The following is a 288,358-nucleotide window of genomic DNA, read 5'->3' as shown; positions in this document are numbered from 1 at the left end:
AGTGCCCTGAGTAGCAGACACCAGCAAAACATTTGAGGCACAACAGCAAAAAGTGGAAGGGAAACTCACGCCAAGGTGCCAGGTCTAACAGAAACTTTAAAGTATTTCTGAATGTTAGGATGAGTGTCCGATAACACATGTGGTGATGACATCCCCAACGTCCTTCTCAAGCTCCTACCATTCATTTCTACCAGTTCCAAGATCAGAACAGAAATTCTGTGTTCTCCATATCAAAGCTATGACTTGACCTTTTGACTGACCTTTCAGATCATTTTTTCTTTTTGAAATGTAGTTTATTGGTTTTTCATACAAAACATACATGGATCATTGCGTGATTATTTCTTTCCTGGGATGTGACGATAACTAACAATAGCCCCCCATTAGGTATATATGATATATCCCTTGCGCCCCACCACCTACTCAAACAGCCGCTTCTAAACTCTGTGATTATGCTCTCCCAGGAATAGCCATGCGTTAAGTTACATGATGTGCCCGGTGTGTTCTGGTTCAGCACCTCCCATCTGTGTCATGCTCCTCCCTTGTGTCATGTGGCTCATGGTCTCGTAGTGTCTGCACTAGTGTTTCCCATGCAGTCGCTGCCTCTAGTGCCTTATCGTCATTACACCTGCGCGCCATTTGAAATCTTAATGCGCTTTCACTGGTGGCCCATTTTAGGAACTCGCCCGTTCATCTTTTACTAGTGGGACCTACGGTTGCCTTCCAATGTTTCGTGATTTCCCGTTTTGCTAAAAGAAGTCCCATATCTATGAACCTGCTCGTAATCTTGTTCTTGGGCGTGTGTGGGAACCAATGCAGTATACAAACGGCCATGTCGAACTGCAGCCGCCTCTCTGTCACCTCATTCAGGGTATCACCCACGTCCTTCCAGTAGTGTCCCACCGCTGGGCAAGTCCACAGCATATGGTCGAGTTCCACCCCCTCTCCCGAACATCTGGGGCATGCCGCCTCCTCCACCCCAAAGTATTTTCGGATCTTCCCATGCGTCAAGTATGCTCTGTGGAGGATGTAGAAATGCACCAATTGGAATCGTGCGTTCCTAGTGCTCTTCCAGGCTCTACGCACTATCTGTGTCCAGGCTGTCGCGGGGATGTCTTTGCCTGGGTCAGTTTCCTACTTCCCTTTGAGTGCTTTTAAGGGCGGCACGTTTTCGCCGAGCATTCTAGCGTACAGGCATGTAACTGCCTTAAAGGTCCCAGCCGCCATTATGGTGTACTGGCAGGCCATAGTTGTCTTATGTTCTAGCAGCCCCTCCTTCCAGTGCGCCTGCATTGCTCTAGTGACCGCAGCATGCAGCAAGTAACCTCCCCTCGGCAAATCGAACCTCTCTTGGAGAGTTTGGTAGGGTAATAACGCCCCGTCTTCGTACAAATCTCCCAGTACTTGTAACCCTGCCTCCTCCCAGATTTGTAGCTGTGACCAATCACCGCCATGCGGTAACACCGTTATCATCTCAAGTGGTATCTCGGGCGCATACGGGTAAATCACTCCCGCCCTGCGTTGGGAGCGATTCCAACAGAGTCTAAACGTCTTTTCTTCGGTGAGAAGGTCTCTGAGGTCCAGTCTCTGCTGCAAAGCTATGTACGCGAGAACGTGGCGCGGCGTTCCTCCCCCTCTCTTGTGTTCCGGACCACGGAACACCCTCGCTATTTCCTGCGTAAAGATCTGCAGTTGGGCTGAAAAATAGTAGTACTCGAAGTCTGGGACCGCCAGTCCGCCCTCATCCTTGGGTCGCATAAGCGTCGTCTGCACTACCCTACATCTGCCCGAACCCTAGAGAAACGATACCACTAATGACTTCAGCAATTTAAAGGTGGAACTGGGTATCCATACAGGAAGCGTTCTGAAATAATATAGGAGACGTGGGAGCGCTACCATTTTCAAGAGGGATATGCGGCCTGTCACTGACAGCGGGAGGGTGGCCCAGAAGGCCATACTGCCTTTCAATGCCCTTATGCCGTGGCCTACATTACCCTCCAGCATGTCCGCCGTTGTGTGATAGACGTACACCCCTAGGTATTTCAAGCAGGTGGGCTCCCAGCTTATTTCCTGACTTGTGTTAGTCCTGGTCTCCCCCTGTCGCACTGGGAATATACATGTCTTGGACCGATTCACTTTCAGGCCCGAGATTCCTCCAAATTTCGAGAGTAATCTCTCCGCCCCTGTCAGTGCCCCTTCTGCATCTTCAAGGAATAACAATAAGTCGTCCGCATAGAGGGATATATACTGTCGTCCGTCCCTGCTGCCTAGGCCTCCGTAATGTTTCCCCGTCCGGATCTCGACTGCGAGGGGTTCTACCGCCAGGGCAAATAGCAACAGGGATAACGAGCACCCCTGCCTCGTCCCTCGCTCTACCGGATATTGGGGTGATATCAGCGATCCTATTCTCACTCTAGCCACCGCCGAGGTATACAATACTTTCGTCCATTGTATATATCCCTCGCCTAACCCGAACCGTCTCAGGACTTTATATAAGTACTCCCACTCTAAGCTATCGAAAGCTTTCTCAATGTCTATTGATAATACCAGCGGTGTTTGCGTGCCCTGGTGGTCGTCATCTAAAAGTCGGATCAACCTCCTGATGTTCGTGGTTGTGTTCTGTGTTGGTATGAAACCGGCCTGGTCTTCATGGACCAGCGCGGTCATGTGTTGCAGTAGACGGGCTGCCAAAATGCTACTCAGGATCTTATAGTCGGTGGTCAACATCGACAGCGGCCTGTAGGAGGTCGTGTTCCCACTCTCCCTCCCCGGCTTCAGCAATGGTATCACCAGTGCTTCGCGTATTGACTGGGGTAGGTGGCCCGTCTCTTTGGCCTCTTTATAAACTTCTTGGAGCCTCGGCGCCAACAGGTCTACATATTTTCCATAAAACTCTATGGGTAATCCATCTAGCCCCGGCGTTTTATTGCGGGCCATACATTTAATGGCGCCCCGAGTTTCCCCCAGTTCGATTTCTTTCCCCAGGTCTTCCGCCTGTTCACTGTCTAGTCCTGGGAGGTCTAGTTCGTCTAGGAAAGTGTCAATAGTAGGGTCTCCGATCTCTATTGTACTTTTATAGAGATCCTCATAATATCGCTTGAAACACTGCATAATGTCATTTTGGGTGTAGATCGTTCCATCCTCACTCTCTAAAGCCAAAATAGGGGAGCCTCTCTTTGTGGGGTTGGCCAGCCAGGCCAGCAGCTTACCTGCCTTGTCTCCCTCTGCATGCGCCCTCATCGTGTAGGCCCTGTGGTCAAAACAGCGCAAGCGCTCTACTTCCACTGCTACCGCTTCTTTGGCTGCATTAATCTCTTCTTGTAAGTCAGGGCGGCCAGGTCTCGCCACTTCAGCCTCTCGTAGTTTAGTTTCAGCTTTATTCAGATCTTCCTGGAGTACCTTCCGTACACCTGCAGGCTTCCCTATACAGAGCCCCCTAACGACCACCTTAAAGGCGTCCCATTCTGTCGCCCTCGACGTGGCTGTGCCAGCGTTGACTGTGAAATATTGTGTAATCCCCTCTTCAAGCGCCGCATGGAAAAGTGGGTCGTCTAACGTTTCAGGTCGTAGTTTCCAAGTAGGGACACACGAGACCCCAACCATCCATTCCATGGAGACTAGCAGGGTGTTATGATCTGAGATTGTTCTGGAGAGATATTCGGTTCGTACAATAGTGGGCAGCACTGCCGGGGAGCACAGCACCGCATCGAGTCTAACGTGCAGCTCATGCATGCCAGAGAAATAGGAGTAATCTCGATCTCTCTGGTGTTGCGCGCGCCAGGCGTCTATCAATCCCCAACGCACTTGCCAGTCCAGTCTGCCTTTGGTCAAACGGTGTATTGGGGAGTCTGCCAGAGGAGGGTGGGATCTATCCAGCGAGACATCCGCTACAGAGTTGAAGTCCCCCCCCAGCACAATTGGACCCGCGAGGTAATGCGCTAGAGCACCAGACAACTTCGTCATGAAGGTCAGCTGGTCAGTGTTGGGTGCATATACACTGCATAGGGCGATATCCCTGCCTCTGAGCCTCCCTTCAATCGCTACGTATCTACCCTCCGGGTCAATTGTCCGCCTAGTCAATTGAAAAGGAACACCAGCCCTAATCCAGATCAGTGCTCCTCTAGCGAATGTGGAGTAGGTGGTGTTGTATACTTGGCCCCTCCATCTGCGCTGCAGCGCTATCCCCTCGGCTTTTGTTAAGTGTGTTTCTTGTAGTAGTGCTATATGTACCCCCCTGCGAACCAGATAAGCATGAATCTTGTGTCGCCTCGTCATAGTGTGCAGTCCCCTCACATTCCAGGTTATACATCTCAAATTATTTGAATCAGCCATTTTCCCAAAGCATTTCATGGGATCGAAAACATTTCTCTGCTGCTACATAGGTGGTGGTCCCTCCCCAACATCCCCCCAACTGTCCCAAACCCCCCACCCCCCCAAGAACAGGTCCTAGTGTTTCCCACCTAGTCCCCATCCAAACCATGACTTCCGTCATTCAACTGCTAAGCCCAACAGCAGTTCCTGTGGGCGTGCCTTATGGGCAGTGAGGGGGTGCTGGTCACCAACGGGTAGCCGCCCCAATTCCTCCAACTCGCATTGGACAACCGGGCCCTGTAGAACCAAGCCCCCCTGTTCTCCCCTCTCCCCCCATTCAGCCTAAAGTCAATTAGTTCCAGTGTCGGGTATCCAGGGGCCCCCATCAACTACCGGTCTATAGGTCGGCTGTTTCGCCTGGCTCACCTGCCTCCATTTCTGCATGTTTCTGCCCACCCCCTTTTTCCATCCATCTCTCCTCCCTCCTCCCATCAAACCTTTTGTGGAGGGACCATCAATGTCAAGGTGGTGTTCTATACACAGTCTCACAGTCGCTTCAGCTGTCATCCAGCATGCCATCTGCTGTGGCTGGCGTAACCCGCGGGAGGTGCGCGCTGTCCGCCTCAGATTGCCCTTCATCCGAGCCTTCATCGCCGATGTCTGATTCTGCTTTCTCCGGAGAGTGGTGCCTGTGCGGGCTCGACAAATCCATTACCGCCTCTAGCGCATCCCTTCGTTCCGACTCGGCTTGCTGCGATAGTGGCCCTCTCGGACTTCCCTGGCGACGTCGTTGTCTTCTCGATCTTCTCTGTTGCTGGAACTCCGTGGGGCTCCGCCCCTTGCGATTGGTACCATTCTTTCCCGCTCTGTAGAGTTCTAACCATTCGCAGACTTCTTCCGGTGTGTCAAAGAAGTTTGTTGAGCCATTAACAATGATACGCAGTTTAGCCGGGAATAGCAGCGAGTATTGGAGCCCCTCCGCCCGCAATTCTATTTTAATAGCCAAAAAGGAGGATCGTTTCCGCTGTGTTTCATAGGTATAGTCCGGAAAAAGGTTCACCTTATTGTTTCCCACTTGATATGGCCCATACATGCGCGCTCTCTGGAGCAGAAGGTCTCTGTCCCGGTAGTGCAGCAGCCTCGCCACCACCGGCTTCGGGGGCCGCCCTTGTTGTGGAGGCCTAGCGGGCACCCTATGGGCCCTCTCTAGAGTGTAGAACGACGACAGGCCCTCGGGAGCCACCTCCGTCTTGAGCCATTCCTCCAGATACTTCACCATATCCGTACCTTCTGTTTTTTCGGGCAGCCCTACTATGCGGACATTGTTCCGGCGGTTGCGCCCTTCTGCCTCCTCCGCCCTTTTTTCTAGTGCTCCCACTCGGTCAAGGACATCAGACATAGTAGACTTAAGGGCAGTATGTACCGGGACCACAGTCTGAAGTGTATTTTCAACCTCCGTGACTCTGTCCACCAGTTTGCCGTGGTCCGCTCGCAGAAGGCCGAGCCCTGTCGCGACTTGCGCTATATCTTGCTGCAGCGTCGCCTTGGTGTCCACTATCGCTGCCAAGATTTTGTCCAGCTGCAGTTGCAGCTGTGGGTCGCGCGGTTGATCCTGTTTGTCTTGCTCACCATGCCCTGACAATTCCGTGTTGGACTGTTGTTGGGCCCCTTCTTTCCTACCTCTCGGTTTCCCCATATTGCGCTTCTGTGGGAGCAGGGCTTTCCACTCTGCGTGCAATTTTAGGATAATTAGCGTATCACCTCAGAGAGGGTGTGAGAAGTTGGCCTGATATATGATGTGTCCAATTCTGGAACCACCTTGTATCAGTCCAAATATCCCCTTATGGTGTCTGGTTGTAAGTCAACCTTATAGACAAGCTATCTTAATGGTAGCATAGACTAAGCAGCCTTAAAGGCTTAACTCAAGAGGTCGTGTTAAGCAAGCTGTTTTACCAATCACAATCCTGTAATATCAAATGAAAGGACACCACACAAGTATATATTATAAAAATATATGTATTTATTACTCACAATAATCCCCAGTACTCTTTATGAATAAAGGGGCACAAGCGTTAAATCAAAAGCACAGTATAACATACAAAGTTGCACAATTATGGATGAGGGCGAGGGGCCACTCAGACCATATACTAAACAAGTGGTATAAGAGATACCAATCGAACAGTGGGTAGGCCTAGGGCCTAGGGAATCGCTGGGAGCAGTCGGGACAAGCAATGCTGAAGTCGGGAAAAGCCCGCGGGATTCGGGTGCAGTGCTGAAAGCGCACGCATGCACCAATGTTAGTCAATGGTGCGTAAAAGTTACACAAATAGAAGTTAAGGACACTTCCGCTGAACCTAGAGGGACAAAACGTAAGACACAGACCCTAGAGGTGTGTACCAGTGTGGGAACACCGGCGTTGCAATGTTACCTCACCCACAGGAAGCGGGTGCACAGGGTCGAAGTAGTGTCGGGTTTCGTCACGCTGATTCTTTGTGCTTGAAGCTGAAGAGGCTGCAGGCGCTGTGAAGGAGAAGTGTCCGGTGGGATCTAAGAGTGGATCGAAGTCGAAAAGTACCTGAAAGCAGAGGGGACAGAGTCTGGTCACTCAGCAGTGACCAGGGTGGAACCAGGACTGAACCAGGCAATGTCGGGCGCAATCAGGTGGCTGTCGAGGAGCTTCTCTCCGCTGTCACGTGGGCTCTGAGGCATCTACGAAGTCCAGGAGCAGGTCACGATCTGTCCCACGCAGGCTCTCGCCGTCGGCTTCAAGATTGGAGCAAACAACACTTGGCAAAAGCAATCCACGAGGAGCCGGGAGATTGCTTCTCACTCAAACCAGGAGGGTCAGAGTGGGGGCTCCTTTTCAGGGGAGCTGGTGCAAATCTGGAGCAACCAGAATCGCAAGTCATTTTTCAAGTTTCGTCGGCACAGGGGCCACAAGCCGGCTGGCAAGTGACCGGGCCAACGCGTTGAGCCAAAAGAAGCAGAAGGGCCCCACGCAGCACTCGTCGAGTGTGGGGGGCTGAACTTCGGTGCAAGAGTGGCTCAGGGTTGGGGCTTCTCAAGCCCCGGTGTACAGCTTCGAGGGTCACTCGTGGGCTGCACGGTCAGCGTTTCGTGGTCTTTTCAAGATGGCGTGCCCCACGCATCCGGTCGCCTCCACGGATCTCAGCTCTGCAGGGACTGTGGATCGGGCTGTTAGAAGGCAGGCAAGCTTGATCTCGTCGATCTCTGTCGCTCGAGTTCCGGCGGGAACTGCGACAAAGCAGACGTCAAGGGCTGGATGGTGCCTGTTTGCACAGGGTGGTCACTCCTTGACCACAAGGGAGATTCTTCAGTCTTCTACGCTGAGTAGGATGTCGAAGGGTCCAGAGTTTCGTTTCTTATGTTTCATCGGGATAATCTGAAGTGCATTGGCACTGCTCCCAGTCTTATACTAATTTAGGGGGCTGGATTACCTGCTAGGTCCAATCCTATGGGTGGGACCCAGGAAGTGGGTGGATACACCCCCTTCCTTTGATCCAGGCCGCGCTGGCACGAGGGCTGGAGTGCCCCAGAACCGGTTTGGCCGGATTATGCAAGGGGCAGCCTTGTGCTCCCCATGCAGTGTCTGGTTTCTTTCAAACCTCCCTGCTACAATCCACTATCTCCTGTCTGGGGGGGTGTAACACCTCCCTGCGACAGGAAACCCTTTGTCCAGGCCCCTTTGGCTGAGTTTCGGTCAGCTTCAGGGGGTCAGACTTGTGTCTGTGGCAGAAGCATCCATTTTGTGGATCTGAGGCCCTTTTAGAAATTAACCGCATTTAAGTAAAGTAACATGTCTTACCCCTCTAGAGGGGTGGAATGCTATCCCCGTTGCCAGACCTGGCGAGGGGATAGTATTCCAAATCGTATGACACCTTACACGACATGTTTTGATAAAGCCAAACCAAAGTTGCTATATAACCGCGAGGATTATAATGCACTTAAGAGTATATGGTATGGCATTATCCTGAAACAGCTTAGGGATTTGTTCCCGACGGCTGCAGACAGGCTCAGCTCATGCTAGAGCTCCATCTCACATTAAACCACGCACTCTACCTCCAGGATTGATGAGGCCTTCCATAGGAGTGGCTCACAGGTTTATATGTGTCCAGATATAGGTTTAGATATAGGTATACTATATCTAAGCAAGGGGTGATTACACCACCTTACCCCAGCTGAGTGATCAGCCAGTTGTGTCAATTTAAGAACCAGCCAAGGGTGGCAAAAGACATGCTGCAGCCCCTGGTAGGCCTTGGTGGCACCTTTGCCCTGGGCACCTATAGTGCATGGTACAGGGGCTGACAAGGAGTCCAATTCCAATTGTGGTATGTACCTATAGCACATGTATTAATAATTTAGAGAGAGAACAGCAGGCTGGGGTTTGATTAGCAGGCCCACAGCCTCAGTAGTCGAAAACCAGTGAAGCAAAAAGCAAAAATTTGGGGTGACCATAGGATAGCAGACCCTACTCTCCTACACAACCACCCCCCCCAAACGCAGGGACATTAAACCAACCTTGACCAGATAAGTCTTCATGTTCTAATTGGAAGTACCTGGAGAGACCATCTGCATTACCATGGTCAGTCCCTGGGCGGTGCTCCACTGTAAAGTCCATCCCCTGTAGGGAAATGGACCACCTGAGCAGTTTGGGATTTTCACCCTTCATCTGATTTAGCCACAAGAGGGGCTTATGGTCTGTCTGAACTAGGAAGTGAGTACCAAACAAGTATGGCCTCAGCTTCTTCAGGGCCCAAACCACAGCAAAGGCCTCCCTCTCAATGGCTGACCAACGTTTCTCCCTGGGGGTCAGCCTTCTGCTAATGAAAGCAATGGGCTGGTCTTGACCATATTGATTAAGTTGTGAGAGCACAGCTCCCACCCCCAACTCAGAAGCATCTGTCTGTACAATGAACTGTTTGGAGTAGTCAGGACTCTTCAGGATAGGTGCAGAGCACATGGCCTTCTTCAGGCCATCAAATGCCTTTTGACAGCTAACTGTCCACTGAACCTTTTTTGGCATCTTCTTGGATGTCAAGTCATTTAATGGTGTCACAATGGACCCATAGTTTTTCACAAACTTTCTGTAATACCCAGTCAGGCCCAAGAAGGCTCTGACTTGTGTCTGGGTAGTTGGAGGAGTCCAGTCCTGTATGGTCTGGATCTTGCTCTCCAGTGGCTGAACCTGACCCCCACCTACTAGGTGGCCCAGGTACACAACCTTACTCTGCCCTATCTGGCACTTGGTAGCCTTGATAGTCAGGCCTGCCTTTTGCAGGGCCTCCAGAACCTTCTTCAGGTGGATCAGGTGATCCTCCCAGGTGGAGCTAAAGACAGCAATATCATCTAGATATGCTGCACAAAAGTCATCCAGCCCAGCAAGGACTTGATTCACCAACCTTTGGAAGGTGGCAGGTGCATTCTTCAAACCAAAGGGCATTACCACAAACTGATAATGTCCACTAGGGGTAGAGAATGCTGTCTTGGCTTTTGACTCTTCAGCTAGTCTGATCTGCCAATAGCCAGCTGTCAAATCAAACGTGCTCAGAAACTTGGCAGAAGCCAATTTATCAATGAGCTCATCTGCTCTTGGAATGGGATGTGCATCTGTCCTAGTGACAGCATTGAGACCTCTGTAGTCCACACAAAATCTCATTTCTCTCTTTCCATCTTGGGTATGAGGTTTTGGCACAAGGCCCACTGGGCTAGCCCATGGGCTCTCTGATGGCTCAATCACTCCAAGCTCCAACATCTTTTGCACCTCAGCCTTTATACAATCCCTGACATGGTCAGGTTGCCTGTAGATTTTATTCTTGACAGGCAGACTGTCACCAGTGTCCAACTCATGGGTGCACCAGTAGTTTGACTGGGTGTGAGTGAAAACAAATGTCTATGGGCTTGCAAAACTTGTCTGCAGTCCATCTGCTGCTGGTCAGTGAGGCTGACTGCCAAGGCTACTCCATCAACTGAACCATCATCAGGGTTCTGAGAAAGCAGGTCTGGGAGAGGGTCACTCTCTTCCTCCTGTTCCCCATCTGTGGCCATGAGCAAGCTCATGTCCTCCCTGTCCACAAATGCTTTCAAACGATTTACATGGAGCACCCTGTGGGGGCTCCTAGGGGTTCCAAAGTCAACCAAGTAGGTGACTTCTCCCTTTTTCTCAATGATAGGGTAGGGTCCAGTCCATTTGTCCTGGAGTGCTTCTGGGGCCACTGGCTCCAACACCCACACCTTCTGCCCTGGCTGGAACTCAACCAGAACAGCCTTTTGGTCATGCCAAGCTTTCTGTAATTCTTGGCTTGCCTCCAGGTTTTTGGATGCTCTTTCCATATACTCAGCCATCCGGGAGCGGAGACCAAGTACATAGTCCACTACATCTAGCTTAGGCTTTTTGAGAGGTAACTCCCATCCTTCCTTCACCAAACATAGTGGACCCCTCACAGGGTGGCCAAACAAAAGTTCAAAAGGGCTGTAGCCAACCCCCTTCTGTGGGACCTCTCTGTAAGCAAAGAGCAAGCAGGGTAAAAGGATGTCCCATCTCCGCCTAAGCTTCTCTGGTAACCCTTTTATCATTCCCTTGAGGGTCATGTTGAATCTCTCCACAAGCCCATTGCACTGTGGGTGATAGGGTGTGGTAAACTTGTAGTTTACTCCACACTCCTTCCACATTGCTTTTAAATAGCTAGACATGAAGTTAGTACCTCTGTCTGACAATACCTCCTTTGGAAAGCACACTCTTGAGAAAACTGCAATGAGGGCTTTTGCCACCACAGGTGCTGTGGTGGTCCTCAGGGGAATAGCTTCTGGATACCTGGTGGCATGATCCACTACCACCAGTATAAATCAGTTCCCAGATGCTGTTTGAGGATCCATGGGACCCACAATATCTATTCCAACTCTTTCAAAGGGTACCCCCACCACAGGTAGTGGTATAAGGGGGGCCTTTGTTGTGCCACCTGACTTACCACTGGCTTGGCAAGTGACACAGGAGCGACATAACTCCTTGACATTTTCTGACATATGAGGCCAGTGAAAGTGTGAAATAAGCCTGTCCCACGTCTTGTTCTGGCCTAAGTGTCCTGCAAGGGGAATATCATGGGCCAAGGTAAGAAGGAAACCCCTAAACTTCAAAGGTATGACCAACCTCCTGGTTGTACCAGGCTTGGGGTCTCTAGCCTCTGAGTAAAGGAGTCCATCCTCCCAATACACACTATGGGTACCTTGGGCATTTCCTGCAGCCTCATCAGCAGCTTGCTGTCTGAGGGGTTCAAGTGAAGGGCAATCTAATTGAGCCTGCCCCAGGTCTGCCCTTGAGGCCCCCCCTGTCCCCAGAAACTCAACCTGATCAGGCTCAAGTTCCTCAGAGACAGTCTCCTCTTGGACTGCAGAATCAGTTTCCTCGGAAATCTGATCCTCAACCTGGGGCAAGGGGGAAGACAAAGCATTTACCCTTTTGCTCCTTCTCTTGGGTTGTGGTTGGTCTATTGTTCCAAGATCCACCACTGGTTCAGGAAGGCACTTCTTAGCCTGAGACCTTGTCACTGCAAGGACATGAGCTGAAATCCCTAGCATTTCTGCATGAGTCCTGTACTCCACTTCTGACCAAACTGAGCTTTCAAGATCATTGCCTAACAGACAGTCTACTGGAAGGTCTGCACTCACAACAACTTTCTTTAGGCCATCTACCCCTCCCCAGGAGAAGTTCACAACTGCCACACTATGGGAAGTAGTGGAGTTGCTTGCATTGGTCACTAGGTAACTTTCACCTAGTACAATCTGTCCAGGGTCCACAAAGTCAAGTGTCACCATTGTGACACTGGCACATGTGTCCCTGTAGGCCTGAGCCAGTTTCTCATTTATCAAAGGCGCCTGCCTATATTTGCCCAGGTTACTGGGACTCACTGTAGTGGACAAAGCTAGGTCCACATCATATAGGAGAACTGCCTGGGTAGGGATTCTGACTAGGCCAGATCCTACCTCAGTACCCAGGGTTAACCCTACTACACCCTTTGGCTGTGTTCCACCACTGTTAACTGTACTAGGGGGTGCAGGTGCTTTAGGAGCTACAGTGGTGGGGACTGGAATTTTCTTGGTGCATTCACTGCCCCAGTGTGAAACTGATTTGCAGGTATTACACCAAGGTTTCTTTGGGCCATCATTCTTCTTTTTCTTGTTACCATTTTGGGAACCACCCTCCTTATTATTAGTTTGGGGGCCTGAAGACTTCTGGTCCTTTTCCTTATCTTTCTGATTCCCACCCTTCTGGTCTGTTTTCTTCTGGTCACCACCTTGGTTCTGGGGTTTCTGCTTAATCCTTGTTCTGACCCATTTGTCTGCCTTCTTTCCCAATTCTTGGGGAGAGGTCAGATCAGAGTCAATAAGGTATTGATGCAACAGCTGGTTTGTACAGTTATTAAGGATCTGTTCTCTCATGATAAGATTGTACAATCCTGTATAGTCTGAAACTTTACTTCCCTGCAACCAACCCTCCAGAGCCTTAGTGGCACAATCAACTAAATCAGTCCAGTCCTGAGTCTGTGCTTTTTGGGTGTCTCTGAACAACAACCTGTATTGCTCAGTGGTTAGGCCAAACCCTTCAATAAGAGCACTCTTCAGGACAGAGTAGTTTTTGGCATCCTCAGGTCTAACTGTGAGGAGCCTATCCCTCCCTTTCTCAGAAAAGGAGTACCATAAAATTGCAGCCCACTGATCCTGAGGAACCTGCAGTACCATGCAGGCTCTCTCAAGTGCAGTCATCCATTTGTGGATGTCATCCCCTTCCTTGTAGGGGGGCACAATTTTTGTCAGGTTTCTATTATCATAGCTCCTGTCTTTTTCTCTAGGAATATTGCTGCCACCAGTGGCATCTAAGCCACACAATTTCTGCTCTCTTGCCAAGGCAAGTCTAGCTTGAGCCAAGGCTACCTCCTCCCTCTCTATTTGGAGTTTGACAGCCCTCATTCTGGCCCTATGCTCTATCTTCTGAGAGGCAGTCATACCTCTCTGAGATTCTCTTGAGGCACTAGAAATATGAGAGTCCCCTGAGGGAGATCTCACTCTTCTGTTGCCTGGGAGAATGATATGGTGGGATCTGGGGAGGTGCTGGCCCTCTCCATTTCCCAGTAGGTCTAAGTTGGCCTGGTTAAGCCTGGCAACTAGGACCTGGCTACCCCTCTGATCCTGATTTTCTGGGTCCTCTACATCTGAGTCCTCCTCCTCCTCCTCTTCCTCCTCTTCTTCTTCCTCTGGAGGGGTATCAGTTACAGGGGGGTTCACTCCATCTCCTGACTCTAAGGGAACTGCATTCGCCTTTTCTAAGTCATCCTGTTCTAGAATGGCTATCAGGAAAGGACTGGTGGGACTTCTGCCCCTTTTTAACCCTCTTGAGATGCACAAGGCAACCAAGTCTTTGTGGGTTAGTTTTTCATAGCTGGAAGTTGCCTTGGTAAGGTCAACTGTCACAGGAGCAGAGCCTGAGGCCTTTCCTGTGTCAGACATGACTGCTAGTGAGGTGCAAGTGGTGCACTTACCTACACTAAGTGTTTTCCTACTGTACCTTGCTAGTGAGTTGTAGTCAGGGTGTGCTACTCCCTTTAACCTACAACTACTAAGTTCAGTAGAACTTAATATGCTAAGCTTTTGATTTATATGTACCTAAGGTATTTGATGTGATCTTTCAATTTGATAAAAAGATTGCAATGGTAAAACAAACAGCAAGCTCAAATCCGCACCGCTGCCACCAATGTGAGAAGTTGGCCTGATATATGATGTGTCCAATTCTGGAACCACCTTGTATCAGTCCAAATATCCCCTTATGGTGTCTGGTTGTAAGTCAACCTTATAGACAAGCTATCTTAATGGTAGCATAGACTAAGCAGCCTTAAAGGCTTAACTCAAGAGGTCGTGTTAAGCAAGCTGTTTTACCAATCACAATCCTGTAATATCAAATGAAAGGACACCACACAAGTATATATTATAAAAATATATGTATTTATTACTCACAATAATCCCCAGTACTCTTTATGAATAAAGGGGCACAAGCGTTAAATCAAAAGCACAGTATAACATACAAAGTTGCACAATTATGGATGAGGGCGAGGGGCCACTCAGACCATATACTAAACAAGTGGTATAAGAGATACCAATCGAACAGTGGTTAGGCCTAGGGCCTAGGGAATCGCTGGGAGCAGTCGGGACAAGCAATGCTGAAGTCGGGAAAAGCCCGCGGGATTCGGGTGCAGTGCTGAAAGCGCACGCATGCACCAATGTTAGTCAATGGTGCGTAAAAGTTACACAAATAGAAGTTAAGGACACTTCCGCTGAACCTAGAGGGACAAAACTTAAGACACAGACCCTAGAGGTGTGTACCAGTGTGGGAACACCAGCGTTGCAATGTTACCTCACCCACAGGAAGCGGGTGCACAGGGTCGAAGTAGTGTCGGGTTTCGTCACGCTGATTCTTGGTGCTTGAAGCTGAAGAGGCTGCAGGCGCTGTGAAGGAGAAGTGTCCGGTGGGATCCAAGAGTGGATCGAAGTCGAAAAGTACCTGAAAGCAGAGGGGACAGAGTCTGGGTCACTCAGCAGTGACCAGGGTGGAACCAGGACGGAACCAGGCAATGTCGGGCGCAATCAGGTGGTTGTCGAGGAGCTTCTCTCCGCTGTCACGTGGGCTCTGGGGCATCTACGAAGTCCAGGAGCAGGTCACGATCTGTCCCACGCAGGCTCTCGCCGTCGGCGCTGTCGGCTTCAAGATTGGAGCAAACAACACTTGGCAAAAGCAATCCACGCGGAACCGGGAGATTGCTTCTCACTCAAACCAGGAGGGTCAGAGTGGGGGCTCCTTTTCAGGGGAGCTGGTGCAAATCTGGAGCAACCAGAATCGCAAGTCGTTTTTCAAGTTTCGTCGGCACAGGGGCACAAGCAGGCTGGCAAGTGACCGGGCCAACGCGTTGAGCCAAAAAAAGCAGAAGGGCCCCACGCAGCACTCGTCGAGTGTGGGGGGCTGAACTTCGGTGCAAGAGTGGCTCAGGGTTGGGGCTTCTCAAACCCCGGTGTACAGCTTCGAGGGTCACTCGTGGGCTGCACGGTCAGCGTCTCGTGGTCTTTTCAAGATGGCGTGCCCCACGCTTCCGGTCGCCTCCACGGGTCTCAGCTCTGCAGGGACTGTGGATCGGGCTGTTAGAAGGTAGGCAAGCTTGATCTCGTCGATCTCTGTCGCTCGAGTTCCGGCGGGAACTGCAACAAAGCAGACGTCGAGGGCTGGATGGTGCCTGTGTGCACAGGGTGGTCACTCCTTGACCACAAGGGAGATTCTTCAGTCTTTTACGTTGAGTAGGATGTCGAAGGGTCCAGAGTTTCGTTTCTTATGTTTCATCGGGATAATCTGAAGTGCATTGGCACTGCTCCCAGTCTTATACTAATTTAGGGGGCTGGATTACCTGCTAGGTCCCCTCCTATGGGTGGGACCCAGGAAGTGGGTGGATACACCCCCTTCCTTTGATCCAGGCCGCGCTGGCACGAGGGCTGAAGTGCCCCAGAACCGGTTTGGCCGGATTATGCAAGGGGCAGCCTTGTGCTCCCCATGCAGTGTCTGGTTTCTTTCAAACCTTCCTGCTACAATCCACTATCTCCTGTCTGGGGGGTGTAACACCTCCCTGCGACAGGAAACCCTTTGTCCAGGCCCCTTTGGCTGAGTTTCGGTTAGCTTCAGGGGGTCAGACTTGTGTCTGTGGCAGAAGCATCCATTTTGTGGATCTGAGGCCCTTTTAGAAATTAACCGCATTTAAGTAAAGTAACATGTCTTACCCCTCTAGAGGGGTGGAATGCTATCCCCGTCGCCAGAACTGGCGAGGGGATAGTATTCCAAATCGTATGACACCTTACACGACATGTTTTGATAAAGCCAAACCAAAGTTGCTATATAACCGCGAGGATTATAATGCACTTAAGAGTATATGGTATGGCATTATCCTGAAACAGCTTAGGGATTTGTTCCCGACGGCTGCAGACAGGCTCAGCTCATGCTAGAGCTCCATCTCACATTAAACCACGCACTCTACCTCCAGGATTGATGAGGCCTTCCATAGGAGTGGCTCACAGGTTTACATGTGTCCAGATATAGGTTTAGATATAGGTATACTATATCTAAGCAAGGGGTGATTACACCACCTTACCCCAGCTGAGTGATCAGCCAGTTGTGTCAATTTAAGAACCAGCCAAGGGTGGCAAAAGACATGCTGCAGCCCCTGGTAGGCCTTGGTGGCACCTTTGCCCTGGGCACCTATAGTGCATGGTACAGGGGCTGACAAGGAGTCCAATTCCAATTGTGGTATGTACCTATAGCACATGTATTAATAATTTAGAGAGAGAACAGCAGGCTGGGGTCTGATTAGCAGGCCCACAGCCTCAGTAGTCGAAAACCAGTGAAGCAAAAAGCAAAAATTTGGGGTGACCATAGGATAGCAGACCCTACTCTCCTACAGAGGGGGCCTGTCCTGTGTTTTCTCCTTGGGCAGATTGGCGGACCACACTCCTCCAGAGAGCTCCCGCCCAGCCCTGTGTCACTGCGTCGCTCGGGCTCCCTCGGTCTCACCTCCGCTACGTTGCTGGCGCCGGTCAGTTCCCTCTACACCCACATAGTGGCCTTCGTACGTGAGTCTCTGTGGGTCGGTAAGTTGACTCTCCGGCTTCTCCTTCACCCCTCCAGTCTGCTGGCAATAACACCGTGAGGTCGGGGAGCGTGAAGGACTCTCACGCCCTACGGGGCAGAAGACAGGGGGAGGCGGCCAGCTGCCGAGCGTCTGTATGTTGTGGTGCGTCGCCCAAGTGCGAGGGCGCCGTGTAGTCGTCCCCCACTGTTCATTCAGTACGACACACTAGCTTTATGTGCATGTCCTAGCCGACTGCGCTATGGTGGGCACAGGTCTCTTGAGGCCAATTACTCAATCCTCCGACCCCCCCGAGCACTCAGGGCATTCAGAGCGTTCAGTGCCCTGCTCCCCCAGGGAAGTGTCAAGGTCGTCCGGCTCAGTAGCAGTCGCCCCGCTTGCGTGTAGGAGCCACCCTTGTAGCTAGGTAGAAGCGCCGCTCCCCGGTTCCCTGGCCAAGGGCAGAGTGTCCAGTGCAGCCCAGAACAGAGCGCCGAGGCCCGGGACGGAAGAGGTTGAAAACGGCCAGTCCACTTGTGTAGCGAACTGAGAAAAGTCCTGTGAGCAGACACCAGTGGCCGATCTCTAAATACGGGGAAATACTGCCTCCAGAGAATAGGGAATCATGTAAGGCTCAGTGGCTCATTGGAAAGCACCAAACCGTAAATCACGAGGGGCTCAAGTGGCGCCTCTGTCTCGCGCCCTGCCGCAGCTCACCTCATTGATGCCATTCGTGTTAGATCTTCAAAGCCTGTGGGCCCCAAGCAACACCAGGGTCTTTAGCGTCTCAGGGGGCCCACAGCGCGTGCAGATTCGTCTTCTCGTAGGGACTCAGTGCAGGAGTAAGCCCAGATGACAGGGCATCACAGTGTCCAGGGTGCCTCGATCACAGCGCAGGGGAGCGCTCAATAGCGGTCTCCCGCCCCGTGTCCTATCTGCAGTCACAGCCCCTCTCAGCTCGGGCCGTCCGCCATTGTCGGGCTCCGTTGTTCCGGCCAGCCGCCATTCAGGGGGAGGTCCGCTCCCCGCACGCTCACCACTGGCGATGCAGTGCCCCTGCTCCGACTTCCTCAGCTGGTCTGTCCGCCTTTCGCCGATTGCCTCCGTGGGTCGGGAGTATACAGGCGTTCCGAGGGTCTCCAGCTTTCGCCGTATTCAGCGCTCCGCCATTTTGGGCTACGCGGCCCGACCAGGCCCACCACTGCCGTAACTCGAGTCGGCAACCTCAATTCGCTCCAAAACCGCCGCCGAGTGGTCTCAGCCCCCTCATCACCCGTGTGGGTAGGTTTGGGGACCCAGGGCGTGTATTTAAACAGGATAATTACGGGCCCGGTGGTGGAGCTCACAAGTTAGGCGGCCATCGTCCGCGGCTCCAAGCTCCGCCCCCCTGAACTTTCAGATCATGGCAAACTGTTTAGCTGGAAAGGACTTAAAGGAGCAGTATTAACGCCTGTGGAAGAGGCGAGCAGCGCTGCTCGAGCTTTTTGCTTAGGTCTTCACACTATTGCGCTATGAGATTATACCAATGGCTAGAGTGCATTATACATACTCCAGTAAGGTAACATGACATCCCAGCAGTGACCACGCAAATGTGGGAGGACTGTGTGCTCGGCCAGCCTTTGTGACCCTTAAGACCCTAAGGCAGTAATACCTGGAGAGAAGTGTTTTTCTTACATTGGTCCATGGCTGTCCTTTGGCAATTTAGCATTCTGCAGTTTTCCTCCCATGCTTTTCTGTCATGAGCAACTAAGCAACATTAGTGAGTTGTACTTTACGTGGTGCTGACGCGCAGCTATAGAAACGTGCATTGATTAAGCTAGTAAATCTGGCGTTTGCTAGCTTGTGATGTTTACTTTATTTTTGGCAAATATATACTATAGTCCTTAAAAGTGTAAATGTAATAAAAAGTGCTAATACTGCTACGTAAAGGAGAGGAGTGCCAATAAAAGACCTTGGATTTGTTGTCTGTAATGCTTCATCTCGGTCTGTGGAGGGAGCTGTCATTGTAGTCCTTTTTTATGTCTATGACAGCTGTAAAATAGTCCTACTTTTATGTCGATGGTTACTGCAAACCGCAGTCCTACTTCTATGTCTATGACCTGTCCCCGTTTTTTGTTTTGAGAATCTGGTCACCCTACCACTACAACATACATATACAACCACCACAATACTGATGCCAGTGGTGTACACATGCATGTAGAAACACATTTTTCACTCTGCACGCAAACAAGTTCATACAAGATCAGCACATGTACAGACAATCCACCTAACCCCTACATGCAGCCACAACATATGGGCACACAAGAACAACACAGATGAAAGGAGGAAGGCTTGCTGGCAGCTATGACTTAAGCAGGCACACAATAGTAGTGTGCACTACTATGCAATCAGGACACATGTGCTCCCCCATAGGTAATTAAAACAAATACCGACAATCAGTGTACACGCGTGCAGCCACACACTATGCACATTTCCTTTATGCGCCATCATGAACTCAGTCAGGCAGTGTTCACTAGTATGTGGACACAACCTTTGTTCACGAAGTGTTCTGAGTCACACCCATGTAACACATAGGCTTTTTTTAACAGTCGCAATAATAAGCCACAGAAGCACAGCTAGCCCGTGCCTTGTATTCTATTAGTTAGTGGTTGATTTGTAAAAAAAATAAAAAAACATAAGTGCAGGGGCTCTCGTAAGGAGGCACATTGCACCAGCCCTCTGCTCCTGTTAGCGCCGTCTAAAACAGAACCAACTACTAACCATGAACAGGAGTGTGAGAAGTTGGCCTGGTATATGATGTACACAGTTCTGTGGGCACCTTGTATCAGTCCAAACAATCCCTTATGGTGGTGGTTGTAAGTCAACCTTAAAGACAAGCTATCCTAGAGGTAGCATGGACTAAGCAGCCTAAAGGCTTAACTCAAGAGGACATGTGAAGCCAGCTGTTTTACCATATGCAATCCTGTAATATCAAATGAAAGGACACCACACAAGTTATATATTATCAAAATATATGTATTTATTCTTAGAATAATCCCCACTACTCTTTATGAGCAATGAAGCACAAGCGTTTAAATAAAAGCACAGTATAACATAGACAAGTTGCACGTTTTGGATGAGGCCGGTGGCCACTCAAACCATATATCAATAAAGTGGTATAACAATCACTAATCGATCGGGGGTAAGGCCTAGGGCCTTGTGAATCGCTTGGACTACACTGGACTAACAGCAGTTAGGGCGGGAGTAGCCCGCGGGATTCGGGTGCAGTGCGGGAAGCACGGCTTGCACCAATGTAAAGTCAATGGTGCGTAAAAGTTACAAAGTTACTGCAAAAGGAGTCTTCCGACTGGACTAGGACTACCAAACTTTAGACTTAGGCACTAGAGGTGTGTACCAGTGTAAGAACACCGGCGCTAGTAAGTTACCTCACCCACAGGAAGCGGGTGCATAGGTGCATATGTGTGTCGGGTTTCGTCACGCAGTTCGATGGTGCCTGAGGATGAAGATGCTGCAGGCGTCCAGAAGAGAAGTGTCCGGTGCGATCCAAGGGTGGATCGAAGTTGATGGGTACCTGAAAGCAGAGGGGACAGAGTCTGGGTCACTAGCCAGTGACCAGGAAGGAACCAGGAAGGAACCAGGAAGGAACCAGGCGAAGTCGGGCGCAATCAGGTTGAGGTTGGGTGCCTTGTCTCCGCTGCCACGTGGCCTCTGGGGCACCGAGGATGTCCTGGAGTGAATCACGAGCTGTCCCACGAAGGCTCTCGCTGTCGGCGGTGTCGGCTTCCGGATCGGAGTCAACAAACCTTGGCAAAGGCAACCCACGCAGGATTCGAAGAAGGCTTAACACTCGGACCAGCAAGGTCAGAGCGGGTGCTCCTTTTCAGGGGAGCGAGGGCCAGTCTGGAGCAACCAGACCAGCTGTGAAAATTCTTAGGTTCGTCGGTTCTGGGGCCACTAGCCAACGGGCAAGCGACCGGACCAACGCGTTGAGCAGGAAAATGCAAAAGGGCCCCACGCAGCACTCGTCGAGTGTGGAGGGGTGAGCTTTGGTGCAAAAGCTGCTCGGGGCTGGAGCTTCTCAAACTCCAATGCACAGCTTTGAGGGAGCCTCGGGTGCTGCACGGTCAGCGCTTTGTTGTTCCTCCAAGATGGCCGCTCCCACGCTTCAGGTCGCCTCCACGGGTCTCAGCTTTGCAGGGACTGTGGATCGGGCTGTTAGAAGGCAGGCACGCTGGGTCTTGTCGATCTCTGTCCCTCGAGTTCCGGTGGGAACTGCAACAAAGCAAACATCGAGGTGCTGGATGGTGCCTGTTTGCACAGGGTGGTCACTCCTTGACCACAAGGGAGATTCTTCAGTCTTCTACGTCGAGTAGGATGTCGAAGGGTCCAGAGTTTCGTTTCATAAGTTTCAGTCAGGATAATCTGCTGTGCAGTGGCACTGCTCCCACCTATATTCCAAATCTGGGGGCTGAATTACCTGCTAGGTCCCTCCTATGGGTGGGACCTGGGAAGGGGATGGTTACACCCCTTTCCCTTTGTCCAGTTTCGCGCCAGGACTGGGGCAGGATGGCCCCAGAACCGGTTTGACTGGAATCTGCCCAGGGTCACCTTGTGCGCCCCAGGCAGTGTCTAGTTTCTTTCAACCCTCCCTGCTACAATCCACTATCTCCTGTCTGGGGTGGTGTGACACCTCCCTGTGACAGGAGATCCTTTGATCAAGCCTCCTCTGTCGAGTTTCGGTCAGCAGCAGGAGGCCAGACATGTGCCTGTGGCAGCAGCATCCATTTTGTGATGCTGGGGCTCTGGTTAGGATTAACCGCGTTTTCAGTAAAGTAACATGTCTTCTTCCTCTAGAAGGGTGGAATGCTACCCCCGTCGCCAGAACTGGCGAGGGGGTAGTATTCCAAAGTGTATGACACCAAACACGACATGTTTTGATAAAGCCAAACCAAAGTTAGCATTAACCACGAGGATTATAATGCACTTAAGAGTATATGGTATGGCAGTATCACTGGAACAGCAGTAAGGGAATGGTTCCGAACGCTGCAGACAGGCTCAGCTCATGCTAGAGCACCATCTCACATAAAACCAAGCACTCTGCCTCCAGGATTGTAAAGGCCTGCCATAGGAGTGACTGATAGGTATATATGTGTCCAGATATAGGTTTAGATATAGGTATACTATATCTAAGCAAGGGGTGATTACACCACCTTGCCCCAGCTGTGTGAACAGCCAGTTGTGTTGATTTAAGTACCAGCCAGGGGTGGCAAAAGATATGCTGCAGCCCCTGGTAGGCCTTGGATGCACCTATGCCCTGAGCACCTATAGTGCATGGAACAAGGGCTGACAAGGTGTCCAGTACCAAATTGGTGATGTACCTATAGTACATGTCTGTGAATTTAGAGAGAGAACAGCAGGCTGTGGGTCTGATTAGCAGGCCCACAGCCACATTAAGTCGAAAACCAGTGAAGCAAAAAGCAAAAATTGGGGTGACCATAGGATAGCAGACCCTACTCTCCTACAAGGAGGAGATGATGTGGCATAACGACCAGAGTCGCCGACTTCGGAGCTGGAGAACCATCATCGAGTCTACAGACTTGGCCTAATATCCTGTGATTATTCTGGGAAAATCACTTAATCTCCCCGTGCCCACCAAAAATGAATATGCCCTTAACACTGGTGCTCATGAAAAGCACCGGTGACGATGATTATTGTTGGTGCTGAGCATCGGAAACCACTGGCTCAAATTAAGCAATGCTATTAGTTTCCAAAGTGGTGTACTCAGCAAAGAAGTGCATTGTGCTGCCACCTGCAGCGCTGGATACAGCTTCCACCGTGGCGATGTTTACAGCCTTACTCCAGGAAGAAACACGTGCAGTGTGCCTAAAGAATAAAGTGTTGCATTCACACCCAAGTACCCAGCAGATGTTTGGCCTGTATCCTACTGCACCGTGTTTTCGGCTGTAGCAGACAAACACAACATGATGATTGATACACAATAACTAGCAAGGGGGAAGCATTAAACACCCTCTGCATTTGTCTCCTCCACCAGGTATTTACCACCTCACAGTGTCTCTAGTGGCATGTTTTTTTAAATCAAAGTTTACATGACGGCTCAAAGCCGTGAAATAAAACAAGCCATAGGAGGGAGGTGAGGGAGAGGAGAGAGCAACAAGAACAGATCGGGGTGGGGTAAGCGACTTGAGTGACTAGGAGGAGGGTGGGACACCACTGCAGATAACATAACACTATAGAAGCCAGCTTTGTGTGTCATTTACCGACAACGCTGAGCTACAGAAACGTGGACAGCACTTTAGGAAAACAACCAACGGGGATTGGGCGTTCAGTTCACAGTAGGCTGCAGCAGGGAAACCATGTCCTGGCTCCTGTGTCATCACTCAAACTCACCATTCGGAGTCAAACCCAGAACTTTCCCCTCCCCTACAATCGCACATCAAAGTAGGAGGGCATGCGCGCGCCCGACAAACTGTCACCACCAGTCTCGCGTCTAACTGGCAGATCCTGACTACCTCCCCTTAAGACACTCCCCTAGCAGAGCACAGATCAGCCTACTCCAACGCACACGAGATCCGTCAAACGTCACAGGACGACTGTGTATTCATCAGCATAACCACACACACACAACCACACACACACAACCATACACAACCACGCACACACAACCACACACACACAACCACACACACACAACCACACACACAACCACATACACACAACCACATGCACACAACCACACACGCACACAACACACACACACAACCATTTTATTTCACTGTCAGATGTGAAAAATAGACAAATATTGCCCATATTTAATTATGCTGGATCCTCAGTTCAATACTGGGGTGCTTTTTAGGTCGAGGACTCATCGCACTGCTGTAAGCAGTGTGGGCGGAGCCCGAAGATTTAATGTTTCTTAGAGGGGGCTTAGAACCCGCCCCTCTTCTCCGTTGGCTGGCCTAGTAAATGCTGGCCAGCCACTGGAGGAGAGGGGCGGCACTCGGTCCAAGCCCCGTCTTTTTCGGATTCGTGGGCGTTTTTTTATGGTTCTTTCTTGTTTTCTTTCTCTCCTCTTCCCATTGGCTGGAATTTTACCTTCCAGCCAATGGGAAGAGGAGAGAACGAAAACCACGCCCCCGAATCGCAAAAAGACACTGGTTTCTCCGAGGCATTTCTGCTTCGCCTCGGAGAAACATGGTGTTCCTTTCCCCCTTGCGCTGTGTCCTCTCTGCCTGGGCCACAATGTGTGCTGTTTGTCCCCTCTCCTACGAAAGCCGGAGAGACTTTCCCTTCAAGTATTGTTTGTTTTATGTGCCTCGTTGCTGCCGTTCGGACTCTTTCTACTTGTCCCGGCACTGGAGCCCCCACCCTCTCTGCTCCTCTGATGCTGCAGCCCAGCCGGTGGCCCCGCCGCGTGCAGTGGTCCCTAGCCCCCATTAATGCCCGACCACGGAAAGGTGTCCCCTGCACAGACCGAGCCCCGGTGCGCCAGCCACAGTGTTTTTTGGGACGCTGCACCGGATCAATCCCAGGGCCGGTAAATGGATATTATAACAGCGGGGGGCGGGGGAGAGTGCAAACTAGGAAAGAAAACTTGCAGTGGGCTGCCTTTGAGCCGAGCGAGCCTGCCTGCTGTGACAGGGCAATTGCTAATGGGGAACATTTTCAGCATATGGTAATTGCAGCTAAATATACTTATTTCACGAGTTCTGCAAACACTCCTGTGTAATGTTAATCATTGTCTTGCATTGTCTGAGTTTGGCAACCATTTTGGGCGGCACAGAAATCGAAGGAAAAGTCAAAAGAATGTCTCTAACAATCTATCCAACAACCACTCCAAATGGAAGAAGCTTCCAGGAAAGTGAATGCGTGCCGTTTCATTTTTTTTTTTTTAAACATACTTTATTGATTTTACAGAGTGCCGCATAAAGTGTGGGCGTGAAAATGATGGATGCATAGGCGGAGCTAGAACTATTCAGTTCAAATTAGATTAATTCAAGATTTAGGCATTTAGCTATGCAAGACATCAATATTATAACGTCCACATGCAATTGAGGATTTATCGGAGGTTAATTGTCATTCAATGACCGTACGTAAACATTAAAATTCGAAAGAACATTCCTAAGGAACCCACCCCCTGCCTTTTATCTGGCTCACCTCGTTATCCTTTAGCTTATTCCGAGCTCGGTGGGTGGCCGGACATGGCTGTTTGTCAGGGAAAGGGGGACTGGTGTTTTATTTGCATTGTGGAAAAGGGGGCTCGATTGTCTTAAGGGCTTCAAGCATTCAATACCATTCTATGGAGATCTGTGTTTTCCATAGGCCCCTATATTCTTCTCTCCTAATGGTTGCACTTTCTGCATTGCACCATCAGACTGCCTCCATGTGCCATGAGTGTAATGTTGGGGGAGGGCTGACTTCCACCTCATAGTGATGGAGCGCTTCGGTATAAGTAGGGCCAGATCAGCAAACCGGAGCTGTACTTTCTGTGACTTGGGGCGTCGGTAAAGGCCTGCGTTTTGTTTCATAACAAATAAATTGATGGCAGGAGTTCCCAATATTTTGATAATCTTGAAAATAACTTCATCATTTAGCACCCACTAATGTTCTTCCACATGGTGATAGCGGAACTACGTTTCCTTTGCGTTCTACAGATCTGTGAGATGGACTGCCCTGAGGCTGCTATGCGAAAATGTCATATGGCCTCATTGGACGGGCTTGAGATCAGTTTCTCTCTTGAAGAATGTTGAGGTAATGCATTGAAGTTTGCATTGTGTATGGTGTTCAGAAAAGTAGATTTGGAAGCAACTGTTAGCACATAAGACATTAGGGTCAGGCTGAGCATCCTAAGTTACATCACAATGGTATGACACCTCAGCTCAAGGTTTAGAGTTTTCCACTGTAGGCTCCCCATCCCCACTTTGACACATCTGTTACAATGGCCTAAGAGCGTTCTGAAAGGGGTCGTCTTGGAGCAACATGTTCGTCTTGGAGCAACATGTTCTTCTTGCATCATCACACTACAAAGTGAACATATAGTTTGTTCATCAAGATTTGTTTGTCCCAATTCCTCCACATCTGAGAACACTGGTCTTCCAGAAGCTTTCCAAAAGGTTACATATGAAGTTTGACATTCAGGAAGATGCACAAAACCATAGATCCTTGAACAGAAAAGATGTGTCCTACTGTTCACAGAGTTTCCCCAGGAACTGACACTTGCTCTGAATTTATGACAGTCTCTCCTCTAAAGGAAACACTTTTGAGATCTGTGTTTCTTGCATTACCATCTGAGCACTGAACGACAAACTGGTTTGGAGGACAGATTTGTTTTCACTGATCTACAAATCTGCATCTTGAAGCAGGCCGACGGCCATCCATAGACCTTGTAGTATGCTATGATCTGCGATGGTCTTGAGAAACCAGTCTACCATTAGCATGCACCCGGACAATGTTTAGGGGTTAATATGCAAGTCAAAGGGGGCGCTTTGTGCAGGTGAAGATTTCCGATGTGCAAGAATTCTTCTGAGCAAACTAGAAACGTTTGACAAATAAAAAATAATCTTTCCCAAGAAACATTAAGTACATTGAACGGAGGCCAGCCATTGGAGGAGAGGGGGGTCACTCCCTTTAAGCCCCGTCTTTTCCAGATTCGGGGGTGTGTTTTTTAGGTTCTTTCTATCTGTGACGTCATTCGTCACTCAAACCTAAAAAACACGCCCCCCAGTCTGAAAAGGACGGGGCTTATGTGCCTCTCTCGAAGGCGCCTATCTGCAGCTGGCCCTGTGAAAGCGCGTCCGTCCTCTGAACTCTGGAGTTCGCCCTGTGACAGATGTCCCGTAAGGCTCCACGGAGGTGTTTCCCTTTTGTGATACGCGATACCCGATACCGTTCAGCATGTCAATTCAATTCAATTATCTTTAGTTGATTCATTGTCACCTTTGGTATCGCTTTGTTCGCCCTAAGTTGGCAGGGTATGCCCAGACGTGGGTCCCTTGCTCACTTTGCCACCGGATTCGAGACAGCCTGGCTGATGAGGGTTATGAACCCGAAACCGGTCCCAGGATGCTTGTTTCTTGTCCAGGGAAGACATGGCTTGGCAGTTCGGGCTGGACTGTACCCATGAGGCACAGGGTCAGACTGATTTACATATGGCCATGTCTGAACTGGGGTGGTGGAGTGAGCTAAAGAATGATGATGGATTAAACCCAGATCAGTTGACTGGGAGTGAGTGTTTGATTTGCTTAAGCGCTCCGTCCATCAACCCCTTTGGTATAACTATATTGTGTTTCTCCCATCATGCCCACATGTCTCCAATCTGCCTTTTAACCTCTGAAATTTGCTGCGCCTTCCCCTGGTAGTGCTTATAAACTTTATGGAGCTCTGTCTGTTCTTTTTTGTCGGGTGCCCACAAGACTTACCTCTGCTTGTGAAGCAATTCCGCAGAGACGACAAGAGCCACCGCCCCTGTACCCACCTGACCCGTGTGGACTGTAGTACACAACAGGGATGAGATGGAAGCAGGGAAGGGAGCCAGAAAGGAACGTAGAGGCTTGGTGTGTGTGGAGCTTGGGTAGGATCTTGGTGCCAACTGGGGAGACAGAAAAAGACCTGGTTAGGGAAAGACCACACCTCCCGCTTCCAGAACAGACCCTTAAACACATACAGAAAGGATTTGCCTTCAGGAACTCACCAGGTGCTTCTGTAGACCTCTGTACCCAGAAACCATGGATGCTCCAAAGGGAAAACCAAAGTAAAGCGCTCCTGCGCGATATTGCACAATCAAGTGTTAGGTACAACAAAAATGTGGCATTCCTGGGTGGCGAATGTAAATCAAGAATAACGCTCCTGCTCTGAGGAACTGTACCCCAATGCTGCGCTCCTGCGCAGTGAGGTAAAACTCAACAGTAATGAAAACCAAATGCAGCGCTCCTGCGCGGTGTACCTTAACCCCAGTACAGCGCTCCTAGGCGGCGAGGGTTAAAGACCACAGAAACAGAACTACCCTAATAGCGCTCCAGCGCGGTGTAAACAAAAGAAAACAAACAAGCGCTCCTGCGCGGCGAGCGTTAAAAGACCATAGTATTGTAAAACCCAGAACAGCGCTCCAGCGCGGTGAAGACAAGAAAACCAAATAGCGCTCCTGCGCGGTTAAGATCTGCAGCTTCCCAAACACGTCTCCCGGGCTCCGCGAGACAAGTCGCGTATTCGGAATGCAGGAAGGAATCCGAAGCACAGAGCCGGCGGGAAACGCGATGTTTAAGCGTTTCCCCCGGAAGTGCTTCGGTAAGGAAAGGTCAGCAGCAAAAGACTGGACCGGGACTCGACTTCCGCGCGGAAATGAGTATCCCGAATTTCTGTATGTGTTTAGCGGGGAACGGCAATAGCCGCAAACGTGACAGTACCCCCCCGAGACAGAACCCCCCAACACCCCCGGAATCAGAGAGGGGAGGCAGGGCGAGGGCTAAGAGGGTGACTCAGATGAAAAGCACGGACCAGAACGGGAGCATGGCGCACATGGGACAAGGGCTCCCAGGACCGCTCATCGGGACCGTACCCCTTCCAGTCCACCAGGTAGAAGAGCTTACCCCTGGTACGACGAGAACCCAAGATGGCCCTGACCTCATACTCAACATGGTCCTCCACCACCACCGGGGAACAGCGCTGCCAGGATGGACCGCATGCAGATGGGACACATGGAAGATCGGGTGTATCTTCATGTGCGGAGGAAGCGAGAGCTTCATGGCCACGGGGTTGACCACCTTCTCGATGACAAAATGACCCACAAAACGGGGCAACAGTTTTCTGGGGCCATGCACATTGAGGTGCCGAATGGAAAGGCACACCCTGTCACCCATGCGGTATACGGGTTCCTTCTGTCTATGAGCGTCAGCATGCGCTTTGTAGGTGTCCTTTGCCTTGGCTAACTCGAACCGGGCTTGTTGCCAGAGTCTGCATAGGGAATTATGATAAGCCCGTACCGTTGGCGACTGGCTGTCCAGGGTTTCTTCCCAAGCAGTGGTGCGAGGGTGACGTCCGTGGAGGCAAAAGAAAGGGGACATGCCGATGGCCGAATGCTTGCTGTTGTTGTACGCGTATTCCGCCATCCATATCACATCAGACCATTCCTTCTCAACCATAAGCAGCAAACAGCGGAGGTACTGCTCCAAGGTGTGGTTCGTTCTTTCGGCCTGACCGTCTGTCTGGGGATGGTACGCGGAGGAAAGGCGTACGTCCATCTCGAGTATCCTGCATACCTCCTTCCAGAAGCGGGACACGAATTGCGACCCCCGGTCCGTATTTACCACTGATGGAATGCCATGGAGGCGTACCACGTTGTGCACGAAGACCAAAGCTAGTTCAGCTGCCGTGGGTAACTTCACCAAGGGCACGAAATGAGCCATCTTGGAAAGGTGGTCCACTACGGTGAGTACCGTGGTGTGACCAGTCTTGGTGAGCGGGAGTTCGGCTACGAAATCCATGGAGATGGTGTGCCACGGATACGGTGGCACAGGAATGGGACGCAGAAGACCAACAGAAGGCTCTGAACTGTTCTTGCCCTGCAGACAAACGGCACAGTTCGTCACATGGTTTCTCGTATCAGTCACCATCGTTGGCCACCAGAACTGTCTCTGTACGAGGTCGAGCGTCTTGTGATAGCCAGGGTGGCCGGAGAGAACATGATCGTGACACATGCGGATAGCTTGTTTCTGACAAGGCACCCCAGGTAGGTACAACTTGTCTCTCCTGAACAGCAACCCTTTCACACGTGTCACCCCCTCGTGTCCTTCCGCTAGGACAGCTGGATCGGTTTGTTTCGTGTCTTTTTGCACCTGAGACGTGAAGTCTGAGGATGTTACAACGCCCTGGAAGTGTTGCTCCGATATGTTGGGAACAGGCCCGGCGGTTTCGGTATCTTCGTCGGTTTCGTCTAGCCGTGAAAGGGCGTCCGCTTTGGCGTTTTCCTTCCCGGGTTAGAACGTGATCACGAAATTGTACTCGTTGAAGAACAAGGTCCATCGAAGCTGTCAGGCTGTGAGGGCACGGGCTGAGCGGAGGAACTGAAGGTTCCTGTGGTCTGTGTAGATGGTTGCGGTGTGTTTGGCGTCCTTCAGGAAGTGGCGCCATTCTTCGAACGCCGTCTTGATTGCCAGAAGCTCCCGGTCAGACACAGTGTAGTTGCGTTCAGCGGGTTGGAGTTTCTTGGAGTAAAAAGCCACTGGGTGTAGCTGTCCTGTGCTGGTGTTTCTTTGTAACAACACGCCCCCTAAGGCGTCCTTAGAGGCGTCTGCCTCCACTATGAAGGGCTGCTCGGTATCAGGGTGCACCAGAACAAGGGCTGTGGTGAAACACCTTTTTAGTTCTTGGAATCCGATGTCTGCTTTCTGATCCCAACAAAAGTGCACCCCCTTGCGCAACAAGCGTGTGATAGGAGACACCATCTCGGAGAAGCCTGTGATGAACCAACGGTAGTAGTTGGAAAACCCCAGGAACCTTTGGACCCCTTTTACGGACTCCGGAGTAGGCCACGATAGGATGGCTTCTACCTTTTTATCGTCCATTTGGATGCCAGCCGGAGTGATGATGTGCCCCAGGAACTCATCAGAGGGCATGAAAAATGCTCTTCTCCAACTTCACGTACAAACGATGCTTTCCCAGCTGTTGGAGGACGGAACGCACGTGCTGAACGTGTTCTGTGATGGTCTGTGAATATATCAAGATATCGTCTATGTAGACAATACAGAAGACATCAATGTAGTCCCTTAACACCTCATCGATGAAGTACTGGAACGCTGCGGGGGCGTTGCAGAGTCCAACATAGCGGTCACCAGCCAAGTACTGCCTGCCTGGTTCTGTAAGGTCACTTCCACACCTACGTGGTGACTGCCGTCGAATACTGCAGGGATCGCTGAGGTGCAGGAAGAAAAACCCAGAGGACGGACCCCTTTGTCTACTGGGTTGTCTAGTTTCCCGACTTGTCGCCCTTGGTGATGGGCAACGCAAAGGGCCTTCTGCCCCGTGATTTGATAGGTTTCACCGGACACTCCCTGACGAAGTGTCCGCTTTTGCCGCAATACAGGCACTGGTTCTGCTTCCTCCTCTTTTCTCTTTCTTGGCTAGTCAAGGGTCCTCTGACGCCACCTATCTGCATTGGTTCAGGGGCATCGCCCTGGGGAGAGGTTTCTTCCTTGACCTTTTCGGCGCCCTTGTCCCCAAAGGACAGGAAGCGGTTGTCGCTGCCTTTTCCCTTTTCGGTCCTTCTTTCCTGTAGTCGGAAGTTCATTTTGACCACCAAGTCGATGAAAGGGCCTATTTCGTCAAGCGGATTGGGTAGCTGTGATATGAGAACCTTCAGGTCATCACGCAATCCCTGATAGAACACTGATACCTTCTTACCTTCAGGCCAATGGGCCTCGAGAACGAGCCTGCTGAACATGGTGATGTAGTGAAGCAAGTCGTGATTGCCTTGCTTTAGGTTGAGCAACTCGTTGTCTGCGGCTTGCACAAAGGTGTGACGAGCGAACATTCGCCGCATGGCTTCCTTGAATGTCGGCAGGTTGTTGAGCATGGGATCGTCGTTTTCTACCAATGCAATGGACCACTGAGCGGCGTCCCCGCCCATGTATGACTGAATGAACACGACCTTAGATGCGTCATCGGGAAAAGCCGACGTTCTGGCCATGAAATGCAGGTGGCATTGATGGATGAATATGCCATACTTGGTACTGTCACCGTAGAAGCGTTCGGGTGGTGCCAGCTGTATAGGATGGGGGGTGACGACTTGTATAGCTGTGTCCTGATTGGTGGCAGCGGAGGACCCCCCAAAGGTGAACGTAGGCTGTCTCAACAGGCCTTCTTGTCTGACTCTGGGGCTAGGGGTGGTTCCCCAAGGACTGGTAATACTAGCTGCCATCTGGCCCTGTAGGGCAGTCATGTCATGGCGTAGACTGAGGTTCTCTGCCTGCATGGCAGCCAGCATGACTGCTATGTCTTGCAAGGTAACCTCCGGTTCACTCATGTCGTCTGGGCGGAATAGTTTACATGGGCTTCTGATTCTGTCGGGTGCCCCACAAGACTTACCTCTGCTTGTGAAGCAATTCCGCAGAGACGACAAGAGCCACCGCCCCTGTACCTACCTGACCCGTGTGGACTGTAGTACCCAACAGGGATGAGATGGAAGCAGGGAAGGGAGCCAGAAAGGAACGTAGAGGCTTGGTGTGTGTGGAGCGTGGGTAGGATCTTGGTGCCAACTGGGGAGACAGAAAAAGACCTGGTTAGGGAAAGACCACACCTCCCGCTTCCAGAACAGACCCTTAAACACATACAGAAAGGATTTGCCTTCAGGAACTCACCAGGTGCTTCTGTAGACCTCCGTACCCAGAAACCATTGATGCTCCAAAGGGAAAACCAAAGTAAAGCGCTCCAGCGCGATATTGCACAATCAAGTGTTAGGTACAACAAAAATGTGGCATTCCTGGGTGGCAAATGTAAATCAAGAATAACGCTCCTGCTCTGAGGAACTGTACCCCAATGCTGCGCTCCTGCGCGGTGAGGTCAAACACAACAGTAATGAAAACCAAATGCAGCGCTCCTGCGCGGTGTACCTTAACCCCAATACAGCGCTCCTGCGCGGCGAGGGTTAAAGACCACAGAAACAGAACTACCCTAATAGCGCTCCAGTGCGGTGTAAACAAAAGAAAACAAACAAGCACTCCTTCCCGGCGAGGGTTAAAAGACCATAGTATTGTAATACCCAGAACAGCGCTCCAGCGCGGTGAAGACAAGAAAACCAAATAGCGCTCCTGCGCGGTTAAGATCTGCAGCTTCCCAAACACGTCTCCCGGGCTCCGCGAAACAAGTCGCGTATACGGAATGCAGGAAGGAATCCGAAGCACAGACCCGGCGGGAAACGCGATGCTTAAGCGTTTCCCCCGGAAGGGCTTCGGTGAGGAAAGGTCAGCAGCAAAAGACTGGACCAGGACTCGACTTCCGCCCGGAAGTGAGTATCCCGATTTTCTATAGGTGTTTAGCGGGGAACGGCAATAGCCGCAAACGTGACACTTTTCAAGTGTAGTCAACTCCTTCTCTAGGCGTCTTTATACCCCACACACTGTGGATAATGCACTGTCCTTGCAAAACAACTTTGTATGCCTCCTACGTCGCTCCCCTTCTATTAGTAGAGTCTTCATTATTCTGAAATTAATTTGTTGTGTAGTCCTGAACGTGCATAACAAAGGGCAGAAGGTTGGAGTGGGGATGAGGGTGGGCAGTACCAAGTGACATATGCGTCACTCCAGCCTCACAATATTCGGATGGGTGCAGTCAGCACTTCAAACAGTTTATAAAGTTTCTGTTCCAACGGACAGTTGCTCCAGATTCGAGTCATCCCTAGTAGTAATTGAGCCGATACCACCAACTCCCCATTGATTGCTTTCTGGTACCTCAGAGACAACATTCAGACCAGCGGTTGCAGCATTCAGTTTTTAGGATCCCAAGTCTTCTCTTAGAGATGTAGGCTCTTTCGACAAAGAATCCCCAGAGTTGTCTAATATGTCATTGTCTCGTACCACTACACAGGTGGTGCAATAGGGGGTTTCCCCCACAGCTTCTGGGCCTACAGCGACATCATCTCCTCTCCTCCCTCCAACCAGGGTCTTGGGCTAAAGAACGAGGCGCATCAGAGCTCTGTGGCCTCGCCTTGTAAAACACCTCCAACCATAACCAAACCTTCTCTGGTGTATCAAAGAAGTGGCTCTTAACCTGGGCACTGGCTTTAAGGTGTGCTGGAAAAAGGAGCATTTTGAGAAGTTGGCCTGGCATATGATGTCCACTATTCTAGTGGGCACCTTGCACCAGTCCAAACGACCCTTATTGATGGTAGGTTTGAAGTCAACTTTTATAGAAAGCTATCCTAATGGTAGCTGTGGAGAGCAGCCTTCAGGCTAAGACTTAGAGGACAGTTAAGCTAGTTGTTTTACCAAATATAATCTCTTGAATGATAAAAATGAAAGCACACCACACAAGGTATATATCAAATATATATGTATTTATTCTAACCACAACCCCTCTGGACTATTTATGAGGTCAGAGGTAAAAGTACAATACAAGGAACTTAATTAGCATACGATAAGTTGCACAGTATACGTTATGCCCTAGGGGCCTCACAAACCATATACTAAAATAGTGGTATAAGAACCACGTGAGGGTTAGAAAAGCAGGCCTAGGGCCTGTAGAACCGCCGAGGCTACCAGGAACCACCCAAGGTAGGGACACAGGAAGCCCACGGGGGACGCGTGCAGTGTCTAAACACAGCCGCAGATCACCATTGACTTTCTATCGAGAACGAACAAGTTACAATTTTAAAGATTAAGGGCACTTAGAGGTGAACTACGATGGAACCCTTTTAGACTAGCACACTGCGAGAGTCAAGACCCACGGGAGCACTGGAGTACTTGTGTTACCTCACCCAGGAAGCCGGGTGCATAGGTGTCTTTTGGTGTTGGTTTTCATCGTCGATTCCTATGGAGAGCTGCGAACATAATGCTGCAGGCGATCAGAGGAAAAGTGTCCGGGTGGATCCAAGGGTGGATCGGAGATGTGCAGAACCTGAAAGCAGAGGGGACAGTGTCTGGGTCCCTAGCCAGTGACCAGGATGGCGATGGGAAGATGCCAACCAATGTCGGGTGTTTTCAGGTGAAAGAGGTGAAGCTTGACTCTTCAGCGACGAGGACCAGGAGGGGTCGACGATGACCAGGAGCTGGATTCAAGCTATCACACAAGGATGTCGAGTGCTGCAGTGCAGAATCCGGATGGGACCCAACAAGCCTGGGCAACAGCAACCCACGCAAGATGACAAGATTGGCTTCGGTTCAGACCAGAAAGGTCTGGGGGACTCCTCCTTTGGAGGGGAGTCAGAGCACATCTGGAGCAACCAGGAAAGCTCAAGAATTCAAGGATTGGCCTTCGTGGGGGCTCACTAATCAACGGACTAGAAACCGTGAAGGAGCCTTGAGCTGCGGTGAAGAAAGGGGACCCACAGATCACTCGTGGAGTGCTGTCCTCTGTACTTTGGTGCAAAAGGTGCCCGGGGCAGGGGCTTCAAATACCCCAATGCAAAACTTTGGGATACCTCGGGAAGTAGGCGTAGGTGCAAAAATGTAGGATGTCCAGGAGTTCCAGTCCCACGTCTCTCGTGTCAGCTACGGGTCTCACCTTTGCTGGGAGCTCAGGTCAGCCTCAGAGATGTCTGGAAGTCCATGTCCTGTGTCACAGATTCTTCGGGATCCAGCGGGGGCCTCGAAAATGCAGACCGGCAAAGATGCTTTTGTTGCCTGTTTGAACAGGGTGGTCACTCCTTGACCACAAGGGAGATTTATTCCGTCTTCCAGTCGATAAGGAATGTCGAAGGTCCAAGATGGAGTAGTTTCTTACCTGTAACTCCAGTTCTGTAGTAGGGGTATCTCTGTTATAGTCATACTCTAGTGAATAGTCCCGCCCATGTGCGTGGACCCCGGAGCAATCAAAAATAATCTCTTAAACTGTCTTCATTGCAGTCCTGCATAGACACTTAAGAGAAAATTAAAGACAATAATGCAGCCTGTACTTACAAGGCTACACTGTCCAGTACTTCAACTAGAAATGCCAAGGAAATTATACCAATGACACATTACACACCATCTGTGAAGTTTCACCCATAGAGAAACTTTCCTCCCCTCACCAAATCCTTGGAATGATAGAGAGGAAGGGATGGACAGACACGCCTCCATAGGCTGCCAATATGTGTCTGAAAAAGGGATACCGTGCCTTTAAGGAACTCTCTAGAGACCCTCGGTATCCCAGCATGCACAGCCCACTCCTTTTACTTTCAGTTCTTTTTGAAGGTGCATAAAGCAAGCCCTGTAGCATACATCACAGTACCATTTTCTCCACCGGGGAGGACGGCGGGTGCTTATGACTATAACAGAGATACCCCTACTACAGAACTGGAGTTACAGGTAAGAATCTACTCTTTCTGTAGTAGGGGATCTCTGTGTATAGTCATAATCTAGTGAATAGAATGGCAAGCCCATCCAAAAAACAACCTGGCGGTGGAGAAAAATAGACAACACCACTATTATGCGAACAGATTTTGCAGCGAAGCCTGCCCAACCTGAGCATTTGCTCTGGCATCAGAGTCCAGACAGTAATGCTTAGCAAAGGTGTGGACCGACTTCCAAGTGGCCGCCCTGCAGATCTCTGCAATGGGAACATTTCGAAGCAAAGCTGTTGTAGCTGCTTTGCCCCTGGTAGAATGAGCCTTAGGCTTACCCTCTAAGGGATTATTCGCTTTCTGATAACAGAGCTGGATACATGACACAATCCACCTAGAGATGGACTGTTACGATGTAGCCAGACCAGTCCTAACCGACCCATAGTTGACAAACAATTGATCGGATCTACGAATATCCTTGGTCTTATCCAGATAGAATTTCAACACCCTCCTGACATCCAGGGAATGAAGAGACCGTTCCGCTGGAGTGGAGGGATTCTGGAAAAATGTTGGTAAAGTTATAGTCTGATTAACATGAAAATCAGAAATTACCTTGGGAAGGAACTTAGGGTGAGTACGCATAACAACCTTAGCAGCATGAAACACAGTATAAGGTTCCTGGCAACACAATGCCTGAATTTCACTCACCCTGCGGGCCGATGTAATGGCCACGAGGAACGCCGCCTTCCAAGACAGGTGCAGCAGTGAAGCCTTGTGAGTAGGCTCGAAAGGTTCCTTCATCAGCCTGGACAGCACCACATTCAGTTCCCACGAAGGTGAAGGAAGCCGAACAGGAGGGACACCTTTTTCAACCCTTCCAAAAAATGCTTAATCACAGGAATCTGGAAGAAGGACGTCTGCGAAGGGCATTTTCTGTAAGCAGTCAATGCAGCCAGATGAACGTTAATGGAATGGAAATTAAGGCCGGACTGAGCTAGATGCAGAAGGTATGAAAGGATGACATCGTCCTTGCAGGTCTTCGGATCATAGTTCTTAGACATGCACCAGATGCAGAATCGCTTCCATTTGTAAGCATAAGAGGTCCTAGTAGACGGCCTCCTAGCCTCCTTCAATATGTCCATGCAATCCTCAGGAAGATTTAAGTGGCCATATCGGAGCCATGTCGCCAAACTCAACGATGAGAGGTTGGGGTGCACCATCTGCCCCCCGAACTTCGTGAGAAGGTCCGGCCGACACGGCAGCCGCCGATGAGGCAGGATCGACCGGTAAAGCAGGTCCGTGAACCACCACTGCCTGGGCCATTCCGGAGCAATGAGGATTATCCGCGCCCGGGACTGGGCCAGCTTGATGAGCACCGCCGGAATCAGGGGAATGGGTGGAAAAGCGTACAGAAAGCTGTTCGACCAGCTGACCCATAACGCGTTCCCCAGATTCCCCGGTTGGTAATACCTCGAGGCAAAGTCGCGGCATTTGCTGTTTTCGGCGGTGGCGAACAGATCCACGTCTGGAGTGCCCCGCATGGCGAAGATGTCGTCATAAAACCTCGTCGTTTATTACCCTCTCGTGGTTTTCCTGAAGCAACCTGCTGAGGGCGTCCGCCTGAACATTCTGCACACCGGGCAGATGAGTCGCCATTATCGTCAGTCCTCTGGCTAGCAGCCAGTGCCAGATTGCCTGCGCCTCCTGTGACAGTGTGCGCGATCTTGAGCCCCCCTGCTTGTTGAGGTAATACACCGTGGTCGTATTGTCCGTCTGTACAAGCAAGGAGTTGGTCTGGAAGGACGGATGAAAGGCCTTCAGTGCCAAGTGAACAGCTCTGAGTTCCAGGAAATTGATGTGATACGTGGACTCTGTCGGAGACCACGTTCCCTGGATCTATAGATGGTCTGAATGTGCTCCCCAGCCCAGGAGAGACGCATCCGTAACAATAGTCTGAGTCGGGATGTCCTTGTGGAAAGGAACCCCTCTTAGGAGATTCTCTGCTGAGCACCACCATCTCAGGGACTGTTGGGCGTGAAGAGATAACTGAATCCGGTCGTCCCAACACCCTATCCTCTGGTCCCACTGGTCCTCCAAACATTCCTGTAGCGGCTTCATGTGTAGGCGCGCGTGCGGAGTAAGGAAGACACAAGAGGCCATCGATCCCAGTAGAGAAGACACCGTCCTCACTGTTGTAGATGGAGCAGCTATGAGAGCCTGAGCCTTCCGAAGGATGGATAAGCGTCTCTCCTCCGAAGGAGACGCGCTCGCCGACAGCGTATTGATGGAGGCTCCCAAGTACTGCAGGTACTGCACAGGAATCGGGACAGACTTGGACAGATTTATGTGCAACCCTAGGTGGTTCAGTAGGACGGCCGTCCTGTTGAAGTGCAGTTGCGCTTCCTGGAAGGTGGAGGCTTTAATCAACCAGTCGTCCAGGTACAGGTAGACAAACACCTTGTTCTTTCTCAGGTGCGCTGCTACTACAGCCATGCATTTCGAAAAAGTCCTGGGTGCGGACTTCAGTCCAAACGGTAGCACGGTGTGGAGAAGTGTGGCTCAATGGTTAGAGCGGCAGACCCTGATGCAGAGGTCTGGCCCGGGACCAGGGTTCGATTCCCGCCTCGGCGGGTCTTGGGCTCAATTTCCCCGGACCTGATATTTCTCGCCTCGGTGCCTAGTCTAATCATGGGTCCCACTCTGTGACTCTGGGCAATAGCTTGCTTAATCTCCACAACGGCCCCAGCAGCGCTGTGGATGCCTGGCTTCACCTTGGGGGTGCCCAGGAGTGGACATTTCACAGGAAAGCCAGGATGGGTTCCGCAGCGGTATGAATACAGCGCTACGAGGCCTCCGGGTAGAAGTGCGCTATATAAAATACAAACATTTACATTTACATTTATAGTGATTGGTGCCGATGAGTAAGCGCAGGAACTTCCGATGTTTCCGTGCAATGGGCACATGGAAGTACGCATCTTGCAGATCTATCATGCACAGCCAGTCTCCTCTCTGCAGCTGAGGATAGATCTGGTGCAAAGACAGCATGCGAATCCACTTGTTTGCTTGTCGCAAATCCAGAATGGGTCTGAACTCATTTTTGTCCTTCTTCTGTACTAGGAAGAAGCGTGAGTAAAGACCCTTTCCCCTTTGAGACAGAGGGACGTCTTCTACCGCCCTTTTTCTTAACAGGGTATCGGCTTCCGCCTGGAGCTCGCGCAGTTGGAACTGCAAGCCAACCGGTGGGATTGCTGGAGGCGGACTGGTGAAACGAAGACTGTATCCATTGCAAACAATATTCAGCACCCACTTGTCCTGAGTAATGTTTCTCCACTCTGCCAGGTAATGTTGAATGCTTCCCCCCACCGGAGCGGGTAACGGATGAAGGGGAAGTAGCACCTCAGGGCCTAGATCCAGCCGGGCCTTTGGTCACGGAGGAAGACTGTTGACCACCTCGGCCCCTCTGGCGCTTTTGGAACGGTTTCCACTGGAACTGCTGCTGTTGCTGTCCAGCCTGTCGACCATGCCCTCTGCCTTGCGCCCCGTACCGCCTCTGGAACGGGCGGAAGGTCTTCTTCTGTTCCTTAGGCTTTTCCAACCCGACAGCCGTCAGGGTTTCCGCCTCCGCCTTCATGCGGGCCATCTCGTCGTCTCGCCCGAAAAGGGTATGTTGGCAACTCTCTGCTGCGCCTCGGGCTTCAAGGATGTAAGCCGTAACCAGGCGTGGCGCCTCAGGTTGAATGAATGAATGAAGGATAATTTATAATGCGCAAACTTAGCCCAAAGGGCATCAAGGCGCAGACTAAAACATAGAGTATATATATAAAATTACATAAACAGACAATGAGTGACCGTGAGTTTAAAAGTTTAATAATAGGCCTGAGAGAAGAGCCAAGTCTTCAAGAGCTTCCGGAACGTAGTCAGGGAAGGTTGGTTGGAAAGCTCGGGGGGGGAGGTTATTCCACAATTTGGGGGCCAGAGTGGAAAAGGCTCTTCCTCCCCATTTCGCCTTTTTGAATCTGGGGGCCGCAAGCAAATTTCTTGAGGATGATCGAAGGGTTCTCTTGGGAGAGTAGGGACTGACCAGAGCCTTTATACCATCGGAGCCAGAGCCGAACACGGCTCTGTGGGCCAGCCATATAAGCTTAAAGGAAATCGTGGCATGTATGGGTAGCCAATGGAGATCCTTTCTGGCCTGAGTTGCAGATGATTGCCTTGGAAGGTTTAAAACCATCTTAGCGGCAGAGTTTTGAACCATCTGAAGACGATGGAGGGCTTTCTTGTTGATGCCTCCATACAACGCATTGCAATAGTCAAGCCTGGAAGATACCAGGGCGACAGTAGACTGCTTGCGAGCATCAGATGACAAGTAGGGAGCAATCTTTTTTAGTATGCGGATGGTGTTGCAGCAGGTAGATACGGTTCTATTTACCTGAAGGTTAAAGGAGAGGGCCGAGTCAAAAAGAACTCCAAGGTTCCTGGCCGAATTGGTGGGTTGGGGACAGTCTCCCAAAGAAGGAGGCCACCAGTCCTTGGACCAGATTTCCTCCAAAGACTAGGACCTCCGTCTTCTCACCGTTGTGCTTCAAGTAATTGCGCATCATCCACTGAGAGACCGCCTCCATACAAGTTCGAAATTTGGAAGCGGCCTCAGTGATCGGTGAGGTAGTGGAGATGATAATTTGGGTATCGTCTGCATAAGACAAAATTTGGTACCCAAAAGATCTTATCACCTCGGCAAGTGGGGTTACATAGATGTTGAATAACAGGGGACTCAGGGCAGAGGTACCCCACATTGCACATTATGGGAGGAGGTTAGAAAGCCACCAAGTTGGACCCTTTGCTGTCTCTGCGAAAGAAAAGAAGACAGGAGACCCAGGGCACTTCCCCTCACCCCTATCCCCTTCAGCCGGTCGACAAGGATCGAAGGGGATAGGGTATCAAAAGCTGCCATAAGATCGAGGAGCACCAGCAGGGTTGTCCGCCCTCTGTCAACCTCAGTGCGGATGTTATTAGCCACGGCAGTGAGGGCGGACTCGGTGCTGTGAGCAGCACGGAACCCATGCTGGGAGATGTCAAGAAGACCTGATTTCTCTAGATATGTGGTCAGATGAGAGTTAAGGTGGGCCTCAAGCATCTTTGCTGGGGCTGGGAGCAGAGATATTGGCCGGAGGTTTTTTAAGACTTCTGGATCGAGTGAAGGTTTCTTTAGAAGGGGCTTTACAACTTCCGATTTCCAAGGGATAGGAAAAGATCCCTCATCAATGGCCATATTCATAACTTGTAGGAGGGGAGGAAGAACAGACTCTCTGCAGGCTTTCAAGATTTTTAAAGGGCAGGGATCGAGAGGAAAGCAAGATTTAGTGGCATCGAGAAGGTGATTTAGATCCTCATGCGACAAGTGAGGGAAGCAGGAGAAGTTTGGCAGTTTGGAATCAGAATCAGTGAATTCCGTGTATGAGGGGGGGGGAGGGAGAAGGCAGAGATGTACTATTGACATCTAGTGAGGTATTAAGGGATTTGAGAGAAATGTAAATATCCGAGATTTTAGAGTGGAAGAATCCTGCGATGTCGTCGCAGAGCTCTTGCGACTCATTCACTGATTCAATCGTTTTGGGAGTGGCCAAGGTGTCAATAATTTTAAAAAGTTCCCTAGAGGATTTCAATGAAGTGGTAATGTTGTTAAAGTAGTTCTTTTTGTCTTCATCGATAGCTTTTTTGTATTCTCTCAAGGCGAACTTATGTGAGTTTTTCCTCAGGGAGTCCGGGTGGGCATACCAAGCTCTTTCCTTCTGTCTACATTTCTGCCGCAATGATCTTAGATGATCCGAGTACCAGGGTGACGAGGGGCTCTTCCTGGCCGAGTAGTGTTTTTTAAGGGGTGCTAGTGAATCCAGGGCATTAGTAAGAGCGGCCGACAGAGCCATAGCAGCCTCGTTTGCATCAAGGCGAGAGAGGGGATAAAAGTCTTTCAGGAAGGGAGCGAGTGTAGTATTAGATATGTTATTATAGTTCCTCCTAGTCTCCCATCCTTTTTTATTGGTTGGGTCACAACAGGAAGGAGTAATAGTGAGATGGAAAGGAATAGCCGAATGGTCCGACCAGGACAGGGGAATCGGAATACCGATCCCCAATCTGGTATCGTTGGAGAAAATGCCATCTAGGGTGTGTCCAGCGGCATGAGTCGGACCATCGACTAGTTGGTTAAGTCCACAGGAAGTTAGACCCTCTGTTAAAACTTTAGTGTTGTTATCCTCTAGTAGTTCCAGATGGAAATTGAAATCACATAGGAGAGTGAACTTGGGCTTGCTAATAAAAGGTTCTAGTAAGGTAAGTAAATTATGACAGAAATTAGTTCTTGGGCCTGGGGGCCTATAGCAAAGGATACCAGCAAAGGAAACAGAGGGAGCTAGCTGAATGGTGAAATGTAATGCCTCATAATTCTCCTCGGAAGATGAGAGGGGGTCGATACGGAAGGTAAAGCGATCTTTGCACAATATTCCCAGTCCTCCACCCCTACGATCAATACGGTCCATTCTAGTCAGGGCATAGCCATCAGGAATAGCCTCTACTAGATCAGGGCCGGTCGAGGTAGATCCCCAGGTCTCTGTAATAAAGACCAAGGAAGGTTTCCTTTGTATTACAAAATCATTAAAAGCGATTTTGTTTATAATAAGGGATCTGGCATTGATAAGAAAGCCAGTTAAGTTTTCCAGATGTTCAGAGGATTTAGCCTTGGTCTGACATTTTCTAGGAGGTTTAGAACGGGCGAGTGGGGGGGAGTTACAGCTACATTTGGTGAGAGATAAATCCTCTGGAGGTAATGTGTGATGACGTGGCAGTGGCGGCGGTCTTAGTGAGAGCAGAGTGGTAAGAAAACCTGAGTCTTGATTGGTGAGAGAGCAGGGGAGACCGTCCAACCTGTCCTGCTGCGCGTCCTCAGCGCGGACGGGCGCAGACGGGCAGGACTCTGGCACGACTCCGGCGCGAGTCCGGCGTGGCCGCTGATCGCGTCCGCTGCGCGGAAGCATGGCCGTCCCCTTTTATGCGCAACTGGAGCGCGTCAGAGCGCGAAAACACACCCAATATGTCTGCCGTGATTTTGTTACCCGGGACCAACTCCTCAGCGTCGATACTCGGCTGAGGGTGGCCCAGGCAGCGAGGCAGTGAGGGGAGGTTTGAGCGATTTAAAGCTTATTAAATCAAGCAGTTTCACAGTTTAAGTTTTAAAATCACAAGAGTCACGAAAATAATAAAAACAAAACCTCTCGGCTTCCGCCTCAAGAGGACACGGACACACAGCTTAATCAAGTGCAGGGCTCTAAGATGCCCCTTTTATGCGCAACTAGAGCGCGTCAGAGCGCGAAAACACACCCAATATGTCTGCCGTGATTTTGTTACCCGGGACCAACTCCTCAGCGTCGATACTCGGCTGAGGGTGGCCCAGGCAGAGAGGAAGTGAGGGGAGGTTTGAGCGATTCAAAGCTTATTAAATCAAGCAGTTTCACAGTTTAAGTTTTAAAATCACAAGAGTCACGAAAATAATAAAAACAAAACCTCTCGGCTTCCGCCTCAAGAGGACACGGACACACAGCTTAAACAAGCGCAGGGCTCTAAGATGCCCCTTTTATGCGCAACTAGAGCGCGTCAGAGCGCAAAAACACACCCAATATGTCTGCCGGTTGACCCCATGGCAGTACCCGTGGGCTGCCAAGAGGGAGGAATCCGCAGCCGAGCTTATCACCTGGTTGGAGACCAGCAGTCCTTCAGCAAGGATCTCTTGGAAATCTTCCCTTTTTTCCCGGGGAAGGTGTTCCGAGAACTGTTGGAGGGACTCCCACAGAGCCCGATCGTAACGTCCCAACAGTGCTGAGGCACTCGCGGCCTTCATTGAGGTGGAGGCCGTCCCGCAAACCTTCCTGCCTGCCGAATCCATCCAGCAGCTCTCCTTGTCAGGAGACACTGTCGATGACGGGGTGGTGGCGTGCTGTTTTCTTGCTGCCGTCACAATTACCGAGTCAGGCGCGGGATCCAAACGAAGAAACGCTGGGTCAGAGTCAGGAGCCTTATATTTCTTCTGCTGCCTTGAAGGTGCCGATCTCGTAGCCGCAGGGGTGAGGAACAGCTCCATGGCAGGTTCCACCAGCCCAGGCACCAAGGGCAGCAAAGGGCGAGATAACTGCTTCTTGTGCAGAGTTTAGAAAATGACGGAAGTCAATGGCGCGGGCACAGTGAGCGTGATGCCCAGCTTAGTCACCCCTCGCAGGAACGCGTCCTGGAAGGAGACTATGTCATCTACTGAAGACACCCTTGTCTGAGGGGAGTCCGACAGGGTAGGTGAATAGTTCCTGGCACTGGATGAATCCGTGTGGCGGGACCTTGACTGGTCCCTCCTGTGGCGCCATCTGGATCTCGTAGAAGAGCAACGGCGACTCCTAGATCTATCCCTCTGTCAGGAGCGAGATATCCACCTCCGCGGCCTCGGACGGTCCACGGGCCGAAGCGGAGGGAGCTGTGGAGCTGTGGAGGCCGAAACAGGAGCCTAGGTTGTGGCGGCCCCGTAGGCGGCGTCGGGAGATGTGGTAACGAGACAGACCTCGGCGGAGGTGGTGGTGTTGGAGGCGGAGGACGATGAGGGGGAACAGGCGGTGGAGGAGGGATCGGGTTACGTGGAAGAGGGTCCTTGGGTAACGGAGGAGGTGTAGGTGACCTCGGCCTGGAGGGCGAATATACTTGTGAGTGCTCCGAGCCCGGAGACTCTTCCCCTCTCCTTCTTTTCTTTGCCTGATCTGAAGGGGGGGACCTCGAGGCCGTACCCCTGGTGGCCGAGCGACAGCGCCGCAGGGACCGACGACTCATGGCAACTGAGGACACAGTCCTGGCTTTGAAACGCCTCTTGGAGGACGATGCTTTCCTCCTCGAGGCTGAGCGCCTTTGCGAACGCCTGCGCCTCCTTGAACCCTCTCGACGTCGATGATGGCTCGTCGACGAAGCAGTCCTCGACGTCAACCTCGTCGGAGGTCTCGACGTCAATCCCCTCGACGTCGAACTTCGACGTCGCCTCGACCCAGAGCCCTGGGGAGACAGGGAGCAGACCGTGCTCATTCCTCTCGACGCCGATGTCGAGGCTATCGACGCCGACGGAGACCGGCGGCGTTTTCTGGCCCTCTCCTTACTGGGGAGCCCCCCAGAGGCCGAAGCACGGGCAGAGGAAGAGGTCTCATCCTGCCCAGACCCACCTGGACCCTACTGCTTTCTTCGCTCCAGTCCTTGGAGCCTGATCCTTCTGTCTGTCTTTCAGTGTCCTGCAGGAGAACTGCTGGCAGATCTCACAAGTCCCAGGGACATGAGAAGGAGGGAGACACAGGATACACACCCTGTGTGGAGAATTTATCAAATAAGGCAGGCATATTTGACAAAAAAAGGACGAAATGCACCAGAAAACTCCAGCAAAGTGAAGAAGCAAAAATACGTCGAGTGAACACACTCTAACACTTTAAAACTGCCAAAAATTACACAAAACACCCAAAAAGGGAGAGCTCAATGCTCCAGGGTCCTGCTAGCAGGAGCCGGAAAAAAGAACTGAAAGTAAAAGGAGTGGGCTGTGCATGCTGGGATACCAAGGGTCTATAGAGAGTTCCTTAAAGGCACTGTATCCCTTTTTCAGGCACATAATGGCAGCCTATGGAGGCTTGTCTGTCCATCCCTTCCTCTCTATCATTCCAAGGATTTGGTGAGGGGAGGAAAGTTTCTCTATGGGTGAAACTTCACAGATGGTGTTTAATGTGTCATTGGTATAATTTCCTTGGCATTTCTAGTTGAAGTACTGGACAGTGTAGCCTTGTAAGTACAGGCTGCATTATTGTTTTAATTTTCTCTTAAGTGTCTATGCAGGACTGCAGTGAAGACAGCTTAAGAGATTATTTTTGATTGCTCCGGGGTCCAGGCACATGGGCGGGACTATTCACTAGATTATGACTATACACAAATTTCCCCTACTACAGAAATATGTTGCAGAGTTTCGTCCAGGGTAATCTAAAGTCCTAGGGACTGGGACCCTATTCTTATAGCACGTTTAGGGGTTGGACTAACTCTAAGGTCCCTCCTATGGGTGGACCTGGGGAGGTGGTGGTTACCCCCTTCCCTTTTGTGCAGTTTCGCGCCAGAGCTGGGGCTGAGTGCCCCAGCAACAGGTTTGACCTGGGAAATGCATGGAGCACCTTGTGTGCCCCAGGCAGTGTCTGAAAAGCATTCACTGAATGCAACCGACCCTGCCCCAATACACTAAAGCCTGTCTGGGATGTGCAAGCACCTCCCTGGACAGGAAACATTTTGTCCAGGCCTCCCCTGCCGGAGTTTCGTCCAGCAGCAGGAGGGCAGACTCGTGTCTGTGGCAGCAGCATCCATTTTGTGATGCTGGGGCTCTGTTTAACTTTAATCGGGTATACCAGTGTGTACATGTCTTCTCCCTCTAGAAGGGTGGAATGCTCCCCCCCACCAGAACTGGTGGGGGGTAGTATTCCAAAGTGTTTGACACCTTACACAACATGTTTTGATAAAGCCAAACCAAAGTTAGCATTAACTGCGAGGATTATAATGCACTTAAGAGTATATGGTATGGGGGGGCGTGGCTGGCCGGGCAGCGGAATGGCCGCTTAGACAGCGAGCTCTGCTGCCCGCACCGTTAATCCTGCTTAAATCCTGCCTGCTCCCGCTCGCACAGGCTCGTGGACGACACGATATGACACCGGATGATCTGGGGCATGATTGACGGCAACTCCGGTGTCCTGGCATAATTGGGAACCCGTCTTGGACCCCTCACTGCCCGGGCCGTGGCGGAGTCGGGCTGCGTGCGGAGGTGCTGGAGGTCGGCGCCGGCTACCGCTGCTAATTGAGGACGTGGCTGTGCGGGCCTAGACGATTGCCAGACGGAACTGCGGGGGACGACACAGTACCCGCGCTGGTGGAGGTGGGGTAAGAGCGCTGTCCCGGCCACGGCTGCCATACTTCAGGAATCCCTCGTTGTGAGCCCGCACGATTTTATCCTGTTTTTGATCCGGCTGGTGTGGATCGGTGGAGAAAGGGGCCGCCATATTGGGCTGGGCACGGCACCACCGTTCATGTTGGAATTGGAACAGACCTGTGAACCCTGCTTCTCCAGTTGTCAGTGCAGCGGAGGTTGCTGATTTTACACGCGCTTGGAGGGTTCACCACTGAAACAGTCTCCTGTGTCACACAGCGCCACTTTTGCCAGCGCCTCGCACAAGGCATTAGAGACTGCGTGGTCTGCGCACGTTCATGGTGGCTATGGCGGCTTGCCCTTATTTCTTGAGGATAGTGAAGGCCCCTGCCTAGTGGATCTATTACGGCTCTTCTACCAGCTACAATTGACCGGGCTTTTGATGCCGTTCTGAGTGAGGAGCTGCATCCCGGGAGACAGAGATTGGCCCAGAAACACATGATGGAGCCCACGGTTCGGGACCTCTTTGTTGCTCTTGGCTCCCTCCATGCTGCCTGGGTGGGAGGAGTCAGGGGGCTTGGACTAAAGCTGGACGCCATTGTTGCCCCTCCGACGGGTGGGAGTCACGATGATCCTGTGATTATTAGCGCCGCTCGCGGCTTTGCGCCGACGCCAGGGTTTACTGTTGCACGCCTAGAGATGGTCAATTGTGGGGCTCCGTCAGGTGTGGAGTATAAGTCCCGCACGGCCGATCACATGAATAGCGCAGGGGGGCCCGGACCTACACTGCGGGCGGACCACTTCCACAGAACAGCGCCTTTGCCCATTCGAGTTGCACCGCCTTTGCGCCCGGCTGACATGGCCTTCTATTCTTCATTGCCCTGGCGACGTCGTGATCTGGAGGGCTGGCTTGGTACTTTGTTGCTGAACTCAGACGATCATTGGTTGTGTCTTGATGTTTCCCTGTTGCAGGAATCTCACATGGTGTTGGCTTTGCCTTGCTTTCCTGTTAACTCTGATCATTGGACATGGTACTGTGGGGCGAATGTTCGGTTGTCACGCACCAACGGGCGTGTTAAAGCGGGGCAGGGTTGAATTTTTCCGTATGATGTGGGACGGATTCCCCGGCCAGCTACTGATAGGGAGTTGCTTTAATGCTCTGTCTTTCTAATGCCACATTCGTTTGTCAGTTCGTGGACCTGTTTGTATCCGATTTTGTGTTGCTTAGTGCGAGCGGGGCAGGGGAAGTTGCATTCTCCTCCATCTTTTTCCCTTCCTTGGGGTGTAGTTTAGGGGGCGACAGACATGCTGCTAGTGGGGTTGGGTCGTAGCCATCGGCAGGGATGTAGGGTGGGGGGGGGGGGGGTATTTTTCTTTGTTATTTTCTATGACCTTCTATTCCCCTTTCCTCTCTTCACAAGAGCTGTGGCGTACTCTCCTGAGTCTTATTCATAGCATATTCGGGTGTCCATGTTTGCTCCGTGTATCCTGTACTTCTGGTGGGCGGGTGTAGGTGGGAGGTGTTTGCTGTTATTACTCACTACTTGCTTGCTTTTGGTTCAAGCTTCATTTGAATCACTGTGACTTATGCTGTGTATTGTTTCGTCACTTATTTGCCCGTCCACGGATCTATTTCAGTTCGTCTATTGCCACCTGATGTGTCTATGTATATTTCTTCTCTTGTGATATAATAATAAAAAGTGTTCAAAAAAAAAAAAAAAGAGTATATGGTATGGCTATATCATAGAACAGCTATAAGGAGATGGTTCTGAAAGCTGCAGAGGAGCTCAGCTCATGCTAGGGCACCCTCTCACACAAAACCAAGCACTCTGCCTTCAGGATTGTCAAGGCCTGCCATAGAAGTGACTTATGGGTTACTATGTGTCTATATATACAGGTAGATATAGGTATACTAGTTCGAAGTAAGGGGTGCTTACACCACCTTACCCAGGCTGCAAGTGCAGACCTGTAGTGTCAGTTTGGAAGGCTAACCAGGGGTGGCACAATACATGCTTCAGCCCCTGGTAGGCCTCTGAGGTCCCTATGCCCTGGGTACTTAAGGTACCATATACAGGGACTCATAAGGGTGACCCAGTAACCAATCTGGTATGTACCTAAAGTATGTGGTATCAATTTAGAGAGAGAACAGCTAGGCTGTGGGCCTGATTAGCAGGGCCACAGCCATACTAAAGTCGAAAACCAATGAAACAGCAAAAAGTGGGGGTAACCATAGGAAGCAGACCCTACCCTCCTACATAACCCCCCCCCCCAAACACAGGGACATTAAACTAACCTTGACCAGTTGAGTCTTCATGTTCTAAGTGGAAATATCTGGAGAGTCCATCTGCATTGGCATGGTTACTCCCAGGTCTATGTTCCACTGTATAGTCCATCCCCTGTAGGGAAATGGACCATCTGAGCAGTTTGGGATTTTCACCCTTCATCTGTTTTAGCCATAAGAGGGGCGTATGGTCTGTGTGAACTTTGAAGTGAGTACTAAACAAGTATGGCCTCAACTTCTTCAGAGCCCAAACTACAGCAAAGGCCTCCCTCTCAATAGTTGACCAACGTTTCTCTCTACGGGTCAGCCTTCTGCTAATAAAAGCTACTGGCTGGTCCTGGCCTTCTTCATTCAATTGTGATAGCACAGCCCCTACCCCCAACTCAGAAGCATCTGTTTGTACAATTAATTCTTTGGAGTAGTTAGGAATTTGCAGAAATGGTGCAGTGCACATGGCCCGCCTCAGGTCATCAAGTGCCTTTTGAAAGCTGACTGTCCACTGAACTTTCTTAGGCATTCTTTTAGAAGTTAAATCATTCAGGGGTGTCACTATGGAACCATACCCCTTGACAATTCTCCTATAGTACCCAGTCAGGCCCAAGAAAGTTCTGACCTGAGTCTGGGTGGTTGGAGCAACCCAGTCCATTATGGTCTGGATTTTGCTCTGCAATGGTTGAACCTGGCCTCCACCTACAAGCAGGGGCGGCTGGTCCATAGGGGCGTTGGGGCAGCGCCTCACTAGGCAGATTCAACAAGCAAAACTGCCCACGGACAGCAGGAAATGTAAACAGACGGCAGACGCAATTCGTCTGTTTACATTTCCTGCCTGTGCTTGCAGCTGCTTCACAGATTCAACTGCGCATGAGCATAGTCAGTCATTCAACAATAAACGTGCACCAGGCGAGAGCAGCAGGAGTCCAGAACTGGACTCCGACTGCGCATCTGCAAGGGGCGCTTTAAATTTCAGCACCCGACTCCATTGACATTACATTAGGCATGCTGCGCATGCCTAATGTAGTACAGGAGTCTGAAGATAGGATCCTGCTCGGGCGGTGGCGTATGGCCGCCCCATGCCCTGTCCAGAGGCAGGATACAGTTGAGTAGCTGTCCCCGAGTCGCATCCAGTCTCATGATTTGCCACTTACCATGAGAGGACTCAGAGACGTGATGCGCCGCGGGACCGGCAGAGGAGATTCCTCATCCTGGTGGTAAGTTTATTTGTTTGTATTTAATTTAATTTAATATAACCCCTCCCCCCCCCCCCCCCCCCCCCCCCCCCCGCGTACCACCCGGATTCATGCCGGCCGCGACTCTCTTCACATTTGTGGTGACTGAAAGGAACAGTCAGAAACATTTTGTTGTTGTGATCTACTCTGCCACCAGATCCATTATTTTAATCCTGCCATAATGTTTTCAAAAATAACTACTGCAGCAGTAATGTGTTTACACTTCGTGAAGGTCTTGTATTGGAATCGCCGGAGGGTCTTTCTTCGTGACAGAATCTCAGTGTGCTGGATTCAGCGCCATAGAGTGTGTTCAGTTGAGCAAACGTCTAGATGATTTTATAATGTTTACAGGAATGTTATTTACGTGCCTGAAAACTAAATTAAGTCCGCCTAAGTCAGTTGTTTTTTTCTCTCATTCTGCGAGAAACCTCAGGATGTCGAATGGGCTGGGAGTGGGTTTATCTTCAATTTTTTCAGAGCCTATAGATTTCTGTCTCATTGGCTAAAATAAAGTTAATCTACCTAGTAAGCATTCTTATGGCGAAACTCTACTTACACACGTATGCAATTTGCTTCTACTTCAAAGTTTGCAGTGGAATGGTATTACATTTTTGAGTTTTCAAAGGTTGGCACCCAGGGCAGCTACATTACTTGGCGATGGTGGTGGGAATAATCATGGGAAATACCATAGCAGCAACTAACAAAATGTACTTTAACCACTGTGGGTGTATATACAATTTTTCCTCATGTATAATATGAATATCTTGTGTATTCGTGAATGTGTAAATATTTTGTCCTAAATATCGTTTGCACATTAACGATATGTAGGACACAATATTTCTTTCAGGAGATATTTAGTTCCCTCTGAAAACAGACAATCTAAGCTGAGAGGCTAAAATGGCGGTGCTGGGCCTACTCGGCTTTTACCCACTACGGGGACTCCAGTGAAGACTACAGTTTGTAGGATAAAAACATGCCTGACTGATTCCGAATTACACATGCGAGTATTTAACAGAGGCTATTGGCTTGACACACCATTTATCTTCTGGGTGGTGTCCGTGGAGGTTGGCACCCAGGGGCTCGACTGTAGCACAGGAGTTCTTCCTGCACTTGTGCTCTTTGGTTCTTTCCGCATTGCTGGTGGAGGACAATTGCTGTTTTACGGATTCAGTTATATAATGTCGGGTCTCCATAGTGGCTGTGCTGAAGGTGTGGGGGGGGGAGGGTCCCACCAGCATCCACAATATGCTCAGGAAGCAAGGGTAGCTGAAGCTGTTAACAAGGGATCAGATTTTGCCAAATCCCATAATGCAATGAAACGCAACCTAGGTAGGTTACCACTTAATGCGTTTATGAGGGATTTGTATCTGCCTCATTGTGCACGTCCACTGGAATAGATTACAAATTAGCGCTATCAATGCACTTTACATTTCAGATGAACTGTGAACAATCTTGCGGATACAGCTGTAACCGGCCACAGCCCTCCCTGAGTGAGTTTTGGGCTGCTCACCTTTGCCCCCTGAGGGTTGAGTGCTTTTGGTGTTATTTGGGGCTTTGTTTTGGGCACAGAGACAAGGTAAGGCCCCAGGACAACAGTGATAAAAGGCTCGGTTACAATTTTGCACCTCACCAGCCCCTTTAGAAATCATCATTTGATAAAACATGACTTCGGAATGATGTTATAAAATCGGTGATGGGTGCAGCACCCTGTTTTACATGCTCACTCATTTCTTTGATCTCGTTCTCTGTTTCTCCTCCATTCTCGCCTCCTCTACCCCTCTCACTCTCTCTCTCGCTCCTCGTCTCCTCTTTTTCGCGCTCTCGCTCCCTCCCCATTTCTCGGCCTCTTGCGCTCTCTCACATTTTCTCTCAGTCTCCCCGTTCCACTCTCATCCCTTCACTTTCTACCTCCCTTTCACACCTTTATCTGGTTCTCTCTTTCTCATTATGTGCTCCTCTCCCCCTTTCTCCTTCTCCATCTTTGCCTTTGTCACTCTTTCTCGTCACTCTCCACCTCTTGCCCTCTCTTCTATCTCTCTCTGTCGCTCCTGTTTGTCTCTCTTTTTCTTCATAAGCTTCTCCCTTCTCCCTCTCTCTTCCACCTGGCCCACTATATATTTCTCCATCTTTATCTCCGCCTCCATCCCCTCTCCATTTTCCATCCATCTCTATCTCTTCCCTTTCCCATTTTTCCTCATTTCTCCCTTTCTCTGTTCTCGTTTTCTCCCTCCCTCGCTTCCTCTCTCTCTATCTCGCTCTCTCACTTTCGTTCTATCTCTCTCTCTCTTCCTCTCTCACTTCTGTTCGTTCTCTGTCTGTCTGTCTCTCTCTCCCCATTGCTTTTACTCTCTCCCCCTTTCTTTCTGTCTCTCCATCACTTTCGCTCTCTCTCTCCCTTTCCTTCTGTCTCTCTCCATCACTTTCACTCTCTCTACCTCGCTTTCTGGGTCTATCCCCCCCTTCTGTCTCCCTTTCTTTCTAAATTAATTGCTTTCCTTCTCGTTCTCTCTCCCTATTTTTATGTCTCTCTGTCCATTAGTTTTGCTCTCTCCCAGACTCTTTCTGTCTCTATTACTGCAATTAACGAATGGGGTAAAACATCCTGTAATGTATTGAAATAAAGCTTTCTTTTGCCCGTTAAATGTTGTTTATAATCATTAGCCGCCGTTCAAGCTTCATTGTTGTTTAGAGCAGGTTAGCCACAGAAGGGAAATGCGCCCATCAGTGTTGCACGTCTCACTCTGAGAGATGTCTTCCTTTGCCTGGCAAAGTCACTTTTACAGAAACCCTTCATTTAGGTTGTCACATTATTCTGATCTATTGTTTAAATTGTGGAAAGCTAGAAGTGGGTGTACCTGGGGGGGGATTTGGATGTACACTAGGGAGCAGCGGAGTGGTGCTGTTACATACATGATCTGTTGGTGTTCCAGTTCTGCATGTGCCAAGGCCCAACTGTGGAAATATTTCCCTCTTATGCATGCATGTCATGACCCCCTCCAATCCTGCCAGTGGTTTGCTTGTAGTTTTCTGCCCCAGTGCGCATGTTTGGTGTTGTTTGGGAGGGTATGTGCGTATTCCACCTGGCTTTTTGCTGGCACCCAACGCGATCCCACACTTTGCTCAGGACGACAGCACATGGTCTCACGGCGTGCGAAGTCTGGGGAGTCAAGAGTTCTCACATTCCTGACCCCAAACAGTTGTATGCTATAGTTTTCTGTACTGTATTGTGCTGTAACATTGTGCACTGTGCTTTCTATACTAGTATTATGTTTGCTCACAGTTCTGAGGCTTGCTGGACTATGCTGTGCTTTGCTGCACTATACTTTGTGGTGTTTTACTTGCTTTGCTGCTCTGCACCATACTGCGCACTATTGATGTATACAGTCTGTGCTTTGCTGTACAGTGTTACACCAATCAGCTTTAGCTCTGCCACGGTTGAGCTCACAGCACTCTGACTCACAGACTGGGGCGATGGGATATTAATTAGGGACGAAAATGTCTAAATGTATGGAAGCGTATTTCAGAACCTTTGGACCTTTTGAAGCTTGAATTTCGACTCTAAGCTTCACAAGGAGGTCATTAGCTGGGGTTGTATGTGGCACTTCAGAAGTATTCCAATCGGAAGATATAGTTAACCCGGTATGAACGTTTCTTAACAGGGTGGTGTCAGTGGGAAGTATGAGGTTGATTTTATTTAATTTGGTTGGGATTAGATTAAAGAGCTCATTTATGAAAGAGAGCTGTTTCTACAACGCTGTTATATAGCAACAGACCTCAGTCTCCTTGTAGTAGTAAGGGGGAGGTCAACATTTTTGTTTTCACAGTGCGCTTTGAGAATAAAAGGTTCAAACTATGAAAAATAAATACAAAAAGAAATAAAGCAAGTAAGAGTGTTTGCAAAGTGGTTAGATTGATTTTATTCACAGAAATAATAAACATGTCATGATAACGCTGATGGTTAATGTTTTTCCTAGAGAGAGATCAGAGTTTTGTCTAGTGGAAGTTTTGACTCATGGAAAGGTAGCGCAGAAGGTTAATGTGCCTGCTGCAAAGAACACGTACCTGTTGTAGATCACAAAATGCACATGATGTTTAGATATTTAGTTGTTTGTTAAATAAAAAACATCTGTGAGGTACTCAGAAATGCATTGTATCTCGAAGTCTGTTATGAAGATCTGTGGTTATACTGAATAAGCAGTTCCCTTTACTGAATAGGCTACCTATGTTATATGACATCTCTTTATTAATGTAATAACTGCACTTTCACAATTGCTTTATTAACCTTCCTGCTTTCTCAAATTAGCTTGAAAATGCACCATTTGTCCACTCTTTTTTCAAAAATTTCTCCCTAACCCTCCTTAAGTAGTTCAGGGCTCGCTCGCTCGCTGCGGTGAAATAAAACCGTAATTTTACGCCGCACCACTTTCAAATGTCACCAGCCGCCACTGTGGGGATGTTTGAGCTACACAGAGAGGCAGATAATGTACTCCTCTGTGCGGTCCGAGTTCCCTCCTACGCCCTATGTAATTATTCATTTGCCTTCACCTGAGTGTGCCCGGTGCATTTCTAACATTAGACCTTCAGCTGGTTTTGTTAGCTCTTCCGGTGAGAACCACAAGGACAGCGAAATGGCCCCTCCCCGACTGTGAGAGTTCTGAGAAGTCCGTAGCAACGTTTCAGAGTACAGCCCATCCTTCCACAAATATATTATCTATTGAGGTTGGAATAGTGCGTCTGGCTGTTTGGTCTTTGGCAGTTCGCCCATTGTCGCCCTTGCGGTTGTCTCCCTGAGGCGCCATGCACAGGGAGTGGTTACGGGTGTGGATAAAGGTATTCAGAGGCAGCCATGCCTGGAGCGACATGCCCTTCCTTTCTCTGACGTCACCACGCGCAGCGGACGAGGACCGGCGTCCTTGTCAGGTGACACTGGATCTGCAGCCCTGCAGTGGCGCGGGCTGCACCTGTTGCCTGGATGGACTGAGATGGAAAATAAAGCTAGTTACACATAGGATGGTCTGCTTCTAAAGGAACAACGTCAATCTATGGCAACGTATGGGGGGGGGGGGGGTAGATTTACAACGTTCAGGAACTCACCATAGTTTACCTTAAAATTCCACAAACTTTGCGAAATCTATCATTGCATGAGCAAATATACCAAAGTAAATTTGTTCATACACAAAATCCACCCGTGGTATTTTTGTTTTCCCCGTGTGTTTTTTTTATCGCTAGTGGTGGAACTATTAGTCTTTAAACTCCACCCATTTACTAAAGCGTCCTATTCCATTCCCACTTCTGTCTTTGTCAGGACTATATTGGAGACCTTTTACAGATTGGGAAGGGGTCGCACAGGAGTTTAGTAATTCCAACAAAAGGTTAGGTTCGTGGATGTGCAGAAACTGTAAAATACACGCCCAAACTGATTTATATGAGAGACTGATGCTTTAAGCTAGAAATTATCATATTTTAGCTCTCTGTCGCCTAAAACTTCCTCCACTCCAGTGTAAGTAAATGGGGAAATTTAATTCCACTAACTTTTTCTATTAAACTCTACTTTGTTGGTCTTGTGAACTGATTTACTCACATGAAAATGTCATGTGAGTAAATCCTTTTAGGCGAGCAAAACCAAACTTTCGTAAATTCAAAAGGTTACTTATACTGAAATAACTTTGTGAAGGGGGGTTGGCCTATCATTCGAGGTGGGTGTACGTACAGGGGAAACAGCAGATTTACCAACAGATCACACTTGGCAAGGCAGGTACACGGGGGTGTAAAGGTTAGTTTATGCCAGTATTGCTTACATTGTAAAAACAAAAAAGGAGTTTTTCTTAAGGGTTTGTCTTTAGTATTACTGAATGCTAGGGTGGCCGAATGCCAAGGCTACCTAGTCTTTATTCCAATTCATGCCTCTTTCTTCCTCCACCCTCTACGTCCGGTCGCTGTAGCTCACCCCTGCAGGTTCTTTTTCTTCCTTTTTTCTTTGTCACTGTTTTTTTTTCTTTCTCTTCCTCTATTTTCTGCCTTTCTTATATTGTAGGTCAAACTCTGAAGCTAAAAAATTAGATCCTTTCTCCCAAAATGAGAACAGGTGCCCACCAAATGTAACCACTGGCACAAATTAGGCACTGGGTCAGTCCAAAGGAGGATACGCACACTGAGGTGATGGCTCAGCTGGTGGTGATCCCGCAATTACCTTTGCGGTTAGTCCTGCTTGCCTCAGCCACCCATGTAGGAATGTGAACCTCACCACGAAATGATCTGTTCAAATGCTTGCGGTGTAAGTCTTATGGTCATACTTGTGGTTATCATGCCAACCCTCCAGCAGATTTCAAGTCAACAAAAATAAGTCGAAAGGAGACATCTTGTCTTGGGAAAACTGCATTAGACTATAGTTGAGGTGATCTGGAACTTAGATCATCTGCCTTTAATCAAATGTTCAAGCTTTGCAATTATATTCTCAGCAATAATACTTGATTTTTTTTTACAGATAATATTACCTCTTTTTTCTACATTTGCATTTGATGTCTCTGAAGCTAATTATTTCGTTCCAGTTTCTTATATAGAAAAATACTAGGGCAAAAGACAAGTCTCAGACTCTTAGCTTAAACTAATATCCCAGCTGCCGTGTAGCCCTATGTCATGTGTGACACCATTATCGTAACTTTTTACTGAAAAGTAGTTTGCTGGGAATATTTGGGCCCATACTTACAACGTTGAAAGCAAAACCACAAGTTCCAGAATGCAACATCCTGTTGGCTAAAAATAAGTACTAAGTGAAAGAGTCAAACATGATATGTTGCCACTTGTGTATGCTTCTATAGCATGCACACCACATTGGTTGCTGGCTTGGGGCTGGCCGAGGCTTTCATCCATCCTTCTGTGGTCAATGGCATGAGGGCCAATGATTTGGGTATTCGTAAAACCTGTAATATTTATCATTTTGAGTATCATAAGCTGTTGAGTGCTTGTTTTTTAAAGAACCAAACAATATTATTATGGAGTGGAGAAATGTCAGGAAAAGTGATGGACGTGTGAACCCAAATCAAATCTAGAAATGGTGTTTTTAGCCAAAGAGCTTGGGGCCATCACAGAGAAGAGGTCAATGTAGAACTGAGCAAGCATCTGTAAAGCTGGTGCCCACATCGAGCCTAGGTGACTGAAGCAGGCCTCCTGGGTTGATTTGATACCTCCATTGTATTTCTTTATCCAAACTGATGAGTCACAAGTTCAAAATCCAACGGGACATACCTAACTCTCATCCTTCCAAGGTCCTTTAATTGATGTGCAATGAGTATTAAAAGCATCCAGCATTGTCGAACAGGTCTATAGGGAAATATTGCACTTCCTCCTCTGTACCTTCTCGTCCCATCCCCTTTTATTTTTCAGGCACCCGCAACTTCTGTCACTTTGCCCCCATACTTTAATTTTCTTCCGCTGAGTACTACAAAAGTGTAGCCCTCCCTCCTCCGGCTTGTCCTGTTTTGTTTCCTCTCCTTCGGATACAGACAGGGAATGCTGGAGTCCATGGCGGGCATCGGCTTCCTTCATGTGGGGATTGTATGTCTCTCTGCTGGACTTGGAGATATCCTCCCTGCTTCCATGGGGTCCTAGCAGATATTTCCTTCCATGATGTGCGGGTGGTTGCTTTATCATGTGGGGCTTCAGTAGCAGCTAGCTGGGATCTATTCTTAAAAGACTGGAATACAGACTCTGCTCAGAAAGCTATGGCTTTAAGAATGCAATTCAAGTGTGTTAAACTTTTTTTCAGCAGAATTGGTAGAGAAATTGCATAAAATATTTAAGGAGCAAAAACATTCCTTTTCCTTTCGCAAGCAGCGCTTCCCCATGAAGTTCATTTGGACACAAAATGAAATCCTTCAGACAATACATAGAGAAGCTGCTAAGCAGTGAGATCCGGGTCGCCTGTACCCAGCTGTGGCCAGAGGTTCAGGCAGAGACCGGGGATGCAACTGGGTTTGCAGGGAATCTATCCTTGGGACAAGTCCTGAAGGCCTGTGGAGGGGCGAGATAGCCTAAGTGCATAGAGCAGCATCAGATGCCCCTGACTTGAATGTATTGATACCAAGTAATCTGCTGAAGGGCACCATCGGAGTGGTGAGTCTTGGGTCAAATGTGACATTCCATATTGGGGCCCGAACATGATCATTAGGAGCACACAGGACCTGGTCCCTGGCTGGGGTTTAATCCACTGAGGGAAGAATAGCTTGTGCCCCCCCTTGCCGGAAGGGGCTTTCTAGGACACGGCCTGTACCACCAATCAGCCACCATGACCAAGACAGCTGCGCGGACGGATGGACAGAGGAGAGCTTGGAAGATGCTTGGCTGAAGAGGGGACGCAGCATCCAAAGAAGGTTACCTAACCCCAAAGCCCTGAGTTGGTAAATGACCCATAGATGGTGCAAAACGGCGGAGCGCTTTCCATCTTTCATTCTTTGTCTACTTCCCCAGCTCCTATCCCCTCCCCCTTAATATATTGCCTTGCCTGCTATGCCCCATAGCCCCCTGTCCCCTGTGACCTTTAACTAAGCAAACCTTCTCCACTTGTTGGGGAAAGATCCAACTACTATACTCTGGAGTCTCAGTGATCCCTGTGAGCGAGTCCACAGCGCTAAGAGAGCCACTCACAGTTGAGGCATGGAATGGCGCCCCTTGCCAAAGCACTCCCTCTCCCCTTTTTGGGGAAGGATCCAATAGGTAGGCCTTGGAGTCTCAGGGACCCCTCTGAGAGAGTCCACTGCGTAAAGGGAGCCTCTCGCATCTGAGTTGAGGGAATGATACCACTTCCCCTGGGATCACAGCTTACTGGACTTTGGACGCAGCTTTTACTCGTCTACCGGTTTGTGCCCTTGTCACCCTCCCCCCTCTTCTTTCATGCTGTGTCTCTCACTCTCCCCATCCTCTTTCCCTCCTTCATTCGCTGTCTACTTCCCCTGCTCCTACCCCCTCTCCCCTGAATCGCTCTCCTTGCCTGCTTTTTCCCTTACGCATATGCCCTTATTGTTTGTCTCAACTGAACATGTAACTATGTAGCTATGCTCTAATAACTGTCTAACCTTTGTAACGATGTAACCTGCAACAATGGTCTGATACTCATGTAAAGAGCTCTGATACCTCCGGGTCTAACCAGCTCTATATAAAACCTTAAAAAAAAAAGTCTAGAAGACAGCAGAACATGGAACAGGGAGCAAGATTCCATGGCCCACTGCCCGGAAATGTCAGAGGAAAGAGAAACAGGATCTACAGAGCACCAATCAGCGCTTGTGACTAACTCAGATGAGAGTAAGCAGATGGTTCCAAGTAGGAAGTTGGTAGCAGAATTCATTACTTCCACCAAGCATGGCAATCAACAACATGAGACAGATGGATTCTGAGGATAATCCAGAGAGGTTATGAGATCGAGTTTGTCTTCCCACCAGTTCCTTCAGGGACCCTCATCCTTCCAGTTGCCCACGAAAAGCAGGTGGCTAAGTAGGAAGGCATCCTTTCACTGATTCACAAGATGGCCATTATTCTCGTTCCAAAGGCAGAGGGTGGAAAAGGAACATACTCAATTGTGTTTCTGGTTTCCAAAGTTCAAGGGTTTTTTCGGATTCTTACATGTGAAATCCCTGAACAAGTCTGTGGAAATAATACTATTCAAAGTGGAAAAACTGCAGAGTATCATTACACTAATAGAACCAAATGCCTTACTAGCCACTATCGACCTAATGGGCGCATTTTTTTGTGTTCCAATGTTCAAGCCACATCAGCTATTTCTCTAGTTTTGCGTTTGGGGCAAATATTGGCAGTTCAGAGTAAGTATGCCCTTTTGGGCTCCGCTCTTCTCCAAGAGTCTCACGGATATGGTGGCTCCGCCTCATCTCAAGGTGGTGCTAATAGTCCCATACCTCAATGACTAGCTGAGCCAAGCTCCATCAATCTCAATTCTAAAGCAAAATCTCTCCTTGACCATTACCACTCTAAATCTTCATGGATTTCTGTTGAATCTGACAAAATGCCATCCTCTTCTTTCCAGGGATTTTCAGTGCATCGGCGCATGAGTCGATTCTATGTTGCGTAAGGTGTTTCTCCCCATGAAAAGGATTGTCCATCTCCAGAATCTGCTGAAGAATTTCCTTATGAGCAAGGAGGCCTCCCTGCTCAAGTGGATGGAGTTGCAGGGCCATATGGCAGCAGCTGTCGTCACGGTTTCATTGGAAAGAATTCATATGAGACCTCTGCTGTACCATCTACTATACCATGGTGCCCCATCAGTCAAGAATTATAACTATGTGGTTCCTGTCTCAGTAAATGGCAAGCATGCTCAGCAGTGGTGGGTGAACAGGGAGTGGTGATATGTTCAGACCCTCCAATAACATTGACAACATAAGCATGTGCTGTGGACTTGGGTGCATCATTGGGGTCCTTTTTTTCAAAAACCTTTATTATTCGATCTGTGTGTTTACACCGCTGTTTAGCCAACAACCCGGAGGCAGGCAGCATTAGTAAGTACCATCGGGCCACAATTTGTGGTCAAGATTTTAAACACACTTATACATATCATTTAGCATGAGTCTTATTAGAACTTATAGAACCAAACCAAAGGCGCTGTTTCATTTGCATTGGCAAATTATTAATCGGTAAAGTGCATTGTCATCACCATAAGATCGTTGCTCAGTGTCCTGTATCTAGGGTGGGGGGGGGGGAAACCAATGCATCGAAGGGGGACCAACTCAACAGGCATCCTCGCGTCACTCATCCTATCCATTTGTTCACTCACCATCACGCCGTCCGCGTCCTCTGTTCTGCAGCTCCCATACCCTCCAGTCATCTCCGTACTCAGTATCACGAACTGCTCTTCAAGTTTGACATACCCAAACAGCCATCCAACTGCAGTCGTCCAGTCACATCACCCGATTTCTCACTCGTCTATCTCCTCCCCCGTCAGCCAGGTTGTCAGAGGCTGCCAGATATCAGCAGGTCTTGTTCTCAGAGGGAGGAGTTCCCAATATGTGGTCAGTTGGTCTCGGCAATATAGTGCAGAGTTTACCCAGCCCGCTATTGTTGGGGGGGCCTTCCGCTTCCAATGCAGTGAAATCTGTCTTTTCGCCAGTAGGAGCATCAGCGCGACCAGTTTTCTCGAGGCACTTGGTATGCCCACCACCAGACCCAGTAAGGCGACAAGTGGATCAGGAGTTATTTGTTCTCCAGTGATTCGTCCCAGTTTCGAAAACACCTCCACCCAATATTGTTGTATTGGCGCGCATTGCGCAGTGCCTTCCACAGTGCCTTCCACGAGGCCTGGTCACCCCCCCTGCTGCCACTCGCCTTCCTGTCTGCCTGCCTGCCTGCCAGAGCGACCCAGCCGCCGCTGAGCCGCCCGTGATCACCGATTCCCGCCGCTGCCTCCCTGCGGCCCCGCCCACCTCCATCCCATTGGCCGCCCCGCTCCCGCCTCCCAGCTGACCCGCCCTCCCGGCTACAGATTTATGTCACCCCCCGAGCGACCGCGCAGCGGACGCGCGCAGCGGGAGCACCGATTGAGCGCCGAAGGTGCGCCAAAGGTAAGCCCGTCTGCGCCTGGACCGCGCCCAGTGCCAGGACCCCTGTCTCCCGCAGAGACCAGCCCACCCGCCGGACCTACGACGCCGCCACCCTCAACACACTCAACACCGGGCGAATCCCGGGCTGCTACCGAGCCACCCCGAGACGAACCCCCGGACCCTTCAGCTGCCACGCCTGCAAGTTCACCTGCATCCGGACCAGCCCCGCACCAACACCCGCCAAGCCAAACACCAGCAGCAACCACCTGAAGTGCATCCTCCTCAACACCCGCTCCGTCCACAGACACGCCATCGAACTCTGGAACCTCCTCGACACCATAGCCCCTGACGTCGCCTTCCTCACGGAAACCTGGATGAACGACTCCTCAGCGCCCGACATCGCCATCGCCATCCCAGAGGGCTACAAAATCATCCGAAGGGACCGCATCAACAACACAGGAGGAGGCATCGCCATCATCTACAGGGACACCATCCGCATCAAGACCAACACCGACGACACCCTGACAACCGCCGAACACCTGCACTTCCAGATCCACACGGACCCCAAAACCACCCTCAGAGGCACCCTGATCTACCGACCCCCGGGACCACGCACACAATTCAGCGAGGACATCGCCGACTTCATCAGCCCGCATGCCCTCCCCTCCGCTGACTTCATCCTCCTGGGGGACATCAACTTCCACCTGGAGAACAACAACGACCGCAACACCATCACCCTGCTCGACAACCTCGCCAACCTCGGTCTCAAGCAGCTGGTGTCCACCCCCACCCACCTCGCCGGACACACACTCGACGCCGTCTTCTCATCCAGCAAAGACATCACCTTCAACCACGCCACCGGACTCCACTGGACGGACCACAGCTGCGTCCACTTCACCTTCAAAAGAACGACGATCCACCACCACCAGCAACAGGTTGCGCGAAGAAGCTGGAACAAGATCACAGCCGACCAGCTCGCCGCTTCCCTGAGCCAGCACCCTCCCGCCAGCTCAGCGAACCCCAGCCAGACCGCCGACAACCTCACGAAGTGGATCACCAACTGCGCGGACGAACTCGCCCCACTGAGGACCCCGCCCAGCAGACCCGGCAGCAAGAAGGCCCCATGGTTCACCGACGAACTCAAGAGCTCCAAGAAGAACTGCCGAGCCCTCGAAAAAGCCTGGAGAAGGGAACCAACACCGGACAACATGACCACCCTCAAGCTTGCCACCCGGAAGCACCACCAACTGATCCGCGCCACCAAGAAAACTGCATTCAAGGACCGGCTGGACATCAATGCACACAACTGCAAGGAACTCTTCAACATCGTGAAAGAGCTCTCCAACCCCAACGCCGGAAACAACGACATCACCCCGTCGCAAGACCTCTGCAACTCCCTCGCCTCCTACTTCCACAACAAGATCGCGGACATACACAACAGCTTCAGCACTCAACCGACGCACGCCACGACCGAACCACCGCCCCCCACCACCACCCCGCCTGGACTCCGATCAGCACCGAAGACACCGTCCGCATGATGAACTCCATCCACTCCGGATCCCCATCCGACCCCTGCCCTCACCACGTCTTCAACAAGGCCGACGCTGTCATCGCACCCCACCTGCGGGACATCATCAACACATCCTTCGACACCGCCACCTTCCCGGAGAGCTGGAAGCACGCCGAACTCAGCGCCCTACTCAAGAAACCTACAGCGGACCCCACCGAACTCAAGAATTACCGCCCCATCTCGCTCCTCCCGTTTCCAGCCAAAGTCATTGAGAAAACCGTCAACAAACAGCTGGCCGCCTTCCTCGAGACGAATGGATCCCTCGACCCCTCACAGTCTGGCTTCCGTGCCAACCACAGCACCGAGACCGCCCTCATCGCTGCCACCGATGACATCCGAGCCCTGATGGACAACGGAGAAACAGCGGCCCTCATCCTCCTAGACCTCTCCGCGGCATTCGACACTGTCTGCCACCGCACCCTAGTGCAGCGCCTCAGCAACGTCGGAATCCAGGAGAAGGCACTGGAATGGATCATCTCCTTCCTCGACGGAAGAACACAGAGAGTCCGTCTACCACCGTACAAGTCAGAGGCCACCGAAGTCATCTGCGGCGTCCCTCAAGGATCCTCGCTGAGCCCCACCCTCTTCAACGTCTACATGAGCCCCCTCGCGGCCATCGCACGCCAACACAACCTCAACATCATCTCCTACGCCGACGACACCCAGCTGATCCTCTCCCTGACCAACGACCCCGCCGCCGCCAGAGCCGACCTCCACGAAGGGATGAAAGAAGTAGCCGAGTGGATGACGACCAGCCGCCTGAAACTGAACTCAGACAAGACGGAAGTCCTCATCCTGGGCTCCTCGCCCTCCGCCTGGGACGACTCCTGGTGGCCCCCCGCCCTGGGCACCGCACCCAAACCGACAGACCATGCACGCAACCTGGGCTTCATCCTGGACTCCTCCCTCTCCATGACCAGACAAGTCAACGCCGTCTCCGCATCCTGCTTTAACATCCTGCGCATGCTACGTAAGATCTTCCGGTGGATCCCCACCGAGACCAGGAAGACGGTCACCCAGGCCCTCGTCACCAGCCAACTAGACTACCGGAACCACCGCCAAGCTCCAGAAGAGACTCCAGCGGATCCAGAACGCTTCAGCCAGACTGATCCTCGACATCCCCCGACGCAGCCACATCTCAGGACATCTGAGAGACCTGCACTGGCTCCCCGTCAACAAGAGAATCACCTTCCGTCTCCTCACCCACGCACACAAAGCCCTACACGACCAAGGCCCGAGCTACCTCAACAACCGCCTCAACTTCTACGCCCCCAAACGCCACCTCCGATCGACCAACCACGCCCTCGCCATCCGAAGAGCGACAACAGGAGGAAGGTCCTTCTCCTACCTGGCCGCCAAGACCTGGAACTCCCTCCCGACCGACCTGCGCCTGACCCAAGACCACCTCTCCTTCAGGAAGAAGCTCAAGACCTGGCTGTTCGAGCAGTAGCAGCACCCCCCCCCCCCCAAGCGCCTTGAGACCCTCCGGGTAAGTAGTGCGCTCTACAAATGTCTTTGATTGATTGATTGATTGCCATGTAAGGTGGAAGAAATTTGCGTCCTCCGACCCACATCTCCAGCATCTAGTCTCAGCCCGCAATCCCATTTTCGAGAGTTGCGCAGGCGTACGGTATGTTCGGTGTAAGAAGTTAAAGTGAATCAGTCTCAATCTGTAGTTAGGCGACAAGTTTTCGAGTTGGGTACAGCAGAACTTCCACTGTTTATCCGTGATATCTATGCCAATCTCTGCTTCCCATAGCGCCTTCGAGTTTGGTCTGACCCACGGTGCCGTGTCTTGTGTAATTTTATAGATGCGGGTGATCAATTTGCTCGATGATTTATTGGCCAAAATGTCCTCAAGTGCTGATAGCGTCGGGGGGCCGCCGGAAACATCGGGTATCTGGCCTTGCACGCCGCTCGCAGTTGGTAGTAGAGGAGTAATTCAGAGGCTGTAGGTCCCTCTGATTCGCAGATGTCCTCTAGCGTCACAAAGGTGTCATCTGGGTAGAGGTCACTTGCTACCGACAAGCCACACTTGCGCGCCCTCTCTGATATTGCTTTATCCTGTAAAGGCCCAATCAGCGGATTGCCGCCCAGTGGCATGGATGGGGCGTACAATTCTGCAATGCCAGCTCTTTTTGCTATACCTTGCCAGGCCCATCTCACTGTTTCAACCAGTTCTATGTCCTCCGACGTGCGGTGGAATTTATGGTATAGCGTCGCAGTCAATGGAGTGGGAGCCGATACGTCCATCTCAATCGCCACGTGTGGCTGATACGGGATCGGGTGCTGCCAGTAGTGCAGGTACTGGGCCTGGGCACAGTAAGCATACAGCTCAAAATCTGGTGCCGCTAGGCCTCCCTGCCGGAAGGGCAACGTTAGTACCTTCCACTGAACTCTAGGTTGTTTGCCCGCCCATGTCAGTTCTAGCAGTGCGGAACGGATGCGTTTAAAGAAGGAGAGTGTTAGTGGTAGTGGTATGTTTGCGAATAGGTATAAAAATGTCGGCAATATAATCATTTTAGTTAGCTATTCGCCCTGTGAGGGATAGTGGCAAGGTAATCCACTTTTTTACTTTGGTCTCGAGCCACTCTACCGCCACGCCATAATTGAGCAGCCACAGGTCCTGTATCGAGCGGCTAATCTGAATTCCCAAGTATTTCACCTCATCCTCCACCCAATTTATGGAGAACTCCGTGTGACATCTAGCCGTGCCGTCCGTCAGCGGCAACATTGTGGATTTAGTCCAGTTAATGTCGATTCCTGTCAGGCCACTATATCGCACTAGTTCCCTCATGAGGGGGTCGAAGTTTTCCTCCGGGTCCCGCATAAAGATCGTTATATCGTCCGCATATAGGGACACTAAAAGCCCCCTAGAGGTAAAGCCAATACTGCGTTGGGTGTTATGTTGCCGTAGTCTCGCCGCCATTGGTTCCGTAGCAATGGCAAACAACAACGGCGATAGGGGGCATCCCTGTCTGGTCCCCCTTGTTATCTGTATAGGCCGCGATATCTGCCCATTGACCTTGACTCTAGCCGTAGGGCAATTATATAAGATACAGATTTTCTGGATGAATAGTTTGCTGAAGCCCATTCTGGTGAATAACGTCTGTAGGAACTTCCATTCAAGTGAATCGAAAGCCTTAGTGGCGTCCAGCAGGGCAGCTGCGGCGTGGACCTTAGGGTCCAAGTAGTGGAGTAATCCAAACAGGGTTCGCAAGTTGTGCGAGGTGGATCTTCCTGTCACGAATCCCGACTGATCCGATAGTGCTATCATGGGCAACATTGGCTTTAGTCATTCAGCCAGTAGCTTAGCATAGATCTTGGCATCCAGATTTATCAGAGATAGCGGCCTGTACGAGTCCGGGCACTTAGGGTCCTTGTTTGGCTTCAGGAGTGTGATAATCATGCCTTCTCGTAGCGACGGGGGGAGACGGGGGGAGACTCCCAACCTCTATCGCTTCCATATACAACTTTTGTAGTCTGGGGACAACAATGTCTGCGTATTCCTTATAGAATGACGCCGTTAGTCCATCAGGGCCAGGCGCCTTGCCAGAGGGCATGCCAGCTATGGTTTTGCGTATGTCCTCCTGCGTTATTGGAAGATCCATGTATTCACGCGCTCCGTTGTTGAACCATGCCAGCGCTATTGTGTCTAGGTATTCAGTGATGACCTGGTCTTCCGGCTGTACCCTGGAGGTGTACAGTGTCTCATAATATTCTTCCATGGTGTGCAATATGTCCTGCGGTTTCCGGATAGTGTCACCCGATTCGTCAGACAGTTCTAAGATATATTCCGTCCCTCTGGGTTTCCGCAGCATAGCAGCTAGCGTCCTACCAGGACGGTCTCCTTCCCCATAGCGCCTAGCCTGTGCATATTTATGCAAGAATTTCACTTCCCTCTCAGCCTCCTCTTGATATTGGGTGAGTTTTGTCCGGAATTCAGCTCGTGCCCCATCAGTTGGCGAGCCAGTCAATGTGACCTCTAGGGCCGCTAGTTCTTTCTCCAGCCTGTCTAGCGTGTTTCGAATGGAACGTAACACTTCCGTCTTTAGCGCCATGCAGTGCCCTCTGGTCACCGCCTTGCAGGCTTCCCAGAGCGTACCAGGCGATACGACTGACCCCTCGTTCAGTGTAAAATACTCCTCCAGTTTTTCTCTCAGCTCTTCCTTGAAGACCTGATCTAGAAGGGCCTGCGTAGGGAATCTCCAGCTGAATGGCTGTATATATTGCGAGGGGGTGGCCAATTTTACTTCCACCGGAGCGTGGTCTGACAGCGATCTCGGCAAGTGACTAGCCTCTAACACCGACGCATGAAGGTCCCTGGACAATAGCCAGTAATCCAACCTTGACCATGCAGCCCTATGGGCAGTAATGCAGGTGCCCGCACGTGCATTTGGATGCAGTAGTCTCCAGGAGTCCACAAGTGATGCTTCTGTGATGATGCTCCCCAGTGCCTCAGCCGCTTTCGGGTGGTGCTCCCGGGCAGAGCCCTGTCTGTCTACTGTGTCAGATAGCACTACATTGAAATCACCCGCCCACATTATTGCCACATCACCAAATGCCCTTATTTTATTCCACAATTTCTCATAGAATTCAGGTGCGTCATTGTTCGGGCCATAAACATTCACCAGTAGCACTTGGACCCCGCATAGGACCCCCAGCACTAGTATGTATCTGCCTTCCTCATCTCCCAGTATCTGGTATGTCACCCATTGTAGGCCCCTTCGGATCAGTACAGCTACCCCTCTTGCATAGTTCGAGTAAGGTGCATGCACTATTTCACCCCATCTAGTGTGCTTAAGTTGTGGTGCGGCCTTGGTATGCAGGTGCGTTTCTTGTAGCATACAAATATCTACTTGTTTCCGTGCTAGGTATGCCTGGACAAGTCTCGCTTTCCTCCTGTCATTCATCCCCCTTACATTTCACGATAAGCAGTTTATCGATGTCAGTGTAGCAGTCACACCAGGGTCAGTGAACGTTCCATTTCCTACCGTGTTCCCAGATTCCATATCAAAGCTAACACATTTAGGATACCTATTAATCGATCCATCAGAGTATTCAATGCAGTGGTCACATGTCTTGGATGTTTTGATCTCACAGTCGATAGACAAGATACCCACAACCACCACTCCGTCAGGTACACAACGTTAGTGACAATGTACACAATTCGAGCAGTGATGATATTTGCAACATTACGCCTTTATAAGTTAACAGAGTAAACCCAACAAACCCAGATCCCGCACCTCCCCACCCACCCGCTCCAACCCCCCAATTAGGTCGTGCACATACCCCCCCTCTGCCCACCCGACGTGAATCAAAGAACATCAACAGTAGATGGGTTAACCATATTGTGGGAATCATCCCTTGGGGTACGCAGGTAAGCGCCAACTAACCCTGTACTTGTGACAGGGCGATCGAGCGTCTATCTGATCCTTAAGGCTCAAGGATTCCCTAAACCCCAGACCCAGCGGGGAGCCCACGGACAACAACTAGGACCACACCACCCCCTCAACATATTTGTGAAAAGAGGCACAGTAAATGCGGTACGGCGAATATTAATACAGTGCATTATTCAATATCACTTAGCTGCTCAGCAACTCCCCGTTCTTCCGCTGCCAAAGTTCCCTTCTGTTCTCTAGCAAGTTGCTTAGCAAATTTCAAGGCAGCCTTAGCGTCAGTGAAGAAAGTGGGTTTTCCCGGCCCTTGCACTCTCAGTTTTGCCGGGTAGATTAAGGAATATTTCGTGCCAGTCTGTTGGAACACCTTCTTCGCGGGCAGGAACTCCCGCCTGGCCGCTTGCACTTGAAGAGTGAAGTCCGGGTACATGGCTATATGATTTCCTTTGTATTGCAAGTCCGCCATGTTACGGGCCAGGCGTAGTATCGAATCTCTGTCCCTGTAATTCAGGATGCGGGCCAGTATGGGCCGCGGGGCAGCTCCTGGTTTGGGCACCGGGCCCAATGTGCGATGTGCTCTTTCTACTAGGAACATTGTCGATAGTCCTTCTCCAAATAAGTCTCTCATCATCTGTTCAATGTAACGTTCCATGTTTGCAATGTCCGTCGACTCAGTCCGTGATTCGGACGTTATTTCGCCTGGACCTCGCTCCCAAATCCTCATTTTTCATTTGTATCAGTGACAGTACTTTGTCCATGCCTCTCAGCTTTTTGTCCAGTTCTGTCTGGCATTCCTCAGTTTCGGTCACACGCGTTTATAGCACTCCAACTACTCCCTCATGTTTGTCCATCCTCTTCGTCATGCTATCCATCCTGGCAGCCAGTGCATCCATTTTGCAATCTATGCCGTGCAGACTTGTTTTCAGATCTTGGAACATGGCCTTGACGTCGTCCGCCGGTAGTACTGGGCGGGCGTCCGCCGACGGCTCCTGCTCCGGAGCGTCTTGGTTGGAAGGTTTTTTGGTCGTTTTGTCGAAGGTTATTTTGGGTTGTCGTGTATCCGGCTTACCCATTGCGACGGTATGTTCCGTCGTGCCCGTCTCTCCACCGCGCGTGATACACGACGCGAGAGCGTATGCAGGCAGCTAGTGCAATGGTAGGCCTCAGTCAGGGCCGTTACAGTTTGTTCCTGCTGCAACAACGTCTGTCCCACCATCAGGCCTCCGACCCTGCGAGTGTTGAACACCGTTACAGTGGAATTTGCGCCTCAGATGTGTCCCTGTGATTATCCTCTGTGCCCAGACTATCGCAGCCGCTCGCCGCAATCTCAGATTCAGGTCTTCTGCCAAAATGGCGGTTCGCGCCTAAATCTTCTTTTGCGCCTCTGACCTCACTTGTAGCCGCCCACGATTTTGGGGATTCGTCGTATAGTAAAGACAGCAGAGGCCAGGTAGCGCACCAAAGGGCCACTCAATGTTCTGTAAGGCAGGCGTGCGTCGTCTCTCCGACCTGCGCTCCGATTACCAGCCCTCAGCCATGTAGTCTCCTTGCGCTCGTAATCTCTCCGGTCGGTGGCCTGGTGTGGGCGCCCTGGAAGTAGGCGTCTGCTCTCGCTGTCGCTCGGCACTGGTCCCGGGCAGCTGCCAGATTTCGGGGAGGGCGATCAGTTTTCGTCGTCAATCTCCCAAGCGGCACAGCCGCTGCACTCGCCGCCGGGCCAACATCCACTTCCGGTCGGCCAGTCGCAGCCCGAGCCCCCGGCGCCTCGCGTCTCAGCAGGCCCCACAGCGAGCCCAGGGCAGATTGTCGGATATCCTCCAAAAATTAGTGCGCTTTTCCAAATTCGTCGCAGTCCGAGGTGGGGGCACCCCGCAGGCTATACAGGGTCCAGGGGCCGAGCCTCAGGGTCAGGAAAGACGGATTAATATCGGATTAATTCGCTCGATCGGCGGAGCTGGGAGTTCAAGCAGCCATTCCGCTCGGCGGCCAAGCCACGCCCCATCATTGGGGTCCTTGACAGCTCAAGCTAGATGGTCTGGGACAGAGGGTCAAAGGTCATTGAATTAGAGAGAACTGATGGCAGTCTTCCATGCACTTCAACACTTCAGTCAATATCTGTCCCACCATATTGTGTTGATAAGATCAGACAACATAGTGGCAGTGGCGTACATAATTCATTGAGGAAGTACTCATTGCCGATCCTAGAACGAGTTGGCCTGCAGTCTGGGTCCGTGGACAGAAACTCATCTCCTGTCTTTGTCAGAAGTGCACATCAAGGATCTGGACAATGTGATGGCAGGGGGAAACATCCTTTACGACGCAGTAATGACACCGCAGTGCCATTACAACGCGGGTTTCACAACGCAAGTCGTTACCACGACTTGCGCTGGAGGGCGCTCTAGGAGAAGGAATAGTGTAATTTACTATCCAACACCTTCCCTACTGTATGTAGACTGGAGTTGGAATAGTAAATTACACTACTCCTAAGTCCAGCGCCCTCCAACGCAAGTCGTTGTAACGACTTGCCTTGTAAAACCTGCGTTGTGATGGTCTGCGGTGTTTTTTTACCGCGTTGTTTCATCATACATCCGATGGCAGGCGCCTTGAGTTGGTAGTTTCCCCTTCTCAGGATTTGCAACTGACAAGATCTATGTCCAAAGCCATATGCAGGAATTTCGGCTTCCCCTCTCTGGATCTCTTTGCCTACAGAAGCAGTGCTGTTTTTCTGAGTTTTCGTTACAGGTTCGTAGAAGAGGGAGTTTGGGGTGCGGATGCATTTACTCTGAAATTGCCTCGGAAACATCTTTGTGCCTTCCAACCAATTCCTTTGAATTAGAGACTCTTTCGCAGGATTCTGCTGGAGAGGGCCCAAGTAAGTGTGGTGGTTCCTTACTGGCACAGGCGCAGCTCATTTCCCCTTCTGAGGAGCATGGCATGTTGTCATCCGTGGATCCTCACTCCGTTTCCTGCTCCCCTGAGTTCTTGCACTCAGCTCCAGCTTCGTCGTCTTTCCCTCTTCGTTTGGAGGTCGAAAAGATGAGATTGGAGGAACAAGATTTACCTCTCCATCTTATTGATGTTGTGCAAAAATCAAGAAGATCTTCTACTCTTGCTTCCTAGTCTAAACGCTGGATAGTCTTTGATCCTTGGTTTACTGCACGGGGAGTTTCTTCAGTAGAATGTTATGTATCTTCTATTATTCAATTTCTCTTAGGTGGGTTTCAGAAAAATATTTCTTTTTCTACTCTGAGGTCACAAGGGCATGCAATCAAGGCATTTTATGTGAAACATGACATGGTTAATAGTGCGTTCTCTTTGATTTCTTGAATGTTCAAACGTTTTTCTATCTCTAAATATTCAGTTAAGTCTTCAGTTCCCTCTTGGGATCTTACCTTGGTGTTAAAAGTATTGCAGGATGCCCCCTTTCAACCTTTGGAAAAGGTGGATCTCACATTTCTTTCCTTTAAGGTATTTTTCTTGGTGGCATCCCATCTGCCTGTCGGCTGGGGGAACTTTCTCCTCTACTAAGTCATCCCCACTTTCTTTCCTTTCTGGAGGGCACAGTGGTACTTCAACTAGATCCCTCCTTTCTTCCTACAGTTCTGTCGGGATGTTAAGTTTCTCCGAAGTTTATTCTTCCCACTTTCCTGATCCCACTTCTGAAGAGGAATGTAGGTTGCATTTGTTGGATGTTAAATGTGCTCTCTCAATTTACCTTGACAGATCCAAGGGATGCAGGAAGTCCTATTCTCTGTTTGACAATTTTGGAATCGCAGGGAAAGGGAAGCGTCCAAGATCATTCTGAGTTGCTGGATTGAAGAGACTTTTCTTGGCTTATACCAGCTCAAATCTTCCAAGACCTTCTGGCCTGTAGGGTCGTTCCACAAGAGGTATTGCTGCCTTTTGGACAGAATTTAAAGGTCCCCCTGTCTCCTTCCTTCATTCATCACTCTGTCCTTAGAGGCCAGAAATCTTGGGATTACCCTTCACAGGTTCTTTGTCCTAAAGAAGCATCTTCTCATTTGCCATTCCAGGACGCCTCTGATGTCCACCTTCATTGTTAGTGATTTCCTGCCCAAGCTTAGATTTCTGCTTCATCACATCCACTTTTCTGCCCAATAGTTGCAAAATTGATAAATGAGGAAACAATGTACAATGTGGTTGCAACTGAAAAAGTCAAAATAAAGGACATGCAAATTCTGCAAAAAAAAAGAAAAGAAATAAAGGTGTGGCATTTGAGGAAATCTCTAGGAACCGGAACCTGGGCCTCTGCTCACACCTTTATGAAACATTACAGGCTGCATGACCTTTACACATACATCAGAATGTCGGCTCTGGTGGCATGCAATCGGCATTACCTTGAAGGGTGTAATTGTTGTATATTGTTCAGGAGATGTTGGCATTAAATCATTTGGTGTTGCATTGTGTCTTGGTCTCCTGGTAGTTATTTTATCAAACGGGCTATTCTCTGCTTTCATATAACTGATAGGTAAGGACTGGGTTGAGGACGAGGGACATAAAGATAATGCCCCGATTACTTACCGGTAATCTTCATTACTCTTAGTCCTACTCGTCCTCGAACCAGTCATGCATTACCGCCCGCCCTCTCTGGTATCGTAGCCCTTTGATAAAGGACTTTAGACTATTAACCTCAAATACAAATAGAGGATTGTTTTTTTCTATAGCTAGATACCTAATGGGCATATGGCTAAGACGCACTAAGTGTATACAAGGTCATTACACCTTTGACCGTTCACCAGTGTGCACTGGGGTCTAAAATCCTTGCAGATTTGATTGTCAAGATTGGATACAAGTATTGAGGGGGAACGTTTCTACGTTCTTTCATAAATGCACTGGCCACTTTAAACTGGAACTAAGAGTCTGCCCATTACTGTAGTATCGAAGCTCAATGTTTGGTTGGTCCAGCTTTTTCACTATATTGCACACTGTCACTCTGATGTACCTGTGCCTTGGTCACTTTCATACAAATATATAGTTTGCACTTTACCGTAGCATGCAAGATTGTTGCTATGGCTGATAGAGTTCAATATTGTGCTGTTAATTCTCTTGGATTTTCTCGATTCCTTGCTGCTACTATGATGTATCTGCTGTTTGCTTTTTTGTCTTGAATTATCAGTTGGCTAGGATTTTTATTGTGTATTAGTTTTATCCTTTCAAAAATGCTTTGTTGATATTGTAATTTATTCAATTGATGATACTGTTATGTATTTTTATCACAACTTTTATGGATTTTAAATGTTTTATTTAATGCGCCGTGATGCACTTTTATGATCCCAGTGTTCGATTATTATGTTTTTGATGATGATGCTAAAGGGGTTGATATTACAGGAAGTGCTGTGGGAGGACTATGCTTTTGTAGCACCCAGCTGAGGGTGGGTGTGGGTAGGTAGCATTTCCTGTCCAGGTATTGGTTCATATATAAGGACTGGGACGAGGATTAGATTAATGAACATTACTGGTAAGTAATCAGGGCATTAATTTTGCCATATGTCCTTCTCCACATTCTTTCTGCCTTCCTCCAAACCTCACAGTGGTGTAACGAAACTTGAGGGAGCCCCTTGCCATGTACATGAAAGGGGCCCCCCACGCTCCTGACCCAGCCTGACCCAGTCAGGATCTCCCAGACCAGCAGCTTGCTACCCATGCACAGTGATGGAGGTGGCCACCTCGAGCTCGGGGGCTATGGGTACGCCACTGAAACCTCACCCTATCATCCCCATTTCTTCTTCAATAGCTTTCTCACCCAAACCCCCTCTTCACTACCTATGTTCACTGTGGCTCACCTTGCCTGTACACCATCTATCACTCACCCCTCTTTTCACCTTCTCTGTAAATATTTAATTACTTGTGTGGGTTTATCCAGCCTGAACTTAGCCTAAAGACATAGGAGCACTTTACAGAAGAGGTGATGACACGGTTAAAAATGTACACCTGCAAAATCAAGAACAATCCTGATTCAGTGGAGATTAATGGCATGATAAGCAAAGTAATGGGGAGCTACATGTGTAAGTGGAAAGTACAATACTAAGGGAATCAGGATGGCGGTAGTGTCAAGCAAGTGACTATTCCAGGACATTGGTTACAGATGTGAAACCATTGGGGTAAGCAGAAGAATACAGACAAGCAAAGTTGGTGTGAGTGATGCAGACCCAAGGGAAGGAGATAAAACATAGGGAGGGTATAGGGTGAGCAAGGCACACAAGAGAAGGCTCAGCAGAGGACAGGAAGGGGGAGAAGCTGCGACTAAGAATAAGCCATAAGGAAATTGGGATATACGTTTGGAAAAGTCAAGCTGAAATCCTTTGAGAAAATGAAAGAAGAATATGAAATGCTGAATAAAAAGATCATTTGATATTTCCAAGCTAAAAACGTCTGGGTCACTTTTGTCGCCAAAGACAACTGTTGAGGGGACAAACCCACTAGAAGATAGGATCCTATCCGGATGCCTACTAAAAAGGCAATGTAACTCATACAAAAAGAAAATGAGTAACTCCAACCCTACCAGAAAAACTTAAAGACAGATGTGAAAGAGACCTGGGTAACCTTAGTGACGACGATTCAACCGAGGCAATTCAGGGCCCAAGAGATGTGACAATAAAGGCGGGGTTTGGACATGAGCAGTTAAGATTCCTCCACAGAAGCTATTACCAAAAGATACACATGGAGAAACTTGGCAGAGCCGCTTCAGAAATATGCCCGAGAGGCTACAACCGGACTGAGTCATTCATATATATAATCTAGGACTGCCCTCACCTGAATGACTACTGGGAGGGGTGCCTACTCTTGGGTGAACGACTACTGGGATGACTGTGTATTCTGATCACCTTTTTGACTCAGTGACAGCTACTATGAGAAACTCTCACTGTGCTCCCTGTTAACCCTCTCCACCATAGAGCGCAAGCAGCGTCAGAGGTCAGCATTCTAGTTTCCTGACATCCAACACATTTAAAAGGCATATGCAAAGTGGGCGTGCAGCGGAGCCCGTTACTGAAGTGAGAGGTGTTCTGGTGCTTGCCTCTTTGTTAAATATTGGCATTTTATCTTTTTAACATCTTCTTTGTAAATTCACTATTCCTGACCTCTGACACCTTAAAATGGCGGATGCAAAGCGGGCGTGCAGCGGACGTGCACAGCGGGTGCGCTGCTGGCGCGCCAAAGGCAAGCCCTCCACGCCCGAAGAGGACAAGGGGTCAGTATCCCTGCCCTAAACAAGAGATTACGGATCTGTTACACCCCGAATCAGATATACAGGCTCGGCCCTCCCCCTTGACTCATGCTGCAACACGGGGTGGGAATTTAATAAAGGGCCAGAGAGGACCCGGGTATGCAATGATTGCAAGTATGAGGTAATACCACAAGATACCGGCACACCGGACGTCTGTTGTCCTAAGGAAAAAAATGTGGAAAATGTGCCTAGTTAACAACCGCTTCCTCCCTAAACAGAGCTCTGAAACGCGTCTGTTGATAGAGGAGGCAGAGCTCGATGTACTATTCATTACAGAACTAGATTAAGGACAGCTCCACCCCAGACATCTTAATGGCCCTACCTCGGGGTTTCAAATTCCTAATCAGGACCACATTAGAAAGGGCGTGGTGGACTAGGCTTTCTAATAAGAAAGAAATATAAATAAGAAAGAAATATAAAAGTGTCATCACCCCACTTCCTATTCTGGATTGAGAAAGCTGCCAATTCTCCATAACCCTCTCACCTACACATACATTCTCAGGGTTATTAATTTATTGACCACCGGGTCCCTAAGGGGAGTTTTTAGACAATCTACCAGACGCTCTTGCTAGCCTTCTGGTGAGGAAAGCCTATTTAACGATGCTGGGACATCTGAATTTCCACCTCGAGGACCAGAATCTCCCAAATGTTAAGAGGCTGTTGCATGATCTCGAGAGATTACAACTTACCCAATTGATGTCATCCGCCACACACAGCAAGGGGCACATATTAGATGCATTAATCTCTAACGACCCCAAAATTGTAGCAGCCACTCCAGTACCCATGCAATGGTCAGACCTCTTCTTCATTCCCTTCACTCTTAGTGTGAGAGAAGTTGGGGAAAATGTTTTACAACACCCAGGGACTACCCAGAGGAGGAACTAGGCGAAGTTTAACCCAGAGGCCTGGAGGGAATGCTTAGTCACCTCTGCTCCCAGGATACAAGGAAAGGTTGAAGAGGCATACTCCGCCTTGGAAAGCTGGGTTACTCACTCATTGGATAGGATGGCCCCAATAACAACTCTCAAACCAAAAATGTCAGTTAATAAGGCACCTTGGTATAATGCACAATTGGCAATATTGAAAAAAAACTGCAAAAAACTGGAAAGGGAGTGGAGGTAGAACCACGACACCAAACTCAACGCTTCCTATAAAGCAGCCATTAGGCTCTACCACAATAATATTAAGGACGCCCAGGCGAAATTTTGGGAGTTAAAGATCAGTAAAGTAGAGGACTCATCTAAGGAACTCTTCAAGGTTGTCAAATCTCTAACCTCCCTGACAATAACCATTCCCCACAGTCCTCGGAAGAGAAATGTAATGAATTAGCGTCTTTCTTCTCCCAAAAAGTTATGGATATTTACAGTTCCTTTCACAATGGGAACAGCACGACCACATGTATGGCTGAGAATGGAACCACTACGTGCCAGGGAGGGAAGCAGAGGTGGAGCACTACCCTGTCGGCCCTAACCTGCTTCCCTACTACCAATATAAATGGTCTGAGATCACTGATTGAGAAGATCGAGAAGATGTAATCAGGCTCCCCTCTAGACCCAGCTGCACCCCATGTGTTGGGGAAGGGATTGGAGGTCTTGCTCCCCTCTTTGGTCGACATAATTAATCTCTCGCTAGAGGCAGGTGAAGTTCCAAAAGCCTGGAAACATACAATAATTCGGCCCCTATTAAAGAAAGACAATCTGGACCCAGCCAGATTAGGGAATTACCAACCTATCTCACTTCTTCCATTAAATGGCAAACTAACAGAGAAACATGTTAACAGAGTATTAACAGAATTCCTGAAAACTAATCACTGTTTCCACCCCACTCAGATGGGGTTTCGGGCACAACACAGCACGGAATCAGGATTGTTGGCTGCGGTGGAATAATTAAAAAATACTCTGGACCAAGGGAGCTCAGCCAATATACTGCACCTCGATTTCAGTGCGGCATTCGGCACCATGGACCACTCAATCCTAAGTAAGAGGCTGTGGGAAGGTGGCATCCAAGGCAAAGCACTGAAGTAGCTGTCGTCCTTTTTGGAGGGAAGAACATTTCAAGGCATGGATGCTAACTTTTTCTCAAAATCCATGCAATTGGCTTTCGGAATACCACAGGGCTCCTCGCTTAGGCCCACATTGTTTAATGTCTATCTGAGGCCGCTGGCAGGTATCATCCAGGAGTTTGGTATCTCTATGATATCGAATGCAGATGATACACAATTGGTGGTCTCTCTAGACCCAAACAACAAGGGCAATGTGGATTGTATAGCGCCATTGTTAGAACTGGGGGTCTCTAGTTGGCAGAGGTAGATACCACTGTCAAATAGGGACCCTTGCTTCTAGTCAGGGTAAGGAGGAACCACTCTCTAGATAACCCCTGCTCACCCCCTTGGTAGCTTGGCACAAGCAGTCAGGCTTATCCAAAGGGAATGTGTAAAGTATTTGTACCAACACTCACAGTAACACAGTGAAAACACCACAAACTGACTCCACAACAGTTTAGAAAAATAAGGTATTTAATCTAAACTACACAAGACCAAAACGACAAAAATCCAACATACACACTTCAAGAATATGGTTGCGAAAGAGTTCTTAAAGTTGATAATCCACAGTTGCGTGAAAAGTTTACAGTTGCATCACGTTTTGCCAACAGTACCTTTTAAATGCGGCAAAGTTCCAAAGCAGAAGCTGATGCGGTGGAAAACAAGCGATGAGTTGCTCCTGAGACCATGGGGCGGCGTTGGCGACAGCCCCGCCGCAGCAGCGGGTGTGTTGCGACGAATCTGGTCTGTATGGGGAGGAAGGCAATGACTTGTATGAATTCCGGTGCGTAGGTTCCGTAGGAAGTTGGTTCTCGCAAAGGCATGATGCGATGATCCGTAGGGGCTACGACGATCTCCGGGGCGACGATGCACGATCCAGCGGTGATCTTCCTCTTGCAGCTCCTCGATGCGATGGCTCTGCGACGATGTTCGCAGCGACATGATGCGGTCCGCAAGCAAGCGGTGCGGCGATCTCACCCAGCGATGACAGGCTCTGCTACGATGCTTCCAGTGATGGCGATCTTCCCGCAAACGAAGGATGCGATGTCTCCGGCAGCGGCAATAGGCGATGCGACGATCTCGGCCTTCGTAGCGGCGGGAATTTCCTCGCACTGTCGGGAATGCGCCCCACAAGCGAGCGATGCAATAACATTTTTCTGTAGCAAAGTCTCTCAAATCTTGGTTTCCAGCTTCCCAACACAAGTACCACTTCCAGAGGCACCACAGCTGGCTTAAGCACTCTAGGAAGGACAGAGTTTTCTCAGCAGAGCACAGGGAAGCTGGAGGTGAAGTCCTTTTGTTCCTGGAACTTCAAAACAGGGAACCAGCTCACAACAGGCCTTTGGAGATTCCTTCAAGTAATGGGACAAAGCAACAACAAAGTTCTTCCCCTCTCCTAGGCAGCAAAGCACCTGCAGGTCAGTCCAGCATCACACAGCAGGGGAGTCCTTCTACTTCAGTCTTCCAGCTTTCTCCTTGGCAGAGGTTTCTTCTTGCTTCCAGGATGATCTAATTTTCTGTAGTCAGGGGTCCTGTACTTATATCTCTAAAAGTCTTTGATCCCTTTGTGCAGGAGGGCTCTGAGCCCGGTCTTAACCAGTTCTGGGTGTTCCTTGAGCACTTTGTTTTTCTTGGCCTCTCCTTTCCTTTCAGATAGAGGGGTAGGGTCGTCAGCCGCCCAGCAGGAGGTGGAGCCAGCATTGTGGAAGGCAGGCACAGCCCTATTCAGACCCAGGTGCTACCCCCTCCCACCACTCTAGATGCAGATGGAGCTACTCACCCCAGGGATGACCCACTCAGACGCTGGGAGCCACCCAGCCCCTGTCACTCACAAACCAGACAGTCAATTCACAAACAGGCCAAGGCACACAGAAGGGTCAGACAAGAGAACAGCAACTTTTTAAAAGTGCTGTTCTCAAACACAGGATTTAAAAACAACCTTTCCTAAAAGATGTGTTATTAAATTCTGAGTTCAGGGATACCACACTTTTATGTCCTATGGGAAGATATGCTGGTAGCTACTGTAGCCAGCATTCCCCATGATAGCCTATGGGGCAAGATAGCCTTACAATAGTGAAACACAAAAATGGCTGTAATTCACTACCAGAGCATGTCACCTGCACAAGTACATGCTCTACCTTTCACATACACTGCACCCTGCCCAAGGGGGTACCTTGGGCCTTCCATAGGGGTGACCAATGTGTACAGCAAGGGAAGGGTTAGGCCTGGCCAGTGGGGACACTGACCAGGAGGACATGCCAGTTCACAGACTGCACACAGGCACTGCGGTGGCAGGCCTGAGACACCATTTTAGGGCTACTCATGTGGGTGGCACAATCAGTGCTGCAGGCCCACTAGTAGCATTTGTTATCACCAGCCCTGGCACACTCAGTGCACTTTACTAGGGACTTCTTGGTGACAATAACCAATCATAATAACAATTAACACAGGGAGCACTTGCACTTTGACACTGAACAGCAGTGGCAAAGTTCCCAAAGCATCTAAACCAGCAAAAACTAAATCCAGCACAGCATAAAAAATACAGGAGGTAGAGTGTGAGAAGTTGGCCTGATGTATGATGTTCACTATTTTAGTGATCACCTTGTATCAGTCCAAACAACCCTTACGGTGGTGGTTGTAAAGTCAACCTTATAGACCTGCTATCCTAGGGGTAGCATAGACCAAGCAGTCTTAGGCTAAACTCAAGAGGACATGTGAAGCCCGCTGTTTTCAAAGAATATTGAGGGTAGAACACACTATCCTCTGGGCTGAGCACTCATTAACAAAGAAAACTAGTTTCTACTCCAATTTCTTCAAGTTCATCAAATTTATTTGCGTGATTCAAATTTGTGACGATGATTATATATTCATGAGTCAAAATCCAAAATAAACATAATCCAATGTTTATATCATCATTATCAGATTTTCATGGAAACTTCCATTCACCCAATGCATTTCGGGTCCATAACACAAATGACCCTTCGTCAGGGGTCTGTTTACGAAGTTTGTGATCTGCGGTCCTCCATGCTTGGGAAACAAATCTGATACCATTCAGAAACGTGAGTGCACCGGGATAACACTGTGTTTTAAGCCCGCTGTTTTACCATATGCAATCCTTTAATACCAAATGAAAGGACACCACACAAGTTATATATTATAAATATATATGTATTTATTACTAGAATAATCCTCTGTACTCTTTATAAGTGCAGAGGCACAAGCGTTTAAACAAAAGCACAGTTAAACATTCAAAAGTTGCACAATTTTGGATAAGCCCGGTGGCCACTCTAACCATATACTAAAATAGTGGTATAAGTACCACCTCTCGAACAATGGTAGGGCCTAGGGCCTTGTGAATCGCTGGGACTACTCGGGACTAACAGTGATGAAGTCGGGAGAGGCCCGCGGGACACGGGTGCAGTGCCTAAAGCACACGCATGCACCAATGCAAAGTCAATGGCGCGTAAAAGTTACAAAGTTACTGTTTTGGAAGTCTTCCGACTGGATTAGAATTAAGCCACTTTAAACTAGGACACTAGAGGTGTAAACCACTACAGGAGCACCGGTGTTAGATTGTTACCTCACCCACAGGAGGCGGGTGCATAGGTGCCAAAGTTTGTCGAGTTTGGTTGTGGAGTTCTATGGAGCCTGGAGATGAAGATGCTGCAGGCGGCCAGGAGAGAAGAGTCCGGGTGGATCCAAGGGTGGATTGAAGATGTAGAGTACCAGAAAGCAGAGGGGACAGAGTCTGGGTCACTAGCCAGTGACCCGGATGGAACCAGGAAGGAACCAGGCGCCGTCGGGCGTAATCAGGTGGTTGTCGAGAAGCTTGTCTCCACTGCCACGTGGACTCTGGGGCATCGACGATGACCTGGAGTGGAACACGGACTCACCCACGAAGGCTCTCGCTGTCGGCGGTGTCGGCTTCCGGATTTAAGTCAACAGGCCTTGGCAAAGGCAACTCACGCAGGATTTGAAGATCGCTTCTTACTCGGACCAACAAGGTCTGAGCGGTGGCTCCTTTTCAGGGGAGCGAGGGCGAGTCTGGAGCAACCAGACCAGCAGTGTAGTTTTAAAGATTCGTCGTCATAGAGGCCACTAGCCAACGAGCAAGTGACCGGACAAACGCGTCGAGCAGGAAAATGCAAAAGGGCCCCACGCAGCACTCGGTGAGTGTGGAGGGGAGATCTTCGGTGCACAAGCTGCTCGGGGCTGGAACTTCTCAAACCCCAATACACAGCTTCGAGGGAGCCTCGGGGGCTGCACAGTCAGCACGTCGCAGTCTTTTCAAGATGGCCGGTCCCATGTCTCACGTCGCCTCCACAGGTCTCAGCTTTGCTGTGGCTGTGGACCGGGCTGTTGGATGTCTGGGAATCCGGTTCTTGTCGATCTCTGTCGCTCGAGCTCCGGCGGGAGCTGCAACAAAGCAAACCGTTGGGCGCTGGAGGGTGCCTGTTTGCACTGGGTGGTCATTTCTTGACCACAAGGGAGATTCTTCAGTCTTCTACGTCGAGTAGGATTTCGAAGGGTCCAGAGTTTCATTTCAAAGTTTCAGTCAGGATTATCTAAAGCCTCTGGGCACAGCTCCTACCTTTATTCCAAATCAAGGGGCTGGATTACCTGCTAGGTCTCTCCTATGGGTGGGACCCAGGAAGGGGGTGGTTACACCCCTTTCCCTTTGTCCAGCTTCGCGCCAGAGCTGTGGCTGTAGTGCCCCAGCACCGTTTTGAACTGGGCTATGCATGGGGAGCCTTGTGCGCCCCATGCAGTGTCTAGTTTCACTCGCCCTGCCTACCTCAATCCACTATCTCCTGTCTGGGGTGGTGTAACACCTCCCTGTGACAGGATACCATTTGTCCAGGCCTCCCCTGCCGGAGTTTCGGTCAGCAGCAGGAGGCCAGACTCGTGTCTGTGGCAGCAGCATTCATTTTGTGATGCAGGGGCTCTGGTTAGATTTAACCGCGTTTTAAGTAAAGTAACATGTCTTCTCCCTCTAGAAGGGTGGAATGCTACCCCCGTTGCCAGAACTGGCGAGGGGGTAGTATTCCAAAGTGTATGACACCTTACACTACATGTTTTGATAAAGCCAAGCCAAAGTTAGCAATAACCGCGAGGATTATAATTAGGGTTCCCGGTTTTATGGTATTTATTTTATTGCCATTTCCGTCTGTATTTATCCATATTTATTTTTTGCTAATTTTATCTGTATTTATCCATATTTATTTGGGAATTTGTGGAAACATTAAGCTGAAATTAGTATTCTTCCACATTTATTTAACTGATAAGTATTCACTTTTGCTTGAATGTCTGCCAGGTTTCAGTGCTGTGAACACCCACAGAAGATAAATCAGTGCACTTATATGAAAATATACAAGTTTCAGTATCAACCTTGTGCATATCTACTGCTGTTAAAGCCTCTACTAAAAGTCCTTTCTTTTTTAACCCCCTTATCTAATAATCCACACATCTATTGGTCTGGGAGCCATAGCAGACAGTATTTAGAATTACTCAAAAAGCAACCCAATATCCGTTTTTATCCACATTTAAAAATAAATACAGACAAGAAAATGTATGTTTTCTGTCTGTATTTATCTGTAAAAATCAGTAAAAACGGAAAACAGGGAGCCTTAATTATAATGCACTTAAGAGTATATGGTATGGCAATATCCTGGAACAGCTATAAGGACATTGATCCGAAAGCTGCAGACAGGCTCAGCTCATGCCAGAGCACCATCTCACATAAAACCAAGCACTCTGCCTCCAGGATTGTTAAGGCCTGCCATAGGAGTGACTTATAGGTATATATGTGTCCAGATATAAGTTTAGATATAGGTATACTATATCTAAGCAAGGGGTGATTACACCACCTTGCCCCAGCTGAGTGATCAGCCAGTTGTGTCTGTTTGGATGGCCAGCCAGGGGTGGCAAAAGATATGCTGCAGCCCCTGGTAGGCCTTTGATGCACCTATGCCCTGGGTACCTATAGTACACTGTACAGGGGCTGATAAGGTGACCCAAGCCAATTAGTTATGCACCTAGGGTGCATGGAGTCCATATTACAGAGACAGCAGATAGCCTGGGACCCTGATTAGCAGGATCCCAGGCCAACTAAGTCGAGAACCAGCTAAACACTAGGCAAAAAATCTGGGGTAACCATAGTCAGGTATCCACCCTCCTACATAGAGGCAAAAAGATAGGGGGGAAACCACGACAAAGATGCCAGGTCTAACACGTGTCCCCTCCAGCTGAAAGTGGGGAGAACCACCCACCCTCTTGGGAGTTCTCTTCACTAAGGCGGAAAAACCTGGACAGACCATCAGCATTGGCCTGTTCTGTACCAGGGCGGTGTACCACCGTGAAGCCCATTCCCTGTAGGGAGATGGACCACCTCAACAGTTTTGGGTTCTCACCCCTCATCTGCATTAACCATCTGAGGGGCCTGTGGTCTGTCTGAACACGGAAGTGAGTCCCAAACAGGTAGGGCCTCAGCTTCTTCAGAGCCCAGACCACAGCAAAAGCTTCCCTTTTAATTGCACTCTACCTCTGTTCCCTGGGGAGTAGCCTCCGGCTAATGAAAGCTACAGGTTGGTCCCAGCCCTCATCCGTGATCTGTGAGAGTACTGCTCCCACACAATGCTCTGAAGCATCTGTCCGCACTATGAACTCACTGGAGAAGTCAGGTGCCTTGAGCACCGGTGCTATGCACATGGCAGTCTTCAGGGCATCAAAAGCAGTTTGGCAGCTTTGGTCCAATTCACTTTCTTGGGCTGCTTCTTGGAGGTCAGCTCTGTCAAGGGGGCAACGATGGTGCCATATCCCTCGACAAACCGTATGTAATACCCGGTGAGACCTAAAAAGGCTCTCACCTCTGTCTGGGTCTTGGGGGGGCTCCCAAGCCAGAATGGTATCAAACATTGCCTGTAGGGGCGCTACCTGGCCGCTCCTTACCTGGTGTCCCAAGCACACCTCAGATTCCTGCCCTATCTGGCACTTGCAGGCCTTGATAGTGAGGTGTGCCCTTTGCAGAGCCTTCAACACTTCACAGAGGTGTTGCAAGTGTTCTTCCCATGTGGAGCTGAACACAGCAATGTCATCCAGGTATGCGGCGCTGAATTCCTCCAGCCTGGTCAATACCTGGTTAACCAGTCTCTGGAATGTGGCAGGGGCATTCTTGAACCCAAAGGGCATGACTCTGAACTGGAAGTGCCCCTTTGTCGTTGAGAATGCAGACCCCATCAGTTAAGGCAATCTGCCAGTACCCAGAAGTTAAATCAAACGTACTGAGGTATTGGGCAGCTCCTAACCGATCCACAAGCTCATCAGCTCTGGGGATGGGGTGTGCGTCATTTTTCGTGACCGCATTGAGCCCACGGTAGTCCACACAAAACTGGAGTTCTGGAGTGGCACCGGGCGCAGCAGCTTTTGGTACTAAGACCACTGGGCTAGCCCAGGGGCTGCTGGAGGTCTCAGTCACCCCTAGTGCAAACATCTTGGAAACTTCTTCCTTAATGCTGGCCTTGACCTTGTCAGCTACTCTGTAAAATTTTTGTTTCACAGGTAAACTATCTCCAGTGTCCACATCACAGACGCACCAGTTGGTGATACCTGGGGTCAGGGAGAACAGGGGGCAAACTGACCCAATACTTGGCGACAGTCCCTCTGCTGTTCTGGGGTCAGGGTGGGCGAGAGGACCACACCATCCACTGACCCATCTTGCTCCTTGGTTGCCAGGAGGTCAGGAAGAGGGGCACTTTCCTCTTCCATTCCAGCATCTGTAGCCATCAGCATTGTCACTTCAGACCTCTCAAAGTGGGGTTTGAGGCGGTTCACATGCAAGACTCTCAGGGGCTGCCTGGGAGTCTTCAAGTTAACCAGGTAGGTTACTTCGCTCTTGCGTTCTACCACCTCATATGGCCCAGTCCACTTGTCTTGGAACGCACAAGGCTCCACTGGCGCCATCACCCACACTTTCTGCCCAGGTTAAAATTCGACCAGAGTGGTATTCTGGTCGTACCATCTTTTCATTTCTTCCTGGCTAGCTTCTAGGTTCACCTGAGCGAGCTTCCTGAAGCGTTGTGTCTGGTTGCGGATGGCTAGCACATAGCTGAACACATCCTGGGGGGCTTTCTCAAAGGATTTCTCCCACCCCTCCTTCACCAGAGTGAGAGGTCCTCTAACAGGGTGGCCATACAGGAGTTCAAAGGGACTGAACCCTAAGGACTTCTGAGGCACCTCCCTGTAGGCGAACAACGGGTATGGTAACAAGACGTCCCACTTCCGTCTCATGGGCCCGATTATGGGCTCCACTAGGCCCATAATCATACCTTTCAGGGTGCGGGTGAACCTTTCAACCAACCCATTTCCTTGAGGGTGGTAAGGAGTGGTGAACTTATAAGGGACTTCTTGGTGACACAAATATGTCAATCATGTATAAACAATCATAATAACAATGTACACAGGGAGCACTTGCACTTTGACACTGAACAGCAGTGGCAAAGTGCCCAAAGCATCTAACCAGCCAAAACGAAATACAGCACAGCATCAAAAATACAGGAAGTAGAGGCAAAAAGATAGGGGGAAACCACGCCAAAGATGCCAGGTCTAACAGCCCATGTTTGGAAAGAGTGGTGGAATGGATGTCAAATAGTTGCATGAAGCTGAATGGGGTCAAAACCGAGCTTATGGTGCTCAGAAATAAGGTGGTCCCCAGGCCTATGATTAGCTGGCCTACATGTTTAGGAAGTCCACCTATTCCCAATTCGACTATCGGAAACCTCTGCTTTTGGCTCAATAAGAAGCTAACTATGGAATACCAAGCGAAAAAGCTAGCAAGAATCTGTTTTGGGCTACTTAGAATGCTCAGCAAAATCTTAGAGCTCATTCCCCGGCAGCTCAGGAAGACAGTAATCCATGCGTTGGTTACATCATGCTTGGACTATTGGAGCGCCCTCTATTTGGGAGCACCAAAATATGTCACAAAAAAACTTCAGGTGGTACAGAATTCCACGGTAAGACTGCTGTGTAAAGCCCGCATACAGGAATCTGTGGGAAGCACTAAAGAGCACTACACTGGTTGCCAATCGGGGCAGGAGTCAAATTCAAGGCAATCTGCCTGATACATAATGACATTTACGGTAAGGGCCCGGCAAAATCAGGGCTCTGGTAAGCCTATATGCCCCAAATAGAAGCCTTCGCTCTGGTACCGAACAGCTACTAAAAACAACCAGAATCAAAAGAGCCAGATGGGGTGGCAAATTGTTTGCACACTTAGCACCCAAGCTTTGGAACTCTATGCTAAGGGAGTGTAGATTTGTGGAAACTGAATCTATTTTCCGAAAAAATTTCAAGACTTGGCTCTTTGATCAATACCATTAACCTCCCTCAGTCTCAGTCCGGACTGCTCCTCTAGCGCTGGGAAGCCCTTGGGCAGCCATGCGCTCTATAAATCCCCTAAACATAAACATTGTAAACACATAGATAAAACTCAGTTCAAACTATGCACTACACACAAGTATTATGCTTCAAAAAACTACAGAACCACAACATCAAAGAAATAACAAGCACTCTTAGGGAATAAAAGATAAGTAAAACATGTGAAATATAAACAAGAACTAAACTTACTTGGATTAACATTGTTTAGAAATAAATCAATGCTTTTTTGCTGTAAAGTTAAGGGCAAATTTAAAGGATTTGATCAGGATTTTTTTTGCTTTGAATTAATGTCCTGTCTGAGGCCCAGGGGGACTTGGCCAACTTAAAGCCCTTCAAATATCCAAACTCTTGCGCAAACTAGTAGGCCTATCAGTGCCAGGCAGAGTCTAGCTTGGTCATAGGGTGCAAGGATTCCACTTCCACTCATGGAAAAGAAGGAAGATGTGAACTTGTGCGTTGGAACGGGAAAGGTGTTATATGAAGCAGGCTGGGATTGTCTCCAAAAGTATGAAACGGCGGTAGGGCCCTGGAAATTATTTAAGGCTGCCAATGAATCCCTCAGGCTGTGGATGTCCATTGCACTGCACGTAACTATGATGGCACGACATAAACTCTAAATCAGTGGTTCTTAACCTGTGGTTTGGGGACCCCTGGGTGTCTGCAAAACCTACTTAGGGAGTACGCAACTACTTAGAAAATTCAATAGTAACAGACTAATAAATTGTATATAAATAATTTTTCGATCCAGCCACCACCAGTGAGGACATTATGGTTAGTTTTTTAACATTATTAACATCAATCAGGGAATCCCTTTTTGTTAAAATGAAGACAGGGAAAATTATCAAGAAGGGATGGTTCTATAATGCCTGTACGAAAGCCTATCAGAATCTAAAAGCAGCGTTAAACAAAAAGGATAGAACCTCTAAGGAAATAGCTGCCCATCGGACAACTTACAAACAGGCCCTAACACGTACGAAGAACTCGCTGAAAAAAGATATTTAGACCTAATTACATTCCTCTTGCTCCATAAGGGACAGTGCCGCCTTCTGGAAGGTCTTGAAGTCTCCTTTTTTAGCTAACCCAACGGTGAACCCCAGTCTTGATGTTGCGATTGATGAGCAGACGTGGGTTGATTATTTTGAGCGGATATTCAGCTCACCTTCATCCGCAACTCAATTACTTTCTTCTGGGTTAAATTCGATTTCTTTTCCGTTGCCTATTAATATAACTCACGAGGAGGTGGAGTTAGCCTTGATGGCCAGCAAAAATGGCAAAGCACCGGGCCCCGACAGAGTCCCTATTGACTTTTTTAAATTCAATATAGAACTCTGGTCGCCTATTCTAACTAGGGTCCTACAGGCTACATGTGACGTGGGCCTTATTGATTCATGGTCCCAACCCATCCTCGTGCCCATATTTAAAAAAGGGGATCGCCAATTACCATCCTGCTACCGGCCTATTTCCCTGCTGGATTCCCTGGGGAAAGTGGCCGGTCGCATTATCCTAGATCGACTCCAGCAGTGGGTTTCAGATAAAGTTCTTTCCGATTTGCAGTTCGGGTTTCCTGAGGGTTTGGGCACAATAGAGCAAGCCCTTAATTTATCCCTATTAGTTGATAAGTACGTAAAGGCAAAGGGGGGGGGGGGGCATTTACATGGCATACGTTGACCTCACAGCAGCATTTGACTGCATTATTCATAATAAGCTGTGGACCATCCTAGCTGACATGGGAATAGAGACGTCTCTTTTAACATTCCTGCGAGAACTATATTCAAATGCCACAGCTAGAGTTAGATACAGAGTGGGGGGCGAGCTAACAAAGCCGTTTAGAGTAGAGAGCGGGGTAAGGCAGGGCTGTGTCCTAGCCCCGTTTTTATTTAATCTCTACACCAATGGCCTTGAAAAAGCCATGGTAACGGGTTTCAAGGACCTCCCCTCTATAAATAAGCACCCTATACCAATCCTACTCTATGCGGATGACGCTGTCATATTAGCCCGTACTCCCATGGAGCTACAGCGTGCCCTCGTAAAGTATCACGATTTCATGGCTAACCTGGACCTAAAAATAAACATCAAAAAGACGTATGTTATGTCCGCAGGCCCAAGGATGAAGAACATTAAGCCTATGTATATTGAAAATAAAAAATTGGATACTACAACCACCTATCCTTACCTGGGCGTAGTATTTGACAACAAATGCTCCTGGAAGCCTGCCATTGAATCAAGGAAGCTAACTTTTAAGAGGACAACAGCCGCCTTGGTTAACTTTGCTAATAAATTAGGCAGGCGCCACCCGGTAGAACTTCTTGAAATCTATAGGGCTAAATGCATTTCAATTGCAATATATGGGGCTGGGGGCTGGGGTTTTGCCAAGGTTGAGGAGGTGCAAAGGGTGGAAAACAATTTTTTAAGATTCATCTTGTCTGTCCCACAGGGAACTTCAACTTATGCATGCCACGTGGAATTGGGATTGACTTTTATAACTGATCTGATAAGGATTCAACTCCTTCTTCTGTGGCACCGCATATGGTCCTCTAGTGAAACCTCTCTCTGTAGGGAGTTCCTTGAGGACTGTATTTCCCTCGACAAGGGACACAAAATCACCTGAATAGCGTATATTAGGCAATTCTTTAGCGACCTTGGCATGCAACAGTATTACACCTCTCCCTCTACAATTGCAGTAATACCAAGGAAGCAGTTTAAAAAGGCTTGCTTGACTCATCTTGAATCCCTACGACTGTCGAGTGAGGTGTCTAAATCAACCGTGCAACACTCACTACAAATACAAACAACAACGACGGTCCAGCCTTATTTAACCTTCGAGCTTTCGGGATATGAAAGACTCTTGCTAACCAGGTTTAGACTAAACATCTTTCACCACCTAGTCACCTTTCCTAAGATTAAAACCTGGGAATAATTACCACAACCATGTCCCTGTGACGATAGTTCCCCCCAAACCACGATTCACACATTACTCTTCTGCAAATTTTACCAGGATTTGAGGAAACAGTGGCTCACTCCTATTTTAAAAATTACGGGCCTACGTAGGTGTCGCCCGGCATTCCTTGCCCTTCAATTTCTAGAAGTTGAACCTTTTGCTAAATCGAAAGTAAACTTCCTGAAATTGGCTATTAAACACAGGCTGAATCTCGAGCAACATTGACCTGTTCCTTCTGTGATAGTAAAGCTGATTTGTTCTTCATTCTCTACATTTTGCTGTACCTTTGTATTAATTTTGATACTGCAACTGTTTCTTATTTTAACTTATAAGCTTTTCACGTTGACTGTATTGCTTCATTCCGTGTACATGCATTAGTAGCTTATACTCCTATGGTCGTAGCCTCCTGTGGCGCGGTGGAGAAGCAGACCAGGACTATTTGGGTTATTTGCGCTATGCAGGATTTATTGACAGTCTCAAACAAAACAAAAGAAGTCAATGGCTCAGTGCGGTGTAGTGACTTGAGTTCAAAAAAACATAAGCAAGGGATTCTGGTTGATGTAGTTGTCCCTCTCTAGTTCTCGTCTTCTCTCATGGGGCTCCAAACAGTATATTCTTCCGGCCTGGAGGACTGGTCGGCTTGTGCAGAGATCGGGAAGGGGAAGAAAAGAACAAGAACAACCGTCAGGTGGGGGTCTGATACGGGATATGACGCAGAAAGCCAGGGATGTGAGGGGGAACAGGCAACACCGAACCTTCACCAGTGAGTGTGCGGTTTCTCCTACGCGTCCTTCTGCGCGCCGTTATGCCACAGTCTACTCGGTTCCGCCCTCTCTACCCCGTCCTTTGCCCTCCTCCGTCCCGCTACCCCAAGGAAGGTGCAAGCGACCCCGTACCTTGTGCAGCCACGACCCCAGGTGGCCGTGGCTGGCGTGCTCGCGTTGCCAGGTCGGGTCTGGCTGCCCGTCTGTTCCGGTCCTGGCTCGTCCAGCGTCTTCGGCTACCTCCGTCGATGTCGAGCCCTTCAGGTCCTCGAATTCCGTCCTGATGCTGTCCCACGGCGGTATCAGGAAGGTTTTCACCGGCGTCTCCTCCTCGCTCGCGTTGTGGTCTGGTCCCAAAGAACGCCGGAAACTCCTCGCCTCTTCCATGAAGTAGCTGCTCTCCGTACCACGTGACTCCGTCACCTGGTATGCCGAGGTGAATTCCTTAAAGGGCCAGCTGTCTCCAGGCCCGGTCTGTGAATACAGAAGGGGAGACGGGGATAGAAAGGGTGGAAACTGTTCCGAAACATCGTCCCCGGAAAGTACTTCCTCACACCTCCATATCAGGAGTAAAAAGTGCTTTCCTATGGGAGGAATGGAACATTGAGAAAACCCACCTTTTGCTAATCTTTTTCATTCCAAAAATGGAAAAAGGAAAAAAAAACTGTCATTGCTATGATATTTTACTATTTACTTTAAAAATCCTTTTTTAAATGTATTTATTTTTACCTAGATGTAACATATACTGTGCTTTTATGGATGTTTTCTCTACAACCGAATAAAGCTTAATTTGATTTGATTTTGTATATAAATAAAAAAGCAACATGTATAGTTAAACATTTTAAAACGTTCTGTAATTGTGCAGGAATTTGAAATTGAAGGCTATAAATCAAGTTAATATTCTCAGATTGACTTTTGGGAGCTGTGCAAGTGCATCAAACAGAATATGGTACGGACGATGAATGGCCTCAATTGAATTTAGAGAAACTCCAAGCTTCCAATTAAAATCTAAATTTGTTTATATTTATTTGTGAATCAAATAACATTTTCATAATTTGTGTATTTGTTTGATGAATGCTTGTTTCGGTGTTGTTCAAATTACCAAAAATGGTTATAACAAATTATCCAAAATGGTTCTAACCAGGTCCAGAAATGTCTCTGTGGGGGGTTCCCAGATTCTAATAATAATTCACTGGAGGTCTCCGGGTTCCAGTAATTTTATTTTTAGAGTTTTCTATAGCGCGAACTTGAACCGATTAGGTTATCAGAGCGCTTTACATAGCACCAGTTTCGTTACATGTTAACACAGCAGTTTACATAGAATCAGTTACGTTGCACATTTCAGTAACTTGAACCGATTAGGTTATCAAAGCGCTTTAAATAAGACAGCATTCGATGTCCAGTGCCCTCCTCCGCCGTGTAGCGGGGGACCACTTCCAGCCCTCCGAAGTCGTCGAGCTGTCGGGACTAGGCTCCTGGAATGTCCAGTGCCCTCCTCCGCCGTGTAGCGGGGGACCTCTTCCAGCCCTTCGAAATCGTCGAACTGTCGGGACTAGGCTCCTGGAATTTCAGCTGTCCCTTTACAACTACTTTGTTTGAAGTCATGACGGAAGTCTCAATCCCAGCAGCAACCAAGTGAGCTCTCTGTCTCCAAGTTTCTCTCCGCGCTTGGTGATAGTTCCTCAAGGCCATAAATTCCCCCAACACAGTTTTTTTCCATCTTAGTTCTTATGCGTGGAAATAACAGGAAACTGGAGTTCATGCGAAATAAACGTCCGGATAATCCGGCACTGGCAGTGGCCCCAAGCTGGCAACAGGTCGGGAGGCAGGCCACAAGACCAAGAGAGGGCCACAGGATTAGCAGGAGGCCGGGGGAAAGTTGGGGCGAGCCAGTGGAAGCGGCGATCGCCATCAGCAGTCGCCTCCGGCCGCCATCTTAGAGTCAGGCAGGCGCTGGGAGGATTCCCTCGGTGGTGGTCTCCACAGAAATAAGGGTAGAGGAAATTATGCCAGTAGCTGCGGCGAGAGTCTCAGCAAGCCGGGGTAGCGCAGGACGCGATCCTACCTCCCAGCGGCGGCCGCAGTCAGCAGAGTCCACGGCGCCGTGCCGCCCGCCATCTTGAGCGCCTCTGCCCTCTCCTCCTTCACCTCGGGAGAACGAGCCTGTCTGCCAACCCCGGAGCGATCGCTGCTGCTCCGCTCCTGCCCCACTCGCTCCGCTTCGTGCTGGACAGACAGAAGAGCGGTCAAAAAGACGGGCTGTAACTGCCCAGGGCCGGGTCAGAGCATTTCGTGGACCGGGAGCCGAGACGATCAGCGTCCGCCCGGCTCCCGGCTCCGCCCGGCTCCCGGCTCCGCCCTCCGTGATTAATAATTATTAAGTGGGGGTCCACAGATGTCAAGAACCACTGCTCTAAATAGACAAGGAATTTTAAATCGGTGATTGTAATAGAGGAGATAGATATTTGCTACCGATGTTTTTATCTTCATGTTAGATCAGCTGCAGTGACTGTACTTGTTTGGTGAGACATTTTATTGTTGTTTCTCCTTCCAGAGGTATTGTAACAGGAGTTTATGGTATAGCGTTGTTACTTAATTTTCCTTTCTTATGTGAAGATAAAGATTAATTGAACAAAAGAAAATATAAATACCAAGAAAATGAACCGAAAAAAGAACTGAGAGGGAGAGAAAGCCTGGAACCCACTATTGCAGCTCTTCTTCCAGCGCTCAATGCTTATTGTGCTCACAACTGTCACTATTACCTTTACTACATCATGTATTTTTGGTTGCTCACAATTTTTAATACCTCATGTATATTGTTTGATCACAAATGTCACTTTTACTTTATGTAACGTAACGTATGCCTTTGTAATGTTTCTCATTATGTTCCATTTCTGTTCCTTTTGTGAAGCGCTCTGACACCTTCGGGTAAAGTCCGCGCTATATAAAAATGCATAAATAAATAAATAAAATAAATAAATAATATTTGGTTCCCCTTCAGTACCCGCCTCTCCTTGTCCAGCCCCTCCTCTCTCCGCCCCTGCTTTCTTTACCTCTCCCATGACCTCTCCTCCATACCTTAATAGCCCCTCCCTTCAGCAGCCATATAATCCTTTCACGTGTCACGTGGCCTGCTGAGGTCTGAGTCACGCCCAGTGCTGGGAAATGACTCACTGGCTTGGCACACAGGCGGGAGTTCAAGGCTTGGGCACGGCACGGCTGAGCCCCATATCCGCAATATCGAGCTGTTCTAGCATCACTTGTGCTACAGCAGTTATGCTCGCCTGGCTTGTCACGCCTAATGGCCGATAACATCCCATTATCTGCTTTAAGTTCACCTTCTCTGAAGCTCCCTCATTGGTGCGTCCCTCCTTCAGTGGCAATCCTTTTCTATACCTCCTCTTTCTATCTCTCTATACCTCCTTCCCTGCCTCTGGCACCTCTTCTCTGTACCCCTACTCTAGTTCACTGCTCCGCTACTTTCTCTGCACCTCCCCATCTCTATACTGTTTCAACGGATGCCCACTATTCTCTACACATCCTTCTATACAATGGTACCCTATACTTCATTTCTGCGCCCCCACTTCCTCTATTCCATTTCTACACTACTTCTCTTCAATGCCCCAGCTTCTCTACTCACTCACTGGTTGCACCGCTCGCTACCGGCTTTCTCTGTCTCCTGTGCCTGGCCTAATCTAACAATGAACCTCTTCAATACTCGCCTTTTTTATGTCTCCCTGATCTATGCGCTCCCTCACTCACATCAACATCCCCTCTGCACTTCCCTCCTCGACCCCCCTCCCCTCGTGTAGATCGTCCATCCTCTACATATCTCCTCCTCGGCACCCAAGTCCATTTATAACTCCATCACTCCCAATGTGTTGTATGCCTCCTCTTCCCTACATGGCCCTCTAGATCACTTATATTCCCTCCTAATCTCTCTATTCCTCCCGCCCCTTTACCTCTTCCCATGAATGTGTCCCTCCTCTTTACCGACCTTCGTACACTATCGGGCACATGCATCAATATTGCATTTTGCGATTCCTTAATTGCGAAAAATAAGGAATCGCAATTAAGGAATTGCAAAATGCAATGCATCAAAAAATTGCTAAAAAAATAGCGATTCCCTAAAATTCCTTAATTGCGATTCTCTAATTGAGAATCGCAATTAAGGAATACCACCCCATTCATTCCTATGGGCCTAGAGGCCCTTAGGAATGAATGGGAATGACATTCTTAATTTGCGATTCACCATTAGAAATTCGCAAATTAAGAATGCAATTTCAAGGGTGCAGGGGTGTCCAAAGGACACCCTGTTGCACCCCTGAAATCTGCCCATAAGTACATTTTGCACACACACATGCCCCAAGGGCAATTGTGTGTGTGTGAAATGAAACTTCGAAAAATGCACTTTAGTGCATTTTTCCAAGTTTTCGCAAATTACCATGAAGGTCAACTTCATGGTAATTTGCACCCCTTATTTGCGAATTCGCAATCTTTTTAATTTTGATGCATTGCATTTAAGGAATCTCAATTTGAGATCCCTTAAATGCAATCGCAATTTAAGAAATCGCAATTTTGCGATTTCTTAAATTGCGAAATTGACAAAAATGTTAATGCATCCCAAAAATGGGAATTGCATTCGCAAACGACCGAATTTTGCGATTCGCACCGTTTGCGAATGTAATTTCCTTTGATGCATGTGCCCGTATGTCTCTTCCAGTGTAGAGCCTCACCACCCCGGCCCCCTCCGCTCTGGGCTTACATTCTTTCTACCTCCTTCCCTCACCCCTTCCCGGGTCAGCCTCTATATCTCCCTTCTCTACTTCTTGCAAAGGTCTCTCTTCCTGTCTGTTTACCCTCCATACATGCTTAACTTTTCTGTATATTTCCATAAATAAATAATAATACTCCTGCATTACTCTACTACTTCATACTTGTATTCATCCTGCCTCTTTTCCAGGCTTTGTCCCTCACCACATCTCTTCTCTCCTTTATAACTTCATTCTTTGTACCTCTCGTTCACCCCATTCCTCACCTCTATACCGTCCCTTGGGGGGGCTCTATCCTTTCTCACCCCTCCACTGCACCCCACAATTCCTATCTCCATCACCCCATCTCTGCTCACCATCATTTTACCTCTACTTTCCTTATTCATCTTGACACCACTTTTCTATACTCCTTTATACTCCACTCTATATACACCATCCCCCTAGTATAGTGATCCTTCTCGGGCCAACTCTTTATAGGACACCTTCCCTCTCTGCATTGTCCTCTCCTATACCTCATCTTCCAATACATCTACAATGCGTACTTCACTTTATCTCTTCTTTCTTCTTTACCGTCTCTCTATGCCTTCATGCTCGCTATCCATTCACCTTTCTATACCCTTTCCCGTTTAGTACCTCTACGCCATCTATCTAACTTTTCTGTACCTCTTCTTTCTCTGCTCTACTCTACGCCTCCTTCTCGCAAACATTAAAACTCCAAGACCTCCAAATACTTCAGCCCTCTCCCTCAGCTAATCTTCAGTGGTCTACAATAAAATAAATCATCCATCTGCAAAACGTGGCATTAAGTAACTCCTTAATTTGCACGTGAGCTGCTCGACTCCGGGATATACACTAGCCTCGGGCCTAGATCACGGGGTGGGGCTTTCCCTTGCTGACAAGGGCCTGGGTTATACGCACCCCTATTGACTACCCGTTTTCTAGTCGTACCCCTGCCATATTCCAGTACTCCTACACCGCCCTCCTCTGCACACCCTCGTGTGCTCCTACTCCCACTCCCACCGTCCCTTACTGAGCTCTAGTTTAGCCCTCTTCTCTCCTCCTTCGGTCCCTCCCACCGCCCTCCTCTTCCTCCCCTCCCTCCCACCGCCCTCCTCTTCCTCCCCTCCCCTCCCCTCGGCTGGGTCAGGGAGGGGTGCGGCTGCTGCGTGCTTTCCTGCTGCGGAAGAGACGGTGGGACGTGGATCGGCTCCGTACAGGTAAAGACCCCTCTCAGGCCCAGACTCTACGCCCCACCTCCCGGAGACCATCTCAGTCACGGGGAAATGGGAGGGGCGTGACCACGATTGGGAAGACCCAATACGATATAAGGGAGGGGGTCCCTTCCTGCGTAGACAGTGGCGCGGCGTACCACCGACGGTAAGGGACGTGATTTTAGTATATCCCCAAGAGGTGTGATCCCGGGGCTGGAGACCCTAGAAGTTAAGCGTTATTTCTGAGTAGTTTAAGAGGGCGGGGTTACGGAGGAAGGGATTCCCCCCAACCGCCCCTTTAGACGATGTAAACGCCAGCCTGTAGTCCAAGTAAGTTTTTACCCCCTCCTTATTTTAAAGGGGTATATTTGCACTGTTTTTACATGGCTTGGAAACAAGCCTAGACTTTGGTACGGGTCACGTGCCAGGCCTTTGCTTTTAAAATACTAAGGCTCATGGGCATGAGTCGGGCACATGAATAGGTCTGTTGGGTTGGGCAGTGTCAGTCACCTGTTGGGGCTGTGACTTATTTATTTATTTATTTATGCGTTTTTATATAGCGCGGACTTTACCCGAAGGCGTCAGAGCGCTTCACAATAGGAACAGTAATGATTCGTTTGATTAAATCTGATGCCTCTGGGCGCATAAAGTGTCGGCTGCTTACACAGTTGTGTCTTCAGCGATCAACTGGGTTGGTGTAAGTGCTGCTCATTGCTTGAGTGCCGCGGGCTGAACGCGGCCTTGTGTTGACTGACTCATGAGCGGTACCTATCCCCTGGTTAATGCCATTGACTACCACCTGCTCCCCAAGCTTAATTTGTTAAAGTAAGAATAATAATAAAAAAATAAGTGCACGGACCTAAATATTTTCTTAAAAGTTGGCCGAAGTCGCTGCTAGATTTCGTGATCGTCCAATATCAAATACTGACTAGCCTTGACCCTGACGTATTATTCTTCATACCCGCACTTTCCCATATCATGGCAGCCTTAAGTTTTCTTTTCAACGTCTTACTGTTTTCCTATCTTTTTCTTTATTTTTTGATTTTCCGTACCTAGCCCAGGTCAGTCTGCGTTGCTGGGGTGTGCGTTACACCTCTGTCTGGGTCAGTATGTAAAGAAAAATATTTACTGGTCCCAAAAATTAGTTTCCATTCCCATCACCTGCAACCACCGCCACAAATTAAGCACTACTTGCGCTGGGGCTAAACTTCGGTGTCTGACTATGGTTTAGGGCTCTTTGATGTATCAGTACCTGGTTGACCTCTTCTGAACGGTCAGGTTTCTCAGTTCCTTCTGTGAGGAGGACCCCTAGTCCAGATTTTTTGCCCATTGCGTTTTGATATTTGCAGTCTTGTTGAAAATATCATAAACACCAACATGTACCATAACTCGGAGAAAAAAGTTCGACTTTGAGTTCGTCACGGATGGACCTAGGAAACTTGAGACCTCCGTATCCTTGTTGCAGCAGTTTAGTACAGGGTCGGACTTGGACAGAAAATAGTCCCGGACACCAAAATAAAAGTTGCCCACATTTCAAAATCAAGGTAATATCCAACTTGTAAAGATACGCTGTATATGTGTATTTCAAGAAACGAGCAACTGTGTGCATTTGTGCTTGCTGCAGTCAATGTTTGTTTTAATGTCTGAGGAAACCAGCATTTGCAATGCAATCTGTCTCACCTTTGGGACCTTATATGTATTTAGCTATACAGCACATTAGCCTGGGTGCTGAAACATCTACTTTTCTTAACATGGAGTGAAAGTAAGCACCAAACTGCGTGACACACCAGGTATGGGAACACATGGAAAGAAATATTGCTTTTCAGCGGAAAATGGTATAGTCCAAAGCTCTGTTTTTAATAAAAAATCAGGGCCTTAGGTGGTCATTTCACTGAAAATACAAGATTTAAAAAAAGATTTTTGTCTACGGGTGCTCCTGGAAGACAATTTCTATGGACTGGAATCTAGAGAATGCTAAAGTGATTCTGTTTTTTTTACTGACCTCTGCTGGTCGTTTTCTATCAAGAAAGTTAAATAGAGGCAGTTGCAAGAAAAATAAAAAAAAGAAAGTCTCTCAGCAGAAAGCAATTCTGGTATTTTACTGACCTCTGCTCGTCGTCTTCTATCAAGACAGTTAAATGGAGGCAGTTGAGCAGAAAAAAAGTCCCTAAGTGGAGGCAGAAAAGTCCTTGGGCTGATCTCCAGAGCCCACATAGTACATACACATATAAGTATATACTAAAGTGTATATATGAGGTCTCGAAAGCTCGACCTAAAAACAGGTTATCAGACCATAAAACAGGATTCCAAACATCCACGAAACTAGCTCACACACTGACCTATCAGACCAGTCCTTCAGGCATTGCCAGATTGTACTTGCTAACATTTTCCCAGGGGCCAAAACGCTTGGTCTGTGATGTGACTGAGAGCTGCATCAATCCTGCCAGGTGGCAGTTGGGTGCGGGAGCCTTGAGTGAGATTGGCAGTAAATTGGCTGTAGGGTAAGTGAAGCATATATATGTAGTTGCTGAATTGAACAATGAAATCAGAAAAAAGATGAATCCCGGCTTCTCCACTTTACCAAATTATGTGATCCTAGTTAATTGTTTTATTTCATTTTCCCTCCTCGTATAAGAGGATTTTGAAATACATGACTTCAGGATGTGCGCATCAGAAAGCCTTCTCCTGTGTTGTATTTAATAAACTATAATGCTTGTGTGTAATAGGAACCCAGGACACCCAAATAGTGCACATAATACTAGCACTTAAGACCTTGACTTCAGGAAAAGTTAAAAAACTTAGCTTTTTTTAACAGTAAACATCCATCCGCTCCTGGACTCTAGCTTGTGCTGCAGTTTATAGAGGATTAGCGCCTAGACACCCCAGGGTATTAGTTGTGCTCTACAAATTCTATTTTCATTACAATTGACTAGCCTCTTTAGTTCGCTATTTGAATTATTGACGGGGTGGGGGGAGAACGTTTATAAATTCATGTTTGAAAACTCACTTTTAAATGGATACTTCTCATTGCACTGACTTAATCTGATGTAGTATGGTGTAAAGGTGGTCTGCATGTTAATTAAATACAATGTTGAAGAGACTTTGTCATACTTTTATAATTTTGCTGCAAGATGTCTTTAAAATTAAGGTGTTCCTAAAGTTAAGTGGTGAAGGACTCCCTAGTTACATCTTTTCTTTAACATCAATTAACCTTTAAATAAATGCTTGTCTGTTTATTTAACATATTTTTATTGTTCATACTGAGTTGAGTAGACGGAAGCCCAGGGATGTTGACCAAGGGGGCTGCATGCGACTCCCAGGCCGTACTATGAGTTTCAATTTTTTTTTTTTTTGTTGTAAACAAATTTTATTGCTGTTTCAGATAACCAATTCTGTACAGTAGTAGTGCAAATGTACTTTCATTTGTCAACCTCTTACTATGGTTTACAGTTAGATACCATATAGCTGTAAAGTATCTGGTTGTGTCGCCCAGCATCTTGGTTCCAAATACCCCGTACGAGGGCGTTCTTGTGATTTCTAAATAATATGCTCATTCGCTTTCTTTAAGCTCTGCAGCTCTTATATAGCTTTGTAAACTATCTCCACCTGCTCCCCACCCTTTGTAATAAGTCTGCGACCTTAACCACTAGGCCATGGTGACTCTTCCCGTACTTTGAGTATCAATGTCCTATGGGAATTATGCGATTCTCTGACCACAGCGTTTTCACACATAATTATGGATTTGCCACATACTCCTTCCTCTACTGCATAATCTGCCTAGTTAACAAAATTACTTTTTTTTATTTTATTTTCTTTAGCTCAAACGGGTCATAAGTCAATAAATTGCGGCGACCCTTCTTGCCTCGCAATGGAAGGCCCTTTTGCAAAGGTTTTCTGGTCATTTTTCAGTTGCTTACTGCTATATTTGGATGTTACACTGGTGCTAATAAGGTGAAACCTTTAGGTCGCATAATTTGCCATTCTTGACGCAAATTGGTCTCCCCTGCCTCATAATTATAGAGGCCCTGCCTATAGGCCAGTCCAACCCTGGTTTAGTACAGCCCCACCACCAAACATGCCTGCTGGCCAGACACGGGTTGGGGAGGTGCTTAAATTCAACTGGTTAGACGAGTGGCGGGGATTTAGGAGACTTGTGTGCTGTGCAGGCTTTTAGTTACGCCTTAGGGGCACAGCCAGTCTATATTAAGGATAGGTATGGTGCATATGCTTGGCATTACAAAGCCTGATGGGGCCAGGTTGTGCTGACAATGATTTCCACATCGGGGCTCTTCAGTCACAAATCATTTTCATCAGATGTGTCCGTCCGGCTGGTTGAGTGGATGCAACTAATGCATCACCCAGAACAAGTCAGGTTGTCCCATTTAAAGGCCAGGGATCGAAACATGGCGGTTGAGCCAGACGGCAACAATGTTGGCAGATATGCCTGTGAAGGGCAATGCCAGGCCTGTTTGCGATTGAAGGTTGGAGATGGGGTACATGTCTGTGTGAGGGTAAGAGTAGGCCTTGGCAGGATTGCCCAAATAATACCAAACTCTGTCGAGGGGTACTGGTAATGTTACCCTGCGCTCCACATGATGGCTGTGGTGTGTACAGCTTATTCTGGCCCGGGTACAGGGTGAACCGTAAGCTAAATCAGAAACTAACGGGATTATTTATTGTAATTGTATTTATATAGTGCTTACTGGCGTAGCACGCCTGCTGCCACCCGGGGCGGCCGCTAAGTTTGCCGCCCGGCGCAGGTAAGAGCAGGTGGGTGGTGGTGACAACCAACAGACGATTTGTTGGGGGGAGGTTTATTGGTAGTCGACAGACACAACTTGCTCATCTCCGCCTCCCCCAAAGAGTGTTGCCCTGGGGTGGACCCCCCAGCTACGCCCCCCCCCACCCCCGACGAGGCGTTGAAGTGCTTTTCAATGAGTAGCACACTACTCCGGAACCCAAAAAGGATTAGTTGTGAATTAGTATAGGGCAATAGTAATTAATTTGAGCGGTGGTCAAACAAAACAGTCCCTCTCTCCTACCTGTAAGGCAAGGACTGTATTAATTAAAATGTCCTGGTTAGATACCAGTAGAGAAACCACATGTGCTACCAGGAAAAGAATTACTGAAATAAGGAGGACTTGGAAATGTCTTGTGTACAGGCGGGGCTTCATACCACACTGGCACTTTTTTATGCAGTGCAGGTACATGCTATGTCGGTATTTGGAGACCTGTTTTCCGTGTTTGTTGAGCAATGGGAGGCCTTTTACACAGGCCTTCTGCTGTAATTTTGAGGAGGTGGGTGGGTAGTGTGCATGCACTTTCTGGCACTGCAGGGATGACCTAGTTCCCCAGAGTTGTCCTATGTCTGGGTTTGTGCTGATCTGTGGGGGGGGCTCTGTGGGGTTAGTGCTGATTTGTTGGGGGATTTGTAGTGTATGCTTATCGGTTTAGGCCTGACTCGGGGCTGGTTAAGCCTTGTTCGTCTCGCAGAGTAGTTAGCCTCTTAGGCCTGCCGTGCATTCGAGTTTGAACCGGACATGTTAATGCGTCAGGAGGCGGCGGACCCAGCAGGCGGCAGACCTCCCTCTTTGCCCGGGGAGCGGCTCTGTTTGTCTCTCAGTTTCCATGGGTCCAGGAGGGAAGAAGAGACGCGCAGGGGGAATCCTGAGGCCCCGAGAGGGCGAGTCTAGAGATTCACACACCGAGGGAGATAACTCCATTGTGGTTGTGAGATACCCGAGACCGCACTGGCTAAGACCGGTTGGGCGGGGGACGCTGACTCATTGCGGGGTTGAAATCATCACGAAACCGCAGTGAGGTCTCCCAAACTGTCGTTAGAGCCAGTGAGACCAGCTGCTGGGCAGCCATAGCCCCCCCCCCCCCCAGTGCACCCGAGGAGAGATCAATGCGATGCCTGAGAGCGCAGACAGCCCTTCCAGAAGTCTCTGAGACACCCAAGGAAATACCCAACATATTCACTCGGTCCCTGAGGCAAAGTGAGGCACTTCCACACCCCAGGCGCTGTGCGCTCACTGAATCCGTGGAAGCTTATCAGTCTGTGGCGGTGACGTATTGCCGTTCCCCCAAATAAGCGTGTTCTCTGTAGCTGACCCCTGACCCGTAGAGCGAAGTTGTTCTTCCGGATAGTTGGGAAGGCTGTCCGGTGGTACCAGCACACGCCCTTGTGTGCAGCCGCCACAATCTGCACCTCTCGAGGGCTTATCTCTTATATGCCTTAGTTGTCAGGTCAATGGCAGGAGCACTGTTTGAAAAAATCCGTTGCGCAGGGTGTGTCTTGGCTCCAGGAAGTACAGGCGGATGATTTCCCTACTACACCTACACGTTAAAAAATTCCCATCGCAGATCATGGGCGTCTCTGGAAGTTATTTTTAGGGGACAGTGGGTAAGAGTGACGAGATCACCTTCAACAGGCAAATATGAGGATTGAGCCCATGTTTAAAAAAAAAGATGTAGATGTAGATATAGATATATATCTATCTCAATCAAAAGAAAACCCTTGCAGGCATAGTGCCGCATAAATTATGCATAGGAATGGCACAGTGCTATTCTTGCCAGGTTGGCTTGGATGGTATTTTACCAATCAAAGCTGTAATATTGTGCCTGGAGTGATAAATGGCTTTTGTCATTTAACAGCTTGGCCTGGATAGCACTGCTATTCCTATGCCTAAATACTTTGCTGTAGAAATGGCAAAAGACTTTGTCCCTTTCTATCTCGGCGTGGATAGCACTGTGCTAATCCCATGCTTAAAAACTTTGATAGAAAAGCAGACATTTGAGGTGAGCAGATCTAGAGTGTCGCTGGTGTTGAGAGTGCTCTAACAGGGGCTGCCATCCACCTAAACTTGAAAACTACCCAGAGTTCTCTTCTTCTTTTTTTGCACGTATATATACATATAACATTTTAAGCAGACTATACATTGAGCATTGCTAAGGTCTGTGCATGGGGTAGTGGTCTCCAGATTGTCAGTCACTCCGGTTCTCTTCTTCACATCTTTTTTTCTGCATTCCCATGGTTAGGATTTATGCCCGTTTTCTGCTGATATCTTTCACAATACCTATTTCCTCTTTTCACCCTCTCCTGCACATACTTCCATGCATCTGCTTGCCCTCCCCACACACAATGCACCCACTCACCTGTAGACACTGTTTTCCTATGAACTTTTACCATGTCAGTATTTGACAATTGTGTACCTCCTTTCGTATTGAATTACAATAACAATTGGCGCACCTCACCGTTGCTCCATTCGCTCTCCAGAGAGGCAGAGTAATGGATGAGCATGCACTGACAGGCACTGTGAGAAATTGGCTTTACCTTCCCCTGAACTCCAGAGCTTTCAATTTGAGAGGTGTTTAGTTCAATCAAAGCACGCATTATTCAGTTCTTTCTGTAAACAGCATGAAATAACAATATACAAACATAGGCATTGTACCACATAGATAAAATATGTGTTGGTAAAAATAGGTAAATATACCTGCCCATAAAAACCTATCCGTGATAAAACCAATTGCAAGTTTTCCTTAATCTCATGGCGGCTTTCTGAAAACATACAACATTAAAAATGACATAGTTGTGTAGAAATTGTTAATACAAGAAGGCGGGACGCACTTTTCGGAAGTTAATTTTTTTGACAATGGAATGATAAACGCCTTCCTACTAGGAAAGGAACCTCATAAAAATGAGAACATAAAAAAATGCAGGGTATCCTGCAGAGACAGTCCATCCCAGCCGCAGGGCTCCAGAGGATGACCCCAGTTTCTCTCCAGGGGACATGCCAACGTAAAATGTAAGAGGCTAAACCTAAATCTAGTTTACAAAAATCACTCATATGTACTTTTAACAACAACAAAATAAGGCTCAATAACAGGGGTAGACTTCAGTAGAATATGGGCGCCATATACAAGGTTTCTTAAGAGCGCCCTCTTCTCTAAAACAGGACCTTTGACAAACTTTTTTTGTCTGGCCCATTTACGATCCGACTTCATGATTCCCTCCGGTGAGCTATACAGCTTACACCTTCCTAGAAAGATCCTTAATATATTTGAGCCAACGAATTTGCAATGACCTGTCAAGGGACATAGTTTTTTAAAATCTTTATGTTTAGTTTTTCCATGGATCTTGACCAAATGTATAACCGCAATGAAAGGGGGCAAAATGACGTTAAGTCAGGTATGTAGCCTAACCAAATTCTTCGTGCTCCGAAAAGTTAGAGCATTGTGCGGCACACTTAGCAGGGATGTGGATTTCCTATAGCCAGATGCCCAGGACATATTATATTGTTTGGGGTCAAGGGCAACAAGTTTTAATGTGTATTTTGTCCTTGGGGCAAGTAGGCCTAACCCCTCAATCTTTGGCTGCCAGTTTACAGTAACACATTATGGATCAGGGAAGAGCAATGTCTTCAGTTAAGGTAATATTTGTGTCCATTTGTTAATGCTGTTCAAACTTGTATCTATGGTTCATTAATGCAAAGCCTTTATTATTAGGGTGAGCGCTCTAAGTAAATGCTGTAAGCTCAAACTACTACTGACAGTGGTTCCAGTATAAAAATGTGTAGACACATTTTCAAAGTTTAGCAATTTGAGGCTATGTATAAGCCTCCCAGAATTCTCTCTGATTAGATGCAAATATTTGCAGAGGCTTGAAAACAAGCTTGAGGAGTCTTTCAAAATGAAATGTTCACAAAAATGCAAGCAGTAATTTTTTTTGGGGCTAAACTACTGTAAAATTTTAAGTACCATTTTTTTGCAACATCATTTAGTAAAATGTGTTGATGTATGCTAGCATATCCCAAAGATACTCATAATGGAAAATCAATGTAACCAGTTTCAATAAGATTGTGGGAAACATAAAAATAAACATGCATTGGCAAAGCCAGCAGGTCTGAAATTGATGGTCAGGTTTTGGTTTTGTCAATGCCTGACTTGGTTTGGCATGTTTTTGTAAAACCAAATTGGTGTGGGAGCTGCCTGGCCATCACCATTATAACAAACATAGAAAGTCTCAAAAGTGCACCCATGGTATATGTCCTTGTATTAAGTGCAGATATACAACTTTCGTGAATTCACAAAAAGTAACAGAAGTAGGCCAAGAAATAGTACTCCTAGAAAATATTTGTGAACTGCATATTAGCATGAGCAAATATGCATGTGTAGATTTGCTCATTCGGAAAAATGTTTGCAAGTTTACTTTCCCTCCAAACACTTTTTTCACAACCCTGGAAGAAGTTTCACATCTGCCATGGTCCGAAGTTAAGTTCCATGCAAGTTAGTAGGTTTGCACAGACTCAAATGACATTCCAACCCTGGAACTATTTCTTACCACTACATTCAGCCCCAGTATGTAGATCTGCGGAAACGTGGCAACATAAGGGAATCACTAGTATTCAAACCCATCTATGATACGAGCCTGGCATAATCAGAGAGGCTATATCAGAGATCTTATATAATGAGATTGCTGCCGTAATTTGATGCCGCATTACATGGCACAAAAGGGACAAGTGGATTTTGTTACATGACAAGTAGGTTTGTGAAGCAACTTGCCCAATGGACAAGTAAATATTGTATTAAATTCCACACCCTGCCTTAGGAGTCATTTTAAAAAGGAATTTTCCACTGACTGCAAGTCAGCCTGATCGATAAACCCCTAGCCCTCACTTCCATAGACTACTTTAGAGATACTCTTAGCCCGGTACACTTGTAATAGGGCCTGAATTGGTCTTCAACCAAGTCTAGAGGCAAAGATAAACCCTTCCGAGTTGGCCCTTATGGAAGTCTCCTTCTGTTTCACCAATGGGTGCCAGCTCATTTGGGAGTCAAAGAGCGACTCCAGATAGGAAAAAAAACTTGTGCCTTTGGGATAGCACTGGACCCCAAAATAAACTTGCATGTCTTAGTCTTACGTGGACCCACCACCATCACATAGGATTTTTGAACCTTCACAGTCAATCCAGATCTTTCATGACGATGGTGAATGAATCCAACAAGGACGGTAACTCCTTGGCTTTTTTCGTCATAAGAATAGGATTGTCTGCATATAAGAGCACTGGCAAACGCCCACATGAGGGCAATCTGCTCCAGTCTCGATCAGGGCCTGTTCTAACTTATTGATATACAAATAAAAAAAATAAAAAAAATCTATAGGTACATTTGAAATCACTAGTATAACGAGCCGCAGCTGTGGTAGTCATGTGTAAGTCTCTTAAGAAAAGGACACTATCACAGTCCACTCCCATGGAAAACATAAGCTGCCATAGTTTCCCTTGATTAGCTGTCAAATGCGGAGGAGAGGTCCAATAAACTTAAATGGATAGAACCACGGCGAGCCATAGTGTATTTACTTAATACCATAAAATGATTTAAACACTTGTCAACTGTTGACCTCCTCATGTGAAAACCATACTGCACGTCTGAGAGGACGTCATTGTCCTCAGCCCACTTCCCCAGTCTGTCAAAGAGCATACGCCCAGCTACCTTCACAACCGAATCGATGAGGGACATTGGTCTATAACATGCTGGGTTTTCCCCATCTCCCCTTTTAAAGGCGGGGATAATAGAAGAAGCTCATGATGAGTGCGGGCTCTCCCTCAGAGCCACATTAACAAGTAAGATTAAACCAGGAGCCCATACGTCAGCAATGTACATGTCAGGCGGGATGCCATCTGGTCCCGGAGCCTTCCCCTTAGTTAACCCTGCTGTTCCCGTCTTCACTTCCTCAAGTGAGAATAACAATTTGGAAGTCCCAACTAACAACTCCTTCTCCCTTCCTTCAGCCACATCGGAGGTCTCAAATCTCTTCTCAAAGAAAGAAACACAACTGTCCAACTGTCCTCTGTGATATGCGACCCCAGAGATGCTGTAGATTCTGAGGCCAGGAATGGACTATTTACTAATTTCCAAATTTAAAACTATTTCTTAGGGTACTGGCTTCAAGCAGATCGACATCATCCTTCACACAAGCTCTTTTTTTTTTTTTGTAAATATATATTTATTTGCATTTTGGAAAAAAGGTACATCATACTGGTCAAGATTAAGCAATATGAAGTTACACAGTGTCTTCTCAAAAGAAACATTTTCAGTTAGTATATAGTCACAAATATACATCATTGCAATAGTTGTAGTCCACATTCTCACTGTTCGTCGCATTTCCAAGGGCCTATTCGGCATCTGAAGTGGTATCCTCAGTATCCGACGGTGGCTCACATATATTCCCCCTATACTTATTCCAGGCCCCCCCCCATATTTTCTTCCATTTTTGGGGGCATCCCCTGTTTTTAAAGACGGTCCTCTCTGTTATCATGGCCTCATCCGTATCACCCCTCCACGCTGCTAGGGTAGGTCTCTCCGCCGACAAGCTCTTTTTTAAAAAATTTTTTTTTTTTTTTATTGGTAGCAGCTATTCTTCACGAGTGGGATCTCTAGTCTTGGTATTCAGGGCATTCATAAGCTGCTTTTGCACCAGGGTACATCCTTTATCAAACCACCTGTCGCCATCCTTGGAGCTCCGAGATACTTGGGCCTCCAGAAGACTGGTCCTCACGTTGAAAATAAAGTCAAATGCCCCCAATACTTCCCTGGGTAAACTGCTGTCCTGTACAAATACTATAAATTCATTTCAACAAGTATACCAAACCTTATAGAATATCGCTGGGTCAAACTGAGATCACCTCAATCCCATCCCCTGCAACATAATGGTGGTGATACCGCCTGATCCCACGGGGCACTTTTGAACCAACGTGGACCGATCTAAACACATACACATGGGATTATGGTAGCTTAAGGTGTCATAGGTATCTCAGGCTTAATAATAAGTGGGGAAAGCAAAGCATAAACACAGATAAAATAAATAAATGTCTCACACACCCACCCTATAAAAGTAGGATGCAAGGCGCTCACGTTAGGGGAAATCTTCTCCAGGGTAAACACTAGGTTAAACTCACTCAATCCATTCCGCAACAAACCTTTGGGGTGAATGTTCAAAGTGATGGCTTGATAGTAACGTACACCCTGTTCACTCCCCCCTCACCCTGGGATCCCCTCACAAATGGACATTGAAATCTTATGCCACCACAATGTCCACTGTGAGTAAGTTAGTACCCTTCATTTTCCTTAGTAGCGATCGCAGGACCTGGATGTTGCGAACATCATTTGGGTGGGATTGAGCATGGTAAACATTCAGCGATGTCGGCTTTGATTGACCAGCGGTGGTAAATGTTATCCCCTCAATAGTGGGAGCCCCAGTGTTTATCACATTCAGCTTTCCCTTTATTGCCAACGATACAAAGGTAACCAGGCCTCCTTTTTCCCTTACAAACCGTGATTCCGTTCCTGGAGTAAAGAAAGTTTTGAACCCTTCAATAAAGAAACTGTTGAATGTTGCCCAAGTCTCCTGTCGACAAATCACACCAAAGCCCCTGATAATATCCATCCACTTGGGAACCTTGAACTTGCCCACAAGCCCCGCAGTGTTCCAGCTAATGAAGTTAAGTCTTTGCATCAGGCCTGGTATATCAGCTGTATTTAACGTATCCTTCAGGGACCTTCCACCACCATTACCTATCTTTTCCTTTTGCCAGGGACTCCAAATTTCTCAGTAGGGACATGTATAACTTCTTATTCAAGGGCAATTGTAGTGACTGAAGGTGGGGCGGGGCTACATCAATAATCAAGCGCTGCTCTTCTTGTCTACTGCCAAGGCCAGACAGAATCACATCCTCACGCCTCCAGATGAGGAGCCTGATCGACAGGCTACAGAGGGTCCAGTGAGGGGAGGAGTGGAAGACGAACAAGAGAGGCATTGCTCCCCAACTGGATCTCCTTATCACGGATGCCAACCGCTTGTGACTTAAATCCATCCATAGTTGTGTTGGGCTGGGGCTGGTACTGCACAGCACGCACAGGTAATTTTCGTTTCCCCATCAAGATAAATAAGGAGGGGGGGGAAAAATCCCCAGCAACTATACCTAGATATCACTGTCGGGTGTGACCCCCTACGGCACAACCAAAAACCCCCAAAGGATAGCTGCTCACCTCCAGAATACACACTTAACACCACAACAAGAAATATACCTTTAGGTAGAACACTGTAGCTCGAGATGGAATCCTGGAGAAAACGTTAACTGCTAAAGCAAAGAACTCTTGCACTTCATGACAACGGCTCAGACACCAGTTGGGTCAGGCAAAGTGACTTTGGAACTTGATCGGCTTGTCCAGACTTGAGAACCAAGAGGAGGGCTCAGCCCAGCCTCCTCTGGTCTTTGAGGGGCATAGATGGGCCTGCCCTTGGCTCGGGTCTCCCCGGGTACGTCCCCCGCTGCGGGACTGCAGGGCCCCTGTTATAGCGCTGACAACAGTGCTCCGGTGTGAGGGCGCAGTCAATCCTGGTACTGGAAGTCCCCAGTGGCGACACCCATAGATGGTGAAGGACCACAGCTGCTCTCCCCACAATGGTTTAATTATCCTTGGGCAAGTGGGGCCAGCAATGTGTTCCTTGCCCACGAGTAGCTTCAGTCTGCTCCTAGCAATTAATGGCCATTATAAACACACACCCACAATCTGAACTACACAAACATATAGAGGCAACTCTTTTCACACTATGCACTATAAATGGGGCACAAGGAGGGAACAGGACAGATACAGAAGACTGCACTCGCCCCCGCAGGAACCTCCCCCGGCTGACTCCTTTATCACCTATCAGAGTCTTGTTAGTACCGGTTAGGTGATCATATCCCCTAAAGTAGGGTTGGAGTGAAAATTTGATAGGTGAGACTGGTGGGCTGCACCAGTTCGCTTGCACTACTTTTTAGTGCTTCCTTCCTCACACAAGTCGTTTTGCTGTCGGCCACATGTATGGAATTACATTGCAGTGCCAGCACACAAGACCTGGATAAGATTTCTACCTTCTCATAGTGAACTTTATCACATGTCTGTTGTTGCATGAGGAAATCTGTCATTTGCACGCTTGCTCAAGCTTCTATATTGTGTCATGGTCACTGTAGGAACTGGATTATTGTTTGGGTTGGGTGACTGTCAGCCTCAAGGAATAATCACGACTCTTGTCATGGTGAATCCTTAAAGTCACTAAATTAACCTGAGCTCAATCCCGTGTTAGCTGTGGCATTGAGCAGACCGACTTAACTTATGGCAATGCGTAAAGTATTATACAGAACCAAAACAGTAATAAAGTCAATACACCAAGCAATAAAAAACACAATTTGAATTAGAAACATAAAGAAAAAGTTTATGAACAAAGTGGCACCTAAATGACAAAAATCCAAGGAGGGAAACAAGAGATTAACTTTTAAAGGAAATAGTGGAAATAGCGTAAAAAAAAAGCACAAAGTAGCAATAGAAGTCAATGGTCGCGGTAAACGGGGCGATTTGAGGCTGGCTAATTATACTAAGTGGATTGGGTTCATTGACAGTTTGCAAGTCAACTAGTTTGTGAGTCTTCTTCTGTTAAGGGACATTGTAATTTTTTGAGGAACAACTGGCTCTCCATGGGACAAATCTGAAATTGCAGTTGTTGTCGTAAAACTTCCAGTTGGATATTTGCTGCAGTTTGATCCTGTGAATGCACTGGAACGCTTGCGTTTTCTGCTTGAAAAAGTTTCTAAGCCGTCAAACAGAAAGGGAATTTGTTTGTTTTTTCAGACATGCTGGAGCCTTTCAAGTAGACCAATCTGAATTTAGTCTGTCGTTGTGGAGTTTCCAGTTGGGTACTTTTAATGGTAGGTCCCCATGGCTCTGGAGCATAACTTTACAAAAGTTTCCAGACTTTTTCCTGGTGCCCAAGCAAACATAGGAGTACACTTCTAAGACCTGCAGGAGATCAGGGAGAATCAGGTGGTTGTGGGCTGCCCAGAGACTCTCAGGGTGACAGGCAGAGCCACAAGCAATGTCCAGTCCAAGTTCCAGTTGCCACTGGTCAGTTAGAATTTGTAGGGAAAAAAACTCTTGCAGCTTGGTGTCTTCCTGTAGCCAAACACTAGGTCAGCCAGCTAACCCTTGTAGCCCACTTCTTAGTCCTGGGTTCAAGGGGAAGCAGGTCCAGTCCCTCAGAGCTCCTCACAGATCACAAACAGCAGGATCCGTTCTCTTTAATTCTTCAGCAAGGCTAGAAAGTGCTTTGTACAAGTGCATTGGAGTGCCACATTTATGCCTGGCACCAGCTAGTGGGTAGAGGTGACTCATGGGCACTCCCTAACCAATGGGGTAAAAGTTACCGGGGCAACTCTATTCACTTTTTCAGTAGGTCCTATTTACCTTACAAACTGTCCCAAAATGCCATATATCAGGGCATTTTGAAGTCAGTGAAAGTCTTCGACCAAATTAACTCCGGCTATTAGGGTTGCGGGTGTGTAGGGGAGTTCACTACGTTAATTAATATTACTCTCCAAACAGCCAAAATCCAGTTCGAAGCAGACACTGTACCTATAACAGACCCAGAGACCGGTCTGGTAGGCCAAAGCAGTGTACTTTAGTAACTAGACAGGGGATAAGCAAGAATTGCCCTTGCATACTTTTCTTTCTCTTTAATGAACGCCAGAATGTTACATATGGCTAAGCAGACATGTCACGCAGGATTTAACATTGTAGTGTTAACCCAATGCCACAGTGCCCACCCTGCGTATTGGATTGGACTCCGAGGCATCCTCTCTCCCCATTCAATTCAGCCTGGGAGGAATTTCACACCTGGTTTTGTACATAGGACAGCCAGGCCTGCCACAGAGAATGTTTTTTTGGGCCTTGTTACTGTAGGGACATGATAATTGGGGGGTGACCATGCAGAATGGGTAGATTTCCTAGAGCGCCTGTGTAACCTTGAAGCCACACGTATTCAAGGATCCCTAGTTTCTGTCTGCTGGAATAAAATAGTTGCGTAATGTATTCATTCTTCTACAAGTAGCCATTGTAGCTTGAGACTACCTTTGTGTGACATCTACATTGTGGGTTTGTTGTTGGGCAAGCAGCTGTATCTTTTACCTCCATCTCATCCGAGTTATTGTCTCATTCCTTGAACTAGGGCACTTTTTGTGGCAGTGCTCTAGCACAAGCTCTTTTATTGTGCATCTGCTCTTGCACAAACGCTGGGTCATGGTTGATCTTGCAGCAGGAGCTGTATTGTTTCTTCACCATGAGACCAGGAGATATATCATATGTCCGCTTTTGCCTGGTAGACCTGGATTTCCATGTCAAATGCCCCCAGGTCCAACTGGCACAGAGGAAATGAGGATGAGAGAGAGAGAGGGGGTAATATTCAGTGCTGAAATGCAACTCCTGGACAACCTTTGTGATGCGTATATGTAATTTCTGCTACATCTTTAAGTTTAATTACTTTATTGCTGGTGGGAGGTGAATGAGGGTGCTGGAGTCTAAAGTCTATTAGGACAGTGCACTCTGCTTGCGTGTCAAGCCTCTAGTGTTCATGGAAGAAAGCTGTTCTGGTGCTCTTGCTAGGAGAGAGTAGATGAACCCATTACCACTTTGACCCTCTTCCTTTTCACATGTCTTACATTCTGTCTGGAAAAAGAACACACACTCTTAATATTTAATTAAAAATAGACTGTCTCAATCAGGTTATTAGTAACTGACCTCTCTATCTGAAGTGCTGTTTGTCTTGGCTAATTTCCATTTCATTCATTTTATGTTTGCTTGGTTTGGGATGTTCTGCGAGTGGCTTCTGCAAACCCGGTTTGGTCCAACCAATATGCTTCTTTGTATATTGCTTATAAGGATAGGCCCAGCCATGCTGGCTGATATCCTGGAGGCCGGTCATTGCCGTGGAGTTTACTGTGACACACAGGGACTGTTCACGCTGGACTGTGTCAGTTGGGGTTTGTTGTGAAGTAGTTCCTGGCCCTCCATTAATAGCTTGTTAGATTTCACTTGGATAGCATGAAATCTCTTGTATTTAATATATCTTAAAAGGGGGCGCTTATCAATTCCCCCAGCCAAATTACTGTGTTAATTTGCTTCTGTGTGGAACATTTTTTTTTTTTTTACTTCTCCTGGCTGCACACACTTACGATAATTCTACAAAAGCTGTTCACCCTTTTTAAACCCCATTGGTTTTCAAGACCAGATCTTTCCATGGAAAAGGCAGACCGCTTCTAACAGTATGCTGGAATGCTTGCTTTTTATCACTTGGTTGTATAAAGCAGATGCTTTAGCCTTAGAACGCTTGTGGCATTTTCTCTTCATGCCTCAGTACCTTTCTTTGCACTTTGTAGGCATTATCGGATTGATTTCTTTCAACGTAATATATTTATTCATTATGATCAAATTCTAAATGTTGTAATAAACATTGCATGTTAATATGCAAGAGCTATGCTCTATTTTACTATTAAACAGGCAGTCTTAAGTGCAGTTACCTTGCAGACAATAGGCTCATGATTTGAATGGTGGTGCAGCAGCACTGGGCCCAAAAATTGTCAGAACTCTATTAAACACGTAATATTGCTATGAGTACTAAACAGGCAGTCACAATTGCAGTTACCCTGCAGTTAAAAGGGACTTCATATGAAGGGTGCAGCGGCACCAGGACCAAAAGCTCCAGGCACCCCACTAAACACCTAATATTGCTATACTTTATTCTGAAACCAGAATCCACAGGTGCAGTTACCTTGCAGATAACAGGGTCTACATTTTAATGGTGCAGCAGGTGCAGTAGCACCTGGCCCAAAAGTTGGCAGAAATCTTCTAAACACATAATGTTATCTGAAGTTAAAGGGACTTGATTTGAAAGGTGCAGCAGGTACAGTGGCACTCGGGCCAAACACTCTAGGGACCCCACTAAACCCAGAATATTGCTAAATTTAGTATTAAACAAGACAGTCAAAAGTGCATTTATCCAGCAAGCAATAGGGTCATGATTTGTATTAGGCAGCAGGTGCAGTAGCACCAGGACCAGGTACCCCATTGAACACCTAATATTGCTGTATTTTACTAATTAGCACACTGCCTCATGTGCAGTTAGCTTGCAGACAACAAGGTCATGATTTTAATGGTGCAACAAGAACCGTGGCACTGGGGCCTAAAGCTCTAGGGACCCCACTAAACGCAGAATATTGCTAAATTTTACTGTTTAACAGGCAGTTAAAAGTGCAGTTATCTAGCAGGCACTAGGGCCATGATTTCTGGTTTAGTAGCACCTGAAGCAAAAGTTGTCAGACCTTCTCTAAATACCAAGTATTGATGTATTTAACTACTAAATAAGCAGTCAAAAGTGAAGTTACCTTTCAGGCAATAGGCTCATGATTTTGGTTGTGCAGCAGGTGCAGTGACATTCAGCGCCCAAAAGCTCAAGGAACTCTTCTAAACACTATATATTGAAATATTTTACCACTAAACAGGCAGTCACAAAGGCAGGTACCTTTCAGGTGCTAGTGGCCTGATTTGAATGGTACAGCAAGAGCAGCGGCAGTGGGCCCAAACGTTGTTAGAACTCCTCTAAACACATAAAATTGCTATTGCAACAATTTATTCAATTATTTCCCTCTTTCATTTTTCAAAATGTTGCTATTACTTACCCGCACTATACCAGTAGTACAAGCACAATATATTGCCTTTTTGTACATAAACAAGCCAGAACACTTTAACAGGCTTTCTGTAACTTATATTGTACAACTAGTCAGCAAGCTACTACTTACATTGAAAAACAGCTTATTATTAATCATATAGGCGAAAGTTAATGCATTTACAAGTGATTCTCTTTCTGAGCTGTCAGGAAGAGTCCTGCTTTGCGGGGTGCACGTTCATTCGCGGCTGTCCCTCCCAGATCCATTGATGGAGATCCTTGTCTTGGGGTTTGAGATGGGGGCGGACACAGTTGATGGGGAGCTGTAAGCAAACTCATTTATGGAGTACACAGCTAGGAGCAGTGGCCTGCTAAGTGTGCTGTGGGCCTTAATACAGACCCCCAGGATATAGCGGCATGGATTAGGAAATATAGCGGCACTAAAATGGAAATTTAGCGGCACAAATATGGAAATTTAGCGGCAATTTAGTGGCATTTTATTTGGCGGTTTTTCCTACAACAAACACATCTTTGTTTTTTTAGTTGTTTAACACCATGAAGCTATGTATTTTTGGTTTATTTACAATGTAGACACTTTGTTTGGCTTCAAGGCTGCATATAGGACATAAACTAATGAATAAATGCCCCAAAAGCAATCCCCCCCCCCCAGGGCCCGCCGCACACTGGGCACGCTGCAGAATTACTTAGACTAGTGGTGAGTGGAATAGTATTGTAGAGTGGCATAGAGTTGTAGAGTAGATTTTCCACTCAGACTGTGAACAGTGTCTAGTACCACACGTGCATAATTATGTCTGCCAGGGTGTGGTCACGAGCTAGTAGGGCTGTCTAGCTTTTCCCTTCAAAATAAAGTTTTGGGATCACCTATAGTAGTATGAATAGCCATCTGTGAGGGCGTTATCAAAAAGTAAAGGACCAGGAAATACCACAAGTGTTAACCAACTAATTCATCGCGGAAACAAAACATATCGGGTCCAAAAGGCATGTTATAATCTGCATTTTTGAGACCGATACAAACAAGCTTGTTAGAATTATCATTCAGATCTTAATAGTAATGCAAAAAAAACCTAAAAAGCGTTATAAATCTCGAGTGTGGCACAAAAAGAGAATGAAGGAGGCGCTGAAAATTCCATATGATGTCACATTTCTAAAGGAGAAACGAAATATACAAGTAGCAAAGCTGCGTTTCTGGAAAGACAGACTAGTGTGGCTGAGATATTCGACCATGCTGCAGTCTGTTTGCTAATGCTTTGTATGCCATTACCTGCCAAGAGATGTCAGAAGTGAGGATTGAGCATTTAAAGTGTGTTTGTGGTCTGTGCGTGCTGGGTTCCAGTGTGTTTGTGGTCTGTGTGTTTGATGCCTGTGTGTGTTGGTCTGTAGTGCGTCTGATCCCTGTGCCGCCGGGTCACTGATGCAAATGAACTCTCTGAAGCTGCTGCTGTCTGCGGACACTGAGCCCTCCTAGGGCCCCTCGGGGCCCCGGGCAGTGCATGTCTGCAGACAAGGGCCCATCCGGGAGCCAGGAGAGTGAAGGAAGCCCCCAGAAGGGCTGGGGCAGGGTCAAGCTTCCGGTGTGCAGCTGCATTAAATGTTCCTGTAATTACAGACATGGCTTTCTCTGAAAGAGCCATCAGTGACATGCATCAGAGAAGGGCCTCATTATGCAGCAGGGATGAGTAAATTATGTGGCAAAAGAAGGCAAATAATGTGACGTAATGCAGCACCTTTTATGATGGTATTCATTAGTTTGTCATTTTTAAACTTGTTAATAATTTCTGGGCATTGGTTGTACCTCATTAGTAGCAGTTTAACACAAAAATATAGCAATAAGCAATAGAAAGGTGGCTAGTCAAGCTTTGCAAAGGGTCTTCCACTGTGCGGCAACACGTGTTTCTGCAGATTTATTAACGTTTTAAACCGTTTGAGCTAGAAAGAGATCTGTTTGTTTAAATCTGCACATTATTCGGCAGATGATGGATTATGTGGCTAATGTGGGAAATCCATACTTATGAAAAAAACCGCTGCGGCCGTACAATTGCATATTTGCAGTGGCCTTGAGCATATACGACCTGAACCACTGCCTCATATAGGATCCCCAGCTGATGCAGAGCCAATGAAACGAATACGATAGGAAGTAAGAACAAGCATTTACAATGCAATAGGTCTCGAGTTAATTAAGTTTGAGCTAATGGCCTTGCTAAATATTGCAACACTAACTGCAACAAAAGTCTATGAATTGTAGGCCTAAAAATGTGTATTTATTTTTGTAGCAATGGTGGAATGCTGCGCTTTAGATGAATATATTTAAAAGTAAAGTGTGCCAGACCGCGATTGCTACAATAGTTAATTGTGGATGCGTTAACAATTGATGTGTGCACTGACAGCTGGTGGTGTGTGTGTGTGTGTGCCTGGTGAAAGCATACACTGTCTGGTGGTGTGTGCCTGGTGGAAGCGTGCACTGACTGCTGGTGGTGTTTGGGCCTGGTAAAAGCGTGCACTGATATCTGGTGGTGTTTGTGCTCGGTTAATGCGTGCACTGACTGTCTGGTTGTGTGTACTTCTTTACTTAGATAGCTATCTTGAAAAACAAGATGCTCCGTAAAACAGCATACATGAAATACAAGGGTGCTTAACTTGACAAAACAAACCAGCATGGGAAATGAGGACAGTGCACATTTAAGAAATTAATCCACTCACAGAACCATAGTCCGCAAACTCCTGAAGATGCATTTGACGGTTTGACCATAAGGTACAAGACTGTTTGATTACAGTGTGTTACAAAATTATTATTTGACTCGGAAGTCACTGAGCCCGCTTTATTTACCACCATATATTAATGTAGTTGGCTACAATATGGTGCGCGCCGCATACCACGTCACTGTCCCACTGCTTTCCACAGACGCAAATATACACAATATGAAAACAAGTCACATGAAACATACCTACATTATAGTGACCTCCAATTTTTTTCCTGCACTTTTTACGGTTCATCCGCAATGTTCCAACGAAGACCTTTATAAAATTTTAGTGGGGTTGAAACATAGATGAATCTCAGTTTTTGGTGTGGATTAAATTACTTATTGTGGAGTGTACTATGTTTAACCAATAAAAATTGGCCCTGACTAAAATCGAATACCCCAGACAATAACTGTTTCACTCAGGGTTGTTCTATTTCACTTCCAATCACTCTTTTCGCAACTCATTATCAGTGCACTGTTTCACATTTTGGAGCATCTTTCCATGACTTAGATATCATTTTTGTAGTAATGACATTTGAACACATGATTGTGAGTTCCAATACGTTCTTTTGAATAGGTTTCGTTTTGGGAATATATTCATGAATTTCCTTGCAAGATGGAAGTATTGTATTGAATGATTGCAAAGGAACCGTTGTTTTGTTTTTATTTTTTTGTTGTGGTTGGCAGCAGAGATGATATAATGGGAACTATTGTTGGAATTATGTTGCAGGGTAGCCGCAGTAGGGGGCTGGGCAGGTATAGTGGGTATTAGTACGACAGTGAAGGGCAGGGCTACTATGGTGGTTGGCAGGCATTGGTAGGAAATGCGAGTGATCCTGAGTCTCACCTCTTAGACACTGAGAATGAATGAATAACCCTGGATGCCAGGGCCTAGCCACAAGTGCTCCCTGTTTATACTGGTGAGTTGCAGGCTGGTTGGTAATTGGCAAGGTTGGTATCGTAAATGACAACTGCAGTAGTAAGGCTGGCACTGTGGGGATGTGGACGCCGGGAGGGTGGGTGCGAGGCAGCACGGACGCCGGGAGGGTGGGTGCGAGGCAGCACGGACGCCGGGAGGGTGGGTGCGAGGCAGCACGGACGCCGGGAGGGTGGGTGCGAGGCAGCAGGGACGCCGGGAGGGTGGGTGCGAGGCAGCAGGGACGCCGGGAGGGTGGGTGCGAGGCAGCAGGGACGCCGGGAGGGTGGGTGCGAGGCAGCAGGGACGCCGGGAGGGTGGGTGCGAGGCAGCAGGGACGCCGGGAGGGTGGGTGCGAGGCAGCAGGGACGCCGGGAGGGTGGGTGCGAGGCAGCAGGGACGCCGGGAGGGTGGGTGCGAGGCAGCAGGGACGCCGGGAGGGTGGGTGCGAGGCAGCAGGGACGCCGGGAGGGTGGGTGCGAGGCAGCACGGACGCCGGGAGGGTGGGTGCGAGGCAGCACGGACGCCGGGAGGGTGGGTGCGAGGCAGCACGGACGCCGGGAGGGTGGGTGCGAGGCAGCACGGACGCCGGGAGGGTGGGTGCGAGGCAGCACGGACGCCGGGAGGGTGGGTGCGAGGCAGCACGGACGCCGGGAGGGTGGGTGCGAGGCAGCACGGAGGCCGGGAGGGTGGGTGCGAGGCAGCACGGAGGCCGGGAGGGTGGGTGCGAGGCAGCACGGAGGCCGGGAGGGTGGGTGCGAGGCAGCACGGAGGCCGGGAGGGTGGGTGCGAGGCAGCACGGAGGCCGGGAGGGTGGGTGCGAGGCAGCACGGAGGCCGGGAGGGTGGGTGCGAGGCAGCACGGAGGCCGGGAGGGTGGGTGCGAGGCAGCACGGAGGCCGGGAGGGTGGGTGCGAGGCAGCACGGAGGCCGGGAGGGTGGGTGCGAGGCAGCACGGAGGCCGGGAGGGTGGGTGCGAGGCAGCACGGAGGCCGGGAGGGTGGGTGCGAGGCAGCACGGAGGCCGGGAGGGTGGGTGCGAGGCAGCACGGAGGCCGGGAGGGTGGGTGCGAGGCAGCACGGAGGCCGGGAGGGTGGGTGCGAGGCAGCACAGAGGCCGGGAGGGTGGGTGCGAGGCAGCACGGACGCCGGGAGGGTGGGTGTTAGGGTGCGAGGCAGCACGGACGCCGGGAGGGTGGGTGCTTGGGTGCGAGGCAGCACGGACGCCGGGAGGGTGGGTGCTTGGGTGCGAGGCAGCACGGACGCCGGGAGGGTGGGTGCTTGGGTGCGAGGCAGCACGGACGCCGGGAGGGTGGGTGTTTGGGTGCGAGGCAGCACGGAAGCCGGGAAGGTGGGTGTTTGGGTGCGAGGCAGCATGGTATCGTAAATGACAACTGCAGTAGTAAGGCTGGCACTGTGGGGATGTGGACGCCGGGAGGGTGGGTGCGAGGCAGCACGGACGCCGGGAGGGTGGGTGCGAGGCAGCACGGACGCCGGGAGGGTGGGTGCGAGGCAGCACGGACGCCGGGAGGGTGGGTGCGAGGCAGCACGGACGCCGGGAGGGTGGGTGCGAGGCAGCACGGACGCCGGGAGGGTGGGTGCGAGGCAGCACGGACGCCGGGAGGGTGGGTGCGAGGCAGCACGGACGCCGGGAGGGTGGGTGCGAGGCAGCACGGACGCCGGGAGGGTGGGTGCGAGGCAGCACGGACGCCGGGAGGGTGGGTGCGAGGCAGCACGGACGCCGGGAGGGTGGGTGCGAGGCAGCACGGACGCCGGGAGGGTGGGTGCGAGGCAGCACGGACGCCGGGAGGGTGGGTGCGAGGCAGCACGGACGCCGGGAGGGTGGGTGCGAGGCAGCACGGAGGCCGGGAGGGTGGGTGCGAGGCAGCACGGAGGCCGGGAGGGTGGGTGCGAGGCAGCACGGAGGCCGGGAGGGTGGGTGCGAGGCAGCACGGAGGCCGGGAGGGTGGGTGCGAGGCAGCACGGAGGCCGGGAGGGTGGGTGCGAGGCAGCACAGAGGCCGGGAGGGTGGGTGCGAGGCAGCACGGACGCCGGGAGGGTGGGTGTTTGGGTGCGAGGCAGCACGGACGCCGGGAGGGTGGGTGCTTGGGTGCGAGGCAGCACGGACGCCGGGAGGGTGGGTGCTTGGGTGCGAGGCAGCACGGACGCCGGGAGGGTGGGTGTTTGGGTGCGAGGCAGCACGGACGCCGGGAGGGTGGGTGTTTGGGTGTGAGGCAGCACGGACGCCGGGAGGGTGGGTGTTTGGGTGCGAGGCAGCACGGACGCCGGGAGGGTGGGTGTTTGGGTGCGAGGCAGCACGGAAGCCGGGAAGGTGGGTGTTTGGGTGCGAGGCAGCACGGACGCCGGGAGGGTGGGTGTTTGGGTGCGAGGCAGCACGGACGACGGGAGGGTGGGTGTTTGGGTGCGAGGCAGCACGGACGACGGGAGGGTGGGTGTTTGGGTGCGAGGCAGCACGGACGCTGGGAGGGTGGGTGTTTGGGTGCGAGGCAGCACGGACGCCGGGAGGGTGGGTGTTTGGGTGCGAGGCAGCACGGACGGGAGGGTGGGTGTTTGGGTGCGAGGCAGCACGGACGCCGGGAGGGTGGGTGTTTGGGTGCGAGGCAGCACGGACGCCGGGAGGGTGGATGCGAGGCAGCATGAACGACAGGAGGGAGGGTGGGTGCGAGCAAAACGCAGAAACGAAGCGTTAACGCAAACAAAAATAAAAGGCACTGGTATTTGCAATGTCAATAGCTCAAACTCTCATAAATGCGAGACCTATTGCAAATGCTTGTTATAATCGTGCAATTAATTACAATGCTGCACACTTCTGTGAGACGGGTAGGCCTTCATCCTTGAGAAACACAATATGCTTAGGAAATAATAAAACTTGTGTTCAGAAATAAGCATTTCTATTCCTGAAAAATCTGCAATAAAGGTAGCACTTATGAAGGGCTGTCTGTTGTTCTGGCAGAGACTAATGTGAAGGCCCAATTCTACGACATACTTGCATAGCAAGTACTTTTTCCAAGTAAATGTGGAGATGTGGAAATGTGTGTGGTGTGAATAATGATGCTCACTGCTGCAAAGAGAGCAAGTTGTGTGATTGATGGTGGGCATCCTACCCCCCTTGAACTCTGCCGGTGGCTGCCACCTTCCAGGGCCCCACCGTGCCCACCCAGGGATATGTATAATGTGGCGCTTGTTAAAGAGGTGTGTAGCCAGGGCCGCTCTCACGGAGCTCTGTGTTATTTCTTACAGCGTTCTATCCTTGTTACAGGCGCGTGTTGGGATGTTCGTCTTCCTTTCTTATGGGCATGGGACAAAGGGACAACATTTAGTGTTACTGCAATACACTGTCTGTAGATCCGGCAGGGACAGATGTGTAGGCCTAATTGTAGCAAATCTTTGCATAGCATATGCTTTACCTAGGCAAACGTGGCGTTTCCTTGTGATGCGACTAATCTTGCCCCCTGATGCAATGTAATGGTGTTTTTCTCTATACACAAAATACAATCAAGAAATTCGAAAAACATTAATAAAAAAAGTAGGGCTTCTGAAAATCCTATAAAACAGGTTGCTTATTGAAACGTTGAATTTTAGAGAACGGTCCTATCCAAGTACATTACACTCCTGGTGAACCTTGGCGTTCCTGAAAGCTCTTTCCTGTCGGGCTTCCCTTCTCTGTTTGACTTCTTTAATCTCTTATGGACTTTCCTGCCACTAGTGTAGAATATCCAGACCTTTATCATCTCCTTCATTGACTCCAGTAGACACCAAGCCGCACACAAACGGAAGGTACAAGATACCTCCGATAAGTTGCATCAGATTCTCAGACATTTCGTAATGCCGCAACAGTGCTGCACCGCTCACTGCACATATGTTCAGGCTGCTGGTTGCTTAACCCCTTCCCCAGCTCATGACAAGCTCAGCTTGTCATGAGTTGTGCCGCTCGCACGCTCATGACGAGCTGAGCTCGTCATATAACGCGGCTTTTTAAAAAAAGCCGCACAGCGCGAAAAAAGCCGCCGTACGCATGCGGTTAACCGTTCTTACCCTAGCGCATGCATTGTTTGGCGGCGGTTACTTGGAAGCCGTCCAGTAGAAGAACCAGATAGAGAGATGGTTACTTTTTTCTGTAGAAACAATAGAAGCAGCAAGATATAATTCGTTTAGAAACAAATGATACACCAGAAGCACTTTATATTTGCTTTCTGCTTCTGGTTCAGATCTTGCAGATGCCAGAGTAAGGAAACATGTGTAGCCAATTTCAAGTCTTTGTGTATTAATGGGTAATTGTTTTACCCCGCAGCACATTTAGACTATTTAAAATGACGACTAATGTAGTACCTACAATAGCAGATACAGGGATTCTAACCTTCTCATCAACCTCTCTGGACGTGCCAACAATGATGTAGTTTATTGTGATCGTGCAGATTGCATGGCTCAGCATAATTTTCAATCTGTGGAGACGTAATGTTCAAGGCCACCTGGCTCATTCTGAGAGACTACGTCAAAATATTCAGAGAGGAGCGGATCAATTTGGTAGTGAAGCTCTCGGAGGTAGATCCTCCTGGAGGGACTCCCTTTTGTGTTGTGGTATACTGGACACACAAAGATTGTGTTTACTTGGCCCCAATTTGGAGTCACACAATAATAGTGGGATTTCAGCTGGTAGTGAGACGGCTTGCACTGAAGCTGAGGTATATGGCGTTGAACATCCCCTTAACCTAGACCTGATTCTCAGTGTTAAATGTCTGGTCTCGAGCACCTCAAGAACGTAGGGGATCCCAGTAGCAAATACCTACTCTTGAATTTTACTCTGTTTCTTATGGGCCTGTGAGACTTTGCTGAAGCCACTCTCCTCCATGTGGAAGATGTTGCAAACATTCATGATATTAATGTTGATCCCAATTTTAGAGGGAGTCTCAGTGATGAAGGCAGCTTTGATGCCAGGTGGGAGGTGGTTGATGCCAGTGTAGCCTCGTCTGATGGGAGTCCACTGGGTATCTGAGGGAGTCGCAACAGAAATCTAGGGAAGGGATGAGGACTCTTGTGTTATTGGCCGGAGGGTGAATATTAGGCTTCCCCCACTCTCTTTTCATCAGAGTGTGATGCTGTTCTCATTTGAATACAAAGAAGATTGGAGGGCCATTAAGACTTTAGAAGCCAACATTCACTCTCCTTTAATATCTTAACTTCACTCCAGGCAATGTTTACACATGTTCATGTCCTAGTTTTCAGATTCTCGGCAAAGCTATGCAGAGTATTCATCCTCCGTGTATCATTTAATTCCTGAAATAAAGTGTAAATGTGGGAAATGGTAAGGAGGGAATTTTCAGATGAGTTAATGACCTTCTTCAAAGACCATTTTGTAGCAATAGCCTAAACTAGAGAGAATGTGAATGGGAAAGAGCAGTTGTAAGAAAGCAAAACAAAACTCTCAAATGAAGTCTGTGCATTGGGCTAATCGCTTGATTGGCGAATAGAGCTGAGGGCACGAACCCGAAAATAAGGAATCCTCTTTCGAAAAAAATATAACTTGCTAGGAAGCAAAGTTGTCAAAATCACTGATAATGAAGCTTAACATTCCAGAATGGAACAGGGAAGAAGACAACATTCTGGTGGAAACGGTATGAGTACCCATATCAAAAATGTAAACAAAATCAAACCACTTAGGAGCCACCTATAACTATTCAAAATCGAAGTCCCTAATTAAGAAGGCACCTCATTTAGATCCAAGCTGGCCAATGCTCCATGCATATTAGAGTTCTCGTATCAAAACAGTTCTTGGCCCAACTGCACTGTAAAGCAATCATCTGTAAAGAAAACCACTCGCACAACCCCAGAACTGATTACAAGTGCATCGGAATCCACCCAGCTAACGATTCAGGACACCATCAAATGCCAGGTACTACCATAAAAGAGCACACAAAGGTTCATTCACCACCCAAAACTTAAGGAGAAAGCCACACCCTTCCAACTTTCGATCAAACACAACAGGGTTGCATATCCAGAAGAAAATTATAATGTAACAATATGTGGGGAGGGTTACCTGATTTTTACATTTCACAAGACGGAATGTTGCGTTGCCCTTTTCTGTGCCCTTAAGAGTTCATTACATCAGACTTTCTGGTAGATAGTGTATGGAGGGAAGCAATTAAATTCAAGAGTAGTCATGCCTAAAATGTGCATAATTCTATCAGGTCTGAACATAGAACAACTAAGAATAACTACTGACCCAACTGGATACCAATCTCTGGAAGGTGAGCACAACATAGAGAGGACTGATCGAGGTGCATGCTGTTGAGAGAGAGAAACTCCAAGCATGGCAGAGGGTGGAAAAAGAACATGAGGGATACAGCTGGAAAACACATGCACTCTAATAGAGTGCTTAATCTGAAACTAAAATGTAGCTCTCAAATTAATTAGTTCAAGGACACAAGTAAAGAGGCAATGCTCCAGGGGAGGGACAAGCATTGAAGGCGGCAAAGCCACACAAGGCAATGAATAAAAAGCAAGCTAACAAGATATTCTATAAAGTCAACTAATGGTAAGCATGGGTGGGCTGACGCTTCCTGTAAGTCCACAATAAGTCTATAGCGATCAGTCCACTTGCACTCTGTGGAAGGCGAGACCAAAAATGGCCTACAAAATCCCATTAGTTGGCAATATATCTGATATTGGCATATTTTTGTAGCTCTATTGTTTATATATACCCACTTTTCTTAGTTATTTAATTCTTTTGCTCACAAAAGACCAGCAACTGAAGTGTTAACATTAAGTAGAATTTCGTTTTCTCCCACCAATGTAATGGTGTACTAAGCGACTGTTTAATAAACATTTAAAAAAAGAATTTGAGTGGCATTTGGAAACTGGGCTGTTTTAGGGCATTGCCAGTGCTGCAGAATTGACACCCTTAATGTGGTAAACTAATTGCTTGTGCAGCTTCTGCTTCAGTGTGTTTTGCTTAAAAAAATACTTTGATGGTATTCTGGAATATTTTGTGTTGCATTACTGACCTGGTAAATATAGACGTAGCATGGTGCGAAGCTTATTGGGTGTAGAATATCTCACCCATTTCACGGCTCACTTGTCAGAATAATCCATAACATGCAGTACCTCAGTTTGACTACTTTATTACTACCCATTGTGCCTCTTTCCAACTTGGAGAAATTAGATTTATGAAATTGAAGATGTGTGTGAATTACCACATAATTTGTGCACAACTTGGAATGAGGGCTTTTGCTCTTTCTTTGTTTTTTTTTAAAATAATTTTTTTACATTGTGATAAGGAGCATTTTTTATATGCCCCATGATCTAGTGGGAAAATTAGAGTGATTATGAGAGGCGGTGGAGTTTCCATGATGGCTAAATATTGATTTCATCTTTATTTGCAGTGTATGCTGATCATGCCTGCTTTAATGGATTGTTCTTTTTTTTTTTTTTTGCTGCAGTGGGCTCCATCAGTAATGTAGACTCTTCGCTGAGAGTTATTTTTCTTGACCAATGATTGAACAATTCAGACATTAGCTACACACATGCTAATGTTCAACAACACAGGCTGTCTTGTTTTGTTCTGAAAACAAAAGAAACCTTGCTTTTTCGAAGCTAAACTGTGACGCCCTGGATTATATGCAGCAAAGAACATACTCTGGTCTGATCTGTCGGGTAGCTTGTGCCAGATCTAATTTCCAGCCAGTGTATCAAGTCAGATATTCCAAATCCTTGCCTCTCTTTGTATGGCTTTGAAGTTAATCTGTTACACTGTTTATCCCTGTATGGATACCTTTCATATAGTGGTGGCTTGGATTGTATTTGTGTAGTTATCCATAGTGTCTGTAAATAAATCACCAGTGTTATAATTCAGACAGGCTGCCTTTGCTTTCTATCTTTAAATGACAGGTTAAAGCTTGCAAAATGCTAATCTTGGAATTGTTAAGCTGGGGGCACGGTGTGTTGAATGCCATCAGTATTTTCACTGAGGCAGAATGATGCAGACTCTGAGTTTTCAGATTTTAAATCTTAACTTTCAGATCCTCCACCTAAACGCTGCCCGTGTTTGGAAAAGTCCCTTTATCTCACCTCTGTTTTTAATTGCTCTTTTCTTTTCCACCACTGCAGGTCTGAAGTAACAACCAAACGCCAGAATGAGTGCTGAATCCATCATACGCATCCCGCCCTACCACTTCATCCATGTCCTGGATCAGAACTCCAACATTGCCCGGGTAGAAGTGGGGCCCAAGACCTACATTCGCCAGGACAATGAAAGGTGAGACCCTCAATCCTTTCCTCCTCGCGCCAGTAGGCCTATGGCTTAACACGCAAACTGGCCTGCTGGGACATCGGGATGTTTCCAGAAAGGCCTTTCAAAAGTTCCAACAGTGTAGGATTGTGTCCCAATTTACCTATACCTCAGTTGACCGATGTACTTGCCATACCCTTAGCTGTTCTCTGCACCGCACTGCATTGTCTTTCTAAATCTCCTCTCATTCCAGGGTTATGTTTGCGCCCGTGAAGATGGTGATGGTGCCACCACGCCACTACTGCATCATAGAGAACCCAGTGGTGCGGGCTCAGGACCACAAGGTGCTCTTTGACGACGTGGGGCAGGCCCGGCTGCGGCACGGAGACCTAGAGATTCGCCTGGCACAGGACCCCTTCCCGCTTTATCCTGGGGAAGAACTCAAGCAGGTAAGGGAGAACTGATAGGGAGGGAATGGCAGAGCAGAGAATGGGTTTTATGATTAAGGTTACAATGAAGAAATGCAGAGCAGCCATAGTTATGCAGGGGGAGATGAACAGGAGGCAGAATGTCTGGGGTCTGTAGACAGCACGAACATTGACCCTTCGCAATATTATAGCATTTTCCCTTGGGCTCCACCAGTGGTTAAAGGCCCTAAACCTAAGGTATAGGCCGAGCTGCAGCCCAAAGCCTATAATGAGAAATAAAGCCTTTCGCAACGAGTATAGCATGAGGCAGAAGGCTATAATGCTGTTGGAACATTCCAGTGACAGTGGAACATATGCTAAATAAAAAAAGGCGTAACAGAAAGACAAGCTTTGGAATGTTGGAGCAGAATATCTTTACTAGTGTTTATTAGCGGTGTCACCCCACTGCCTAATGGGCCATCCGATATTCCAGTGTTCTCGTATTACCCAACTGATTATATCCGTGTGCCCCTCTGTCGCCATGCTAAAACACCAGCTTAAAACCCATGCCGCTGACCTCCTCAACCTGGGTAGGCTGAAAGCAAAGTCTCAATGCCTCTGGTGTGGGAGGGAAAATGCATAGCTCATCCCCAGTTACCAGTCCTGTGTTGGAATGCCATTTGAGATTGATATGTCCCAGAGGTCAAGTACTGTATTGTAGATTTTTGAGACTTTAAAGTCCATTAACCATCTCTAGCAAGCGTAATTTTAACATGAGCTGAACATCTTTAGTGCAGATCTTTAGCAAAGCGAACATTATTTTCTGTGAAACCACACAAATTAAAAGCTTATATTTCAGTAAGACCAGAAAGGGTAGAAAATTCATGAAATTTGATCCCACACAGCCAACTTTGTGAGAGACTTGAGATGGTCCTACAAAAAAGATCAAGGAAGAGCCAAAAGGGACTGGGATGATAATAGGTGAAGGCTCATTGGAGAGGCATGTATCTGTAAAGATTCCAAATGTATTGGCTTTTAGTAACACAGGGGGATGCCAAGAGACCCCCCAACCAGCTAGTAACATTGCATCTGCTTGGCATGATCATTTTATGCTCCTGTATGCGGGCCCTTTGAATCTAGATCTGGAAACATCTCAGTCTGAACTTCCCCTGACTTATTCTAAGGAGCGCTTCACCAGCAGTTTAATACAGACCTCCATTCATTCAATTGTCCAAGCAAAGGCCCCTGGACCCGACGGTATTCCCAGTGAATTGTTTTTATATGAGAAGGAAAACTGGCCAGCCTATATTTTGACTTTGTCTAATGCCATCGCAGGGGGCGCTCCAGTACCCTGGTCATGGAAGGACGCAGAGGTGATCCCTATTTTTAAAAAAGGCTATAGATCTTTCCCTAGCAACTATAGACCGTTTAGCCTTATTGATTCAATAGAAAAAGTGGTCAGCTGAGCGCTTCTGAATAAGATACAGAATTGGGTCCGGGGGGAACAATATTTTAACTGCATTCCAAGCAGGCTTTAGAGCCAAGACAGGACCAATTAACTAGGTGTTTTGCCTCCTTTTACTCTGTTGGAAGACTGTGGTTATTGGCCAGGGAAGTTTATACGTGACTTTTATCTATCTTAAAACCGCGCTTAACCTTGTCCCAGACAAAATTGAGGCAATGTCCACAAGATATCGGGATGCCGCTGGAGATTCTGTCCTTAGTAATCAGTCTTTATGTTGCGAACTCTGCTAAAGTCCGCTGGGGTGATCAAGGACCGCACACTGATCCAATAGACGTTAACGGGGGCGTCCGCCAAGGGTGTGTTTTGGCTCCCACACTCTGGCACCTCATGAATTGGATTCATAATACTGTTAATATATTTGAGTTGTGGGCATATGGATTGTTGACTGAATGTAGGATATAGCGCATCTACTAAGATTGGTATTGATCCACAACAGTCCCGATGACTCTCCTAAAGGAAATATTGTTACGGAGCTAAAACATTATGGCAATAACTTTTTGATATTCTTTGTATGTATGAATTAGCAAACTGTACATTGTTTTGAGATAATAATAATAATAATAATACTGTGTCAAAGATCTCATATTTATATTATGGAATCTCACCATCTAAATCTCTTTGGACTTATTTTCGTTTCAATAACTATAGCATTGTCTCACTGTCTCCTTTGCCCTTCAGTGGAACCATTTTTCTGTTCCCTCAACGTCCATTTTGTGTTTGGCTCTGGTACCTTCAGTTGAAAATGATGAAATGTACTTATTAACTTTTGATTATGAAATATAAACGTAGTGCATAACTGGGTAGTAGGCACACGTTTAAATCCGTGTATGATATTCAATGTGGCATTAATCTTTGACAAGGAAATAATAGTAAAGTAAAATATCCCTTTGAGGTCATTCCAGTGCCTAGTGCGCAATCAGTGACGGTACTGTTTTTGTCAGATGCAGCGGGAAGCCGCAAAGACCTTTGGTTTGCATTCAAGGGTGCAAATCTGTTGCTCCAGCCCTGCCCCACTGAAAGGGAGATACAAAGAGAAGTTATTTTAGCATTCTTGCTGAACTGGTTTGGAGAGACCAGTGTGGGGAGGGTGTGCTGTGAGTACAAGGCACACCCTGAAGTGATTTCAAAGCCGATCACCGATAGAGGTTGCCTTTCAGATGTGAGGGATTTGTAACAAAGAAATGCTAGTCCATGAGTTTGTACAGTAAACATTGATATTTACTTAATTTCTTTCATTATTCTCCCCCTCTCCTTCCATTTCTTACTTTTGACACCTCTCTCTATTCTATACTCTCTCCTCACACTCCACTCTTTTTTTTCTTTTCTTCTAACCCCTTCCTGCACTACTCAGAGCATCACCCCCCTCACAGTGGTGGTGGCCAACACTGCTCTGCACCTCAAAGCCCTCCTTGATTTCGAGGACGACTCCGGCGAGAAGTATGTGGCTGGCGATGAGTGGCTATTCGAAGGTCCAGGTAAGTACTATTTGGGAGAAGTTATTTAAAAGTACTGGACTCAGACACACACTTGTTTGCACAAGTCCCAATAGAGTAAAAAATGTAATTATATTTAACGTTACACACCAGGAGAGAAAGGCTACAGTCCTTTCAGGCATATTCAATTTTGATTTATCTGCAAATGTATAAAGTAATAAAAGAATAACACCGATATTACAGTGTAGGTCTGTAGAAATGTAGACAACCTCTGTGTCAGCTGGTGCTTGGAATAAATGATATAATAGTGAGGAGTGTTCTGCATTTCTATTGACTCGGTATATGCCTGTAGTCTAAGCAAACACCATCTGGGGATTCATAAGCGGAAGGCCCAGAGCGGAGTGGGTTTTGAGGCTCCTTGAACATTTGTGACGTTAATGGAAGACTCCGTGTAGTAGATGTTTAATGATTTCTCCTGTCCATGATGTTACCTGTCTGAGTACCTGGTGTGGAAAGGGTTTTTTTCTTTTCACGTATAGTTATGATGTTGGTAGAGAATCGGACATTCTTTGTCCATGAATTGTTATTTTTTTTTAAACTTTATTTTGGATTTGCTTTCTGACGTTCCTTGTGGTGTAGTTTTCTGTATTTAGCGTCTCTTCGAGTGAGTATCCTCATATCAGGTTAGGTGTTGCGCTTGTTGATGTGGTGTGTTGTATGAAAGAGAGGGGGGAGGTGATGTCCTGGGTCTCCCCGTTCTCTGGATGATGTGCAGCACAGGGCCGTTGTATGGTACTAAGGGGTAGAACGCTGACTCCTTTTTGGGGCACTATACTGAGACCCTGTAAGAATCCGACAATCAGTAGAAAAAACCTTCAGTGCCCTGTGCAAGGAGGATCAGATTCATCCCGTCAGGTGAAGGAAAAGCTACTGTTAATGGTATCACGAGAAGGTCCAGCATGTCCCATTTTAGAGATTTGCAGAAGATTATCCGATTGTTCCATAAAGTTCTATTGGACCGGTACATGAGGGCTGATTAACTTGCCACACAGTGGTTAGGGGTGCCATACAATGGCTTTCTTCTCTGGAAATGCAGCAGACATTGAAGGAAATGTCTATAAATCGTTTTCCTCACTATTGACAAAAGTATAGAGTCAGAAGGTGGATTGACTCTTACGAAGGGCAAAATTCATAAAATATAACAGGATGTTTACTCCTATTTGCTTACACATACACCTGAGTAAATTTCGGAGTCCTGTAGAAATCACAAATGATTCCAGTACTCTTCCCAGGTATATGCGACAGTCTTCTATTTCCAGGAGAATTTCTGGAATTCTTTTGAGTTCCATGTTATTTGCCGTGCATTACCATATGTCAGTCATGTACCAAGTTAAATGTAAATTTCAAATATGTTTATTAACATTTTTATTTAGATAAAAACTTTTGTGTGAAGAACGTTTACAAATTCTAAAATGTATGTATAAAAGAGGGATGAAAGCAAAAAAAACTTCCAAAAAGGGAGAGTGCAAACTGAATTTCACTGCAGCCTGTGCTTAAAAATTCCAGAGAATGTGTATCAAATGAACATTTGTGCACGTCTAAGCCTGCTGCACAAGTGCATCTGTACTCTTAAACTATTTTCAGTTTGTCCATGAGAACCTACTTTTACCTCATTCTATACAGCCCAATCCCAATTTTGAGGTCATTGCTCCCTCTTTCCTACCTTGAACATGGATTTAACTGGAGAAAATCTTCAAACATATCTGGGGGTGACTATCTAGAAAAGATTTGTACATACCCATAAGTGTGTGTGTGTTCACCACATTGTACTGCTGCACTCAAATGAAAACCTTCTTTACACACAAATAAAATGATTGCGTAGGCATGTAATTGTAAGGGTTAATGAATCCGTTTCAGAGTGCAGATTTTGTGAATGATACTACTTAGGTGCATAAATAGTTTTGTGGATCTTGCTGCAGAAGATGCCATGTGGGAGCCTGGCACCTTTTTTTCTCCTTCATTTCTTGACCTTCCTCAGTGAAGACCGTCTCAGTGGTGGTTGTGATAAATCGGGTAGCAGTGGAAATAACGGTCTCCCTGCTGGTTTAGGTACAAGTTTCTCAAAGAAGACCAGTGCCTTCTCCTGTCAGTCATGGCAATATTTAATTTGCTTGTTGCTATCTAGGTGGCTTCATGAAATGGCTTCAACCACTCGCATACTTTTTTTAATGTATTTAGCCAGCTTCAGCTAGGCTGCTGCTGTAGGGACATGCTGGCATTCCATGGTGACCTGTTTGGGTTCCATGATTTCAAGAAGGCAGTTCCGTTACTAGCTGTGCTTGGCATGACTGCGGTTTGAAGTTTATTCCTGGAGTAATAAACTACTTTCAAGACCATCCTGAGTGAGAGCCTGTCTTTTAGTACCGCAATAACTCTTGATGGAAATAGTGCCAGATTTTGACCACATCGTCATCAGTCATAATTAGTGTCCTCATCCAGTGACCTCTGCATGACCTGAAACTTCATCATGGGCAAGGTGGAGGCTTGTACCCGACCTGTTCCTTAGCCGTTCCCTTTGCTGCGGGTTCTGCCATGCCGGGGAATTGAAGTGTGCCACTGCTGTCTCACTGGGGATTGTTTAGCCACTTCTTATGAGATGTCGGGCCTCAGGCTAAAATCAATAACTGGAAGTCTTATGGTGTCTCAGGAAAATTTCTTCCTCTTCAGTGGCTGTGAGTTCTCTTTTATGCTCATGTCCTTGCTCAGCCCTTTTTCAAAATAAGTTTTCCTTTGCTCAAGTGAATGACACCGATACCTATTCTCATAAGATTCTTCTGGTTTCTGATGTAACCATAATCAATGCGGAGCTGGCTCGGTTTCACCTGCATTCTTTAAAGCCTCCTGGACCCCAAAAGTGTCTGACCTGTGAATCGTTGCTTTAGTGCCTGAGATCACTTGTGCCGCAACAGGAGGGTGTCAATTTTCACAATTGGCATGTACTACGAGCCTTGAGATCTACCCAGTTTGCCCGCCATAAGAAGTAACAATCAAGACACCAACAGCTGGATCAACAGAGCGACAACATCGCCCGTCTTTGAAGTACAAGCATGAAGCATCCCAACTCATCCTCTACCTGTGGTTGCCCATATTGCCCAGTCCTCACAGGACCGGGAGGTCGACCTTCACTCCCTCCTTGAGTGGTTCAGTACCACTGGTTGGGGAGGGTGTCTTGATTCCAGGTCTTTTTCAACCATTCTTCTGGCCTGTACAATCTGGGAGATATGTACATTTGAAAATGCAGCTGAAACTTCAAAGTTTAAGTACAGCTGGAAGAGGGATCCTTTAAAGTCATTGGATTCATTCATTTTTGCCATACCAGTGGGTGCCAATGTCCCCAGAATATCTCGTCTGTACGCCAGTAGTGGAAAGAGTAGACACCCGGGATGCTTGAAAATATTGTTCGTTTTAGAAAATGTTGCACAGAGTTTGCCCCTTTGTTTCAGACATTAGTGGTTCTGCCATTGCCCAAACATAACTATTTCCATAATTGACTACTATAATGCTCTCACGATTGTACCATCAAACAGTACTCAAAAACTGCAATTATTGTAGAACACTGGCACTAGGATTCCCAAATAAGAAAATATTTCCCCAGTGGCACAGCGATCGCCATGTTGCCAGTGCAGACACAGTTTAAGTCTCTGGACAGTAATTATTGAGGTAAAGTATGGGAGTGGTTCCCAGGTACTTAAAGAATTGATGTACATTTTTTGTTTTTTTTGTACTTTTTACAATTCTATGCGGGCACAGCATTATCTTGCTTGACCATCAAGCTCGATTTGGCAGTAAGTTTTTCTCTTTCTGCATGTAAATTGAGCTTGACACTCCTCCTCTCTGTCAGAGGCTAATATTCTTTAAAATGTTTTTGTTCTGGTGCGTTGGACTCTTAGGGAGTAAAGAACCAGTGTTGAACTCTGCTTTGTGACTCCCTTTTTAGCAGGGATGGTTTGGGACAGGTTGCAGATTGGTCCCCGTCAGTTACCTAGTTTTGCATCCAAATCCCATCCCCCAACGTGTTGCTTTGGCACAGCTGTCACAATCTCCCCCCCCCCCCCCCCCAATCCCACTTCAGCTGAAGCAGGCAATGCCAAATGGAGAAAGAGGATAAAAAGAACAGTAGTTAAGAGGGAAGTTATTATGTGGAAGTGACAGAAATACAAGACTGACTGACATGCCTGACTGAATAATGAATGGTCAGTGTATTAAACAGCAAGTTACTGGCTACTTCAGGGGCTCAGTGAGTCTAGACCATCACAGGAAGGGTGTCTAGTGGAATTTTCGAGGGCTTGTTCAGTACCGTGGACCTGTTGAGTTGATTGACAAATCTGTTAAAAATTAAAAAAGATCGTATCCTCACACACTCCTTTTGTCAGAGAGCAATTATTTTACACTCACAATGTGTGAATGTAGTCTGGACCCCAGACATCTGACACTTTAGACACTAGGCAAGAGAGCAAGGCAGGTAGGCATGTAATGCCAGGTGGTGGGGGTTTGGATTTCACCAAGAGTGCTCGCCCTCCTTTCTTGAGCAGTGCCCTCCCTCTCTCGGGTGGCATTGCCTGTCCTTCTCTATGTCCCTTTAAGCTGGTTTTGAATGAGTGGCAGACCCTGACAGGAGGGGAGGGGGGGCCTGACACCGAGCTTTCTATGTCTTTTAGCGACCTCCTTTAATCCCTTTCCACCTTCCAACTTTGCAGGAACCTACATTCCCCGGAAAGAGGTGGAGGTGGTGCAAACCATCCAGGCGACGGTCATCCGGCACAACCAGGCTATCCGGCTGCGGGCCCGCAAGGAGTGCAAAGACCGTGAAGATAGGGACCGCGTGACAGGTGACTAGCGTTACCCCTTGTGGGGGCTGTAAGGTCATGTATGTGTTTTTATGTTAAACAAGGACTTAGTGAAATTGTCGAAGATTACTCCGGGTACCAGGTAGTGGGAATTCTGAATTTTTCCCTCGGTAGCTGACTGCTCCCGAAGGTGGGACCAATGCTCTATATGATGTAGGAGATGTGCATACATTAGATAAGAGTAAGGTTTTGTTCTGAGTTGAAAGTGAGTTAGAAATCTTGGTGGTAAGGCGCCTCTGATTACCTGTTTGCCGTCCCGGTGAATCCAGAGGAGGAGCCACAGTGGTTCCCTGTCACTGCGGCCAGAGTGATAGGCACGAGGCAAGATCTGCCTCAGATAACACAGGGTGCGAGAGGTGAGAAGGGAGCTTCTGCCAGGAGGGAGAGTACTTGAGACCTTTCAAGACTGTTGTTTGAGATCATTAGTGCCAGCCAATGAGCACAAAAAATAGGAATGGGTGTAACCCACCGTAGAGGGTGGTTGGGGATCTTGCTATCCACCCCTAGTAAGACCAAGTGGAGAGGGGGCAAGAATTGTCACTATCAGAGCTCTTAGCCATAGGGGTTAGGCTGCTCATGAAGCAGCTGGTGAGTCTGTGGTGGTGTTTGATTGTACCAAAACTCAGGTGTGGGAAATGGGGAGGTAAAGAGGCTCTCAGTACCTCTCCTGCATCCTCCAAACGAAGTCCATAGGGGATGGGAGCTCCAAGACACTGCACACCCATGTTCTTCCTCTCTCTATAGCCTTTACATTTCAGAATGTATTTTTTTCATCAAATAGTTGCTTTATTGTAAAATGGTGATGCTGGTCTGTGAGTCATCATGCTCTGTTAAATGTTAATGTATGATTTTTTTCTTTATCCTCATTTTTTGTTTCTGGCTTGTTTTCACGTTCATTTTATTTTTTTCACGTTTCTCTCCTCCATTCTCCTGGTCTTCTGCTTGGCTTCAACTTCCCCTTCCTCACTACCCCATACTTTATAACCTCTGTCCTCTCTTTTTATCTCCCTTTTACATATGCTGACACCCCCTGCTCCTTTATATTCCCTCAATTGGCACCCTTTTATCTTCTGTCATTTGTTCTCGTTCCCACCTATTTCTTTCTTAACCTGTTTTGTATGCCTTAACTTATATTTCTCTTTGCTACGTACCTCTTCTTTCCCCTCACACCTCATTTGCCCCCTTTGTCACACATGCACCATCTTCCTTCTCACACCTCCCTTGCAATGCTATCGTTCTCCCCTTTCTTGCTCTCACGCACCCTTTTGAACCCCCTCGCCTCACGCCTCTTTCTGTGCCCCCTTCACGTTCTGTCTGCCCACAGGGGAAGAGTGGCTGGTGAAAAAGGTGGGGGCCTACCTGCCGGGCGTGTTTGAAGAAGTGGTGGATGTCGTGGATGCCTTTGTTCTCACAGACAAGGTAAAATGAAAATAGCTGTCATGTTACACCCCTCAGGAAAGGAACCGTGGTGAAGTTTGAAGCTTCAAGTTATTGAAATAATTTACTTCATTTATTAGACTTGTTAGACTCTGCTTTCTCGTTCTCTAAGTGAATCTTTTCTCAGGGAAATCTGGATTCTTTATAGGGAGCTTTAAGATCAATTTAGCCTTTTCAAGAGGATTGCGTTCTTTTAGGGCTATTTGACTGTCTACATTTCTGCCCCTTAGTGCCTGGCTTTACACAGCTTCCATGAGTTATATCAAAAGGACAGCTGTCTCTAACTTTATTGTTCTCAATTCATTAGAATGAGTAATATTATGGTGATTTTTGCTTTCATCAGATTTTTTTTATCGGTCAGATGGTAACAGCATTGTGTGTTTAAGCATATCAGCACTACAGCGGGTGTTTCTTAAAGAAAACATTATTTATAAAAGAACTCAGCAGGTTACTGACAAAACACCTTTCTGTGAAACATAGGGTCTAGGAAATAGGTGGGTATATTTAGAGATCGGAAAACTGGTTGCCAAAGTTCTTGCTTTGTTGTGCAGAAGTAATGGAGAGAAAATGTCAAACGTGAGGATTGAGACTCTTGCAGAGATCTCACCTCCTTGATATCTTGACTGCTTTGTTTCCCAGACTTTAAGTTGGTCTTACTTGATTCACATCATGTGAACTCTAGCGGTTCCTGGCTATAGCGTTTGCCCCAGCACCTCTTCTTATGACGCATTAGGACACATTCCTCTTTGTACCGTCTTTATGCCAAATATAGTCTGATCCCAGCATTTGACAGAGCGATCCATTTATGTTGGATTTTAGGGTGTCCATTTTATCCCCACCTTGCTAACTCAGATTTTTGCGGAGGATGTTTTTCTGCCCTACACTAATCTTCACCCATCTTTTTCCAAATATGTCCTGTACAAATAGTGGAAATTCCTAGAGCTTAATTTACCTGTCCCCACCGTTTGAGAACCTAGACGTCTTCTTCCGGGATGGGCGGTCATTTTCTTTCTCCTATTCATTTTTAAGACCTTCATAGAGCTGGTAACTGGATTGGTTGTTTCTCAGAAGCACATTTCACACAGCCTGACATTCAGTAACTGTCTTGTGTCTGAGCTTGTACAAGCCATGCCCATACCACTTAAGTTTGTGTGCCAGAAAACATTCTATTATGCAAAAGAAGTGCACACAATTTGATCACACTTAATTATAAAGGGTATAATCCCCCACAGGATCAATTAGAAAGGTATGTGCTGACGAGTGTTATTAATGTGTTTCCATGTTGCCTGTAGAAAGCGCTACACCTGCGGGCCACCAAGACCTTTCGTGATGACAAGACTACCCTTCGGCGCACGGGCGAGGAGTGGCTGGTCACAATGGAGGATGCAGAGGCCTACATCCCTAACGTGTATGAGGAGGTGCTGGGCATTGTAGACATCATCACACTCAACAGCCGGCAGTACTGTGTGATTCTCGACCCTGTTGGACGGGATGGCAAGCCACAGCTCGGTCAAAAGAAGGTGGTGAAGGTAGGTTTGGGCAGTGCTCATGCTGCATGATGGTACGCTTACCTTCTGTCGGGAGCAGATCATGTTGGTAGCTGTAGGGAGCTCTGTTTTGTTTGCTCTGGGTAATACCACTCTGCTGTACCAAAAGAATGTGGAGAGAGGAGTAGCGCAGCGAGATGGCAGGGCGTGAAAAGTTAGGGCTGCTCAGACTTTTGGTGTTGTGTATTTGCTGAACTGTACATTTATACTGTTGTGTAATCAAACATTTTCTGCGTCAATAGGCAGATCATAAGTTGGGGGGTGCTCCTTCAACCTGTGAGGCCACTACAACGCTGATGAGTCCCTTACCTTGCCAGCAGCAGGTCTCCTCTCAATCCCCAGCACTGGTCTCCCCTCCGCAGCCTCGTCCACCTCGGCGCGGCCGCTGCTGAGGGAGAGACCACAAGATCCAGGGGGCTTTGCGGCAGGAAGCCGCGCGACCAGCCTTCCGCGCCTGGAGGCTCTTTAAAGAACAGTCCAGACTCTGGGAGAAGCCCGGGACAAGGGCGGGACAGTCTGTGGCAGTCCGGGGCAGGCAAGGGCAGGGCTACCCCCCTTAGGTGTGGAGCAGCAGATAACTGGCAGTAGAGACCAAGCAACAAAGGTACTGTGGGGGTCATGGAAGGGTAACTGGTTACCTGCTATTGCCCATTTGAACCGCTAGAAAAGGTGTTCGGGTAATTGCTTAATCAAGTCGAGAGGGTTTATCATAGTAATGGGTAAAAGAAAGACAATAGAAGGGGGCGCAGATCATGTAAATGCTAAAAAAGGGAAAAAGGCTAAAAAGTCACAACATGCAGCGCTTAACTGTGTTCTATCAAGCATTGAACTAATTGTTGAAGAATGCGAGGAGATATTATCAGGGTCCCCAAACCCAAAAGAGGGGGCAAACTTAGATCTGGTGACAGAAGGTGCATCACAGAAAAAGAGTAAAGTAATCCCGGCAATTTTTTTAAAGAAAGCGCAGCCCATTTACCCTGCTGTTGAAATTCATTCTGCGCCAAAAAAAACATTGTGGTCAATGCTATAGATTCCCCAAAGAGGTGTAACTTGAACAATGGGGTAGAGGTCCCAGTTAAAATAATAGAGAGCCCAGACATGGCTGGGTCTGAGACTTCATGTGCAAAAGGGATTACTTGTTCTAATAGATATGCTGTGTTGGAAGGAGAATCAAGGGAATTATGTGAGGTATTAGCACAAGGACCTAGAGATCTGGAGATGAACGTAGATAGCACAGCAGAATGCCCAAGTTGCCAGAATTTCGAAGGGATTTTTATCAAGAAAATGGGTTGCTTGGAAGAGGAAATAGTTCAAATAAGAAAATTGTTGATGGGATTATTAAAGCAGGGTGAAATGCATGTTTTAAGCGCTCCTCAATCAGTAGTGTCACCTATGTTGGTAAAAGATCCAAACACTCGGGTAGCACTAGCAATTGGCCCCAAAACACTGGGAGTGCCGGGTGCTGCAAGTGTTTCACAAACAGTAGTAGCATCCAAATTGGCAAAAACTCCCAACACTCGAGTAGTGCAAGCAACTGGCTCCAAAACACTAGGTGGGCCGGCAGTTAAAACTGCAGCAAAAACAGCGCTAGGTAGGGGGATAGTCGGGCATAATAATTTCAGCTCCTATGCGGAGGCAGCGAAACTGCGTGGCCCAATGTTAAAAAATTACCATGTGAGTAAAAAGTATCTCTGTGACCCGGTAGCAGCAAATAAAATGGTAACTGTGGGGGATAAATGGCCAAACATCCAGAGTAATACATCACATAGACCCGTGAATGCCACTGTTTATATGACTGGGGTACCTAAACTTAGCCCTAATGTATATGAGAGCAGTGATTCTATCTGTAACAAAGCGATCCATTGGCTGCGCCATGTGAGAGGATGCAGATCAGTTATCAGGGAAGATATGACTAAAGTGCAAAGATTATCCCTGTCCAGTTCAGATACAGACTGTATCGAAATACAATTATGGGATATGGCAATGGTGGAGAATTTAGTGACCCTCGAGCATAAAACATGCCCTCCCAGGTATTCGAATATACAAATTAGACAGTCACCCTCGAGGTCAAAAGCGAGGCCCCAAGACGACTCAGACCTCAACAACATAGACTGACTAGAGAAGGGTAACCAGATAAATAACTTGCCACATAGATTTAATGCACAGAGGATCAAGCACCAGAGTAAGTTCATTGCAAGTCGTATTGAAAGGGAGGAGGTGGCTCTTAGCAGCGAAGAGCCCTCTGGGCTGTTGAAGAAAACCTCCAGTATAGTGCAAAACAGTTTAAGTTTAGTGAGATGTGCTCCCCAAGTAGCCTACGAGGGAACTGTTGTAAATTCCAATGTAATCAACGTGCTTTCATGGAACATAGCGGGGCTCCAAAAAAAATTGTCCATTCCAGAATGGAATTAATTCATTGATGCTTTTAAGATTTGCATGTTCCAAGAAACATGGAGCACGACCCCACTCCTTAAAAGTGGGTATGCCACTTATTTTATCCCGGCAACTTCGGTAGGGAGAGGTCACCCATCTGGTGGTCTCCACATATGGATCAGTGTGGCACTGAACTGGGCTGTTACTGTGCACAACTTACCTTCAGAAGACATACTATATATATCTCTTTAAGGCCCCCATGTGGGAAATACTATGGAACTATTTTGTGTATATGCTAGAGGCGCTCCGGGTGGTCAAACTTCACCAGCGATAGCATTACTTGATGCAGCATTAGCAGGCGTCCCACCCCTGTCCAATGTAATTGTAGGGGGAGACTTTAACTGCACATACGAACCCCTAGCTGAAGAAGACCTTGGATTTAGCGCAGAGGATTCGAGGCAGTCTATCCCCCCCTAAATTTGGCACCAATTAAGAAATGGACAGCTAGAGCAATCCAAATAAATGATTTGACATTAGAATATAATCTGCGTGCACTAAATGGGAGAACTATTTCAGACTCTAATGGGGCAATGACCTACAATAGACTTAGCTGCCCGTCACGTATTGATTATATATTACTTGATACTCGATCTTGGGACAGAGTAGTGGATATGGAGGTTAGACAATCGCAGGATAGCGACCATAACCCACTCTGTATGAAAATTAGATGGGGGAAGTGAGTATGAAGTAAGGAGCGGCCCATTAATGGTTGCAAAAGAAGTAATCCCTTCCAACTGCAACCGCAAGTTAAAATGGAACAGGGTAATGTGCGAAGAGAACAAATTGTCTAGCATTAAAGAGCTTGTGCAATCAGACTAGAAACCTCTTACCCTTTATGCCTGCACAGGAGGAAGAGCATTGGCAGCAACTTAAGTACGCAGCCAGCTCGAAGGACTCCACTCTGTTCTGGAATCTGGTAAACAAACTCGACAGAAGGGGAGTAGAGCCCGTACCAAATCACATAACTGAGCAGCAGTGGTATGCCCACTTTTCGAAAAATTGTATTGTGGTGAAGCAGTCATGGGTTAACTTCTAGGGGAATCTACTGAGTCCTTGATAGAGAATCAAACACATGTAGAATCCTTTGTTGCCCGGGAAGTGTATAATGCTATTACAAAGATATCACCTGGCAAAGCAGCAGGCCCAGATGGGTTACCGGGCAATTTACTTTTGCATGACCCTAAGCTGTGGTCTGACCTCATCGCCCTCCTAATGAATATGATAATTCTGTCCCTGAATTGTGGAAGGGCGCCGAGGTAGTTACCATATACAAGAGAGGTGATAGGGAGGTCCCTGCCAACTACAGACCAATAAGTCTAATTGATACTATCCAGAAAGTAGTTGGCAGGGTCATCGTCACTATAATAGGGCCTTTGCTTGATGAAGGTAACATTCTGACCCACTTCCAGGCTGGTTTTCTGCAAAATGTTGGCACGATGGACCAGATTTTCAGGTTTTGTGCGATATACTGGAAATCTGTGACCATCGCAAAAGGCAGCCTATATTTGGCCTTCATAGATTTAAAAACCGCGTTCGACGTAGTCCCTCGCAATAAACTCTGGAAGGTGCTGCGGGACATGGGGTTCCCGTGTTCTCTTTTGGAGTTTATCGTAAAGCTTCATCAAGATAATTACGCTAGAATTCGGTTAGGGACCCAAGGTCAGTTAACAGGGAGGGTGCCTGTGAACAGGGGGGTCCGCCAGGGCTGCGCGATGCCTCCAACATTGTTCTCCCTCTTTATTAATGGGGTGGTAACCCATTTGAGGGAGGACCCTGTGGATGCCCCAGTCCTGGCGGGGGAGAAAACACCTACCCTCCTCTTTGCAGACGACACCCTCCTGATGGCCAAAACCCCCACGGGTCTCCAGAAATTGCTAAACAGATTCAGTCTGTTTTGCGATAATAGGGGGCTAACTGTAAATACCACTAAAACCAAGTTGATGGTGTTGTCTTCCTTAAAAAAAAGCTAGGAGAGTACATATAACCCTCAATGGGTCCCCGCTAGAGGTTGTGGAGGAATTTGACTACTTGGGAGTCGGAATCAACAACAGAATGAAATCGGTCTCCCAAGTGGCCAAAATGCACCTAAACCTCAAAAGAGTATTGGGAGTAATTCTGAGGAATCAGCGTATGTCCATCAGTAGGCTCATAGCCCCGGCCCTTGCTGTCTATGAAGGTAAGGCGCTGGCCTCAGCAGTCTACGGTTCTGAACTGTGGGGCTGCAAAAGCATTATGGATTTGATAAGAGCTGGGAACAAGTTTGTGAGAGACTTAGTCTCCCTTCCTCATTCAACCCCTTTGAAACCCCTTTTTAATGACATGGGCAAACGCCCAATCGCAGACATAGTACGCCTTCGACCTTTGCTGTTCTGGGTGCGCCTGAGAAGGACACCAGAACTGGCAAATTATGCCATGGTACTGGATGAATTGATTATTCTGAATAGCTCGAACAAGATTCAGTGGCTTAATAAATTGAGGCAGTTGGTTGTGCGCTTAGGAATGACCGAATTTTGGTATTCCCAGCCCCCACCCCACAAGCAAATTGTTAAAAAAAAAATTACTGGGAGTGGGTGCAGGCTGAGGAACTAAAGAGCACAAAGTGGGGGGCGCTAACTAGCACATTTTTAGGATACAAGCCCACTAGAAAGCTCGAGCCTTTCCTAGACTACATCCAAATCTCAAGAGATGGATATCTTTCCTTGAAAATGAGCTATGGGATACTCCCTCTTAATAAATTCAGAGGGGTGGAAAAGAATGAGGGATCATTGCCTCACTTGTCCAGGCTGCCCATGTACGAAGGAATCCCTATCCCACTTCTTGTTTGCTTGTAAGGCATACAAGAGGCCGAGAACAAGATGGTTAAAACCAGTATGTAGGGAGTTGGGCGTTAGAGATTTCAGGATTGCACTACGTATCCTTTTAACAGATACAACATCTCTGTATATCGTAGGTGGGGTTGCAAAGTATCTTGCCAGTGCTTGGTTTATACGTACAAGGCTGTTAAATGCTAACAAAACCTAGATCATGCCTTAATACCCAATCTACATGTACATTACTGCGAATGCACTTTATCCCTCTGTAACCATTCGTTTTAATTGTATATAGCTTTTTATTGTTTTTATGCTATGAAATGGATATAATTCTTTTGTGTTTATGTCTGGAAATGTTTGTACTTTTATGATATGTACATATCGAATAAAGTATTACAACAACATAAGTTCACAAGACTTGCACACATCGGGTCATCTTTCAGAACCATTAGCTCAGAGGGCTTGCTGACCCTCGAAGTAATGACTATGAAAGTCAGTGTCTCCATAGCATCAAAATAATACAGTTCCACGTTCTCCTTCCGATTCTGGAGTTTAGATGTCTTTCAGAATTGAGAAATTTTGTTATTGAGTCACAAACATTAACATTCCTCTGGTTAGTTATACCAGAGAGTGGTTTATTACAGATTTTGGTGTTCATTTGAGTTTATGGAAATCTGCTAGGCAGCATCTGACTTCCCAAAGAAAGTTTGGAAAGTTTATGTAAATTGCCTTGCCAATTGCACTTTTTTGGAGTCCATAGTTGCCACCTTAAGTGAAACATGCTGCTCAATTTTGTGTTTTAGAAGCCAGAGGCTTGCACTTTAATATAAAAGGTTATTTTTTTTGTTGAGAATGGAAATCAAACTAATGGACTCCATGCATTTAGGTAGATTTAGGAGGAGTTTTGTCAGCTCAAGAATGCTCTTAAGGTGCTTTCTACTTGCATTTCCTATTTTAACTTTTTGTTTAATTTGTCACCTCAATCTTATCGTTTTACTAAGTTGGATTTTACTGTCCTCCATTTTTGTAGCCATGTAAACTGCAGGGCATTTATTTTCTAAAGAGTGGAAATCCGTGGTAATCCAGGGTTCTTTGTATGATTTTAGGGTGATTAAGATTTTGCAAAGGGAAAATTAATTCATGTACTGATTTTACTAAGGAGTAATTTAGTATATCTTGCAGTGTGATGGTATTATATTAAGGGCTGTAATAGAAAATATTTTGAGTAATTTGAGTTGCTAGTGTGGAAAATGTAGAGGTTTTTGGGGGTAGTAGTGTGCTAGTATAATTTGAGTAGTTACTATACCATTCTATATGTCACCTCAGGCAAGGCATTGTTTTTGAGAAACATTTTCACCATTATAGCAAATATGTTGACACTGACAGCCTGCATCCACCTGGCGCCTACTTTGTGTTCTTTCAGCGGGATGGGAAGTATTACAGAGCATACCAACAGAAATGGAGGTTGCATAGCAGCAAGTGAGGCACAATTTTTCCACAAATTAAGGAACGTGCATACATATGCATACAAAGACACCTTTATCTAACATCTTTTGAAAATTGATGTAGTGTTATTAACAGGTGTGAGAAAAGCGGGTTACTTGTTGCAGCACTGTTGAAGCTTTTTTAACAGTCTTGATTGAACAAGACAAACTAAGGGCGTGGTATGGGGTAGGCAGCCACGGCCCTACCCTAAGGCGATATGTAAAAGTTAAGGTTTGGCCTACTTTCCTCTTTTTTTTGAGGGGGTGAGTTTTATATAGCTCAAACTAGATCCGAGGATATCGGAGCGCTTTACATGAGCACCAGTTGCGTTACAGACGGATACATTAATTTGAGATTGGCATGGGGGAGATTAAGTAATTTGCACAGAATCACAGGATGTTGAGTGTCCCTGCTGTTACTTGAACCCAGTTCTCGAACTCCGAGGTTGACCACCCTAGTCGTTAGGCCACATCCTCTCCCCTTGTTGTTTGAAAGACTTGACTTGAGCTAGTGGAGCGAGTGATGCAGGGGGCTTTATGTTTTCATGAGAAGGCATTCTCCGCTGATGGTTACATTGAGCGGAACACTTCCCCTAAATGGACATTAGTCCATGTAGTCAGAGACCCCTCCTTCTAAGGTGATCACACGTCCTAATTTACTGGGACAGTCCTGGTTTTTGGACATCTTTCCTGGCATATGAACATTTTCTCCTAATTAAATCAATATTCCATTTTTGCGTTTGAGGAGCATTTGAGTTCTAAGCCTAAGCATTCTTGTTCTTTAGTTCTCTCTTCTGGCAGTGTTAGTCATTGTGATGGGAAGTTGCACATATCCAGTATCCCAGTCATAGCACTCTTTCTTACCTCTAAGAAGGGAGAGCAGCCGAGCCTGACTTTGACATGCCACCACCTCCCAAAGCCCTGCAGTATGTGCCGCTACATACAGCCACCACATTGTGCAAATGTTTTTGTGACACACAAACCTAGTGTGACACTGTGAAAAGTGCTAATCAAGGGCTGCAAAGTTAAGAGATGTCTGTGAAGGAACTGCAGCGAGGAGGAGTGCTGTGGTGAAAGAGGCAGTCTGTGTCCTGTTTGGTTAGGTGGTCAGGACCAATTATTGGGATTTCCTTTATCATACCTTTATTTTCAAGAGAACTCATCCAGTAGCATACAGCTGACATACACACAGTTCTTTGCATGGTGTTAGATCCTGGGGCATGTGCCGCTGATAAGCAGCAGGTTTCCACCCATAGTGCTCTCAAATGCATGTCCTCCAGGCCAGCGAGGTTATTTGCCCTGCTAAACTCTGTACAGAGCAGATCGCACTAGTCCAAAAGGAGACGCCTGGCCCTCAACACCATCACGTCTACAGTAGTCCTAAGAAAATGTGTTGAAATGTAAAAAGGACTGAAAAATGTGCATTGAGTCATCACCACAACAATGCTTATGTAATACTTGACAGTTAAGAAACTGTAAGCATTCTCTTAGGTTTAAAGGTGATGAGTATTATGGCAGTGTAAGGCAGTCTTGTCCTTGTACCCGTGTCTGTTGTCCAGGTGTAGTCCTAGATCTTTCTGTAGCCAGTCCTGCTTTCCAGTCTTCAAAATCTGGCTGCTCTACCTATGTCGGGTGGATATTCTCTGCACAAAATGTGGGAGGAATCTTATCCCAGATAGAATTTAGATTACATCCCTCTTAGTTCAAAATCTATGACTTAGATGTATATTTATTCACGTATTAGTTTTTATATAGCGGTAAGGAAGGGCATTTCTCATGGCTGCAAAAGATCTGTCTAGAATCTCCTTCATCGTTCCCAGTTCACGCTGTGGGTCCTGATGAAGTCGCAGACCATCTAAATATCAGCTACATTTATTTGAAGGAGAGACTTAGAAGCATGCGTGCTAAGGCCCATTTATTCTGCATTCCAGTGTTTCTCCTAGGGCGTTGTGGGGAAACTGTTACCCAAAGTTAAGGTGGACTCCTTCCTGCCGTCCTTTGTATTTGTGCAAACTCAAGTAGGGAATGGGTGCACGCAATGCTTCTAGCGTAGCCGCTCTGTTGCTCACAAGAATCCGCGGATGGGGAAAGGAGAACGGATAGGCTTGTGTCGAGGGGATCACTGGAGGCCCCTCTCTACTACCCCTTTGCCAGTTGTGTAGGGGTCCTAGTGAAGACCCTTCACACTGATGTGAGGTATTTTAATTTACTTTGGTTTGTTTGCGTGAAAGAATGTTTTTCAATCCTCAAGTGGGTCGATGCCAAGATCAATATCTAATGAATGTGTGGCACGTGCAGAGGATCATACCTGAATGAAGGCAATTAGCAAGAGCACCCTCTGAAGGCTGGGCTTAGGGTGGGGGGGGGGGATTTGAAGGATTTCTAATCTCAATGTAGGGGATAATCCGGAGTCACTAAGTTTAAAGTTGTTTTTTTGTGGGATTCCTTTGACCAGAATATCAGTGGCGTACAGGACCCGTATCTGTTTTAACAAATTTCGCCAGTCCTGGCCATCCTTTGAAAGAGTTGGTGGGGGTCAAAGGTGTTAGATTGTCAGACTGAACTTTGCTTTCTCTCCTCCACAGGGGGAGAAGTCCTTCTTCCTGCAGCCCGGAGAGAGCTTGGAGTCTGGTATCCAGGATGTGTACATCCTTTCTGAAGATGAAGGTTTGGTGCTGAAGGCTCTCCAGCTCCTGGAAGATACAGATGAAGTGAGTGATGCTGTCCTCCTGCAGGAGGACAATTATACCAGTGTCCTGATCTATTTACTATATTTAAATAAACCCAGTCTACTTATGCATTCTTTCATCTTAAATTAACTTAACATTAATAGTGTGTTCCGGAAAGCTGCTCACATAGCGAAAACCATTTTCATTTATCAATAATGTTGAGAAGAAAGCACAATATTCTGTTTTTGTTTAAGTATTTTTTGCAAACACCGCGACTCCAGATCCTCTGTCTTCAGATAATTGTTTATGGATAAAAACTGCTTGGACAGGTTATTTGAACTGTACATAACTGTGGCAATGTATTGCTTTAATGCTGAGCACAGTTGTTTGGGTGGCAGTCCAGAATATTTTAGCTTTGCAGAAGTTTTCGTCTCTCTCAAAAGATAGACCAACTTTATATTTTTAAATAAACATGCATTTTTTTTAAACCAGATACGTATGCCGCACATATTACAAGTAAAAAATCTCCCATTCCAATCCTCCGATGGTAAAGAAAGTTGCTTACTTGTACCTGAAGTTTCCCAGCATTGGTATAATTTATAGATTCACGTGCTTTGAATTTTCCACATTACCAGATTGAGAATATTTCCCACATTTAATAAAGGTAGTTTTGGAAACCATCCTAAACATCACTGTAAGAAGCTATCCGCTTGATTTTAGCTGTTTTCTGTTGATTCAATGTATGACTGAAACTTTAGCCTTATCTTCGGAGTCAATGCTAAATTATAGATGTAACAATAACATCTAAACAATTCCTTTGTTTTATGGTTAGAGGTTTGAGTAGGATGTGCAACTATGAAATTTACCTACACTGCAGAAGTGTATTTACAAGAATGTCATTTTTGCTTTTCGTATTGGATCTTTCATTGATAGGCTTGTTGTAAATAGAACACAATTCAGAGTGTGACTGCGATGGTGGTGACAGCGAGACTTCAATAGAACTGTGTCTTACCACAACCTTCCCCCTTGTTTCTCTGCTCTGGTAGTGATACCTAAGCTGTAATGCCTAATAAACAAGTACTTAAATGAAAACAGTGGTTCTTAAGGAATCATTCATAAAATAAATTATCTTAAAATGTTGGAATCCCCTTTTTAATCAACCAGAATCCTGAGTATCTTAAACAGACATTCCTCTTATAATGATTAATGACCATAACCGTAGCTCTAATCATGACCAGATAATGTTATATTGTCATAAGCTGAACCTAGAAAAGCACATTTGCAAGGTGCTACAACAGTGCAAACCAGTGCAGTAATTGTGGCTTGTGAGTGACAGAATAGAAAAAAATACACAAACAAAAATAGAAAGTTTTTGGCTCTTCAGTGCTGAATCAAGTAGAAGAGAATGAAAAATTAGCTAGCTATCGCGTCAAGAATTTTCAATTCTATTAAGGACACGGAGGCGAGGATTATGCTTTCTTTCATTTAATTGCTACACACAGCAGCCAATGAAATTTAACTTTGTATATCAAACTACATTTCCCATGATGCATTTAACACATCACATCCTGTCAGAGCCCATAAAAGCCAGTCAATACCGGATATCCTCCTCTTTCTTTCCTTCGAACATTAAAGTCCATGAAATAACTCCAGTCCAACAAGAACATCTTCCAACGTGGAAGAACCAGCCAACCGGAAAGAAACTTCTTCTCCACAGGAAGCATATTTAGTCCATATTCTTCTCAGAACCTGGAAGAATGAAAGATAGAAACCCGTAATTTCTGTTTGGCAACAGATGATGATCACATGGGTGGGCAAAACATTACATTGTATTATAACCGGGTGGGATAATCCTCGCTTTCGTGTCTTTAATAGAATTGAAAATTCTTGGTGCGATAGCTAGCTAATTTTTTATTCTATTACAAGACCGGAGGCTTCCTATTATGCTAGTTTAACGCTGCTGAAAAACTACAGAGGAAATATCACCCACCGGCTTATAATAAAACTGTTTAAAGGTAGATTCGGAAGACCAGTCAGCAGAATGCATAATGTCCTGAACAGTAGATCCGAACACAAAACTTTTCGAGGCCATGGCGCCACGAACAGAGCGCCCCAAACACCTGGGTATAAATACCTGTCTCCTGCATAACATACTTTAGCCATCTAGCTATTGTAGCTGTAGTACCAGGTCTGTACGGTTTCTGCAAAGCAATCAACAGGCTGAATAGACCTTGTACATTCCTCGTAGGCCTTCAGACATTGCACTACACAAATCTTAGCATTACTAGGAAAGGCATGGTAATCAACACTTCTAGACATTGTCTTGGTTCTGGAAGTAATGTTAAAGGAAACTCCCTCGAGTATATACTCTACCAGTAACGTCCAAAGGCTTGACATCAGATGAACCTCTACCTGCCGCAAGACCTAAAAGCATGGCCAATTTGGCCGAAAGCTGTTCCTTGTTAACATGTCATTTTGAGGCCATTCATTAAATAGGGAAAGAACTAGAGAGACATCCCATAAGGAAGTATACTTAGGTTTGGGCGGATTCGCTACTCTTAATACCCTTCAGAAGTTTACATATGAGTGGATGCATACCCACAGGTTTGCCGCCAATTTGAGAATGACTCGCCGAGATAGCGGAACGGAAATTATTAACGGAACGATATGCCAATCCCTCGGAAGCTTTCTGCGAAAGAGTTCACAATGCAGGGTAATCCCGCCCCCATGGGATCCACGTGTTCCACGCACCAACGAACCCAGCCCTTCCAGTCTGAAGTATATCTCTTCCTAGTGGATGGAGTCCAAGCTTGGGTGATGAAGGCTGAAGCTTGTTCTGAAAATCCTGGCATTTGCCTACGCTGCTGGAAAGTCTCCAGGCCATCAGGGACAATTGCCCCAACACCACCATCGGGTGCATCTCTCCATGAGGGCCCTGGAGCAACATCAGGGACCCTGGAATCTTCCTGGGGAAGTCTCAGTTTACCTCCAGAAGACGTGGGAACGAAGGTTGCGACTTCGACAGGGGAGTCACTAAGATTACTTCCGCAATCTGTAGCAAGATCTGTGTGTAGAACCGAGGGATCAATATGAACGGGGGAACTGCATAATTCAGAGACTGGGAGCAGTCATGAGTGAAGGCATCTGTCACCAGAGCTAACAGATCCGGTCTCTAGCTGAAGAACTGGGTTAATTGCCGATTCAACCAGGACGCAAAGAGGTCGATCTGGCATGGACCCCAGATTGCCTGTAACCACTGAACTACTTTAGGCTGGAGCTGCCAATCGTTGTAGTCTGAGGTGTCGTGAGTGCCAGTCCGCTGCCACGTTCGACTGGCCCGAATATATTCGGCTATGACCGATATCTGATGACTTAGGTAATAGTGCCAGAAGTCCTTCGCTATCTCTACCAACATGGAGGATCTTGGCCTCCCAGTTTGTTGATGTAACGTACTGCCGATATGTTGTCCATCCGTAGTAGGATGCAACACAACTTTTTTGGGTGACAGTCCTGATCGCGAATGAGCCGGTGAGTAGCTCTAGACAATTGATGTGGAGATCTAGTTCTGGAAGGGACCAACGCCCACCTGTGGAAATATTTCCGCAGTGCGCTCCCCAGACCCAGCGTCTGGCGTCTGACTCTGACCACTTCTGGAAGGGAGCCAAAAATGGCTCGACCGTTCCATGCTTCCACGTGCACAAGCCACCACTGAAGCTCCTCTCGGACCTCTGAGGACAGAGGAAACAGGTCCGTGTACGAGAGGCCCTTCTGTAAATGTTGAATTTTTAATCTCTGAAGGGCTCGATGGTGAAGGGGACCTGGGAAGATCGCCGGAATCGATGACTCTGGGAGACACACTAGTCTGGCATGACTCTCGGTGAGACGGTCTGTTTGGACAACAGAGCGTAGCTCCTTCTGTATGTCTCGAAGTTTGGAACGGGGAAGACTCAACTGAGCCGTGTATGAATTTATGATAAAACCCAGAAAGTCTGTCTGTGATGGACACAGTACGGATTTGGCTTCGTTGACCACAAACCCGAGATCTTGTAGCATAGCAATGGTCATGCGCAGATGTTGCACCGCCATCTCCGGCGTCTGCGCCATGATCAGTATATCGTCTAAATACACTATCATGCGAACCCCTTGCTCTCTGAGATAGGCTATTACTGGCTTCAGCACTTTGGTGAAACCCCATGGTGCCAAGGAAAGTCCGAAAGGAAGGACCAAATATTTGTACCAGCGGTCTCTCCACTGGAATTGCAGAAATCTCCGATGTGGAGGAAAAATCATAATGGATAGGTAGGCGTCCTTCAGGTCCAGACGGACCATCCAGTCTCCTTGTTTCACAAGAACCGTCAAGAGACCCTCCATCTTGAAATGTTTGTTAACCAGGTAGTGATTGATATCTTTTAAATTGAGTACCAACCTGTAACCTCCGCCTTGCTTCTGAACCAGAAAAATATTGCTGCAGAAACCGCGAGGGCCCTTGTCGCAATGTGCTATTCTGCAGCAATTCTTCGATTTCTGAATCTATAAAAGCGCACTCTGTTTGGGAAAAAGAAAGCTGTCTGTCCTGATAAGGAACCTGAAAGAAATCTAGACTAAAACCCTGAACTGTCTGTAATATCCAAGCATCCTGAGAATATTGAACCCAATTGTGAAAGAAAAATAGAGTACAACCCCCCAAGGGAAGCTGGGAGGTGTCTGGAGCACTCACCTGAAGATTCTGTAAGCTTGGAAGCCACCACGGTATGCTCCTCTGTTGAAACGTCTCTTGTTGAAACTTTGCCTGGTGGGGTAGAACGTGCCCCCCCCCCCACACACTGGTGGAGTCCCAATCACCTCTGCCTCGAGCTAAGTCACCTCTCTGGGGACCTTGGGAGTGCTGGCGGCCAAACGAGCGTCCCCGACCTCGTCTGGCCCTGTTGAAGACCCCAGCCTGAAAGACTCTCTTGATCCCTGACTGAGCCTTATCGAGAGTCGTGAAGGTGCCCATTTACTTGGCTATGTCCTTAACAAAACGTTCACCGAGCAAGTTGCTGTCCGCCAGGGGACCTGGTTCTGCCGCTGCCATTTCGGTAAGGTTGGAGTCCATCCTCATAAGGAGGGACTTCCTGCGTTCCGTGGATATGGCGCAATTTGCATTACCCATTAGGCATATCGCCCTCTGGGTCCATCCCACCAAGATATGAGGATCCATGGCCGCACCAGATTCTTGTGCTTCCAGAGCCATCTCCAGGATTTTTGCCAGCGGCCCCACCAAATCCAGGAGCTTGTACTGGCACCCTCGCCAGGCATGATCAATGGCTTTCTTAGGATCTTTGGCAAACTTTTTTTAGGAATGTCAGCAGGCTAGTGTCTGTTAGGGGTCTCTGTGACTTTATCAGCGATGTCCGGCCTAGGGCACTCTGAACAGAGCCTATTTCTCACCTCTCCGTCAAAACTTTTACGGAGGTTGTCATGTAGGTATGCGGCAACTTCCGGGGCAGGAAGCCAATCGGAAGATCTCGGATGAACAATGTCAGCAGGATTAAAGGTGAAGGGAGTATGGACAGGCTGCGAAGGCTCCACATTCTTAGACTTCCTGGTCCTCTTCCTAGGAGAAGACTCATCCGGAGTGTCGGTAGACGTAGTGTCTGTATTGGTATCAGTGTCTGGAGCCTTGGACTTGCTGGCATCGGGGGCAGGCAGAGAGGACAAGGTGTAGGAGTGTGGCCAAGACTTGGACTGGGAATCCGAGGGGGCTGCGTCCTTCAAAGGGACTGTCTGAGCAGTGAAACCATGACGCTTGGCGAACTTTTCCAACTACTTAGTGATAGGCTTAAGTGCAGTAGCTAGCACCTGTTGCACAGTTCCCGGAACTGCCTTTTCAAGGGCCTTGCTGACAGAATCCTGAACCAAAGCGTCCAGGGCCTCAACAATATTATCTTCAAGGTAAGGATCAGTCATTTCCTCCTCATACAGGTTATCCTCCTCCTCATAGGTTATCATCCTCTTCATAGGTAACCCAATCATCCATGGCTGTGCCAAATTTGTACATATATTTGCTCATGAGGCAATGTACAGAGAGGAGTAAATGGGGGAGCAAACCCACAGCACAGAAAAAACGAAGTACAGGTACCTAGCTCCTCAGCAAAGGCTGTAACAGAGTTCTTGCAGCCCGCAGGGCGTAATTGGAGCAAAAAAGAGCAGATTCTGATATTCAGGAGGTGTGCTCCCTCCAGGCCCAACAATTCTTCCAGCCTGCTAGGCGTAGGGGTGCTACTCAGGGGGAAAAAACGAGCTGGAATGACCAAAAAACGGGCAGTAGCGACGTACGTAGCCCAAGCCTACTAAATATAGCCCAATTGGGGTACGTCGAAACCAAAGTGAAAGTTACTTGCTCTCTCCGCTCTCGGCTGATGAGGGGAGCCTTTGCGCATAAATTTAATGTAAATTGGCCCCCGCCATCGGCGGGGCGGTACCGTTAAACTTTTGCAACGTTAATATATTGACCGCAAGCGGCCGAAATGCCCCCAGCCCGCCGAGCGGGAAATTCAAACTGTAAGCTGCTCCGAGGCAGCAACACACTCTCTGGTGATAGCAGGAGAGGCGGGGGGGCTAAAATAACCAGCGCGGGTGTAGCGCTGCACTTGGCAAGCCCGTCCCAAACCGGGACAACAGTATCAGAACGCGCGCCTCCCTAGGCAAAGAGAGGGGGCTAGACACCTCCGTAGACGCGAGCTTGCGAACACAGACAAATGCAACCAAAGCAATCAGCATGACAAACTCGCACGGCGGAAATCGTCAACAATCTGTCAATGCATTAAAGAAGCATTATAAGGGTATTGATATAAAAACACTTAACTGGCTACGTGAGCAGCAAAGAAAGAGGAGGGTATCCAGCATTTACTGGCTCTTATGGGCTCTGACAGGATGTGTTGAATGCATCATGGGAAATGTAGTTTTTGATATACAAAGTTAAATTTCATTGGCTGCTGTGTGTATATCAATTAAATGAAATAGAAAGCATATTACGAAGCCTCCGGTCCTGTAGTAGAATTATGAATTGAATTTCTTAGTGCTACATAACATGGTTGAGTTTATTGTGCGTGTACTTAGCAATCCTCTGTTAATTCCACTATTGAATTTAGTACATGAAACAATTCATTTTGCTGTCCCCTGTTTTAGCAGAGCATGTCTTTTTTCTAATGACTAAAGGGCAAAAACAGTTGTGATGACTCCAAAGTTTATCAATGAAGTACTTGAGCGTCCTCTTTACCTGCAATATGTGCAATGCATTTGCTAGTGGTGAATTGGGTGTGGGCTGACAATACAGGCAGTAGAATCCGTTAGATGATATAAAATGTTTACATTCCTTAGGAATGAAGTTTGGACTAGTTACAGAACCCAGTTGCACCATAACAAACCTATTTATATATTTGCATCCTAAAATGATTCAATTTCACTGACTTCTTGTTCTGTAGAAGGTTTGTTACCTCTGTACTTATTTCCTAAGACAGAGCTGCATGGGATGGTGTATTTTTGTTAGCTTCCTAAAGTGTTGATAAGGGCAGCTGAACATAATGACTGTTTTCTTTAATAACTTTTTGTGACCTTAAAGTTCGCTTTCACAGATCACAATGTGTCATTGTTGACGACCTGTAAGAAGCAAGACACTAGCTGATGGCGTAAAACATGTAAAGGGTGTTATTGGCTTCTATTTTTTGTAAAGCGACCTCTTGCTGAACACTCGTTTGACTGTCTCAACCCCCTTGTGCAATATTGATGAATATATTGGTCAACTTACTCTGAGGTTTTAGGAGTGAGGCAGTCTGCATGATGGACCCTTTACGATGATGATAAACAGTTGCGTACAGATACTAATTGTAAATGCACTGTCCAGATTATTGGGCCCTAGCATGACGTTCAGAGAAGATCCACTTAATCAGACTGAAGCTGTTAAGGTGATCTTGCCGCATGAGTCCCGAGTTTGATCACTCATCGAATTTGGGAAGGAAGGATGTGTATAAATAAATCTGAGTCTCAGCTTTTTATAGGAACGGGAATTAAAGCGAGATGGCAGCTCACAGAAACTTGTCGATTCTCCTTTTAGTTTTGTTCCTGGCTTTTCTTTTCCTTCTTTAGAAATGTCAGTAATGAGGTTGCCTTACGCCTTTCAAGAAGTGTCCATTGTGCTAAGTTTGTTTCTGCTTTTGGTTTGCTTCCCATGGGGTTGTCCAGCTTTGCCTAGTAAGTGGCCCATTCATAAGATGTTTATACAGTATCCAGGGCGGGAGGAGATGGTACATGGGTTTGGTTTGTTAGTCCAGACATCTTGAGACCTTGTTCTTTTTCAGATTTGATTATAAACTGCTAAAAGCAGGATGTGGTTTAGATGTTCTGATCTGTAGCTACACCTGGTGACTTTTCTTGAGATATACATAACTTTTCTAAAAGGGAAGATGTTGCTGGTTGCATAAAGAATAGTTTGTGATTCCTGAGAGTCAATTGATCTGCCCTTTGTCAAAGCAAGTGATTTATGGCCACAGAATACTTTTTTCTTTGTTTCGAATGGTTCAAAGCATTCCTTGGTCCAAGCCTTTATTCTCACATCTTCTTCTTCAAACAGGGAAAGATGGAAGTTGCCATCTGAGACAAATAACTTTTCACTAGAGCGCGATGGGAGCTGATGTACCTGAGAGGAGAGCACGTTCTAAGATTTTCTGTGACTAGACAGGAGGACTAATCTTTGGGGAAGGGATTGGCAAAGGGAGAGAGAAAGTCCAGTGAATCTCACATCTCTACAATACACACCACAATAGGACTAAGGCAAAATAATCTGACCCTCAGCCTGAACAGACTGTAATGAAATGTTGTCTAGTGGTGTTATCATTTAGAAAATATTCTTCAGATTTGTCAAAAGTGGCATTCGTGCAGAAGTTCGACTCAAGACACTCAGGAACAAACAGGATCTAAATTGGCCTCCAGTACTCTTGTTGCGGTCTATCTACTAATATTCTGAGATGAAAACAAATCATTCAGATGGGCTATTTAATTTGAGCAGTTTTGGTGCTATTCCTGCAACTTTATCAATGTACCAACGATTTCTTCGAACTATCCAAAGCCAGGGAAACCACACTTTTTTTTTTTTATCCATCCATAAAAGCATTAAAGGTAGAGTCTGCAGGGAATGGAACCTCTTACTGTGCAGGTTACATAGAGCTCTCGCAACAGGCACATTAAGTCAGTGACAAATCTTACCATTATTGCCCATCCAGCTATAGGTATATCTTATACATCTTAGTGTTCCCTTGGTTGGTAGAGACTGCACTAGGCAATAACCCCTTTATTGTAGTTATTATTTTCATTAATATGTTTTTGCGCAGGATGGCAATGAGATTCAACGCAAGCCCGGAGACCGGTGGATGATCCGTGGGCCGGTTGAGTATGTGCCGCCTGTGGAGGTGGAAGTGCTACTGACCCGAGAGGCCATCCCACTCGATGAGAACGAGGGCATCTACGTGCGGGATATTAAAACTGGCAAGGTGAGAGAAAAGAAGGGAATGTATTTTTTGGGTGGGAGAAATAAAATGAGGGTGGATGATCTATAGTATAGTCTACAAAGCCTCACAAATGAAGAGTGAAGTTGGTCATCTCTGTAGTGCATGTACACAGAAGGATTTGCCTGGGGAGAGCCAAAGCTCTAGCATTCTCTTTTTTTCAACACTGGTATCTCTAAGGATAAGGAGAGTGTATAATGTGTGCTTTGGTAGCAGAATGTTTCCGCACCCTCTTCAGTATGTGGTAAATGCTGCTCTAATATTCCTTTAGTGGGTCTTTGCCTGCTCACTCTATACTGTGACTCTCTTAAATTAATGAATTTCCCATGGGGGGAGTCTGCTTGAGGAATATGAAAAGTTCAATCAAACAGCAACATTAATAAAAAGGCTACAAAGGAAACAGTGAAAATAATAGCTGTACAGAAGACCACTATGGCAGGGAAGTCTGTGACGATGCCCAGGTCACGCCGCATTTGGTGTACGTGAGGTACGTCCTCATGCTCTGAGAGAACCGGAAATATTCAGAACAGAAGGATATTTACTGTATCCAGGTGGGCGGAAAGCGCAAATAGGAGGGAGGATTTTGTGGTAGGCTGTTAAAGGGCACGGCGTAATCAACAGGTTCCTATAGAAATCGTGGTGCGAAAAAGAGAACCACAATGTGAAGCTTAACATGTAGGATCCCAATGTTTTTTTTTAATAGGCACAAGAAGTACCAAGCAGAGCTGAGACCAGGAGGGTAGAGGGAAAGGAAGTGAAAGACAGACTGGAAAGCAACAAACTTAGATTGGGGAGTAAACTCTCGGCAACAGCGAGTTGTCTTAAGCTGAGCAAGCAAGTTGTCTAAGCTGAGCAAGCAATATGCCAAGTCTGCACAAAGATGGGAGGTGAAGGTCCCCAAGAAGTCTTACCCTGCTTCTGGCACTGGGTGACATTAACCCGTTCGATGCGTCGGGCGGCCCCTGGCCGTCCGATGTCACGGTGGGCGTGTGCGGAGGAAGGCCGGGGGCCGTCCGAACCACTCCCACTCTTTATTTCGGACGCAATGTTAACCCAGGCTTCTATAAATTAAGAGGGACAAACCACAAGGAAAAAAAAAATAGTTAAAATGGGTAACTGGGAAGGGCCAACCATGAGGGTCCATCAGGTTGTAGAATCACCATACACACTGGTTAGCAGCGGGAACCGAAGAATTGCCCATGATCAAGCGGAAGCTTTTATTAACACTCACTCACTACTCTAACCGTACTGGGCCCTTTACGGTTAGTCAACTCATCACTGCACTTTACTACAGAGGTGATGGTCCTCTGATGGATCTTTCTCCTCCGATAGTGAGGGGTGGGAATTAGAGTATCCAAAACCACGTTGTCCACCCATTGAGGACCATTACTTGGTAGCCAACTCATACATTTGAAATGAGATTCAAATACACCATTCTCCACATCATGCTATAGAAATAAAATATTACTATGGCAGCATAGTTCAAAGACAAAACATCAGGCCACAATAACAGACTTGGGCAACATTAGATAATTTGGTTATTGTATTAGTTATCCAAAATCAATTCATATACATATCTTTTTAAGCATTCCAGTCAAGAATCCTACAACATGTAGTATGAAACCACGCATTTAGTCGAAGTTTACAATCCAGAAGAGGATGGTTTACAAAGACACATATTCCTACCAACATTGCAAGGCAGAAGGATGGTTTGTTTTTTCTTAACAGCATTCAAAAAGTTCTAAACGAAGAGAAAGGAATCCAAGTCAAAGTCCATGAAGGGCGAGTCCATAGGCATGGGGTGAAAGGTAAAATCGGATAAACATGGGTGCAAAACCAGCCAGTCCAAGATGGTTCGGCAGGCAAGATCATTAGCAAAGGGTAAAAAACAAAGGGTATAAAATCAGGTTGTCGGTTAAAGATTCATTCAGTCCGCTAACAGTAGCACAATCACCGAAGGTAGTCCATAAATAATAGCCAAGAGTATGGTTCTTAAATCATAGAAAAAACATTGGACTGAGAGTTAATAAAAGCATTCTCCACACATAAGGGTAAAAGGAAAAAGGAGTGTGCCGTCCTACCCCTCCCTTGGGGTCCCCTCTTTTATAGTCTTTATGATGTTGCATATAACCAGTTGTCCCACCACAATGGTCAGATCATTCTGTGGTTGCTCTTCTGATCATATGGTAAAAAATGTTGATTCTCCAGCATGGTATCCAATACTTGGTATGAGAAACGACTGCCCTTTCCGGCTCCACCGGTTAGCTGACAAATGAAATGAACATTGTTTTATTCCATGGTGTCTGTACAACGGTTAGGGTCTCATCAATTCACTCCACAGTGAACACTAAAAAACGTCCTTAGTTGTGCAAAACGTTGCATATGCAGAACATAAAAAGCAACATTTAAAGAAACTTGAGAAGTCCATTATTAAGCAATGAAAATAATGCAGCTTAGCAAAAAACATGAATATATGTATTTAAAGCTAACCTTTTTTTAAATGAAATGAACTCATTATTAGGAACAAACTTAATAAAATAAACCAAATATTTCATGCACAGAATTAGTGGGAATGCTTTTCATTGTATTATACATAGAAATCTTGTGGATGGCCTACTTCCACAAAAGCCATCATTCATATATGTAAATTAGTCTTAAATTTCATTTTTACTAAAATTGCTTTCACATACTTATAATCCTAATATTGTCTAGTATCACTACTGAAAATATCAGCTATGTAACTATTTCTCATAAATTGCACCATTTTCTTTTTCATGATACATTTCAATGAAAGGCAATAGAAAGGCTAAGTCACATCATTAGAATTGCATTATTATATCAGTAAATGTATAATTTTTCATAAGTTATAACACCCGATTAGTAAATATATTAATATTTTTGTTTTTGATGTTCTCTATTGCTATACCTTCAAGCACACTTATGTGCCATACAAAGGAATGAAGGACAGGGCTTTTGGCTCCACATGGTTGACCTCCAGAGCCCTGTGAATGATCTAATGCACGCTCTGTAGTTTATAGACTGTTTGAGACCGGGTGCAAGAAGTAAGGGTACAGCCTGTGATTTTGCATAGAAGTTTCACTGAACTTTTGTCATTTGCTCACCTCTGAGGTCTTGCCGACATGCTTGTTTGTCTGGAAATATCAGTTCTCTGTTAGTATTTTATCCAGATCTTTATTAGACATAATCTGTGTTTTGCCCCTCCATCCCTTTTGTTCCTATAGTTAATCTTCATTAGCTGGTGATACTTAGGCAAGCCTAAAGCTGTATGTGCATCGGAGGCACCTCCAAATTCAGAATGATCTGCTCTGTTCTTGGAAAGACTAGATACTTCCTCTACCTATTTGGTATTCAGGTTAAGTAACCGACATTGCGCCGCAGTGGCAGCTGTAGGTGTTATTTGCCGAGATGGCTGACTTCAAGCCAGGGCACACTTTCTATAAGGGATTCTCCCTTCAAGATCTTAACATAACCACATTATCTAAGTATGGAAGGGGTATTCTTTAACTGTAGGTCACTGTCCTGAACTGGTAGTGGCACTCTAGGGTGGAAAACGCGATATCTGCTTGAGTGTTGGAGACTATTCTCAGAAGTTGAGATACATTTTGAAATTAGACAGCTGTGTGAAGATTTTCTGAATGTGAATAGAGGAGAGGTAGGAAAGGATGAGAGAAGGTTCAATGGTTTTGAAATTAGTTGATGGCAGAGGGTTAATCGATTTGAAAATCTCAAAGTATTTTAGTACTGTGGTTAGCAGATTCAATTTAGAATCTGATGGATAGTAATTTAGATTGAAAAATGTTTTTTTTACAAGAGATGCTGGCCATATGAAGCATTCTAAGTGAGCCTTAAAAGGTTTAAGTCGCCAAGAGCGTTCAGACAATCCAAGTAGTTACTTTTCCTTATGAAGTTTCTTGGTATACCATGACACTAATGTCCTATTATTGATTCTTTTTGTTTTTAAGTGGCTTAGTCTCAACAATGTTCCGAGTCATTTAGTAGGTTGCTGGTGATATTCACTTGATCTACAGGGAACCAAGAAGACTTTTTTACAGGTCTGGAAGCAAGATTGTTCCTGTTAATATTCCTTAAATAAAAGTTCTATTTTCGGTTTCTCCTCAAGCGAGTAACCTTAAATGTGAAAGGGTGTAACACAGTGTTGAGTTAGACTGCTTTTATACATATAGAAGGCAAACAGGCAATACCAGCTTTCATAAGGGTGTTCCCAACAGGGTTGAAGTCCACAACAAAATGTGTTTGTTGATCAGTCCGAATTGGGATGCTATGTAGAACAAGGAGGTAATGAGTAGCTGCTTAGAAATTCTCCTGTTTTTGTATTTTTTTATTTCTTTCAAATTAAAGTTAATTCTATATATTTAATATACGAGGTGCCTCATTGATAGATGCTCAGTTTTACCACGCAAAGCCCTTGCTTTAAGTGACCGTTGGCCTCACAAGTAATGTTAGTGGTAGATATATAAACATGATTTATACAACTGCTTTGGGTAAGTAATGCTGGCGAAAACATTAAAAATTACAAATCATTTAATTGTGCAGTGGCAACATGTGTTCTTCAGAGCTCATGGCCCAAATAGTTGCAAGCAATGAGGTTTAGTGCACCTTGGATCAGTACACATAAAAAATATTCAACTATTTCTTCACATATGCATATCAATTTGGCAGAAAGCTAGCTCTTGGTCTTGAAAGAGCCCTTTTTGTAATTTGTTGTAAATCCATTCAGTAGGTTTGGGAATATTAAAGAAAAAAGATTTATGGAGACATGGTGGGGCCGCATATTCAACAGATCTCATGGTGAGATCTGATTGGCTACCAACACTTCAACCAGGAAGTGTTGGCAGCCATCTTCGAACTCAGGACTCGGACTGAGTCCCCCCAAAAAACGTGAAAAAACCCCAAAAGAGGGAAGGGTAGGAATACCCTTACCCACCCTCCCAGGCCTGGTGGTGGGGTCCCACAATGTTACATTTTTGCTGCAAATTCGTGAGGAATTTTTTAAACAAATTTTGGAGAGTGGGGGGCGCACACTGTTTTCTCCCTGGATCACTTTTTGCCCGACGACCACCCAGCCCAGGGCACGGCTGATATTTCCCCTCCTGGGTCGATTTGAGCATCAGGGACCACACCCCTAGTAGGACCAGGCCATAAAAAAAAGTAGGAGGCGGCACACGGTCTGGAGCCCAACCCTCAGGGCTGTGCAACCAAATGGGAGGGGGCGGCATAGCTCCACTCCTGGAGCCGTTAATGGCGCTGGGGATTCCATCCCCGATGGCTAGCTCCAGCTGTGTACCGGGGCACCCACCCCTAGGACAGTGGTTTCCCTGCCAGCACTGGTGCAGGCAGAGAAATGTGTGTTTGCCCTCACTTTGTAAAAGCAACTTCAAAGCTCCGGCCAAGCGAGAGTAAACACTATGTCCACTCCTAGAAGGTGGGAGCAGGAAAAATGCTCCTGGCTGCTGAGTTATCTCAAGAAACTATATCTCATACTTGAGGGTAACTATAACTCTCGCCCTTGCCATGCACTGCTAATTACCGCACATATTACATCAGTGATGAATTCTTCTATGAAATAATACCACTGCCACGTTTGCAGTAAAATTGATGAGAAAACATTGCATAGCGGGGGCGTGACTTATAGTTACCTTAAGGTATCAGTTAAAGTTTCTTGAGCTAGCTCTAACTATAACACTGAATTGCTATAGTTTTTTTTGTATGTAAATTCTGAACCTAACTATAAAGTCCTTGTCATACAGAGTAAGGTTAACCACTAACCTTAAAGCCGGATACGGCAGGAACGATGATAGATGCGAAGTAATCCTATCCCCTAAATGCTGATACCTATGAGTGTTTGTATACACACTCCAGATACCACCACCACTGGGGAAAGGGAAAAAGGGAGAAAAGAAACAATAACGCTGCTGCGTGACAGAGTAGGGATGTCTTCGGATGTGGGAAACCCTTCTCTTATGCTCCACCCCTTCTGTCCTGTAAGTAAGACACAACACACACATTAGTAGAATCCCCCCCCCCGAGGTGAGAACTACAATGTTGCTAAATGTGATGTACACTTACTTGTATAGCAGATGTAGTTCTCTCAACAAGAAAAAGGCATAAAAGAAACCATTCTGTTCTGTCACTCAATCAAGTGTTTGAAAATGGTGTCAAGGAAGCAAAACAGACCATGTCATGCAATGAGGTACTTATCTTTCCGCAGATAATCCTCTAGGTGTTATGAGTGCTTCTTTCTTTCCAACTGCGAGTGTCATGGAGGTTTGTCAGGTTCCTTAAATCCAGTATACTAATTCCCAGGCTCTCCAGAGCGATATTCACAATCCAAACCCAGAAATATTGGTATTTGTGAGTAGAGCCTGCTCTTCTTGATCTCTAGAGCGGAATCAGCAGGAGATGCCTCTGTATATACCTCAAGGCGTCGAACAAAAGAAAAATCAGCAAGCTACCTACGAGTGGCGTAGAGTAGCAATATGCAAATGTATTTCTCTCGTTTTTTGTCCAAGAGACAAAGCAAGGACTGGCAAGGCGGGAGGCTCAGTTTACTCGGAACAGCCGAGCGTGTTCCTGAATACCTTCCTGCTGGAGAACTGCTTTTCCCGTCAGCTCGGAGGAGCTGCAATCAATGCTGGAGGCTCCGTACAGAGTTATGTCAAAGGTGAGATGAGGAGAAGCAGCCTTCTGAAACCCGAAGTCAGCGAGCTCTCGCCTATCAAAAATACCATGAAGGGTGCAGCAGCTTCCCAGATCAGCGGTGCCTGTATTTCCACTACCGGAACAATAAACGAGTGACAAGCCCCGATTGCACAGTGGGCGGGGCTTATAAAACCATATCCATATCCAGGAAGTGAAGACCATCTCAGCTAGGGATTATGGGAGATGTGGTCTTACCCGTCATTCACACAGAATAGCGTATCTCCCACTACACTATCGCGCCATGACAGTCCTGTAGCCTTAGTTTTTTTTTGTGTGAATTCCTAAGGTTTGTTAAATTCATTTTTTCTAATAACGTCCCTGTAACCATTGTTTCAACTCATATGTTCGAGGCATATGAACTGCAGATTCTACACTTTGCATTAGATCGCCACCTATTGTTGGGCTCGGATGATTGCATGTTGTTGCACATCGGCTCCATCCTTAGACTGTCTTTTTCCGCCACCGGGTTCGGATGTAACTTTTCCGCTCCGGTTCGAAATCTTAATAGTAGTTCGACACGAAAAAACTTTATAAAACAGCTTCCGATATCAACAAACATCGACTCGACTTCATCAGTTTGATTCGGGTTTTCGACGCAAGCCGTTGGGCCTATCCACGCTGTGAGGCCTACAACTCATGGAAAGGACGCCCTTCAAAAGATGCCCCGATTGTGAAGCAAAGTTTCCACACAGTGACCATCACTAGGTCTGTAACCTGTGCTTATCGCCAGAACACAACGAGTCAAGCTGTACAGCCTGTGCATCCTTTCGATAAAGACTATTAGAGATCGGAGGGCACGTCGACACGACATGCAGAGATCGGCTCCAAAACCGGTGGATATCTTCGACGAAGAAGTTCCACTCGTCCCAGAAGAAGATTCAATCTCCAAATCGTATCTGGGGCAGATGACTCCATACCATCGGGTCAACACGTGAGTACTACTGCCCCTGCCCCATACCCAGCACATAAATCAAAGGCAAAGGTCAACACTCTGCCTCTGGGGCCCAGTTGCGACCGAAAGAATACTTCAAAAGCCCCGCCATCGAGCTCTGAAGAAAATACTCAAGCCTTCTGGTACATCCATACCGAGCAAACCGCATGTGCCGATCCCACTAGCTCCCTCGGCACCGAAAGAAGTCTCTGTTCCGAAACCGTCTACTTCAAAAGACAAAACTCCTTTCGTCGCTCCTTTTATAGAGGAGGCTCCAAACAAGCTGGAGCAGACAATTCAGCTTCCTTTAAATCTAATACACAAACATCCTCAATAGAGGATATTTTAAAGGAGGCTATAGAGGCAACAACACTAAGGGTAGAGGACGAGGAAATAACAATCGTTGAACCTCCCCCACCACAAAACAGTGACTTTCTTCTGCTCCCCCAACAGCATTCCACTCCTTTGGGGGGCAGACTAACACAGTCCCTACCTGTCTGGAATTCCATCACATCCGACAAGTGGGTAAGACAGATTATCCAGTATGGCTATTGCCTGGAACTTGCAGCTACCCCTCCACATGTACCACCCAGACAGCGTCCAATGTCTGCAGAACACCTTACACTGCTCAAACAAGAAGTTCTATCACTACTTCAGAAAGATGCAATTGAAATTGTTCCCTTACAACCTCAAGGAACAGGGGTTTACTCGCTGTATTTCCTAATACCCAAAAAGGCCTGGATTCTAAGACCAATTATCGACCTCTGGCCCCTCAATCGGTATTTACACTCAGCTCATTTTCATATGATCACTTTACAACAAGTGCTCCCATTGCTGCAACAAGGCGACTTCCTTACTACACTAGATCTAAAGGACGCCTACTTCCACATTCCTATAAATCCTTCCCACAGAAAGTATCTAAGGTTTGTACCAGGACAGCACTATCAGTTAAAAGTCATTCTATTTCGGGGTCACAACTGCACCAAGAGTGTTTACAAAGTGCCTAGCAGTAGTAGCAGCACATCTCAGAAGACAACACATCCATGTCTACCCATATCTAGACGATTGGCTCTTAAAAGCCTAGTCATTCAATCAATGTGTCCAAAACACATCTCAAACATTACACAACGTAGGGTTCACAATCAACTACACCAAGTCGTATCTCCAGCCCTCTTATGTACATCAGTACCTAGGGGTTACAATAAACACGTCTACAGCTCTAGCGTATCCCAGTCCAGCCAGGCTACAGAGCATTCAAGCCTTAGTCACAACATTTCAACAGCAACACTCTCTCCCAGCCAGAGTGTTCATGCGACTAATAGGCATGATGGCATCTTGCATTTTTATTGTACCGTATGCAAGACTGCAAATGCGTCCATTACAAGACTATCTAGCACAATAGTGATACCAAGCTCTAGGACAACTTAACAGACCTGGTGTTGGTAGACAGCCGCACGCATCGCTCTCTGCAGTGGTGGAACACCAAAAAGTTGGCAAAAGGGCGGCTGTTCCTCGAACCTGTTCCACAAATAGTACTTACAACAGACGCATCGCTCACAGGATGGGAAGCCCATCTCCTACACCATACAACTCAGGGAAAATGGACCACTCAACAAAAGGTGGTCCACATCAATCACATAGAGCTGCTAGCAATTTTCTTAGCGCTCAAGTCTTTCCAAGTACATGTACAGAACAAAGCTATCTTGATCCGGACGGACATGACAGCCATGTACTATATACAAAAACAGGGGGGACACTCTCTGCAACTGTCCCAGCTTACACAAAACATTTGGAGATGGGCCATTCCACAACAGATAGTTCTACTAGCAGAACAATTGGATCTACTGAGGAGAACAGCCTCCTTGCATCCCATCAGGCAGGATTTCGCCCGGGCCACTCCACGGAGATGGTGGTCCTCGCAGTCTTGGATGAGCTTAAGGGGAAGGCTGACTCCAATCTCCCCCAGGCTCTGGTCTTTCTCGATTTGTCCGCTGCGTTTGACACGGTCGACCATGCCATCCTTCTCGACCGTGTCAGCGCAGCGGGCATTCGGGGCGTGGCCTTTTCCTGGCTGGCGTCCTTCCTTCAGGATAGGTCCCAGGCAGTTCATCTCTCCGGTTTTTCCGCTCCTCCCCGTCCTGTCACTTGTGGAGTTCCCCAAGGCTCTTCTCTCTCCCCTCTCCTCTTCAATCTCTATATTCACCCCCTCATCACTTCTCTTCTTGAGCTGGGGGTCTCTGTGTATAACTACGCAGATGACCTTCAGCTCGTCTTCGATCTTTCTTCCTCCCCTGACTCTCTTCCCAAGTTCTGTTCCACTTTAGTTTTCATTTCTGACTGGATGTGCGCTAACCAACTGAAGCTCAATCCAGATAAAACCGAACTTGTTCTCACCGGTGGCTCTTCTAACCCCTGGACTCCCGCACATTGGCCCCTCTCTTTTGGTCCCCCCCCTGTTCCCTCTTCTTCTGTCCGCACTCTTGGCATCAAAGTCAGTCATGACTTATCCATGCACAGTCAGATCAGCTCGGTTGTGTCCTCCTGCTTTCTTTCTCTCCGTTTAATCCGGAAAATCTCCCGCTTCTTCTCCTCTGATGCTCTCAAATCCATAGTCATGGCCCTCGTCATCTCTCGCCTTGACTACGGGAATGGCTTGTATGTGGGCATACCTGCTTACGAATCTCGCCGCCTACAGGCCATTCAAAACCAAGCCGCTCGTCTCATTCTCTCCCTCCCCAAATCCTCTCATATCACCCCGGCTCTTAAATCACTTCACTGGCTCCCTGTTCGTCTCAGATCCTTTTTCAAACTGGCCTGTCTAGCATTCTTGGCTCACTCTCGCTCCGCACCCCTGTTCATCAACTCTCTTGTCTCTTCCCATGCCCCTGTCCGCACCCTCCGTTCTTCCTCTCTCTCTCTTCTTCACACCCCTCGTTTCCGCAAATCCAGAACCGGGGGAACCCGATTCTCAGTCCTTGCCCCCCAGTTTTGGAATAGCCTTCCTCTCTCTATTCGCTCCATTCCCATCTACTCCCACTTTCGCAAAGCCCTTAAAACCTTCCTCTTCCTTCAGGCATTTCCCTCTTGAATCTTTCCTGGGTCCCCTCTGCCGAGTTTCTGATCAGGTCCCCAGCGCCAGGAAGCCGCTTGGCCATCGCGCGCTTTATTAAATATTTTATTCATTCATTCATTCATTCATACTGCGCCGGGAAACCCTTTGTTGGGTAGCTGTGCGCCCTATAAATGCAAGAAATAAAATAAATAAATAAAATGACACCTTCCAGGAGTTCACAATCAGATCGCAGTTCTGTTAAGTCGACAGACACAACAGATTCACGAATGGGAACTACATTCACAAGTTCTTCTACCATTCTTTCACAAGTGGGGTCATCCTGACATAGATCTGTTCGCCACACACAATGCCCAACCTTCGCTGCCAGGTTCCAACACCCGCTGTCCAAGGGCAATTCGATATGGATGAACTGGTCAGGCAGATTTGCATACGCTTTCCCGCCAATACCACTAATGGTGCGCAAGCTACGACAACAGTCGATCAAACTCCTTTTAATAGCTCCCACATGGGCACGCCAACCGTGGTCCACAACACTACTAGAACTATCCATAGTTCCACACCAAAAACTACATTTGACCCCATCCATGCTAACGCAGAACCATGGAGACATCAGACATCCAGACCCAAACCAACTGAATCTGGCGATATGGCTCCTGAAGTCTTAGTTTGGTTACCTTTACCTGCCACCAGACTGTATGAATATCATTCCAGAAGCCAGAAGACCTACTACTAGAGCTTGCTATGCTGCTAAATGGAAGAGATTTGCCATTTACTGCACTAATAATCAAATTGATCCTTTAAAGTCTTCCATCCAAAATATTATCTGTTACCTTCTCCATTTACAGAGATGTAATCTAGCATATTCATCTATACGCTTACATCTTGCAGCCATTGCGGCATATCTACAAAACAGATAACATCTGTCTTTGTTTAGAGTACCAGCAATAAAAGCTTTTATGGAAGGATTAAAAAGAATTATTCCTCCTAGGTTACCACCCTTTCCAGTGTGGAACCTAAACATTGTTCTTACCAGGCTCATGGGACCCCCTTTGAACCTTTACACAAATGTGAACTGCAATTTCTCACATGGAAAACAGCTTTCCTCATCGCTATTACCTCTCTTAGAAGAGGTAGTGAAATTCAAGCTTTCACTATACAAGAAGCATTCTTGCAATTACACCGTAATAAAGTGGTTCTAAGAACTAATCCTTAATTCCTTCCTAAAGTAATTACTCCCTTTCATCTAAAACAATCTGTAGAGTTACCAGTGATTTTTGAAAACCCAGACTCTGTAGCATAGAGCTCTATACACACTAGATGTCAAAAGAGCTCTTCTCTATTACATAGATAGGACCAAATCCTTTCGCAAAACAAAGCAACTATTTGTAGCTTTCTCTCAACCACATAAAGGCAACCCCATTTGTAAATCAGGAAACGCAAGGTGGATTGTTAAATGTATACAAATATGCTATCGCAAGGCAAAACGCACATTAACCGTTCCTCCTAGAGCGCACTTGGTATGTAGAGCTGCAGATTTCTACACGCCCTCCCGCCTCCACCTGTATCAGTTCCAGTTTCTTAATTAGATGTACACGCATGGACATCCCTTCTTTCTTTCTACTAACCCCATCATTTCCCATCATGGCGAAAAACAATCTAAGGATGGAGCCGATGCCCATGCGCACTATTGTCCAAGGGAGGAGTCGCCCATCTCATGACTACAAAGACTTCTTCCAAGCCGACAACAGCATGCAATCATCCGAGCCCAACACCAGGTGGCGGTTTAATTCAAAGTGTAGAAATTTGCAGCTATACATGCCAAGAACAGATGCATACTGGTAAGTAGCATCTATATATATATATATATATATATATATATATATATATATATATATATATATATATATATATATATATATATATATATATATATATATATATATATATATATTTTACACTTACCTGCAAAATACTTAATTTGCTTGGTAAAGGCATATGTGCTGTAATGACTTGCATGGTAATGGCATGCTTATTTCCATCATACATTCCTTTCTCTAGTAACCGGTCCCAAGCGTTGATAGGATTAAAGAAAAAAATGACTTGTCCTTTGTAGAACTGATACCCAGGTTATTTTTAGAATGCGGTTATAAAATTGAATTCTTAAGCACACCAGTAACACTGAGCAAAATTGAAAAATGGCAAGGAAACGTTTCAGTGGTGATCAGGATTCGATGAATTTTATAGTTAGTGCAATGTTTGCAATTTCCACATGCCCAATAACTGGTAATGCGGGTTTCCAGTGCCCATCACCAGCGTTCCAGTTTCTATATTGCTTGTAACATGAACAAACATCCTGCAAATGCCCTGTGGCAGGTAGTGTCCGTTTTCACATGAACAACAGTAGATAAAGTGAACCCCCATACCCACTAACTGGTAATTCCAATCCCTACATGCCCAGGAGTAGGTAAGGACTGCTTTCACATGCTCAGCAAGAGGTTTGCCAGAAATGACATGCTTGGCAGAGTGTAATTCTGGCTTCCTCTTGCCTAGAAATAGGTATGATGGCTTCCCTATGCCAAGCACCAGGCAACTCAAGCCTACACATCCTCAGAAGCAAATATCCAGTTGCATGTATTCTAGTCTCCACATTCACAGCAACATGCATAAACACCCTCCCCATGTAGCACGTTCATATTTCTCCTCAAAAATTGTCACCTCCTCAAATCGGTCAAAAGAAATTTTCTCGATTAGTTAATGAACTATCTAACCCCGACAGTGACACTAAAATCCAAACCCTCGCAGACATTGTGACTCTAAACAACTTCTTCATTGATAAAATCAAAGCCATTAAAACCAGTATCCCTATATGTCCGAGCCCTGCATGCCCAACAATACCTAAAGAATTCCTGCATTCTGGAACAGATTCCAGTAATAAGTCAAATGTTTTCAGACTTGTCAAAGTAAAATCTGGCTCACCTAGGGATTGCTGCCCCCCCTTGGATCCTAAGGGAAGCCTTTACAGCTCTCCCTGGTCCAGCTATGTCCCTTCCAAACGAGTCCCAGGGTTATGTACCTGACACTTTTAAGAAGGCTAATGTCATTTCCCCCCCCCCCCCCTGAAGAAGCCAGGGGCGGACTCTAAAATTCTAACCAACTACCGCCCTATTTCATGGTTACCTTAGCTGGCCAAATTACTCGAAGCCCATGTGGCCAGAAGTCTATCTGCCTTTCTGGAGCGGTCCGATTATCTGGACGCACATCAAGCAGGGTTCTGTCCAGCCCATTCCACAGAGTCGGGTATACTGACCGTATCGGACACCTTCGGGAGGAGGCTGATAGGGGCTCTTAGCAGGCCCTGGTGCTGCTGGACCTTTCTGCTGCATTTGACATGGTCGCCCACAATATCCTGGTCGACCGTGTCAAGGAAGCAGGAATCCAAGTCTCGGCCCTTTAATGGATCCGTTCCTTTTTAGGAAACAGATTTCAGGGGGTCCGTCTAGGCCAGTTCACAACCCCCAAGATGAGAACTACTTGTGGTGTTCCTCAGGGCTCCTACTTCCCCTTACTTTTTCAACTTATACCTTCTCCTTTTGATCAACACCCTGAAAGAAAGGAAAGTTCACACCTTTAATTACGCTGACAATTTCCAGCTTGTGTTTTCCATTAGTAACTCTCCTTCATCCATCCATGAATTCAGACTACGATGCTGTTCAGATAGTTTCTGTTCATCCAGCCACGGATGAAGTTAAATCCAGATAAGACAAAAGTGATCCTAACAGGAGGTCCTTTAAACCCTTGGAGTTCCTCTTTCTGGCCTAAAGAGTTGGGACAGCTCCCTACCCCTTCAATATCTGCCAAAACACTGGGGGTCATAATTAATAATGACCTCACAATGAAGACATAAATAGGATCTGTAATCTCAACGGGCTTTTTCCAGTTGAGAAAAATAAGGAAAATTAGTAGGTTCCTTACACAGGACGCAAAAATAGAGGCAGTCCTTGCTATGGTGATATCCCATATAGATTACGACAATTCTCTATACTTCGGCATTCCTGCTGATCTCACCCACCATCTTCAACTGGTACAGAATCAGGCAGCTAGACTGATTCTTCAGGAAAACAGCTGCAACATGTCACTCCCCTTCTGAGGAAGCTGCACTGGCTCTCTAACTCACAGATGCGCCTTTAAGGTGGGATGCATTATTTTTGAGTATCTGAATGGTAGAAGTCCCACATTCATTGACAATCTCATTGGAGGATACACTCCGACCCGCAATCTGAGATCTGCCAATATGCATTTCCTGACTCTTCCTTCCCTCAAACTGAAGTGTTTTGGTAGAACAAGGTTTGCCATACTAGACCCCAGATACTGAATTCCCTGCCTCTAGAAATCAGAACCTGCACAGACCTCATGAGTTTTCAAAGGCTTCTAAAGACATGGCTATGTAGACAGGCATATAAGTAACATCCCAGGACTAGCACCCTTGGAGTGATGCCATGAAACCAATCTGGTGAACGTGCACTTTACAAATAAAGTATAACATCACAAACCGATTCCACATGCTAAGCTAGACACTATGCAATCTCCATATGCAGGCATTTAACATTTCTAGAAACAGGTATGCCAGCGACCATATGTCCAGCAGTGGGGCTGACGTGTTCCCAGTATCATATATCCCTGGTTGAAGGGCTCCAAAAGTATCTGCTTGAAATATTAAGTCTGAAATATTCAGTAATAATATTGATTTACTCCTAAACTATCAGCTTTGAATATTACATGCAGATTTATTCGATTTGCCTCAATATCTCACTCTGGAATACTGACTAATATTATCCATTTAACTACATATTATAAAAGTATGACGCATTATTTCAGTTCTATAATTCAATAATGACATTGTTTCCGTATTTTCATCAACTATATCGGGTATTCCATTTATTATTTGCAGTAAACAAAGTTTGTATTTGGGAAAAAGCAAGCAGCAAAAGCTTGTAAATGTATTTTCATTACTGAATTACAAATATGTAATTGTTCCTAACAGTGTGAAATAACGAATATGTGAACGTTTTAATGTTGGTTTTGCAACCATCTCGGTATATCTTATTTACAGCCTGCATTCTGTAGTAGTATACTTGAACCCTTTATGGGAGCAGAAGGTGCTGTGCAGTCTTCTGTTACCAGGGGGCATGCCCCTTCAATAAGAGTAAGATCAAGACCAGAGAATCAGGAAGTACATTAATGTTGAAACAACATAAGGAAAATACTGGAGAGGAGCTCTTTGGTGCTGTTGAATGTAGAATTCATATTGGGGCAGTACATCTTTGTCACTGTAAACAAAGAAGCAGGAAATTAAAGGTAAAGTAAGTTGTGTAAGAGAGGCAAGCATTATCCATCTAATGTGAAGTCACACTGTCACCATCTTCTGCACATATCACTGCATCATTGGTGACCAGGAGCAGAACAAGGTGTTGTTGTAAGCTTGCCTCTGGGTGTTGGAGCTAGGCAGTTAATAGGAGTACCATGAGTTTATATGTTCATTTGATTTTAATTAGAAGGTAATTCAGTGAAGCACTGTAGCAGTATCCCTGCTATAATTGCCTGAGCTTGTTTCCATAGAAATGGGGATGGAAAATGTTATGCCCAACCCCAGGTATTCTGCTGGCTGAAAGAGTATTGGTGCCCTGCTGTCTATTTTGGCGAAGAATTTGAAAGCTACATGGGAGTAAATGGCCAAAGGTAGCAAAAAAGTCTACAGGTTTCCACAATAAATTATAATTTGATGTTATGGTTGGAGATATGATCTCCTGTTTTTAAATGGTGCGCGCCGGTTGATCTGGGCTTGAAAATTAATTTGTTAGTGATTTTGATTCTTACTTTCGTTTGTTTGAAATTTGAGTGATTTAGGAATGTGATATTTTCTAAATGATGACTGTGCTATGACTTTCTGTTGTTCGATAGTTTGGAATGGTTTGTAGTTTTTGTGATGCTGCTTTTTTTGGAATCTCAATCTGATAGGATGTTCCAGTCCTATTGGATAATTCGCTTCACTTTGTTGGTTTTGGGGTTATAGGTCAGAACTCGCCTCGGGGGGGGGGGGGGTTGTTATTATTTTGTTTGGGTACCAGGAGTGTTTCACTTGTACTGTACCAAGCTCTTTTCAAAGCTGTTTTTGTTAATTTCTTAGGATAGCCTCTGTCTATTAATTTACCAACCAAGGTGTTTATTTTAAGAATGCAGTCATCCTTATTGGTACAATACCTCCTAATACGGAGGAAGGAACCAAACAGGAGATTTTCCTTTAATGTTCTAGGATCCCATACTGACCCTGCAACCCGTCTTGAACAGACTGTGAAGAACTTCTCTGCATGGATCACCAAGTTTGCCGACAGTCCCCCCCCGATCGAGCTCCCAAGACCATCAGATCCACCAAACGAGTCTTCTGGTACACATCAGAACTTAGGACCACAAAATGCAGCTGCAAACGCCTAGAGAGACGATGGCGCACCAACAAAGTCCCCACAGACCGTGCCACCTTTAAAGTAGCCCTCAACAAATACCTTTTACTCCTGAAAGACATATACGGGTGATTGTGCGCTTTACAAATGTGGACTTTACTTTACATAAGAAAACATGCCCTGGCACACTGCATCATAGCCAGATCCAACCACAAGGACCTCTTGAACATCGTTAGAGTTCTCCTGCATTTCAGCCACTGAAAATGCTATCCCTCCATCCAAGGAACTCTGCCACACCCTGGCACACTAATTCCACGACTAGATATCCAACATCTACAGCAACTTTGAACCCTAACCCTCCAACCTTGTCCTTGTCCTGCCTCCAACAAATATACCTACACCCCTCCACTCACCACATGGGAACAGCTCACCACACAGGACACCACAGCCATCATGAACCTGTATTCACTTCTTCAACCTCGGAAGTAAGGAAATCGGCGCCAAACTCACTTCCATCCTCAACGCATCCATCACCATGACTGCACTAACCACCAACCAGGATGGCCGTACTCTAAGTGAGCTCTGCGACCGAAGAGCCCTGCTCTGAAAATCCGCTCACTCATCCGTACCTTTTGCAGCTGCTGCACGGCGGGATTGTGTGCTCCTTGACCAGCGGCTTCAATCTGCGTCAAAATCCGAGGTTCCCCGGGGCCGCTACGCCGTGTTGTAGATTGCGGCCTGTTCTGGCGCCAAGAGCCGGGGTCTTGCGTGAAAGCCAGCCCGAGGTACCCCCCGCGTGCCGGGCCTGCCGCACCCTACGTGCACCCCAACCGGAGTTCGAGGTCCAGAAGCGCTCCCGGCCCGCCTGCGGGATCTGCCAACGTCCCAAGTGACTTGACTGGGCGGCGGGCTGGGGCCGTTGCCACAACACTACGCAGCGCGAGAGGCCCACTGCCTTGCCGCGGTAAGCTCCTGCTCCGGCGGCTCGCTGGGGATACAGCGGCCCGCACCTGCTCCAGCCTGCCATTGCTCACGCATCTCGCGGGCCGCTTGCCAAGGTGCCCCGAGGGTGGAAAGAACGACTAGGACAGGGGTCAGAGAGGGCCCAGTACAACTCCGCTAGCCCACGCCAGCGGATCACTCCCCGGGCCCCCACTGGCCGTGACGAGCCCTCGCCTGCCCCGGGTATTCACGGTGACAGTCACGCCGGCCTAGTTGGAGGACAAACTACGAGCAAGCAGAGGCGGCGGAGAGACCACCCAGCAAGGCGGACAGCGCGACGGCCCGCCAGAACCACGTAAGGGCACACTTCACTTCGCTGTACACCCCAGGCAACTACTTGCGCACCACAAACGACGTCAGCGGCGATGAGTGGCAGGGGAACGAGGGGTCAGCAGACCTCGAAACTGGACAAGTTCGCCTATAATAAGGACCGCCGGACGCTGCGAGGGGAGACTCCGCTCGGACACCACCCCACTCTGGGGTAGAGGTGAACAACACCGACAAGATCACTCTTCACGACGTCATGGCGACCCTAAAGACAATGCAATCATCAATGGGCAACAACTCAATGGACATCGCCCTGATTCGCGCTCACTTCGCAAAAATGTCTGACCGCCTGGTGACGGTCGAGAAGACTACTACAGACCTTGTGGTAGACAGGTCGGCTTTAAAACGCAAAGTCCAACGGCTGGAAGACGACAATCTCATGCTCAAAGCGAAACTGAACGACCAGGAAGGCCGCTCGAGGCGAAATAATGTATGCCTGATTGGCGTTCCAGAATCCGAACGCGGCCCAGCCCTGGACCTCTACGTTGAGGACCTTGTGACTAAGCAGCTCCAACCCAAAGGACTCTAGAAGTATTTCTCGGTGGAACGTGCCCATCGAGTCCCCGGAGGTCAGCCAAAGCCCGGGGCTCCACCTCGGCCTATCCTGGCACGAATTTTTAACTTCAGGGACCGAGACGCCATTTTACAGGCAGCGCGCACTCGACCTCCTATCCACATTGACCACTCTGATATCCACTTCTACCCAGACTACACAGCGGCAGTGGCTCAACGCCGGAGCTTCACGGAGGTAAAGAAAGAATTGCGTGCTCGAGAACTAAAATACTCGATTTTCCCAGCGAAGCTGCATGTGGAATCCGAAGGCAAATCGTGGTTCTTCGACACGCCACAAGCGACTCAGGAATGGTTGGAGGGATGGAGACCGGCGAGAAATCCGAAGAACCGGAATCCGCAACGCAACCCCGGAGAAAGGAGCCCTCAACCTAACAACGACGCGGAATGAACCTGGATCGTCGCATTACATACTCCGTCATGGTCACCACAATCTTTCGACCTTTGATTTCCAAGCCAGACGTCTATCCCCCTTAGCAACATGTTGGAGGTTGCTGGACATGCGGGGAGCGGATGAGGCGGTGTCCACTTACGGAGGGCCAATTATGGTGAGACTATGATTCGACAGGGCAAGACCCATGCAGGTAGGACTAACCGGCTATAACTAGCACTGCACGAGTATCTACAGAGAGGGGGGACCGACCCCGGACACAGAAGTCTCACCCCCACGAACAAATTTCATGTGTTGGGACTGTAAGCACTCTGCTCAGTTGGGGAGGTGGAAGGTTCATTGTCCGCCGGGCAGGGAGGCAGGGAGGGGGGTAGGGGTTCTTTACATTTTAACCTTGTTTGGTTTTTGTTTCGATAGTCTCTTTCCAAAATGGTTGGCTACTTGCAGACACACGCAACAGACACCGTTTCTTCTACATGCACTTAGGTTCGATGGACTGGCTGGAGCGACCAACCGGGAGCTTCCGGTCACGATCCCTTCAACATGACACCCACCTCACTGGCACACTGCTGGACACATGGGAGTACGTTCTACACTCCCACACACCTCGGACCTCGGTCCGCATCCTGAATCCGATGATACTGAGGCACTCGCTTACCGATCATGGCTGATCATGAGATCTCTACACCGGGCCCCCAATCGCAATCACTAGTTGCCCCCATGATCACAGTATTATCGTGGAATGTCAATGGCCTGGGCCATAAAATTAAGAGGCCTGGTCCTCCAATATCTTAAGAGAAAGGCTCCCACATTAGCTCTGTTACAGGAGACACATTTGGTAGGGACTACCTCTAAGGCCCTTAATCGCTGGGGTTTCAAGATGGACGCACACGCAGAATTCTCAGCGGGTTCCCGTGGGGTTGGAATTCTGGCCCAAAAAAGCGCCCCACTCCTCATTCAACGCACCTGGGCGGATGACCAAGGGCGATTTGCGGCGATACATTGTCAATGGGAGGGAAGGCCATATAATATACTCTCGGTATACATTCCCCCCACACTACACCAAGGGGACACCAAGGGGCATTCCAAGACCTGGGTAAATTCCTGCTTGAACTCCCAGAAGGCGAACTGATCATTGGAGGACACTTCAATGCAGTATCAAATGCAGCAATTGATCGGCAACCCCCTCGTGGATCCACTAGATCTAACCAACTGTTTAACGACTTCCTAGAGGCCATGGGGTTGGTGGATATGTGGAGACTTAAACATCCCCATGACCGTCACTACACGTTTCACTCAGGGGCCCACAACAGTCTCTCTAAAATGGACTATATGCAACCCTGGCGATCCCCCCCTGGAAAGATCACTGCCCTGGAGCTCCTCCCCAGAGGGATATCAGACCACTCCCCAATGCTCCTCACCTACACGATACACCCCACCAGACGACAAAGAATATTCCCGATTTACCCCGGTTATCTTAAAAATAAAGCTATTTTGAAAGCACTTAAAACCTCCAACGCATTACTTTGAGGAAAACCCAGACTCTGTAGATTCGCCCTCAGTTCTATGGGAGACATTCAAGGTAGTACTCAGAGGACAGGCTATCTCCACCATTACCAGGCACAAAAAAGAACAGCGGGCGACTGTGGAAGCACTAGAAACAGCAGTCCAGGCCGCGGAACTGGCCCATGCCTCAGATAACTCGGAAGACGCAGCGCACACATTAACATTGGCGTCACAGGAATACAAGGCATACGTAGAAGATATAACCAAGACAAAACTGACTGACACACTGCATACGATCTGAGTTAGGTGACAAGACTGGGAAGATGCTTGCGTGGATTGAACGTAAGGAAAGAGCCAATAGGTGGATTGCCACATTAGAACGCTCGGATGGCACACACACGACCGCTCCCCCGGAAATTGTAGAAGAACTGGCCACATATTATGAGACCGTATACACTGCACGGGGTGGGAAGACGGAGGAAGACTGCTCACGGTACCTACAGGACATACCCCTGCCCACACTACCGCAAGAGGATGCACAGACACTTGAAGACTTTACAGGGGAAGAATTGGGGAAAGCAATGGCAGCGCTACACACTGGGAAAGCGATGGGGCCTAACGGCCTACCAGGTGAACTCTACAAAACACTATCACGACAATTAATTCCCTACATGCTCCCGATGTATGACTGCCTGTCGAGAGGTGAGCTTGCATCTGACCAACGACTGGCCACAGTAGTCGTGGTACACAAACCCGGTAAACCACCTGACCAGGCATCCTCTTATAGGCCGATCTCCCTTATGAATGTGGATGCTAAAGTTCTGGCAAAAATTCTGGCGCTAAGACTACAGCCCCACCTCACAGACCTAATACACCCGGACCAATCGGGCTTTATGCCTGGTAGGAATACCTCACTTAATCTGCGGCGCATTAATGGAGTCCTACATAGTGTTCCCATGCCGCGGGAGGACGCGGCCATCCTCTCGACGCCACAATGGCCTTCGACCTGGTCGAGTGGCCATTCCTATTCGTGGTCCTCAGAAAAATGGGCTTCGGCCCAAAATTTTGCAGTTGGGTCAAACTTCTCTACACCGTGCCGACGGCGCAGGTGGTAGCCAATGGCCACACTTCCCGCACATTCACACTGGGACGAGGAACGAGGCAGGGATGCCCTCAATCCCCGCTTCTCTTCGCTCTTATTCTAGAACCCCTGGCGGTGCAGGTGAGAGACCCCGTAATTAGAGGAATCGCATGGGGGACTGGATGGGAAGATCGCATCTCCCTCTACGCGGACGATGTATTGATCTATTTGATGTCCCCCACCCAGTCCCTGGTGGCTTTGATGGACCTACTCGGGGCCTACGGTGAGGTGTCCGGATACACCATTAATTGGACCAAATCGCTTCTTTATGTCTTAAGAGGTCACACACACCAACGCTGCCCCCTCACTACACCCTACAGATGGTCACCAGGGGATTCAAATACCTGGGAATCTATGTCACGCCACAGGAGTCCTTATTCATGGAAGAAAACTTGATGAAACCCCTGCTGAGACTAAAATCAGACGTCACCCACTGCCGCTCTTTACCGCTTACATTGCTGGGGAGGGCCGCATTATTTAAGATGCTTTCACTCCCTAGATTTCTTTATGCATTGCAAAACACACTTTTCCCAGTCCCTCTCACCTATTTTAAGTCCATAGACACAAATCTCGGCACTCCTATGGGATGGGAAGCCGGCCCGTATAGCACTCTAAATTAATCCGGTCCTGGTATGACGGCGGGATTGCCCTACCTAGTGTTAAATTGTATTACTGGGCAGCATAATTAATAGTGGTTAATCAATGGTTACACGCCCAGCAACTGGACCCAGCCTTCCGACTTGACCGAACTGTGCTGCCGCCTGACCAAATCATGCAGGCACTATACACGAACAAACAACGCCACACCTTTACAGGCCCAACAGCCCACACAATCAAAATCTGGCACGTAGCGCAGAGAGCCTTGGGATGTGAGGGAGTGCTCACGCTCGCCACGCCACTTTGGGACACGCGGCGTCTGGGTACCCTGGCAAACACAAAGGGCTTTCGGCAATGGGACCTGATTGGTATATCCAAAATCGGGGACTTATGGAAAAGAGGTGAAATAATCACATTCCCAACCCTTAAAGAAAAATATGGAATGGCAGACACCGAACACTATCGCTATGCACAAATCCAGCATGCACTACAAGCGACAATCCCGACAGGCACACAACTGGCTGAATCCTCCCCCCTGGAGGACAGACTCCTTACTGAATGCCTGGACAAAAAGGCGATCTCCCTCACATATCGCAAACTTATCAATAACATGCCCGACCCCACGGCTGTTCTTCGGAGCAAATGGGAAATAGAACTAGGGGACATAGGGGATGAGGAATGGCTATACGCTCTAGCATCCGCCAGGGAGGCGTCCATCCCATCACAACTCAAGTTAGTGCAATTGAAAATATTACACAGAATATACTATTCCCGCACACTTACACCGGCTGGGCCACAACCCGGAACCTATCTGCCTGCGCGGCTGCGTTCTCCTGGGCACATTCTTTCACATTATGTGGGACTGTCCCAGGATCCAATCCTACTGGGGCCGAATACACTCCGAAATATCGGAAGCCGGTGGAGTTGAACTACTAAGAGAACCTAGATGTTTATTAAATATTTGGTCGCCCACTGACATGAATCGAGGAATGCAAACATGGGCAAGTTTGGGTCCAACCCTTGCTAAACGGAACATTGCCAGGAACTGGGGCTCGGGTGTGACACCCACATGTACGCAATGGGGGAAAGATATGGACATAGCGATGTTGGCTGAAAAGGCGGTATATGTTCACAGAGGATGCCCCAAAAAATGGACTAGGATATGGGGGAAATGGAACGAATACAGGGGCCAGCTGTGCGACCCACCACAAGAACTGTCTGATCTTGAAAGTAGCCCGTGAGGGGGATGCCCTGAAGTGCTAAACATACTGACTCAGGGGGAATCTTACCGAAGGGGGAGCTGTGGACCCTATATAGCTATTATCTGGAACGATGGGGAAAGAGCGAATGTAAATGACGTGAAGACGTCCCTCCCCTTTGAAGTCTGTTTTTCGGGAGCACCCATGGACCTGTTGAGATCGCTAGCTGTGATCTGAGGACAATTGCAGTATGCCTCATGTATGAAACAGAAATGTGCATTGTAAAGAATGTATCCTATATTTAAACCGAAATACCGAATGTTGTGTGTAACATGTAAAAGCCAATAAAATGTTATAATAACAGTCGCCTCTGCCTGCTTCCACACCCTTCGCATGCTCCGAAGGAACTGGAGATGGCTCTCTGTCAACACAAGGTAAATAGTCATCCAAGTCACCATCCGACTCGACAACTTCAATGCAGTCTATGCAGGAATCTATACCTAACTCCTAAAGAGACCATTCGGAATTCAGTGGCAAGACTCATTCTGGACTCTCCATCCAGGAAAAATGCCAACTCAAGATACTGACACATGCCTACAAAGCCCTCCATGATCAAGGACCAGCATATATCAACCACCATGTGAACAACCACCAACTCGTAGGACACCTGCCCTCGCTCCAACCTTCGCATCCGTCAAAGCCACAGCGGAGGCTGCTCCTTCTACCTTGCCACCAAATCTTGGAATGATCTTCTCCTCCGAATATCCCCATCGCTCACAGAATTCAGAAAGGCACTGAAGGCATTGCTCTTCGACTGACAGCACTAGGATCCCAGTACCTGGATACCCTCACGTGATTAGCCGTACTCTACAAATCCCAATATGATTTGAATCCCGATTTGTGGATGTCCTCTTGAGAAGTGCAATAACGTGTTCCAGTTTGCTGGTTTAGTGTATAAACCGACAACTAGTTTGCCTTCTCTTACTTCGTTCCAGAGATCAAGGAAGTTAACTGTATTAGAGTTGTGCGTCATAGTGAATCTCAAATCCTTAGTCCTTTGAAGGAAAAAAATGTTGTTGATCAGACACATGGAGGCCAATTGAACCAAGAATTTGGTTGGAACATTATGGGGTTGGATTCTAGAATGTATAACCTCTGTGATCATGGCAATTACTTGATGTCACAGGAAATCTGTGGTTTTATCAAACAAAGACCCCTCCATTTTGTTAAGAAGGTGCATGGGGTCTCTCACATGCGCCTCTGTTGTATGCACAATTTCTTTTAGAAAGGTGTCTGTACATTGGGCTAGAGGCTCAAGAAGGGAACCGCAAGTCAGGGGAGGTGATGCGTTCGTTCTTACTGGAAGAGGAGGTGATGCTTCGATCTCCGGACACTCGTTCCTTACTGCAATGTGGAGTCCATGAAGAATCAGCACCCAGGGATGATGCGTCGAAAATCAGTCTTTGGCAGTGATGCATTGATAAAACAGGTGCTGCAAGTCGATACATGGATTTTCTCCTTACATCCACATCGCCAGATTCTACTTCCAAGGGCCACAGGAACTGAATTTGGAACCACTTGTCAAGTCAGGAGTTTCAGCAAAAGAGTCAAGCCACTGTTAGGTGAAGACTTTGATAGCCCTTCGACTTCTTAACAGGAGGCTAGCACGCACAAGCCCTTGGAGTAGCTTGGAAGCTTGGTGTAGAAAGCAAAATCAAGTCCTTTCACTCCCAGGACAGAAGCAGCAGGCCAGCATAACAAAGCAACAGGCAGAGTCACAGATCCCCCTACAGCATCTAGCTCTTCCTGGCAGAATGTCCTCAGTCCAGAGGTTTTCTGATTTTGGGGTGGCAGAGGTCCACTACTTACACCCCTTTTCTACCTATTAAGTAAGCAAACTTTAAAGGTAAGTATTTGTAGTGCACAGGGCCCAGCCTTTCCCTGACCTGGCTCAACACCCACTAATCTTGCTCCGGAAGTTCCATCAGCCTGGTGATGGGCCATCATGATATGCAAGGCACACCTCAGCTCCCTTCGTATGACTGTTTAGAGTGAATGAACAAGAGCCAAACTGTCAGACAATCCAGGCATGGGTTTTACAGATGGGTAGAGGCACAGAATGGTTAATCAAGAAAATGCCCACTTTCTAATAGTGGAATTTTCAAACACACAATTTTAAAAAACTATTTCACCAAAAAATGGATTTTAAAATGATGAGTTCAGAGACCCCACACTCCAAATCTCCATCTGCTCCCAATGGAAAATTACACTTAAAGGATCTTTCAAGGTAATCCCCCTTGTTACCCAAATGGGAGAGATAGTCCTTGCAATAGTGAACAATTAAATTAGCAGTATTTCACTATTAGGACATGTAAAACACACCAGTAAATGTCCTAATTTTCAAAAACACTGCACCCTGCCCATGGGGCTGCCCTGGGACTACCTTACATTTAGTTAAAGGGAAGGTTTGGGCCTAGCAATTGGGTGCACTTAAAAGGTCGAAATGGCAGTTTAAAACTACACACACACAGACACTGAAGTGGCAGGTCTGAGACTTGCAGGGCTACGCATGTGGTTGGCACAATCAGAGCTGCAGGCCCACTAGTAGAATTTGATTTACAAGTCCTGGGCATGCTAATCCTGTTTAAACCAATCACAATACAATTTACACATGGAACCACAGCACTTTAACACTGATTAGCAGTGGTCAACGCCCAGAGTCCTAAAACCAGCAAAAATGAAATGCAGCACACAGTCAAAAACAGGAGGTCCGAAGCAAAATGTCGAGGGAACTGACGCCAAAAGATAACTGGTCTAAAATCTTCCAACCAGACTAGACAGCTGTGGAACTCGCTGCTGCTAAAGATGCCCATCCCTTCCTGTGAAAAGTTACAACAGTGCCCAGATCTTCTCACATAGCATCAAAACTAGTTGCTTTACTCGTACCTCAGAACTTTTAGTCTTGAACTTGATGCCTGAAGGTCTTGAATTTGGCCACTTGCACCACTCTGAAGATTGCATGCAAATCCTTAGCGAAGCCAGAACTCCACTACACAGGCATGCTAGGTAGATAAATGAAAAGGATTTGTCAATTACTGTAACAATAGTCACAAACAGCCCTAAGAAGCCACAGTACAAGATATCCTCAGCTTAACCTGGCTGCTGTTGCAGCTTAGCTGCAAAACCGGGAACGCCAGTCCATCTTCAAAATCCCTGTTAGAGCAATAGTTGGGCTTAAAAGGAGTCCAAATTTAAATGCTACCAGTCTCCTTGTGGCACATTAGTATTGTACTTGCATGACTTATGAGGCCTCCTTTTTATCTGCTGCACCCACCCAGGAAGTCTAATTTCCAAAGCTGGCCTTCCCAGGTAGATTATGAATTGATTTCAAATGTGCTATACTGAAGCCAAACGCACACTAAGCTTTGTGTTAGGGCACATACAACTGGTAATAAAGGAGCCACCATAGCTTTTCTAGGCAACATCTCACTCGCAAACGTGTGTAAAACTGTGACGCGTCCTGCTATCTGCATATTCACTAAGCATTAATATGTGAGCATTCACACTGACAAGTACCTTAAGTTCGAGAAACTCTCTTCCAGATGCCTTCCATTACTACATACAGACACCACTTCAGTCAGATGTGTACTGCTTTTCAGTCTATGTACCGCATGTGATCGATCGCAACACATGGTGCAAATGGAATACGTTACTAACCTGTAACAGCCAGTCTTCTCGTTGTAGTGTTGTAGGCTTGCAGTACACATCAATCACTCCAGGCTCTTTCTTCTTAATATACATATTCCTCTACCAACACACAGACTTAAATGCTTTTCATCTTAATACGTACTCTTCCCCTTGTCGTAAAAACACAATCTAAAGTTGGAGTATGTGTCCTAATGCATTGTAGGCTTCATGGGGCTGTTAAGTCACATAAAAACTGAAACCTCTTCTTCAAATAACACTTTCAACATGTGCATCCAACACTAGAGTTCAGGAGCATACCTAGCATGTGAATTTAAAGGGCTACCAACTGCAAACCATGTTTTACAGGTAAGTGTTATTTTCCTTAATCTAGGTGTTACTAGAGCAGTGTTTCCCTCATTGCGAGTTGCGACCCACTGGTGGGTTGCAGCCGACTTTAAGGGAGTCACAAATGCCTGAGCAATAAATAATGGTGCCTTTGAGCTGTGTTTGTCTTTCATATTTGGTGCTTCACAGACAGAGCTCAAATGACAGGCTCAATCAATCAGGGGATTGTAAGCGCGCTACTCACCCGTGAGGGTCTCCAGCACTGAGGGGGGAGGGGGGCGCAGATCTGTTTAGCCAAAGAGCCAGGTCTTGTGTCTTCCTGCAGGTGTTCAGGGAGGGGGCACGTCTGATGTCTGCCGGTAGCTAGTTCCAGGTCTTGGCTGCAATGAGAGAAGGATCTTCCGCTGGCTCTGGCTCTGTGGATGCGCGGGGTTTCGGCCAGTGCGAGGGTGGTATATCTGTGTCTTCTGACGAATTGCTGCTTTTGGGATTGTTTTTTACTTTTCTTTTTCCCGACTGCAAAATTACAGGATTTAAAGTTAATTATGTGACAGTCTTGCTGGAGTACAGGAACAAAATGTAGATATATGTAAATGAACTATTTCATTCAGCAATTAGGAAGAGCAAAAATGAAGCAAATTTTTTTGTCATCCATGGTTTGCTGGAAACCGAGGCTTTAGTAGGAACAAAACTATCAAGACACTCTACTCGGTGATGCACAAATGATAAATATTCAGAGAAACCTGCCATCTAATTTTATCAGGAAAACAGTATGTCTGTGCAAAGTTAGTTGCCACTTCAATGAAAAAATATGCTGTCCGCAAATGTCAGTGTACAACCACACTATGCATTATTTACACTAAAAAATCGCCCAATCTCATGTCATTAAAGTTAGGTGAGTCGCAAAAGTTTGTCTTTCTAATAAGTGGGTCGTGGTTCTAAAAAGTTTGGGAACCACTGTACCAGAGGGTAATTGATGAATTTGGGATCTGGTACGAAGGGAAGGAGATTTTTTTGCATTGTTGAATATTACGGGCTGAGTGTCCTTATAAGGTGACTGATGAGCTTCTCACTGAAAAGATGAGCCTGTAGTTACTTTCTCAGTTGTTGAAGCAATGATGCGAGTCTGTTCTGCGGCCAAATGTTGTTCCATATCTTGGGTGCGCATATTGCCATTTTTGCGGTGTTCATTTCTTTAGCCTGGTTGACCAGTGGTGACTGCTTTGTTTTGATGGTTTTATATAGCGCAAACAAGACCCTTGCGGGTATCAGAGCGCTTTACAACAAATATAGGAAATAGATATATACATATAAAATACTATTAGAAATATTAGTCTGACAGTGCTAACTATTACAGCATAACAAATATTTACAAGACTGCATCTAATAGTTCAAGTGAATTTGGCCAAGAGAATAAATTTCACTTATTTTTTGAAGAATGACCTGTGACGTGTGAGGGTTCTGTCTTGTTTTTGGGGGCAAGGCATTCCAAATCCTAGGTTCCATTCCTGAGAATGTGCGGTTATAAGTTTTCTTTTTGGAAAATCGTTGTGGTTTCAGTAGCAGGATATAAGAACTCCTGGTGGTTCTGTTACCACCCGATAGTACTAATTCCTCTGCAAGTTATCGTGGGGTTTTGTGATGCAGTGCCTTGAGTGTCATACAGGCGATTTTCAAATGGATTCTGGCATCAAAGGGTAGCCAGTTAAGGGCACGCAGGTCCGGGGAGTTGTGACCATTTCTTTTGGAGCCTGTGCTTAATCTGGCGGCTGCGTTGAATCTGGCGGCTGCGTTGATTGTCGCTCTTAGAGGCGCTGTTGTTGGTCTGGGAAGACCAGAGAGCGACACTCCTATATTCCAATCTGGGGATTACTAGAGTTTAGACTGCCGGTTTAAAGTCATTTGCGTGTATGAAGGGTTTCAGTCTTAAGGTGTTCAATTGAAAATGTGCTCCTTTAGTTGCTACACTGATGTGCATCTGCATAATTAGCTTATTGTCCAGAGTTATTCCTAGCGATTTGGCAGTCGATAATGTGCGGTTGGCCGTCAAGTGCTGTTTAGTGCTTCCTCCATTCCATGATGATGGTTGTTTGGCTGGGGGTGCTATTAAGAGGAATTCTGTTTTTAGAGTGTTTAATTTTAAGTGGTTATTTCCCAGTCAGGTCTGTTTTTTTTTTTTTTTTGGAGCGTTGTGTTGAGGGACTTTATGTCTTCGAGTGGATCTTCATGTAGAGTTGTGAGTCATCTGCGTACATGTGGTATTGGACATTTGAAGAGTTGAGAAGCTCGGTGAGTAGTTCCATAAACAAATTGAAGAGTGTCGGAGAGAGGGAAGATCCTTGGGGTACTCCTAAAGTGACTGGAGTGGGTTTGGATAAAGATTGATTGGTCTTGAGTCTTTGTGTTCTGTTTTGAAGGAAGGAAGAGAACCAGTTGAGAACCGTTCCAGATAGATCAATTCTATGTTTCAGGAGGTATAGTAGATTGTTGTGTTTGACGGTGTCTGTTGCGTAGGATAGGTCCAGCAGGATAAGTAAACGGGCTTTGTTTTGGTCTAGTATTTCTAATGCGTCGTCTGTTATGTGGGTCATGGCAGATTCTGTACTGTGCCCTGATCGAAAGCCAGAATGGAATTTATCAAGCAGGTTGAAGTGATCGATGTGGTTGGTGAGCTGCGTATGAACACATTTTTCTAATAATTTGGCCAGTGTAGGGATGTTGAATATAGGATGATAGTTATTTAGGTCTGCTGGGTCAGCCAATGGTTTCTTTAAGATGGGGGGGGGGGGGGTACCTGACCAGCTTTGAAGATGTCTGGGACGGTTCCTTGCAGCAGAGAGGTGTTTATAATTCTAGTCCATAGAGGCACTAACGTCGGAATGAAGTCTTTTAGGTGGGATGCTGGGAGTGGGTACGAGAAGTGATTGGAGGGATTCAAGGCCGTGAGCGTTTTTAGAATAGTTTCTTCACTGTAGAAGTTGAATGAGACCCAGTCGGCGTTGTTTTTGAGGTCGAGCTTTACGGAACAACTAAGCAGGTTCCTGAGGGGGGTCCTTGAGGCGATCATGTGAGGGTCGGTGAGGGCTAATAGTTCGGAAAGTAGGTCTGTCTTTGTTTTCAGTTTTTGTTGTGAAATAGGATGCAAATGTCTCGCAGTTGGGAGTGTTTCTGGATTAACTTTAGGTGAGTGGGAGACACCCTTAGATTGAGCTTTGATTATTTTGAAAAGTCTTTTGGGATGATTCTTGGATTGGTCCAATTGTTTACTAATGAAGTCAGTTTTGGAACGTCTGATTTTTCTGTAATAGGCGTTTTTAATGCTTCTGAGTAATTTGAGGTGAATAGAGGATGGTGCTGCTTTCCATTGACGTTCAATTGTTCTTAGTGCTCTTCTGTCTTCATTTAGCCTACCGTCATACCATGGGTTTGAGACTTTATTGGAGACACTTCAATTGTAGTGGAGTTATATTGTCTAATAACATGTTCATCGATTGGAAGTAGTGATTCGTCCGATCGTGTACATCATGTAAACTGTCAAGTAGGATTGACGTTTTTTAGGTTTCTTACAGATTTTCGATCTCTTGGGTTGGACAGAGTAGTTTAAATGATTAGTTGAAGGTGATACCACAGGCTTTTAAGATAACTGGGTATGTGAAGGCAGCCATTGTAGATCCATCAATGTGAGAGTAATGTGGTCATATTTCTTACTATATGTCTTAAGCGTTTTGATGATTCAAGTGGTATTGTGATAGTCGTTATTCTGATGGCTAATGTGTGGCATGGCATGCTAGTGCGTATGACGTTGCCAACATCTGGTATGCTAGGGGCCAAGGTCTTGCTTAGGTGTTATAAAGACTGAGACCGAGTTAAGATTTTGTCCTGCAAGCAACCGTAAGCGTATACACAGATTGTCTAGATTTCGTATCTGCGTGCTTTATGGGTGGGCTTAGGTGGTAATTTACTAGATTGCCTAAGTCAGGGATTCCTTTATTTTAATAGCTGGCTTATCTATGGAGTTATGAGTGTGTGGAGGAATGTTCCTTTTTTGAGAGATGTACTAAAAATATTCATGTGTAGGAATGATGCTTCTCGGGAGAGGACTTCAGTGGCAGATTGCCTCATGTTTGTTTTTGATCAAAAGTGGTTGGAAATTGGTTTATTTGAGAATGTTGCCTGGTGGCAAAGAAGGGATGTTAGTAGTCGGCTTGGTGATGTTTATGGGGTGCCTCCATGCCTGTTTTCTCTTCAGAAATTGATTGATTGTGTTGCATTTGTCAACCAAGTGTAGTTTGGGAGGTTTGAAGAGTATTAAGGCACTATTTAACAACTTTTGATAGGGGGTTCATTTGGTTAGAGGTTTTTGTGATATCCTATTGTGTTAAATGGGTTTATAGGTTGGTTAATTTGTTTGGCAGATTCATTCATTCATGTTTGTGCACAGTCAGTGTATATTAGGATGTGAAAGGCTTTTGTTTCGTGATGCAGAGCTTCTTTTGCATTGAGTTTGGCTTTTAAGATGGTGTTAGGTGAAATCAGGAGTATGTTGACATTGGTTATGGGAGTGTTTGAGGTTACTAGGGTGACTGGATCTTGTTTAAACAAGTGTAGGTGTGGAAATCAATGGGTGTTGGGGAATGGCAGTTGAGTAACTGCATGTTTGATGTTCACGTTAAAGTGACCAAAAACACTGCTTTCATTTTTTGGGTGTAGGAGTCTCTAAAATGCGTGAAGCTTTCGTGAAAGAATGATGGGCTGATTATTGGATGGGCTGATTATTGTGTGTGGTGGGAATGAGATGGTTTAAATAACCAAGAAGCTAGAGAAGAAAATGACCAGTGAGTATCTCCAGGGATTTGATGTCTGTGGTTCAAAGGAAAATGCAAGGTCACAAAGAATTTTGCGTAGGTGCAAGGCCACTGGTCCTGTGTGTGAAGTTGATGCATTGTATGCTGTAGCTTTAAGAAACCAGGACATCTAGAATATATTTGAAATTGAGACTTATTCCCATGATGAAAATTGCATCAGGGTCAAAAGTAAAGCCTCTGTTAAATTCTGCTGTCGTATAGGAGTTTGTGTGTGGCTATTGGATTGGAGTTGTGTGTTTGTGAGGTTGTATGAGGGTGGAGTTTAAGCAGATGAGTATGAAAGCAGGCACATGATGGTAGCTTAACTATAGCACAATAAGCCTATATTCCTGGCACTCACGGGACCAGACTTGAAGTTGCTCTTGTGTTCCTGTGCCCATCAGAGACCCAAGCGATGAGTCTGGGAGAGTCCAGCAGATGAAGGTTGCCTCGGTGGGAAGACTGTTATTGGCCAAGGAGATGTCAGAGGCTAGTATGCTTAAGTCCTAATGGTGTTTAAAATGCACTATGCTGTCTGTTAATCTTGTGTCCCCTGTATGCCATGCCAACTTAGTGTAGGAGCTTGTTGGGGCTCTTAGGGGTGATGCAAAAATTGGCAAACTGACTGTCGAACAATATTACAAAGTGGCTTTAAATTGTAATTGAAAAACTGCAGTATTTCTGTTTTTGACACCCTATTTCTCTGATCTACCACGGCAGGTGAGGGCAGTCATTGGACACACCTACATGCTCACCCAGGATGAAGAGTTGTGGGAGAAGGAGCTGCCCCGCAATGTGGAATCCCTTTTGGCCTCTTCCAAGGACCCAGTCGCAGACCGCTCTGACCGTTCAAAGGACGCAGCACATCCTGAAGTTCGTGACAAGACCAGGGCTGTCTGTTACCGCGTGCCACATAATGCTGCTGTTCAGGTGTACGACTACCGTGAGAAGAAGTCCAGGTGAGACCCAAGGGAGGGAGATTCTACAGAAAATTCTGCTTGCTACGCTGGTTTAACATTTCACAAGAGACGCATCTGATAGGCCCCATCCGTGCCTCGAGTGTCCTTTCTCCATTGGTCCCATTTTATTTTTTTTAAAGCAGGTGACCTCAAACCCAAAACTTATATAATGGAAAGCAGTAGGTATCACATATTCATGCCTATTAATGGACAACTACTGCAACTGTGAGCCTTCCTTGATGCTCACAAGACCAAGTAATGATTCATAAGTAATAAGTTAATGCTAAGATTGAGTAACATTTTCCTTGAATTAATAGTTACCATGGTTAATTCTAAGTTCAGCAGCTCACCTTAATACCAAATGACCACATCCAGAAAGTTCAAAATGCAGATTTTGAACCTCAAGGACAGATACTCTGCCTTTCCCCAATCTTAGAACCCTTCACTGGTTGCTCATTGATGCCAGGTTCTGGTTCACAGTGCGTTGTATGGCCTATAAATGCTAGGCCAACCTTGCACCCTTTTAAAGTCGGAGTACGACCCTTCTTTACACTCCTAAAAGAAACATATGCCCCTTCCAGCACTTTCCCTGCCTGCTATTCTGCAGTTTCTGCCTGGCCTCATCTAAACTAGGCCTTTACATATTCAAGCTCAACCTCCTTCCACAACCCCCCCCCTTCTCACCCCCAATCTTCACTAAGCAAAGTTCTTTTTGTTCTGCTTCGTTTTGTTTCCCATTTTTTCTGCTCTGTGCGCTGGAAACAGTTCTATTTGTGTTGCCCACGTAATAAGACAAACTAACAAAAGATACGCTACCCTTTTTCTCTCCTGTGGTACAGGGTTGTGTTTGGCCCTGAACTGGTCATCTTAGGCCCCGATGAGCAATTCACTGTCATCAGCCTGTCTGGAGACAAGCCGAAACGCCCCAACGTCATCAAGTCGATCTGTCTGCTGCTGGGGCCTGATTTCTTTACTGACATCATCAACATTGAAACAGCTGACCATGCCCGGCTACAGATCCAGCTCTCTTACAATTGGTGAGAGGATACAGTAGGAATCCATAGGACCACAATTGACCATAGTTCCAGCTATCAGGCTTATGCGGAGTCGTAGAGGAGTTTGGTGGCTGGAAGGGTGTGCACAGTGGTGCAATGGGCGGAGGCTTTTGTGAATGAATCAAACTGTATGAGTAAAGTAGTTGGTGCCATTGTGATGTCTTACAGCTGGCGGTTGAGACGGCACAATTTACAGGGTGCTTGGTGTTTATTTTAAGATCTCGTTAATGCAGGGCTATCATATCTCTGATGCATTTTTTGTATTCCTCTTTTATCCCCTGCTCTGTTGTCTATCACAGGCACTTTGAGGTGAATGAGAAGTCGAGTGCTGCCGATGCTATCAAGCTCTTCAGTGTACCGGACTTTGTGGGTGATGCCTGCAAAGCCATTGCATCCCGTATTCGTGGTGCCGTCGCCTCTGTCCAGTTTGACGACTTCCACAAGGTTTGTGTGGGGGACAGTCAGGAGGATGCGTGTAGTAGGACGTTACCTAGGCTCTCTTCCTGAACCTGTGCAACTTTCCTTGTTTCCAGCAGTATCGCATATCCTTACTTTGAGCCACAGATCTCAGGCTTCCCCTTTCCAATAGTTAATTGTTCCAGATAGCCTCACAAAATTCTTAACATGGTTTAAATCTCCTTACAATATTACCTTAAAAAGCTATTGACATGACTCACAGACCCCTCAAACCAGAACCCTGAAGCAGCTGCCTAACCCTCCAAGTTACCTTACCACATTAGAACAACCTCTTCAGTCAAGGAGTATATCAAGCATTAGTGTAAAAGTAGGGTGACTTGTTTGTTTGTGGTTAATCATCAAGCGGTCAAATTATAATTTAAATGACTAATAGTCAATCTTTACTGTAAACTTTACTTGGATTTCTTGCATCGCTGTGGACTGGCTATGGGGAAAATTGAGAGCTATCCAGAAAGGTGGTTGTCTTGACTAGTGTCGTACCAGCTGCTATGGTCTCCATATCAAACTCTTTGCCCTGCTCCAAAGCCGAGAACCAGGGAACCAGAATGTGCATCAACCTTCATTTGCTGGACTACATCAGATGAGGTCTTGTGTTCATCCATACTACATAGTAGGGCAAGGGCTCTACTTGCACGCACATAGACTACTTTTTATGTCCCAACCAGAGCCTTCATTCAACATGTCATCTGATAATTAACCGTAAAAGAAACTAAATCACTAAGGTAGGGCACTTGTGGACCAGGACCAACACTCAGGTCTAACAGCAAACTGGAGATCCAAACCAAAAGAAATTCAGGAAACACTAGAAAACAGCCACTCAGATTTGTTTTCAAATGAATTCTAAGGTGAAAAGATCACTTTTGAAGAATATTAAACATGGTCATTCATTCTGCCCGATTGGCTTTGAGCTTTCCCTTAATTTCATCAACTTGTATTTCTCTTCTGTGAAGTGCTTTGAGGTAACCAAAGGGTGATGATTACCTCTTTATTTAATTTCTACTAAATATATTAAAAATACAAGTGCTCTTCATGGTAAGTTACAAGTAAGTAAAGCAGAGCACCCTGTGTATAGATTAAGATCATTGCGTCCCTTTCTTAATAAACAGTATTTCAGAAAAGGGCATTCGCCTAATCAGAAGGAATAAAGTAGATTAGCTGGACGATGTGGCATGAACGTTTCTCCTTGGTTACACACTCTAAGTTGGACAGATCTCTAAAATCCAGCTTTATTGCAATCTGTGGACCTTTTTTCACTTTTCGTTAACATTTGTTTTAAACTTAAAATGTTGTAGAACGAGACGTTTCAGAGTTTGATTATTCTCATACTTGGATGCAGCAGCTCTCCTTACCTTAGCAAGATGTCTGTCTGTTTTTTTTAACACCTCTTTATTTGATTTTATATTCACAGCGAAACAACTCCCCCTCACCCCCCCCCCCCCCCCAGCCCCCCGGTCAGACAAGAAAAAGGCTCAATACAAAAGGAGAACACAATGAAGAAATTAATGCTGGATAATGGTTCAACCAATCATAGGACAAAAATCGATAATAGAAAAACATTTTCTTAGAGAATTCGGATATAAATTGATCAAATGCATTCTGAGGCATTATTTACTGACATTCCATTTTTATAAAATTTACTTCAAATTAATTAGCAAAACATTCTGCTAGGAATTGCCTTGAGATTGTGACCATTCAATCTGAAAGAGACACGTTAGTATTAGATTCCTTACCTTAGAATATCCCCAGGCGTCAGACTGGATCCGGAAAATTTTGCGTAGCAGTAGCCTTGCGCGTCGGTAGGCGTCGTCTGCGGCTCAGCGTCCGTCGTGGGCGCCGTGATGACGTCGTCTGAGTACTTAGACGCCGCCTCCGCGTGCTGACGTCAGTTCTTCTTTTTTCCACGCAGATCTGGAAAAAGCAGTAACCCTAGTCATTTTTGACTAACTTTCTTGATCCTTTTTTGATCCTGTTTGAGTCTTTACGACTCCGATCGGTGCCTTAGGGATGCCCGGGTTCAAGCATTGTGACGATTGCGACCGGCTGATGTCGGTCACGGATCCTCACCGCGTCTGCTTGTCGTGTCTGGGCGTCGACCACGACGACAAGGCCTGCTCCGACTGTCTGGCCCTCTCTTCGAAAGCCAGGCGGGAGCGGTCCCGTAGGCGCCTCGAACTCCGACAGTCGGTCCCGCGCCGTGAGAGGTCGCGTTCCCACGGGAGGTCGAGGGACAGGTTGCGGGCCCGGAGCCACCACAGCTCCGAGGGTAGGCCTCACTCCTCCGGGTCGAAGTCGTCGTCAGGTAAGAGGCACAAGAAGTCCAAGCGGCGTCATCGCTCCTCGGACTCCCCCCGACGCTCGCACGATGCGGCCGGGGGTTCGGGTGACAATGCCCACGCGGCTCCGTCGGGGCCGCGGGCGCCGCGTCCGGCTCCATACCCTCCGGTCCCTGGGCTGAACGCGACGCCGGAGGAGATCGAGCGCTTCCTCATGGCCATGAGGAAACTCTCTCCTCCGACGGGTTCCGCGACGCCTCCGGGCTCAGCGGACCAGTCTGGGAGTCCTAGCGGATCGGCGCCTCCGGCCCCGATGCCGTCGGGTGCTTCGGTCCCGACGCCGCCGGCGCCTTCGGGCCCGGCGCCGCAGCTCCCTGTTATCCCGACGCCGCCGGCACCTTCGGGCCCGGCGCCGAGGGGTCCAGTTGTTCCGACGCCGCCGGCGCCTTCGGGCCCGGCGCCGCCGGACGCTGCTGGCCCCCCTTCGGGATCTGGTTCGTCGCCGGTGGATCTTACGACCTCCCCGGCGTCGGACCCTCAGGTGTCGCCGCTCGCGCCGGCCCCGGTCCTATCCCCATTCCTGTTCAGCCGTCGGGACGGCCCCGATGGGCGCCGCTCCAGACGCCCTTTGGTGATTTTCACTTTTACGAACAGGCCCCATTAATTGAAGACCCTGAATCTCAGGAGATGGGTGAGGAGGAGGACTGGGAGGGGTCTGAGGACCCTCTGACCAGGGAGTGTCAGTCTCATGAGGACTGGTCAGGAGACCTTGGGGATGCCAGTGGCCTGGACACCTCTCCAGACACTGGCTTTGTCTCCCCTCCTACCGTGGCTTCGGAGGAGGGGGCAACTTAGTGTGGTGCTGATGAGGGCTGCCAAGGCCTTGGGCCTTGAGCTCCCCGTCGCGGCCGTGAGGACTAATCTCCTCACTGAGGTCCTTAAACCGCAGTCAAGCTCGGCTGAGCCTCTGCTGCCCTTTAATGAGGCCTTGACTGACGTTCTTTTGGGCACTTGGTCCAAGCCCGCTACGGGTTCGCCCGTAGATAGGAACGTGGCCAGACGCCACCGCCCATCCCCGGGCGACCCATGTTTCCTGTCCACCCACTCCACCCCCGAGAGCCTGGTCATCCAGGCCTCCAATTCCCAGACCGCTTTCCCGTCTGCCCCGCCGGATCGGGAATCCAAGAGGTATGACCAGTATGGGAAGAAGATCTTCTCGTCCCTGAGCCTCGGCCTGCGGTCTTCCAACACCGCCTGCCTCTTGGGACGTTACACCCACTCAGTGTGGGATAAGGTCGCGGAAGTGCTGCCAGAGTGTCCGTTGGAGGTACGGGCCAAACTCGGCCAAGCCCTTGTGGAAGGCCGGGATGCAGCGAAATATTCGATTAGGTGTGGGCTGGATACCACCGACTCGCTAGGCAGAGCGATGGCAACGACGGTGGCGGTCAGACGCCACGCCTGGCTGAGGTCCGCCAACTTCTCGGCAGATGTCCAGAACACTCTTATGGACATGCCGTTCGATGGCCGTCGCCTCTTTGGCGACAAGGCAGACCACGCGCTTGAGCGTTTTAAGGACTCCAGGGCTACGGCCAAGTCCTTAGGCAGCCGATTGCTGGCGCTGGCCCGAAAGGCCTATCACTCCTTTCGTGGCCACGGAAGGGGTGCGCCCACACGCGCCGCCAGCCACGCACCGCAGGGCAATACCCAACGCGGTGGCGGCCGTGGGAACCGCCGTCCGGGCGGTCGGGGGCAACGGCGAGGTCAGTCCACACCTTCGCCCGCAGCATCCGCCTCAAAACCCTCCTAGTCCGTGCTTTCAGGCCCATGTGACGCCAGTTGGAGGCAGGGTTCGCCATCACCACCTCCACTGGCGCACCGTCACTTCGGACAGGTGGGTGCTGCAAATCGTCCGAAGGGGCTACTCCCTCCCCTTCGAGGCGACTCCTCCAGCCATGCCACCGCAGAACCACCGTGTATCGGGGGATCACTTGCGACTTCTGCAGGAGGAAGTTACGGCCCTCTTGGCCAAGGGGGCCATCGAGCGTGTTCCTGGGCCAGAAGTAGGGTGTGGTTGCTACTCCCACTACTTACTGGTACCCAAGAAGGGCAAAGGGGGCCTACGCCCTATCTTGGATCTACGGAACGTCAACGGCTTCCTCCGGAAGGAGAAGTTCAAGATGCTGACACTGGCTCAGGTTCTTGCTGCCCTGGACCCAGGAGACTGGATGGTAGCGTTGGACTTGCAGGACGCTTATTTTCATATCCCCGTCCTGCCTGCCCACCGGCGCTACCTGCGGTTCATGGTGGGCCACGAGCACTTTCAGTTTACCGTGCTCCCCTTCTGCCTTACCAGCGCCCCACGGGTGTTCACGAAAGTGATGGCGGTGGTCGCAGCTCATCTGCGTCGGTTAGGGGTTTCAGTCTTCCCCCTACCTCGACGACTGGTTGTTGAAGGCGGGCTCGCCCCAAACAGTCGTCAGCCACCTCCAGACGACGGCAGACCTCCTGCACCAGCTGGGGTTTTCCATCAATGTGCCGAAGTCGCACCTGTGTCCCTCTCAGAAGCTCCTCTTCATCGGAGCGGTTCTGGACTCGGCGCGATTTCGGGTTTACCCACCCGAACAGCGGGTCCGGGATATTCAGGCTCTGATTCCCATCTTTCAGCCGTTATCCCGGGTCTCGGTCAGGTTGACGCTGCGGCTTCTGGGGCTGATGGCCTCCTGCATCCTACTGGTGCATCACGCCAGGTGCCAGATGCGGGCTCTGCAGTGGGACCTGAAGTTTCAGTGGGCCCAGCATCAGGGCAACCTATCCGACCACGTCCTGATCTCGGAGGGCACTGCGAGACAGCTGCAGTGGTGGCTTACGGACCGCGATTGGGTCAGCGGCAGATCCCTCTCCCTACCCCAACCGGAGCACGTAGTTGTGACGGACGCGTCCCTCCAGGGCTGGGGAGGCCACGTGGGAGAGGCGGAGATCAGAGGCCTCTGGTCTCCGGCGGAGGCCCGGCTCCACATCAACCTGTTGGAGCTCAGGGCGATTCGTCTAGCACTGAAGGCATTCCTCCCCTCTGTCCGAGGGAGTGTAGTGCAGGTGTTCACGGACAACACCACCGCCATGTGGTACTGCAACAAACAGGGCGGTGTGGGGTCGTGGATCCTTTGTCAAGAGGCTCTTCGCCTTTGGCAATGGCTGGAACGCCAGGGCGTGACCCTGGTGGCTCAACACCTGGCAGGTTCTCTGAACGCCAGGGCGGACGAGCTCAGCCGTCGGTGCATGATGGATCACGAATGGCGTCTGAACTCTGACGTGGCGCAAGGCCTCTTTCAGCGATGGGGAGAGCCTTGGTTAGATCTATTCGCCACCGAAGAGAACGCGCAGTGTCATCAGTTCTGCGCGTTGGAATTTCCAAGGCGGCACTCGCTCGGAGACGCTTTTCGTCGCGAGAGGAGTTGCGGTCTGTTGTACGCCTTTCCGCCTATACCACTTCTGCCCAGAGTGCTGAAGATCAAGCGCGACCGGGCCCAAGTCATCCTTGTGGCTCCGGACTGGGCTCGAAGGTACTGGTATCCAGAGCTACTCAGTCTGTCAGTCGATCCCCCGGTTCGTCTGCCTCTTCAGGAGGACCTTCTGTCGCAGCAGCAGGGGATGGTCCTCCACCCGAACCTGTCCAGTCTCCACCTCCATGCTTGTAGATTGAGCGGCGACAGTTGAGGCCATTTGACTTGCCTCCTGAAGTCTGTAACATCATTCTGGCAGCCAGGCGTCCCTCCACAAAGTCTGTATACGCCTGCAGGTGGAACAGATTTGTGGCATGGTGCACAGCAAAGGCTGTGGATCCTCTTTCTGAGGTTCTTCTCTTCCTTCTTTCTCTTGCCCAGCAGGGCTCTGCTCTGGGCACTATCAAGGGCTACCTTTCTGCCCTTTCAGCCTTTCTCAGGCTACCTGATCAGCCTTCTTTGTTCAAGTCCCCTATTGTAAACAGATTTCTTAAAGGCATCACACACACGTTTCCTCCTGTTCCGTTTGTGATGCCTCAGTGGGACTTGAACCTGGTCTTAACATTCCTGATGTGCGCTCCCTTTGAGCCACTTCACAACTGTCCTCTTCGCCTTCTGACTTTGAAGACTGCTTTCCTGGTTGCCATCACCTCTGCCAGGAGAGTGAGTGAGCTCCAGGCTCTATCTTCTAAACCTCCTTTCCTTTCTGTCCATCCGGACAAGGTCGTTCTGAGGACTCGTCCTTCTTTCCTGCCCAAGGTGGTCACGGCCTTTCACATCGGGCAGTCTATCACTTTGCCAACCTTCTTTCCGCCACCGCATCCCTCTAAAGAGGAAGAGCGGCTCCATCGTCTGGACCCAAAACGTGCGCTCTCATTCTATTTGGATCGCAGACGCCAGTTCCGGGTGGATGACCAACTCTTTGTTGGTTACGTGGGCGCTAAGAAGGGGGAAGCGGTACACAAGAGGACCATCTCCCGGTGGATCATCTTGTGTATCCAGGCATGCTACTCCTTGGCTAGGAAGGAGCCCCATGCTGGATTGCGGGCTCATTCCACCCGAGCCACGGCTACTACCACTGCCCTGGGCAGGGGTGTGCCCTTACAAGACATCTGTCAGGCAGCTACGTGGGCATCGCTGCACACGTTTGCAAGACACTACTGCCTGGACAGCCAAGTCCGGAGGGATGGCTTTTTTGGCCGTTCCGTCCTCCAGGACTTTCTGGTGTGAGTATTGGTTCGCAGACCCACCACCGGGGTTGGTATTACTGGGGTATCTATTCTAAGGTAAGGAATCTAATACTAACGTGTCTCTTTCAGATGCACAAGTTACTACTTGTGTAACGATATATCTGTAAGAGACATTAGTTAGTATTAGATTCCTTACCGACCCACCCATCCTCCCCGTTCTGCGAACCGATACCTAGGGTTAGGGTTGTCCCCTTCAGGGCCCTAGTTTCACTGGCACCAGTGTTGGTTTTTTGGCATAGCTCTGCGTTTCTGGCGCGGGAAAGCTGTGTCTAAGAACTGACGTCAGCACGCGGAGGCGGCGTCTAAGTACTCCGACGACGTCATCACGGCGCAGACGATGGACGCGGAGCCGCAGACTACGCCTACCGACGCGCAAGGGTACTGCTACGCAAAATTTTCCGGATCCAGTCTGACGCCTGGGGATATTCTAAGGTAAGGAATCCAATACTAACTAATGTCTCTTACAGATATATCGTTACACAAGTAGTAACTTGTGCATTGAGGGATTCCAAATTCTAAGCCCCCTAACCCTTCGCTTCCTGCCTTTTCTTTTATAAATAGCCATTTATAAATTAGTCTTTGTCTGTTTTAATGGGGGGAGGGAGTGCAGAGGTCTGGCTCCCACATTAAGCTAGGGTCTGTGTAGTTCTGGTTGGATCAGAGTTCCATTGAAAATCCATTTTCTGATTTCTTAATAATTTAGGTGCCCTTTGCCTAATGTTTCATGCAGCTGTGTCAAGTGGGTGCAAAAAATAGAGACGGAGAGGAAAAAGTTACATTACCCATTTTAAGTCCCATAGGAATCTTGGATTTCTACTACAGAAAACAATGTCTAAACAGGATTGCACCAAACTTGCCATGAAAGTAGAAATGTATTCATGTAAGTGCCCTTGCTAGGTTTGGTGTAAATACACTCAACCGCTTTTGAGAAATTAGTGTTCAAAATTGTTTCGAAAGGGCCAGAAATTCATGCAAGCTGTCAATCAAATTACAATTATGTTAGTCCTTGGATGGTCTGGAAACCCTGTTTGCAGACTATCCATGGATCAAAATTAAAAAAACATAATTGGATTTGATTGAATAAGGGATTTCCCTTAATCATTCATTTCAGGTCCAAGGACCCACAGCGGTTTGATTAGTGAGCTGCAAATTGAAAATAAAATGTTTCAGCTGCAATTGCAGGAAGCAGGTACCCTGTCCTGTGTCCTGAAAATAAAAATGAAAGGCGTAGGGTGAACTTCCCTGTATGGAAGTAGCTCAGGTAGAGTGGGCTATAAATGGACCCCTTTGTTCTAAAATAAAAAAATCTCATGTTCGAGGCATATGAGCTGCAGATTGCACACTGTGCATAGATCGCCACCTAGTGTTGGGCCCAGATGTTTGCAGTTTGTTGTTGGCCTGAAAATTTCTTTGGAAGTCACGAGATAGGTGACTCCTCCTTTGGACCACATTGCGCATGGGCATCGGCTCCATCCCCAGATTGTTTTTTTTTCCGCCATCGGGCTCGGATGTGTTTCCCGCGCTCCAGTTTGGAACCGAATTTCCTTCTGCGCGCAATCCTCACCCAGTTCAGTGTTTCGATCGCTCTCCATCAACATGATTCTTCACCTCTTCGATTCCGGTTGTCGACTAAGGCCTTCAGGTCTACCTAGGCCTTACTTCCTGGCTCATGAAAAGGACGCCATTCAAAAAGTGTCCTCAATGTGGGTCGAAGTTTCCCCACACAGACTTACATGAAGTGTGCAACCTTTGCCTCTCACCGGAGCACGAGGCCAAAGACTGTTCCGCTTGTGCCTCATCCGCTCCAAGAAGACGATCCGGGACCGACTAGCTCTGAGAACCATGGCTCGCTCGTCCGCTTCCATCCCCGACGAGCTCTTCGAAGAGGGCGTTGACGTGCCAGAACACCAGCACGCTGAAGAGGGTACCAGCTCCTCAAATGCCGAAGGAAGTCACTCCAGCTCAACGGGTCGTAAGTAAGATCGTTGACCCCAACCCTTCCTCGACACCCTCCAAAAAGGCTTCGGGCACACCCTCACCTTCGGGCCTGGGTGCACACCGAGAGACTGCTTCCCACGCCCTGCCTTTGGGCCTGGCAAAGAAGCTTACTAAGCCTTCAGGCGAATCGAGCCAGCCTATCCCTGGTGCCGATCCTATACCGACACCGATGGAAAAAGCCATCTTCCTCAACCACTCCGACCGTTGCTCCGACACCTAATCACACGGCGCCGAAGACTGGCAGCGGCTCATCGATGCCGAAACCGCACTCTGAGCCGACTAAAAAAAAAAAAAAAAACGCCGCAAGCTCAAGAACACGCTTCAAAACCAAAAAACACCCAGAACTGAAGAAACCGGTTCCGGTAAAGGACATTTCAAAAGGGCACACTTCTAAACCAAAAGATCCAAAACCAGCTACTGACTTGGTGCAGAAAACCTACCGAGCCAACATCTTCGACGCCGAAGGATTTGCCATATTCAGAGGAACTTTTCACACCTGATCCTAACCCAAAAACTCTTGTAAAGGATCCTAAGACTGGTCACTTGACTCGCAGCTCCAAGAAGAGACCACTTGAGACGCCAGCACTTCCTCCTCCTCCTCCAAAGAAGAGACATTGCAACCTCTCCATTAAGGTGTCTTTCTCCACCACCCCCCATATTGTTCCTTCTCCTCCTACACATCCTCCACCTCAACATTCACCTACACCATCCCCTAATCCAGACGATGATGCAGACATAGACTCTGACACAGGTCCCCACATGACCCAGCAGGGACCAATATTCCTCCTCAGTCACCTAATCCATGGGATGATTACAACACCCCTGATGTGCCTTATGTCCCACTAGACAATATATACCCTTCTAGACCTTCCCCACCAGAGGACACTATAGGTTTTTTTTTTTTTAGTTCAAATCTTTTTTATTGAGCAATAACAAAAATGAGAGCGGCAATAAAGCATCAGGAATTATACAAGCATATTGGAGATATGCCGAATCAAGCATGGGTCAACACCTATAAAACAAGACATGAAATAAAGAAAAGTAAAGTATATTAAACAATAAAATAAACATTCCGGATCTGTAAAAGCGGGGATAACAAAGTAACAAACACTAATCCATCATCCTTGCATTATTACTGTTTTACACAATTCCGTAGAAGCCTTCCATCCAAATCCAGCCATGTAATACCATGCAATACCTCGTGGACACTATAGGTTTTAACCTACTAGTCCAAAGAGCTGCCCAATATCATGGGGTGGACTTACACACTGATGCGGTGGAGGAAGATTTCCTCCTAGACACTTTTGATAACACCCAAAGGTCTACTGCCATTTTGCCAATGCTTAAGGGTGTCGTCAAGGACGCAGCAGAGGTTTTCAGGGATCACGTCAGGGCTAGGGTCCTTAATCCTCGCATTGAGAGAAAATATAAAGCTGCCCCTACAGATCCAGTCTATATTAAAGGCCCAGCACAATTAGACTCTTTAGTAGTGTCTAATGCACGTAAACTATCTAATTCTCAGACATCAGGTGAGGACTCACCACCAGACCAAGAATGTAAGCTACTTGCAGCCGCCGGCAATAGAACGGCGTCACAAGCAGCTAATATCTGGCGCATTACCTACACCCAAGCGTTGCTGGCCAGATATGACAGAGCGCATTATGATGAACTAGAGTCCATAATGCAGCATCTACCAGACAAATACAAAAATAGGGCCAATGAACTTATACAGGAAGATAAATATTACTAATACTTCCATTTGTTGTGCCCTAGATGCTGCAGAGATACCGCCTCAAGGGCAATCAGTACCAGCACCCTACTACGTAGACATGCTTGGCTACGTATTTCAGGTTTTAAACCTGAGGTACAAAACTCCATCCTTAATCAGCCATTTGATGAGACACACTTATTTGGCCCAAATGTTGACGTGTCTTTAGAAAAGATTAAAAAAGACACTGATACAGCAAAATCTATGGGAGCCTTGCAGCAGCAAGCTCCCAGGCGTTCTTTTCGTCGCTCATCATACAGAGGCAACACTAGAGGCTACTCCTTGGAAAGTCCCATCACTTCTTACAAGACCCCTAGCCAATCCACGTTCACTAAGAGCGACCAGAGAGGAGGTTGCAGGGTAACAAAAACATAGGCAGAGGCAAAACCAAGAACTCTCGCTCTGCAGGTGGACACCGCAACAAAAGTTACTCCACATCAATCATCTGGAGTTACTAGCAATATTCCTAGCACTAAAAGCTTTCCTAAAGCAAGTATCAAACAAAGCTGTGTTAGTCCGCACAGACAACATGACAGCCATGTATTGCATACAGAAGCAGGGAGGCACACACTCCCTGCAGCTCTCTCAACTAGCACAGGACATATGGCGGTGGACTATACCTCAAAACATATTCCTTCTAGCCCAGCATGTTCCAAGAGCACAAAATACCATAGCGGATCTGTTAAGTCGTCAAACACAACAGACCCACGAGTGGGAACTTCATATAAGTTCTTCAGCCATTCTTTCATATGTGGGGACAACCTCACATAGACCTATTTGCCACCCACAAACGCCAAATGCCCAAGCTTCGCCGCCAGATATCCACACCCACTGTCCAAAGGCAATGCGATATGGATGAACTGGCCAAACAGATTTGCGTACGCTTTTCCACCTCTACCACTCATGCCACTAGTAGTACGCAAACTACAGCAGCATTCTCTCATCCTAGTTGCTCCAACGTGGGCCAGACAGCAGTGTGGTACACCACACTGCTACAACTGTCTGTAGTACCACACCAAAATCTGCACCTTTCTCCACACCTTAACACAGAACCGCGGAGAGATCAGACACCCGGACCCAGCTCAGCTCAACCTTGCGATCTGGCTCCTTGAATCCTATAATTTGGATATCTGAACCTTCCTCCAGACTGCATGAATGTCATAAAAGAAGCTAGATGTCCAACCACTAGGGCATGTTATGCAGCCAAGTGGAAACGATTTGTAATTATATTGTCACAACAATATTGATCCTCTAGATGGGTCTATTCAACACACCCAAGGATACTTACTGCATCTCCAAAGATGTAACTTAGCCTATACCTCTATTAGACTACACCCCAGAGTACCACCTTCACCTGTGTGGAATTTAAATGTTGTTCTCACACGGTTAATGGGACCTCCCATTGAACTCGTACACAAATGTGAACTACAATTTTAACGTGGAAGGTTGCGTTCCTAGTAGCTATTACTTCTCTGCGGAGAGTTAGTGAATTACAAGCACTAACTATTCAAGAACCCTTCTTGCAAATGCATCACAATAAGGTAGTTCTGCGTACTAATCCAAAATTCTTGCCCAAAGTCATTTCTCCCTTCCATCTCAATCTGTGGAACTGCCTGTTTTCTTCTCGCAGCCACAGACAGTAGCAGAAATAGCTCTTCACACCCTAGATGTCAAAAGAGCATTGCTGTACTACATAGAGGACACAACCCTTTTCGTAAGACAAAACAACTTTGTGTCTTTCTCACCACCACACAAATGTAATCTCATTTCAAAATCTGGGATAGCTAGATGGATTGTCAAATGCATACAGATTTGTTACCACAAAGCTAAACGTACCTTATCTGTTCCTCCTAAAGCCCACGCTACAAGAAAAATAGGGGCTTCAATGGCATTTTAGGGAACATTCTCCTAGATGACATCTGCAAAGCAGCTACATGGTCTACACTGCACACATTCACAAAACACTATTGTGTAGATGTGCAAACCAAACAACAACCTAATGTGGGCTAGGCTGTTCTCAAAGCATTATTCCAAACTACTGCAACAGATAGGGGTGGTCGTCACTAGGAGTGGGTACTGCTATACAATCTATGCACAGTGTGTAATCTGCAGCTCATATGCCTCGAAAGGAAAATGCTACTTACCAGTATGCATCTGTTCTTGGCATGTAGAGCTGCAGAGTTGTACACGCCCACCCGCCTCCCCGGAAACCCTTGTCTGTTCCAGTATTCTCTTAATTAGATACAAATTATATGGGCATCCTTCCTTTTCTTGCAAAGCTCCATTTCCCTATGGCGAAAAACAATCTGCGGATGGAGCCGATGCCCATGCGCAATGTGGTCCAAAGGAGGAGTCACCTATCTCGTGACTTCCAAAGAACTTTTCAGGACAACAGACTGCAAACACCTAGACCCAACACTAGGTGGCGATCTATGCACAGTGTGCAACTCTGCAGATCTACATGCCAAGAACTGATGCATACTGGTAAGTAGCATTTTCCTTTTGTTGCAGGGTTAATGGACTCTGAGGCTGGGTTTGTGGCCCCTAAGGCCTGCAAACAGAAGCAAGGGGTCTTGGACTCTTGTTGGCTCTCCCATGGGGTTTATTACATTGGTACCAAGTCTCCTAACCCCACAGTGTGTGCAGTGTAGGTGCCTGAACCTGCAAACCCGACAACAGGGTCTGCAAACCATTAAGGATGGGGGAAATAGTAGGCCCTGTGGCTAGCCTCACTGTGCCACAGACCAGACTGTGTGCAGTGGGAGTTGGTGGCAAGAAACAGTTGAATGTGATATGACAGGAAAAAAACTGACATTTATTGGAAAAAATAAGTTATGTTTATGGTGCAATACATAGTACTTAATTATGTATATCAAAAAGTAACACCTAAAAGCACAACAACATTTAATAACATTCAGTCAAACCAATAAACAATACTATATTATTATTGATAGTGTTAATGCAATATCTAATCTGACTTCAGACCTGTATGATCGTTGACATTTGTAATTGACCCTGTTACATCTAGGGTGAGATGATGAACATTGCAATTGGTGTGCAACTTATGGTTTGGACAGCTGTTGTGCAAGTTATGGATTACCGAACTAACCATAACTTCAGTGTTTTTCAGTTTTGTTTCATAACAATAGCTTAACGTTATCTGTTCCGAATGTTTTTACACACTTAAATGGGAGAATACACAAGGAGGATTTTGATCTTTCCTACCCCCATTTCGAGAGTCTCTTAGAAGGTAAACCATGTTAATCTTGTCTGTCTTCCCCCACTCCCTTCGTAGTGGCCATTAAGGATGGTCCCTCCCTTTCCACATTGCTGAGAGGTATCAAAGCAGCAGCTGTAGGATAGTTTTCTTGTATATCTCCACTTACACCATAAATGATCGAAAGCCGTACGCCAGAAACTATTCCAGACCAGTGTACAATTGTTGGCAGTGAGGGGTGTAACTTTTGTGCTCACGTTTTATCCTCTGCCCCTTGTAGGGCTAGCTGTGAGATGTACCCCAGTGCTAAGGCAGGATGTTTCTTAATATCTGCTACTTGTCAGGGGATTACAGCACTACTTCTAATTGAGGCTGATTCTGCCCTCCTCCGTTGAAATCTTTGATTCCTCCACCTTTTTGCCTACAGAACTCGAGCCGCATCATCCGCTCAGCAGTCTTTGGCTTTGATGACAACATGAAAGTGCGCGACATCTTTAAGTTCCCCCAGAACAACCTGAACATCACAAGTGTGGACATCCAGTCCGTGGAACCAGTGGACCAGCGTACTCGGGATTCACTGCAGAAGAGCGTGCAGCTGGCTATTGAGATTACCACTAATTCACAGGAGGCCACGGCCAGGTACGGCAAGATAGAGTGCATAGTGATACACAGGGGATGCATAGTCACTGGAGGAGCCCAGCATAGCGGGACATCCTAGAGTATTGGGGAGAAGTGCAGGTAGGAAGTAAGCACCAACACACAAGGGATCAGCTGCAGAACAGTATGGAGCAGGCCAGCTCTAGTACCTCTAACTTCCCGAAAGCCACAGCCAAGTACAGAGAGGATCTGGAGTATACAGAAACACACATACACACATATGACACATGGGCTTGTGTATGTGTATGTGTGTACGCACACACAGATACACATCCGTTCTGATGTGGCACATAAGGGTTGAGTAGTTGTGCATGATAATTGGGCGGCAATAGATTCTGCAACTAGCAGAGGTGAATAACACTTCTAATGAGGCTTCTGCTATGTACAGAAGAGCATGAAGGACACACAGACCACACAGGGATTCATTGGATACCTGTAGTGAGCGATAGGCAATATACTGGGATGTCGCTGCAGTACTGTTTGCGTCTAGCCATCATGATGTCCAGAAACTCAGGGTAACTGCCAGGTACAGCAGACAACCGGTTGGGAGCTAGTCTGTTGAGAAAAAGGCATAGTTTGAGGAAACATCAGGTACTTAGGGATGTACACAGGGGTGGGTTCCAGCATATTGAGGACTTGATTCTGAAGAGCTTTAGACATCAAGGCCACCACGCTCTAGTAGTAGGTGGGAAATAAAACTTGGGTGCCACGGTTTGCAATGCCACTCCTGCTGACTCACAGAGGAGGGTGGCTGGCAATGGGTGCATCAATGTAATGTGGGAATTTTCACTCAGGAGCTTAAGACAGTGACTCAGGAGTTGTGGTGGGGCTGCTCAATCATGCCCTGGCCAAGGAGTGGAACTGCCATGGACCCAGAGCCCAGTTGCTCTCTGCCACATAGACACTATATGGCAAAGTTGTTATGTATTGGCTTGAATGGACTGCCTGATGACGATATCTGCAAGAGACACATTAGTAATAGATTCCTTACTTTAGAATATCCCCAGGCGTCAGACTGGATCTGGAATGTTTTCGTCAGTAGTACCCCTATGCGTCGGTAGAACTCGTCGTACGGCTCCTTCTACGTTGTTGGTCTCGTAGTCAAAGAGATGACGTTGCTGGAGCTACTTAGACGCGCCCATGCGCGCTGACATCAGTTCTTTCTTTTTCCGCGCCAGTAAGCGCAGATCTGGAGAGAGCAGAACCCCCAGTTACTTTTTGACTGAGTTTTTTGGGACTTTTTGTCTCTATTTTTTTGGGATAAACTTCTACTTCAGGTGCATAGGGATGGCCATTTTTGAGTCTTACGCGGCCTGTCCCCGCACAATGTCGGTGACTGACCCGCACAGCGAGTGTCTCTACGGCCTGGGGCGCGACCACGACTCGTCGTGTCCCCACTGTGGGGCCATGGCTCTGAAAACTTTGCGGGAGCTGTCCCGAAAATGGCTAGAGGCCCAGGAGTCTGCTCGGTGCCGTTCCAGGTCCCGGTCCCGTGGGAGGTCGAGGGACCGGCTGCGGAGCAATCACCACCATTCCAAGTCTTTGCACTCGGAGTCAGGTAAGGCGAAGCACCAAAAGCTCAGTTGCTCTTTGCCTTCCCCTCGCCTGTCGTGCGACGCGGCTGAGGGTGCAGGTGGCGCCGCCCCCACGGCTCCGGAGGAGCCTCCGCAGTTGCCGATGGCCTACCCACCCTTCTGGGTCCATCGACGACTCTGGCCCAGCTGCAGGAGTTCCTGTCAGCCATGGCACGCGTGTTCGGACCATTCGGCCCAGCCGGTGCGCCTTCGGGGCCTGACTGGGGGTTCTCGTGCTACGACGTCGCCGGCCCCGACGTCGACGACACCGGTCTCGACGCCGAGAGACCCCATTGATCCAGGCATGGATCCCCGTCCATGTCAGTTGGCCCTGGACTACCCCCACCGACATTGCTGGCGTCGGCCGCGGTCACGGCCGATGCCGTCCCTGGCTTCCTCCCCGACGTGAAGACGGCGCCGGAAGTGTCGACCAACGCAGATTCCAACGGCGATAGGGAATTTCTATCCCTTTCTTCAACCACCTCAGTACGTTCCACCTGTTCGGCATATGGAGGACGGGGAGGACTGGGAGGGGTCGCAGCACAATGCGAGTCAGACCCGGAATGGGATGAGGATCTGGGGGATGCAGGTGACCAGGATTATACTCCGGAACCTGGCTCACTGTCTCCTTCTACCGCAGCTGCGGAGGAGGGTGGCTCCTATTCTATGGTGTTACATAGGGCAGCCAAGGCTCTCCACCTCCAGCTCCCTACCGTGACAGTCAGGACTAACCTCCTGACAGAGGTGCTTCAGCCGGCGTCCTCTTCTACAGAGCCGGTGCTGCCCTTTAATGATGCACTCTCGGACGTTCTTTTGGGCCCCTGGTCCAGGCCCAACACAGGGGCTCCTGTGGATAAGAACGAGGCCCGGCGCCATCGCCCAGCCCCGGGCGACCCCGTTTTCCTCTCCCAACACCCTACCCCAGAGAACTTGGTTGTCCAAGCCTCTGCGTCCCGGAGCGCGTTCCCTTCCGTACCACTGGACAGGGAAACCAAGAATCTGGAGCAGTTTGGGAAGATTTTTTTCTTCTGCCAGTTCAGGACTGCGGTCTGTGAACTATGCATGTCTCTTGGGCCGCTATTCCTATTCTGTCTGGGATACGGTGGCGCAAGTGCTGCATCAGTGTCTGGTGGAGGCTCGGACGGTACTCACCCAGGCAATTGCTGAGGGGAGACTCGTAGCAACGTTCACGATCCGTTGTGGTCTTGACACTGCTGATTCGCTGGGTAGGGTAATTTCCACAACAGTGGCACTACGCCTCCACGCCTGGCTGAGAACTGGCCGTTCTGGGGATGTCCAGAACACATTGATGAACATACCCTTTGATGGCACTTGCCTGTTTGGCGATAAGGTGGCTTGCGTGTTGGAGCGCTTTAAGGACTTGTGGGCTATAGCCAAGTCCTTGGGCCTTTCTGCCACACGCACTCCTGCTTCTGCTTTTCGTGGTCAAGGAAGGGGCGCCCAAACATGTTCGTTTCAGAGCCACAGGCCTGAGTAGCAACCGTATCAACGCGGACGTGGGACCTGCAGAGGTGAGTCACGGGGCCAGCATGCAAGTCAATTCACCACCCCCCTTGCTGGTTGCCACTGCCTCCAAACCTTCTTAGGTGTTTCAGGCCCACCAAAAGCCAGTGGGTGGCAGGATTTGCCATCATCTCCACCACTGGTACACCATCACATCGGACAGGTAGGTTCTGCAAATTGTCCTAAGGGGTTACTCCCTCCCCTTCGAGACAAACACCCCAGCCATGCCACCACAGTATCACCGCATGTCGGGGGATCATTTGCCACTTCTCCAGCAGAAAGTTCCGGCCCTCTTGGCCAAGGGGGCCATCAAGCGCGTTCCGACGCCAGAATTAGGTTGTGGTTGTTACTCCCACTACTTCTTGGTTCCAAAGGACAAAGGCCAGCGTCCCATCTTAGACCTTCGGAATGTCAATCGCTTCCTCCGGAAGGAGACGTTCAAGATGCTCACACTTGCTCAGGTCTTGTCTGCCTTCGACCCGCAAGACTGGATGGTAGTGTTGGACCTGCAGGACGCGTATTTCCATATCTCCGTCCTGCCTGCCCACCGGCGTTACCTGAGATTCAGGATATGGCAGGAGCATTTTAAGTTCCCCCTTTGGCCTTACCAGCGCCCCTCGGGTGTTCACCAAAGTGATGGCAGTGGTCGCAGCTCATCTGCGCAGATCAGGAGTTTCAGTCTTCCCCTTTCTCGACGACTGGCTGTTGCAGGTGAGCTCGCCCGGGCAGTCGTCTACCACTTCCAGCCTACGGCTGACCTCCTGCGTTTGCTGGGGTTCTCCAACGTGCCGAAGTCGCACCTGATTCCCTTTCAGAACCTCCTCTTCATCGGAGCGGATCTGGACATGCCGCAGTTTTGGGTTTATCCTCCCGAACAGCGCGTCGGGGACATTTGGGCTATGATTCTGATTTTTCAGCTTTTGTCCTGGGTTTCGGTCAGGACGACCTTGAGGCTGCTGGGCCTCATGGACTCCTGCATCCTGCTCACCAACCATGCCAGATGGCATATGCGGGCTCTGCAGTGGGAACTGAAGTTCCAGTGGGCGCAGCATCAGGGGAACCTGTCTGCCCACGTCCAGATCTCGGAGGGCACTGCACAACAATTGCAGTGGTGGCTCACGAATCAGCATTGGGTCAGCGGCAGATCACACTCCCTTCCCCAGCCAGAGCACACAGTGGTGACGGACGCGTCCCTCATGGGATGGTGTGGCCACATGGCAGAGGCAGAGATCAGAGGCCTCTGGTCTCCGGCGGAGTCCCGGCTCCATATCAACCTTCTGGAGCTCCGGGCGATCCTTCTTGCACTGAAGGCATTCCTCCCCTCTGTCAAGGGGAAGGTGGTGCAGATGTTCACAGACAACACCACTGCCATGTGGTATTGCAACAAATCAGGCGGGTGGGGTCGTGGGCCCTATGTCAGGAGGCTCTGCGCCTCTGGACATGGCTGGAACGTCAAAGCATTTCCTTGACGGTTCAACACCTGGCAGGTTCTTTGAACGCCAGGGAGGACGAGCTCAGCCGCCGTGCCTGATGGATCACAAATGTTGTCTTCACTCAGAGGTGGCGCAATGTCTCTTTCAACAGTGGGGAGAGCCTTGGTTAGATCTATTCGCCACCGAAGAGAATGTGCAATGTCATCACTTCTGCACGTTAGAATTTCCAAGGCGGCACTCGCTCGGCTACGCTTTTCGTAACGAGTGGAGCTGTGGTCTATTGTATGCCTTTCCGCCTATACCACTTCTACCCAGAGTGCTGAGGAAGATCAGGTGCGACCGGGCCCAAGTCATTCGTGTGGCTCCGGACTGGGCTCGAAGAGTTTGGTATCCTGAGCTACTCCGTATGAGCATGGATCCCCTGATCCGATTGCCTCTTCGGGAGGATCTTCTGTCGCAGCAGCAGGATACGACCCTCCACCCGAACCTGTCCAGCCTCCACCTACATGCGTGCAGATTGAGCAGCGACAGTTGATTCCTTTTGACTTGCCTCCTGAAGTCTGTGATATCATTCTGGCAGCCAGGCTTTCCTCCACAAAATCGGTATACGCCTGCAGGTGGAACAAATTTGTGGCATGGTGCACAGCGAAGGCTGTGGATCCCCTTTCTGCCCCTCTTTCAGAAGTTCTTTAGTTCCTTTTGAGATTTCTCAAAGGCATTTTTTACCTTTTCCCTCCTATTCTGTTTGTGATGCCACAGTGGGACTTAAATCTGGTTCTTACTTTTCTGATGTGCGCTCCTTTTGAGCCGCTTCACAACTTTCCTCTTCATTTGTTAACTTTGAAGACTGCTTTCCTGGTTGCCATCATCTCCGCTAGGCGCATGAGTGAGCTGCAGGCTCTTTCCTCTAAGCCTCCTTTTCTGTCGGTTCATCCGGACAAGGTTGTGCTTCGCACTTGTCCTTCCTTGTCAAAGGTTGTCACTGCCTTCCACATCCGGCAAACTATCATCTTGCCCACTTAATTTCCGCCTCCGCACCCTTCCAGAGGAAGAGAGGCTCCATCGTCTGGACCCAAAACGTGCGCTTTCATTTTATTTGAATTGCACACAGTTCAGGGTGGATGACCAGCTCTTTGTTGGCTACGTGGGCGCCAAGAAGGGCCGGGCTGTACATAAGAGGACGATCTCCCGCTGGGTCGTCATGTGTATCAGTTTGTTATTCTTTCGGCTAAAAAAAAGAACCTCCGGTGAGGTTGCGCGCCCATTCTACCAGGGCGACAGCAGCTACTACTGCATTCGGACGTGGTGTCCTCCTGCAAGACATCCGTCAGGCAGCCATGTGGGCCTCATTGCACACTTTTACCAAGCATTATTACCTTGACAGTCAAGTTCGGAGGGACGGCTTCTTTGGCCGTTCTGTTCTTCGTGACTTTCTGGTGTGATCTTGGTTTGCAGACCCACCACCGGGGTTGGAATTGCTGGGGTATCTATTCTAAGGTAAGGAATCAATCACTAACGTGTCTCTTTCAGATGCACAAGTTACTTACTTGTGTAACAATATATCTGTAAGAGACATTAGTTAGTGATAGATTCCTTACCGTCCCACCCATCCTCCCCGTTCTGCGAACTGATTTCTAGGGTTAAGGTCATCCCTTTCAGGGCCCTAGTTTCAATGCACCAGTGGTCAGTATCTTGCATTGCTCTGCGTTCCTGGCGCAGAAAGTCGTATACAGAACTGACGTGCGTGGGCCCGTCTAAGTAGCTCCAGCGACGTCATCTCGGCGACTATGTCGCCAACGACTTACACAGAGCCGTACGACGCACAGGGGTACTGCTGACAAACTTTCCAGATCCAGTCGGACGCCTGGGCATATTCTAAGGTAAGGAATCTATCATGAACTAATGTCTCTTACAGATATATTGTTACACAAGTAAGTAACTTGTGCCTCAGTTGCCCAAAGGAGTACCCTTCTGAACCTTTATTGCCTCTTTAGGTGTATGATACAGTTCTATGGTCTATAGAGTTAGGAATTCAATATGCTGGTGGGGGACACCTTGCAATGTCCCCTTAATCTCTTACTGACCTCTTGTAGAAGTGTCTGGCTAAGACCACCCCCTCTAGACTTTACTTCTCCCCCTGACAGGCATGAAGCTGAGCGACTTGAGCAAGAGGCTCGTGGACGCCTGGAGCGCCAGAAGATCACAGACCAGGCCGAAGCAGAGAAAGCTAGAACGGAACTCCTGGAGCTTGAGGCACTGAGGTATGTGATGCCAGGGCTAGGATGAGAAGTACTGTGGTAAGAGAGGGGTTGCATTTTATGTCTGTTTTCGTGGTTTTCTTGTTCTGATGCCATTTCCTGTTATGGTTCTGGGAGAGATGTCTTGTGATTTCTCAGGCTTGTCAAGTGGTACTAGTAGAAGCTACCCACGGTCTGAGCTCATAGCATTGAACTTCTCTTGGTGCACTGGCTTCCATGTCTGATAATATAGCTTCTATACTAATTTACATAGTAATACATATTTCAGCATATGTACTGCCTGCCTTCAGTGATCTGTACCTCCGTCTATCTATCATCATATATAACCAGAGGCAGCTGTTATTGAGTAAGCGATGCCTCTTAGGGTGTAGGAAAGATCATATGACACTGGGTGCAAGTTATTGGGGAACGAAGGTTTTGCTTGTGATGTAAGACATGGAATTTTGCAGTTGTGTGAAATGTCAGAGGACCTCGGGTTTCCATTACGAATTTTAAGAGCAGTGGATTAGGGGAAGGGCTTAGGGTGCACTCACTAAAATAATTGATGGGATTTGTGGTTAGACCAAACGTGTATAAAGTACATATTAAGATCACAGGAATCCAACCAAAGTTTAAACCAGCATTTGCAAAGCCAATAGGTATTGCCTGTGGGCAAGCTTTTGGCTTTTAACAATCGGGTGGCAGTGGCAAACGGGGTGAGGAGGGAGAAACAGACTGGGGCGGGGGAGAAGAAACCAGGATGAGAGCGCGGGTGGAAGGGAAGACTAATAACCATTGTGTTATACCATTTAGCAAAAGGTAAACATGCCATATTACTGTGTATTAAAGGTTTGAAGGGCTGGGACAGCGTCAGTAATACAGCAAATCCTGCTTCATGTGCCACTGGCCCAGTTGACTTTTATAAAGATTGTGAAAAGCCCTTTAGAAAAAGGAGGAGCTACCACGTGACTACACGCACTTAGTGAATGCGCAAGTTCCCTTTAGTAATAAGAGAAGATGCCACATTATTACGCCTCAAAGGATGGAAGGTGTGGGATAATTTCAGTAGCACAGCAAGTCCTACTTGTTATGCTAACTGCTTGAAAACCAAAAAGACAACATTCAAATAAAAAGAAAAAAACAAGCCACGGTAAACATAGTAAATGATGTGTTGGGAACGTTAAGGTTCCTTGCATGAATGCCAACAGCTACGCGCGTTTTGAACAAAAAAGAAACATTTTAAAAAACACATGGAGGGAAATGATGGAAAAAGGGAGTTTACAAACAAAAATACTGTGCCTGTTTATAAACTCAAGAGGCCATCAGATGAGCGCGTTTTAGTTGGAAAGATAATTTTTTTTTTGTGTAGGCCACAGGTGCCATGTGCAGCTAGATAAAGAAAGTTAGCTTCAAATAATTCAGATGCTTGTCTAACTTAAAAAAAAAAAAAAAGTTTTGGCTCGGAAACTCTTGAACTTAAAAACAGTAACTATCTTGTTTGCAATCTTCCTTTGACGGTTTCCTCTTTAAAGTATCCTAAGTACTTGCTCATATGACACAGCAGCTTACTACCCAGACGCAGCCTACCAGAGGTTGCTCCACCGCAATGCCAGAGGAGTGTCAACCCACTGTCTGGCTCAGAGCCAGCAAATGAAAAATAAAGCAATGTTCTAGCACGGTTTTATTTTTCATTTGCCGGCTCTAAGCCAGCTTGAGCATGGGGCATGGGAGGAGGAGTGCTATGTGCACTCCGTATGTGCGCATATGGGTTTGGCCAGCCATCTCAGGCGGACCAAAACACACATGCAAACTTAGGTTTCTCCAGCCCTCGCTGTATTGAACAGCCAGGCTGGAGAAACTCCAGACTCCCTGAGCGGAGCGTATTTGCAGCCTGCTCAAGCCAATCCCTGTGCTTCTCTCACAGCATGAGCAGTGCGCGGATTGCACAGTGAGTCTGTCCTAGGGGCTGCTCGGACGAGGAAGAGCAGCGGGCAGCACCTTAAAATAAGTTATTATTTTTATTTTGTATTATTAACAGCCCCCACCCGCGCTACCCCGTGCTTCCTCCATCCGCCCCCACCACCCTTTGTTTATGGCGACCGCCACAGCAGCCTACTACCCAAGCATAGTCTGGGATTGTTCCGCCTAGTCACAGCAGGCCTGTCTCCATTCTGGAGCCCCAATAAAACATGTGAAAGAAGTGTGAACGATTCACATTATAGTGAGCTAAAAATAACAAACAAAGCTTGCTGACGCACACTGTTGACTAAAACCTCCTGCTGCACTCCACAACACCAAATGTAATTACAAAAGGGTTATGATTTGTAAAATGTGATCTACGTCTACTAGTTTTTATATGTAAACAGAAATTGTATTAAAGGTGGGAGGGGTTGGAGGGAGGTAGGAATCTGAACAAAATGTATCGTATTACCGTTAATATAAGAATAAACAAGACACAAAATGAAAAGCTTTTAGACTCCAAGTGAAAATATAAACGAATTACAGTTGCGGATTTGAAAACCATCACCAGTCGGCTGCGCATGTTTTAAACATTTAGCAATGAAATTTTGTTTTAAAAGCTACAAAGCGGAGAGGCTGTAGTGTAACGGCTAAAGCGGCCGAAATTGAAGCTGGTGAACTGGGTTTGAGTATTGGCGGGAGGCATAACATCCTTTGATTCTGGGCAAAAAACGTACTCCCTCTGTGCCACCCAAATGAATATGCCCATGTTTAAGCTAAAGTGCTCCAATACCTTCAGGTTGTTTTAGTGCACATCTGACGGGATCGTGTTGTACAAAATAACCCCCGAACATGTTTAAATACGAAAAATGTGGTGCCCTTTAGCAAATATACGAGATGCCATGTTACTGCGTATTAAAGGCTGGAACAGTGTCAATGGCACAGCAAGTCCTGCTTCACATGCAGATAACTGCCACTGGCCCAGTAGGCTTTTTTAAATATTGCAGAAAACCCTCTAGGAACAGTAGGAGATAGCACAGGACTACACAGGCTTAGTGAATGCACAAGTGCCCTTTAGTAATAAAAGACAATGGCACATTATTACTCAAAGGATGAAAGGTGTGGGACAATGCTATTAGCAAGGCAGTACTGCTTGATTGATATGCTATTAACTTCCAATAGCTCTCCTAACCATTCTGGAAAGCCTTTAACTGAACAGCTAAACGGTCCAACTTGATGCTAGTGAACTGGGTTTGAGTATTGGCGAGTGGCTAAACATCCTTTTAATTCTGGGCAAAACAATTAATCTCTCCGTACCTAGAAAAATAAATGTGTCCGTGTTTAATGTAAAGCGCTCTGATTCCTTTGTGTTAAGGCTGAGCACATTTTGTTTTGTCGTACATCTGACGGAATCCTGTTGTAGGAAAGATGCATCATCCTATATGAATATAAACCTTGGTAAGTATAAAGATGACCAATGTAGAACCCTTTATTATAAAAGATGCCACATTATTACGACTCCAAGAATGGAAGGTGTGGGACAAGGTTAGTAGCACTGCAAGTCCTGCTTGATGTGCTACTAACTGCCACTGGCACAATAGCCTTTCATAACCATTACAGAAATCGTTTGTAGTAGCGACTAAAGCAGCCGAACTTGAAGCTCGTGAACCGGATTGGAGTATCGTGAGAGGATCAACATCTTTGTGATTCTGGGCAATTTACTTAATCTCCCTATGCCTCCCCCCAAAAATGTGGCGTCTGTAATGTAAAACGCTCTGAAAACTTTGGGTTCAGGCTGAGTGTGTTTTGCTATAGCAGTAATCAAAAAAGATCGTGTTGTTGGAATGATACATCATCCAATGTACAAAACAGCCCCCCAACATGATTAAATGTAGAAAATGAGGTGGCCTTTAGCAAAAGGAGAGGGGGATACTATATTACTGTGTATAAAAGGCTGGAAGGACAGGGGCTGTATCAACTGCACGGCAAGTCCTGCTTCACATGCAGCTAACTGCCACTGGCCCAGTAGCCTTTCATAACCTTTATGGAAAAACATTTAGCAAAAGAAGATACCATTTTGCTGCATATGAATGGGTGGAAGGGCTGGGAAAGTGTCATTAGCACAGTAAGTTCTAATTCACGTGCAGGTAACTACCATTGGCCAGTAGTCTTCAATAACCATTGCAGAAAGCCAGTTAGCAAAAGGAGGAGATACCAAGTTATTGCATCTGAAAGGCTGGAAAGTCTGGGACAGTGTCAGTGGCACGGCAACTCCTGCTTAACGTCCAACTAGCGCTGGCTCAGTAGCCTTTTAGAACCATTACGGAAAATCAGGGAGTTCATACATAAAGCGTAGGTCAACATCCTATCATTCTGGGTAAATCACTTAATATCCCTGTGCCTACCAAATGAGCGTGCCCGTGTTTAATGTAAAGAGCACAGGTACCTTCAGGTTGAGGCTTGAGTGTGTTTTGTTTTAGCGCAGTTCTCTGTACCTGATGACAGATATTTACACATACGGTTAAGGTGCATCTCCGGAGCGTTGGTATGAATCCTCGTGTATAGAAGCCTTGTCCGCAGCAACAAACCTCCAATACTATGAGAACTAGAGCCAGATGCCCTTCAGCCTCCTTAAAAAGCACAATCGAAACCGGAGCGCCAAAGACTGATATGAGTTTTCCTGCAGTGCTGAGACAAGAAGACACAGTGCCGAGCAGGGTGCCCTATGGGGACTGGGTGGGACACAAGCTGAGCTGACCGGGATATGGGGCTGCTATAATTTAACCACTACAGCCTGTGATGCCTCACAGAGAAAACACTTATAAGGGGAAACAAAATGGTCAGCCGTGCCAACTACAATCCTAAACCCTCACGAGCCGAGACACACAAAAACCAACTAAGCGCATTTTAGTCAAAAAGCGAAACATGAGCCGAGGCAAATGAAAACAAGATAATCATGTTTGTTTTGGCAGGGCAATAAAACACAAGCTGAGACCAAACAAAACCAAACAAGTGCGTTATAGTCCAAAAGGCAAAAATAACTACAAACCAAAAACACGAACAGAGGCAAACAAAAATAATAGTACGCACACAAAATAATATAAATTACCAAAAGAGTAAGACTACATGTAACAGGGGCAGGCTCCATGGGGGGGTTCAAAACACCAAAAGGAAGGACTAAATAAAAAACAGTTCACCAAATAAAAGCATGCATTTATGAAGGGCATTAACAGGAGTGAATGAAAAGTAATGGGCACGCTCGACGCCCACAGAGTAGCTACAGCATGTCTCGAAGAGACAGTGCATACGCTGTCTAGGTGAGAGCTAAAACATTTAGTAAGGACTGTCCAATGGAGTTTAACGGCCACCCCGAAATGGTACAGTAGAGTAGACCAAGTGTTAACAACACAAACCCTTGATCACGTAGTAGCAATACCCACCAGCAACTCACAAAAGAGAATCAACAACAAATGGCTAAATCTGACTTGTGCTGTTCCAAGACAATTGCAATCACCAAGCTGAGAGTAATAGGATTTACATGGGCTCAGCTGACTAGTTATGGTATTGAAAGGGAGGTGCCACAAATCTAATGCTCGTAAAGATAGCAAAATACCAGTCAAAACCAAGAAAATGCACTGAACGGATTTCAAGAAATGGGTGTGTATACCAACTGGCCTCAGAGCAGTATGTGATTATTAGACAAGCAGTCACGAGTGCTGCGACTGACTTACAGTACCCGCGCAAAACACAGTTGCAGAAAAACCCAGGTGAAGACACTTTTAATTAGATAGCAAAGCTTTGAAAAGGAAAACAGAGCTCCATATTAGACAGCTAGAATGTATTGTACAAAAACATAGTAGAAACTGCCAGAGGATTATCTGAAAAATATTGCAAAAATACAACAAAAAAATCCAAGAAAATCAGACATGGAAAGGATCCTCACTGCAGCTGGGCTTGGGATACTAAGTATTCGAAAAGCCAGCTGGCACAGAGAAAGTAAAGCGGTATTGATTGAAGACTTAGTTGACAGGGAATCCAGAAAACAGCAGAACAACTATGGGACTATGCAGTAACTTTTGACGGAATGAGCTAGTATTCCAGTGCTAATGCATAAACCTAAGGAAATTGACAAGCAAGAGATCCGTTCTAAGTCTGATCTTAAGTAATCCAGTGATAGCCCAACAACTGCCTCTGACCGTATGAAGAGGTAGTGATGTCAAATGTGAGCAAAGTACATACAGGCTGCGACTTAGCACACAGAGGAAACATGACATAATGGGAAAAGGCAGGAATAAAAAAGATCCTGCAAGAATGAGCTAAAGAGACTGGGAGTGTAGGGTGCTGGAAGAAAGACACATGAGGGGGAATGAAAACTAGTCAACCGTGGTATTTGGCAACCCCTGCATCCCCCTGTGCCAGTTCCGAGCGCCTAAGTAAAACTTTCATCCCCTTCGTTTATTTTTTTAGCAAATTCAGCACTGATTCAGTTGCTGGATCATGAGGACCAATTTCAGTGCAGAATTAGCCTTTTTCATGATCACCCTAGAGTGCCAAACACTCCCACCTAGTAAATGTAACAGACTACAATACCTATTGGCCACAACCTCGAATCCTAACAGCTACCCATAAACTGGACTAGAGAACAGCATCTCCCCTGACATGAAGTATAACAGTGCAGGTACTCCTTCATAGTGTCTGTTATTGAGAAGTGCAAAAACTATTGCAACCCTATTGAGAACTGCTGGTACTTTCCATTTGAAATTAAATTACCAGATATTTGGTACCTGCCCATTTAGAACACGGCCTCTCATGATATACAAGCTGTAGTCTCATTTGTTATGGTTCTGTACCTATTCTCATCCATGCTTCTTCATTACAGCACCCGGGTGGAGAGCACAGGAGCCGCAAAGGCTGAGGCTGAGTCCAAGGCTGAGGCTGCAAAGATTGAGGGTGAAGGTGCAGTTTTGCAAGCCAAGCTGAAGGCTGAAGCCATGGCCATAGAGACGGTAAGTGCGGGAAAAGCCCCTGGGACAAGGTGTAACCGATGATGGGTGAGCGGAGAAGCATGACAGTAGAGATGGTGAGTGTAGGCAGCATGCAAGGGTAAAGGGTTATATTGAGAAGTGAAAGTCTAGACATTAAAGTCCAGAGAAGACCGCTAACTGGGAAGCATTCAATTTAAATGTTCATAGTGGTGAGCACCCGCAACAGAGGATCGTGGTGATTATTTTTCACAATGCTTCTTTTATGGACTTGAATGCTATGGATTAATCTATAGTCTGGAGGATGGGTCTAGAACTGTTGATTATAGTAAAAAAAAAATTGAAATATATATGCCTACTGGGGGGCACAGTATCATTAAATAGACCTACAGTGCTGCACATGACCCAACTCCACGTTTAAATTCATTTTCTGCCATGGAGTATGCTTTAGGAATAACCAGTGCTGAAGAAAGTGGGGAAGCATTAAAAAAAATGGGAAAAAGCTACTGGGGTGGGGGGGTAGGGGAGGGGGAGAGGTGGGGGAGGGGGAGAGGTGGGGATGGGCATATCATGACTAGCACTGTGAACATTTTAAGATTCCTCAGAGCGCAATTCCATCTTTGTCAAGGAAAACCCAGTGTTCCACAAAGAACGGTACACTGGGGCAACGAAAATCATTGAGTTTACAGTTTAGTCTAACAGTAAACCACAATAGGATCTTGCACACTCAAGCATAAGGCATTTTAGTTTTGCAAGTAAAGTGGCCAGCTCTCTTCTCTATGGCTTCTGGTCAAGACTTGTGTTTCGAGACATTTGAGGAGATCATTAAGTATTTGAATGTGAAGAGGGGTGCATCTCATGTCCTGACTAAAAGAGTGGAGCAAAGTGGAGCCGTGAGTAACTCTTACAAAGGGAGAAAGACACTCCAAGCTTTTGGCCGTGATAGGTCTTAAAATCCTGCATGTGGTTAAATATCCTACAAAGGAGATTGTAATACTAACAATGTGATTTACGCCATTAAGTGTCCATGCGGATTTCTTTATGTGGGAATATCTTCTAGGTGCTTTCATATTAACAACTCCTAATGTAGCCAGGTATGACATATTTTTTTTCTTCATGCAATTGGGGATGGTGTCATGATTAAGTAGTGAGGAAAGCTGTTTATTCTCAGAGAGGATATCAAGAGTGTATGAATTGATTATTCATCACCTGCGACCTTCATAGAATAGTCACATCTTAGGGAAACTTTTCCCAATACTGTTGATGTTAAAGGGGCATTCATTTCATCACCTGGAAACAGCCTTTAGAATTCTATGCGCTCAGTCTTTCACAGATTAAGTGTTACGTAGGATAAATCCTAGATTCATTCCCGAATTTCCAGTAATCGGAGTCTTTGTTTTTAAAGACCCTTCATTTCTAATGGGTACCCCAGTGCCCTGGAGGTTGACACATCCATTTAATATTAATTGGAAGAAAAATGCAGCTAGTTGCTGACTTTGAGTCGAAGGGCCAAGGTGTGTCAAACCTGGAATATCCAGATGGATCACAAAATGTACTGCTGTCTGCTACCCGAAAGCCAACTGAACTTTTCAAGAAGAATTACCTGCACACAATATATGCACAGTAGCAAACTGGTAGATGGCATGTCCACTAACCAGTTTGGATACCCAGTTATGGATGAACGCAAGGATATGGGGCAAGTGGTTTTGCTGAATCCATTTGGTTATGGTGAGACTCACTTCTACATCATTAGGGAAGCCACTGGTCTCCTGACGTTTAGGCTTTTATGAGATCAGAAATTTCTTAGAGTTCAGAACAGATTGAGGAAGGTGAATGTCGCAGATAAACAGGTAAATACATGCCCTTCTGACTCTCTGGTCTAGCTGTGTATACCGCCTGCAAGTAGGGTTTGGCTCAAGTCTGTGATAACCAGTTGCCTGATAAGAGCAAGAAGCTGGGTGCACCCGGCAAGAGAGTGGCGGTTACTCACTGGCACATTGCCAAATCTGTGGCGGTCCTCTCCTGCTACAGTAGAGGTTTGTGGGAGGAAATGCAGTTATTGAGGGAGGAGCTTGTGGATGAGGCCAAGACCATCTCTAGCCCTACCATCCTTGTCACCCTTGGTGTTGCAGATACAGCCTTCCAGGGGTCAACATCAGCATCCTTCTTAGATGCCATGCCTGGGGCAGCAGACTCGAGGAGTGGCCATGGCCACTTTCCCTGATCCCACTCACTCATACCAGAGACGGCAGCAGTGTTCACTGGCAAGTGGGCAGTGGTACACCAGGGGTGTCTGCAGGGACCACAACAAGGGCGGAGGGAGGGCAACTCTGCCAAAGGGGCCTGCATCTCTTAGCACTGAAGTGCCATTCCCCAACCACGATCATATGTCAACTGTTGTGGGAAGATTGTTGGATTTCATCTTCCGATGGGAGGAGATCACATCGGATCAGGGGGTAGTTGCAGTAGTTTGCCATGGCTACTGCTTAGAGCTTCTGGAAACCATTCCCAACATACCCCCAGCAAAGAACATTTGAGCCTTCTAGATGAAGAGCTCCAGATGCTCTTCCACAAGGGAACAGTCTGAAGAATAACCCCTCATTGCTGTAGCAAGGGTGTCTGCTCAATTTACTTCCTCATCCCTAAGAAGGACGGCTCGTTCAGCCATCAATCGTGGACCTCAGGTGCCTTAATACATACTGTCAGTATAATTCCATATGAGAACCCTGCAGGATGTCATCCCTCTGTTCCGACAAGGCAAGTGCATGGTGGCACTAGACCTTAAGGATGCCTACTTTCACACCCCCCCTCCATCTCATCTAACTTCGCTGCATCTCCTTTGTGGTAAGGGATCATCATTACCTATCCAAAGTGCTTCTCTTTGGGGTTACCACTGCTACGAGAGTCACTACAAAGTGCCTAGCTATGGTAGAGCTCCTGTAAGGAAGAGAGGCATCATATTTTCCACTTCCCAACAATTGGCTAATCAAGCAACAATGCCTAGCTCGCACCCAAGCTGTGATCTCCCTGCTTCATGGCCGAGGAGTTACTATAAATAACACCAAGTCTCACCTGTAAGCCCTGCAGGTCGAGTCCTTTCTGGGATCTGTACTCAGTGCAGTCACAGACAAACCCTACCCCTACTAGCAGAGGGTGTTGGCATTCCAGCAGAGTCTACTTCCTTCTCAGCCCATTTGTCAAGTCACAGCCAGAACTGTTGTGCGTCTTCAGTAAATGCCTCTTTCATCATAATTGTACCCAACGCAACGCACCCCCACCCCCTCTTGTAGGAATCCCTCTCAGATAAAGGTCACAAACAGAGCATCACCGGGAAGACCTAGTGTTGGTAAAGGTTAGCACCCATCTCTCTCTACAGTGATGGAACAGCAACAACCAGTTGCAGGGCAGGCCTTTCTCGCACACTGTTCGTCAAGCCACTATTACCACGGACACCACTATTACCACGGACACCACTCTTGCCGGCTGGTGGTACATCTTAACCACATGACAATACATGGGACAATACTTGGATGTGTCAACCCACCCCCATTATCAGTACCCGACCATACGCCTCACTCTTGAGACTTACCATCAAATCATTAGTCCTTCTCAAGACAGGCAAAATGACTTTCATGCAGGGCGGCACACTCTGTCCCCCTACTTCTCAGTGCAAGAGCAGGAGACCTGGCATTTCCCCGAGTCGCCACCGCATACATCTTCTGGCAGAGTACCTTCCGGGAGTGGGCAACGTTCTGGCAGACCCACTCAACAGAATGCATCAATAAGTCAATGAGTAGGAACTCCACATACAAGTCCTACTACAGTATTTCCAATATTGGGGTGTCCTCAACGACCTGTTTGCTACTCCCTAAAATGCCCAAACTTCGCCCCCAGGTTCCACACCCGCAGTCCATGGTGAATGCCCTATGGGTGAACTGTTCAGGGATATTGGCCTATGCTTTTCTACCTCTCCCACTTCTTCCTTATGCGGCACTGAAGATACAGCAGACATCCCTAAAGCTTATCCTAATGGCCCCCACATGGGTCAGACAACCCTGGTACTTGACACAATCGAGCTGTTCATCAACCGCCGTGTGAAGCTCCACAAATGACCAGACCTTCCCACAAGGTAACCAGGCCAGATTAGACACCCAGACCCCAGGTAGTTCAATCTAGCGATCTGGCTCCTGAGGTCCTAAAGTTTGGCTGCCCGCGCCTCATGCAAGAAGGCAGAGACATGCGGGGTGAATCTCATAGGCCTACCCCGCAGACCTGCAGTGCAGTAAAGTGCAATAGGATAACCCACCTTTGCATCTCCAATCACCTGGACCCGCTTATGCCTAGTGATTAGGATATCATTTGTTATCTTCTCCATCTACAAAAGTCAGGCCCTTGCCTACACTTCAGTATGGCTACATCTAGTTCTCATGGCTGCATACATGCAGAATAGAGAACACCCCTCCCTCTTTTGCATCCCAGGAATCGGAATCTTTACCGACGGCCTCTAGAAAATCAACTTTTCGAGTGTCCCACCTGCCCCTGTATGGAACCTAAACGTAGTCCTTACCAGGCACATGTCTGTCATTTGTGCCAGTTCCATTGTTGATAGTTGCTTTCTTCATAGTCCTAACCTATTTCCGACGCATTAAAGAGTTGCATCCCTCAAACTTCAAGAACCCTTAATTCAGATTCACAGAGACAGGTTCATTCTCAGAACCAATCCAAAGTTCCTCCTAGAAGTGGTTTCCGCTTTCCACCTCAGAGTATAGAGCTGCTATTCATTTCTCTTCAATCTAATTCAGTAGCGGAGAGAGCCCTCCATACTCTAGATGTTAAACATGCTCTGGCTTATTACTTCGAGAGGACCAAGCCCTTTCACAGGTTCGATCTGCTGTTTGTAGCCTTCTCAAAACCTTAAAAAGGCCACTTTCTTTCTAAGGCCAGTATCACCAAATGGATAGTAAGGTGCATCCACACTTACTACCATAGAGCAAAAAGAGCCCTCCTCATTACCGCCAGGGCGCATTGTACATGTGGGAAAGCAACAACCATTGCCTTCCTTGGTAATATCCAGACAGTCTTAAGGACCTTATTTCAGACATCTGCATCACATGCACTCTAGTCAGTGCTTGTAGGTAGTATTGCTTTATAGTCCATGCAGATCACTTGTATCTACAGCAGCACATGTTATGAACATAAAATGTTAGTTATCCTGGAAGAATCTGTTTGTAACATGTAATGTTGTAGATTTACATGTGCCCACCCTTCTCCCCTAAAGCGTGTGGCACTACTTGCAGATCGCTTCTTTTTTCATTCAACTTAGTTTCATGATGGTGCACCATACTGATTTTACCATACTTACTCTTACCCGCTCTGCAAAATAACATCTAACATGGAGTGTGTCCCCATGCACCCTGCTCACAAAGTGTAGAGTCACAGAGCATCTCCTGGCTTGAAAGCCTTGCAAACGTCTGTGCCCAACACTAGGTGGGAGAAGCATGCAGAGCATGTGCATCTACAGCTATATGCTGCAAACAGATGCTTACAAGGTGAGTAACATTTTCCTTTTCCTACGGGAGGGCAGAGAGCCCCAGTGGGAGCAGAATGCATAGAATAGGGGAAGATGAGTGAGGAGGGCAAGCATAGGTATAGAGTTTCACAGAGAGAGTGATGACCCCTAGATGAAGGTGAGGCACAGAGGAAGAAAGGAAAAGTGCCCCCAAGACACACAACTAGAGAGAAACACCGTCTGTTAGGACATAGAGTTGGTGGAAAAGAGGGGTGACTGTGGCAACTTGTCAGATTGAAAAGAGCCAATCATCAGCCTTACTCACTTTATTGAGTTCTTATGTCACTGGTGCTATATGTATCCACATATATTATTGACCTTCCTATAGAGCGCGGAGATGGAGCGCCTTAAAAAGGCCCGGGACCTGGAGCTGATTTACGTCAAGGAACAGAACAAACTTGAAGTGGACAAGGCTCAGCTTCTGGCTGCCCTAGAGATCAAGAAGTTCCAAGATATGACCGCAGCCATTGGAGCTTCCACTATTCGTGACATTGCGTTGGCCGGGCCTGAGCTACAGGTAAGCTGGAGAGCTTTCTGTGATGTCAGAGCTTGACAAAAATGTTGCTTTAGGATTGAGCTATAAATGTATATGCGACTAGAGGCTGGGTGAGGAGTCTGGTAGTTGTGAGAGATATATATTTTTAAGGTGTCTATGAAATGCTTGTAATTCTGGTAGAAAGTCTATCACAGGTCAGACCAAAGCCCAGCCCTACAAACCTGTCGGAGGCGCACATCCTCCCGGAAAATGTTTCCAAATCTTTTTAGTCAAGCTTCCTTCAAATACTTCTGCGTTAAATTATGTTGCAACTTCTCAGTTGTTTTATAATTCATATTTTGTGAAAACAATGTTTTGGTGAAGGGGCAAAAATGTTCACAAGTGAACATGGTTGTAATTTAGAACCGTTTACCAATGTAATCTTTTGGAATTCTTGCAGCGATTATTATTCCGCATTGTTAATTTTTAGACAAAGCATCACAAATTCATAATCAGTTTTCTTTGTCTATGATATTTCTAAATTCTGACGTTGCAACTTGAGGAATTTACAATTTTAAATTTGGAATGTTTTAGATGTTGATGGAATCTCAGCATACAGCTGAGAAGTGTTTAATTTGGTGTGGTATCATGTGTCCCCATTCCATGTATGTTTGAGATGTCTAGAATGCTGAAACTGAATTGTAATACAATGTTGGTGTGTGGTGTGGAGAGGTACAGGTGAAGGGAGTATGAACCGCTGACAGTACCTACCTGCTGTTGCTGTAACCGGAGGACCTAACAAAAAACACAATGTACCTCCTACTGTAGTGGCCCCAGTCACTTGTTTGAAGACTCTGACAGCAGCATTTTGCCACTACGAAAGTTTATGTGGTGATAATCCTGATGGATATTTGTAAATAGAAATGTGAAATGTGGCAAGTAATCACCCACGTCTGTATATTTCAGAAATTAAAATGTGGGACATAAAGTTTATTCCTGCAATTTATTTGTTTGCATTTGGGAACTGTTGGCAACAAGGTGCTTGATTTCGAGAACACAGCATTTCAAGTTTGGCAATTCCAAATTCAAATGTACAGCAAGTCAAATGTCACTGGGTAATTCAACTATGATAACTTTGAGAATTACAAATGTTGTAGTTCCGCATTCTACACTGGAATTCATAAATTCTAAATGCACATAATTTCATTTCCCTCTGCAGGTGAAACTTCTCCAAAGCCTGGGGCTTAAATCCACACTGATCACAGATGGGTCAACCCCTATCAACCTTTTCACCACAGCTAATGGCATGCTGGGAATGGTCCCCAAATCCATCCGGGATGATTCGGAGTGACTAGTTGGAACTGGGCATTGTGAGCTTGGAGGAGCTATCACCACTTTGCAGGTAGCCAGGATACACGAGAGGAGCATCATTGCACCCCCCACTCTTCAAGATCCCGCGTCCCCTCCTCTGCTCCATTTCAACGATGTGTCCCCCTTGGCGATAAGTGCTCAACCCTGCGGCCTCCTCCGTCTTGGATTTGCATGGTGGATAAATAATCACCACTTTCTCCTCCTTTTTATACTACCACAGGCTCAGTGTTTATTGACGCTCATGCAAATCACTATCAACACCTTGGCTGAGGTTCTTCTCTTCTGTATGACCCTGCTCGTGTCTCTTCCGACATACACCACTGTCAGACAGATTGTTGCCACCCATGGTTTGTATCTAACATGGTGGCTAGCCTGTGTGCCTTAAAATACTACAAATAAAACGATTTCCTAAACCACGTGCTGTGTAGTCTGTTTATGCGACAGAATTGAGTAAGTGTGCTGCATAAAAGAATAGAATGTTCCGTAATTGTGAGGTTCAGTGCTCTTATAGTTGCACCCCCTGACTGAGAGTGCAACTGAAGTGACATTTTAGGAGGTAAAGTGTAGTACTGCTCTTGCGGTGACCAGTCCTAGGCAAGGGTTTGAGATCTGCGGTAGAGCTTCCCATATATCTGTGACTTCACAAATGTGCTCAAGATATAGCTAGCACTGTGACTTCACCACATCAGCCTTCCCTACTGTGAGGTCACCAGCTAAGCTAAGGTCGTCAAGTTGCAGTGGTACAGCCCGGAACTGATACTGCACAGGCATTAGAGTATGGTTCAGCCTCTTGTGAACTCGGGTACAGTCCAGACCCTCTTGAGTTCAGTGTGAAGAGGGATGTGGGAAGAGGCTCTGAGGAGTACTTCAGTTTTGGAACTAACTGTACAAAAGGCCATTGGATCGTACTTTGAGTGCTCATTCTGTCTGCGTCACAGCTGAACATGCACGGTGAGATGTGAGGACTGGTTAGCAAATTCATTTATTTGAATACTTGATAGGACATTGCTAAAAAGTTAATTGCTTTGAGATACTGTTGTGCGTTTGCAAAATTGTAACTGTGTTCCATGGAGAGTGGTACAGCCTACACACCATTCAGTGTTGTCATCAGTCGCAAGCAATGCCAGACTGGGATATTGTGGAGCTGAATTGTCATGGGGGTTCCCCCAGTATTTTTAACTGCCCAGATATATAAGCCTTAAATATTAGGACCTTAACACAGCTCCTTAATTAAGTGAAAACCACATTTCGACTGAAACGCCAGATATCCAGCCACAATGTGTATTTACAAACTCCCAAACTTACATAAATCTACTCTGTACAGGTGCATACCTTTTTTTCCGTTAGAAACTTCCTAAATGTACCACATCACATTTTTGGTTACCCCAAGCCCATTAAGAACCTACGCGTCTCAGACTACAGATGTGAGTGAAGTCTTGGTAGGAAAATGCTCCTTTGTGAGGAAGACTGAAGGAATTTACCATCTTTGTGTGTAAACAATTGCTGAAAATCAAACAAATGTCATGATCAACGTGTTCTCCTTGCCAGACCACCCTCGCTTTCTGACTGGGAGGCTGGTCTGATTTGCATTATGTACCTTAGTACATAATAAGAACGTACTCATTTTCACATTTTCCAATTTGAAAGCTCAAGCGAACAGTTTACCGCAAACACAGACTCTGCTACAGTTCAGTGATCTATGCTGATATTACATAATTGACTGTACAGACTATACCTAGGAAAATCCATATATGTTTGGCATTTCTACACTCAAGACATTCAAGGTACTGTTCCTTGGTTACTGCCCTGTAATTTCAGAAATGCAAGAATACTAATAACATTTGTTAAAAAATTAAATGAGAAAATCTTCTAATATTTTATTACATCTTCAGAGAGCACTGAGATATTAGTACACAGGTTACACCAATACATTGCCCTGAATGTTTACAATGAATTTGGACAGCATGGTAACAGTTGATTCACACAGTTGAAACAAATGTAGCAAAGATCGATAATGAAGTGGTATTCTTCATGTAATGATAGTCTCTTTTTTTTTTATTGACATTTTTCTGAAAATGATTACTGACAAGAAAGTGTGTACATTTAGGTCAGTGTAGCCACATTGTATTATTTAGAGCATATACGTTTGTAAAAGTATGCCAGGGCATCCGACATCTGTTTCGCCGGATCAACTTTGTCAAGTCTTCAATAGAATTCTGAAATAAAGTTAGATATATTGCACGGAGAGTAAATATTGCAGCTGTCTGTTGGCTGCAATCAAATGTATGCTGTTCCAAAGAGACCACAGATATTACCTACAGCCCATGTGGTATGGTATACCATATTTGGTCAATCGTACGTTTTATGCTGTGTTGCAGATGGTTTATAGGTGTAGGCAATAGGAACATGTCTAAACGCCTGATTTAGATCTTGGGAGATCAGGTCCCCCTGTGTCTTTTTTGACGGTCTTTCCACCTAACAACTTGGTGGTCCGCCCGCCCTATTTCGATGTTCGCTATTGTATAGACAAAACGAAAAGAATACAAAGTTTCCTGTTTGTATATGTATTTAGTTGGCAGAAATTCTCACAGTCCTTAAGGAGCCAAGGAATTTATACAACTGTCACCATAACAGAGGTGGATAGACCTATATTAAAACAGCTTGTACAGAAATTATAGAATAGTATTATATTTATTATTAGTATTTTTTGCTTTACACAAATTGATTGTTCGAGGCATTTGGGCTGCTGAATTTATATCTTTGCATAGATCGCCGCCTAGTGTTGGGTCCGGATGATTGCACTTTGTTGTCTTGGAAGAGTCTTCGAAGTATCACGAGATAGGTGACTCCTCCCTTGGACTACAGTGCGAATAGGCATCCACTCCATCCTTAGATTGTTTTTTTCCGCCATTGGGTTCGGATGTTATTTTCCTACACTCCAGTTCGCAATCGAAACTAACTACTCTCTAAGGCCAAAAGGCCTTCGAACTCGACGGTATTGTTTTCGCTCGGTACCCCTCGACTCCATCCAGCTTTTCATCTTGATCCGGTCGCCGGCGCGGGCCGTTTGGCCTTATCGACGCCACGTGCGACTTCCGTCGATGGAAAGGAGTCCATTTAAAAGGTGCCCACAATGCCACTCAAAGTTCCCACATACTGCCAAACACACAGTATGCAACAAGTGTTTGTCACCTGAACACAAAGAGGATTGCCCAGCGTGTGCCCAATTTCGATCCAAGAAAACTATCCGGAATCGATGGGCTGTCAGGCGAGAGATGCAGAAGTCGGAACCGGAGAATATCTTCGAGGACGACCAAGAGCTTCCCGAAGCCCCCGACTCCGATCTCGAGATCGTCAACGTTGAGGACCAATCAGACTCCGATGACCAGATCACACCGTGGCAAAAAATTGTGAGTACCCAGCCCCCCACTCCACACAGCCCAACAAAGAAGGCTCCGGTCGAAGCATCGCCGAAAGGCCTTAGCCAAGATCGAGACATTCCTTCGGAGACGCCACCTCTCGGCTCCGAAGCACAAACAAACGCCTTCAGGTAGCCCAGACCCGAAGAGTCATCGAGCCAAAAAGAGTTCTCCAGCCAAAGGTCATCGAACCAAAAAAACTGGTAGACCCGAAGGGCGCACAACCAAAAGAGGTGGTCCGACCGAAGATCATCGACCCAAAAAGGAAGGTCGTCGATCCAAAAGGTGTACAGCCTAAGAAAGCTGTCGAGGCCGAAAAACTATTGGCACCGAAACCCTCGGCACCAAAGAGCGTCACGCCGCAAAAACGCTCGGCACCAAAAGGCTTGGCACCAAATACAATCGTCGACCCCAAAAAGCCATTGGAACCGAAGACATCGGAACCGAAGAAAATAGTCCAACCAAAAAAGGTTGTCGATCCAACTGATACAGACTAACCAGAAAAGGCTGCAGAACACACAAAAAAGACAATCAACCCAAAAAAACACCAGGCTTCGGACAAAAAACCTACCGAACCAAAAGCCCCGGTCGATCCAAAACCAGTCGCCGAGCCTAAAAAGGCCGCCAAACCAAAGAGACTCTAAAGCCAAAGAACGTGTCGAACCAAGAAAGGTTATCAAACCTAAAACCGCTGTCGAGCCCAAAGAAGCTCTGACACCAAAAAGCACCAAGCCACAGACTCCAAAAAAGGTTCATAAACCTAAACCCTCGACGCCAAAGCCACGGACTGTTGTAGAACTATTCCACCCAGATCCAGTGACTGAGGAGCAAGCTAAATTATATATCGATCCAGATACAGGACACGCGATAGTTTACCACAAGACACTCCTTCTCCAGTTCCTCCAAAGAAAAGACTTTGGCACATCTCCCTCAAGGCCTTTCACTCCTCCTTTTCTGCCTGATATACCTTTCGTTCCTTAATCTCCCACACACTCCGAATATAATGAGGGAAGATCCTCAATACAACTATGATGACACTGGGGATCCTGATCCACAAGATAACACATGGGATGACCAAAATGATCCTGACGAGCAACAGCCCATCCCAGATACTTCCCCATACCCAACATAACCGTCGCCTACAGACGACACAATCCTGTTTAATCAGCTTATAGACAGGGCAGCTGAATATCACAAGGTAGATATGCACACTGACCCTATAGAGGAAGATTTTTTTGTTCGACACCTTCCCCACTTCTGAGAAAAATGTCAGAACTCTTCCAATATTTAAAGGGGTCCTCAAGCACGCGCCAGATATCTTTAAAGATCCTGCTAGGGCACGAGTGCTCAATCTAAGAATAGAGAAAAAATATAAGGCAGCACCAGCAGACCCTACTTATGGATGTATGTCAGTACAACGCGATCTAAAAGATCGCGGTACTTGACAACACTGGCTTTACAACGCAAGTCGTTACAACGACTTGCGTTGCAGGGCGCGGATTTTGGAATATTATAATTTTATATTCCAACACCAGTCCACGTAACAGTAGGGAAGGTGTTGGAATATAAAATTACAACATTCCTTGCCCAACAGCGCCATCCAGCGCAAGTCGTAGTAACGACTTGCGTTGTAATGGCATCGTTGTAAAAGCACTGCGGCGTAAACACCGCGTTGTAAACGATGTTTACCCTACTTATATAAAACAACAATTACCTTTAGATTCTTTAGTCGTTGCAAATGCTCGTAAACGAGCCAATTCACAGACAACAGGAGATGCTCCCCCTCCTGATAAAGAATCTAACATTTTAGAAGCATCAGGGAAAAGAGTAGCTTTAGAAGCTGCTAATTCTTGGAGAATCGCTAATACACAAGCTCTATTAGCGAGATATAATAGAGCACACTACGACCAGCTCGAGACTCTAATGCAACACCTACCAGAACCCTTTAAGGCGCAGGCCAACGACCTCATTCAGGAAGGCAAATTCATAACAAACGCCTCCATCAAATGCGCGCTAGACGCAGCCGATACTTCGGCCAGGTCTATCAACACCAGCGTTCTACTGCACAGACATGCATGGTTACGCATATCTGGATTTAAGAATGAGGTGCAATCCACCATCCTCAATCAGCCAGTAAATCAAGACTTTCTGCTTGGCCCTGCAGTTGACACCATTTTAGATAAAATGAAAAAGGACACTGAAACTGCCAAGTCAATGGGGGCGCTTCAGTTCCAACAACACCGGGGCTCCTTTCGTCGCTCCTAATATAGAGGTGCAGGAAGGGGCAGCACATTGCAAAGCTCCTCCACCTTCAAGTCAAATACCCAGAGCACTTTTAACAAAGGTTCCAATCGAGGAGGTTACAGAGGAAACAATAATGGCAGAAGACGTGGAGGCAATAACACCAGAGCCTCCACTGCCACTAAACCGTGACTTCATCACACTCCCTCCAGAACACACAACACCTGTCAGAGGCAGAATCAATCTGTTCCTACCTGTCTGGAACGCAATTACCACAGTCAGGTGGGTGAGACAAATTATCCAGTATGGTTATTGCCTGGAACTCACTTCTACTCCACCCAACATACCACCCAAACACCGTCCTATGTCCAAAGAACACATAACACTGTTCCAGCAAGAGGTCCAATCCATGCTACAAAAGGGCGCCATAGAGCCAGTCCCTTTTCAACACCAAGGAACAGGAGTATATTCTCTATACTTCCTAATTCCCAAAAAGGACGGGTCGCTCAGACCCTCAGACCTCTGAACCAATACATACTATCAGAGCACTTCCATATGATAACCGTACAACAAGTTCTCCCACTGCTTCAGCAGGGCGACTTCCTTGCCACATTAGACCTCGAAGACGCATACTTCCACATTCCTATACACCCAGCTCACAGGAAATATCTCAGGTTCACAATACAAGGGCAACAATATCAATTCAAAGTTCTCCCCTTTGGAGTAACTACAGCTCCAAGGGTGTTCACCAAGTGCCTAGCTGTAGTGGCAGCACACCTCAGGCGGCAACACATCCACGTGTTTCCCTATCTCGACGATTGGCTCATAAAAGCCAAGTTAGACACCAATGTGCAAGTCATACGTCTCAAACCCTCCAGCTGCTGCACAGTCTGGGTTTCTCAATAAATTACCCAAAATCTCATCTGCAACCCTCCCACATACAACAATATCTGGGAGCTAGAATAGATACATCAGTAGAAAAGGCATATCCCAATCCAGTCAGGATAGCCAACATGCAGACACTAATCCAAAGGTTTCAGCCACAACACTCCCTACCAGCTCGAGTGTTCATGCAACTCATAGGCATGATGGCCTCCTGCATATACATTGTCCCCCATGCCAGACTTTAAATGCGTCCATTACAAGAATGCCTAGCAAGGCAGTGGAACCAGGCTCAAGGACAACTAAAAGACCTAGTGTTGGTAGACAGTCGCGCATACAACTCTCTGCAGTGGTGGAATCCACAAAACCTTTCCAAGGGGCGACTGTTCCAAGAGCCAGTTCCACAAGTAGTATTGACAGCAGACGCATCACTGACAGGATGGGGAGCCCACCTACATCAATACACAGTCCATGGACTCTGGACAGCCAAGCAAAAGACACTGCATATCAACCACTTAGAGTTGCTAGCAGTTTTTCTGGCAATGAAAGCGTTCCAAAACCACATACACAACAAGGCGGTGTTGATCGGACGGACAACATGACAGCCATGTATTACATCCAAAAACAGGGAGGGACTCACTCTCTACAGCTTTCTCACTTAGCACAGAGCATATGGAAGTGGTCCATTCCAAAGAACATCTTTCTCCTAGCACAACACCTGCCAGGGAAAGACAATCAAATAGCGGATCTGTTAAGCAGACACAGCCAACAGATACACGAATGGGAGATTCATCCTCAAGCTCTCCAACCATTCTTCCAAGAATGGGGGCATCCAGAAATAGATCTGTTGCCACAAACGAAAACTCCAAATGCCAGTACTTTGCCGCCAGGTTCCCACATCCGTTGTCACAGGGCAATGTGATATGGATGAACTGGTCAGGCAGATTTGCGTACGCTTTTCCACTAGCCCCACTGATTCCGCTAGTGGCACGCAAACTACGTCAGCAGTCTCTGACACTGATCCTGGTTGCTCCAACATGGGCCAGACAACCATGGTACACAACATTCCTAGAACTCTCCGTGGTTCCACACCAAAGACTGCGTCTATCGCCACATCTCCTAACTCCGAACCATGGAGAAATCGGGCACCCAGATCCCAATCAACTGAACCTAGCGATCTGGCTCCTGAAGTCTTAGAATTTGGATATCTCAATTTGCCTCCTGATTGTATGAACATTATCAAAGAGGCAAGACGCCCAACCACTAGAGCATGCTATGCAGCCAAATGGAAAAGATTTGTAATTTATTGCAACAATAACCAAATCAATCCATTAGACGCTTCAATACAAAACATTATCTGTTACCTGTTGCATCTTCAAAGATGCAATCTAGCATTCTCTTCAATAAGACTTCATCTTGCAGCTATAGCAGCTTACCTCCAAAACAGACACCTGTCTCTGTTCAGAGTTCCAGCAATCAAGGCTTTCATGGAAGGGCTTAAAAGGATAATCCCTCCCAAACATCCACCTTCACCGGTCTGGAACTTAAATATAGTACTTACCAGACTTATGGGACCTCCTTTTGAACCACTCCACTCATGTGAACTGCAATTTCTGACATGGAAGTTGTCTTTTTTTAATTGCCATCGCTTCACTCAGACGAGTAAGTGAGTTGCAGGCTTTAACTATTCAGGAAACTTGCATGCAAATGCATGCAAATAAGGTGGTACTACGTACTAACCCTAAATTCATGCCAAAGGTCATTTCCACTTTCCATATCAATGAGTCCATTGAACTGCCAGTTTTCTTCCAAAACCCGCAGTCAGTAGTTTAAGAGCCTTACACACACTAGATGTAAGAAGAGCTCTGTTATATTATATTGACAGAACTAAACCATTCAGAAAGACAAAGCAACTGCCTGTTGCTTTCTCACCACAACATAAAGGTAACCCCATCTCTAAATCAGGAATAGCTAGATGGATAGTTAAAAGCATCCAAATATGCTACCACAAAGCTAAACGCACTCTAATAGTACCCCCAAGAGCACACTCCACGCGCAAAATGGGGGCATCCATGGCTTTCCTGGGAAACATTCCACTAGAAGACATCTGTAAGGTAGCCACATGGTCTACAATACACACTTTCACCAAACACTATTGTGTAGATGTGCAGGCAAAGCAGCAAGCTGCTGTAGGCCATGCTGTCCTCAAAACTTTTTCAAACCGCTGCAGCTGGGACAGGCGTCCACCGCTAGATGAGGTACTGCTATACAGTCTATGCAAAGATATGAATTCAGCAGCCCACATGCCTCGAACGGAAAATGCTACTTACCAGTATGCATCTGTTCTTGGCATGTAGGGCTGCTGACATTCATATCGCCCACCCTCCTCCCCGGGGCCTGTCACAGCTGCAGGGTTTTCTTTGCATGGCCATCTTTACTCTACTATACTCCATCTTTGCCTCAATGGCGAAAAACAATCTAAGGATGGAGTGGATGTCCATGCACACTGTAGTCCAAGGGAGGAGTCGCCTATCTCGTGATACTTCGAAGACTCTTCCAAGACAAAGTGCAATCATCCGGACCCAACACTAGGCAGCGATCTATGCAAAGATATGAATGTCAGCAGCCCTACATGCCAAGAACAGATGCATACTGGTAAGTAGCATTTTCCATATAGTTTATTGTCAAATCTATATCTGCTTCTACATAGCAAGAATAACAAATATGAAAACCAAGCACCAAGAAGAACTATGTAAAACCCTCTAATCAAACAATCACACCTTCACTCAATTATTCACATGCTAAAAGGAAAAAAAAGATTTTTTTGACCAAAGATCTGAAGAACAAAACATATAAAGTGTTCGAGAGAGCTTAGTACTAACATCAATTCTTTCATTAAAGTAATGATGTCAAAAATTAAAGATTTCTCTAAAAGTTAATTAGTAATTTTCAAGCAATAATTGTGCACAATGGTCCCCCCGTATTGTCTTCAGAGTTTGCGCTGATACACATTTTGGTGATGACCACATTCTAGGGCACCTTCATCAGGACACTAAAAGCGTAAGATGGGTCAGAGGGTCTTGGTGCTAAAAAATAAATAAACACTGTAATAATAAAGAAATTACATATCTATTAGAATGTGTTCGAGGCATGTGAGCTGTAGATCACATGCTTTGCATAAGATCGCCATCTAGTGTTGGGTCCGTATGTTTCCACTTGTTTTTCTGGAAGAAGTTTTCTCTAGTCACGAGGTAGGGGACTCCTCCCTTAGGTGATAGTGCGCATGGTCATTGACTCCATCTTTAGATTCTTTTTTTTCCTCCATTGGGTTCGAAAGTAACTTGCTGTGCTCCAGTTCGATGTCGATCCTTCGGTCCTTCTCGGCGCATACCACATTCACACTCAACGGTATTGTTTCCGTTCGCGTTCCGCGGTCTTCGCAGATCGTGATTCCTGAAGAAAATTTCTCGTGGTAGGCCGCTCAGGCCTAGCCCCTGATTCCACTTGCAGTCAATGGAACGAACTCCTTTCAAGTTTTTTCCTCGGTGTCACGCAAATTATCCGCGCACCGATTCACACAAGGTGTGTAATCTGTGTTTGTCACCCGACCACAGAGAGGACAACTGCGACGCGTGCCGAGCTTTCCGCTTCAAGAAGACTCTTTGCAATCGTCGGGCCGGACAGGCAGAAACAACAAGCAGGTTACATTCCGGACCTCAAACGGACGAGGAGGAAAGCGGAGTGGAAAGTGGAGAAGTGTGGCTCAAATGGTTAGAGCGGCAGACCCTGATGCAGAGGTCTGTCCCGGGACCAGGGTTCAATACCCGCCTTGGCGGGTCTTGGGCTCAATTTCCCTGGACCTGATAATTCTCGCCTCGGTGCCTATTCTAATCATGGGTCCCACTCTGCAACTCTGGGCAATAGCTTGCTTAATCTCCACAATGGCCCCAAAAGCGCTGGGATGCCTGGTTTCACCCTGGGGGTGCCCAGGAGTGGACACTCACAGGGAAAACCAGGAAGGGTTCCTAAGCGGTGTACGGACAGCGCCGGGACACTACCTCAGGGAAGTAGCTGTGCGCTCTATAAATACCGGTACATTTACATGCTTTGCATAAGATCACCATCTAGTGTTGGGTCCGTATGTTTCCACTTGTTTTTCTGGAAGAAGTTTTCTCTAGTCACGAGGTAGGGGACTCCTCCCTTAGGTGATAGTGCGCATGGTCATTGACTCTATCTTCAGATTCTTTTTTTTCCTCCATCGGGTTCGAAAGTAACTTGCTGTGTTCCAGTTCGATGTCGATCCTTCGGTCCTTCTCGGCGCATACCACATTCACACTCAACGGTATTGTTTCCGTTCGCGTTCCGCGGTCTTCGCAGATCGTGATTCGTGAAGAAAATTTCTCGTGGTAGGCCGCTCAGGCCTAGCCCCTGATTCCACTTGCAGTCAATGGAACGAACTCCTTTCAAGTTTTTCCTCGGTGTCACGCAAATTATCCGCGCACCGATTCACACAAGGTGTGTAATCTGTGTTTGTCACCCGACCACAGAGAGGACAACTGCGACGCGTGCCGAGCTTTCCGCTTCAAGAAGACTCTTTGCAATCGTCGGGCCGGACAACCCGACGGGCAGAAACAACAAGCAGGTTACATTCCGGACCTCAAACGGACGAGGAGGAAAGCGACGAGCCCATCGTTTTCGTAGATAGCTCCGATGAGGATGAAGACATCCCTCCGGGACAACGTACAGTGAGTACAGCCCCCTACCTCACGCCATCTTCCACTTCCAATGAAGAAGAAGGCTGCGCACCAACCTGTGCCTTCGGGCACCCGTGGGCGCTGAGAACACGTTTCGAAGCCCTGCCGTCAGGCTCGGCACCCAAAGCATACTAAAAAGCATTCCGGCTCCGAAAAGCCCCTTCCAAATCGGGCACCGAGCCAAAGACTTCGAAGACGTAGAAAGTCAGGCACCGAACATTCTCCCTCAGCACCGAAATAAACTTCGGATCCGAAAACCCCGGCCAACAAACCATCGCCTTCAGAGCCAGAACACATGGAGATGCTGAAGTCACCAAAAAAGCATGTTTTCTGTGATTCCATCGACAAACCGGATCTGAAACGAAAAATCCTGGTTATACCTCCCAAGACTGGCCATTTCACCACTAGGTGACTTTAAAAGAGGTGCTACTACAGAAGAGGAATACCATATATCAGTGAAGAAAACTGTTGGGACAATTCCTTCCCCTCCTCCTCTTCCTCCTTTACCCCAGACTATACCTGTGCCAACTTCACCTGAGCACTCACCATCACACACACCTGACCATAAGGGTGATGGGGATGGGGATAATAATGATGATGATCAGCCTGGAGACGTGTGAAATGACTAACACTGATTTTCCCACTGATAAGACCCTGACATATAACCTACCAAACTCTCTCCACCAAATGACAGTGTAGGATTTGTTGAGTTGTTAAGTAGGGCTGCTACTTACCATGGAGTCCCACCACAGAGAATCCCTTGAAGAGGACTTTCTTTTCGAGACTCTACTAAACGTGTATAAAGGATTAGTTTACAAGTCAATCCGACTGTTTGCTTTGCTAGGCGATGACAGCCTGAGCTCGGTGTATACTGTTGTGCTTCCCGAGCTTTTCTAAAGACGGCTATTCTTGTCCATTGGAGTATTAATTTGCCCAAGACTTGGACTTGTGTCTAAAGATGAAAAATAATTTTGAAGTATCAAGCAGAAGATAGAAGACCGGATACCAGTCCACTTTCTATTGAGCGATGTGTCCTGTGTTTAGCCCTGAGGAAGCCCGTTGGGGTGAAACGCATTGGCTGAGGCTGTGTGTATTCCTCAACCTGTGGAAATAATAAAGAAGATGCCTCCACATTGAAAACTCTGAAAGATTTGTCATTGGTTGGATATTCTATGCAATTTTTTTTGGGTGCCTCTTTGCTTTTATCTATGTGAATGTATTAGGTCCTGTGGCAGTGGACCTTAGAGGTGGGCACGCTCATGATTATAACTCTATTCCAAAACATATTTAGTGATTTAAGGCTTAGTGCGGCTTTGTTATATTTCATTCATACAGCGCACGGCTACTCTAAAGTGTCCCGGCGCTTGCTTCACAAAAGAAAAAATGCACAACCATCAAAGATTAAAAGCGCCACGTTTTTAGTGTTTTCTTAAACAGCAGTGGGTCCTGTATGCCCCGAAGGGGCAGCATGTTCCAGGCCAGACCCGCTTTACTCACAAAAGAATTCCCACAAGGTCGTTGGCAATTATACCTAGGGGTCTGTATCAACAGCTGAGCAGACGAGCGCAGCTGTCTCCCTGGTGTGTAGAAGGCAAACCTCTTCTGCAAATAAATAGGGCCTAGGCTATAAATGGCCGATGAGCGATTGACAACATTTTAAATTTCAGACGAGATTGAACTGGGAGCTAATGCAGGGAGCGCATGTGGGTGCGAACACTATGCCTTGATGACAAACCCAAAAGGAGTCTGGCTGCCGAGTTTTGGACAACTTGCAATTTCTTAGCAAGAAAATCTGGACTTCCGACCAAGAGGTCGTTGGCATAGTCTAAGCGGGACGGAATCAAGGCATGGACCCCGCAATAGGTCGTGGAAAACCAGGAGGCCAGAGCCTCTCTCTGAAATCCGTCAAAGGAGCCATACAGCAGCACTTCTTTCCTTCATTGCATTTCAGCTGTGCATTCGCCAGCCAATGAAAGACTGAAGACAGTGTTGGGCTGCGACAACCGAGTCATCCTCCTTACGCCAAGAACAACTGGGTATCGTCTGCATAGGCCATCACTTTAGCCCCCAGTGACTCTGCAAGGTAGATCAGCAGAGTCACATAGATGTTAAAAAGCAGGGGGCTGAGTGATGACCCCTGCGGTACACCAGTAGTCACCTGCATAGGCGCAGAGGCACATGGAGGAAGCCAGACCTGCTGCAACCGTCCTTCCAAGAAGGACCTGATCCATATCAACGCCAGGCCAGAGATACCTATTTTCAAAAAACGGTCCAGGAGCAGAGAGTGGGGCAGTGTCGAATGGCATTAATCAACCCTTGCTGCCATTTCCTTAGTTGTAAATGCTCTATGGATGAACTGGTCAGTGATATTTGCCTATGCTTTTCTGCCTCTCCCACGCATTCCATCAGTGATTCGGAAACTCAGGCAAACCTCACTCGCGCTAATACTAGTAGCTCCAACATGGGCACATCTACCCTGGTTCACAACACTGTTGGAACTTTCTCTGGTACCACACCAAAAATTACATTTAACTCGCAGTCTCCTCACACAGAGCCATGGAGAAATCAAACACCCAGATCCCATACAGCTGAACCTTGCATCTGGCTTCTGAAGTCATAGTTTGGTTATCTTAATCTTTCACCAGACTGTATGCACATTATTAGAGAGGCCAGATAGCCTACCACAAAGGCCTGCTATGCAGCCAAATGGAAGTGTTTTGTTACCTATTGCAATAACACTCACATCAACACTCTGAATGCTTCCATACAGAACAGACTGTGCTACCTATTGCATTTGCAGCAGTCGGCATTGGCCTATACATCCACCAGACTGCATCTTGCTGCCATAGCAGTTTACCTTCAAAATAGACAACATTTATTGCTATTTTGAGTGCCTTGCATCAAAGCATTTATGGAAGGGCTAAAAAGGGTAATACCACCAAGACTTCTGTAGGAAGATGGAATCTGACTGCATGGTTACCCCCATTTTCCTTTGGTGTTTTACTGGTTTTTGACTTCGTTTGACTGGGATCCTGCTAATCAGGACCACGGTCTATCTGTTTTCTCCCTAAATTGGTTGTTCATGTACTTTAGGTACACTCCAGATTGGACTCTGGGGTACTCTTATAAGTCCCTAGTATAGGTATACTATGTACCTAGGGCATAGGTACCCCAGAGGCCTCCCAGGGGCTGCAGCATGTATTATGCCAGCCCTGCGAGGCCACTCAAATTGACACCACAGGTCTGCTACTGCAACCTGTGTTAGGTGGTGCATGCACCCCTTACTTAGATATAGGTTTACTATATCTACCTTATCACTGCACATATAAACCTATCCGTCACCCCTATGGCAGGCCTGCTCAATCCTGAAGGCAGGGTGCTGGGTTTTCTGTGAGAGGGTTCCCATGCATGAGCAGAGCCCCTCTGCAGCCTTCGGAATCTATTCTCCAGGGTTGTTCTGTGATGCAGCCATACCATATACTCTTAAGTGCATTATAATCTCGCTGTAAATGTTAACTTTAAAACGGCTGCACAGAAACCTGTCTTGTTTTGTGTCAAACACCTTGGAATCATACCTCCACACCAGTAACTGGTGTCGGAGGTATGATTATACCCTCCTAGAGGAAGAAATATGACAACACTGGTACACCCCGGTACCCGCTTTCTCAACCATGGCATCACCAGATGGATGCTGCCAGCCACAGACACGAGTCTGCCCTCCTGCTGCTGGACGAAACTCCAGCAGGGGAAGGCTGGACAATAGGTTTCCTGTCACAAGGAGGTGTAACCACCTCCCAGACAGGCTTTAGTGTATTGGGGCTCGGTGGGTGCACTCTGAGTGCTTTGATGTCTGCACGGGGGCACATTTGGTGTCCCTGTGCATAGTCCAGCTCAAACCAGTTGCATAGACATTTGCTCCTGCTCTGGCGTGAAACTGGACAAAGGACATGGTTGTAGCCACCCCTCCGTCCTGACCCTTTATTAGGTGGGTCCCCAGAGTTTGTCCCACCCCTTCCTTGGGTATAAAGTAGGAACCCCTGGCTACAGGACTTTAGATTTACCTGGCCGAAACTGTGCCAAAGAAACTAAGTACTTCGACTATCTACACTGCGTTGGATGACTGAAGAATCTACCTTGGAGTAAAGGAGTTACTCCCCTGTTAAGCAGGCACCAAAGACGCACTGACCGGTTTGCAACTCTGAAGCTTCTGAGGACTCTGAAGACTTTTACGACATAGGAGGTGGGTTTCCAAGTGTCCCGCGGTCAACTAGTGTGCTCAGCAAACCTGAGATCCATATCCCTCGTGGGGACCTTGCAACCCGAACCCCTGGACACGTGTCCATTTGTAGAAGCATCTGCTTTCCGGCGACCCCCTGAAGCTGTTCTTTGGGCTACTTGTAGTCCAGACCCCAAGCAGTGATTCCACCGAAGATTACAGGCCTACACTCCACGAGTGTTCCATGGGCTAGTATTTAGTGATTCCTCTTGAGGTCCCTTCATGATCCCTGGTCCGTTGGCCTGTGGGTCCCTGTGAAGGCAACTTTAACTTTCAGTGGGCTTACCTGGTTGCTCCAGAAGTGCCCTGACTCTCCATCGCTTGGGGAGTCCCCAGGACCTTGCTGGTCCTCACCGAAGGATCTTTTCTCGGACTGCGTGGGTTGCAGTTGCCAAGGCTTGTTGGTGTTCAATCTGGACACTGACCCCCCAGCACTCTGCAACCTTTGTGAAACAGTTTGCCTGCAGACTTTGGTCGTCCTCGACGTCTCCTGGTCCCCGTGGCTGCAGAGTCCAGCGTCACCTCTTCTCACTTGAAGCACCCAACATCGGTGGGCATTCGTCTACCGAGCCCCTGGTCACTGGCAAGTGACATTCGGGGGCAGAGTCCGCACCAGTCTGAGGAGAAACCTCGACGCGGCTTTGCGCTTTAAGTAGCTGTAACCCCGTTGGAGAAATGCGTTCATAGAATACAGAAAAATAATGAACGCTGATCCCAGCATCACGATTGGCAAAGAATGACCAATTGAAGAATACCGCACAAATCGTGTGAGTACCAGTATACGTTTGTTAGTCCTGACGAAAGCTTCATAGACCCTTTGGGCCAAAGGAGCTGAAACATGTCGACGATTTACCAATACCAATAGATCTAGTAACTCTATCTTTTTCAGTATGAATATATTTTAAATTTGAGGGAGCTCACCCCCTAATAAACCTATTTGGGTGCTTTTTCCTCTTTTTAAAGATTTTTTCCTTTTTTGTAAAGTTTGTTTTCTTACACCCCTTTTTTTGTGGGAATAAATCCTCTATCTCTGACACTGCACTTTGAGACCGGAGGTACCTCTGGTTGAGGTTGGCAACTATCACAATTTGGAATACCCAATGATAACTGCCATGACTTCAATGTGGGGCGGATGAAACATATATACCGCACTCCCAAATTACATTGATTTCTTTGAGGGTTTCCAATCACTTTTCTCAAAACCAATGGTTTTAAAAGTGTTACAAGTGTCCCTTTTTTATCTCTGATTACTTCTGCACTGGCAAGTGACCCAGACTCTGTCCCCTCTGCTTTCAGGTTCTTCTCCGCTTTGATCCAGGCTTGGATCACACTGAACACTTTTCCTTTTCACAGCAGCAGCACTTTGCAGCATCACACCATTGAAAACGTGTGTTAGCAAGACAACAAGCTAATGTGGGTTAAGCAGTAATTAAAACGTTATTTCAGACCACCCCAACAGTTACAGGATAACCCACCGCTTCGGGGAGACTGCTATATCGTCTATACAAAGCATGTGATCTACAGCTCACATGCCTCAAACGCTACTTACCCAGCATGCATCTGTTCTTGGAATGTAGAGCAGTATAATCTCATGTGCCCACCCACCTCCCTGGGTACCTGTGACTGCTGTAGTACTCTGTTTTTTTACTAAACATACTTGCGCATGGACATCTCTATTCTTTACTACTACTACTCCATTCTCTCACCCTCTGCGGAAAACAATCTGAAGATGGAGTGGATGACCCTGCGCACTATCACGTAAGGGAGGAGTCACCTACCTCGTTACTAGGGAAACTTCTTCCAGAAAAACAAATGCAAACATCTGGACCCAACACTAGATGGCGATCTTATGCAAAGCATAAGATTCTACAGCTCTACATGCCAAGAACAGATGCATACTGGGTAAGTAGCATTTTCCTTCTTTTCTCCAGAGGATAGCAAACTATAACAAGCTAACGAGAAGGAAGTGTAGAAAAACAATGCTGTTCATTTGACCAGAGGATAACGAGCATGTATAAGAACAGATACAGTAGCCCCTAAAGATGTATATTGTAATGAAAAAAGCAACGCCTCAATAGACTACCTGATAGAACCGAACAAAAACAAGCATACCACGTGGATTCTGTGAAGAAAACATATGTGCTGTTTAGTCAATGCCCAGAAGAATAGACCTATCCAAGAAAGGTAAGAGTCACCATTCAAACTCAGATAAGATAGGAAGAGCTAGTGGTGAACATAGGAAGTCTATACTTGCGTCTAATCACAAAAACTTGATGGATCAAAGAGGACGAAGTTCACTTACGAGAGGAAAATGTCCTGGGTATACAATATAGGAAGTTGCAACTATAATTACACTCAGAGAAATATTCATATAGAGTTCAGTAGGTCTCGGAATCCGTCCGAATAAAGTACCTTAGCAGCACAGAAAGGGCCCCTCTGAAGGAGTTACTCAGAAGATGGAAGGGGATGTAACGAATCTTTGAGTCTGTATGGTGATGGGAGTCTGTCCGTATATTATTATTTTTTTTTAGTAAAACCTTTATTGTACAGAAAATGCTGACAAATACGGGCCTACAACCCAGCGGGCCGGCCACCACAAATAAGGAACATAGTCAACAATACAGAAACGCATACAGAATATAACAACCAAACATACAGGAAATAAGGGCATAAAGCCACACAGCAACCCACAGGGGCAGGATACGAGAAGGTTGATTTTCTAATATAATAACGGGTATGACAGGATAATAACAGGTAGGAAGTCTCGGAGGGCCGTGGTGGGCCGCGAACAGGCCGCAGCAGAAAATACAGGATAACTCAATAGTATCAAACACATATCGACAAAATCAGAATAGGAGTATTGCCATTAAAACAGTGACAATCGTCGTTCAGCGCTCACCCACTACAACAAAAAATATATCAAACAAAGTCGAAAAAGCTTATCAACTAAAGCCCTCCGTCACACAACCCAGGGAATAAGGAAACCCCCCCCCCCCCCCCCCCAACGAGAGGGGGGAGGAAGGGAGAAGAAGAGGAAAAAAGGGGACAAAAAGTGAAAGAAAGAACGCAACCTCAAGCACGCGCCCCGTGGCAAACGAGGCCAAAAACCACAGATCGGTATACAGCACCAGTAGTAACCGGAATCAAAATACATAGTGAGCCAAAGTCACATTAGGATCAAACGACTAGTGTATCAAAAATAAGCCACCCAGAGGGACACATGCTAAGACCGCGTCCCGAAAAAGAGGACACACACGAGCCATAGAAACAAAAGGTCAAGAAAAATGAGGGGAAAGAAAAACCCCACAAAGAAATAACAGACCCCCCCCCCCCCCGCAAGCCCACCCTGCACCCCTGCAGAAGGCTATGGCCTACCCCCCAGCAGCGTGCCTGTCGCCCTAATCAGAACCCGAAATATAGAAGAGCTAAAGCAAGATAGAACCATAAAGACAAAAAAAGGGGGGGGAAAAGAAGGAGCAAGGGAAAAAGGAACACGGGAGAGGGCCATTAAACCGAATCATAGGCTCCCACCCTCCCGTCCGAAACATCAATGTCCACGGGAAGAAAAAGATTTTAAGGATACAGTCCAGGAATACGACAAAAATCCAACATGATCATACCATACCAGCCGATCATCCAGCCATTACAAGACATCAGTCCACAAAGGCAAAATCGTCTCATCCCTGTCCTTGTTTTTCCAAATCCGCGGCAGTCCGCCTCACGAAGAACCGGACCACGAGGAACAGGAGGCAGAGAACAGGGAGGTCAAACTGGAATCCACAGAAGACAGTTCGTGCACCAGTCGGATGAACCGGAACGTTCAGAAACCATTGTACACAATGCAGGCACAGTTCCGAAGAGGATCCAAAAGAAGCCGAACCAGCGGAGTCAGCACCGGATCTATGCTCGGCCATGCGAGGAGATGAAGAACCACCAAGATCGGCTCCGACCGGACCCGGCCCGCCGACCCACCGCACAGGAGAGGACACATCAAGATGGAGGGCAGCGGAACCCCGCACATCCGTAGAGACGGCAGTCCCCGGGTCCAAAATTGCCAGGATAGTTCCAGCCGCAGCTAGCAGCGACGTAGCCGCACACGCCAAGGGGGGCTCATGCGAACAGCGGGGGCGGCCACAGGAGTACCCCAGGAGCGCAGGGCGGCGAGGATGTCGGCAAGTGTAGGAACACCTTTACAGTATCCCGCTTCCGTGCCACATCGTGGACCGCCGCCGCCCATCTCCGCCCGGCTGAGATATACAGTGTCGGCCGCCATTTTGGAAGCCCGGCGGGGTCGCAGCGATCCTCGACCCCCGACCAGGCCGCAGCAAGGCAAACGGAATTCAGTCAACCACCAGAAGAGGCACGTCCAGAGCAGGAAGGGGGGCCACCAGAAGAAGGAGGATCGCCGTCCCCCCGATGCCACCGGCCCCATTCTCCGAGTCCGGGCGAAGGCACTCAAAATGGCCGGACCGGAGAACAAAGGGGGGGACAAGCCACATTTACGGTGAGCCCCGCAACAGAAGGCCGCGCCTCCACCCCAGGCCGCGGAACCGCCTGATCAGGCCAGAAAGCCGCAACCGGCCTCTCCGCACAACCGCCTCGTCGGTCGATCCCACTGCGCCATCAAGGTCCAGCCACAGCGTAGCACCCCGTCCGGGCACCGCCAAGGAGACTCAGGCCAGTCCGCTCCGGAGGCCCTGAAGCGAGCGAAGGCACAGTTCCGGAACCACGGCACCCAGAGACAACCGGAACAGACGGTGAGTGCCTATAAATCTTCGCAGATCCACAGCGTAGCAGAAAGAATCTTCCCGGGGCAGGATAAAAGCAGGATTTATGTTTCGAACAGGAAAGTAGATGGAGCCGAGCTAAAGCGCGGCCATTTCGGACGCGAGCTTGGCTCCTCCCCCTCTGTCCGTATATTTGAAGGTGCTCTTGGGTCTAAGAGTCCACTTAGCATAAGAGTAAAGAGTGGATCTGGGGAGGATAGAAGCATAAAGGGACCATAAATAAGGAAGACCCTGCAAAACCCTTTAGCAATACACCCAGATGAACCACGTAATTATGGATATCTGCTTTGCCGCCATGTGAGAAAGTGCCATATTTCTTGCATTTGTATGCCCCCACTTTTTTGCTGAATTGCTGATGTGCTTTGACTGAGTGTGCCCTGGGCTCCTGCCAACCAGCTGCCCAGGGCATGTGTTCCTTCCCTAAAACTGTGTTGAAACAAAACCCAATTGGCCTCTCTGGCCACCTGTCAGCCCCTAGTAAATGGTACCCAGGGCCTGGTGACCGGAGGAGACCCCTAAGGGCTGCAGCACTTATTGTGCCACCGTTAGGGCCCTGTACCCTGGCACCCACACACCGCCTTGGCAGGCTGAGTGTCTAAGTACAGAACCAAACATAGTCTACATGGCACACATCCCTGTGTGCCATGCCCACAAACTCACTGCCCTGGCATACCTCAGCCACCCCTCTAGCTGGGTGCCCTATGCCAGTGGTGTGGGCACAGGTGCATGAGCCCTGTGCCCCTACAGTACCCAAGGCCATTCCTGGGCACTGTAAGTGCAGTGATGCCATCAAGAGTATATGGTGCTGGAAGGTAGTCATTACGAACTCCACAGCACAATAATGGCTACACTGAAAACTGACAAGTTTGATATCAAACTTCTCAGCACATTAAACCGACACTGATGCCAGTGTGGGATTTAATGTAAAATGCACTACAGAGGGCATCTTAGAGATGCCCCCTGAAACCTAACCTACAATCCACGTCCTGTCTGAGAGGCTGCCACACAGCAGACATGTTGCTGGACCCCTGGGTGGAGAGCCCTCGCTCTCCTGGGCCTGCAGCAATGCACATCCTGGGACGAGGTGCCAAGCCTCCTCCCCCAGGATGGGCAGGGTAAGCTTCAAAGGCATTCCGCCTTTGTGAGCTACTCCAGACCATTTGCTGTACTCCGCAATTGGCCCCCGCCAGTTCTGACCCCCACTCTGGCGGGAAACCCTACATCAGGAAGGGGGGGTGTGACAGCCTGTGCCAACTCCTCCCCTCAGGTGGGAGAGGCGAGGTGAAGCAGGACCCTGGGCTACGGCCATCTTAAAGATGGGGAGCCCTGCCCAATCACAGCTAGGCTCCTGCCCCCCCTCCCACAGGAGAGGAGCAGGCTAGGGGGTGTACCCACCCCAGGACAGGGACCCAATGGTCCCTGCTCTTGCCCTACCTGTAACGCCCCTAAGTTTAGTATTTAGGGGCACCCTGAACCTTCCTTCCTCAGATCCCGATTGCAACAGCAAGACCAAGAAACAAGAAGACCTGCCGTGCAGCTGCTAAAAAAAGACGACGCCCACTGACTTGGCCCCAGAACCCTACAAGCCTGTTGATCCTTGAACCTGCTCCTGTGAAACTTTGGCGTCTCCAGTGGACAGCAACCTCGACAACCCCGGAGGACCTGCCTGCCTTGAACCTTCCAAAAGACTGGAACTCTCACAAGCAGTGGTTCCGCTCAAACAGCAATACCCCTGGTGCTAGCCAGGAACCGCAAATCCAGCCCACTCTGCACCCGCCAAGCCTGGCCTGTGCCGGAGTGATCCAAGACCACGAGGACGTCCCCCCGGTGACTGGGACCCGAAGTCCAGTGCCCAAGACCCTCCTCGACGACCCAGAAGACGTCTGCAGCCTCATAACCATGGACCCCTCCAACCGCGTCCTGCCGAGGGTAAGATTTCCCGACACCCAAAGACACCCCGGCGCCCTGCGGCCCCCTGTGCCCTCCTATGGGGTACCTACTTTTTCTCCAAGATACCAACTTACCTCTCGAAGTGGTGGTCCCACCTGAAGAATCTCCATCCCCGAGCCTGCAGCCTTTGTTCACTTTTTAACTTTCACATTGGATAACATTGAGCGCCCAACGGCTCAAAAGCACCCTGCACCCAGCCGCCCAAGTGCTGTTGAAGTGGAACTAATACCCTACTCTACTTCCCCACTTGCCCTGAGTAAGTGACCAGGAGCTCAGCTCCCACAGCCGCGTGGCATGCTTGCTTGCAGCTATCAACTAAAGGCCCCCTACCCTCCAATGGATTGCATTGGGCCTACTCTTTCTGCACCTGGCTGCCCCTGTGCCGCTGAGGGTGTATCAACTGTACCTTTCCGATCCTGGGAGACCCCTGAGTCTATGCCCAGAACCTTAACTTTACCAGTTGAGTACTTACCTAAAAGCTGATAACTCACTTTCCTTTCAATAGGTTAACATTGACTGGTTTTCAATTGAAATTTCTTCTAAGTGTGGAGTTTTGAAACTTTAAAATATTAATCTAAAATCAGCCGAATAACAAATTCCGAAATACTCACCTGTGATCAGGAGAGAAGCCAGTACTGCACCTTTTAGCCCAGTACTGAACCGCAAAAGTAATCCTAACTGTACTTACCAGTTACCTGTATTTTTTTCCATAGGAAACCATTGACTGTTTTTCTGTGAAATTTCTTCTGTGTCGACTTTTGCAAACTACAAATATTCTTTAAAAATCTTACCAAATACTAAAACGTAATTACTTACCTGTCTTAGGTAGAGGTCCCAGTGCTGAACTTAGGAGTCCAGTACTGGATTACAAAAGTAACGAGAACCTACTTTACCTGTGACTTGTATTTCCTCCCACAGGATAACATTGCCTGGTTTTCACTGAAGTTTCTGTGTGAACTTTCAAAATACATTTATATTCTTTAAAAATCACAACTGGAACCAAACCGCTTTTACTTAACTGTTTACAGCTTAGGTCCCGGGACTGAATCCAGGATCCAGTCCTGTGGTTAGAAAAGTAATGCTTAAAGTAATCAACTGCATTTATGTAGAAAAACCCATTGAGCTCAATGTTAAATTGTGTTTAGAATTGTGTTGCCGATTGCAACCACTGTAGCTATTGTTCTTACCAAGTCTATTGCCTTTCTGCAAAGTAATTACCTAAAGTCACTCATATTGAGAAAAGTCTGTTTTGATACCTGTTGGTTCTAAAATAAAACTATATCTTTTTAAATGAAAACAATTGGCCTAGAGTTCAGTTCTTTAGTGTGTGAAATCTTTTGCTGACTGAGTGTGTACAACAAATACTTTACACTGTCCTCTGATACTGCCTTACAGCTCGACCAAGCTACCACTTTAGAGAGTAAGGTCATATCTGACTTTAACCTCTGTCATACCTCTGGAGACTGGGGACTCTATGCACACTTTGGTCCAGTATATATGGAGCCACTTTCTTACACGCCATCACTGCCATAAAATCTCCACCACGTTGATGGCGGGCTAGCCAATAGATGCTGTTGAGGGAGGACTGCCAGTTTCTCCGCCGGGCCAATCACAATGTGCCTTCCCGCCGACACCACTGTGACAGGGAAACCTCCACACCTGAGTTGGCGGAATGGAACCTATATAAGGAAGAAACTTGCCTTTACTCACCTTCCCACTTCTTGTACCACCATCGGCCCTATTCTACTCATCCAGCTGCTGACTGATCATGATGCAAATCAATATCGTAGTCGGACAGAAGGTAACCTCCCACATTACCTGTTACCTTTTTCACTTGGCTGTTGACATATGCTCAGAACTCGTTCATTATTAAATTACTCACACAAGCAATAGCATACTAATGCATATGTCTCTGATGTTGGCATTTAAGAAATTTAAAGTAACACACCTGTATAATCACATTGTGTTCATAAATGTGATGCCACCTGCCTTCTAAAAAAAGGACCTGAGCACAAAAAAGGATATTGCATCAAACACTCACCATAAAGGTGTGCGTAAATAAAGTACAAAAACTGTCACAATAAAAACACATGCATCACTCATCATTGGGAATCATTGGGATCAGTGCAATGTAACCTCATGTAGAAATCGAAATAGACTATCTGTGACCCCCACATCATAGATTACCTGGAAAATCAAATGGCAGTCCCAAATTTGAAGCACTCTACATATTCATCCTTGTGATATTTCCCCTTGTCTAGTGCTAGTCCTGTATTGTATACAATTTCAATTTGCACATAATATTACATGGTGCAATGCATTGTGTACATGCTTATTGTAGGAAGTTGAATCTTGATATGGTATACCAAAATGAGGTATACTGTACAAAGCTTTGGAAACACAGCAGCTGCAGGACAAGTTTTCTTTGGTGCAATTGTCGAAGTCAACAGACAGGCTGACAGGGTTGGCGCCAAGTCAGTTGCTCGTCTTCTGTTCTTGCTTCTTGTGACTCTTAACGTCCTCCTTTTTCTTTCAGGTCCGCAGAATCTGCATTTCTAGTGCCAGGGGCTGTCCTAAATGCTACATTTAGGGGCATTAGGGGAGTGGTGGATAGTAGCCAATGGGCTACCTACCCTTGGGGTCACTATGCCCCTTATATGACCACTTCCTCTGGGAAGTGGGCATAACCCTTTCCCAGAGTTCCTAAGTTTGCCATCACAAAGATGGCAGACTCTGAAATTTCGTCTTCACTTTAGGTAGCCCACATTAGGGGTGTAATTAGTCTGAAGGTTAACATGCCACTCCGACATTTAATTTTCCGGCGTGTCCAGGATCCAAATGGGCCCTGGTCAGAGGAGTTCAGCATCCTCTCATATGAGGGAAGCTAGATTTGCATACCAAAAGTGGTGGGCTCTTTGAAGCTCCTTGCCTTGGAATGTTAATTTGCAGGCTCCCTGTGGCAGGGGCTGTAAACGCCCTCTACTCAAGCAGGCTTTGTTCCTAGCCTCTTGAGTGCAAAGGCCCTCAAATCCTTGGGGTTCAGAAACTCATCTGGGGTGGCAGGCTGGCTTGGGCAAGTCAGTCAGTACACCTGTAGTTGGTAGGTTTCAAGGGAGCACCTCTTAGGTGCCCTCTGGATGCATGTATTGCTAAATTCAATTGTGGAATCAGTGTGGGTTTATAAATACAAGATGTTTGATACCAAATGTCCCCGGTTTCAGTGAAGTTCTCTTATAGCTGGGGTACTTGTTTTTACCAGTGTCCAGAACAGGTTTTAAAATGGCTTCTCGGATCACTTGTACTGACAGTAAAAGAACAGACCAGCACAGGGGCATATCTTCTCATGCACTTATGCCCATGCATGTTGTATAGTGCATCAGTGCATCCTAATCAACGTAAGTAGGGATGGGGCCCTAAATCTAAGGGAACCGGCATCGTACAAGACTATCAAGGCAAAAAGAATGTCCAGTTGGAGTTCAGTCTGTAATACAACTACCTCAGGCTTTCACGCCTCGCACCTTCATACAGAACTTTGTTTCGACTCCCAATTTCACAAAGACACAACAATATGTGATTGTTAAGCTCTTTAATGCTACAATTAACAAAGATCACATCTAATATAGAAAGCGTTTTAAGACTTTATCCAAACATCACAAATTGAGCCCTATAGGTTTTTTAAAAACTATAGCCGCAACTAAAAATACAATGAATTACATTTATTAAAAAACAAGCAAATCTTTTTTTTAAACAACAATTATAGACCATAAATCACTAAAATGTGCAGATACGGAAGAACACATCAGACAACCACATGTCTTTACAATTACTAATCTGTTTTGGTCATTGTTGAGAACACAGTGTATTTCCAGTTAGCCAACATCTATTGTGTCCCAATGCTGAGGTCATATGCTCAATACATTCCAAGGGCAGACACCCATCCAGTACTCGTGTCTTTTCTCAAGAATTCCAAACATGTCGGCATCATTATCATCAACATACCCATCGTCTCCGCTCTCTGATTTCATCACGTTACACATGACAAACGTATCCATGGAAATACCACTCACTCATCTCCCAGATGTGTCAGCAACACAATTCTATCCTCCAGGGCATGCAACGATCCAATGATAGTGGCTCAGCCCAAGTATTCCATTCAACTTGATGCCATATTCCATCAGCATGCCCATCATCTCCACTCTACGTTATATCACAGATTGCATTTTCATCTTATATAACTCACTAGGCTTCCTGGTATAGGGGTTAATTTCCTATATTTTCTGACTAATCCCATTGCAGCCCACGGATGCTAGTCAGGTGTGGTCCTGGAAAGAGTCAATGGATAGGAGAGGGGGCTGCTGCAAGAGAGGTCCAAAAGGGCAAATTGATTCAGTTCTAACCATTCCTATCCGTGCCAGTCCCCCGGGTCCATAGTGTGCCTCTGACCTTACCTCTCAGGCCTGAAGGTCTTCAGTGTCGCTCCTTCAAGTAGAGGATAGTTTAATCAGCCGAATCGCCCAATCCTACCTCTCTGTTAAAGTTCAACCTGCTCCTTCAGTCAACAGGAGGAAGGACTCCTTATGCATAAACCCTTTTGTACAAAAAAGAGGGACGCTTTGTTATAGACCCCTACATATTTGTACTATAAGTCGCTCAGTAAAAAAGGCAATTTGCACATGGTAGGGGACACTTGACCAGTGTAGATTTTAAATTATTTCAATTACTATTGGCTTTGTCCTTGGTAATGGCCTCCGTCCCATATGCATAACGACAGGATATTATTTGCCAGTCCTTACGGCTGGTTCCCCTGCTGAGTTTTGATGTGTGCCATATGGTTAATTTGGCATCCACACCCTTACTGTAGTGATCCCACCCATCACGCTAACTGGTGGCCCTCCGACGAGTATATTCACCGTCCAAATTGCCCATTACTACATTTACACGTCCTCATCCTCTCACCTTCCAAACTTCGGGATGCGTCTACCGTCCTCTCATGAACGTGTTTTAATAAATACCTCAGCTACTCTTAATAGTATTTAAATACTCTCTTTTAATATGCAGGTCACAAGTTGTACCTCTATTTCGGGAGGTGTCCAATATTGATACTGCCATCTATGATTCTATCTTCCCTCACACAATTGTGTGGAAAGACTAAATTATACAAGGATACCTCTCCCTTCTGATTCCAAATGGATGGTAAGAATGTAATAAATGTGCCTAATCTACTCATGTATTACACCTGAACCTGCTATCCTCTCGGTCATATCAGGATGTTCTAATGTTCTATAGAGCAGTAGAATTTCCCAACATGGTATAGAACATCCTGAACCCAGTGCACTTCCAGCTAAAATCACATCCAATTCCATGCAAAAAGTGGCACTTTCCTACACGTATCTGTAATCAAGGTGTAATAAACACACTAGTAGTAAAATATCCTTAAATGATGTCTCAGCATCTATTTGTTGGTGCAAGTGTCCACTACTATGTTGAATGGCTGCTCCTAAATTCAAATCACCATCACATACCAAGTGAACCAGTGTATGCACTTAACATAGTAGACATTTAAAAAGTATCTAGTACTTCCTGCCATCATGCTAAAGAAAAATATGTATTACACATTTTACACTGAAACATTGCTAGCAATCAAACAATTGCGAAGGAAAAATACTGCCAGCAAAAATTTGATCAAATCATCAACTATGTATTAATACCACAAATTTTGATTCAGCTCTCAAAATAAGAATACAGCCAAATGGCAGTCCATAAGTCCAAACATCACCAGTGGCAGTGGCACAAATACTGCCAAGAAGGGGCTTTTCTCCAGAGGATAGCAAACTATAACAAGCTAACGAGAAGGAAGTGTAGAAAAACAATGCTGTTCATTTGACCAGAGGATAACGAGCATGTATAAGAACAGATACAGTAGCCCCTAAAGATGTATATTGTAATGAAAAAAGCAACGCCTCAATAGACTACCTGATAGAACCGAACAAAAACAAGCATACCACGTGGATTCTGTGAAGAAAACATATGTGCTGTTTAGTCAATGCCCAGAAGAATAGACCTATCCAAGAAAGGTAAGAGTCACCATTCAAACTCAGATAAGATAGGAAGAGCTAGTGGTGAACATAGGAAGTCTATACTTGCGTCTCTAATCACAAAAACTTGATGGATCAAAGAGGACGAAGTTCACTTACGAGAGGAAAATGTCCTGGGTATACAATATAAGAAGTTGCAACTATAATTACACTCAGAGAAATATTCATATAGAGTTCAGTAGGTCTCGGAATCCGTCCGAATAAAGTACCTTAGCAGCACAGAAAGGGCCCCTCTGAAGGAGTTACTCAGAAGATGGAAGGGGATGTAACGAATCTTTGAGTCTGTATGGTGATGGGAGTCTGTCCGTATATATATTTTTTTTTTAGTAAAACCTTTATTGTACAGAAAATGCTGACAAATACGGGCCTACAACCCAGCGGGCCGGCCACCACAAATAAGGAACATAGTCAACAATACAGAAACGCATACAGAATATAACAACCAAACATACAGGAAATAAGGGCATAAAGCCACACAGCAACCCACAGGGGCAGGATACGAGAAGGTTGATTTTCTAATATAATAACGGGTATGACAAGATAATAACAGGTAGGAAGTCTCGGTGGGCCGCGAACAGGCCGCAGCAGAAAATACAGGATAACTCAATAGTATCAAACACATATCGACAAAATCAGAATAGGAGTATTGCCATTAAAACAGTGACAATCGTCGTTCAGCGCTCACCCACCACAACAAAAAATATATCAAACAAAATCGAAAAAGCTTATCAACTAAAGCCCTCTGTCACACAACCCAGGGAATAAGGAAACCCCCCCCCCCACGAGAGGGGGGAGGAAGGGAGAAGAAGAGGAAAAAAGGGGACAAAAAGTGAAAGAAAGAACGCAACCTCAAGCACGCGCCCCGTGGCAAACGAGGCCAAAAACCACAGATCGGTATACAGCACCAGTAGTAACCGGAATCAAAATACATAGTGAGCCAAAGTCACATTAGGATCAAACGACTAGTGTATCAAAAATAAGCCACCCAGAGGGACACATGCTAAGACCGCGTCCCGAAAAAGAGGACACACACGAGCCATAGAAACAAAAGGTCAAGAAAAATGAGGGGAAAGAAAAACCCCACAAAGAAATAACAGACCCCCCCCCCCCACCCCGTAAGCCCACCCTGCACCCCTGCAGAAGGCTATGGCCTACCCCCCAGCAGCGTGCCTGTCGCCCTAATCAGAACCCGAAATATAGAAGAGCTAAAGCAAGATAGAACCATAAAGACAAAAAAAGGGGGGGGAAAAGAAGGAGCAAGGGAAAAAGGAACACGGGAGAGGGCCATTAAACCGAATCATAGGCTCCCACCCTCCCGTCCGAAACATCAATGTCCACGGGAAGAAAAAGATTTTAAGGATACAGTCCAGGAATACGACAAAAATCCAACATGATCATACCATACCAGCCGATCATCCAGCCATTACAAGACATCAGTCCACAAAGGCAAAATCGTCTCATCCCTGTCCTTGTTTTTCCAAATCCGTGGCAGTCCGCCTCACGAAGAACCGGACCACGAGGAACAGGAGGCAGAGAACAGGGAGGTCAAACTGGAATCCACAGAAGACAGTTCGTGCACCAGTCGGATGAACCGGAACGTTCAGAAACCATTGTACACAATGCAGGCACAGTTCCGAAGAGGATCCAAAAGAAGCCGAACCAGCGGAGTCAGCACCGGATCTATGCTCGGCCATCCGAGGAGATGAAGAACCACCAAGACCGGCTCCGACCGGACCCGGCCCGCCGACCCACCGCACAGGAGAGGACACATCAAGATGGAGGGCAGCGGAACCCCGCACATCCGTAGAGACGGCAGTCCCCGGGTCCAAAATTGCCAGGATAGTTCCAGCCGCAGCTAGCAGCAACGTAGCCGCACACGCCAAGGGGGGCTCAAACGGCCCAGCGATACGAGCCTCCTCCATGCGAACAGCGGGGGCGGCCACAGGAGTACACCAGGAGCGCAGGGCGGCGAGGATGTCGGCAAGTGTAGGAACACCTTTACAGTATCCCGCTTCCGTGCCACATCGTGGACCGCCGCCGCCCATCTCGGCCCGGCTGAGATATACAGTGTCGGCCACCATTTTGGAAGCCCGGCGGGGTCGCAGCGATCCTCAACCCCCGACCAGGCCGCAGCAAGGCAAACGGAATTCAGTCAACCACCAGAAGAGGCACGTCCAGAGCAGGAAGGGGGGCCACCAGAAGAAGGAGGATCGCCGTCCCCCCGATGCCACCGGCCCCGTTCTCCGAGTCCGGGCGAAGGCACTCAAAATGGCCGGACCGGAGAACAAAGGGGGGGACAAGCCACATTTACGGTGAGCCCCGCGACAGAAGGCCGCGCCTCCACCCCAGGCCGCGGAACCGCCTGATCAGGCCAGAAAGCCGCAACCGGCCTCTCCGCACAACCGCCTCGTCGGTCGATCCCACTGCGCCATCAAGGTCCAGCCACAGCATAGCACCCCGTCCGGGCACCGCCAAGGAGACTCAGGCCAGTCCGCTCCGGAGGCCCTGAAGCGAGCGAAGGCACAGTTCCGGAACCACGGCACCCAGAGACAACCGGAACAGACGGTGAGTGCCTATAAATCTTCGCAGATCCACAGCGTAGCAGAAAGAATCTTCCCGGGGCAGGATAAAAGCAGGATTTATGTTTCGAACGGGAAAGTAGACGGAGCCGAGCTAAAGCGCGGCCATCTCGGACGCGAGCTTGGCTCCTCCCCCTCTGTCCGTATATTTGAAGGTGCTCTTGGGTCTAAGAGTCCACTTAGCATAAGAGTAAAGAGTGGATCTGGGGAGGATAGAAGCATAAAGGGACCATAAATAAGGAAGACCCTGCAAAACCCTTTAGCAATACACCCAGATGAACCACGTAATTATGGATATCTGCTTTCCCGCCATGTGAGAAAGTGCCATATTTCTTGCATTTGTATGCCCCCACTTTTTTGCTGAATTGCTGATGTGCTTTGACTGAGTGTGCCCTGGGCTCCTGCCAACCAGCTGCCCAGGGCATGTGTTCCTTCCCTAAAACTGTGTTGAAACAAAACCCAATTGGCCTCTCTGGCCACCTGTCAGCCCCTAGTAAATGGTACCCAGGGCCTGGTGACCGGAGGAGACCCCTAAGGGCTGCAGCACTTATTGTGCCACCGTTAGGGCCCTGTACCCTGGCACCCACACACCGCCTTGGCAGGCTGAGTGTCTAAGTACAGAACCAAACATAGTCTACATGGCACACATCCCTGTGTGCCATGCCCACAAACTCACTGCCCTGGCATACCTCAGCCACCCCTCTAGCTGGGTGCCCTATGCCAGTGGTGTGGGCACAGGTGCATGAGCCCTGTGCCCCTACAGTACCCAAGGCCATTCCTGGGCACTGTAAGTGCAGTGATGCCATCAAGAGTATATGGTGCTGGAAGGTAGTCATTACGAACTCCACAGCACAATAATGGCTACACTGAAAACTGACAAGTTTGATATCAAACTTCTCAGCACATTAAACCGACACTGATGCCAGTGTGGGATTTAATGTAAAATGCACTACAGAGGGCATCTTAGAGATGCCCCCTGAAACCTAACCTACAATCCACGTCCTGTCTGAGAGGCTGCCACACAGCAGACATGTTGCTGGACCCCTGGGTGGAGAGCCCTCGCTCTCCTGGGCCTGCAGCAATGCACATCCTGGGACGAGGTGCCAAGCCTCCTCCCCCAGGATGGGCAGGGTAAGCTTCAAAGGCATTCCGCCTTTGTGAGCTACTCCAGACCATTTGCTGTACTCCGCAATTGGCCCCCGCCAGTTCTGACCCCCACTCTGGCGGGAAACCCTACATCAGGAAGGGGGGGTGTGACAGCCTGTGCCAACTCCTCCCCTCAGGTGGGAGAGGCGAGGTGAAGCAGGACCCTGAGCTACGGCCATCTTAAAGATGGGGAGCCCTGCCCAATCACAGCTAGGCTCCTGCCCCCCCTCCCACAGGAGAGGAGCAGGCTAGGGGGTGTACCCACCCCAGGACAGGGACCCAATGGTCCCTGCTCTTGCCCTACCTGTAACGCCCCTAAGTTTAGTATTTAGGGGCACCCTGAACCTTCCTTCCTCAGATCCCGATTGCAACAACAAGACCAAGAAACAAGAAGACCTGCCGTGCAGCTGCTAAAAAAAGACGACGCCCACTGACTTGGCCCCAGAACCCTACAAGCCTGTTGATCCTTGAACCTGCTCCTGTGAAACTTCGGCGTCTCCAGTGGACAGCAACCTCGACAACCCCGGAGGACCTGCCTGCCTTGAACCTTCCAAAAGACTGGAACTCTCACAAGCAGTGGTTCTGCTCAAACAGCAATACCCCTGGTGCTAGCCAGGAACCGCAAATCCAGCCCACTCTGCACCCGCCAAGCCTGGCCTGTGCCGGAGTGATCCAAGACCACGAGGACGTCCCCCCGGTGACTGGGACCCGAAGTCCAGTGCCCAAGACCCTCCTCGACGACCCAGAAGACGTCTGCAGCCTCATAACCATGGACCCCTCCAACCGCGTCCTGCCGAGGGTAAGATTTCCCGACACCCTGGTGCCCTGCGGCCCCCTGTGCCCTCCTATGGGGTACCTACTTTTTCTCCAAGATACCAACTTACCTCTCGAAGTGGTGGTCCCACCTGAAGAATCTCCGTCCCCGAGCCTGCAGCCTTTGTTCACTTTTTAACTTTCACATTGGATAACATTGAGCGCCCAACGGCTCAAAAGCACCCTGCACCCAGCCGCCCAAGTGCTGTTGAAGTGGAACTAATACCCTACTCTACTTCCCCACTTGCCCTGAGTAAGTGACCAGGAGCTCAGCTCCCACAGCCGCGTGGCATGCTTGCTTGCAGCTATCAACTAAAGGCCCCCTACCCTCCATTGGATTGCATTGGGCCTACTCTTTCTGCACCTGGCTGCCCCTGTGCCGCTGAGGGTGTATCAACTGTACCTTTCCGATCCTGGGAGACCCCTGAGTCTATGCCCAGAACCTTAACTTTACCAGTTGAGTACTTACCTAAAAGCTGATAACTCACTTTCCTTTCAATAGGTTAACATTGACTGGTTTTCAATTGAAATTTCTTCTAAGTGTGGAGTTTTGAAACTTTAAAATATTAATCTAAAATCAGCCGAATAACAAATTCCGAAATACTCACCTGTGATCAGGAGAGAAGCCAGTACTGCACCTTTTAGCCCAGTACTGAACCGCAAAAGTAATCCTAACTGTACTTACCAGTTACCTGTATTTTCTTCCATAGGAAACCATTGACTGTTTTTCTGTGAAATTTCTTCTGTGTCGACTTTTGCAAACTACAAATATTCTTTAAAAATCTTACCAAATACTAAAACGTAATTACTTACCTGTCTTAGGTAGAGGTCCCAGTGCTGAACTTAGGAGTCCAGTACTGGATTACAAAAGTAACGAGAACCTACTTTACCTGTGACTTGTATTTCCTCCCACAGGATAACATTGCCTGGTTTTCACTGAAGTTTCTGTGTGAACTTTCAAAATACATTTATATTCTTTAAAAATCACAACTGGAACCAAACCGCTTTTACTTAACTGTTTACAGCTTAGGTCCCGGGACTGAATCCAGGATCCAGTCCTGTGGTTAGAAAAGTAATGCTTAAAGTAATCAACTGCATTTATGTAGAAAAACCCATTGAGCTCAATGTTAAATTGTGTTTAGAATTGTGTTGCCGATTGCAACCACTGTAGCTATTGTTCTTACCAAGTCTATTGCCTTTCTGCAAAGTAATTACCTAAAGTCACTCATATTGAGAAAAGTCTGTTTTGATACCTGTTGGTTCTAAAATAAAACTATATCTTTTTAAATGAAAACAATTGGCCTAGAGTTCAGTTCTTTAGTGTGTGAAATCTTTTGCTGACTGAGTGTGTACAACAAATACTTTACACTGTCCTCTGATACTGCCTTACAGCTCGACCAAGCTACCACTTTAGAGAGTAAGGTCATATCTGACTTTAACCTCTGTCATACCTCTGGAGACTGGGGACTCTATGCACACTTTGGTCCAGTATATATGGAGCCACTTTCTTACACGCCATCACTGCCATAAAATCTCCACCACGTTGATGGCGGGCTAGCCAATAGATGCTGTTGAGGGAGGACTGCCAGTTTCTCCGCCGGGCCAATCACAATGTGCCTTCCCGCCGACACCACTGTGACAGGGAAACCTCCACACCTGAGTTGGCGGAATGGAACCTATATAAGGAAGAAACTTGCCTTTACTCACCTTCCCACTTCTTGTACCACCATCGGCCCTATGCTACTCATCCAGCTGCTGACTGATCATGATGCAAATCAATATCGTAGTCGGACAGAAGGTAACCTCCCACATTACCTGTTACCTTTTTCACTTGGCTGTTGACATATGCTCAGAACTCGTTCATTATTAAATTACTCACACAAGCAATAGCATACTAATGCATATGTCTCTGATGTTGGCATTTAAGAAATTTAAAGTAACACACCTGTATAATCACATTGTGTTCATAAATGTGATGCCACCTGCCTTCTAAAAAAAGGACCTGAGCACAAAAAAGGATATTGCATCAAACACTCACCATAAAGGTGTGCGTAAATAAAGTACAAAAACTGTCACAATAAAAACACATGCATCACTCATCATTGGGAATCATTGGGATCAGTGCAATGTAACCTCATGTAGAAATCGAAATAGACTATCTGTGACCCCCACATCATAGATTACCTGGAAAATCAAATGGCAGTCCCAAATTTGAAGCACTCTACATATTCATCCTTGTGATATTTCCCCTTGTCTAGTGCTAGTCCTGTATTGTATACAATTTCAATTTGCACATAATATTACATGGTGCAATGCATTGTGTACATGCTTATTGTAGGAAGTTGAATCTTGATATGGTATACCAAAATGAGGTATACTGTACAAAGCTTTGGAAACACAGCAGCTGCAGGACAAGTTTTCTTTGGTGCAATTGTCGAAGTCAACAGACAGGCTGACAGGGTTGGCGCCAAGTCAGTTGCTTGTCTTCTGTTCTTGCTTCTTGTGACTCTTAACGTCCTCCTTTTTCTTTCAGGTCCGCAGAATCTGCATTTCTAGTGCCAGGGGCTGTCCTAAATGCTACATTTAGGGGCATTAGGGGAGTGGTGGATAGTAGCCAATGGGCTACCTACCCTTGGGGTCACTATGCCCCTTATATGACCACTTCCTCTGGGAAGTGGGCATAACCCTTTCCCAGAGTTCCTAAGTTTGCCATCACAAAGATGGCAGACTCTGAAATTTCGTCTTCACTTTAGGTAGCCCACATTAGGGGTGTAATTAGTCTGAAGGTTAACATGCCACTCCGACATTTAATTTTCCGGCGTGTCCAGGATCCAAATGGGCCCTGGACAGAGGAGTTCAGCATCCTCTCATATGAGGGAAGCTAGATTTGCATACCAAAAGTGGTGGGCTCTTTGAAGCTCCTTGCCTTGGAATGTTAATTTGCAGGCTCCCTGTGGCAGGGGCTGTAAACGCCCTCTACTCAAGCAGGCTTTGTTCCTAGCCTCTTGAGTGCAAAGGCCCTCAAATCCTTGGGGTTCAGAAACTCATCTGGGGTGGCAGGCTGGCTTGGGCAAGTCAGTCAGTACACCTGTAGTTGGTAGGTTTCAAGGGAGCACCTCTTAGGTGCCCTCTGGGTGCATGTATTGCTAAATTCAATTGTGGAATCAGTGTGGGTTTATAAATACAAGATGTTTGATACCAAATGTCCCCGGTTTCAGTGAAGTTCTCTTATAGCTGGGGTACTTGTTTTTACCAGTGTCCAGAACAGGTTTTAAAATGGCTTCTCGGATCACTTGTACTGACAGTAAAAGAACAGACCAGCACAGGGGCATATCTTCTCATGCACTTATGCCCATGCATGTTGTATAGTGCATCAGTGCATCCTAATCAACGTAAGTAGGGATGGGGCCCTAAATCTAAGGGGACCGGCATCGTACAAGACTATCAAGGCAAAAAGAATGTCCAGTTGGAGTTCAGTCAGTAATACAACTACCTCAGGCTTTCACGCCTCGCACCTTCATACAGAACTTTGTTTCGACTCCCAATTTCACAAAGACACAACAATATGTGATTGTTAAGCTCTTTAATGCTACAATTAACAAAGATCACATCTAATATAGAAAGCGTTTTAAGACTTTATCCAAACATCACAAATTGAGCCCTATAGGTTTTTTAAAAACTATAGCCGCAACTAAAAATACAATGAATTACATTTATTAAAAAACAAGCAAATCTTTTTTTTAAACAACAATTATAGACCATAAATCACTAAAATGTGCAGATACGGAAGAACACATCAGACAACCACATGTCTTTACAATTACTAATCTGTTTTGGTCATTGTTGAGAACACAGTGTATTTCCAGTTAGCCAACATCTATTGTGTCCCAATGCTGAGGTCATACGCTCAATACATTCCAAGGGCAGACACCCATCCAGTACTCGTGTCTTTTCTCAAGAATTCCAAACATGTCGGCATCATTATCATCAACATACCCATCGTCTCCGCTCTCTGATTTCATCACGTTACACATGACAAACGTATCCATGGAAATACCACTCACTCATCTCCCAGATGTGTCAGCAACACAATTCTATCCTCCAGGGCATGCAATGATCCAATGATAGTGGCTCAGCCCAAGTATTCCATTCAACTTGATGCCATATTCCATCAGCATGCCCATCATCTCCACTCTACGTTATATCATAGATAGCATTTTCATCTTATATAACTCACTAGGCTTCCTGGTATAGGGGTTAATTTCCTATATTTTCTGACTAATCCCATTGCAGCCCACGGATGCTAGTCAGGTGTGGTCCTGGAAAGAGTCAATGGATAGGAGAGGGGGCTGCTGCAAGAGAGGTCCAAAAGGGCAAATTGATTCAGTTCTAACCATTCCTATCCGTGCCAGTCCCCCGGGTCCATAGTGTGCCTCTGACCTTACCTCTCAGGCCTGAAGGTCTTCAGTGTCGCTCCTTCAAGTAGAGGATAGTTTAATCAGCCGAATCGCCCAATCCTACCTCTCTGTTAAAGTTCAACCTGCTCCTTCAGTCAACAGGAGGAAGGACTCCTTATGCATAAACCCTTTTGTACAAAAAAGAGGGACGCTTTGTTATAGACCCCTACATATTTGTACTATAAGTCGCTCAGTAAAAAAGGCAATTTGCACATGGTAGGGGACACTTGACCAGTGTAGATTTTAAATTATTTCAATTACTATTGGCTTTGTCCTTGGTAATGGCCTCCGTCCCATATGCATAACGACTGGATATTATTTGCCAGTCCTTACGGCTGGTTCCCCTGCGGAGTTTTGATGTGTGCCATATGGTTAATTTGGCATCCACACCCTTACTGTAGTGATCCCACCCATCACGCTAACTGGTGGCCCTCCGACGAGTATATTCACCGTCCAAATTGCCCATTACTACATTTACACGTCCTCATCCTCTCACCTTCCAAACTTCGGGATGCGTCTACCGTCCTCTCATGAACGTGTTTTAATAAATACCTCAGCTACTCTTAATAGTATTTAAATACTCTCTTTTAATATGCAGGTCACAAGTTGTACCTCTATTTCGGGAGGTGTCCAATATTGATACTGCCATCTATGATTCTATCTTCCCTCGCACAATTGTGTGGAAAGACTAAATTATACAAGGATACCTCTCCCTTCTGATTCCAAATGGATGGTAAGAATGTAATAAATGTGCCTAATCTACTCATGTATTACACCTGAACCTGCTATCCTCTCGGTCATATCAGGATGTTCTAATGTTCTATAGAGCAGTAGAATTTCCCAACATGGTATAGAACATCCTGAACCCAGTGCACTTCCAGCTAAAATCACATCCAATTCCATGCAAAAAGTGGCACTTTCCTACACGTATCTGTAATCAAGGTGTAATAAACACACTAGTAGTAAAATATCCTTAAATGATGTCTCAGCATCTATTTGTTGGTGCAAGTGTCCACTACTATGTTGAATGGCTGCTCCTAAATTCAAATCACCATCACATACCAAGTGAACCAGTGTATGCACTTAACATAGTAGACATTTAAAAAGTATCTAGTACTTCCTGCCATCATGCTAAAGAAAAATATGTATTACACATTTTACACTGAAACATTGCTAGCAATCAAACATTTGCGAAGGAAAAATACTGCCAGCAAAAATTTGATCAAATCATCAACTATGTATTAATACCACAAATTTTGATTCAGCTCTCAAAATAAGAATACAGCCAAATGGCAGTCCATAAGTCCAAACATCACCACTGTTGTGCAGTGGCTCAAATACTGCCAAGAAGGGGCATCAAGTGAGCAGACCAGGCCCCTCCAAGACTTACATGGGAGGGCATGGGCATCTGCGGGGGGGAAGGAGGGGTGCTTCCCCCCCACAGCACTCACCACATGGTCACTCACTGGATGCCTGGCAGTGGAAGCTTGGTGGATTTACAAAGTGAAGCGTAACACTAAGCTGCCACGGTGTTACGCTGCCCTAGCACTATTAGTATGGCGCCATTGCCCCAATAACAGTCTGGGTGGATCCTGGTGGCAGGAAGCTTTCAGTGGTAGCGCAACACTACCAATGAGACCTGTCTCATATGTCGTGACCCTTGAGTTAGACCAATCTGCGCCTGACAGTCCACCATGACACCAAAAACAGTCCATCAGCTACCACTGTCATTAGTAGCTGAACAATGCCAATGAGCGCCTCCTCACGTATCTCTACTCCCGAGTCGGACCACTCATGGTCCGACCTCTGCTCTGTCACCTCCAGTTCACCCACCCATAGCCCCCAGCATAGTGCACATGCTTGCGCCTCAGAGGAGTACAGACAGAGAAGAACAAGCATTGACATAGCCAATAGGTCTCGCCTTTGGGACCTTATAAGTGTTTAGCCATGCAACAGTTGATGTTGTTACACCAAGGATATTGTGCTGCATAACTAAATACTTATAAGGTCCCGAAAGCGTGACCAATTGGCTACCACTTCAGCTACATCCACTGTGACATCCATGTCCTTCACTAAACCTCAACAAGGACCAACATCCTGTCGAAAGAAATGTCCACTGTGTATAGGGTTAGAATAACCTGAGAAATCAGGGTACCCCAACATATGGCAGCAGTAAAAAATAGTATACTCAGTAGCACTCGCAGCACCAGTAAAAGTGGCACAAGCAGTTAGCCTGTGTGATGCTGAAGGCACCGATTCAAATAATCCCCTTTCACCTAAACCACCCAATGATAGCAATGGAGATAGTGATGCGAAAGAGAAGAATAGGATTACACCTCTCAGAATCCAATCTTCTTGGTCGTTAGCTATGACACCTGATGCAAAAGGGTTGATATTACTGGAAATGCATCTTCATGAGGGTCTGACCCTTTACGTATGAAAAGAGGGATCAAAGAACTCAGGCTTTGTTGGACAAATGTGGGATGGAGATAGAGGAAATGCAAGCTTCCAGACTACGGTCTGCCACTCCACATTTACTCACCTATTTTCCCACTTGTATCCTGTTTTTGATCCACACTCTTTAGAACAAGTCTCTAGCGGGCACTATTTCCAACAATTTTAGATTGAGACCAATCAGTCCACTTGTATGAAGGCAAGAGACCATCTGACAACCCACCCCTGCACCTGTATACCAACAGAGTTACAGTTGTGTGGACTAATGCAGGGCCAACACCTTTATTTAAATTGCAATATGTTTCTAGGTTCACATATGGCTCTTGAGATTCACATTAATGGTAAAGAGATCAAGCAAACTTCAAGGGAAAGTAACTTCAAATTGCTTGTCACATTTCTAGATCGATAGCAAGACAGGTTTATAGCTCTCCACAGATTCATATATTGGAACAAGTCAGTCAATTTGAAATCATTTAGACCCCTGGGTCTCTGGTCCCAGTGAGAATCAGCAAGGCTTACTGAAGAACCTTCTAAGCCAGATATCTTGGTTATGAGAGAGTCATTCTTTCACCAGTGTGTCTGCAGTCAAGCTTCTTATGGTCAGCAAGCATCACAAGACAAGGCAAGTTTTGGGAGAATTCGAGACATGATCCCTTCTCCAATAAGAGAAGCGACAGAGTCTATATTCTCCAGATTCAGATATACTTCTCGAAAAGCTGACCTGAAAGATTCTGCCTCTCGTCCAGAGTAATTTGGAGATTGGCTGCAAGGCACCAATACTTACCAAAAAGTCCAAAAGGCTGAGCATGGTTGAATCTCCAAACAAAAGCAGTACTTTATTCAAAATATGAATGGACAGCCAACCAGGAGAGTACATCATTTTGTGGGCTTCTCTATAGATCCACTGAGTCCAGATCGGAATTATCTGGCCAGTACAACATAGTCAGACATTTGGAAAGCAAGTGCTTTATAGAAGACTCCAGTCCTGCACATCCAACCCACTGAGCAGAGCACGGGCTATTGACCTAAAATATGGTGCGTACTCCAAGGAGTTATGGTTGCAGTTATTGCAGGCTAAATAGATATTTCACATAGTGACTGGCTGACCTTTTGTTTAGAGGGCACGGCAAACAATTTATGGAATTTCGTAAATTCCAAATTGCATTTGACCGGCCAACAAATGGCAGCAATGCCATAACCACAGTGGAGAATCGATGCACTCCTTGTGACTATGCAGGGGAACACTGTGGCCCCAAGTTTAGTGGAGTCTGTAACCAGGGAGCAAACAAGAGTTGGTTTATTGGTGAATTGGTCTGGTAGAATAAAGGCCATGGCTGGAAAAATGCATGGAGATCTTGGTGAAAAATATGATTAGATCAGCACAGTAGTTTAGAGAACAGTGAAAAAACGTTTATCTTTGCTATTTGTGTCCAGAAGTATCTGGAAAGCTATTTCATAGGAGCAGCATCAACATATTTATTATGTCAATGATTTGCAGAGCTTTAAAATGTTTGTTTACATTAATTTAAAGATTCCAGGGACAAATTTCATCTGATGACAGTTTTCCACTCAGATATTGTGGTTATAAATCAAATGCGGGGAGGACTAGTGGACTAATGTAGGCTCACCATTCTACTGTAGAAACCTAAAAACAACTTTGGAAGCGTATTCTGTTTATGTATGCACAGAAATTACACAAAGAAGTGAAAGAAATTATATGGCAGTAAATACTGAGAAAATCTGGATGAACGTTGAACACAGAGCCAGCGCGAACACAACCGTGAATTGAAGGGGAAAAAAGTTCTGTGCTGTGCGGTAGGGCCAGGAAGTTAGAAGTCAAGTTGTATAAATTGGAAAGAAGACTAAAGGAGGCCGCGTTGAAGGCAAAGACAAATGCATGAAATACATTGAGCTAGCAGAGGCCAAAATGAAAAGAAAGATAATTTCAAAGTAGCCCAGAGGTCAAATAAAAATTCTGCGGGTCCTCTGGGGAACAAGTGAACTGGGACAAGAACGTCTTAAAGCAAGAGCGGAGAAGGACCTTGCCCGAACCAGGGTAGGAAGCTGAGGAACACAACAAATTCATGTGTTTTAAACAAAATAACCGCTCAAGAAGGCATCCCCGTTCTTTGCTCTCCAACCTTCCTGAAAGTATTTGAGGCAAACCTTCAGTGAAGGAGGAAAAGCATTTTTCAATTCCGTAAAAAAAGATGTTACAAAAAAATATCAAAACTAGAATAATTTCTACTGTGGAGCGGAATCCTTTTTCAGTGAGCTTGTGGAATTTACAAAAAACAAGATGGAGCATGAAACTGAAGAGGGAAGGCGGCCTTGTGGACGGCGGGATAGACGAGAGACCTGGGAAAGCAGAGCTATGGAGGAAAGAGAAATTGAATGAGAGGCGTCAAATTAGGAATATTAAAGCGGCTGTTATTCCAATAGGCGGACAAGCCCGGGAGTGGTCCGTGCGCGTGCAGTCTGCTCATTTTCAAGCACTGCACTCGCGCTTGTGACGCGCCCCTGCTTGCTCCCGCAAGGAGGATGCCGCCACAAGCACGAGTGCGTGCTTGAAAATTACCAGAGCGACGGCTAAAGGATCTCCTAAGCAGCACATGCGCGCTGCGTAGTCGAGACCTAAAAAGCAGTGTGTGGTGTACGCTGCAGCAGCACTCTGCACAACAGGCCCTTGTGGTAAACAACGATCAACGCCATGTAGGTTGATTAAAAGTCTTTATTCCACATCAAGTTGGGCCATCAGAGCAGAGCAGCAATAGCCTTCCTCCTTGACAATCAACTGCCTCAACTAGAACATTGGTACAGAACATCCAGCCTGGGTGTTCTGCACCACCAACATTCCAACCCAACAAGCTTAAGTTACTAAATGGGTCTTCCCTTAAAACAATACAAAACTGGAAAAGAAGGAAATAAGTGAAAAGCCGGAGAAAAGGAAGAAAATAAAGGATAAAAAGAACCATAAGAAAGACAGCAACAATGCAGTAAGAGAAAAGAGATGAATACAGAAGACCGCAAACAAACCTCATTACAGATCAAATTCTATATCAATGAGGTATTTTCCTGTTCCGAGCACTGCGCCTCAGGGCAGGTTGCCCCTCACAATCTAAACTCAATCCAGAACGAGCACAGAGCCTAGAGGCAGGTTTGCCCGCACAATCTATACTTTTCTCAATGGTCTCACCTTCACGACGAGTGGAAAGAATGGTACTCTTCACCAAGAGAGACTTATTCCCCCACTGCCCATTTATGAGCTTAACAGAGCTCCCTCTCACATCTACAACTCTGATCGGTGAGCCAAACTTGGGAGAACGCTTCTGTACATGGATAGGTTTCTTTATACAAACATAATCACCCGATCTTATCTCAACTTCTTTAGTACATTTTCTGGAATTAAAGTAGGTTTTCTGTTTATTCTGAGCTGAACTTACTTGTCTCCTAACACTTCCATCAGACCATTGTTTACCTTTGATCCATTTACTCATCCAACCAGGACAAAAGGTCGTAGCAACCCTGCGTCCTCGCAGCAATTCAAAAGGTGACAGACCAGTAGTTGAGTGAAGAGTGGTGCAGTAAAACCATAGCATACTCCTCACTAAGCATGGGCGTAAAATCCGCTCCGCTCGCTGATTTTCGGCAAATTCGCAATCCGCGAACTCTCGCGAATTTGCCGAAAATCCGTGAATTCGCACGCGGCGGATTTTTTGCTTGGTGATACAATATTGCGGCGCGCGGCGTGGTGCACGGCGTTCACTTTCCGTCATTCAGCGTTTGCCGAGTTGTTTTTCTCGATCATATTTTGCGAGTGCTGCGCCATTTTGGATCTTGCTGCGGGATCCCGCGGGAGTTTGGCGCCCGCGAATACGTAATCGCGGCTTGCCACCTTGCAGAGCACGCCTCGCGAGAGTTCGCAATTGCGAACACGTAGTTGCGGCGGACAAGAACAATCTCGCACTCGCGAAATAGAGATTTTGCAATTCTGCACAAGAAATCCACCAGCAAACAGCATAAACCTTCAGAAAATGATGATTTTTATCAGAATCACTCCTCAGGTTGACATTTGCATGCCCTTTTTTTTTGCAAGGAGTCCATTTTTTTGGGGGGGGGGGGGGAAGGAAGTGCCCCACAGTCTCCAACTTCCTGTTCCTGTCCAGCAGGCTCCTCCCAGTGCTTTCTTCATGTGCTGGTCACTTTCATTTGGACCTTGACCTGGAAGGATTACTTTTTGTGGGTGCTGCTGGATATTTGGATTTAAGGCCTTTTTTACTTTCTTTGGATCACGTTTGGATTAGAAATCAACTTTCACAAGTAAGTTTGTTTGGGGCATTACAGTTGCTGCAACTACAATTTTGGAACTTTTTCAGAACATTAAATAAAATATTTTGTGGGTAGCCACAGTATCCAGTAGGACCAGGGTTGGTTATGGGTGCATGATACAACTGTTTTGTTGAATTTAAACACCATTGAGGCCATGGATGGGCTGGGATTGTGCTGAATTTTGTGTTTTTTTGTCGTTTTTTTGGGGCTGCTGGTGGGGCCCTTTGCCCAGGGGTGGTGGTGCATGGACTGAGTCTGCTTGTGGGGTCTCACTCTCTTTAATGTAAACATCCTGGATGGCATTGGATTGTGGTGATTTTTGTGTGTTTTTCGTTTTATTTTGGGGTGTACTGTTGATGTGGACTGGCCATGTGGTTGGTGGTGGTGGCCATCTTGAGTGCTGCTGGTACAGGCAACATGTGCTTGGGGTGCAAGGGGCCATTTTGAAGAGAGGCAGTGTCTGAGGCCTGCACTTATTTTGCCTACTTTTCATCCATTATGCCCAGGGGTGGTGAGTGTTGCATGGGCCTAGTCTTTCTGTGGGGTGTCTTCTTGAATTTAAACACCATTCAGGCCATGGATGGGCTGGGATTGTGCTGAATTTTGTGTTTTTTGTCGTTTTTTTGGGGCTGCTGGTGGGGCCCTTTGCCCAGGGGTGGTGAGTGTTGCATGGGCCTAGTCTTTCTGTGGGGTGTCTTCTTGAATTTAAACACCATTCAGGCCATGGATGGGCTGGGATTGTGCTGAATTTTGTGTTTTTTGTCGTTTTTTTGGGGCTGCTGGTGGGGCCCTTTGCCCAGGGGTGGTGAGTGTTGCATAGGCCTAGTCTTTCTGTGGGGTGTCTTCTTGAATTTAAACACCATTCAGGCCATGGATGGGCTGGGATTGTGCTGAATTTTGTGTTTTTTGTCGTTTTTCTGGGGCTGCTGGTGGGGCCCTTTGCCCAGGGGTGGTGGTGCATGGACTGAGTCTGCTTGTGGGGTCTCACTCTCTTTAATGTAAACATCCTGGATGGCATTGGATTGTGGTGATTTTTGTGTGTTTTTCGTTTTATTTTGGGGTGTACTGTTGATGTGGACTGGCCATGTGGTTGGTGGTGGTGGCCATCTTGAGTGCTGCTGGTACAGGCAACATGTGCTTGGGGTGCAAGGGGCCATTTTGAAGAGAGGCAGTGTCTGAGGCCTGCACTTATTTTGCCTACTTTTCATCCATTATGCCCAGGGGTGGTGAGTGTTGCATGGGCCTAGTCTTTCTGTGGGGTGTCTTCTTGGATTTAAACACCATTGAGGCCATGGATGGGCTGGGATTGTGCTGAATTTTGTGTTTTTTGTCGTTTTTTGGGGGCTGCTGGTGGGGCCTTTTGCCCAGGGGTAGTGAGTGGTGCATGGGCCTAGTCTTTCTGTGGGGTGTCTTCTTGGATTTAAACACCATTGAGGCCATGGATGGGCTGGGATTGTGCTGATTTTTGTGTGTTTTTTCGACTTTTTGGGGTGTATAACTGATGTTCCTCTGTCTTCCATTGCTTGTAGGTGCACAAGAGAACCACCAGTGCCAGGAAGAAGTCCTGCTGCGGTGTGTGCAGCACAACGTCACGTGTGGCCACAGACAACTCTGCAACTTGTGCAACTGCGGCCTGCTGTTCAGAGTGACATCTGAAGAAGATGGCCCCCAAAAAAGTTGCCCGTAGCTCCTCTAGCAAGAAAGTTGCCAGTAAGGAGCAGAAGAAGCAAGTGGCGCCACTTGCCAAGGAGGCTGGTGTGATGACGACCGCCACATTTTTTTGGGGAAAAAAAGTACGCCTGCTGCAGCAGCGGGGTCTGCTGGGGACCAAGCTGGAGCAGCACCTCCGCTCCATTGGGCTCAGTGCCACCACCACGCCAACTTAGGTCCAAGCCCTTGAGTGCTGCAGAGGCAGCCAGTATAGTTGTTCAATCACCATCGACCAGTGATGTTGGCTCATCGCAAGAAAGTAGCAGCAATGTCCCTCAAGAATCAACACAGGATGTTGCAACTCATCTGACGAGTGTTGAACAGTCACAGCCGCAACAACAATCACATGTACAAGCCCAAGTACATGTGGAAGGAGAGGCGGCGCAAGGAGAGGAGCAAGCAGAGGTGCATGGAGGGGCACAACAAGTGGCCACAATAGTTGTTCCTCCAGAAGTAGGGGCACATCTGGAAATCGACAATCAAGCCGAGGTATCATTCGAGGAAGCCACTCCTCCTGATGATCATTCATTGTCGTCCACATCCCGAGCAAGGAAAAGATCAAGGGTGTTGGTGTCTACACCTTCTTCAAGCCCACCTCCTTCTGATGATATGGATCTTACTTGGGAACCAGCACCACTGCCTTCTGAGAGTGAGGTTGAGGAGGCACACCATGATCTGACAAAGGTAGCAAAGCGTAAAAGGAAGGTCGTCCAAACTCTCAAAGTTATGGAGTGTGATGACGCTCAACAAGAAGTGGTGTATACTCCTGCTGCTGAAGACTCTCACGACGACGACGCAGTCATCATCACTAACGTCACTGAAGCCCCAGCGGGCATGCAGCAAACAGACATTTTGACCCTAGCCCAACAAGCTGCTGAGCGTGATGATGAAGTCGACGAGGAGGCAATGGGAACACCAGAATCATTGATGTTAACTAGTACACCACAACGTGCCGCTTCCATATTTCTTACTCGCCAGAAGGGACCTCCATCCACCTCGACCTCAATTAGTGGTGGTGAAAATGCACAACATAGTAAAGTTCAGCAATACACATCCTCCACTTCATCTGGCATGAGCAGCACGGCCACCACCAGTATCGCCTCCTCCGGCCCCCACAGACATTTCAAGTCCGCAGTTTGGGACTTCTTTAGTGTTTCCACAAAAAGGGAAAACATAGCCATTTGTAAGCTTGCAGTTAGTCGTGGTAAGCTTGGTACCAACTATGGGACTGGAGGCCAGAGAGGTCATCTTAAGAGACAGCACACTGTCCAATGGTTGGCGCACCTAAAGCAGATCAAGGAAGCCCGAATTGCAAGTCGAGAAAACGTTGATGTTCCATCTGATGATGACGAGGAGGAAGAAGTGTCACACACTTCACTTACACCCAGTACCCCAGGGAGCCACACTAAGAGTGTGGGACAGAGTGAGACACCAATGCGAAAAAGTTAATCAGCGAGCGTAACTGGGTCGAAGAAGTCATCATCATCCCGTAAAATGGTCCAGGGCAACATTAAAACAATGTTGTTTTCAGACGCGCCATATGACCGCAACCACCCAATGGTGCGTCTGTATAACACTAAGCTGGCTAAAATGCTAGCGTGGATCTTCTACCTTTTTCTTTTGTAGAAGGGGTTGGTTTTCTCGAATTAGTGGCAGCGCTCTGCCCTAAATGGAAGGTTCCTAGCCGGTACTATTTTGCCCGAGTTGCGGTTCCAGCACTACATGAAGATGTGCTGGAGGTGATTAGGGCAGCTTTGCAGAAGAGTGCTGTTCACACTATACATCTCACAACAGACATGTGGACCAGTGGCGCAGGCACTGATTACATGTGCATCACTGCACACTGGGTCTCTTTTTCAGGGGTTAAAGCAAAGCTAAACGCAGGTGCTGACCTGGACCAAGTTTTTAAAGCTGCTCGGAAACATGCAACACTAGCCATGTTTGGCTTGGAGAAACGTCATACAGCAGAAAACATTTTTAATGAGTTCAACACAAAGGTCTTTCACTGGCTGTCTCCAAAAAAACGCGGCATTGGTTATGTTTCCACGGATAATGGCGCCAATGTAGTTAAGGCCATGGAACTGGGTGACTATTTCAGAGTGCCGTGTTTGGCGCACTGTATAAACCTGGTTGTTAAAAAATTCTTGGATAAAGAAAGTCCAGCATGCCAGTTAGTGGTCACCTGCCGAAAAATGTGCAACCATTTCAGCCATTCTTTTAAGGCCCGGAAGCATCTGAGGAGCCTGCTACATGAACGTCGAATGCCAGTGAAAGCACTCATCCAGGAGGTGCCAACACGTTGGAACTCAACCTTCTACATGCTTGAGCGTCTGTATGAGCAGTTTACGGTACTCGATCAGTATTTCTTAACAATGGGTACAGCTGTGAAGGAGGACCTGAGGTTAAATGCGGCGCAATGGGAGCTAGTTAAAAGCCTGACAGACATGCTTCGTCCTTTTGAGTTCTTCACGCGTGCAGTCAGCAGGGAGGACTGTAATTTGGGAAAAGCTATCCCATTGTTGCGCATGCTGGAGCACAAACTGAAGGCGGTGTCTTCAAGGTTTCAAAACGATGAAGAAAAGCAAGAAGCTTTTGTTTTGGCGGAGAAATTATTAGAGCGTCTACGTGGCGATGAACGTCTTCAAAAGATCCACTCAGAACAGCATTACATTTGTGCTACTATTCTGCATCCACGCTACAAAAAGGCGCTGGCAGGCTCTGCATTATTTCCTTTTAGTGATGAAGATGCTACAAAGTACAAACGTTGGGTAGCCTGGTCAGCCATCAGGTTTGAAAGAGAACGGAAGAAAATTGAAGGAAAAGGTAGTACATCAGCATCAGCAGTCCATCCCCAGTCAGAAGACTCCACTTCTGCACCTGTGGCTGTGGCAGAAGTGACCTCTCAGCCATTAAAGACACCGGCAACCGCATCATCTGCACCAGAGACAACAGAAATATCGGGTGATGAAGAGGATTGGCTAGCTGAGATTGGTTATGGTTCTGAAAAGGTCCGAGCGAAAATTCAGCAAATTGGAGGAAACGTGGAGAACTTTGAGTCGATGGTGCAGGACTATCTGAATGACTCAACAGAGGTCTATGTTAATCCTGACCCATTGGCGTATTGGCATGGGAAAAAAGAATTGTGGCCAGAGATCTCCCGCCTGGCTATACATTACTTGTCTTGCCCACTCGCAAGCGTGTCTTCTGAACGTGTTTTCAGTGCTGCTGGTGGCATTGTAACTTGCAAACGGACCCGCCTCTCGCCCAAAAATGTGGAGATATTGACAATGATCAAGATGAATGAGCACCTCATACCACCAGATTTCAAAGTACCAGATCGCACGATGGAAGAAGACGAGGACAGCAACTTAGATGAGGGAATTTCTTCTGTGTTAGGTGACACTGACCTACTCCTGCCTGATGATTTCGCAGAGTATGAGGATGAACTCTTCTTCCCTGACACCGAGGCCTGAAAATGAGCCAATGAATTCAGACATTTTCTTTTTCGTACTTATTGACTTTTATTCCTGTGTTTCTGTCTTTCTTTGTTTTGCACAAGTTAATATAATGAAAACTTTAATCACCTGTAGTTTTGCTTTTTGGCTGTTTGGGGGTCTTCTACTTGTTTTCGCCTGGGTTGACGGCTCTGGGGCCATTGCTGGGAAGGTCTAATACCGGATAAAACTGGTTTAAACCACATTCATGAGGAAAAAAGGTTTTGCCTTTTCTGACTTTTTGCTCAATGTAGCGTTTTCAGGGGCCTGTTTGGGGGGCTTCCTGGTGTTTGTGGGTGGGTTTCGGGGCCTGGGAGCACTACTGGGTATGGATAGTTTAGATAGCAAGAGGTTTGAAGGAAATACATGGAGGCAGAGGGGAGTTAGGGCCTAGCTGCAGAGCGCGCGCGGAGTGATTTGGCAAATTTTCAGAAAAGTGACTAAGTCCACATTTTTGTACTTTTGCTTTTTGGCTGTTTGGGGGTCTTCTACTTGTTTTCGCCTGGGTTGACGGCTCTGGGGCCATTGGTGGGAAGGTCTAATACCGGATAAAACTGCTTTTAACAACATCCATGATGAAAAAGGTTTTGGTACTTTTTGTAACTTAGGGTTCGTTAGGGTTAGCCCTAGCAGCAGGATTGCATGTGTTTCGGGGTGTTCTTGGTTTTTGCAACTGAGTTCTGGGGTTTTAAAGCACTCGTAGGAATGTGTAATTTTTGTTGCAAGCGACTTGAAGAAAATCCATGGTGGGAAAGGGGGGATCACTTACTCTGTGAGAGGCACTTAGTGTTCAAAAGATTTAGCCATTTACACTTAAAGGAAGAAAATGACACAGACGTAAGTTTCAGGGAAACAAACTTACTGTTAAACCACCACCCACCAGATTAAAAAGCAGTAGTATGGTGGGAAAGGGGGTATTTGGCATAGTTAAAGAAAGCCTTTGCCACTATTCTTAACTTAGGGCTCGTTAGGCCGGGTTTCAGTCTGTGCAATGGGGAAAAAAGGATGGAGTCAGGCTTCACATTAGCGAGCCGCAATTCAGCATCCGCCAGGCAGGCAGTGGACAGGGTGTCTTCTGGTCACCAACATTGCTGGACGCAGCGTCACCTGGAATGGAGGAGTGCCGCTAATAAGAGGAATTGTTTGCTGCATGCAACTTACTTACCAAATTCAACAGGACAACTACAACAACATACAGATACAGTATCCATTGTTTTCTTCTCTGAGTGTGACAGCATTTCTTGGATCTCTCTCTGCTTCTAAATTGATCCCTACAGCCATTCTATAGGTTTTACTTCGGCTAATTTTTAAACCTCATTTAATGCAAGAAGTGTTTCTCTGAGTGCAGAGATAGGCAAGTGAAAACGCTGCAGCCCTGTACTGTCGCATTCTAGTACTACTTACTTTTCAGTAACAATGCATGCAGTAGGGCATGCACTTCATTTATGTCACTTAAAAGATTTATAGTTAGCTTTGTACCCAAAGATTATTTCTTTATCTTCAATTCTTGTTTGTCAATGCTGTGCTTTTTTTTTTCTCTCAACAAAACCTACCCAAAAAGAAACCCCCATTCCCATCCATTTTCCAAACCCTAACCGTCTCCCCCCGGGCTGTGTGGTTTTGCTTGATGTGTGACTAAATTACATCAATAATTCCACACACTTGCTGGGGAGGATAAGGTCATAGCAACAGGCAGGTGAAGGAATCCGAGGATATATTCTAGACTTACTCAGCTAGCTTCAGTACTATTTCTTGTAGTAGTAGCCAATGTCAAAGAAATTCAACACAAGTACTAGTTATACTTTCTACTTTACCATTTGTTAGGCTCTGTGTGGCACTGTTCTAGTGAACTGTCACCTCCTATATTCTCTATCGTACCGTTGTAATGCTATAGTAAGGACAAACCAGGTTTCATTTTCTTTTTTTCCATATGCATGCAACTGCCACTGTGTCACACCACTAGTACCACCGCAATAAGGACATTTCATCCGCCCAGGATTGCCAACCTTAATCGCCATTTCCTGTGGAGCCAGCCCTGGGACTAGCCCTACTTTCAAACACAAATTACAGGTAAGATAAGCGTTTGGTGGAAGGTAGTATAATGGAGTATTAGGAATAGACGAGAGATTGACGGTAGTACTACTAAAGTCCTAGGACTCCTCAGGAAAACAAACTTACTGTTAAACCCCCACCCACCAGACTCAAAAGCAGTAAAAAACAGGTATGGTCAGATAAAGTTTCAAAAAGTATATTTTAGTAGCCCTAACAAAATAATCTCCCGCAAGACCCTCCCTAACCCCAACGATTGTCCTTCAAAAGTCCCACAACCCAACTCCCAATTCCCACCCCCCAAAAGTCTCTAAAAAAGGGGCAAGGGACACTACACTACGGGAGGGTGCTGTTGACTTTAGCGGCCAGGGCATCATACTCCTTGCGGAGGGTGGCATGGTCGAAGCGGAGGCCCTCCACCAAGTTCTTGTAGGTATGGACCTCCTGCTCCAGGTAGGACACTCTTAGGGATAAGCGGCGCTGGCGTGCCTTGCAACTCCTGTGGGGGGCAGCTGGTGTTTTTGCTGCTCGGCGGTGGCGGTTGGCTTTGGTAGCCCGGCTCCGTACCGCTGGAGCACTGCGCTGGCTGGCAGCCCGTGGGGGCACGGAGGAGGATGCAGCTGTCCCAGTAGATGTTGCTGTTGTCGTACCGGTTGACTGCGTGTCCTCCTCCTCCAGGGCCACCAGCTGCCGATATTTGGCGACAGTGGCATCCAGCCTCCGTTGCCGGGCCATTCGAGCCTGCTCCCTCCATGATGGTCTAGTTGATTTGGAAGGAGCAACTATATGAAGAAAGAAAGACATAGTCTGTAACCAATTTTCCTTAAGATTAATAACACAAAGTGATTGAGCACAAAGTTGTGTCACAGTACAAGTAGCAAATTGAAAGCACAGTACATAACTATTGAGGACAGTATCTGTCTAACCTCCCACTTCTTCATCCTTGCTCTAACATTAGTGGGAGTTTAAGGAACTAATTCTACGAGCACTATGGACTTCCATTACAGTCGACTATGACAGTCCACCAGTCTTATTCTTCTTCTTCTCTCTTGTTTAGGAAAATTGGTACGTTATCTTATGCAAGCCGGCATAATGCCAGCGCAGTGAACTTGCACCCGAGAAAAACAGACGCACACCATGATGAGTGAGACAGACTTGCGTTACTGTACCGGTCCAGTACATGCAGGTGGTGAAGCTCTTCCTTTTCTATTACGGGTGGCACTGAGAATACTCTGTTACAAGGGCTACTGCTTAATTAATTTAGCTTTCACCCTACAGTGCAAATGAGTACTAGAAAAGGAAAATGAAGAAGCTAAATAATTTGATTATCTATCACTTCACATGGGATGTATTTGATGACATATGGGATGACTTTAGGTGCTTTGCTTATTATTGAGTGAACAGTGATACACCCACACATGAATGACGTACTACTACTAAACTAAAGTTATTAAGAGAGGTAGGGAGTGTCCACCGTAAGAACCGGATATATGCTGTGCTTGCAGTTGCAATACAAACTACTGCTACTATTCATGGTAGTATTTGGACAAAATTACAACTTCTTTTCCTTGCCTTTCCTACACTGGAACGGACGTGCGGGTGCGGTGTTACATGCTCTTCAAGGTAACACTTAGTTCATCCAGTGACCGTCTACTCTCTCTAGATACACATATGCTATCTAAGAGTCAGATAATACCATGATCCAGGCATCCATCCATTCAAAGTATATGCACACATACAGTTTCTGTTTCACCCACCCAGGCTGTTCTCCTTCCACCCATCCTTGCTTCATCGTTCACCCAGCCATGCACCATACCATTTTCTTTCCTTCCCAGCCACCTCGGGGACCAAGCAAACACATATCATTCTTCTTTGCCAGCCATCATTACATTTCTCGTCCTTCCACACTTACTTACACCCTTCTTTCGCTTTTCGTTCATCCCATCCATCAAGTTCATCTCAGATCTTATTGGGATTCTTCTCGCCAAAAACTTCACAGCTAAGTACATTTAGAGGAGGCTACTACCTGGTTGATTTATAATACACCCGTACAGAAAGCACACTATGCAGTCTTCAATCTCAATAAGTAAGGAATATATAGCTTACCTCTTCCCGCCACCACCGTGTGAACCCTCACAGGAACGTCCGGCACTTGCACCTCCTCCCCCCCAGAGTCCTCGTCCAACACCACCACCTCCGCGCTGGCCCCGCCACCAGATGTTCCACCTACAAAGTACATTTAAGAATGTTAGAATACACCACTCACTACTATATAATATTTGGTCTAGGAGGAATAAAGAAATGTGAAAAAAACTAAATACAATGTAATAATTTATTGCATTATTTCGTGTCCATAGTTCTGTTTGTGCAGATTTGTCCCTGCAACAGTAGTAGAATGGATTGTCCTAGTATCCAAACCAAAAGTAAAGTAGTATCTTATTCTTTCTTGGTGGTCATTTACCTTTTTAGGTCTCGGAGACCTATTGCAGCCGAGTTCGCTCTCAAGGGAGGACAGAGCGGTGCATGAGCCTACCAGGGTCTGTGGACGCGCACACACACAGGCAGGCAGGCAGGCAGGCAGGCATGCCCAGACACACACAGACAGACACACGCACGCATGCATGCACACGCACACACACACACACCCCCTCTCTCTCTGCCCACTCCCTCTCTGCCGCCCCCCCTCTACCCCACTCACCGGGCTCTTTCCCTCTGCAGCGGGTCAGTCAGGGCAGCAGGCAGACTCGGTGTCTTCTCCGGCGATCTTCAGCTGATGTGCACGCCCACGCTGCGTCTCGTGCGCGCCCACCACGCTGTTTCGCGCCCGTTGATGCTCAGCTTGTGATTACTACTCCTTCTAACCCGGATTTTAAATTACCATTTCTTGGTTCTCTAACTCCACTCTGTTGATTCGTAACAAACTGATATTCAGCACATTTCACAGTCTCGCTTTTGCTTCTCATAAATACAATAAGATTATTTTAAGCAAATGTCTACCCTTCATTTGGTCCTGTGCCTATTATGCTTCGGACTATAGAGTTTTAGAAAGTGTGGTGGAAGATTCCATGATATCGGTGGCGCGCACAGTGCGGAACCTGGGTGTCATAGACATAGAAAAAGACTGCCCATGTGCCAACCTGTGTGCTGAGTGCAGAGTGTGAGTGCAGAGTGTGAGTGCAGAGTAGTGAGTGCAGAGTAGTGAGTGCAGAGTAGTGAGTGCAGAGTAGTGAGTGCAGAGTAGTGAGTGCAGAGTAGTGAGTGCCGAGTAGTGAGTGCAGAGTAGTGAGTGCAGAGTGTGAGTGCAGAGTAGTGAGTGCAGAGTAGTGAGTGCAGAGTAGTGAGTGCAGAGTAGTGAGTGCAGAGTGTGAGTGCAGAGTAGTGAATGCAGAGTAATGAGTGCAGAGTAGTGAGTGCAGAGTGCAGAGTAGTGAGTGAAGAGTGCAGAGTAGTGAGTGAAGAGTGCAGAGTAGTGAGTGCAGAGTAGTGAGTAGTGAGTGCAGAGTAGTGAGTAGTGAGTGCAGAGTAGTGAGTACAGAGTAGTGAGTACAGAGTGCAGAGTAGTGAGTGCAGAGTGCAGAGTAGTGAGTGCAGAGTAGTGAGTGCAGAGTGCAGAGTAGTGAGTGCAGAGTGCAGAGTAGTGAGTAGTGAGTGCAGAGTAGTGAGTGCAGAGTGCAGAGTAGTGAGTGCAGAGTAGTGAGTGCAGAGTGCAGAGTAGTGAGTGCAAAGTGCAGAGTAGTGAGTGCAGAGTAGTGAGTGCAGAGTAGTGAGTGCAGAGTAGTGAGTGCAGAGTAGTGAGTAGTGAGTGCAGAGTAGTGAGTGCAGAGTAGTGAGTGCAGAGTAGTGAGTAGTGAGTGCAGAGTAGTGAGTAGTGAGTGCTGAGCAGTGAGTAGTGAGTGCAGAGTGCAGAGTAATGAGTGCAGAGTGCAGAGTAGTGAGTGCAGAGTGCAGAGTAGTGAGTGCAGAGTGCAGAGTAGTGAGTGCAGAATAGTGAGTGCAGAGTAGTGAGTAGTGAGTGCAGAGTAGTGAGTAGTGAGTGCAGAGTAGTGAGTGCAGAGTAGTGAGTGCAGAGTAGTGAGTGCTGAGTAGTGAGTAGTGAGTGCAGAGTGCAGAGTAGTGAGTGCAGAGTGCAGAGTAGTGAGTGCAGAGTAGTGAGTGCAGAGTGCAGAGTAGTGAGTGCAGAATAGTGATTGCAGAGTAGTGAGTAGTGAGTGCAGAGTAGTGAGTAGTGAGTGCAGAGTAGTGAGTAGTGAGTGCAGAGTAGTGAGTGCAGAGTAGTGAGTAGTGAGTGCAGAGTAGTGAGTAGTGAGTGCAGAGTAGTGAGTAGTGAGTGCAGAGTAGTGAGTAGTGAGTGCAGAGTAGTGAGCAGTGAGTGCAGAGTAGTGAGTGCAGAGTAGTGAGTAGTGAGTGCAGAGTAGTGAGTGCAGAGTAGTGAGTAGTGAGTGCATAGTAGTGAGTAGTGAGTGCAGAGTAGTGAGTAGTGAGTGCAGAGTAGTGAGTAGTGAGTAGTGAGTGCAGAGTAGTGAGTGCAGAGTAGTGAGTGCAGAGTAGTGAGTAGTGAGTGCAGAGTAGTGAGTAGTGAGTGCAGAGTAGTGAGTAGTGAGTGCAGAGTAGTGAGTGCAGAGTAGTGAGTAGTGAGTGCAGAGTAGTGAGTAGTGAGTGCAGAGTAGTGAGTGCAGAGTAGTGAGTAGTGAGTGCAGAGTAGTGAGTGCAGAGTAGTGAGTAGTGAGCGCAGAGTAGTGAGTGCAGAGTAGTGAGTGCAGAGTAGTGAGTGCAGGTGCAGAGTGCAGGTGCAGAGCAGTGAGTGCACGTGCAGAGCAGTGAGTGCAGGTGCAGAGTGAGTGTGCAGAGCAGTGAGTGCAGGTGCAGAGCAGTGAGTGCAGGTGCAGAGCGGTGTGTGCTGTTGAGAGCAGAGGGCTGTGTATTGGCAATGTAAATGACAATGCCATTTATTTACGATTTAAAGAAAAAAAAAGAAATGTCATGAGCAATGCCAATAGCTCTACCTTTAATGATGCCGAGACCATTGCATTGTAAATGCTTGTTATTGTTGGCAATTGTCAAAGCATAAACATTTCGAAGACTTGAAAAGACATTATGGACAATCCCAGAGGACTGCACTCAGTGCATAGAGCTATTGCTGACTAGAATGGGAGTCCAATGGAATTGCCAAATGTGCAATCTTAGTTAGCTACACAGATAGACTAATAAGAATAATCTAGTAATACCACAGGGAGTCATAGTCGAGGCAGGATAAGAATTTAGATCCCGTCTACAAGAAGATCAAAGACGATTTAGAAAAAATCGAATGAGGAACGCTAGGAAAAAATAGGTACTCTATATTAAAATTAAAACTTACTGGGGCCAGCAAAGGAGCCCTCGCCTGCCCGATCCTGGCCTGCATCCTGAACAGCACCCTCCTCCTCCTCCTCCTGTGTCCTCTTGCCCCTGGGGGGAGCTGATGTACAACATGAAAGAAAGAAAGACCAGAAAACATGGATGATATTTGTCAACAAAATCAAACATTTCAAAATAACAATACAAAATATTTTGGCGAAATAGCAAATAGATAGACAACTATTCCATGGGATATATTGACCGATCTCATGTGGTATACTACGTTATTAATATTGCTTGATTTGCGGACCTTTGACTTTGAAAGTTCCTATGTAACTCACTAAACAGACTACTAAAAAGGTTTACCTTGGCCTGGCAGGCAGCAGTCCGCAGCACGCGAAGTGACAGACAAAGTCCATCGTGCTTGCAGATCAGTGAATACTCAAACTATAAATCCACCGACCACCACCACTATTTCTTCTTATAGCCATGTGTCTAAAGGAAGGACTGGACTTGAGTCTGTAGGGGCTGATTTTGAAGCCCCTTGCGGCTCTTTTGCTCCATTGTTGCGTGACTTTTGTGATGCAGCGGCAGAACAAAAGAGGCGCCATGGTGCGGCGTATATTAACAAAGTGACGCATATGGGAGATGCATCACGTTGTAAAGCCCTGCGCCATCAGGGGGTGTTCCGGCGCAAGGGAGGGCGTTCCTGCGCAGGAACGAATCCTAAAAGTGGCTGAGGGAAATCTACAAGATGTCAATCAGTCACTTTTAGGACAATGATGCGTGACTAAAACCCTGCGCCTGCTTGAAGCCGACGTACGGCTTGATGCAGCATTGGGGAGATAGGGCACCCCAGAGCATTGCTGGAGCTGCGCCATCGTTGGCACGCAACTCCAGTAATGCGCCGCCTTTACGGCACAGATGCGTAAGGCTTCTGTGACGTTTTGGGCCCATGGGTGGTGGTGGCATGGCGCACAATTACTGGCGCATCCCTGCTACTTTGCAGGGATGCGCCGGTAATTGAAAATATGACCCTTAGTGTCTAGCATTACGCAGTTCTTTACACTACACTCATACATAATTTCTCAGGCCAATGAAATGAACACAAAATATAAAACAAATAAGCATAGTAGCAAGGCTACTGAGAAGGAGAGCAGTGCACCTGAAATGCATAGAAGATTTTGAAATATAATTTACCTACAATGTAATCAGCAGCATTATTGCTCTTGGTAAAAAACAAACATTTGCAAATAACAGAGCCGGATAAAACAGAGTAGTGATGAAATAGCTAGAAATAGCTACTACTACTCACCAAGCCCGGGGATCTCTACGCCAAGCACGTCCAGCAAGTCGCGTTCCCGGTCCATGACATCCGTCCAGCGGTGGGTGGCCTGGTTATAAGTGCGCCGGACCCCAGAGAGTTTAAACATGGCCCGGCACACCTTCTCCCACCGCTTCCGGCGCTCCCGGATGCCGTAGCCGGTTGCGATCTTGCTGCCTCCCATGATGGTCTTGGGGAGGCGGCGCTGGACGTGAAATATTAGTGCGGCCACCTCCATCGCACTAAAAATCTCCCGAGCTATTACTGTCTCCCCCCTCAAACGCCCGCACGGGGTGCGGGACCCTTCCCCTTTGCGGGCTTCTTCCCGGCTCCCTTTGCCATGGTCTGGGCAGAAAGGAAGCAAAATAAGAAAGAAGAAATAGAACAGGGAAGAAGAAAGAAAAGCGTTTTAAAAAAGTAGTTCAAAATTAACAAAAAGTAGCAGAAAACACAAAAATATAGAGCTAGAAAAATAGAGGGATAGATAATAAGTAAAATAGATTAAAAAAAACTTCAAAAAAGCAAAGGATGGCAGAGATTAAGAAAGGATACAGAGAGCATGCCCAGAACCATAGCAATGAATGAGAAACAAGATGGCCGTGCCCGTTCACGACCGCGTGGGTAAGTTCGCGCGAGATTTTCCTCGCGATCACGCGCGAAATTGTACTAGCGAGCCGCACACTTTGCGAGATTACACATAGCGGCCGGAAACGGAATTACGTCACGCAAACAAGATGGCCGCGCCCATGTACGACCGCTAGGGTAACTTCGCAAACGTAGCGCTACAAGCGCCTTGTGAACACGCACAAATTCACGCGAACATACACGCCGCAAAAAAAACAAATCGTGTATTCGCACAAATTCGCGGCTTCCGAAATCGATCTCGCACGGATTCGCGCCCCTCAAATCGCGCGAAATTGCAGAAAAACGATTTTTGCAGAACTGAAAGCAATCAGCAGGTGCAAAAGTTCAATCTTAACATTAGTAACCATTCACTCTAGTGCTTCCTGAGGGGCCCCTACAGAGTTCAGTTGCCTATTTGCAACTATTCTATGACCCTGCTCTGACCCAAACAGCAGGCTCATAGAATAGCTACAAGTAGGCCATAAAGGTCCTGTGAAAAAAAAATTGCACTGCAACAGAAAGCAAATTACAGATAAGGAAGGAAGCAGGTGCCAGCCAGACTGGAA

General features: G+C 47.2%; 1 protein-coding gene across 1 annotated transcript; it reads left to right on the top strand.

Moving 5' to 3' along the window:
- The first annotated feature begins 96,109 nt into the window (after positions 1-96,109).
- MVP (major vault protein) lies at positions 96,110-229,491 on the top strand. The gene is made up of 17 exons (XM_078652398.1): positions 96,110-97,344; positions 127,674-127,821; positions 128,048-128,243; positions 131,078-131,201; positions 135,917-136,048; positions 137,391-137,485; positions 138,796-139,032; positions 148,363-148,488; positions 157,815-157,973; positions 191,518-191,756; positions 192,596-192,793; positions 193,111-193,255; positions 207,722-207,933; positions 214,627-214,743; positions 221,558-221,684; positions 227,558-227,746; positions 228,924-229,491. Exons 2-17 carry the CDS (start codon positions 127,700-127,702, stop codon positions 229,053-229,055), a joined length of 2,550 nt encoding a protein of 849 aa, XP_078508524.1. The 5' UTR covers positions 96,110-97,344; positions 127,674-127,699; the 3' UTR covers positions 229,056-229,491.
- The last annotated feature ends 58,867 nt before the right edge of the window (positions 229,492-288,358 follow it).

This window comes from Lissotriton helveticus, chromosome 7 (assembly GCF_964261635.1).
Source record: "Lissotriton helveticus chromosome 7, aLisHel1.1, whole genome shotgun sequence".
Lineage (NCBI taxonomy): Eukaryota > Metazoa > Chordata > Amphibia > Caudata > Salamandridae > Lissotriton > Lissotriton helveticus.
The sequence above is the reverse complement of the archived record's forward strand: the minus strand, read 5'-3'. Positions and strand labels throughout refer to the sequence as shown.

Coding starts and splice junctions, on each gene's coding strand:
- MVP (XM_078652398.1), top strand. CDS start 127,700: ATGAGTGCTGAATCCATCATACGCATCCCGCCCTACCACTTCATCCAT. Junction 139,033..148,362: donor GTCAAAAGAAGGTGGTGAAG/GTAGGTTTGGGC, acceptor TCTCCTCCACAG/GGGGAGAAGTCCTTCTTCCT. Junction 193,256..207,721: donor AGTTTGACGACTTCCACAAG/GTTTGTGTGGGG, acceptor TTTTGCCTACAG/AACTCGAGCCGCATCATCCG.